General features: G+C 48.2%; 35 protein-coding genes, 2 long non-coding RNA genes and 3 pseudogenes across 49 annotated transcripts in view; 23 read left to right on the top strand and 17 right to left on the bottom strand.

Annotated features, from left to right (window-relative positions):
• Positions 1-3,487: 3,487 nt before the first annotated feature.
• On the bottom strand, positions 3,488-11,540 carry LOC117858248 (probable serine/threonine-protein kinase PBL23). Its single transcript, XM_034741284.2, has 3 exons — positions 10,810-11,540; positions 10,516-10,703; positions 3,488-4,118 (listed from the first exon to the last, which is right to left on the bottom strand). Exons 1-3 carry the CDS (start codon positions 11,515-11,517, stop codon positions 3,638-3,640), a joined length of 1,377 nt encoding a protein of 458 aa, XP_034597175.2. The 5' UTR covers positions 11,518-11,540; the 3' UTR covers positions 3,488-3,637.
• On the top strand, positions 7,280-10,234 carry LOC117856515 (polyphenol oxidase, chloroplastic). The gene is made up of 2 exons (XM_034738860.2): positions 7,280-8,137; positions 8,258-10,234. The coding sequence occupies exons 1-2, from the start codon at positions 7,280-7,282 to the stop codon at positions 9,182-9,184; spliced, it is 1,785 nt and encodes a 594-aa protein (XP_034594751.1). The 3' UTR covers positions 9,185-10,234.
• A 2,655-nt stretch (positions 11,541-14,195) lies between the features above and the next one.
• Positions 14,196-17,688, top strand: LOC117854559 (CDP-diacylglycerol--glycerol-3-phosphate 3-phosphatidyltransferase 1, chloroplastic). The gene is made up of 8 exons (XM_034736787.2): positions 14,196-14,783; positions 15,879-15,945; positions 16,024-16,098; positions 16,180-16,231; positions 16,385-16,470; positions 16,545-16,619; positions 16,699-16,793; positions 17,153-17,688. Exons 1-8 carry the CDS (start codon positions 14,305-14,307, stop codon positions 17,232-17,234), a joined length of 1,011 nt encoding a protein of 336 aa, XP_034592678.1. The 5' UTR covers positions 14,196-14,304; the 3' UTR covers positions 17,235-17,688.
• A 7,003-nt stretch (positions 17,689-24,691) lies between these two features.
• Positions 24,692-28,643, top strand: LOC117854463 (putative F-box/LRR-repeat protein At5g15620). The gene is given in 5 exon segments (XM_072293754.1): positions 24,692-24,900; positions 25,336-26,116; positions 27,713-27,868; positions 27,959-28,000; positions 28,003-28,643. Coding segments are annotated over 4 exon segments (1,275 nt in total). The 5' UTR covers positions 24,692-24,900; positions 25,336-25,369; the 3' UTR covers positions 28,333-28,643.
• A 1,980-nt stretch (positions 28,644-30,623) lies between these two features.
• Positions 30,624-33,705, top strand: LOC140220097 (F-box/FBD/LRR-repeat protein At5g53840-like; annotated as a pseudogene).
• Positions 33,706-35,627: 1,922 nt separating this feature from the next.
• On the top strand, positions 35,628-36,167 carry LOC117856514 (putative F-box/LRR-repeat protein 22). Its single transcript, XM_034738859.1, has one exon. It carries the CDS (start codon positions 35,628-35,630, stop codon positions 36,165-36,167), a length of 540 nt encoding a protein of 179 aa, XP_034594750.1.
• A 1,545-nt stretch (positions 36,168-37,712) lies between these two features.
• Positions 37,713-42,169, top strand: LOC117858389 (FBD-associated F-box protein At5g56370). The gene is made up of 4 exons (XM_034741448.2): positions 37,713-37,843; positions 38,207-39,130; positions 40,887-41,042; positions 41,135-42,169. The coding sequence occupies exons 2-4, from the start codon at positions 38,240-38,242 to the stop codon at positions 41,819-41,821; spliced, it is 1,734 nt and encodes a 577-aa protein (XP_034597339.1). The 5' UTR covers positions 37,713-37,843; positions 38,207-38,239; the 3' UTR covers positions 41,822-42,169.
• Positions 42,170-60,540: 18,371 nt separating this feature from the next.
• On the top strand, positions 60,541-62,383 carry LOC117857596 (uncharacterized). Its single transcript, XM_034740348.2, has 2 exons — positions 60,541-61,012; positions 61,720-62,383. The coding sequence occupies exons 1-2, from the start codon at positions 60,752-60,754 to the stop codon at positions 62,140-62,142; spliced, it is 684 nt and encodes a 227-aa protein (XP_034596239.1). The 5' UTR covers positions 60,541-60,751; the 3' UTR covers positions 62,143-62,383.
• A 410-nt stretch (positions 62,384-62,793) lies between these two features.
• Positions 62,794-65,319, top strand: LOC117857595 (pentatricopeptide repeat-containing protein At1g69290). The gene has a single exon (XM_034740347.2). The coding sequence runs from the start codon at positions 63,016-63,018 to the stop codon at positions 65,032-65,034; it is 2,019 nt and encodes a 672-aa protein (XP_034596238.1). The 5' UTR covers positions 62,794-63,015; the 3' UTR covers positions 65,035-65,319.
• A 231-nt stretch (positions 65,320-65,550) lies between these two features.
• On the bottom strand, positions 65,551-70,141 carry LOC117858542 (homeobox-leucine zipper protein TF1). Its single transcript, XM_034741624.2, has 12 exons — positions 70,109-70,141; positions 69,777-70,003; positions 69,226-69,343; positions 68,413-68,607; positions 67,862-68,203; positions 67,673-67,780; positions 67,361-67,546; positions 67,103-67,265; positions 66,740-66,999; positions 66,543-66,638; positions 66,033-66,448; positions 65,551-65,922 (listed from the first exon to the last, which is right to left on the bottom strand). Exons 1-11 carry the CDS (start codon positions 70,139-70,141, stop codon positions 66,044-66,046), a joined length of 2,133 nt encoding a protein of 710 aa, XP_034597515.2. The 3' UTR covers positions 65,551-65,922; positions 66,033-66,043.
• Positions 70,142-73,103: 2,962 nt separating this feature from the next.
• LOC117855414 (early nodulin-like protein 9) lies at positions 73,104-74,755 on the bottom strand. The gene is made up of 2 exons (XM_034737765.2): positions 74,400-74,755; positions 73,104-73,723 (listed from the first exon to the last, which is right to left on the bottom strand). Exons 1-2 carry the CDS (start codon positions 74,602-74,604, stop codon positions 73,305-73,307), a joined length of 624 nt encoding a protein of 207 aa, XP_034593656.1. The 5' UTR covers positions 74,605-74,755; the 3' UTR covers positions 73,104-73,304.
• A 2,997-nt stretch (positions 74,756-77,752) lies between these two features.
• Positions 77,753-81,351, top strand: LOC117857340 (disease resistance protein RPS2). Its single transcript, XM_034739962.2, has one exon. The coding sequence runs from the start codon at positions 78,318-78,320 to the stop codon at positions 81,039-81,041; it is 2,724 nt and encodes a 907-aa protein (XP_034595853.1). The 5' UTR covers positions 77,753-78,317; the 3' UTR covers positions 81,042-81,351.
• A 1,666-nt stretch (positions 81,352-83,017) lies between these two features.
• Positions 83,018-83,821, top strand: LOC117858410 (uncharacterized). Its single transcript, XR_004640959.2, has 2 exons — positions 83,018-83,297; positions 83,497-83,821. It is a non-coding gene; the product is annotated as an uncharacterized lncRNA (long non-coding RNA).
• A 1,633-nt stretch (positions 83,822-85,454) lies between these two features.
• LOC117856513 (pectinesterase) lies at positions 85,455-88,507 on the bottom strand. The gene is made up of 2 exons (XM_072293753.1): positions 87,399-88,507; positions 85,455-86,861 (listed from the first exon to the last, which is right to left on the bottom strand). Exons 1-2 carry the CDS (start codon positions 88,060-88,062, stop codon positions 86,167-86,169), a joined length of 1,359 nt encoding a protein of 452 aa, XP_072149854.1. The 5' UTR covers positions 88,063-88,507; the 3' UTR covers positions 85,455-86,166.
• Positions 88,508-92,628: 4,121 nt separating this feature from the next.
• Positions 92,629-93,697, bottom strand: LOC117855669 (nuclear transport factor 2B). Its single transcript, XM_034738049.2, has 2 exons — positions 93,063-93,697; positions 92,629-92,966 (listed from the first exon to the last, which is right to left on the bottom strand). The coding sequence occupies exons 1-2, from the start codon at positions 93,684-93,686 to the stop codon at positions 92,892-92,894; spliced, it is 699 nt and encodes a 232-aa protein (XP_034593940.1). The 5' UTR covers positions 93,687-93,697; the 3' UTR covers positions 92,629-92,891.
• A 4,149-nt stretch (positions 93,698-97,846) lies between these two features.
• On the bottom strand, positions 97,847-100,447 carry LOC117855292 (salicylic acid-binding protein 2). The gene is made up of 3 exons (XM_034737602.2): positions 99,996-100,447; positions 99,574-99,708; positions 97,847-98,388 (listed from the first exon to the last, which is right to left on the bottom strand). Exons 1-3 carry the CDS (start codon positions 100,359-100,361, stop codon positions 98,110-98,112), a joined length of 780 nt encoding a protein of 259 aa, XP_034593493.1. The 5' UTR covers positions 100,362-100,447; the 3' UTR covers positions 97,847-98,109.
• A 4,159-nt stretch (positions 100,448-104,606) lies between these two features.
• On the bottom strand, positions 104,607-109,180 carry LOC117859275 (uncharacterized). 3 transcript variants are annotated; one of them, XR_004641139.2, is made up of 5 exons: positions 108,616-109,180; positions 108,442-108,514; positions 106,864-107,020; positions 105,143-105,373; positions 104,607-104,918 (listed from the first exon to the last, which is right to left on the bottom strand). XR_004641139.2 is itself a non-coding variant. In XM_034742485.2 (4 exons), exons 1-4 carry the CDS (start codon positions 108,715-108,717, stop codon positions 104,837-104,839), a joined length of 414 nt encoding a protein of 137 aa, XP_034598376.1. In that variant the 5' UTR covers positions 108,718-109,180; the 3' UTR covers positions 104,607-104,836. The 3 variants fall into 3 exon arrangements, 2 of the variants coding, with proteins under 2 accessions (XP_034598376.1, XP_034598377.1); XM_034742485.2 differs by lacking the exon at positions 105,143-105,373; XM_034742486.2 differs by lacking the exon at positions 104,607-104,918 and having other exon boundaries at positions 105,030-105,373.
• A 2,117-nt stretch (positions 109,181-111,297) lies between these two features.
• On the top strand, positions 111,298-113,478 carry LOC117855100 (peroxidase 1). The gene is made up of 4 exons (XM_034737377.2): positions 111,298-111,864; positions 112,078-112,263; positions 112,384-112,549; positions 112,682-113,478. Exons 1-4 carry the CDS (start codon positions 111,607-111,609, stop codon positions 113,101-113,103), a joined length of 1,032 nt encoding a protein of 343 aa, XP_034593268.1. The 5' UTR covers positions 111,298-111,606; the 3' UTR covers positions 113,104-113,478.
• A 4,685-nt stretch (positions 113,479-118,163) lies between these two features.
• LOC117855420 (autophagy-related protein 18f) lies at positions 118,164-124,123 on the top strand. The gene is made up of 8 exons (XM_034737772.2): positions 118,164-119,077; positions 120,242-120,703; positions 120,780-121,196; positions 121,724-121,957; positions 122,031-122,858; positions 122,957-123,123; positions 123,330-123,671; positions 123,809-124,123. Exons 1-7 carry the CDS (start codon positions 118,895-118,897, stop codon positions 123,643-123,645), a joined length of 2,607 nt encoding a protein of 868 aa, XP_034593663.1. The 5' UTR covers positions 118,164-118,894; the 3' UTR covers positions 123,646-123,671; positions 123,809-124,123.
• Positions 124,124-124,767: 644 nt separating this feature from the next.
• Positions 124,768-127,710, top strand: LOC117855421 (sulfite exporter TauE/SafE family protein 5). Its single transcript, XM_034737773.2, has 4 exons — positions 124,768-125,644; positions 126,624-126,764; positions 126,855-127,010; positions 127,091-127,710. Exons 1-4 carry the CDS (start codon positions 124,874-124,876, stop codon positions 127,397-127,399), a joined length of 1,377 nt encoding a protein of 458 aa, XP_034593664.1. The 5' UTR covers positions 124,768-124,873; the 3' UTR covers positions 127,400-127,710.
• Positions 127,711-131,067: 3,357 nt separating this feature from the next.
• LOC117855512 (early nodulin-like protein 9) lies at positions 131,068-132,531 on the top strand. The gene is made up of 2 exons (XM_034737887.2): positions 131,068-131,326; positions 131,399-132,531. Exons 1-2 carry the CDS (start codon positions 131,083-131,085, stop codon positions 132,007-132,009), a joined length of 855 nt encoding a protein of 284 aa, XP_034593778.1. The 5' UTR covers positions 131,068-131,082; the 3' UTR covers positions 132,010-132,531.
• Positions 132,532-132,755: 224 nt separating this feature from the next.
• LOC140222745 (uncharacterized) lies at positions 132,756-133,166 on the bottom strand (annotated as a pseudogene).
• A 10,481-nt stretch (positions 133,167-143,647) lies between these two features.
• LOC117854738 (uncharacterized) lies at positions 143,648-146,184 on the top strand. Its single transcript, XM_034736965.2, has 2 exons — positions 143,648-144,772; positions 145,329-146,184. Exons 1-2 carry the CDS (start codon positions 143,950-143,952, stop codon positions 145,994-145,996), a joined length of 1,491 nt encoding a protein of 496 aa, XP_034592856.1. The 5' UTR covers positions 143,648-143,949; the 3' UTR covers positions 145,997-146,184.
• A 3,177-nt stretch (positions 146,185-149,361) lies between these two features.
• On the bottom strand, positions 149,362-151,060 carry LOC117854449 (uncharacterized). The gene has a single exon (XM_034736639.2). The coding sequence runs from the start codon at positions 150,971-150,973 to the stop codon at positions 149,576-149,578; it is 1,398 nt and encodes a 465-aa protein (XP_034592530.1). The 5' UTR covers positions 150,974-151,060; the 3' UTR covers positions 149,362-149,575.
• Positions 151,061-152,511: 1,451 nt separating this feature from the next.
• Positions 152,512-159,574, bottom strand: LOC117859297 (uncharacterized). Its single transcript, XM_034742513.2, has 3 exons — positions 158,880-159,574; positions 158,095-158,802; positions 152,512-154,344 (listed from the first exon to the last, which is right to left on the bottom strand). Exons 1-3 carry the CDS (start codon positions 159,465-159,467, stop codon positions 152,821-152,823), a joined length of 2,820 nt encoding a protein of 939 aa, XP_034598404.2. The 5' UTR covers positions 159,468-159,574; the 3' UTR covers positions 152,512-152,820.
• A 517-nt stretch (positions 159,575-160,091) lies between these two features.
• LOC117854696 (uncharacterized) lies at positions 160,092-165,310 on the top strand. Of its 5 annotated transcripts, none has more exons than XM_072293752.1 (6): positions 160,092-160,430; positions 160,541-160,644; positions 160,834-160,897; positions 161,294-161,343; positions 161,841-161,913; positions 162,601-165,310. In XM_072293752.1, exon 6 carries the CDS (start codon positions 164,176-164,178, stop codon positions 164,905-164,907), a length of 732 nt encoding a protein of 243 aa, XP_072149853.1. In that variant the 5' UTR covers positions 160,092-160,430; positions 160,541-160,644; positions 160,834-160,897; positions 161,294-161,343; positions 161,841-161,913; positions 162,601-164,175; the 3' UTR covers positions 164,908-165,310. The 5 variants fall into 5 exon arrangements, 3 of the variants coding, with proteins under 3 accessions (XP_072149853.1, XP_072149852.1, XP_072149851.1); XM_072293751.1 differs by lacking the exon at positions 161,841-161,913 and adding an exon at positions 160,990-161,046 and having other exon boundaries at positions 160,095-160,430; XM_072293750.1 differs by lacking the exon at positions 161,841-161,913 and having other exon boundaries at positions 160,102-160,430.
• Positions 165,311-165,716: 406 nt separating this feature from the next.
• LOC117854694 (protein ALP1-like) lies at positions 165,717-167,330 on the top strand. Its single transcript, XM_072294275.1, has 3 exons — positions 165,717-166,485; positions 166,573-166,798; positions 166,880-167,330. Exons 1-3 carry the CDS (start codon positions 165,976-165,978, stop codon positions 167,320-167,322), a joined length of 1,179 nt encoding a protein of 392 aa, XP_072150376.1. The 5' UTR covers positions 165,717-165,975; the 3' UTR covers positions 167,323-167,330.
• A 360-nt stretch (positions 167,331-167,690) lies between these two features.
• LOC117854695 (uncharacterized) lies at positions 167,691-168,823 on the top strand. The gene is made up of 2 exons (XM_034736920.2): positions 167,691-168,042; positions 168,123-168,823. The coding sequence occupies exons 1-2, from the start codon at positions 167,707-167,709 to the stop codon at positions 168,648-168,650; spliced, it is 864 nt and encodes a 287-aa protein (XP_034592811.1). The 5' UTR covers positions 167,691-167,706; the 3' UTR covers positions 168,651-168,823.
• Positions 168,824-178,914: 10,091 nt separating this feature from the next.
• LOC117854842 (probable indole-3-acetic acid-amido synthetase GH3.1) lies at positions 178,915-181,316 on the bottom strand. Its single transcript, XM_034737094.2, has 3 exons — positions 180,837-181,316; positions 179,853-180,751; positions 178,915-179,764 (listed from the first exon to the last, which is right to left on the bottom strand). Exons 1-3 carry the CDS (start codon positions 181,172-181,174, stop codon positions 179,151-179,153), a joined length of 1,851 nt encoding a protein of 616 aa, XP_034592985.1. The 5' UTR covers positions 181,175-181,316; the 3' UTR covers positions 178,915-179,150.
• A 22,749-nt stretch (positions 181,317-204,065) lies between these two features.
• LOC117854684 (uncharacterized) lies at positions 204,066-206,696 on the top strand. The gene is made up of 7 exons (XM_034736909.2): positions 204,066-204,475; positions 204,594-205,068; positions 205,184-205,282; positions 205,482-205,547; positions 205,676-205,741; positions 205,858-205,914; positions 206,031-206,696. Exons 1-7 carry the CDS (start codon positions 204,105-204,107, stop codon positions 206,178-206,180), a joined length of 1,284 nt encoding a protein of 427 aa, XP_034592800.1. The 5' UTR covers positions 204,066-204,104; the 3' UTR covers positions 206,181-206,696.
• Positions 206,697-208,667: 1,971 nt separating this feature from the next.
• LOC117857647 (NAD(P)H dehydrogenase (quinone) FQR1) lies at positions 208,668-213,093 on the bottom strand. Its single transcript, XM_034740428.2, has 4 exons — positions 212,936-213,093; positions 209,659-209,752; positions 209,236-209,498; positions 208,668-209,137 (listed from the first exon to the last, which is right to left on the bottom strand). Exons 1-4 carry the CDS (start codon positions 212,956-212,958, stop codon positions 208,906-208,908), a joined length of 612 nt encoding a protein of 203 aa, XP_034596319.1. The 5' UTR covers positions 212,959-213,093; the 3' UTR covers positions 208,668-208,905.
• A 6,207-nt stretch (positions 213,094-219,300) lies between these two features.
• Positions 219,301-220,259, bottom strand: LOC140222907 (uncharacterized; annotated as a pseudogene).
• A 6,996-nt stretch (positions 220,260-227,255) lies between these two features.
• On the top strand, positions 227,256-233,520 carry LOC117858822 (receptor-like serine/threonine-protein kinase SD1-8). Of its 2 annotated transcripts, none has more exons than XM_072293749.1 (8): positions 227,256-228,179; positions 228,264-228,825; positions 231,469-231,600; positions 231,724-231,893; positions 232,096-232,306; positions 232,401-232,635; positions 232,745-232,895; positions 232,990-233,520. In XM_072293749.1, the coding sequence occupies exons 1-8, from the start codon at positions 227,349-227,351 to the stop codon at positions 233,296-233,298; spliced, it is 2,601 nt and encodes an 866-aa protein (XP_072149850.1). In that variant the 5' UTR covers positions 227,256-227,348; the 3' UTR covers positions 233,299-233,520. The 2 variants fall into 2 exon arrangements, with proteins under 2 accessions (XP_072149850.1, XP_034597851.1); XM_034741960.2 differs by having other exon boundaries at positions 231,466-231,600.
• A 1,110-nt stretch (positions 233,521-234,630) lies between these two features.
• LOC117857285 (receptor-like serine/threonine-protein kinase SD1-8) lies at positions 234,631-239,192 on the bottom strand. The gene is made up of 6 exons (XM_034739871.2): positions 237,585-239,192; positions 236,139-236,476; positions 235,803-236,013; positions 235,460-235,697; positions 235,226-235,376; positions 234,631-235,130 (listed from the first exon to the last, which is right to left on the bottom strand). The coding sequence occupies exons 1-6, from the start codon at positions 238,915-238,917 to the stop codon at positions 234,834-234,836; spliced, it is 2,568 nt and encodes an 855-aa protein (XP_034595762.1). The 5' UTR covers positions 238,918-239,192; the 3' UTR covers positions 234,631-234,833.
• A 9,557-nt stretch (positions 239,193-248,749) lies between these two features.
• Positions 248,750-257,508, bottom strand: LOC117857284 (receptor-like serine/threonine-protein kinase SD1-6). 5 transcript variants are annotated; one of them, XM_034739869.2, is made up of 7 exons: positions 250,805-253,441; positions 250,227-250,606; positions 249,914-250,124; positions 249,596-249,833; positions 249,356-249,506; positions 248,969-249,270; positions 248,750-248,862 (listed from the first exon to the last, which is right to left on the bottom strand). In XM_034739869.2, the coding sequence occupies exons 1-7, from the start codon at positions 252,135-252,137 to the stop codon at positions 248,838-248,840; spliced, it is 2,640 nt and encodes an 879-aa protein (XP_034595760.1). In that variant the 5' UTR covers positions 252,138-253,441; the 3' UTR covers positions 248,750-248,837. The 5 variants fall into 5 exon arrangements, with proteins under 5 accessions (XP_034595760.1, XP_072149849.1, XP_034595761.1 ...); XM_034739872.2 differs by lacking the exons at positions 248,750-248,862; positions 248,969-249,270; positions 249,356-249,506; ... (1 more) ...; positions 249,914-250,124; positions 250,227-250,606 and adding exons at positions 253,835-253,985; positions 254,096-254,333; positions 254,429-254,639; ... (1 more) ...; positions 255,771-255,869; positions 256,064-257,508 and having other exon boundaries at positions 253,062-253,748; XM_072293747.1 differs by lacking the exons at positions 248,750-248,862; positions 248,969-249,270; positions 249,356-249,506; ... (1 more) ...; positions 249,914-250,124; positions 250,227-250,606 and adding exons at positions 253,835-253,985; positions 254,096-254,333; positions 254,429-254,639; positions 255,486-255,664; positions 256,064-257,508 and having other exon boundaries at positions 253,062-253,748.
• Positions 257,509-257,542: 34 nt separating this feature from the next.
• LOC117857287 (uncharacterized) lies at positions 257,543-258,701 on the bottom strand. The gene is made up of 3 exons (XR_004640757.2): positions 258,341-258,701; positions 258,059-258,229; positions 257,543-257,873 (listed from the first exon to the last, which is right to left on the bottom strand). It is a non-coding gene; the product is annotated as an uncharacterized lncRNA (long non-coding RNA).
• A 3,121-nt stretch (positions 258,702-261,822) lies between these two features.
• LOC117854854 (calcium-binding protein PBP1) lies at positions 261,823-262,423 on the top strand. Its single transcript, XM_034737107.2, has one exon. It carries the CDS (start codon positions 261,935-261,937, stop codon positions 262,295-262,297), a length of 363 nt encoding a protein of 120 aa, XP_034592998.1. The 5' UTR covers positions 261,823-261,934; the 3' UTR covers positions 262,298-262,423.
• A 95-nt stretch (positions 262,424-262,518) lies between these two features.
• Positions 262,519-264,561, bottom strand: LOC117854853 (frataxin, mitochondrial). Its single transcript, XM_034737105.2, has 5 exons — positions 264,165-264,561; positions 263,550-263,622; positions 263,397-263,444; positions 263,200-263,294; positions 262,519-262,807 (listed from the first exon to the last, which is right to left on the bottom strand). Exons 1-5 carry the CDS (start codon positions 264,419-264,421, stop codon positions 262,678-262,680), a joined length of 603 nt encoding a protein of 200 aa, XP_034592996.1. The 5' UTR covers positions 264,422-264,561; the 3' UTR covers positions 262,519-262,677.
• Positions 264,562-268,215: 3,654 nt separating this feature from the next.
• Positions 268,216-271,866, top strand: LOC117858675 (universal stress protein PHOS32). Of its 2 annotated transcripts, none has more exons than XM_034741793.2 (2): positions 268,216-269,252; positions 271,446-271,866. In XM_034741793.2, exons 1-2 carry the CDS (start codon positions 268,481-268,483, stop codon positions 271,454-271,456), a joined length of 783 nt encoding a protein of 260 aa, XP_034597684.1. In that variant the 5' UTR covers positions 268,216-268,480; the 3' UTR covers positions 271,457-271,866. The 2 variants fall into 2 exon arrangements, with proteins under 2 accessions (XP_034597684.1, XP_034597685.1); XM_034741794.2 differs by having other exon boundaries at positions 268,224-269,252; positions 271,449-271,866.
• A 145-nt stretch (positions 271,867-272,011) lies between these two features.
• Positions 272,012-273,911, top strand: part of LOC117858674 (uncharacterized) — a 2,956-nt gene continuing 1,056 nt past the window's right edge. Inside the window, exons 1-3 of the mRNA XM_034741792.2 lie at positions 272,012-272,577; positions 272,690-272,898; positions 273,606-273,713. Of these exons, the coding sequence (XP_034597683.1) occupies positions 272,280-272,577; positions 272,690-272,898; positions 273,606-273,713 (615 nt within the window). The 5' untranslated portion in view covers positions 272,012-272,279. The remainder of the gene's footprint in view (positions 272,578-272,689; positions 272,899-273,605; positions 273,714-273,911) is intronic.

Raw genomic sequence — 273,911 nt, 5'->3', positions numbered from 1 at the left:
CTCGGCACCCCCACTCGCCGGCCTGCACGCGGCCCTGCCGCCGCTCGAAGACCTCCCTCAACCGTAGCTCGTTTTTGGCCCCGCCCACCGGCTTGCCACCACGCGGCGATGGCCACTCGGAGCCCCACTCGCCAGCTCGCCGTGGCAAGCAGAGCCCACAAGCCCAGCGCCGCCCCTCGCGAGTGCCCCCACAGCCACCCGAAGCCCCGCCACCAGCGCCCGCCATCGTCCTCCGTCGCGCGCGCGGATCAGGCAGCCACCGTCTCTACCTGCTTGCCGGCGGGCATGAGGAGAGAGGAGGATGGAACCGAGAGAAGTGAGGGGATTAAAATTTATTACAATCCCGTACCAAGAAATCGTGCGTTGGGAACATAGAGACGCTGCTCATTGACATCGTGGGTTGGGACTGCCTGAGACTCATTGGCAATGAGGAGCCTAGCATCTCTGGGGTCTAAGGGGGTGTTGTTTCTTTGGTCGGTCCTAAAATTCTTAAAATTCCTATCATATTTAGATACTAATTAGAAGTATTAAACATAGATTAATTACAAAACCAATTGCACAGATGTAGACTAATTTACGAGATAAATCTATTAAGCCTAATTAGTCCATGATTTGACAATGTGATGCTACAGTAAACATGTGCTATAATAGATTCGTCTCGTGAATTAGCCTCCATCTGTGTAATTAGTTTTATAATTAGCTCATGTTTAATCCTTCTAGTATCTAAACATCCGATGTGACATAAATTTTAGGAGCGACTAAAGAAACAAACATCCCCTAAAACACCTTGCATTAGCTTTCCACAATCTCTTCAAACGGTTGAGGAAACATTATCCCATATTAGCATATTTCACATTTATATAAAAGTGTATCCAGAATAAAGCTCCATATGCTCGAACAGCTGAAGAGATATTGACGCAGTCCCAGTCCCCAACCAACAACAATGTCTTCAGCACTGGCAAATATTCTGAAAAAGAAATGTTGAACAACTAAACTGAATTAATGACAGTGCTGGTTAATTTTGAGAGAAATGAGACACGGGGAAAGAAGCATGTTTCAGACCCACTTCGGTAGAAGATCCAGGCACTAGGCAAACAGCCAAGTATATAAAATTAAATTTCAGAGAAAAAAATTCCATCACAAAAAATTCAAGTTGGCAGAGCCTAGAATAGCCTGATCAACAATGGACGTAATCCAATTCTAACTAACGTAAAAAGGATAAGCATAAACAATTTTTTTTTTGAGGTAGATAAGCATAAACAATTATTGCGTATCTTATTTTGAAACAAGAGCTAGGAGGGAATGGCAACTGCAAGGTGATTTTTTTCGTGAATATTTCAAACTAAGAAATCCTGTTAATAACTAAACCTAGTTGATTTGGTTCAAAGTTTCATTGATGTTCATGAATGATCAGAGGAGGATTATACTATAATGAGCCCATTTTCTGCTTGATGAAACAGCAGTTTAAGGAGCCCTGTGTTATTTGCTACAATCAAAAGCAGATGCACAGATCTAATTGATAGATACCTCAAATTACGGGTTGAGATGCTTAGTTTGGCCTTAAAAGGTCAAAATACACACCCACTCCAATCACAAATAAGTGATGTTTGGGGTTGTCTTGAAATGCGGTTCCATAAAGGTATACTTTTCCTATGTTCTATAAATATTTGGCAACTAAACGAATTAGTCAAAGTTATATTTTGGATATGCTGTGGCTGTCCCAAACTTCACTTATTTCTAAATATAGGGGGTAATTATTAAATGCTGAAAAACTCAAATCATACCAAGATTTCACTTTACAATAAAATGGTTTAATGGAACCGTAATCATAAACGACAAGGTCCAACTATATGTTGATTTTATCTCCCCTACTAATGAAAAGCCTATGTTCCCAAAGAAACTATAGTAGCTAACTCAAGAGACAAGAGTTAGCTCAAACAGTTATGCCCCAAAAAAATTATACTCAAGGTATTTGACCTACGAAACCTGAGCAATTATCTCAGAAGGTTGCAAGGCTACCGGCTAGGAGGGAGATTCTAGCAGACTAAGCGCACCAAATTTTAGTTTCCTGTTCTTTATTCAAAATTTGATGCCTTCTACAACAATAAAATTTATCTCGTAAATCCACCACACTATCTTGTATAATAAAATTTCAAAGTTAGTTAAGAAAATTACACTTGAACAATAGTGATACTTAATTCTCATTATGACACACTCTGATATTCTACAGTAGGCATGATAGTGTATGACCATACATTTTTCAGGTTAGTCTTCCAGCTTTCAACACAAATGAAGTCCTCCAATGATCCAATCCCCTTCAATCATGCACTCTAAATGATACAAGATTCTTACTAAAACACACAATTTTACTAAAATTTATATGTATTATGAGTTGGCCACAGCATTATATCAGCTACATCATGCCATCATGGAAGCAATCAACATATGAGTAAGAAGTATCTAGTTATATTTTGGACATTAAAATTTTGAAACACCGAAAGGAATGGACAATAGAGCACTCTGACACTCACTTAGTTTCTTGCAGACTCAGACCAAGAGATGCAGATAGTGTCACGGTGTAGTTCACGCACTATTTTAATCCACATCCATAAAAGAAAAAACATCTACCTTGCAGAACTCATGATATACAAGAACCCTACAGAAAGATATGACTTTGGCATCATCGGGACTGGAATTTATATTGCAAATTCCCAGAAATAAGAGCATGTAATGATTCATTGTCAGTATTTGATATAACGGATGAGCGTCAGTATTTCATATAACAGATGAGCAGAATGATGTCCATGTGGACCAGCAGATTAAAAAGACAATTAGGATATCCATCCCATCACATTATTCATTTGAAGTGCCAAAACAAGGAAAGTAAACTCTCCACCTAACTTCATTTTGTTATGTATTCCAGCAGCAAAAAATAATACCTGAGAGACCATAGATCTCTTACTCTATTGAGGCAATGCTGCCTCCACCTCCTTCCACCCCTCATTATCCGGGAACTTCTCCTTCATCTTCTCAATAATCCCCTTTGCCTCATCGATCTTTGAGCTCCCAGCAAGCCCATTCACAAGCATCTTCATGGTCGAGAAGCATGGCACCCAATTCTTCGGTTCTATCTCATTGTATAATCCAAGCGCAGTATCAAAATCTCCACCACGACAAAGGAAATGAATGAGCATATAATAGAAGTTGCAATCCCCAACCAACCCTTTCATTCCCATCTCCTTGTACAGATGCTTTGCTTCTTCCAAATCCCCCTCCTTACAGAATCCATAAACCAAATGGTTGTAAGTCACCCAGCTTGGCTTTGTGCCCTTTTTCACCATCTCGTTCAATAACGCCTTCGCCTCACCACTCCGACCGAGTTTGCACAAACTCCTCACCCTCACATTGTACACTGGAAGTGTCTCGCCACAACCATGCTTCTTCATGAGCTCTATCACCTTCGCCACGTCATCAAACCGCTCCTCATTGTAGAAACCAGCGAGTGCAGTGGTAAATGTTCTGGCGTCCGGCTTCACACCCTTCTTGCACATTTCGTCGAACACCGAATAGAAGGACCTTATGGTGCCGGACTCGGCAAAGGATTTGATGATGGTGTTGAAGGTCTCGGTGTTGGGCTTCACACCGTGGGCGTCCGGGAACGTCTGGAAGATGCGGGCGGCCTCCGTGTGGTTCTTGGAGACAATGCACGCGAAGATGAGGGCGTTGAGGGAGCGGGTGGAGGGGGAGGACTGGAAAGTGGAAATGGCATCGGGGAGGAGGCCGGCCTGGCCGAAGAGCACGATGGCGTGGGGCGCGTGGCGCGGGGTGAGGACGGTGGAGGTGAGGTCGCGGAGGGTGTCCGGGGCGGAGGAGAGCTTCGACGCGGCGAGCGACAGCGCGACGCGGTCGATGTGGGTCTCCGGGGAGAGCGCGGCGGCGCGGCAGATGGAGAGGATCTGGTCGGGGGGCGGCGGCGGGGAGGACTTGAGGAGGGAGATGGCGAGGCGGGTCTTCTGCAGCGAGGAGAGGGGGGTGTTCGGGGAGGACGGGTTGAGGATGGAGCCCGGGGTGGGGGCCGCGGCGGTGGCGGCGGCCGTGGAGAGGCGGCGGCGGAGGAGGTGGCGAACGGCGGCGGCCATGGCGGCTTCGGGTTTAGGGTTTAGTTTAGAATTGGGGGAGAGTGATCAAACACTACTAGTGAAATTTCTTTTTGAGATCCTCGTCTGCGCACGGCCCCATCTGTCAGTGTCTCTGTTCAGATGACCGATCAAAAAACCCGCGATGCGGCGATAAAATTTAGATGTCTAGTTGGCTAAAATCGGTCCCGTTTTATGGGGAGCCAGAGCTAATTTTTAATCCATTTATTGATAAAAGTCTATTTCATCCTTAGAGGTGGAGAAGAAAATATGGTAAGATTCTATTGGCTTTTGCTATTTATATCTAAAATTAGCTCCTATTAGCTGAGTTTAGAGAGCTAATGAACTAAAATTTAGTTGGAAGGTTGGCTAATTTTTATCCCACTTTTAGTCCTACTGTTTGGATCATAGGGGCTAAAGTTTAGCCCGGATCCAAGGCCTAATTCCGAAGGCGGCGTCAATTGCAGCTGTGGTTGTCATGCGGCCGTGGGAAAACTTAGGGCGAGGACTCCTAAATTGGGTGTCTTTGGCATCGCTTTCCCGCGTGATTATTTGTTTGGGCCTCTGAAATGCCAGGAAAAGAAGATGGGGAGGATGAGCCTCGCCTTTGAGAGATGTAATCGCAATTCTTAATCGCGCTGTCACCCCTTCAGTCAGTGCTTCTCCAATATATCCGGTCCTTATCCAGTGGAGTATATGAAATCCAGTGGAGTATATGAAGTCGCCCTAATTCGTTCCAACGGTCATAGCAAATATTATTTGACGGGAGTACATTTTAAGTCTTTACCACGGTGAACTCTCACCTGTAACTGTAATGCTGATATAACCGAATTCTTGAACTTGTTAGAATTTTACTTTAATCAATATATTGTTGATGGATTCCCAATTTCCCACTGAACATTTTTTCCTCAGCATGTTCTTGCATATGTGTTCTACTGTTCAGGGAAGACATTTCTCAGTCAGGGGACCACTAGCAAAGAATTAATTATTATCTTGTTAATTTGCAGCCTCCTGCGAAGTATTGAGATTGGCCATATACAAGTTGCAGACAATATTTTCTATTTTTTCTTCAGAGTCTTAAGGTGAGTTGACATCTGCGGATGAAGAGGGGGGCAGATTTTACATGGTACTTGAATTTCCTGGTCTATCACCACTTTTCATTCAGCCAGCTTTGTTTATTCTATGATGGTAAACATGTAGCATCAGTTTAAAGTGCTAAACCTGTTATTCTCTTACTAAATCAGAGCCTCACTTGTGAACTAGTTAAACATAGTTCATCCCTGACCAGTAAAGAAAGAAGTGTGTCAAAAATTGACTTGAATTATATTAAACCACTTAGACGTAAGATGTTTTTAAAGTCAGCCTTCACGAATTGACTTCGCCAAGATTCAGTGGGAATTTGGGATTTGGGAGTCATACTGTGAAAGCTTTGCGTCTATCTGTTCGTCCACGTCCATTTGTCTACCCGGTTACCATTCAACCACTCAACCTTGTACTATTTTAAACAGGTTCAGCCAGTGATGGCAATACTGGAGGGTGTCAAGGGTTTGTGCCTTTGAGCTGCAATCATGGACTTTGAAGAGACGAGTAAGTTGTACTCAGTATGCCCAAATCAATCTATGCAGCTAGCTGTTCTTCAACTTAATCAATTATATGATACATTCTAAAAAAAATCAACAGTTATTGAAGATTGAGTATTTCTCAAGAACATGCAAAGTATTTTCATGTCTTTGCATTAAGTATGAAGAAACTTAGAAAAGTTGGTTTCGGTTACAATAACAGTCTTCCCTGAACGAGCAGCAACCAAATTTGATGGTTGGGGTAACCTTCAACAGGGGCAGCGCCGAAGGATCCTAGGGTGGTGCACATGCAACAAGGGAGAACGGGAAAAAAAATCAATAGTAGCTAGTTCATTCCACGATATAGAGCAGAATTGGATAGAAATTTAGTGACGCTGTGCACCACCATAACTTAGGCCATAGCTCCACCATTAAACTACAATGAAAAGAAACTATTATAAACAACTAGCTGAGAAAAGATTACCTAGCCACTAAACAACATAGGCGAGTGTGTTCTGCCTGCAACTACTGAACACCTTATTGGTTACTCCGGGAAAGGGAACCAGAAATTTGAAGAGAATTTGTTACAGGAGAAATTGCATGTGCGAAGATTTGCCAGGTGCTAACTATTACCAATCTTTTTATGAATAGTCAAAAGCTTTCTTCTTGATTGAAGTAATATACAATCACATTTTTCTGCTTTAAAGCTGTATGCTCTGCTAACTGGGGTTGCTTAGCTTCATCTGCTCAGGTAGTTGTGAAGGAAAAAACAGCAGAAGCAAATGCATGCAATCTCCGTGCTTCTGATTTGAACAAATACCTCCATCCCAAATTACTATTCGTTTTAGTTTTTCTAAGTACACAGCTTTTGCTATGTATCTAAACATACATATATCTAGATCCATAGCAAAAGCTATATCTAGAAAGCCAAAACGAATAATAACTTGGGACGGAGGGAGTATACTACATATTGTATTGAAGTTGATCCGTATGATAATGGTATTTGGCTATTTGTATCGGTAGTGCCACAAAGTAAGCTTGGTGGTGTTGGTACTTGGGCTTCGTTTGCTGTTGAAGTTTAAGAACTGCTGCTGTCCTAGCATGCAATGCATTCGGAAAAAGAAAGGCAGGTTCCCGTTTCATAAAATAGCAGAATTTAACACACTTGTCTGAACAGCATACACTCAGATCCCTTCCAATTCACAGGCATAGCTGCACCACAAGCTTACACAGTGCACTAGTTTAAAAAGCTATATCTGAGTCAAAATTCAGCATCAAAATTAGCACCCCTTGGCCCTTGCCTACCAAATCTTCAAAGTAAACGTGCACACCAACCATCATCCATCAACCAATCCACACGACAGCATAGTACGGTAGCTTAGCGGGCCGGATCTCTCCTCCCTCCACATGCGCACGTCCTCCTCGCTCCCACATGCGCACGCCCCTGCCTCGCGCGTCGCTCAGCCGACGCAGTGACGTGCCGCGGAGCACAGGTTGCACCGGTCTTCGAGCTTATATAGCATCGTCTCCACTCTCCACAGCTGCCAATCCATTGCGCTACGACTAGCTACGAGGTAATCGGCCATGGCCTCGATGTCCCAGTTGATCGCTAGGCCTGCCACCTTCTCTCTATCCTCTCCGAGAACGCGCTCCGGCCTAAGGCCACGCCGCGCCACCGTCCACCGCGTCCCGTGTGCATCGTCAAGAGGCGAAGAACGCTCAGAGCCAGACGCCCCGAAGCACGACCGCCGCGACGTCCTCCTCGGCCTCGGCGCGCTCGGCGCCAGCGCCACCCTCATGTCCGCGCGCCGCGCCGGCGCCGACCCCGTCGCGACGCCCGACATCTCCACCTGCGGCCCGGCGGACCTCCCGCCGGGCGCCAACGTAGTGACGTGCTGCCCGCCGCCGTCCGCCGCGCTGCCGGTGGACTTCACCCCGCCAGACGCCGCGTCGTCGCCGCTCCGCAGGCGCCCCGCCGCGCACTCGGTCACCGCGGACTACGTCGCCAGGCTCAACGCCGGGATCGCGGCCATGAAGGCGCTCCCCGCCGGCGACCCGCGCAGCTTCGCGGCGCAGGCGAGCGTGCACTGCGCCTACTGCGACGGGTCGTACAGCCCCAACGGGTTCCCCCGGGTGGAGCTCCAGGTGCACAACTCGTGGCTCTTCTTCCCCTTCCACAGGTGCTACCTCTACTTCTTCGAGCGGATCCTGGGCAGCCTCATCGGTGACCCCAGCTTCGCCATCCCGTTCTGGAACTGGGACGCGCCGGACGGGATGCGCATGCCGGCCATGTACGCCGACCAGTCCTCGCAGCTCTTCGATCCGCGGCGCGACGGGCGGCACGCGCCGCCGAAGCTGATCGACCTCGACTACAACGGGAGCGAACGGCGATTCACTGACAACCAGCAGATCGATCGCAACCTTCGAGTCATGTACCGTCAGGTAGGTACACATACGTGTGGTAACATATGAAACTGACAAAAAAAGATGACCTCACCGGCATCTCGTCAGATGGTAAAGCTGATCGGATTTGTTGACGTGCATGGCAACATCGATGGCCAGATGGTATCGCTGAGCCCGACTCCGTCGCTCTTCTTCGGCGGCGCGTACCGCGCCGGCGACGACCCGAACCAGGGGCCGGGGCCGGTGGAGAACATCCCGCACGGCCCGGTGCACATCTGGTGCGGCGACCCGAGCCAGCCGTCCCGCGAGGACATGGGCAACTTCTACTCGGCCGGGAGCGACCCGCTCTTCTACGCGCACCACGCCAACATCGACCGCATGTGGACCGTCTGGAAGGGCCTCGACGACGTGCGGCGCCGCCGCACCGACCTCGCCGACCCGGACTGGCTCGACGCCTCCTTCCTCTTCTACGACGAGACACCCAAGCTCGTGCGCATCCGCGTGCGCGACGTGCTCGACACCGGCGCGCTGGGGTACCAGTACCAGGACGTTCCGATGCCGTGGAGGGCAGCCAGGCCGACCGTGACGGCGGCGGCGGCGACGCGGAGGGCGGACTCGCTCCTCACGCCCGCGGCTCAGGCCGCCAGCGCCGCGAAGAAGGCGCGCAAGTTCCCCGTCACGCTGGACGAGGCGATGAGCGTGACGGTGAAGAGGCCGGTCGCGGCAAGGAGGAGCGAGGCGGAGAAGGCGTCCGAGGAGGAGGTGCTCGTCGTCGACGGCATCGAGGTGGACCGGGACGTGGCCGCCAAGTTCGACGTGTTCGTGAACGCCGAGGACCACGGCGCGGTGGGCTCCGGCGGGCGGGAGCTCGCGGGGAGCTTCGTAAACGTGCCGCACCGGCACGCGCACGGGCACGGGCGCGGCAAGAAGGGGGGAGGAATCAAGACCACGCTGCGGCTCGCGCTGAACGAGCAGCTCGAGGACCTCGAGGCCGAAGATGACGAAAGCGTGGAGGTGACCCTCGTGCCGCGGCAAGGCAGGGGCAAGGTGAAGGTCGGAAGCGTCAGGATTGAGCTCGTGCGTTGATCGGTTTCCGGCCTCATTCGCACTAGCTTGTACTCCTAACAACAGAATGCCTGAAAATCTCATTTCAGATGCAAAATAATAGGCAGTTTTTAACCCCGAACTAGTTCAATAATAAGCAGAGTTGCAGGCGGCATTGCTTGTGAGTTGTGATGCGTCTGCCTTTGCTTTGGCATTCCTGGGTTTGTACGAAACTGTGAAGTGCATGTGTTAGCTCGAATAGCTAACAACATTGCTGCATACTTACTCCGTATACCGGCATGCAATGCAAGATAGGCATGAAAATTGAAATAGTCAGCTAAAAGTGGATTATCCGACAGTGCAGTGGCATGGGCCGTTGACAATTGATATTCATACCAATGGTGCACGGCAAGAGCAGCCACTTCAGCCACGGATAGGAAGGGCTTGAGGACGTTGATCATTCTCGTGTGCTGGGAACTCTTGAAGGAGAGAAATGCAAGAGTTTTCGACCACAAGTAGATGACGAGTTCGCAAACTATTGCTAAGATCAAAGACGCGGCATCAACTTGGATCATGGTCGGGGGCAAAGCACCTGTTCAATCGCAGGCACGCCCCTTGAGTGGATTTGTGTTGTGGGTGTTTTCACTTGTTTTTTTGAGTTACGGCTTTCAGCTCCACTTTTTTCAGAGGCGCGGAGCTTTGTATAGTTCCTTTGTTCTTCGCTTGTCCAGCCTTTCTCCTTTTTAGTACAACAGGCAGCTCTCCTCACGGTTCGTTTTAAAAAAACTACATGGTTCGGTGCTGGTACTTGGAGTACTGAGAAAGGGGACGAGTTCCTACTTCCTAGCCTCCGGAAAGTTCAGACTCCACTGAAATCAGCAATCCTCTGCTTTATCTCTCTCGGGAATACTCTGCTGTTGTTCCCAAAATTACTGAACCATGACTCCTTGAGCAAGATTAGAACTACAACATCACAATTCACAACACAGATTATCCTTCTTGAACACTATAAATATATGGTTATCCCCTGCTCTGTGACATAAGATAGCTAATGCCGTTATCATTGAGTCATTGCTGAGTGATTTGTGCCGACAGCAAACTCAACTTTGCGCAGCATTATTGCTGCTGAGAATCAGCATCAGTCAAGATAACTCCTTGAACGATGTTACATCCTGCCTACGTGGTGTTCGTTACAAAATAAGATCGAGAGAGCAGATAGCTCTACCAAAAGAAGATCCATTACCTATGGTCACCTCTCCTTCGTTTCGTCGTCTGCCCTTACCTCAGAAACCACGCGGCCCACGCTTGCGACAGGAGGCCTGCTGCTCTTCTCCCTCGGCTGCTCGGTTTGCATGCCTTCCGGAGGATAGTATGCCGGGTCGGCGAGAAACGAGAGCGCCGCGACCACGTCGCTGATCCCCGGCCGGCTGGCCGCGTCCTCCTGCAAGCACATGGACGCCACGGCGAGCGCCTGGTACAGCCCCTTCACGGGGTACCTCCTGCCCAGCAACGGGTCGGCCAGCTTCATGAACCTCTTCTTGTCTCTCAACAGAGGCGACGCCTGCACGTTCATCACAAAAGAAGAAAACGTCAATTAAGGCGCGTGTTTTTGGCATCGCGCAACATGAGATGCTGGGATTATTTTTGTGGAACGAGCAGGAACTGACCCAGTGCACGAGGACCTGCTCCTCGGACGGCCGGGAGATGTCGATGGCGCGGCGGCCGGTGATGAGCTCGAGCAGCACCACGCCGAAGCTGTAGATGTCGGACATCTTGGTGAGCTTGCCGGTCATGGCGTACTCGGGTGCGCAGTAGCCGTACGTGCCCATGACCCTGGTGCTGACGTGGCTCTGGTCGCCCATGGGGCCCAGCTTGGCGAGCCCGAAATCGGAGAGCTTGGCGTTGAAGTCCCTATCCAGGAGGATGTTGGACGCCTTGAGGTCGCGGTAGATCACCGGCGGGTTGGCCACCTCGTGCAGGTACTCGATGCCCTTGGCGGCGCCGACGGCGATCTGCATCCGCGTGTGCCACGGCAGAGGCTTCCAGTTCGGGGGAAGGTCCAGGAGGTGGTCCTCCAGGGATCCCTTGGGCATGTACTCGTAGACCAGGATCCGCTGGTTGGAGTCGGTGCAGTAGCCGAGGAGTTTCACGAGGTTGGGGTGGTGCAGGAGGCTCAGCATCAGCACCTCGACCAGGAACTCGCGGTTGCCCTGGAACCCGTCCCTGTCCAGCTGCTTCACGGCGATGACTTCCTTGGTGTCCTCGAGCCGGCCTTTGTACACCCGGCCAAAGCCGCCCTCTCCGAGCAGGTTCTTCTCGCTGAACCCGCTGGTCGCGGCGTCCAGCTGGCTGAACGTCAGCGCCCGGCTGGGCATGTTCTGGTTGCCGCCCCGGAGGATCTCCTCCGCTGCGTTCACGTTCTTGGAAACGTCTGCAGCACAGGAATTAACGGCGCGTTAGCCATCGTCCCTGCGTGTGGCAGGCTGACCACCTGCAGAGCTAAATTGTCGATCGATCATCTTACCGGACTTGGCCGAGATGTTGTTCACAAGGTCCGCGAGCTCGCCGCCGTCGCCGCCCTCCTTCGTCTTGGGCTTCCTCTTCCTCCAGAACCTCCGCTTCCTCCACCTCTTCTTCTTGCTATCCGGCGCGGAAGAAGTCGACGTCGACGCCGGCGCGGACGTTGACGTCTCTTCGTTGCCACGGACACTACACGCGGGGCCGGAGGCGGACGACGTGCCGCAGCACGCGGCCGCGCTGCGCAGGAGGTTCTTGCCGTTGCTGCATCTCTTCGCGGCCGACGAGAGCATACCCATAGCGGGATCGACGCGGGAGGGTGGGGGCACCCTCGGGTCGATCCGCGCGGGGAGGGTGGCCGGATTTCTTGGGCATACTTCTACACCGACGAGGGCCGGAACCAGTGGACGGGAATCGTGCTGCTTCGTTCTTTTCCTGGAGGGTGAGGTTGGAAGGCGCGAGCCAAATTTGGCAAGTGCTCTTCGTTGTCCGTTCCGGTGAGAACTCTGTCGCCTAAATTTTGCAGAGTTCTTCTTACGGCTTTTTATTTGACTTGGAATGGGGAATAGTGGTACTTCTCCGTCAACTCAAAAGCACATTCGATGCCCCGCATACGGTTAGCTCATCCTCCGCACATCATCGACGAAAACACTAAAAAATCATGCAAAACTACATCCATAGGCTTTAGTTCTCGGAGCATCTCCAGCAGCTAGAGATGGTTCTAACACTAAAGACATCCCTCGTTGTTTCCAATCATCCTAAAATTTCTCAATTATCTAATAAAACATCTCTAAGATCGCCTCTTGCAACTTTTAATTAATGTTTACATGTGTGTAGAATAGGGTAAGAGTCAGAGAAGAGTTATGAACGATTATATCAGCATGGTTATGGTTAACCAGTGTGTTCGTTTCAGTTACTGCTGCGGCTGTTGCTGCCGCTTTTAGTTCGGTGCTACAGTACTTTTGTATAGGTAGGATGCAGCTGCAGCCGCAGCAATAGCTCAAGCGAGCAGAGCCAACATATTTGTTTTCTTTCTACCTCCGGAAGATATTGTTCTTATAGCCTCCAATACCAATACTATCATAAATATAATGCTATTTTTCTTAGCTTCCATGAGCGCCACAAAGCTGCCACAAAAGAAAATGTGCTAAAAATAATAAATTTCCTTGATAAGAACTATAAAGGTATCTATTTTTTTTTAAAAAAAGAAAATGTGCTAAAAATAATAAATTTCCTTGATAAGAACTATAAAGGTATCTAATTTTTTTTAAAAAAAGAATGCTTAAGCTATCTACTAGCAACACCCTGCAAGTTGTGAACAAACTAGCCGAAGTAGCTCAAGATGGCACGATGAGTTGCTACTTTTGTTGTACTATTGATGCTTTGACACAAAAATATCTAAAAGCAGCGGTATAATTGAAGTTTATCAAAGTAAAATCTACATTTTTTTTACAAAGAGATTATACAAAAATATTAGTCTAGAAACACAATATATTCACATGTACTACTAACACATATGAGATTTATAAGCTAGACGTATGAGATTTATAAATTTCGGTGAGATATCTTGTTTAAGTGTGGGAGGTGGGTGTAGCTTATGTCACTAGTAGAAGGTTTGGAATATTGTGGTAGCCATGGCTAGTAGTGGTGACGACTGTTAAATGAATTGCAAAATTAAGTTGTTCGCGTATGGTAGATGGTGGAGATAGCAATCGTCAAAATGGAAGGAAGGGGACATGGAACGGGCAAGGAAGCTAGAAATGAAGCGGATGAGTGTGAAAAAGTCAAAGGTCGCTGATTTGAATGCTTGGTTAGGGAATAATGCTACTAAGTGTATCCTCTGCTATTTTATTTTGAGAGTACCCGTTCTAAAATTGGAAAAAAATCTCTTATTAACCATTTTGCAACATTTAGGCCCCTTTTGGTAGGACTTCTCAACCGGCTTCACCACCGGCTTCTTGAGAAGCCCTACCAAACGGTGATGAACGAAACGGCTTCATACCTGAAGCTCCGGAAATCTCGCTGAGAGGAGCCAGGAGAGGGAGGAGGAGCCCAAAAAAGGGGCTCCCCGCGGCTTCGTCCCCTTCGTGGGGCCAAAATCCCCATCTTGGCCATGGGTGCACGGGGTCGGAGGATGGCACGGGCGCGGGCGCAGGGAGGCCGGAGGACGGCCGGCGGCGGCGGGCGCGGGGCGGAGGTGGCCGGCGGCGCATGCTGGAGCGTAGGGCGAGCGGATAAGGCAAGCGGTGAAAAAAAGGATGCAAGCGGATGCTAGCGTAGGGGGTGGCGTTGCGTGAAGAAAGAGAGATAAAGAAATGAAGGAAAGAGGAAAAAAAGGAACGGAGAAAAAGGAAAAAGGAAAAAAAAGAAAGAGCATTATGGACATTTCACATTTTTATCCATGTTACCCATATAGGAGAAATTATTTTGCCAAATGTTTTTGCATCCAGACAAGCTGAAGAAAAAAAACTGCTCCATCGAAAAATCCACAGCCGCGGGCCGCCAAACAAGCCCTTAGAGCTACACGATCCAATTTTGCTTTCTCAAAAACCCCGAGTCCAGTCCAAACCCCCGTCGCAAGAAGGTCTCCTCCTCCACTCCGGCCGCCGAGGCCGCTCCACTGCAATGCTCCGGGATCCACGGCCATGGCCTTCCTCAAGACCCTGAACCCTCTCATACGCAGGAGCACCACCCCGATCTCAAACCCCAGGCCCCTCCTCTCCCTCCACACCTTCCTCGCCTCATCCTCCCCAACCACCATCAGCCCCGCCGCCGCCTCCCCCGCAGCCGCCCCCTTCGCCGGCGCGGCGCACACCCACGTCCCCATCCGGTCCGGGGGCCCGCTGTTCCTCTCGTCGCCACCATGGATGCTCTCGCAGTCCGCGACGCCGCTCACGGCCGCGGCTGCCGCCCTTCGCGCCAAGCTCCGCAGGGCCCAGGCCCTCGCCGGCGGCCGCGCGCAGGCCGTCGCAGACGCCGTGCGGTGGGACCACAGGCGGATCTCCGGGGGCGGGGCGGAGGACGCGCCGTCTGCGGGGATTGTGGGAGGTGGAGGTGAGAGGTTTCTGAATGCGCCCAATTTGGTGTCGATTGGACGCATGGTGTCAGGGCCGGTCATTGGATGGTGAGTGTTCATTCTGTGTTTACTTTCAGCTAGAGCTGTACTGTTAATAGATTGACTAGAGATTTCACCGTGGACAGTTGGACTGGAGCTAAGAGAGTTCAAATTTGAAAATACATAATAAATAACCATGATCTACTGGTTCCCAGCTTGCCTCTATTGATGGAACATCTCACATTTTAATTGTTTCATTGTAGTCGATGGTGTATAAGTATCATGATCAGAAAAGGCAACAAATGCTTCTGAATGATGATACTTACTGTTAAGCTTGTTTGGCTTTTCTTTAGTGGATAAATTTCAAGTTTAGTTCCCCGATGCATGTGGCCAAGTTAATTTTGGATATACGGATTGATATTTGTGTTTAGGAGGGTGTAAGAGGATACAGAGCAACAATTTGAATCAGGATATTCTCTAAAGAAAATGAGCCAGGTATCTGGTCACCGAGGCCTACACACGTTATCAAATGTTTGGGCATGAGAATTGGGGTGTTTTGAAGTTGAAATATGTTAACTAAATGAACCATTCTCAATGTCATGTATGGTCATATAGTATGTGTTTGAGTTTGACTGATCAAGTTTGCACATGTCAGGAAGGAGCCCTGAAGTTCGGGTGTTTTGTGTTTGCATGTAAAGCGATCGTTCATAATGCAAATGGCTCATCTTGTGTGTAATGTGCGGCAAGTTAGAATCAGGCAATCAGCTGCATCTTTTGCTTATTGCTTCAACATGACTTGAATTCTTGAAGACATATTCTAGTTGTAGAATCATTAATCTCTATGCTTAACTGTACCATCACACCATCTGTTTGTTAGCTTTTGTGTCCATCTTCCGGATCTTTGTGAAAATCAAATTAGTTCATTTTGTATGTTTGAAGGGTGGTTGACGATTTGCTCATCCTCCTTTCGTTATAGGGTATCCTAGCATGCCAATATGAAAGCACTGTTATAAAGATCTTCATCTTTAATTCTGTTTTTTCATTTGTTCTGTATTTGCAGTTTTACTGTTCTCAGTGTTTCATCATGCCTTCTATGCTACACATTATTGTTTTAATTCTTGTCTGCGATTCTATTTTTGTTCTAATGAACTCCATGTACTTTAGGATGATTGTGAATGAATGGTATCTTCCTGCCTTTGCCACATTGGCTGTCTCTGGTGCAAGTGATTGGGTAAGAATTTCATGTTTCAGTATCATGAAAATGCATTAGAATTTTTCTCATTCCTTCAGTTTTCTTGTTTGAACATAGTTGGATGGCTTTTTAGCAAGGAAGATGGGCATCGATTCTGTCTTCGGATCATATTTGGACCCTCTGGCTGACAAGGTTCAAACCGACACTTTCTAGCTTTATTTATATATTATCTGTGCTGCTAAAATGATTTGCAATTTCTGTGGTGTTGCTTAGGTTTTGATTGGCTGTGTTGCTGTAGCCATGGTTCAAAAAGAGCTCTTACATCGTGAGTAGATCAACAAGCAGCAATATGTTTGTTTTGTAACACAAACTTCTTATAGTAAAATAGCTCATATTTTTTTACACCATATTTGTATTTATGTGAAGGTTCTGATTTTAACTAATATAGTAACTTGTATACCACTTTTTTTGCTTGAAGCGGGTCTTGTTGGTCTGGTTGTTATGAGAGACTTGCTCCTTGTGGGTGGCGCTTTCTACAAACGGGCTTCTAGTCTGGGATGGAAGGTACTGTTAGAAATGCAAGTATATTGTGGCTGGTTTACAATTAAGCTGAATGTTCTTTACCATTCTTGTGCCAGTGGAACAGTTGGTCAGAATATGTTAACTTGGATGCGATTCATCGTGAAAAGGTCGAACCTCTGTTCATCAGCAAGGTATGGGGTTCATATAGCATTTGATCTTGAGAGCTTATTGGCCCATCTGTGGAAGCATGATAATAATTGTTGGTTGCAGGTAAACACAGTATTCCAGTTAATGTTGGTTGCAGCTGCACTTCTGCAACCAGAGTTTGGCACGGAGGAGACGCAAAATTACATTACACTACTGAGGTGATCCCTTTTCCATATTCCAACTGTTGTTTCTCTGTCCCTGTCTTTTGGTGCTTGCATGCAATCTTATGTGAGGGTGAACTAATTGGCTATTGGTTTACCTGGTGGCTGGTGCAATTAAGTAGTAGCTCCGAGACGAGCATTTGTTCAGTAAATCTGGTATATTTACAATTTCTGACCCACAATAAATACTGAAGCAGAAACAATAAATACTAAAGCAGAAGAACACTTGAATCTGGATACGTGACACTTGTTAAAAAGATGCAGCAACAGAGGTCTAATGAGCATTATGCTGAGAAAATGATGTTTATGTATTTTGCAATGTTTTTTATGCTAAATAATTTTTTTGCCTGCTGCAGTTGGCTTGTAGCTACTACAACAATCACTTCCACGATAGGCTATGGGGTGAAATACTACCGGATCAAACCAAGGAGTCCATGACTGTTGCTGCATGCACTTGTTTCATGGATGAATTTGTCGCTGATGATGAGGACAGGCATCCAGTGACTACTGACTTGTATCAGGCATGCATCAAGTCTTAAGCTGTGCAAACTTCCCATTTTACACATGCAAGACTGAGTCTTGTAACCACCTCCACTCCCATGGCTTCTCTGAAAGTCAAATATTTTGGGCAAAAATTGGAGGAAGAAGTGAAGGACCAGTGCAGGATTTGTACATTATTAGACCTTGTGCCTCTCTCCTGTAGCTGTTAAGTTTTCTTGCTTGCTACTTTCCCCCTAGTTTCAGCCTAGAGTGCTCATCGAAAACCAGTAGAATCTCTGCTTTGCTTTGGCCAAACACCTCAGTTCTGTTGCCACCTTGCCGGTGTACATATGTACTTCAGAATATTTTAACTTACTAGGATCATACCCGTGCGTTGCTACGGGCAACAAAATTTTTATATTGCAAGATATTGGATTCAACGGGATAATAAAAATATAAAACATCTATAAATATAAAATAAGTATATCATATAAGATTGGATTCAACAGGACAATAATTATGTGGAACAAGTACGAATACAGTACGAATACAGGTCATCCAAATGTCACCCCTATCTATCTTATTTCTTTGCTTGTGATGCGCCAAAGAAAATGTTTTACCATGCCCGGTAGTCTTGTCCTCCAGGCATTCGCTTCGTGCGCTAGAAGATCGATGAAGAAGCTGTGCCGCATCGTTATAGCATCATGTACGTAAGATAAGTGCTTACTCAGAGTTAAGCTCTCGTGCGATGGGATTATCGTATATTGTAAAAATCACAAAGGAACGTACAACAAAGCATATCTACTCACTTTTTCGATGTGCATAGGAAACAGAGAAATGTTTGAAGAAACATAAATATTGAACTAATTAGCATGTCCCAAACGTCCCAAACGTCATGTATAGTCATGTGATGTAATCCAGTTTTTCAGTATACGTGGAATTTTCCATACAGTTACATCATGTGACAAAATTAAGCAATCACTTCAACCTAAATACTTAGCAAGAGCAAGAAACATGGAATTGATGAGTTTAGTATTTTAAAAAAATAAATGAAAAATGCAAGACACACACAAATAATCATTATATTACCTCGCCTATGGTGTTAGAACCTCCTTGTATACAATATTCTTCGTATACGTGCCATCTACAGTTGGTACCCTTTTCTTCTTCACTGATGTACCTTTTTGTTCATTGTTATTTTGATTACCCTGGCCGTTCACTTTCTTAGAAGCTTTTTTCTTTTCCTTCCTTTTAGTATGTTCCTCGTCTGCCTCTGCGTTAGGTGGGAGGGCGAGGATCTTGATATTCGTTCTAGCTGTGGCTCTAGACATAGCAACATACAACTGACCATGAGAGAACACAGGAACACAAGTGCTGCAGCCTTGTTTTGCTGAGCTGACAGCTGAGTAGTGCGGAGGGCAAGTTCTTTCTGTGAATACATATGATCTAATTATAACGAACATGATTAACTGATTAATTAATATAACACATGCCATATCCGACAACCTCTTGGTATAATCATGTCTAGTTAGGCCTAATCATGATCTAATCTACGTAAACATGATTAACAGAGGGTAACGAGAACTCACACTTGAGCTGCAACACCGCCGCTCGGACGACACCCTCCAACCTTCCGGTGCAGTTCGCGACCGAGCGTTCAGCTTCACAACAGATCGGCGTCGGTCTAGTAACAAGGTCAGGGAGTAGGTGATGAGAAAGCTTCAAGAGAATTGCATGCGTCCGTACCGATGGTCAACAATTACCCAGCGAGGAGGTCAGTGAAGGCGCAGGGCGGGCAACGGCGGCACGAGGCAAGCGACAGATTTGCTTCGGGCGTGTGCGTGTGCGATGGTGGCAACGAGTTTGTTATGGCGGCTGATAGAAAAAGGAAGGGAAGGAACCAGGATGGAGTACAATTCTTTTTCCAACCAGGCCTAGCAAATCTGGCGCATGCATGCAAGTAGCTAGCGGATTTTTTTAATCTTTCCTTTCTTTTAACATGCCCACAAAATCTCGCGCATGCATGCAAGGAGTTGATTTTTTAATCTTTCCTTTCTTTTAACATGTCCACAAAATCTCGCGCATGTGCAAGGAGCTAGCTGATTTTTTAATCTTTCCTTTCTTTTAACATGCCCACAAAATTTGTAAAAAAGGATATTGACAAATCTGGCGCATGCATGCAAGGAGCTAGCTGATTTTTTAATCTTTCCTTTCTTTTAAACTGTCCACAAAATCTTGCGCATGCATATAGGGTGGAACTCCGCCTCGCCCGACCCTGAGTCCTGGGGTCGGGAGTGTCCGACCCCTTAGCGGAACGTTGGAGTAGTCCGAGGCTATTTTTCAAAAAAAACCCTGACATTTCGTGATATCAACCCGCAGTCCAATTCCGAGTATACGCCCGACCCTTGGTCCCGGGGTCGGATGCGCCCGACCCCTTGATCCTGGGATCAGATGCGCCTGACCCCTTGAGGGTGGAACTCCGCCTCGCCCGACCCTTGGTCCCTTGATCCTGGGATCAGATGCGCCTGACCCCTTGAGGGTGGAACTCCGCCTCGCCCGACCCTTGGTCCCGGGGTCGGATGCGCCCGACCCCTTGAGGGTGGAACTCCGCCTCGTCCGACCCCGAGTGAAGCTCCGCCTCGCCCGACCCTGAGTCCTGGGGTCGGGAGTGTCCGACCCCTGAGCGGAACGTTGGAGTAGTCCGAGGCTATTTTTCAAAAACCCCCTAACATTTCATGATATCAACCCGTAGTCCAATTGCGAGTATACGCCCGACCCTTGGTCCCGGGGTCGGATGCGCCCGACCCCTTGCTCCCGGGGTCGGATGCGCCCGACCCCTTGAGGGTGGAACTCCGCCTCGCCCGACCCTGAGTGATTTGGGATGCGATTCTGCTGGAACCAATCTTACCATTCAGGCTAGGTTTCGGGGGAAAAATATTAGTACATGTAGATTTAGATTTGCCGGGTTAGGAATCATAGTGCCTTATTTGGGTTATGCTGTCTCAGGATGTACGTGCAGCTTGATTAAAACAGCTGGTCCAATTTGGAGTACATGTTTAGGGCATTGGATCTACAAGCATTGGAGTACATATCAATTAATCATCACCCGCAACATTTCTTCTGCAGTCCAGAGCAAGCATCTTTTAGAGAGATCTTGGACCAAACAGAAGTGAAATGCATCTTCCCCAAACATGTTACTGCCATTGAATCACCAAACATGTTATATACACAATGGAGGGTTGAAACACATCAAGCTGAGTACTTAACGCATTCATGAAATTGTTATATGGTAACAATAAACACATCAAGCTGAGTACTTAGCTGCCATTGAATCACCAAACATGTTATATGGTCACTGTCTAAAAAGTTCATATAAGGAAAATCCTCGAAAAATATGATTCAGTATGTCGCGAACATCCAAACTTTGAAACACAACACAGAGTTGCTGAGCATCCTAGCATTACTACTTGTTGATGATATCTAATGTAAGGGCACGTGCCGTCTTTGTAATTTGTTTCCGTTCAGCGCGTATCCGTTTGGATAGGTCTGCAGCATAAAAATCAGAGATCAAAACTATATAACTTCAGTGAAACGAAGTTATTGAGCACAAAAAGATGTTACCTTTCGCATCGTACGCATCAGAACATATGGGAGAAAAAATAATTTGACTATAATCTGTAGTAGTCACTCCACCTAACAGGCAAGGGAAAAGTGAATTAAAAACTTAAACAGACAAGGAGATACATGAATTTAAAGAATTAATGGTTAAATATATTGTTAATTTTATTAACAAAACTGAGTGCTCATCGATAATGTCATACCTTGCATCGTAGATATCTTGACATGGAGGGCAGCTAATGTCTTGAATTGATAAGCCGCGAGGCGCCACTCCCATATGTGGCGTTGAAGGTGTGGGTCGTTCACGTGGATTATGATGAAGTTTTTCCTACAAGTAACAACATTAATTCCGATCGACCCATGGCATGGCAGATAATTTCATATGTACATAAATACACATACCTTTGATTCATGATTACCACGTGCCTGTTAGGCCGCCTCCGGAAGTCACCCCTATCTTGGATCTCAGACGCATATACAACCACGCCTATGACATCTTCAACAACAAAAAAAATATATGCTTTGCATTTTAGTGTGAAACCAAGGACATCATATTTTGTTAAATGAAAGTGTGTATAAATTGATGAGTCACCTGCAAAAGTATCTACTGGCTGACGGTATACATCCTCGAATTTCCTAAAGGCACGAGGACACTCTGAAATCCGAATGGGCCTCTGTGGAGTCTGACTACAGTATCCGGTAAAAGGACGACAGCGTAGTATTCACACAGACGGTACATATTGGGAATGGGATTCACATAAGTTGGCGTAAAATACACTCCCAAAAAGTCATATGTTTCACCTTCAATGAGCACATTGTTGAACATCATATGATGGTCGCCGCACGCAACTGCCTCCATCTTGGTGCCCTGCACAAACATTGTAGCCAACATACATCAGTAGTTTGCAGTGAAACAACAATGCATCCGCCTAATTACACATGCATATAAAAAAAAGAAGTAGGCGGATGATTGAAGCATTTCTTGTTAATGCTGCATTCAACAGTGTCTATCCAATTTCCCTGAAATCATCTGTTCCTCTCTTCATATCTGAAGCAACAGGATTTTTTTCCTTACACTTTTAACTATGACTGGAATGGAACCCTCAACACCTGTCAGGTATTTGTCATTTCCAGTGATGAAGGCAAGTTTATCAGCTTATTTAACCATTGCCTGTATAACACATGGGACAACATGGTTGAAATCAAATAAATGGTTCAGATATGCAATGCGTCTATTACTTTTGCCTACATACGAATGATTATCGATCAGAAATTCATGCACGCGCTAACTCTGAAGACATTGATTAAGTAGTCAAATCCTTCTCCACCATGAAACAGGGCTCTCCACTCTCGGTCTTGCGCCGCCCGATGACGGCAGCCAGCGTGCCCTCTTCGATTACTTCAGCATCAGTGAAAGCAAAATCAATCTATACGTCTGTGAGCAGAGCACAGTTTCAGATGCTTTTCTTCCCGTGTTATAAGAAGAGGTTTACAGCTGATGGTTACAGGCGTACACAGCAGAGGACAAATTTCTATCAGAGAATGATTTGACTGGGAAAAGATAAACAAAATCACATGAATTTGGAATTGGAACTGAATGAAGAAGACAAATTAAAGGAATGAATCGGATGAATCGGAAAGGAAGGAGACCTACCTGGTACTTTTCTAGGCCGGCTGTGGGCTTGGTCGAGGAGTCGGCACTCGGAGAGACCGGGGACGAGGCGCCGGTTCCGCTTCCCGATCTTGAAGACCTGGATCTCGAAGCCAAGCCGCTGGTAGGCCGCGGAGCAGTCGGCGGCGGTGGCGAAGCAGGCCGAGGGAGCCGCGGTCTGGCAGAACGCGGGCGGCTGCGGCGTCGAGGCGCCGGTTCCGCTTCCCAATCTTGAAGACCTGGATCTCGAAGCCAATCCGCTGGTCGGCCGCGGAGCAGTCGGCGGCGGTGGCGAAGCAGGCCGAGGGAGCCGGCTGCGGCGTTGCAGGGCGAGGGAGTAGACGACGACGGTTTGTGGGCGGCAGCGGCGTTGTAGGCCGAGCTAGGCGAGGCGATGCGAACTGCTGGCGGCGGCTGCGATGCGGACTGCTATCGGCGGCTACGATGCTGGGCGAGGGAGGAGGAGTAGGCGAGCGAGGGGAACATCGGATGGCGGAGCATGAAGCGCGGGGCGCGAGGAGGGGCAACGGACGGCGCGCGCGGTGGGCTTCGAAGGGCGTTCATCGGAGGGCGGACCGGTTTGCGCGGAGGACGCGGGAGCCAGCGGACGGGTGAACGGAGCGGAGGGGCAGACGACGTACGAAGTTTTTTCTCCTCTTTGATTTTTTTAGGAGTAGAGATTTAGAAAACCATGTCGGATGGAGGTCGATAGGTGCTGTACTGCTTGCAGATATCTGCATAAATTTTGTTAAGATTTACGACTATCCGTGTACCAACACAACTGTTGAGCTGAGTCTTCTTTTCTTTTTAGCCTCTGGAAGAACGGAAAAAAAATGTAAGCATATTATTGTGGTACAGATCAATCGGGGTGCTGGACTTGGAGACGTATGCTGTATGTGCTTTCGAGATTGAACCATACGAGTTGAACCTGGACGCTGATGATGAAATGCGTGCGTAGAAAGATGCGCACGTTTGAAACCGTGATATGTTTGCACGGTTTTGCTAGAAAATGAACGACGCGCTGCGAACTCGAGCTTCTGCCGTTTATATACTCTCCTCCAGTCATGGTTATAGTCTATAGACATCTACATCAAAATACGACCAAATCTTGGTTTCTTTAAAAATGTCTTTCAAAATCTAGCTATATTATTTTTAAAGCTGTTTTTTTATAAATAAATTAGACCTATCTACTAGGAGGAAGTTCACCTGAATTTGCCTCGACGATGACTTAGATGGTTTAGACTACCTCTATCAGATTTACCCAATTACCCTCAACCAACCGAGTCAATCTTTTCGATGGAAACATTCGAAGAACACCGGTGATCAAAGTGCATGTTTACAGCACCTGACAATTGGTGTTTTCGATGCAACATTAGTGGTCTCTTTCACTCTCTGTTTGGCTTCTCTTGTCTTCATCCTTCACAGCAGTGAAAGTACTAACAATTAACAAATCTTCCGGATATGGACACGCGTGTATATCTGGGCCGGTCGTGTGCTAACCTGATGCACGAGCACGAGCACGAGCACGATATTAGGAATCGAGGCCTTAACAACTGCGCAGGCTGTAAAGTGTAGATGAAGTGGCGTTGTCCAGGTTGAAGGTATGCAGGTGCCACTTGCTAGCAAGATCGGACATGGGCGAACGGCGGCCGGAGACGGAGCACACGGGGGCGCGGAAGGGGAGATTCGGTGGCGATGGGAGGGAGAGGAGAGACGCAAGACGAAGGAGATCCCGTTCACCGCGGCGACGCGGCCCTCGCCGTCGCCGGAGGGGAAGGGGGAGCCACGAGGGAGGAGCACGGAGGATCGCAGGTAGAAAAGGAGGACTATTTTGAAAATTATTAGGAGGTTATTTGAAAATATTTGGATCACTGTTATTAATCGCGATCCATTTTAGATTTTTAGGAGGTAAAATAGTTGAATCGCAGATATTGATTTGCGATTCAAATTAGGAGCTTTTAGTGGGTTTATATAAAGTTTGACCGTCAACTCCGGGTAGCAAGCTGCGAACTCGCCTGCCGAGACCGACACCGCGGGGATGGGGGATTAGCCTAAACCCTAAACCTTGAAGTCGCCCGGTGTCGCTGGCATCCATCGAGGCAATTTCGACCGAGCAATCTTCACCATTACCGGTAAATCAGCCTCCCCGCAATCTAGCTGTGCGCATTTTGTGGTAGCATTGGTACCGTATCTGTTCTTCATCTCGAAATCGCATCTTTCCCCTTTGCTGTACTGCACGCCCTTTTGTTTCATATAGGAATGTGCAAGAGAAATGTTTCCGGAAAATAGGCATTCGCTCCCATTGAGTCCCCTGAGTATTGGATTGCTTTATCTGCGAATCCTTCTATTTGCGAGGTAAAGCATTTTCAATGTGGTCAACCAAAATATCGGTATCCCTTCTATTTCCTAGTTGAAAATGTGTTCTGTGGTGATAAGCTGGCCAGGAATTTCTTAGTGCCCGTCTGCCTGACAAGATATTTAGTATCTGCTAGGGTGTTCCAGAAAGGAGCAATATTTATGCGGTGCAAAGCAGATCTGATCTGTCCTTGGGGGTGCTGGACTGCTGGGCAGTGGGGGAACTGCTCTGAACTAACCCCCAATTTGGTGACTAGGATTTACAATGTCAAACATGAGATAGATCCAAATTTCAGCTCATTGTGAAAAAAACAACTAGACAAGTAAATTTTTCATATTGATGTACAACGATGACATTTGAAGTTTGGGACAATTGCATTTCCCTCCTGTGAATCATTGCTTCTTGTATTAATCATGGAACTCCTTGCCTTGCAGGTTTGTGAGGTAAATAATCCAATCTGGGGCTGCTATGAAGTCACATGAATCGATACGTCTCAACTACAGAGAATATGAACACTGGAAGTATGAGAAGTTTGTTCGTTTTGTTGACAACCTGTTGCTCCTCCGTGATCGAGTAGACTTGCATATTTTCCAGCTGTATTTTGATAGCCACCATGTGGTAAACTGCAATGATGTGAGGACGTGGATTGGTTATGCGGTGAAGAATAATGTTAAAGTGCTAGATGTGAACATGGATCGGTATGATAAGACTGTTTTACCTCGTTGCATTTTCACCTGCCGCTCGCTCGAGGAGTTAAATCTGAAGATGGGAAAGGCTCCTTATAAAGATTATGAACATGAGGGACTTGTGCTACCTGACATCATCAGGCTTCCATCCCTCAAAAAGTTGACTCTCTGTGATGTGGAGTATACATCATCTCTTGAGCAAATAATTGCTCGGAGCCCTGGCCTAGAGGATTTGCATTTGATAAACTGTGCACAGCATCTTGAGCTTGTAGAATCAAAAGTGCTAAAGAGGCTAACTGTTGATGGTTTCCTAGGTCGAGACAAAGGACTCACAATTGCTGCCCCTAGTCTCATTCACTTCAAGTGCACAGGCTTGCTGCTGGAAGAGATTTCTTGGTGAGAGCGGCCATCGCTAGAGAGTGCACACATATTCGCTTCTCTTTCTAGGAGCACTTTTGATGGTCAATCTGATTTTACTGGGATCTTTTTGCATGCCAAGAGACTTGCATTATTTGGTTCCGATATAAAGGTATTCTTGACTAAAGACATGTGCATCTGTTTTATTGTTGCCATCAATATTCTGAATGACAGTTTAGTGGATTTTTTAGCCTGCTACTATACTTGCCATGTATAGTTTTTGCACATTTCTTGTATTGGTGATGGTGTTTGACACTTGTACTTAAAGAAACACTTCATTTCTATAAAAAGGGAAAGTAAACTACCATTCTACTTAGAGCACAATAACATAAACTAGTACATTCATAGCAATGAACAAGGATGAGTGTCATTTTTATTAGTTGTCTACCCCTTTTTGGACCAACTAATTTACTGCCTCAGAAACCATGAAGATCAGTATGCGAGTTACTTTTTCCTTGATATGTTCTGGCAATAAGTTTTCAAACGCATGCATATGAGATGTCTGCAAAACAAGCTACTCTGTCATCCATCACTTGATTTACTACATAAGTAGCCTGGAAATTGATGCATTAAGTATTCGTCTGTGTTGCTTTCCAAAGTGCAGTCATGTATTTTACCCTGGCTTTAAGGTGAATTTGAAATCAGGAATCATTATTATCCTTTAATGAGGTTTGTCAAAAGTTATGCAGTTTAGTGTTTAGCCTAGCAGTATTAAGATAAATCTAATGTGATCTTTTCACCTATTTTTGTGGCTCATATGGATTTGAATGAAAAAAACTAATACCAGTGAGTGCAGCATGCTGTTCTGCTAAGTTTTTCCCCCCTTCTCAAAGATGTTCTATTAACTTTGAATAGTCTTGATACTGAATATTGTTCTAGAAAAGAAACCACTACTGAAGCTTAGTTAATATTTTGCTATTCACATTTTAAATATTCCTGAATGCACTCCCTAGTGAAAGGGTCCCTATCTGAAATGGTTAGATGGCCTCAGTAGCATGGGAGCAAATTTCAGGCTGGGGTTAAAAAAATCACGGGCCCCTATGTAAGGGTGGGGAAGAGGTTCAGGGGTTTCTCGGCCTGCGTGAGAAGGTCTTCTTCCTAGAAAAAAAACCCGGGGGCTCCGCAGGTCGAGTTTTTTTTGAATGCACTCCCTGAATAGTGCTACGTGCTTCAAAATCTTGAGTGATATTATAAGTAAAAGTGGACCAACTGTGCATGAAACCTTCAGAATCCTGGCTTCATTTGATTTTTGACCAGCTGTAAATACTGGCAAGATTGCTGCTTGCAAGAAACATGATCAGCCATTATGCATGGTTATGGTTATCAACGGAAATTTCGGTTGTTTGCCAAGAGGATCATATAACTTACTGGAATGAAAAATCTTGATTGTAAATGTACTGTGGATATGACAACACTGTTTATACTTAAATCATAAGTTGAAGATCAGATATTGCTGTTTGTAACTTGTGGGACATTTATAGCATCTCAATCCTGTGTATTTGTGCACCAGGAAATAAAATGTGAATCTGTTCATGACTTGCAGTTGTGCTAAAAATAATAAATAACTGTTAGGTTACACGTATGATGTGCAGTGGGGTCATTTGATGAGTGGCTGTTATGCTTACTTGTTTACTAGTGTTGTACTTGGCAATATCCTGGTTTTGGCTGTATCCAAGTTATGATTGACCCCACCCTCTTGAAATGCAAGGTTATGTTGGAAAAGGAACTGCCCACATGCTCTGCATTTGAGAGTCCCGTAACTCTCGCAATTGGTGAATGGTGCTTAACTTATGACTTGTACGTTGTACTTCGCTTCCTCCAGCTTTCACCGAGACTAGAAAAACTTACCTTAAAGCATAGAAAGGTATCCTGCATTCCAAGTTATTGCCTTTTTTGGATAAAGGTCAATAAGTTAATGAACATCTTTTCCCCCTTTTTTGGATACTGTCTGCAGCTTAACAGAGAAACAGAAGGTGCAGAAACAGAACCAATATCACTGGAATAACCTTCCAATGCCCACTCCTTGAAACAGTAATAGTACAATGTTCCAAGGATGATGGCGAAATTCAGAAGACGGTGGATGCTTTGGTAGCGACTGGCATCAGCTTGGAGAAGATACATGTCACTTTCTATGAAGACATCCGAAAGAACCTAGCTGAGAGGAAGCGTGGGAGACAGGAAGGGAAGACGGGACGAAGCATCTTAGAGAAGAAATTGAAGAGAAGACAAGATTGGGTTGATGATAGTCATGCGATAAGTGACAATGATAACAACGGCGACGAGATGGAGGAAGCCTGTGGCTATGAATACGATCCTGATGATTTCTAGAGCTCAGCAGGGTGTGTTGCTGTTTCTAAAGCTCAGCATGACCCCCTTCGCCCTGGATTTTCCAGAGCTAAGTTCTGAAACTTAGGGTTGCTGACTTAATTTTAGTGTAGCCTATTCGTGAACCTAATGTGGGTGACGTAAAAGTAGTCGGTTATGTGCTGTTGCTGGACCACATGACATGGTTATTCTCACTGTTCTGTTTTCAGCATAGCTGCACAGACAGCGTCTTGATTAAGCACCTGCTGCTCGGCAGATGTACTCCTATCTTGAACCGTTAGTCTCTGAGTCTGTAATTGCCTGGTTGTGTGCTCTGTGATATCTTCAGCCTTCATTCGTCATTCCTAGCTTGCCTACAAGTTCAGAAATGTGCTTAAGAGCGACGGTGGATGAACGCCGGGAATATCTGTTGAAGGGTTAAATAATGATGATCTCAATAGGTCACTCTTGCGCTGTAGACTCGATCTAGTAGGCCAGGCAGTTTATCAGTGATCCTGCAAAGTCATCTATTCCTGATGACGAAATGCAATGCCAAAAATTCATACTGTAACATGGTTGCACGCGTTTGCTAGAGAATGAGTCACGAGAGGAAAACTCAAATCATATTCTATTTTGTAATTTTTCTTCTCTTCAGTTGTGCCACGCCTATTTTGTAGTTTTTCTTCTCTTCAGTTGCTCCACACCTCTGCCAATTGGATGTGTTTGAAGTTCTCACTGGCAGCTTCGGTGCAATTTGCCACTTTGTTGCCTAAGTTGCCTTCGCAGCAGGAAACGAACATGAGACAAATCCGGGAGGGAGGTGGTCTTTTTCTAACCGCCTTCGCTAGCAAATCTTCCAGATAATGACCTACTCCTGTGTTTACGGGGTGACCGTTCTGTGACCATCTTAAAAGCCATACCTGAAGCCACACGGTGGCGACGGCTTCTTCCATCGAGGCGGTCTTCAGTAAGCAATCCTCCCCAGTCCCCATTGCCGGTAGATCCACCTTCTTGCAGCCTTGCTGTACGCATTTTGTGGTAGCATCCGTATCATAGCGTGTTCTTGCTCTCGAAATCGCAACTTCCCCCTTTGCGCCGTTGTGTGTCATTTTCATCTTGGAAATGCCTCTCTTTGCAAAAGACGCACTCATTTTCTCCCCTTTGAATCCAGGGTTTGCTTGGTCAGGTTTTGATCTCCTAATATCTTCTCTTTGCTTGGTTATTTTTTCTAGAAGTCTCCGGCCCTTCGCTTGGTTATTAGAAAGATACTTTTAAGCAAATACTGTGTATCCGTCTTTTTTTTTAAAAAAAAACATATCTTTCATGCATTGGAGTTTTGGATCTGTGATAAGCTTGCAGAAATGGCTTAGTGACAGGCAAGATTTCGTACTCCCTCCGTTCCAAATTATATACGGGTCGTTTTTAGCTTTTTTAGATTCATATAAATTTTGCTATGCACTTGAATATACCATATGTCTAATGTATAATCAATCAGGGCCGTATCTCCAAATTGGAGGCCCTGGAATGAAACACATAAGAGAGCCTAAATTTCAAAATGTAGGGCCATACACTATGAATTTTAGACATAACTTTGCAACTCGCTATATAGTAGTATAACAAAAACAATTTTATTTATGGTGTTTGGGAATTGGAGAGACGTGGGCTGTTACTAGTAATATCGCTGCCAGATCGGCGTAGCCGCGTAGCACGGAAAGCTGGGAACCAGCGAGAGCGAAAAGCGTCGAGGAACGGGAAGAGGTGAGTGGATGAATCATTCGATTATACATGCAACGACCGACCGAGAAGTAGAACCAGCATCAATGAATAATGTCAGGACCTCAGGTGCTAATGTGCACTAGACGTTCAACTTGCTGGCTTTCATACTTGTGTAGGATTTTTTTTTCTATTGCATTAAGTTTTGTTGATTAGTACTAAATGGAGATTTGGAGGCCTTTAATTTTTTGTGGCCCTGAACAGTCGCACATCTTGCACCGGCCAGTGCACGGCCCTGTGCATAATAGTATCTATGAATCCATAAAAGTCAAAACGACACATAAAAGTCGCACAGAGGGAGTAGTATCTTAGAGCGTCCAAAGGGAGCCAATATGTTGCGATAAGCAAAGCGCATATGCTCTTTCAGTTTCTCAGGCACCTAGAAATGCTCTGAACTAGAACCCCCCCGATTAGGTGATAGGGGTCACTGCAATAACAATTATGAGGTAGTACCAAAGTTCACTCTTTTATGCAAAAGGTCCAGCTAAGCAAGTAAAACTTTTAGATTGATGTAAAGATAACATAGTCTTGGAACTGTCGTATTTCCCCTGTAATCCTTGCTGCGTGTATTAATTGTGAAATGCTTGCATGGCAGGTTTGTGGGGGTAGGAATCCAAGCTAGGGGTCTGATATGGAGTCAGATGGATCCATACATATCGACTACAGTAAATATGAACACTGGAAGTATGAAAAGTTTGCTCGTTTTGTCAACAACATGTTGCTCGCCGTGATACCTACTTGCATGCATTCAAGCTGCACTTTAAGCACTACCATCTTGTAAACTTCAAGGATGTGAGGACGTGGATTGGCTATGCGGTGAAGCATAATGTTAAAGTCCTAGATGTGGACCTGGGTCGATATGATAAGACTCTTTTACCTCGTTGCATTTTCACTTGTCGCTCACTTCAGGAGCTAAATTTGAGTATGGGAGAAGCTCCTTGGGATGATCTTGAGCACGAGGGACTTCTGCTGCCGGACACGATCAAGCTTCCTACTCTTAAAAGGTTGACTCTCTGTGATGTGGAAGTGAGTTCGTTAGATTTTAAGCAGATCGTTGCTCAGAGCCCTGGCATAGAAGACATGCATTTGGTAAACTGCGCACAACATCTTGAGCTTGTAAAATCAAACGTGCTAAAGAGGCTAACTATTGATGGTTTCTTTAATCGAGGCAAAGGACTCACTATTGCTGCCCCTCATCTCATTCACTTTTAGTGCATAGGCTGGCCACTGGAAGAAATTACTTGGCAAAAGCGTCCATCTCTAGAGAGTGCACACATAGATACTTGGTGTTCTGGACGCACTTTTGATGGTCATTCTGATTTGATTGGGATTGTGCTGCATGCCAAGAGAATTGCATTGTGTGGTTCCGACATAAAGGTATGCTTGACTAAGGACAAGTTCCTCTGTTTCATTGTTGCTATGAACATTCTAAATGGAACTTGGGTGATTTTTTTTTTGTATGCTACTATACTTGGTATGTAGAGCTTTTGCACAATTCTCATATTTGGTGGCTTCTCTTATATTCAATTAAAAACATGAACAGTACAATGTTTCACAAAAAAAAGAAAGTGCATTAATTCGACACATCAATTAAAACTCAGCAGTTCTGTTTATGTGGGGATATTAAGATAGTGTAATGGGCACTTTTCACCTATATTTTTCTGTTAAAATGGATTAAAAATGCAACAATGTAATACCAGTGTGTACAGCACGTTTCATTAACTTTGAACAGTCTTGATACTGAATGTTGTTCTTGAAAAGGAACCACTATTGAAGCCGAGTTAAATACTTTGCTATAGACAATTTTAAGTATTCCAGCATGCATTCCCTGACTTGGTTTCTATGCTTTTAACCATATCCAGCATAAAAGTAGTGCTATATACACTGCAAAATTTCAAGCGATAAATCTAATCGAAGTGGACCAGCTGTGGATGAGACTTTCAGAGTGTTGTTTCATTTTTTCTGGTCAATGTGGATGTTTTAAGAATTTATTGTGTTTAAGCAGAATAAAAATGAGGTTGAACATAATTTGATGAGTTGAAGGTGCAGAAATTGCACAAATACTGCCAACATTGCTGCTCCCGGAAAAATGATTCACCATTACGCTTGTTGATGATTTAATTTAAGAAATCTTGGTTCTACTTTTTGACAAGAAAATTATGTAACTTATTGGAATGGAAAATCTTGCTGGTATGAAAAAATTATTTCTTCTTAAGATTGTAAGTTTTGATAGGATCTTCTTGCTTCTTGTGCTACATCTGCAGTATCTCAATCCAGAGTCTTTGTGCTCCAGTAAATAAAGCGTAAATCTTGTCAGGAGTTCAGTACTGAAACTTCTGTTTTGGTGTTTTTTTGTATATGCAAATCAGTTGTCAGATCCTCAGATGTGGTGTGAAAGGTTCAGTGATATTAGCTTCCATGATATGTTGTGCAGTGGTGTCATCTGATATTAGGCAGTTATGTTTCTCAACTTATTTATTCGCTAAATCATGCTTGGCATTTCCTGGTTTCTTATATCCTAGATATGACTGACCCGCCTTCTTGAAATTTTAGGCTATGTTGGAAAAGGAACTGCACTCATGCCCAGTGTTTGACAATCTTGTGACTCTTGAAATCGGTGGATGGTGTTTGACCAATGACATGTATGTTGTAGTTCGCTTCCTCCAGCTTTCACCAAGACTAGAGAAACTTACCTTGAAGCAAAGAGAGGTATGCTGCATTCAAAATTAATGCCTTCTTTTCTGGGGAAGATCACTAAATTGTATTTCTTATTCTTTTTTTCTCTTGCTGTTTGTAGCTTAAGGAAGTAAGAAAAGGAGAAGAAACAAGTTCAATGCCAATCGCTGGAATGACCTTCAAGTGTCCACTCCTTGAAACAGTCATAATACAGTGTTCCAGGGATGACGATGAAATTGAGAATACAGTAAATGCTATGGTTTCATATGGCATCAGCTCAGAGAAGATACAAGTCATTTTCTATGAGGATATTGAAAGAGCACGGAGGTGGGGTAAGAGCCTGGAAGAGATGAAGGAGCATGACATTTTAGAGAAGGCCCGGAAGGAAAATCGAGAGAGGGTAGATGACAGTAATGCAGGGAGTGATAACAGTGATGATGACAACGACGAGATGGAGGATGAATACGATGAAGACGAGATGGAGGAAGAAGACGACAGTGATGACGATGACGAGATGGATGACGATGATGATTTTTAGAGGCACAATGGGACGTGCTACTGTTTCGCCAATCCTTCTGCACTGTATGGACCCTTGCATCTTCGGTTCCGTTCTCAAGCACTATGTTCTGACTCAAGTCTGGGTAATTTCAAATTAGGGGTAGTCTAGTAGTGAGGCTAAATGCTGGATGCTGGTGACCTCAAGTTTAAAATAGCCTATGATATATAGTATGCTCCAGGCTTCTGGACCCCGGAGTAACATGTGTACTATCTGCATTATAGGACTATTTGTAGTGTCTCAGTCTGAGCATGATTGCATTGCATACTATTTTATCGGCATATCTTCGAACTGTTCACCTTTGTAATTGCTTGGTTCTTGGTCGTGACCGCATGATACCAGAGGTTCTTTGTGCTGTCCAGTTCGTTGTGATTACAGGGGCTAAAGTCTAGAACTTCGACGTGCAGCAGACGTGTCTAGTTCGACTCTGTCGCGCATGCCAGAAGTGATTAACTGAACTTGTGATTTGGCTCCGTCCAATCGGTTCAGAGGCGAATCACAGTTTGAAAGTCTGAACTGGGGAGTTGCGCGTGTTGCTCACCTCATTCATGTTATCTTGTAGTATCTCCAATTGGAGTATTTGTCATTGGTGTTATCTTGTAGTAGTATCTTATATTTGCAGGGGAGTTGCGCGGTTGAGATTTTAATTTTTAGTATACACTTCGAGATTTTTTAGGGGATTACTGTATTTGCTAAACTGTAAAAAAGGGCTCCCTTCCTAATCCTGGAGTTGGGGGCTCGTGGCCCATCATGAGGACGGCCCAGATCCACAAGCGGGCTCGATGATCCATCATAAAATCCTCCGTTCACCCGAAAACGCCGTGCACAATTAGCAACAACAACCGAGGCGCGTTTCGAACACCTCCTCCGGCCTCCCTCTCTACCCGGCTGGAATCGAAGCAGAGCCTCCATGTCACATCCAGAGTTCTCTGGTGGGAAACATTGATCGAGGGGGTGATGAAGAAGCTCCCTCTGCTGCAGCGTCTCGTTCTGTCGCGGGGCCGCTTCTACTTATCGCCATTGATGATGCGAGCGTTCCTCGACCACTGCCCCCGCCTGGAGCTGCTCGACGCCGGCGGCTGCTACACCGAGGAAGTGATTGGGTACAGGCTGCGGGAGAGGTGCGAACGCGCGATCAAGGACCTGCGGCTTCCGCAGCTCGACCCGGAGAGCTGCATGTGCTGCATAGAGAAGTCTCAGGGGTATGCGGACGAGCATGACGACGGATTCGTGTTTTCGCGTTCCCCTAAGCAGAATGCATGGCAGTATGGCACGCAATGCTAAGCGTGTTCTCCCCTAAATGTTAGCTGATGCCCCGTCTGCAACTGCGGCCTGTCCGGGTCTTCAGGAACACGCTCGCCACGACGCCACGGCCTCCGTCACGCTCGCTCGCCACCGCGCGTGCGCTCCCGCTAGAGTAGGACTTCTGTTAGCAGACCATATCCTGTACATGTATAAATACACATTGAAAGGAATACAACAGCTCTCGTTGGGTCTCTATCTGTTTCACTAAATAGTTTCGTGTACAGACTAATTCAGTAGCCGGTTGATGGATCATGTGCTCGGTTTCTCAGGTTTTGAGAACTGCGTGCTAAGAGCTAGCATCTTCAAGGATTCATTTTTTAGGGCTCTTCAAGGATTCATTTAGACAAGTTTCAAAAGCACGCAGCCAGAACGTTTAAACTTTAATTGATTACCAATGTCCTTTGATTATTCTAAATGTTTTCCGAAAATGGTATGACTAGATGTGTCTCAAAAGATAGTTTCGAAATCTTATAACTTTGCTACATTTTCATATATTTTGTACTATTAATTAATGGTCAAAGCATTGCCTCTTTTATCGTGTTGTTGTCCAAGATAATAACACATAGAGTAGCAGATAAGTTTATTTGTACTAGAATACACTGCAAGTGTGACTTCATAATGTGTGCTACTGATCAAAGGTGACTGTCAGGTAACCTCAACTTTAAATAAATAAAACAAAATAATATCCTAGCCACTGCATTCGAAGATGTACCCAGCTGGTGCTTATTCTAAATTTTCTAGCTATATGGTATAAATAAAGATGCTGCTGATACACAACATAGAAGACTAGACCAATGAATCTTGAGAACTATAAAGCTACAACAACATTTTTCTGCTCGTAACCCAGCAGAATTGGGCCAAAACCCATGGAGAGACGACCGCCCCGATCAGGCCGAGGTCCGGATCCTTCGCAAACACCACCTCCTATTCGACACGCACGAATCAATAACGCGCTTTAACAACAAACCCGGTAAACGCTGCCTTCCTTCGGCTCCGGCTGGACGCAAGGATGAGTAAACAGGAAACAACCCTAACTGATCCAGCCTCGCCGGCGACGTCTTCACCGCCGGAGAGTCCGAGGGACTACTCGGCGCTGCGCCGCGACGCCCTGCTGGACATCTTCAGGCGGGTCCCTCACGCCGACATCCTCCGTGGCGCGGGGCTCGTGCGCGCGTCGTGGCGGCGGTTGGCCGTCGCCGAGCCCGCGCTGTGGCGGCACATCGACCTCTCTGCCGACGAGGACAAGATCGTATCGCCAAAATACGCCCCCGCGCAGTGGCAGGCGATGGCGCGCGCCGCCGTGGACCGCAGCGCCGGCCAGTGCCAGTCCTTCCGCGGCCGCGCAGACGGCGACTTCCTCGCCTACCTCGCCGACAGGTCTCCTGCCCTAAGGAGTATCCATGCATGTCACGTGTCCTGGATCTACATGCCCCGAAGGGGATTCATCGAGGGGGTGATCGAGAAGCTCCCGCTGCTGGAGCGGCTCGTCATGTCGCGCGGGTACTTCCATGCGTCGGCGGAGGTGATGCGCGCGTTGCTCGACCACTGACCGCGCCTGGAGCTGCTCGACGCCGGCGGCTGCTACAACAGCTGCGCCCTCGGGTACAGGCTGCGGGAGAGGTGCCAGCGCACGATCAAGAACCTCTACAAAAATGGTTTTTTATATGCTGGTGGGTTAGAGCAGCTTCAGGAGTACCTAAAAAATTATTCCCCAAAATTATATATTGGGGATTCTTTTAAAAAAAATTCTTTAAAAATATATCAACGCACAGCATATCGCTAATAACTAGCCCCCAATATTTCAAAATAGACCATATCATCATAATTGGACTCATTAGATGTCAAGCGGGGTTGCGAGATGTGGGTGCCGGGGCTCCGGTGCGGTAGCCTAGGGTCAGGGCACAACAGCGGCGGTGGCGGCGCGTGGCTGCATCAAGCGGCGCTTGGTACTGGCCCTTGCTCCGTGCCGTATGCGGGCGGCCTCATGCTACCTGGCCTCCCTCACCGCGCGTTCAGGCTCTGTGCTCCGCCCACGCAGCCACAGCTCTAAGCGAGGCGTGCGCTCTGTTGGAGGAGCTCACTAGTAAAGAACTCACCTTCCATGCGCCCCATTTTATCCCGGTTTAAAGTTGGCCCTGTACAAAAGGTTCACCAACCGAGACTAAAGCTCGTTCAATGGCGGGGGGCTCACCAACCGGGACCTTTTATCTTGGTTGCAAAGGCTAGTGGAAAAAAAAGCCCCTGAGAGGCCTTTTATCCCGGTTTGAAACACCAACCGGGATAAAAGATCCCCCTTTTATCCCGGTTGGTAACACCAACGGGGATATTATCCCAGTTTGAAACACCAACCGGGATAAAAGGGGGTCTTTTATCCCACTTGGTGTTTCCAACCAGGATAAAAGGGTCCCCTACGAGTTAATACAAAAGGATTGCATCCCCTATATAGTCAGATGTGCTGTGTAGGTGGGATAGCAACAAAGCTACACGCGAGGCTGGAGGTCGTGGGTTCGAATCCCACGCAACGCGCACGCGCATATTTCGCGTGTAAAATCGTGTGACTTGTGACTTGCGACGGAGGCGCTCGCCACCCCGAGCGACCCGTCTTAGTGTTTGGCAGCCATGCGTGGGCGGGTCCAGCCCCGCCGAAGCGGATGACGGCGGTCTGGCAGCAGCGGATGGCGGCCGACGTCTGTCCCCGTCCAACTATAGCAGCCGAGGTGATTGGGGAAGGACCGGATCCCCGCATATATGCGACGGTGGTGTTTTTGACGTCCGCGTATTTTTACAGGAGTGATGGGAACTGTTGGAGATAATTTTTTTATTTTTTCTCTAAATAAGGTTTTAGGATAATTTTAAGTAGCTTTTGGAGTTTGCTTTGCAAAATTGGGGCTTGATCACCCCGTGGAATGATGATTTTGCACATGCATAATCTAACTTGCAGCGTGAAGTTTTTTATTTTATTTTATAAAAACTTTATTGTTGTTTTGGCTGCTGGGCCATACACCACCAGGACACATTGGGGCTTGTGCATATGCGATCCGGCCCAGTCCAGTCTTTCCGATAAAATGCACCGCGCCGGACCTTTATTCGCATCACCCCCAGTCTCCAGTTCATCCACTACGCGCCGGCACGCCTGCTCGCTTCCGGCGCTCCTCCTCCTACCCCGGTCTCGTCGCCGTCGGGGTAGAGGTCCATCATGGCTTGGGCTGGTTCCTTCATGTGTTGGTCAGTAATCTTTACCTGTTCGGAAGGATTCCTCATTCCCTGTTCCTAGGGATGGTTTGGTTTTGTTCCCGATCAAACCTAAATGGCTAAATCCCCCTTTCTGCATTTAGTTCCAGTTAGTGGCGGATTTCGTGCTGCTCGGTAGTTTTTCCGTACTAGTGCAATCCATCCATGCATAGTTCGATTAAGATTGCGTGGGTGCATTTTATTTTATTTTTTAAAATGCTGGGATGGGATTTAACTGAACCCCGATATCCCAGCGAAGCCTTGTGATCGATATTTTTTTAAGAAAAAGGTAAATATTTCTTTTGCCTCTGGGGGTTGTCGCCTCAACTACTGATTGTGGAATGCTTGCATTGGCAGGTTTCTTATGTGAGAATCCAAGGTAGGGTTGCTATGGAGTCAACTGATGATCAAGGCATGGACAGTGGCATTGATCGGATCAGCCTGCTGCCTACTGAGATCCTGCACAATATTCTATCCGTTGTGAGGATCAGAACTGTTGTGCGGATGCGTAGGCTGTCCATGAGGTGGAGGCAAGTGTGCGAGGCTTTGCAGTTCATATGTCTCACACGCAGAGAATTTCGAAGTTGGAGGGCCGATAAGTTTGCTCGTTTTGTTAACAACCTGTTGCTACTCCGAGAAAGAGTGGACCTTCATACATTCCAGCTGCACTGGTGTGGTCGAAGTCCTCTAGACTGCAATGATGTGAGGATGTGGATTGGTTATGCAGTGAAGCATAACGTTAAAGTGCTTGATGTGGCCCTGGAGGCGTACGATCAGGATTCTCTGCCTCGTTGTGTTTTCGTATGTCCCTTTCTTGAGGAGCTGAACTTGCAGTTGGGAGACACTTCTTATGGGCATGTGGGATTGGTGCTGCCAGACAAAATCAGCCTTCCTTCGCTTAAAAAGTTGACTCTCTATGATGTGGAAGTGTCTCAGCTATCACTTGACCGAATTATTGCTTGCAGCCCTGGCCTAGAAGATTTGAGTTTCACAAACTGTGCAAGATATTTCAAGCTTATAGACTCAAAAATACTCAAAAGGCTAACTCTTGATGGTTTCATAGATGGAGGTGATGGGTTCACTATTGCTACCCCTTGTCTCATTCATTTTGAGTGCTCAGGTTGTGCATTGGAATGTATTTGTTGGAGAGAGCGCCCATCTTTAGAGAGTGCACACATAGATTCTTGTGGGCCTACATTTGATGGCCAATCTGATTTTACTGGAATTCTCTTGTGTGCCAAGACACTTACATTATTGAATTTCCAGGGTTCCGACATGAAGGTATGCTTTTTAAAAGACAATGACTTTTCCCCCTGTTACTATCAATACTCTGAATCAAAGTTAGTTGGAAATAATACTATTTACATAGTATGCAGATCCTTTTTGTGCATATCTTCTATTCGATGGTTGTTGCTACTAATGTTTGTTATGGTCATCGACACTATCATCTTTAACCAAACAAAATTAAAGGCAGTTAGTTAGACTAAAAAGTTAGCACTTAGCTTCAACACAAGGGAAAAGGGAAAAACTAACCTACTTAAAAGCAAGAATTAAATTAGTTGAGTTATATAAAAAATGAGGTGCTATTCTTTGCTCTGGTTTTCTTAATTTAGTACAAGGGACCGCGGGAGTTCGTTGAGATTGATTGTTGATTTACTTCATCTGTGATGGTTACCTGAAGTAATGGTCGCCAGCACAAGTATGCCAAATTTCCAGAAAAGGAAAAGAACTATATCATATATCTAATTCTTGGTGTTAATACAGTGTTATGGTTGTATCACTAGTACTGCTTCTCAACTGAATTATTAATGTGAAAACCTAACGTCAGTGAGATTTCACATTGTTCAATTACTTATATATTAGTTCTGGTACTGTATATATTAGTACTGCCACCATTGTCAATTTGATTTTATGCTTTTACCACATCCACCATTACAAGACCACTTCAAAAAGTGAATCAACCATGACTAAGACAATCGGAGTCTGAAACATAGGTGTGAAAAAACGTTTAATTCAACTTGCATCTGCTGTACAAATACATGCAATGTTGCTGCCTACTTGAAAATGATGGCCCTTGTGTTTGCTTATCTTTTGATGATGGTAATTTTGGTCATGTTTGGAAATTATTTTAAAAAAAACTGTAGATTTTAAAACATGTTGTGGACATGTGGTGTCCTGTGGCCTCAGGTTAGGCAGGCTTGAACACTAGTGGCATAACAACGCAGATAGCCGTGTCACAACGTCTGGAGAAGAGAAAGAGATGGGACATTATTCTTCTTGCTTGCCTGATGAATCCATCCAGAGAATATCTCAAAACCATATCTTTAAAACATTTTGTTGACATGTGCCATGTGGGCTCAGGTTAGGCAAGCTTGAACACTAGTGGCATAACAACGCTGATAGCTGTGTCACAACGTCCGGGGAGAGAGAGATGGTATTCTTCTTGCTTGCCTGATGAACCCATCTAGAGAATATCTCAAAACCACATCTTTAAGCTAACTGATCACCTAACCCAAGCTCTATGCTAAAAAATCCCCTGGCCAAACAACACTAGATATAAGCTAACAATATAGTAAGGAGGAGGAGGTTTGTCACCATGTGCTACAGAACCTGGCATGTGAACTGTTCACACGCTACATTAACAGTACCCTTAACCTTTACACGTGACGTGTGGATATATGACTTTTATTATTTTGGAAATTGTAAATTAATATATCGCAGTACTCTTAATATTTGTGCTCGCTTACGCCCTATTGAAGAACTGGTAAATTTGCTTAGGTAGCTGACTATTGAAGCTTTGATTCGGTAGCTTCATGTATCTTGCTCTTGCAATTTAATTACCCGTTGCTGTAGAAAAGCTTATCATTGGTAATATTCTGTGATAGTTTGTTGGCATTTGATGTGTGGACCATGTGGCAGTTCCATTTCTCAAGTTATTTGTTGGCTACTGCCTACTGGCATGCTTAGCAATGTCCTGGTTCTGGTTTGGTTACATTAGTTATGTACTTATGGCTGACCCATCATCTGGAAATGCAAGGTTATGTTGGAAAAGCAGCTGCCCGCATGCTCGGTGTTTGAGAATCTTGAAACTCTTGAAATTGGTGACTGGTGTTTGACTGATAACTTCAACATTGTACTTTGCTTCCTCCAGCTGTCACCAAGACTAAAAAGACTTACCTTAGTGCAAAGAAAGGTACGCTGCTTATAGAACCAATGCCCTTTTTTTCTATGAGAAGGATCACTAAAAAGTAATGTGTTTTTGTTTATTCCCTGTACTATTTCTAGCTTCCCGAAGAAGCAAATGGAGTGAAAGTAGATGCCGTGCCAATCAATGGAATGACCTTGCAGTGTCCACTCCTTGAAACGGTCGTAATACGGTGTTCCAAGGATGATAGGGAAATTCATAAGATGGTGAATGCAATGGTAGCAAATGGGGTCAGCTTGGAGAAGATAAATGTTAAATTCTATGAAGTTTTGGTAGAGAAGGTCATTGCAGAGATAATACGTTCAAGACATGAACAAGAGAAGGAATTTGCCATCTTTGAGAAGACAATGGAGGAAAATCCAGAATGGGTAGATGACAGTATTTATGCAAGGAGTGACTCTAATAATAATAACAACGAGGAGGGGATTGAAGATGAAGAAGATGATGAGTGGGAGGATGAAGATGATGAGGAGTCGGAGGTCAAAGATGAAGAAGTTGATGAGTGGGAGGATGAAGATGATGATGAGTCAGAGGATGAAGATGACGAGGAGTCGGAGGTCGAAGATGATGACCTGGAGGAGGATGGTGTAGTAGACAACAATGAAGATGGCAATAACAATGGCATGAATGGTAATGGTGTTGACAATAATGTAGATGGGAATGACGGTAACCTGGAGGATGGCATCAACAACAATGAAGATGGCAATGACAATGGCCTGGAGGAGGATGGTATCGACGACAATGAATTTGACGACGACGATTTCTAGAGCGCAGTGGGGTGTGCTATTGTTTTGCCAGGTGTCCCCGTGCAGTGCATAAGTCCTGTCATCTGCGATCCACTTCAAACTAAACAGATTCGTGAGACTTGGTGTTGGCGACATCAAGCAGTCTATTAGGCTCTGGTGACTGCTGGACCTCCGAGCAGCTTATCCATGCGCATGATATGACTATTTGCAATGTACCATGTTGAGCATTGGTACATTTTTATTTTGAGTTGCTCATTTCTGTAATTACTTGGTTGTGAGCTCTGATATCGAGAGTTCCTTTGTGACACTGGACCACAATTGAAGTGGTTTATCTTTTCCATAGCCAGATTTGTGATCCACCTCGGTCCAGCGTTGATTCGTGCATTTCGCCTATTCCTCAGTCGTGAATGAAACAGTCGGAGTTTGAAAACAAAAAGTTTAGAGTATGTTTTGGTAGATGCAATATTTGAAGCATTTATTTTGTACACACACAGAGACAAAAAAATAGATTATCAATAGAAACGCAATGTCGCAGGCAGTTCGTTAAAAACAACGAGAAGTGTACTACAATCTACTGTATCACTCGTAGAGATGGCAACAGACGTAAACCTGCTGGGTTTAACCCACCCAAACCCATGCCCGCTAACATGAATCCCGCCCGCTAAAACCCCACAACCCATCACGGGTACAGTTTCACGCCCAAACCCATACCCGCTCGGGTCTCGGGCGACCCGCGGGTTGCCTATGCCCGACAACCTAAAACTCCAGGCAACCAGTGCACGGCAGGCGCATACACAGGATGACATAATGCACAAGTACATCACTGATGAAAAATAACAGAAATTGCATCAACCATACAACACCTTAGTTCATAGGTTGATGGCATAAATATTCAGATTTTGTAACACCACTAGTAGTCCAACATCCAAATTACTAATACTAGTCCACCACACAGACAGGTAGGACATACTTACTAAGTTCAATATTACATTCAGCAACAACTGCACAAGTGGAATCTAAATAGAACCACCAAATTTAGCATTTAGCAACAGACAACAGCCCAACAGCCAGCAAAAGAGAGGTCCTACGAGTCTGCAAGTTCATTACAGGTTACAATTGACAAATCACAGTGACAACCAAGAGGAGAGGCATCAATTGTTTCTTGCACTTGACTTATTGCTTGCAGGTTGCACCAAAAGAACAGCACCACAGGTCTTCTTGAACCTTTTAAATTGCAAGTTCCTACGTGAGCACAAATAAACAAACATCAGTAAGCTATCTAATCTCACATTTATAAGAAAGTGCCAAATGAAAGAAATACATTGCTGATAGATTAACAAATCACCTAAAGGCCCTCTTGAATGTCCCGGAGACAAGACCAAAAGGTCGCAGGCTGTTTGTTCTTCTCATCAACTACAAGGAAAAAAATAAATTAGATTGCACAATAACAATATATATTTGCATCAATGAACAACATGTCAATGAATAGGAACAACAATATACATTTGTATTTGTTTCTAATCCAATCTTGGGAGCACATGAGAGCCTCCAACATCTTGGAAATGAGTCTGCTGCGATGCTCACTAAGCACTCTACCACTAGTGCTGAAAGCAGACTCTGAAGTAATAGTTGTAACAACAGTTGTAACAGGGATAGCATAAATGTCCCTTGCAATCCTCCTTAAAGTAGGATATCTGGTCCCTGCCACCTTCCACCAATCCAAAACATTGAAACTCTTTGTATGTACGCTCACTAGTTCTTCATCCAAGTAGCGGTCTAGCTCAGACTTGAACCCCATGCTAGCTGGCCTTAGACTTGCAATACGTGCACCAATATCAGACAAGAAGTCGTCACTGTCTGCCATTGAAGGTGTTGATGGTTTGCTGCTGCCCTCCACATCCTCTACCACATGGTACTCACTCATCAATTCAGCCAACAAGTTTTTCACCTCCATGACCTTGTCCTCACACTCTCTACCTTGCACACCAAGCAAGTCCTCATAGTTAATCAGCAGTACAATAGTCTTGCATCGAGGATCAAGAATAGTTGCAATACCCATAAGCCCTTGGATGTCAGTCCAATATTTGTCAAACTTGGCTATCATATTAGCTGACATTACTTCTACTAATGGATTGCCACAAGTTGACCACTGCCTAATTTGCTTTCTAATCTTAGCGATTCTAGCAAAATAGATGTTAGCAGTCACATAATCAGTTCCAGAAAAGAGTTTAGTGATGTCATAAAATAATTTCAGCCTCCCTACAACTTCCTCAGCAAATGTCCACTCTTCCTTAGATGGTAAACATGTGTACTACCTGTCTACATGACTTGCTCTAATGAAAGTAGACTTGTAAGGCAAAACAATATTTAGCATGCTGAAGGTTGAATTCCACCTAGTTCTGCAGTCAAGTCCTATCTTTAAGGTCATATCAACTTTCACAAACTTGGCTATCTCCTCAAACTTCTCAATCCTTTTTGGAGTAGCTGACCAATAAGCTACACTATCACAGATATTTTCTATTGCATCTTTCAACACTTCTAACACTTCTTTTACTATCAAGTTAAGAATATGGGCAGAACAACACATGTGCAGCAAGTTTCCACCATTCAGAAGCTTATCTCTACCAATGTTCCTCACAAGATAAGGGATTACCACATCATTTATAGTGCAGTTGTCCAAAGTCACCGCAGATAACTTCTCATCAAGATTCCATTCAACCAATAATTCATATAGTTCTTCACCAATGACTTCAGTAGTATGAGGAGCAGGAACATAGATAAACCTGCATTTGAATAGTAGATGGTATAAGTATCCAGATCTGAAACAACTAGTAGTAGGAACAATCACAACAATTACCTCATGATAATGTTTCTGAGAGTCCAAGACTCATCAATGAAATGAGCGGTGATGGCCATGTAACCTCTCTTTTGTTTGTCAGAAGTCCACAAGTCTATTGTGATGGCCACCCTAGACTGAATTCCAGCCATATAATCAATTGCTTTTTTCCACTCAACCTCATATTGAGCCATGATATCAAATCTGAAATAAAAAAAAGCATTATTAGTGAGTCCATTCATCACTAGGAGATACATTTGGAATTAAGAGACGCAGCTAACAAGTCATAGATCTTATACCTTATTGTGTTTCTTGTTCCAATCCTGAATACTGGCTGAAGTGCACCAACAAATCTTCGAAAACCAACATGGTCAACCATGCTCAATGGATACTCATGCAACACTATCATTGAACCAAGCTCTCTTCTTGTAGTCTCTTAATCAAATGTGTAATTCTCCACCGAGACAGCTTCGCATCAGTTCTACCAAACCTCAAGAAGCCCGAGCCAATATTTTTCCATTCAACTTTATCTTTCTCTGCATGCAACCCTTCAAATGAGTGTGCAAGTGCTTAGTCCCATTGGTACTTGCTGCAGAAAGTTGTTTGCTGCAATACATGCACTTTGCCCGAACTTCTCCATTAAACTTCACTCTCTTGAACTCCTTCCATATAGCCGAGGTGAGCTTTCTCTTAGAACCAGCTTCAACACCATCTTCATCATCTTCTACTTCAATGACATCAGCATCATCTATCTCAATTGGCATTGACTTATTGTCGGATTCTAGCTGAGGAGATGGAGATCTTGTAATTGAATCAGATTGCACTTGGGATCCTTGTGATAATGGGGATTGGCTGCCACTAGTGTTAGATATTTTTTTAACCTAGACAAGCATGATAGATCAATCAATCAGCATATTAAACAAGAAAAAATAGATAAGACAAAGATAGGCTATTAAACAAGAAAAATAGATTAAGACAGTGAAATAGGTGGTTCAAAAAAGAATACAGTGGGCAAATATGTTGCAGTAAAGTATAGAATAATTCATATGAAAATAGCTATGGTAAACAAGTAGCTTACTTAAACTAGCCACATGAAAGGGCAGTAATAAGTAGCTTTATATCTATCTACAATTTTATCAACATTTGCTACTGATGAATATACTAACGCATTCATACAAAACAAAGTACATCGCACACAATTTTTCCTTTATGCAGTACATTTCACACTAACCCATATGCAAAATCGTTCAATCCCAACTACCAAATGACATATCTAAGCACTACTAGCCTACTATGTAACAACACAAGTCTTACCCTAGAGAATGATGTTTTTTCGTGCAATTGGAGTCGGTGAGGTCGGAGAAACTGGAGGCCGGCCACAGTTCTTTGTCGATGTCGATGTCGTTGTTGCAGGCTTGACGAGGTGGCCATTCGTGGCAGTCTTCGACTTGGGCATGTTGGAGGAGCTGACGATGATAACAACTTGAGATGGAGAGGTAGTGTAACGGCCTCGAATGATAATCCTTCGCGTCAATCTTGATCCGAGTCCCTAATCACCGTCTCAGTTTTTCCAAAGCCTAAGTGTTCAACCTCCAGATCTTCCGACCCCTTCGATCCGACCCCTCGCCGTGGTCCCCAGTTCCGACCCCGCCGACCCCCACCCCACCGTCGGATCTTTCTAAGCCCTCCCGCAGCATCGCCCTTCAGTTCGAGCAGTGGACCACCGAGACTGACCAGTGGGCCCACGAGATCTTTTCCCCCAGATCTCCCGCGACAGGCGCACTTGAGTTGCATGCCCGCTTTAGTTTTCCCCCGTCGCGTGGCTCAACTCCTCCGACGCCCGCCGCTCCGCCTCGTCTTCAGCCCACGACCGGATGGATTCTCGCGCCCCCTTCCCCAATCGCGGCGGAAGCTCCCCTGCTACCCTTTCTGCAGCACCTCGCTGCCCTGACGTCAGTACCCAATGACCGCCGGCGTCATCCCCGAAGTCCTGCTCCACCGCCCTCGTCGCTCAATCGCCGCCAGGGCAGAGCACTCCATCGCTTCTTCCCCGGCCTTCGCGCCGCTCCTCCTTCTTGCTTCCGTGCCGCTATAAAAGGGAATGCAGAAGTCCCGCCGGAGTTCCCCTTGCCCTAGCTGCCATCTCTCTTGCTCCCTGTTCGAACTCACAGCGCCACCACCTAAGTCTGAGGAACTCCCCTCTCCGCGCAAACACCGCTTTCCCCGATCCGCCAGCCACTGCTTTCAGTGCTGCCCATGTTGGAGGTATGCCCTAGAGGCAATCATAGAGATGATGATATTCCATTTGTATCCATGATTTGTATATTGTGTTCATTGAATATCCATTAAAGGCTACTTGAATTGATTTGCAATTATGTGAATTGTATGTGAAACTCTTTACTTGTATGGTTATTCTAAAGTTGTCCCTAGTCGGAGTTCATGTGAGGACACACATGAATATTAGACTAGCACATGTATTAGTTGATGACTATGTTTCACAAGTCATGGACATGGAGATGTTGAACTAATAATGTGGACACATGTGGAGACATGTGCTAGGACTGACCCACCACGAGAAGTAGTTCTCTCTTTAAACAACATATACGCTTTATCCTTAGACCTGAGATTGTCGCATGTATTCTAGATGTGGATCGACCTACTTAGGGGCTATCAAACGCTACGCCGTAATAGGGTAGTTATAAAGGTAGCTTTCGGGTTTGTCAAGAAGCATGCTATGAGACATGGTCAATCAAGATGGGATTTGCTCCTCTCTGATTGAGAGTGATATCTCTGGGCCCCTCGAGTGATCTGATCCGAAAATGCATGGCCATGCTACGTACGGTTAAGAGTTAACCTACAAAGGGATTCCGAATCACAGGATCGAGAAAGAGCGGTCGGCTTGAAGCTAGACCAAATATCGTGAGGCAAAGGGAATAACATGTATATTATGTTGTGATGGTTCGTCTGATATGATCTTCGTGTGCGTATAGGAGTTGGCACGTCTTGCTAGAGGCCGATACCGACTATTGGGCCGAGTAGGAGTACTCGGGCCATGTCTATACGTATCTGAACCCATAGGGTCACACACTTAAGGGGCTGGAAGCCCAATTCGGATCTGATCTGAGTTGGATTAGGTTTAGAAGTACTAATGGGCCTCGGACCCAGAGGCCCGTTAGGAACCTCTATAAATAGAGGGGTGGGGGCGCCCTAGGGTTTACACCTTTTGGCGAAACACATCTGCCGCGCCTCCCACGCCCTCGCCTGTTGCAACTCGCGGATCTAGCAGTCCGGCTTGTGACGCTTCCTCCCTGCACGTGTGGATACCTTGGAGGTGTTGCGCCTGCAGCACTTGGACGAGCCGCCGACGAGCCACGACGAGCCGACGACGAGCCGCGGCACGAGGGCGATCTTGCTGCACGTGGACAAGCTGCTGAGGAGCTGCTGGACGTTGACGTGATCGACTACGTACGACTACGTTGATCGTCTTCACTGCATCGACGCAAATCTACATCTTCCGCACCAGTAGTGCGTCGAGTGGTAATCCCGTGATCCTTATACGGCAGTTCTTCCTGGTTTACGCGGTAGAAATTTTGATTTGCGCTAGTGTAGCCTACCTCGTATCCCAACAGCCCAAGAGCTTGCTTGTGATCCATAAGAAGCACCGCCGCAGCCGGAATACCGCCGGACCTTCTCGCCGCCATCCCAAGCCCTTAGTCCTTTCCGCCCCAAGCCTTCTCTGTAAGACGAAGGTAGGCTGCCGACCCCTGTTCGCTTCGTCCGACCCCTCCCATCCGCCCGACCCCGGTTCCGTCTCGCCCGACCCTGTCTGTTCCGCCGACCCTTCTCCGCCTCGCCCGAGGGCTCGGCTGTATCTTTTTCTTGAACCGAGGGTGTATGTGTAAAACTTGGGGACTTCTCAGCGTTAAGTCTGAGGACCCCTAGCACATCTATTCCTCTAGATTAAGGGTCAGATCATAAGTTCCTTCCCTCCGACCCTTACCTCTTGATCTCCATCAACTCCATTGAACCTCCCCACCCTCCTGTAACTTGTCGCAAGTTTCTGGGCTCAAGTGTTGCTGCTGAAATAACCGTCTATGCTAACTAATGCATTGCATTCGTGTAGAGCTGCGTCTCGCCGACGGCTACTACGAGCTGCACCCGGCGCCAGAAGACGACAGTGTAGCTGAGTTCCTGCCCCCAGAAGCCGAGCAGTTCCCTTCCTCCTTGCTCGAAGGCAAGCCCCGGATGCATGAATCCCCTGTGTTTTACCAAACTTGCGCATGCCTTCTTTAACATGCTTGTGCATTTACGTATAGGAGTTGTTTGGAACCCTAGATGCATAACTTAGCTCCCTTGATCTGAACACTAGCTGTTGGACCGAGTAGATGCTTTGCTTAAATAGGAAACGGTAAAAGCCGAGTGATTCCCTGTCACTCGCGAGTTGTAGGAGTTGGATGTTTACCCTTCTGTTACAACTATAAGGACGATGGACGGGGCAGGGTTTGAGGTAACTCTTTGGTGGTCGGTTGATCGCCCCGTCTGTCTATGCAACTTGCTAAGGCCCGACAGTGGTGGTGTTCGTGATCAAGTGTTTGAAAGTACTAATCTCATACCTAGTATGGGATGGGGAAGCCTAGTACCTGATTGAACTAGGGCGTGGCTTATACCCCTGCTGTCCCTGGAACGAGGTTCCCATGGTGCATCATGTGGGTGCAAGTGCGGTCACAGTACGGCAGAGGCCGGGACTGTGGAGCATTGCATGCCAAGGGAAGTTTGGACCTGACACGCGCCTGGGAATTGATGGGGACGGCCGACATAGGAAGCGGCCCTAGTGGTGCGCGGATGTCGTGAGATTAGGTTCGCCATGCATGGTTAAGAAACCCGAATCGATTCGTCTGCCTCTCACAGTTGAGACTGCTTGATCGCTATGTCACCCTGAGTAAATAAGGAATCTGATGATGACATGGTTTTGTTGATGATGTATATACCTTTTGGTTGGTTCTATGTTTGCTTATAATAGGTTGCAAACTTAGACCGGATAATGAACTTAGAACTGGAGCTAAAACTTGAAAGAAGGGATACATCTAGCGCTTTTGGCAAACAAACCCCTCAGCCAAAAAGCCTTGCATGTCTAGAAGAAGTAGTTTGGAGCGCTCCCTGTCGGTTAAGTCTTGTTGAGCTTAGTAGCTCAGCCTTGTTGTGGCTCTTTCTTTTCAGGTGAAGTTGCTGCCTCCGAGCCTCCTTCTGCTGGCACTTAGCCGCCCCAACTCCCTCCGGGTTGGACGGTTGAGTGGGATTCCTCCTCGGACGGCGAGGAGAGGGATCTTTGACGTCCCGGTTGGCCTCACCAGGGATGTCCGACCCCGACGAGTTCGCTTCCGCTAGTCGCTTTACCCTTTTTGTTGTTGTTTTCCACTGAACCTTGTAAAACTCTGATGTTGTTTTTACGGTCAAACTAAATGGTTAATTTGTTAACTCGGTGGACTTGTTGTATTCTCTGGAACCGCTCACCTTCGTGTGGGTTTGCTATTCGGTCCTGTTCAGTGGTTAAATCGGATGAAATCCGACGGCACTTCGGGTTTACTCGGTTAGGCATGAGCGTCGCGTTTCATGCGGCTAAATCATGGTTAACTAAGCAAATCTGAAGGGGATCCGCCATAGCTGGTACCAGAGCAGGTTTAGCAAGACAGAGAAAACAATAAGCCCTAATCACTGCTTTAAAAGGATAAAAGTTGCAAGAAACTCTTTGAAAAAAAAATATCTCGTACGATCGTTAAGGATGACTTTAGTGCGAGAGGCCCTAGGGGATTTTGGGGTTGTTTTAGGTGGCTAATATTATTTGGTTATCTTGCTAACCCTTCCAGCACTTCGCCACGTTTATCATACGTGTGCCGAGTTCCGCATCACGAGTATGCGAGGGTTGATAGGGAGTTCTATTCAAAGGACCCTATCATCGCGGTTGTTTCGCCCACGTTTATCATACGTGCGACGGTTCCATATGTAATCCATACGAAGGTTGGTACGGTTCAATTCCAACGAGCCTATCAGCATGGTTGCTCGCCACGTCTATTATACGTGCGCTGAATCCGCATCGCGAGTATGCGAAGGGTTATACGGTTCCATTCAAAGGGAACCTATTTCCACGGTTGAGTGTTGTCCATGCAGCCTTGAAGGCATGGGTGCCGTTCCTGTAGTGAGCGGTAATGTTTGGGAACGCTTTCATGGGTGCTGGCATGAAAGGTTCGTGTGGTTGTGTTTTTCTGCAGGTACACTAACCGCGATCGCTTAGGAAACGTTGCTAGAACCGACTAGTTATTATAGGGAGAGACGTACTGGTTGCCTTGCCACCGGCACTAACCGCGTAAGACCAAGTTTTGGCAGTTGTTTTGGTTAACAACGAGGTAGGCCGTGCATGCGGCATAAGCTTAAAATCTGTAAAGTCACCCTCCTCAAAAGCAACCTTGCTCGGAAAAGCTCTTCTTCGGTTCTAAGGATTTCTAGTTTCTTCCAGCTTGTTCTCGGTTAAAACCGGATGCTTTTTCTGTCCGACCCCTGACCTTTAGAGTTCATCTCACGTTGTTTTGGTTCTTGGTTCCAGATGGCCGCCCCCGAACATGTCCTGTATGGAGCGGATGGCACCTTCCATTCGACGTGTCTCCAGTTCGAGGGTTTTCCCGCGATCTTGTGGGATACCTTGAAATGGTTCGGGTACCAGTCCCCACCGTTGTATGCGGGACGGTTGTACCTGGAGCGAGGCGTCCAAACGTGCAACGTACAAGCAGTAGTACCTCCCCCTCCGGTGCGGCCCGACTGGCCCTCGTTTGGAATATCAGCATACGGCCTTGCCCCGGAAGACACCTGGGAGTCAGCCGCTCTTCAGCTCCTTACTCAGTTCTGTCAGCTGCACCCACTGGAGGTCACCCTAGACCCCATCGGCCTGTTCCCTGCCAGGAACCGGTTGGACCCGAAGTGGCTCGACCGCGTCAACAATATCGAGGTGCTGGCCACCACCTACTCAATGGTCACCATCTCCACCAACATCCGATGTATGTCAGCCCTCTATCGGCTGATTGAGCTCCAAGGCCGAGCCATGACTATCCTTGCTTGGACCGCCGTGGATGCCCAAGGATACCTCCAGGCCACCAGAAGAGACCTGGTGGGCCAAACCTATCAGCTCATCCAACGAGGCGTTCAGATCCATGACATGTAGGACAGAATCTCTGAGCTCGAGGGAGAAGTAGCCGACTTGTTGGACGGCATGATCGAGCTATCAGAGGAGAAGATGGAAGTGGAAATGGAGCTAGCGGTTGCCAATGCTCATCTGGACGAGCATCACGCCGAGCTCGATGATATGCACGCCCTCCAGATGCAGCTGGAAGCTCAAGAGGATCCCGAGGAGGTTGAGGAAGCGTCCAACATGGACATTGAAGAGGACGACGCCCCTTCTCCTACTCATAGTGTTCCTTTGTAGATGGAGAGTTGCAGGGAACCCATTCTTTTGTTGCACTCCTCGGCAACCTAAATTTTTGGAAAGTCCTGTAATAGGTTAGCCTTGAGTCGAGTACTCCTTGTGTTTTAGAACACCTCTGTAAAAAGATCCCGATGAAATCAAATCCTGAGTCTGACCTTTGACTCTTTACAAAATGTTGGAATGTTAGACTAAGTGAGTTGTGCTGTGACCACACACGTTGTTTTCTGTGGGTCTGTTCCAGTTTGGCCGGCCCCGGTTCGCGAGATCGGATGCGCCCGACCCTTCGAGGCAGTTTTCCGGCTCGCCCGACCCCTTTTTGGTATGGATCGTTGCCGACCCCTTTTCTCGGGATGATCGCCTAGCCCGACCCCTTGGCTTAAGTTCAGAAATAAGAGAATTCCAGGAGTCTGGGTATGGTTCGCCCGAAGTCGAGTACAAAGCTAAGATAGATGCTAACTAACATGACATGAGAAGAGTGTATCTCCCTTATGAGGACGTGTGTTGCTTTATCAGCAAGAGTTGCATCGGAGAATTTAACTTATGCGTTCCCATCTGTTGGAGTACTTCTAAGATTATGAATTTAATGGAACGATAACTCTTGCAGATGGCGCATCGCACTAGATCTGGTTCTGTGCCCGGCAGCAGCGAGCAGAGATAGGATCTTCCCCCACCCCCACCCCCGTCTCCACTAGAGGCAATCTTAGCGGCTCAGACCGAGCTGCTGAGACATCTGGTACAAGGGCAACAACAACAACAGCCCCATGGCGGAAGGGCTCAGCAGCAACCTCATGTTGCTCGGTATGAAGACTTTTTGGGGATGCAGCCCCCATTGTTCCAGAAGACCCAAGACCCGCTTGATGCAGACGCCTGGGTTCGCACCATCGAATTCAAGTTCGAGCTTCTCGCCGCCCAGTGCCCCGATCACAACAAGGCCCGGTTTGCAGCCCAGCAGTTACGTGGTTCCGCTCGGCTATGGTGGGATCACTACCACGCCATGTTGCCAGCCGACCATGTCATCAGCTGGAATGAGTTCAAGACTGCGTTCAGAGCGCACCACATTCCGAAGGGTCTCCTGGAGCGCAAGCTCAATGAATTCCTGGCTCTTCACCAAGGAAGCCGAGACGTGTTACATTACGCTCAGGTCTTCAACGACCTGTGTCGTTATGCTGGATATCACATGGACACCGACGAGAAGAAGAAGGACAGATTCCGCAGAGGGCTGAGCTTGGAGCTCAGAGAAAGGTTAAACCCGATAAGGGTGGATACGTACAACGAGTTGGTCAACCTGGCCATCTCCCAAGAGGACTGCATGAAGGCTCTAGCAGCCGAGAGGAAGAGGAAAGCCCCACTACCAACGCCCAGCCCACCTGCGCAGCGTTTCAGAGTGGTTCCACCCCAGGCGCCCAGCCGACCCCAGCAGTCGGGAAGGTGGATTGCCCGACCCCCACCGGCAGCAGCGCCCCGTTTTCCTGGTTTCCAACCGCAGGCGCCCAGGCCAACCCTGCCGCCACCCCCACGCCCTGCAACGGGTAACCGCTGTTTTGCCTGCGGCGATGTGGGACATTTCGCCAAGGACTGCCCCAGAAATCAGAGCCCACGCCCAGGGCAGAACAATGCAACGCCCAACAAAGGAAAGAGGCCCAAGGTGCAAGTTCGCCAAGGTCGACTGAACTTCACCCACGTAGCAGAGCTTCCTGAAGGTGCGCCGATAATGACGGGTACCTTTCTGATTCACAGTTTTTCAGCTTTGGTTTTGTTTGACTCGGGAGATTCACATAGTTTTATCGGGAGAAAGACCCGTGACAAGTGTGGGTTACAAGAATGCCAAACCAGAGGGTCTTTTAGAATATCCACCCCGGGTGGAATGATCGCATCTGAAAGGATGAGTGTCAATGTGCCTATTCAACTGGGCCAAAACCTTTTTAAGGAAAATCTGATCATCCTTGGCCTGGAAGGAATAGATATCATTCTTGGAATGGATTGGATGACCCGACACCAAGTGGTTCTAGACCCAGCCGCCCGAACCCTCCACATCAACTCGCCCTTTTATGGCAGTTCTACCCTGTTCTTGAATCCTCCTAAGTCCGTACTCCCCTGTGTGTACCCTCTATCGCAAGCCCGACTAGAGAGCCTCCCTGTTGTCTCTGAGTACCCTGATGTGTTCCCAGAGGATTTGCCCGGCATGCCACCTGATCGAGATGTGGAGTTTACCATAGAGTTGATCCCCGGCACCACCCCCATCTCCAAAAGACCCTATCGGATGCCACCAGCTGAGTTGGCCGAGTTGAAGACCTAGTTGCATAATCTGTTGGAGAAAGGTTTCATCCGACCCAGTGCATCACCCTGGGGTTGCCTGGCCCTGTTTGTGAAGAAGAAGGATGGCAGTCTACGCATGTGTGTAGACTACCGACCTCTCAATGCGGTGACTCAGCCTGTTCGCTTCAGCTTATTCAGCCGGCTTATCAGCCACCAAACAGTGTTTTCCTCTCACAACAAATCAGCCGTTTCAGCTTTTCAGCCGGCTTATAAGCTGAAGCGAACAGGCCCACTATCAAAAACAAGTACCCACTCCCCCGCATTGATGTCTTGTTTGATCGGTTAGCTGGAGCTAGAGTGTTCTCCAAAATCGATCTTCGTTCAGGTTATCACCAAATCAAGATCCGATCATGTGACATCCCTAAGACTGCCTTCTCCACAAGATATGGACTCTACGAGTACCTGGTCATGTCTTTTGGACTCACCAATGCACCCGCATACTTCATGTACCTCATGAACTCGGTGTTCATGCCCGAGTTGGATAAGTTTGTAGTGGTGTTCATTGATGATATCTTGGTATACTCGAAGAGCGAAAAAGAACATGCCAACCATCTTCGCATAGTTCTCCAATGGCTGAGAGACCATCGGCTCTATGCCAAATTCTCCAAGTGTGAGTTCTGGTTGGATAGTGTCAAGTTCTTAGGACATGCTATCTCTAAGAATGGCATAGCCGTCGACCCCAGCAAGGTACAGGAAGTCATAGACTGGAAGCCTCCTGCCTCAGTGCACCAGATCCGAAGTTTCCTTGGACTGGCAGGCTACTATCGGCGTTTCATACCGGATTTCTCCAAGGTAGCTAAGCCGATGACACAGTTGCTAAAGAAAGAGGTCAGATTTGTGTGGAACGACAAGTGTGAAGAAGCCTTCAAGACCCTGAAGCACTTGCTGACCACATCCCCATTTTGGCTCAACCCGACCCCTCTAGGTCGTTTGACGTGTATTGTGACGCCTCTGGCACTGGACTTGGGTGTGTTCTTATGCAAGACAACCGAGTCATTGCCTATGCCTCACGAGCGCTACGACCTCATGAGCTGAACTACCCGACCCATGATCTTGAGTTGGCCGCAGTGATTCATGCCTTAAAGATATGGAGACATTATCTGATGGGCACCCGCTGCAACATCTACACCGACCACAAGAGCCTCAAGTATATCTTCACCCAAGCCAACCTCAACATGCGCCAAAGAAGATGGCTGGAGTTGATAAAGGATTATGATTTGGAAGTACACTATCACCCCGGCAAGGCCAATGTCGTGGCTGCTCTTAGCCGCAAGCCCTGTTGTAACTGCTTGTTGGCAACAACCTTCACCGAAACCTTGTGTCATGAGATGGGAAAACTCAGATTGGAAATTGTTTCTCATGGAACCCTCGGCCATATCACTCTTAACTCTGTTTTAGAGGACCAAATAAGGTCAGCACAAGTGGAGGATGAGGAAGTAAAGCGAATCATCAGGAAGATCTCCTTAAAAGATGAAGGATATAAGCAGTTTCGACAGGACGAAACTGGAAGCGTATATTATGGAAACCGATTGGTTGTACCGGCCGACCCCAACTTGAGGAAGCAGATCCTAGATGAAGCTCACCTCTCCAAATTCTCAATCCACCCATGCAGCAATAAGATGTACCATGATCTACGTCAAACTTTCTGGTGGAGCGGAATGAAACAGGAAATTGCCCGATATGTTTCAGAGTGCGACACTTGCCAACGTGTCAAGGTCAGTCATCTAAAGGTAGCAGGTACTTTACAACCCCTACCTATTCCCTCTTGGAAATGGGAAGATGTCAGCATGGATTTCATTGTCGGACTGCCTCTTTCATCATAGCGACATGATTCCATTTGGGTTATAGTGGACCGTCTGACCAAGAACGCCCACTTCCTTCCTGTCCACACCACCACACACAGTCAAACAGTATGCAGAGCTGTACCTTGACCGTATAGTCTCCCTATACGGTGTGCCTAAGACCATCATCTCTGATCGAGGAATTCAGTTTGTAGCACGTTTTTGGGAACAGCTACAAGCATCCATGGGCACCAAACTCATCCGTAGCTCAACCTATCATCCTCAAACCGACGGTCAAACAGAAAGAGTCAATCAAATCCTTGAAGACATGTTAAGAGCTTGTGTCATCCACTATGACAGGAATTGGGATAAGTGCTTGCCATTGGCGGAGTTCTCCTACAACAATAGCTACCAAGCCAGTTTGAAGATGGCGCCCTTTGAAGCATTGTACGGACGGAGATGCCGGACACCATTAAACTGGTCCCAAGCGGGAGAGAGAAAAGTTTATGGCCCTGACTTAGTGGCCATTCGTGGCAGTCTTCGACTTGGGCATGTTGGAGGAGCTGACGATGATAACAACTTGAGATGGAGAGGTAGTGTAACGGCCTCGAATGATAATCCTTCGCGTCAATCTTGATCCGAGTCCCTAATCACCGTCTCAGTTTTTCCAAAGCCTAAGTGTTCAACCTCCAGATCTTCCGACCCCTTCGATCCGACCCCTCGCCGTGGTCCCCAGTTCCGACCCCGCCGACCCCCACCCCACCGTCGGATCTTTCTAAGCCCTCCCGCAGCATCGCCCTTCAGTTCGAGCAGTGGACCACCGAGACTAACTGGTGGGCCCACGAGATCTTTTCCCCAGATCTCCCGCGACAGGCGCACTTGAGTTGCATGCCCGCTTCAGTTTTCCCTCGACGAGTGGCTCAACTCCTCCGACGCCCGCCGCTCCGCCTCGTCTTCGGCCCATGACCGGATGGATTCTCGCGCCCCCTCCCCAATCGCCGCGGAAGCTCCCCTGCTACCCTTTCTGCAGCACCTCGCTGCCCGCGCCCATCATCACATCGCCAGATCCCGGCCGCAGAGCCCGATGCCGCCCGTCTTTTCCGTCACCTCGCCACAGTCGCGCCGCCCCGGTCTTCGCTACGCGACGATTCCTCCTCCGCCAACCCAGACCGCAGCAGCGACAGCTCCTTTTCCCGCCCTGTCAGAAGCCGCCCCGACAACCTGTTGCTCCGCGCTCGCCCGCGTGCCCGCAGCCGCCTGTCTTCTCACCTGAGCGCCCTCGATCCTAGCGTCGTTTTCCCCGTCACTTCCATCAGATCCACCGCACGACGACGCCCGCCTCCGCCAAATATCAACCACCGGCAAACCCGCGCCTGCGCCGCCCTGATGTCAGTACCCAATGACCACCGGCGTCATCCCCGAAGTCCTGCTCCACTGCCCTCGTCGCTCAATCGCCGCCAGGGCAGAGCACTCCATCGCTTCTTCCCTGGCCTTCGCGCCGCTCTTCCTTCTTGCTTCCGCGCCGCTATAAAAGGGAATGCAGAAGTCCCGCCGGAGTTCCCCTTGCCCTAGCTGCCATCTCTCTTGCTCCCTGTTCGAACTCACAGCGCCACCACCTAAGTCTGAGGAACTCCCCTCTCCGCGCAAACACCGCTTTCCCCGATCCGCCAGCCACTGCTTTCAGTGCTGCCAGAGAGCTTGCTTGTGATCCACAAGAAGCACCGCCGCCGCCGGAATACCGCCGGACCTTCTCGCTGCCGTCCCAAGCCCTTAGTCCTTTCCGCCCCAAGCCTTCTCTGTAAGACGAAGGTAGGCTGCCGACCCCTGTTCGCTTCGTCCGACCCCTCCCATCCGCCCGACCCCGGTTCCGTCTCGCCCGACCCTGTCTGTTCCGCCGACCCTTCTCCGCCTCGCCCGAGGGCTCAGCTGTATCTTTTTCTTGAACCGAGGGTGTATGTGTAAAACTTGGGGACTTCTCAGCGTTAAGTCTGAGGACCCCTAGCACATCTATTCCTCTAGATTAAGGGTCAGATCATAAGTTCCTTCCCTCCGACCCTTACCTCTTGATCTCCATCAACTCCATTGAACCTCCCCACCCTCCTGTAACTTGTCGCAAGTTTCTGGGCTCAAGTGTTGCTGCTGAAATAACCGTCTATGCTAACTAATGCATTGCATTCGTGTAGAGCTGCGTCTCGCCGACGGCTACTACGAGCTGCACCCGGCGCCAGAAGACGACGGTGTAGCTGAGTTCCTGCCCCCAGAAGCCGAGCAGTTCCCTTCCTCCTTGCTCGAAGGCAAGCCCCGGATGCATGAATCCCCTGTGTTTTACCAAACTTGCGCATGCCTTCTTTAACATGCTTGTGCATTTACGTATAGGAGTTGTTTAGAACCCTAGATGCATAATTTAGCTCCCTTGATCTGAACACTAGCTGTTGGACCGAGTAGATGCTTTGCTTAAATAGGAAACGGTAAAAGCCGAGTGATTCCCTGTCACTCGCGAGTTGTAGGAGTTGGATGTTTACCCTTCTGTTACAACTATAAGGACGATGGACGGGGCAGGGTTTGAGGTAACTCTTTGGTGGTCGGTTGATCGCCCCGTCTGTCTATGCAACTTGCTAAGGCCCGACAGTGGTGGTGTTCGTGATCAAGTGTTTGAAAGTACTAATCTCATACCTAGTATGGGATGGGGAAGCCTAGTACCTGATTGAACTAGGGCGTGGCTTATACCCCTGCTGTCCCTGGAACGAGGTTCCCATGGTGCATCATGTGGGTGCAAGTGCGGTCACAGTACGGCAGAGGCCGGGACTGTGGAGCATTGCATGCCAAGGGAAGTTTGGACCTGACACGCGCCTGGGAATTGATGGGGACGGCCGACATAGGAAGCGGCCCTAGTGGTGCGCGGATGTCGTGAGATTAGGTTCGCCATGCATGGTTAAGAAACCCGAATCGATTCGTCTGCCTCTCACAGTTGAGACTGCTTGATCGCTATGTCACCCTGAGTAAATAAGGAATCTGATGATGACATGGTTTTGTTGATGATGTATATACCTTTTGGTTGGTTCTATGTTTGCTTATAATAGGTTGCAAACTTAGACCGGATAATGAACTTAGAACTGGAGCTAAAACTTGAAAGAAGGGATACATCTAGCGCTTTTGGCAAACAAACCCCTCAGCCAAAAAGCCTTGCATGTCTAGAAGAAGTAGTTTGGAGCGCTCCCTGTCGGTTAAGTCTTGTTGAGCTTAGTAGCTCAGCCTTGTTGTGGCTCTTTCTTTTCAGGTGAAGTTGCTGCCTCCGAGCCTCCTTCTGCTGGCACTTAGCCGCCCCAACTCCCTCCGGGTTGGACGGTTGAGTGGGATTCCTCCTCGGACGGCGAGGAGAGGGATCTTTGACGTCCCGGTTGGCCTCACCAGGGATGTCCGACCCCGACGAGTTCGCTTCCGCTAGTCGCTTTACCCTTTTTGTTGTTGTTTTCCACTGAACCTTGTAAAACTCTGATGTTGTTTTTACGGTCAAACTAAATGGTTAATTTGTTAACTCGGTGGACTTGTTGTATTCTCTGGAACCGCTCACCTTCGTGTGGGTTTGCTATTCGGTCCTGTTCAGTGGTTAAATCGGATGAAATCCGACGGCACTTCGGGTTTACTCGGTTAGGCATGAGCGTCGCGTTTCATGCGGCTAAATCATGGTTAACTAAGCAAATCTGAAGGGGATCCACCACGGGTAGGCGATGGAGGAGAGCCTCGAGCTTGGACAGGAAGAGGCGGCGGTGCAAGAACTCAAGCACCAGCTTGAGGAGAGGGCCGTGGTCATCCTTCCCTTTCTCTTTCACTTCCAACGATGCTTGGTCAGCGTCGGATGAGCCCCTTCGGAAAGGGTCACCGGCTGCGGGTTTTGTAACACAAGCTGCAAGAATGGTTAATGGAGAGGAGGAGGAAGTTTACCGGCCATCTTCATTGGAGTCGGATTGCAACACCATGCTAGGATTCGCGGTGGCTGCGAGCGGCGAGTTGTGACTGCGAGGTGGCGGTAACGACTGGCGAGGGGTTGAGGGCGTGACTAGAGATGGCAACAAGTGCCCAAAATCCGACACCCGATGGGTTTTTCTCCATTAGAGTATGGACGTGGGTTAATTTCTAAACCCATGGATCTGTTAATGGGTAAAAAGTCAGATCCATTGGGTTCGCGGGCGTGGGTCTGGGACCATGGAACCGGAACCCGTAAACCCATGGGTTTCTTAAACCCGGTCCACCAAGCAATTCAGCCCATAACTCCAATACAACAGCCCAACTAGCCGGCCCAATTAGTCCAGTATATAAGACGACGACCTCCCCCAAACCCTAGCCTAAATCCCTTCCCCCTCCCCCCGATTCGCACGCTCGCGAGTCGCGTCGCGCCGCTAGTTCTCCCGGCGGCCCGCGCTCGCACATCCTTCGTCGCCTCTTCTCGCACCTCTCCTCTCTCCCCTTCCGACTGCTTCCCGACCCCCGAACCCTAGCCTCCCTTGAGACCTCTGCCCCCTTCCCGCCTCCGCCGCCACAGCGAAAGGATGGAGGTCGAAAGGTCCACGACCGCCGCCGCGGCGGGGGGTTCCTCCGCGGAGATGGCGGTGGACCATGCGGCGGGGTCGGGCGCCGTGGAGAAGCCGCGGTTCGATGCTCTGATGCCGAGCGAGATGAGCGGCGGGAGGCCCCAGTTCCGGAAGGTGCCCGTGCCGCCGCACCGCTTCTCGCCGCTGAAGCGCTGCTGGATGGAGATCTACACGCCCGTCTACGAGCACATGAAGGTCGACATCCGCATGAACATCAAGGTAAGGGATCAGCCAGCCTCATATTCCTCACTCCGTGTTATATTTGAGCACAAAAGCCTAGCTTGCATCCTCGGTTAAATTCTGAGTTAGTTATACACGTTATAGGTTCCCATGCATCGTGATCTGCTGCATGTTTGGAAGCAGAATTTTGCCTATGGTCTAATCGGTTGAATGAATAGCTGGGACTGTTGAAAGATCTCTGTAATTTAGAATTTTTCATTAACCCAAGCTTCGCGAACATCTAATCATTTATACAAAGATACTACAGAGTTTGGTTATTGAAGCAAGCAATTCGAAATCTAATGCTTGATTACTTCCCCTGTTTTGCTTGATTAAGCCTTTAGTTCAGTTCAGAACTGTGGCCTTGCTAGAAGTAATAGTTTAACACGATAATTGATTTAACAATGCTTCTATCTGTCACCTGAGCAATTCCAAATCACAAGAATAGCACATGGGTTCTGTGCTAAACTGAGTTGTAATTGACTGAAGGATGTTCTGTTTGTGTTGCTATTACAATGTTTTAAAGCTTCCGAAACTGTTTGCAGTAACAAAATTGGGACTGCGGCATCATGGTTGATATATTACCCCTCTCTAAAAACATAGGGCTGTGCCTATTTCCATTGTGTTCATGATTCGGTTGTTTTTTCCATACACTGAATGCTTTAAGTTCCTATCTGGCAAACTCATTAAATTGTTAACTGTTCCAGGCAAGAAGGGTGGAGCTGAAAACAAGGAAAGACACACCAGATGTGAGCAACCTTCAGAAATGCGCGGACTTTGTGCATGCTTTTATGCTTGGATTTGACATTGCCGATGCTGTCGCCCTGCTGCGTCTTGATGACCTGTATGTGGATTCCTTTGAGATCAAGGATGTGAAAACCCTTCGAGGGGAGCATCTGTCACGTGCTATTGGCCGCCTATCAGGGAAAGGAGGCAAGACCAAGTACGCCATCGAGAACTCTACCAGGACCCGCATTGTTATCGCTGATACAAAGATCCATATACTTGGATCCTTTGTTAACATCAAGGTTGCCCGGGATTCACTTTGCAGCCTCATCTTGGGTTCTCCTGCTGGCAAAGTGTATTCTAAGCTAAGGGCTGTGTCTGCTAGGTTGGCGGAAAGGTGTTAGTTAAATGGGTTTTGCTTGCACCCAATATGGTTGCAGTTTTGATCGCATAATATGTTGTCATAGTAGCTGATTTGTGTGCTGGGGGCTGGGCCTATTTATTGTATCCTTCTGGAGAGCAAACTATATTGTGCCAAGAGATTTGATACATGCCTTGTCTACTGTTGCGCTTGTTGATCTGTTGCTGAAACACTGGAGCTTTGTTACTGCGTGTTACATGGATGAAAAGCTGCATTGACTGTTAGTCTTGTTACCATGTTGTGATGTGCCGTTTGTCAAGTTTTGCTGCGTCATGCAAAAATGCTGCATTCAAGGTCTTGTTGAGTGACTGTTTGTTTTACATATAATTATTCATTGTAACAAATCTTAAGCGCAAACGTGATTCTAGAGTTTAGGTTTGTTGATTTGTTGCTTCTGATCTCCAATGCCTAATAATGGGGAAGAAAACATACGGGAACAGCGATACCATTCAATTTCACCAGAACATGAAGCGGAACCTCGTAAGTGGAAAGAACAACCTTTCAAAGAACTGTAGTAGCAAATGTGATCAGCTTGACCTGTCGCTTTGTTCATAGAAATGAGAACTGCCGCGTGGCGGCAAGAACGCATTTCGAGGCGCCGGCGTTCCATCTTTGATCTTTCCCTCGTCACGGCAGCGCCGCCGCCGTTGCATTTGCATCCTCAACTCATCACGGCGGTTTCCAGCCTCAAGGGCCGAGGCGATCCCTTCCTCTCGATCCAGGCCGCCTAAATTCGAATCGGACGGTTCCCGTGTTGATGCCTCATTCGATCCGTTCACTCTAGTCCCATCCTGTTCCTCGGCTTTTCGCTTCCTAGGCAAACGGTCGAACACCTCAACGGCAAAACCCTCCGCTAATGCGCGCTCTACTCCGCCTCCGGCGCCGGCTACCACTGCACCTCACCGCCCGGCCCCTCTCCTCCTCCTCTTCCGAGCCCCACGAGATCCCCACCATCTACTCCTTCCTCCAGCCCTCCGTCTTCGCGCCGCGCCCCAGGCCCCAACCGCAGCCGCCGCCCCCACCCCCGGCCCATGAAGCCGTCCCCAGAAAGACTATCGCCGTCGCGGACGCCGCCGCGCTCGAGTCCGACCTCCTCGCCGCCGTCGCAGAGGACCGCTCGGACGACGCGTGGCTCGCGTTCAAGTCCCTGGCCGCGTCCTCCCGCCCGCCCTCGCCCAGCGCCGCCGCCGCGCTCGTCTCCCACCTCGCCGGCGCCGCGGCCGCGCACCACCGGCTCGGCCTCAAGCGCGCCTTCGCCGCGGCGGTCTTCCTGCTGGAGAAGAGCCCCCACGCCGCGCCCGTCCCGGAGCCCGCCCTCGGGGCGCTCTTCTCCGCGCTAGCCGCCGCGGGTTCCAACGCGCCGGCGCTGGCGCTCGCGCGCGCGATGCTGCGCTGCGGGCGCCGCCTCCCGGCGTTCTCCGTCTGGGGCCACCCTCTGATCGAGCTCACCCGCGATGACGCGGGCGCCTTCGCGGCGTTCCTGAAGGTGTTCGACGAAGCCTGCAAGCTCGTGGTGGGGGAGAAGGCTCCTGCTGAGGCGGCGGCGATGCGCCCTGACCTTGGTGCCTGTAATGCTGTCCTTGCTGGTTGCTGCCGCAGGATTGGTTCGGTGGCAGATGCTGAGAGGGTCCTGGAGACTATGTCAGCCATTGGGGTCTCGCCAGACGTAGAGAGCTTTGGGTCCCTCGCCTTCTTGTATGCTTGGAGAGGTGTTCCCAGCCGGGTTGATGAGCTTGATACATTGCTTGACGCTTTGGGATTCAGCAAGAAAGGATTTTTCAAGAATCTGGTCAGTGGATACCTAAAATCCAAAAGCTTCGAGTTGGTTTCATCACTCATTCTCCGTGCAGTGAAGGAGCTCAGAGTTGCGGATGGAAATGGATTCGATCCGGAAACCTATAGTGAGGTTGCTCAGTGCTTTGTTGATCATGCGAGGATTAGAGAACTAGGTCAGTTGATCATCCAAGCACAGGAGATTGAGCTCACTCAACAACCTATGTCCGTTGAGGATTCTGTTGGGTTTGGGATTGTCAACGCTTGTGTTGAACTTGGCCTATTGAACAAAGCTCATAGCATACTCGATGAAATGACTGCTCAAGGAGCTTCTGTAGGGCTTGGTGTGTACTCCTCGATCTTGAAAGCATATTGCAAGGAGCAGAAGACTGCAGAGGCTGCACAGCTTGTGGCAGAGATTAGTGCAGCAGGGCTTCAACTTGATGCTAGTAGTTATGATGCTCTTATCGACGCTTCCATGACAGCCCATGATTTCCAGTCTGCATTTGCTCTTTTCAAGGACATGAGGGAGGCAAGACTACCAGAACTTAGGTCGAGTTACCTCACTATAATGACAGGCTTGACAGAGAACAACCGGCCTGGCCTCATGGCTTCATTCTTGGACTCAGTGGTTGATGACCCAAGAATAGAGATTGCTACACATGATTGGAACTCTATAATACATGCTTTCTGCAAGGTAGGGAGGTTAGAGGACGCTAAAAGGACATACCGAAGGATGGTGTTCCTTAGATTTGAACCAAATAATCAGACATACCTTTCACTTATCAATGGGTATGTCTCAGCTGAGAAGTATTTTAATGTGCTCATACTATGGACAGAAGTGAGGAGGAAGGGGGCTGAGTTCAACCACGAGTTGATTGATGCCTTTCTATATGCTTTGGTGAAAGGAGGATTCTTTGATATGGCAATGCAGGTGATTGACAAGGCGCAAGAGTTCAAAATATTTATTGATAAATGGAGGTACAAGCAAGCATTCATGGAAACCCACAAGAAACTGAAAGTGGCAAAGCTAAGAAAGCGAAACTTCAGGAAAATGGAAGCCCTGGTAGCTTTCAAAAATTGGGCTGGTCTCAATACATAACACCGCAACCTCAGTTATCAACCTATCATGTGTTATGGCTGAATTCATCATCTTCAGGAAGCTGTAGCAAACACTGTGGATCTTTAGAGATGGCTAAGTAAGGCAACTGTTTGGCTGTGATAAGCTTGTAACAAGGTTAGATAAATTGGTGCGCTTGTGTTCTCTGTGGTATTTATAGGAATATATGTTTACTTCGTACTTCATAGATTTATACTGGCCTGTCCAGTTCTGACTCCAGACCATGTATTACTGAAATGTCTCAATAACGAGTTTCTCTTGAAATAATTTGCATGTATTGCATTTCTTAGTATTACTATTTACTAGTGTAAAGATTCTTCCCCTGCAATGATCCAGCGCTCCAGCTCCATGCGTTCTAGTATTACTAGTGTAAAGATTCTAACATTGCTCTGCTGCTATGGACCTCCCGCATATAAACCAACGACTCAAAATTGGTCAACTGCCAGTATTACAAGTGTTCTACAAGATGAGCAGAAAGTTATCACACAATACCAAATCAAAGTAACTTAAGGTTCTAACATAGCATGCATATCAAATCAAAGTAACTTAAGGTTCCAATATAGCATGCATACCAAATCAAAGTAACTTAAGGTTCTAACATAGCATGCATATACCAAACCAAAGTAATTTAAGGTTCTAACATAGCATACATGACGGGTCCACATAACACAAGTTTTGGTCATCAAACATTATTACAGGCTCTTGATACAAGAGCAGTTCCGCTTCATAATAGGAGGAACGAGGACTAAGTTAATAATATAGTAAATGGTATTGCCGGGAGAAATGCAGGTGATCTAAGCTGGTGGATTCCCTTTCAAATTTCTTGATTTAAACAGCAGCCTCTACAAGCATTGGACCTCCCTTTTCTCCCTACGGAAAACAGCAAGAGGTGACTGCAAATTTAGTATCCTCCTATAGAAGAGGTGGCTCCGCCATTAGTCAAGTTTGACATGACAATAAACATCAATGAAGAGGAGTACCTTATTACTATCTAGTTGGTAGACGGGAACCTCTTGTAGAAAACAGGGTGGCTGTTCAACAGCGTATCTTTGATAGTCGCAATTTTTTCTGACATGATCTTGATCGCTGACGACACTGACCGAGGGCACAGGCCAGTCCCACGGGCCAGCTTCATCAGAATCTGGAACCCTGCAGTCATCATAGTTCTTCCAGCCTCTCCCATTGGGGCGCCTAAGTTCGCAGGGTCAGGGAGGGGAACAAGGGAGAAGCCGGCGGGAAAGAGGGAAATGTTGTTTATCGCATGTTCGCCTCCCGGGCTCGTGATCATCTCCATCACGTTTTTGTCCAGAGAGGAGTAGACCATGAATGACCCAGATGCGTCGTAGCAGCTGTTCTGGAGGATCATCATGATTTCCTTGTTTGTGCCGCTGCCATGCTGACCAATTGCAAATACTCGAGTGAGATATGAAATCACAAGTCTGAGATAATGAAACTGCATCCAGTGTCAGTGTCTGGTGATGTTCTGTTACCTTGACATGCAGGATGGAGACAGCATCTTCACTTCCGACGCCATTGGCGACACGAACTTCCTCCTTCACGCAGCCTCCATTCACCAGGACATCCCACTGCCATCACCCATCGGTAGGCCACACGTTACTTGAGTTCCGACAGAGGCTGTGTTGTTTGTTGCCATGTGCTCTGTGAGAGACTGTGTCCGTTGACATACCTTGATACGCAGCAAGTTATTCTTAAGCAGGTCGAACACCCTCCTCATGGGCAGCTCCAGCAGGAACGTCGCGCTCGCGCACACGACCGCGGTGTTGCTGGTGTCGTCGTTCCTTCTGTACACAATCCTGACGTCCTCCTCCGTGCCTTCGCCGCACTGGACGCTCCAGGCATCCACAGGGAGGCCGGAGATGCTGCTGGTGTAGTCGGCGAGCAGATTGTCTGCCAACTTCATGACGGCCTTCCTCCCCCTTGCAGTAACTGAAACCCACCACAACGCAAGGATGTATGTTTGTTTCTCTGATTCAAGTTTGGTAGTGAGAGTGCCAGATAGTAATCAGTTTTTTTTTCAGGCTGCCATTACCGTTCAGGGCACAGTTGGTGACATGGAATACGTCCCTGAGTCGAGCGCACTGTCGCGCCATGCTCATCACCCAGCGCCTGGCGCCGAAGAGGAGACCGCTCAGGCTTGGCTGGAAGAGGTTATGAGTACCACCATCTACTCGAACGTGCTCGATGACGGTGACCTACAAAGAAGATTTGGGAACAGATCAAGCATGGCTGTGGTACAATGCCATAATGAGGTAAAGTTTAATTTCGAGCCTTTCCCTAGCTGTCATACCTTGCAGCTGTTGTGCCTCATGGGCTGAATCAGTATTCCTGATGGCATCTTGCGGCACTTGGCACCGCCGTCCAAAGAAACGTCGACGACAGCAATGGCTCCATGTTCCAGCCTCTTGCAGTAGCGCAAGAAGGTGCATTTCCTAGCCGGCACCAGGGGCGATGGGAACACCAGCTCGACAGTCAGCTGTCGTTTTCAATGCAAAAGAACAAGACAGTCTGTGAGTAACAGCTAAGAGCCTAAGAGGACGGTTCTTATTTGCCTGTGAGCTGCTTCTCTCTGCTTAATTCATGAAGCAACAATTCATACTACCAGCTGCATAGCTCCTTCGTAGCCTTCCTCGCTATTCTTAGGCCAGTTGTACACCTTGGTAGTCGTTGCACCGGACATGAGTCCAAGGAAGAAGGTGCCATATCTCTCCTGCAGTCATTTCAAACTGGGTTCAGATTTGCATTCAGATTCTGAATCGACAACGGTATTCAGTATCAACAACCCACTCACAGCATCCATTAGATATTCCACAAGACTTTTGGAGCCCAGCATGACCACAGCGTTGGCACGGGTAGCTTCTGTCTTGAATCCAATGGCACCGACACTGATTTGCCCAGGAAATGTCTGGGTGTAGGCCATCTTGTTCAGTACTTCGAATGAACCACCAGGTACAGCCATCCACAGAGGGCAATCGGAGTCGCCCAAAATGAGAAGCTCATGCGTCGCACTGTTGGCTACTTCAGTAAGCGCTTGTACGTCATCTTGCACAACAAAGACATTTTCTGACGAGGACTCAAGATGGAATAAGCGGGTAGGTGAAGTCCTCATAGAGGTTTCATTGTTGATACGTATCTGCCAAAGAAAAGATGCAACATCACTACATCAGCGGAACTCAAGATACAGACTTTAGAATATTTTGCAACTTGAGCTGTGATGATATTTCGCTCTGAGAAGAATTATAATCTGTATATGATGCAAAGCTGCAAGCTGACACCGCTACAGTGCGGTTATGAAGAGTGGAAATGAAGAGTTTACTTGAGACAATGAGTTATATGCTGTACCTGCAACTCTTGCTGCAGCACCTGATTATGCACTTTCAGCCGTTCCAGTTCTTTGAGAATCTGGAGTTGCCCTGGATCAGTAGTGCATCTGGGACACAGGGCATTGCTATGTGCCAGCTTAAACCTGTTGTTTTCTTCCCTCAGCATTTCATTCTCCACTTTCAACCTGTAGTTCTCTTCTCTTCCACTTAAATGCTATTTGTGTCATGTAACAGAATGGAGAATGGTTAGAGATTCCAAGTGGTGAAATAGCTCTAAGTATGATTACGAAAATATATGTCAGGAAACTCGAGGTGTTAGATTAGGTACTAGAATATTATGGAAATATACATACAACCGGATCGTATGACTGAGTTGTATGACCAGTGTTATTGATTGGTCCTAGCATTAATCATCCTGGCTTCGAACTAGTGGTACAGCCAGGTCGTTAGCAGTTCTTTTTGAATGAACAGGAGGGGTTAATTATATATTAAGGAAACAAAAAGGTTACAAACAAACAAGGAAGAAAGAAAGTACGAACATGGGTGGGTTCTCTTCGTTATAAAATTTAGGGTGTGTTAGTTTTATCTAACATCTACAACATGAAATTATTTTTCATTAAGTTCATCATAAAATATATCTTGTTAGTGCATTTAATTGGTATTGTAGATTCTAAAAAAAATCTATAAACTTGATCAAAGTTTTCAAAAAATGACAGAAAAAAACTAAAACAACCTACACTTTGGAACAGAAGTAGAAGAAGTAGCACTTAGCAGGTTTTATGATGCGATTGCTAGTCATTATCATGGAAACTTGCAATGGTGTAGAACAGACCTTTACTTGGGTTCTCTTGTTCTGGAACCAAAACTTCACCTGATGCAAAGCAAGGCCAGTCGCAATAGCTAGCTGCCTCCTTTGATTCTCATCAGGGTGTGCGCAGACGCTAAAGAAACTGCTTGTTCAACAACAATAAAGACAAGACAGATGATAAATAATATTTCAAAGTGCAGGTATTGATGGAAAGGAAAATATTTGTGAAGTCTTAGAAATAACTCAAGGATATGGCTATTAGGTTCACTTGCACTTTCAATAAAGTATTTATTACTCTGTTTATTTTAATCTAAATGAGTGGAGTCAACTTCTAAAGTTTTAATATCAGATAAACTAATTAATTTTCTTTAAAGAAATATCTAGCAGATTTATATCAAAATAATGTCACAATTTTGCACTGGATAAATAAATAATACAACGATCAAAGATGGCGCCAACATCACGCACTTTGGTGGGGAAAAAAAGAAATATAAAGGGATTTCTGAACAAATAAAAATAAATTTGTTGATGCACTGTTAACATCGAGTGAATGATGTATTTACTAGGAACCATACCCCTCAAGTATCTCTAACTGCTGGCTGGTGAGCCTGTGTAGGGACCTTTTCTTTGGTTGTGGACCATCCCGACCACCACCAAGGCTCTCTTCACGAGCTTTCTTGTTGCCGATCAAGATGCTCGAGTCAACCTCATTGATTCTAGAGGCACCAGCACCATGGCTCTCTCCATGACCATTTTTTGCATGTAGTTCTTGAGAATGATTGCTTAGGTTCTTTTCATCATTCTGGTAAAGCAACAATATTTTCAGCGCTAAACTTGTCCATTCCAAAATTTATAGTCCAAAAGGTCAACTGAAAACATAGTACCAACGAGCGTTTAAGAAACATACAATAGAAGGCACTGCAGGGAAAGTATTCCACATCGTTATTCGGATCCTTGAACTTTCAACATCTACTGTTGTACATGTTACATATTTCCAAACATCTATACCGAGACACTAACCATTAACTTAAACCTATACAGAATAGAAAAAACACGTGGGCAGGCCATCTCTACTAATTTGGATATTCATGTAATAAACATTTTTCTGAATCACGCTGAATTACTACCTTTGCAAAACTTCACGTACTACATGGCTCAACATAGAGCACAAAAAAGGAATAAAAAGGGAAATATTTCACAAACAGGACCGTGATGGATCTAATGGCATTTATCCTATTTTTTGTACTTTTCTCTTCTTTAGATATTTATCTATGTATGGCTCATTTAATGTTGTATATGTATTCATTAAAGCTACCACACAACTATTCTTCAACAATTACATATCTGAAAACATGGCCTTTTTGAAATATTTAAGGGTCTATGGACCCCCAACAAAAATGTAAATAAATGTGGTACTATATTCTGCTCTGAAACAAAGTTGCTGACTACCTTAATGTCAACCAAAAAAATACTACAATAAAAGAATTGTAGATTTAGCACTCCACCGTATGTTAAAAGCAAAGATTGATTGAAGATCATCATAGAACAATAGATTATTGAGAAGTTATTTCAAATGATAAATCCAAATTAATTAGGAGAACTGATTATCTTTATCCTTCTCGACAAAAGCAACAATCATGTAATGAACTTTGACAAAAACAAGATGAAGTGAGTTAAAAAGAAATCAAAAGGAATAAAAGTATCAAACTAGGAAAATCCAAGAGATATACTACAATATCTTGTATGATAAGGTGATATTGAACAAACTTAATATAGAAAAAAAATATGTTTCTATAGTTCTGTGTCTTGTCAAAACCTTTATTTCAGGGGGGTAAAGATGTAAAAAAATCGTTCTCAATAACAAGAAAGAAAATCCAACAATATATGTATACTAGAGATGGAGTAAGAAAATACCTTTTTTGATGAAAAGCCAACGCTGGTACTAGGAGGTCCCATCAAAGATGGGTCGCTGATACCACCAATAGAACCCATCAAAGATGGGTCCGTGATACCGCTTGTAGACCTCATCAGAGATGGATTGCCTCCTGAAGGTCCACTTATTCTCATCTTCATATTCAACTACCTACAATTTGTTGAAGTGTTTGCTTCAACTAGTCTTTCCTAACATTGGACTCGCCTTTCCCTTGCCCTCCCCTCTATTTATAGGCACCACCTTGGATGTAAACTGTTACAATTTATGGTCCTCACACTGGTATAACTTGGTTGATTGTGCAAATAAAATAATAATATAGTAACGCTCGCCAGAGGAGAGAGAAACAAGGTAAGTAGTTGGGAGATATCTCTACTATATTTTGTTCTCATGTTTATTTTCATCAATTTATAAGCATCCATGCATAAAAGGTATAGTAAAAGGAAGCAATTAATTATAGCTTCATTTACCCGTGCATCACCAAAGTACAAATGTACTGATAAAGATTAGAGGTGTGAGCAAAATAGGAAAATTTATATTAGGTGGTGACATCTTGAATAAAGTTGTAGGTGTGCTGTAATTATCTCATACTAGTTGTCTTATAGCCAGCTAACATATTACAGTACAGCAATAAATAATAGAAAGATGAAAAATTAGCAGTTTGAAGGTGGAGGGTAAAAGTGAATAATAGAATAAAAAATAAAATCAAGGAAATCACACTTGATATCTCACTTAATGTTAGAAATAGAAAATATTTTAGATTTCTTATCAAATGCTTTGCATATCTTAGGGATTACAATAGGCAACTTGAAATGTTTTAAAGCGAGTTTAGAATTTCTAGAATGTGACCAAAATCAACATAATTGAATTGTAATGGATTCTTTGGAAATACTAGAGATTACACACATTTACATCCTAGGTGAATGCGTAGAATTCCTTGGAGAAAAAAATTGCACACAATTACATAGGATTAGAGACATAAGTTATGTTGGGAGATGTAAAAAGTTGTGCGTATATTATCTACATGTAGTTTTGTTTCACAATTTCGAGTGCTAGGATCGTGGAGATTAATAAAAGAAAACAGACTTGATTGAAACTAAGAAACCTGCAAGTTCCATCAACTAATGAAAACTCCCTCACGCATACAAGTTCTACTAATTACCAAGTCGGCGTAGAGTATATATGAAACCTAACATTGAAATGTTGTGTGAATAATCTAACCTGTACGCATGTTGGGCCGCTCGGATATGATCGTTGGTTGCTTTGTTGGGCCGCTAAAGGTGTATGATTTCGAACAGTCTGGGCTAGGCCGCTGAAGGAAGCACAATGATCTTTACAAGTTTTATTGAATGGCATATATGCATTGTCGTATTTGGGCCGTCCATTTGGAGGACTATTATAGTCAGGGGCGGAATCAGGATGAACACCTCGGGAGGGCTAAATAAGTAGAGATTAAGGACTAGAGCTAGAAATTAATGATGATTCGAGGCTTTATCTACAGTATTTTACAGGTAAAATCAGGTTCTCGGGGGGCTGCAGCCCCCCTAGCCCCTCCCCGGATCCGCCCGTAGTTGGACTACGTCCTTAAAGAAAAATTGTCGCGGCCTTTCCAAAATCTATTGGATAATAAGCTCGCCATTACGAGGACATAAAAGGCGAGTTGTCTGATGTTCCATCTAAGTTGAGGTTCTTTTTATAAGAAACGTACAAATATTTTCCTGTGCCAAACTCATTAATTTTCACATCCTTTTACTAGATCATATGTACAATATGAATTTGTATGGGCTGACACTATCAATATATGTCCAACTAACAACTTTTAGTTTCCATAGACGTTTTTATGTAGATTGGTGCATTTGAAGTTTCTTGACTTACGTAAATATAAGCCTACTAGAGGGGAATTGTGATTGATTTACTGTTCATACAAGACCATATTGCTTGTCACCGTAGAAACATGAGCTTGGACTAAAAATCACATTAATTTCCAACAGCATTGAATTTCATCAACAATACATACATTACATCAACATTTGATAACATTATTAAACATTAAAAACAAGTTCACTCAAATCAATCGGCATATCTCGATACATACAACGTGGGTAAGCTAGCGAAGCAGCCGTATGATCCTCTCCATCCACTGCGCGCGCATTTTTAAACAAAAACAGACATGTCAAACAAGAGCGTAGAACAGCGCTCCAATGGCAAGCGCGGCAGTGCCGGCAATTCCCGCCACCTTCGGGGCCGCGGCGCTCGGTGGCGGGTACGCCGCCGGCGAGATCTCGATGCCGAAAGGCGGCGGCGGGGAGTAGGCCGAGTATGGTCCGCTGTTGGGCGACGGCGCCAGCCCCGCGCCCGGCTGGGTGGCGTTGGCGACGGCCGCGCGCTCGCCCATGACGACGACGATGAGCTTCTCGTCGCGGTTGCAGTTGTCCTTGTTGCCGCTGATGAAGTAGAAGGGCCCGGAGTGGGTGAAGGTGAAGACGGTGTTGCCGTCGGTGAAGGTGTCCATCGGCGCGCCCGTGTCGCAGGCGTCGTAGGCTTTCCTGTCGACGAGGAGCACCGAGTCGTTGCCGGGCTGGTACGTGAAAGCTGCATGCATGCGCGGGAGCGCGGTCAAAAACAGCTGAGCCACGGTAACCAGTGACGGTAATCAAAATTAGAAAAACTAATGCAAGTTTTTAACAGCGCGTGTTTTACTTTCTACCGCACGGTGAAACCGTGCCATTACTCAGTTACTGCCATCATTAGCGCTGCAATTAGCGCCGATTGCGTCACGGCAAGGACACTGTAAATTACGGAGGATATCCTCGACAGCGGTGCGGTTGGGAGATAGAGAGATAGAGAGTTGAGATTAGAGATATAGAGATAGTGCGTTACAAGAATCTTAATATCTTGTGGCGTGTGCAGCATTTGAAAATGCACTCAAGGAGGATGCCTGCGTCCGTCCTAGAATAGAGGTCAGACTTGAGAACCTTCACAGGTGGACAGAGCCCGCAGGCCAGCCTGCATCCCCTGCCGCCCCCACAACGACAAGTGGACTGTGTGGAGAGACAGGTGGCCCGTGTGCGAAATCAAATAAATTTCGTATCCGGCTCAGATTTCAAATGCATTCAAGGATTGATCGGCGCGTATCCTAGCCTCCGCGATGCGACGAACTGGATGGTGCCCACGGCCCACCACACCACCCATTCAATGCGATGGTCTGCAGGGGAGCCGCAGCCCGCAGGCAGGCATGCAATGCAAGACTTGACTGGTGGTGACTCACCGATGGCGTCCCCGACGCGGAAGCGGTTGCGCTGCGCCCAGGAGTTGTAGGCGTTGGAGGCGTTGGCGCCGGCGGGCTGCGCGGGGACGCGCCACTCGCCCGTGCCGCCCGCCTTGAACACGAACGCGGACGCGGTGGACGACGCCGAGACCGCCACCAGGCACGCCAGGAGCACGCACCTCATCGCCCGCCCGTGCGCCGCCATCGACGTACTCGGTCGGGTGCCTACGCTGCGCTGCGACAAAAACCTGTGCGCGCGCGCGTAGAGAACCAAAAAAAAAACTAGCGATCGATCGAGCGTTTGGCTTGTGCGAAGCGGAAGACTGGCGCTGGATGGCTGGATGGATCGATCAGGGGCGGCACGGTTATAAACGCGTCCAAAGCGGTCGCGTCGCGGCACGGTTCTTTTCGTAAAAGCCAGGGAACGTGAGCGCTGCGAGGAGGCATATTTTTGTTCCGCGCTTTATGCTCCGTGTGTGTACGCGGTGCCGTCCTGCATGGCGTGGTGTTCGGTATTTGTCATACGTGTGTCTGCTGGCATGAGAGCTTTTGGAAGCTGTGCTTTGCTTTTGCACAATGCCGAGGAATATGCGTACCTTGGGTGCTACACATACACAGGGAGTTCATATATTTCAAGTATCTATCAGGTGGGCCTTCAACATAAACCAACCGTTTGAAAAAAAGGGTCGGATTAGCAAAATAGGCCAAAAGATGGATTGTGTATAGATTTGTAGTTTTGGGACTTGGTTGATTCAAATTATGCCTGAACTTTGTACCTAGCATCGCCTTCGTGGCGACCATCGCCAATTCAATTTAGAAAGATCTCACATGGAATGCAAAGAGCTCTCATCTTTCTCCGAATTCGATTGCAAACTAAGAGTCTGGTTACGAATTCATGGCGACCATTGCAAATTCAGTTTAGAAAGATCCTCACATGGAATGCGAGGAGCTCTCATCTCTCTCCAAATTCAATTGCAAACTTTGAACCCCAACAACACTGCCAACTAAGAGCCTGATTATGAAATCCTATATGGTGGCAACATGAGAAGCCTCTAGGATGAGCAAGGACGATGATAAACCAAAGAAGGTTATTTACATCAACATAAGACATTGGGAGTTCATGATAGCTAATATTGGGTGGTATTAAACTTATCAACAACATGCCAATTTTGCAATTAATGTTTTTGATGGATACGAGGTAAGGAGGAAGAATCGAGCCAATATACATTTTTAGTATAATAAAATGTGTAACAGGGGGGTATGAAGATAAATGATAGGCGGATATGGAGGACTAAGGCATAAGGGTTAATGCATGCATGGACTAATATCGCTAGAGGACGTTAGTGTGAGACGACAAAAATGAACCAAGCCAACTCCAGTGGCGATTTAAAAGCCTTTTGTAGGATGAGGATGAACCCAAAACATGCTACCTACATCAACATATGCTACTGGGAGTCTGTAATAGCTAATCCTTGGCGATATCGAACTTATCAACAACAGGCCACTTTAACGGTTAATGTTTATGATGGATAAAAAAGGAATAGTGTAAAAAGGTTTGCTAGGAAGGGGATGGAAATGAAGGACGATAGGCGGATAGGGAGGACTAATGCGTACGGAGTAATAAATAAGCCAACGTTGCCAGTTAAAAAGAGGGAAACATAGTAGCTAAATAATCCCACCGCGTGTTGATGCTAGACGAGCCAATCTAGTAGAGATTGCAGATGATCTAAGTATCTAACTATGAAGGATGGTAGTGATAAAAAGGAAAAAACAAGTGCACTCAAGATCCACTCGATCCGAGCTAAAGTCTAAGGATTTGGAGAATGCAGTTTTTGTGATGCATGTCACCATGACGTCGAGTTCTCTGCACATGGGGTCCATATCTTAGCAATCGTCAATGAATCTCGCTCCATATTTGGATGTCAGCCTAAACAAAATCAACAGTATTGCAAACCTAAATATATACCTCATAAGTCAAATTTTTAGCTGTCAATATAAACATCTAAAATTCATATAGATTGACAACGTAGGGTTGTCATTGCTAGGTACATTTTGAGAGTCGCTTCTGTAATATATAATTATTTTTTTATTTAATATAAATAAGTAATATATTTTTATACAATTACTAGTCAAAGCATCATATTTGAAGACCGACCGTATCCGTATCAAAATCCTAATGGGCTATATATTATTTCTGATGAGAGGGAATTACAAGGACTCCGATTTGGATTGGATCACTCGACCGGGCTGGGCCAATGTAATCTGCGCGCCGCGTGACCGACCGACCATACACACATTTCTCTCAGCAGGCCTCAACATTGATGGGCCTACAATATATATTGCACGAATAACTTTCAGCCCAATTTGGATCATGAAGTGGCGATTGACCCGTTAAAGAAGGCTCAGTCCAATTAGTCGGTCCTGAGTGGCTTGGGGTTCGGGAGACCGACCGCGCGCGACGGCCGAGGAGCCAACCCGCCGGTCCGGTAGGAGGCAGCGGCGGCGGCGGCGGTTGTTGCGGTTGCGGCATTGCCGTGCAGGACGACCACGCGCTGCACCTGGAGTCAAAGTTTGCGGCTATCTGCAGCACACGAGGGTGCCACTGTAACTGTAAAGAGGAAGCCGTAGAAGTGCCTTGGGAAGATAGTTAGCCAGGTCTCTGTTGTTGAGGAAGGGTACGGCGAAACTAGAGTATTTTTTTTTCATGCCTGATTCGATTGGTCTTTGCAAATTGCAACTCCTAGTCTCTGTTTTTTTCTCTTTATGTCGCAGATTTTCCTGATGGCTCATTTTTTGGCAGGTTTATAGCACTGCTCTTCAGCAATATTTTTATTTACACAGTACTTCAGGTCGTTCAGCATCATAAGAGCGACAGTGGTTGTAGCAGTGGATATCTGATAGTCGCTTCAGCATGCAGATGGTTATTAGTATGGCCCATTTCAGGTGTGGCCGTGTGGATCCTTTTTTTTGTTTGAAATTAACCGTGTGGATCTTAAAATACAAGGTTTTCAGCAGATGATCCACCAGTTCAGGCAGCGGCCTACTACTTCATCAGTTCATCTCCTCATCATGTGCATCTGCGACTATAGTCCAAACAGATCCCACCTGTTAGATGGCGAACAGGTAAGGATTTCCTGGACCACTGGTTTCTTGGATTGAAAAATCCGGACGCTTCTGCTACTAGCACCATTTTTTTTTACTGATTTTGCAATTTACACCTTGCAAACGTGCTCATCCATGCTCCCAAAGATCAGATCGTATCACTATCACGTTTTGCCAGTCCGGCGTAAGTACTTTTTATTCCGTTGTTCCTTTTATTCTTCTCTTCTTCCGCCAGAGCAAGTCGCCGGGACGCCATCGGAATCGTGTCAGTGTCATCTTGCCCGGGCCCAAGTCAAGTCGTCTCTCACACTCCCCACCTTCCTCGCATAAACCGCACACCGCGCGAGTCTAGTCGCCGCTTGTGGCAGCAGCGGCCGTCTTCCACGCTGCTGCCGCCTGCAGGCCTGGGTTTTCTCGGTTTCTTCTCTCCCTGTGTATCTTCGTTGCTAAAGAGTTCAGAGTTTGCCACCAACACCTACCACTTGTCCGCCGCTCTGATCCCTGAGCTCGGAGTCCTACCAATTTGTCCATTTCTCGTGGCCTCCCCCAAAATTTCCAACTGATTCGTCAGTACCTTGTGAGTTCCCCAGAATCCCCAGTCGATGCCGCCCACCGATTGCATCTTGGTGGATTCCTCCGGCCCGCAGATCCTGTGCGCATCCACTCCACCTCCGGGGATTAGCCCTTCCTCGGCTTCGGCTCCTCCCCCGCCACCGGCAGGATCCTCCGGTCCGCGCCGATTTTGAGTTCTTGACTCCGAGGGGAGCCAAAGATTAGCGCTTTCTTGGTGAAGATCCCGGCTTTGGGCTAGCGGAGATGGAGTTCCTGGCGTCCATCATCGACACGGTGTTCCGGCCGCTCAAGGACTACGTCATGCGGACCGTCGGCTACGCTATGTCCTGCGGCGACTACATCGACCTGCTGGTCGATGAGATGAGCGAGCTCAAGAGCAAGCGCGACGACGTCCAGCGCATGGTCGACGCCGCCGAGCGCCAGGGCATGGAGGCCACCAGCCAGGTCACGTGGTGGCTCGAGCGCGTCTCCTCCCTCGAGGGCCTCGCCGACGAGATCATCCTCGACTTCCAGGAGCGCCTGGAGCTCCCGCCGGAACAGGCCCCCGGCATCAAGGCCACCTACATCCTCAGCAAGAAGGCCGACGAGACGCGCGCCGAGGCCGCCGCCCTCAAGGAGAAGGCCGACTTCCACAAGGTCGCCGACGAGCTCGTGCAGCTGCGCTTCGAGGAGATGCCCAGCGCGCCCGTCCTCGGCAGGGACGCGCTGCTCCAGGAGCTCGAGGCCTGCGTCCGGGACGGCGACGTGGGCATCGTCGGCATCTACGGCATTGCCGGAGTCGGCAAGACCGCGCTGCTCAACAAGTTCAACAACGAATTCCTCATCAACTCCCCTGACATCCATGTCGCCATCTACATGGAGCTCGGCAAGGACTACAATCTTGACGACTTCCAGAGGATCATCGGCGACCGGCTCGGCGTGTCGTGGGAGAACCGGACGCCCAAGGAGCGCGCCGCGGTGCTGTACAGGGTGCTCAGCAAGATGAATTTCGTGCTGCTATTGGACGATGTCTGGGAGCCACTCAATTTCCGGATGCTCGGCATCCCGGTGCCCAAGCACAACTCTAAGAGCAAGATCGTCTTGACGACGAGGATTGAGGACGTGTGCGACCGCATGGATGTTCGCCGCAAGCTCAAGATGGAGTGTCTGCCCTGGGCACCTGCGTGGGAGCTCTTCCGTGAGAAGGTCGGCGACCACCTGATGAGTGCTAGCCCAGAGATCCGGCAACAAGCGCAGGCACTGGCCACAAAGTGCGGCGGGCTGCCCCTTGCACTCATCACTGTTGGTCGGGCGATGGCCAGCAAGCGCACTGCAAAAGAGTGGAAGCACGCCATCACTGTTCTTAAGATTGCCCCATGGCAGCTTCTTGGCATGGAGTTTGATGTTCTTCAGCCTCTCAAGAAGAGTTATGATAACTTGCCCAGTGACAAGCTAAGGCTCTGCCTACTCTATTGCTCACTGTTCCCTGAGGAGTTCTCAATTTCGAAGGATTGGATCATAGGCTACTGCATTGGTGAAGGTTTCATAGATGACTTGTACACTGAGATGGATGAAATATACAACAAGGGACATGACCTTCTTGGTGATCTCAAGATTGCCTCTCTCCTGGAGAAAGGTGAAGATGAGGATCATATCAAAATGCATCCCATGGTCCGTGCCATGGCTCTATGGATAGCATCGGATTTTGGCACGAAGGAGACCAAATGGCTTGTCCGTGCTGGAGTTGGGCTGAAGGAGGCGCCAGGCGCAGAGAAGTGGAGCGACGCTGAGCGGATTTCTTTCATGCGGAACAACATTCTTGAGCTGTATGAGAAGCCTAATTGCCCTTTACTGAAGACTTTGATGCTACAAGGCAACCCTGGGTTGGACAAGATATGCGATGGCTTCTTCCAGTTCATGCCATCTCTCAGAGTGTTAGATTTGTCCCATACTTCTATCAGCGAATTACCTTCAGGGATCAGTTCATTGGTTCAGTTGCAGTACCTGGATTTGTATAACACAAACATCAGGTCCCTGCCAAGGGAGCTGGGATCTCTAGCAACTCTGCGGTTCTTGCTTCTCTCGCATATGCCACTGGAGATGATCCCGAGTGGTGTTATATGCAGCCTCACAATGTTACAAGTCTTGTACATGGATCTCAGCTATGGAGATTGGAAGGTTGGCACAAGTGGAAATGGTGTTGATTTTCAGGAGCTCGAGAACCTGCGTAGGCTCAGGGCGCTAGACATCACAATACAATCACCTGAGGCCCTGGAGCGGCTGTCTCGGTCATTTCGTCTTGCTGGTTCCACAAGAAATCTACTGATAAAGACCTGTTCTAGCATGACAAAGATAGAGCTTCCTATGAGCCACCTCTGGAAGAACATGACTAATCTGAAGAGAGTGTGGATTGTGAGCTGCAGCAACTTAGCGGAGGTAATAATTGATGTCACCAAAGAAACTGTTGGCAGCAATGCACTACCCCGTGCCATCTTGCAAGCTCGGGCTGAACTTGTAGATGAAGAGCAGCCCATCCTTCCAACCCTGCATGATATCATCCTTCAGGGACTCCATAAGGTAAAGATCATCTACAAAGGCGGATGCATACAGAATCTATCATCACTGTTCATCTGGTATTGCCATGGCCTGGAAGAGCTTATTACTGTCGGTGAAGAGCAAGACATTGCGGCAGGTGACGGAGAACAAGCTTCGGGAGCATCTAGAGTTATCACACCCTTCCCTAACCTCAGAGAACTGTATCTCCATGGCCTGGCAAAGTTCAGGAGGCTGAGCAGCAATACATGTACGCTGCACTTCCCGGCGCTGGAGAGCCTGAAGATTATCGAGTGCCCGAATCTGAAGAAGCTGAAACTTTCTGCTGGAGGGCTTAATGTGATACAATGCTCAAGGGAATGGTGGGATGGACTGGAGTGGGATGATGAGGAAGTCAGAGCTTCATATGAGGACCTGTTCCGCCCATTGCACTAAATTCAGTTCTGGTTACTAGAGGTTCTGTTCTTTTAGAGATTGGTCATTCCCCATTCATACAAAAGATTGCCTGAATTTAGAGATTGCTAGTCTGCAGTGAGTGTAATCTTGCTTATCTGATCATTTGTGTAGTTCAGGATTTCAGGGCTGTGTTGTTCATCTTGTCTGAAAATGCAAGTTGGGCGATTCTAGTTTTTTGCACAGCCCATGTTCTGCACTTATGTCTCATGTATGGCCGCAGGAAACTAGCGAATGTAACTACTGAGCATTTCAAAACAGTATGACTTATAGATGTCATCATTTCTCTGTTTCTGCCTTCTCGGAGAAACCAGTTGAGTAAAAGGAGGCCATTGTTTTTACTCATTTGACTGGGTCAGAAATTCAGGATAGTGATAGCCTCTCTCTGGACGAGTGCTGTCAAATAACCGAGCCTGACAGTGAAAGTCCAGAGTAGGACAAAACTAGGCTCTCAGTATATAGCAAAAAAAAAGGCACATAGTCGGGTATTTTTCTTTTTCTAAAAGCACACAGCAAAAATGACGGGCCGCCAGAGTCCCAAACTGCACAGATAAGGTTCGTTGGTCTATTCGAACAAGTTCAGCCACAAAGAGGCGAACGAAAAGGGGTCGGTTTTTTGGGCTGGGCCTGCCTGGATGGACCTTTATTTTATCGTATATGGCCCGCTACAATTACATAGAGGATTCCTAAAAGTTCTTCCCCAACTTTTTCAAAAAAAATTCAAAAAAACTAACCCACAACAGATCGATAATAACTAACCCTCAATATTTCAAAACAGTCCGTATCATCGTAATTAAGCCGGCTGCTCACCTGGCCCTCACGCATGAACATTCGAAAGAGGAGCAGAACAATTTGGTGAGGCCAAGGCCCTACGCTGGGAGGCCGAGCTCCTGCGCTGGAATGCCACCCCGCCTCGCTCCTGTTCTTGCGATGAGGGCCGCGTGGTGACTGGAGCGGAGGCGAGCGGCGGCCGGCAGTCAGCCATGTTGTTCAGCCGCCTCCCTCCAATCCCTCACCGGCCCCAAGCTCTGCATCCCTCCAATCCTGTCCGCCAGCTCCAAGCTCCGCCTATCGTCGGTCAAAAATTCGACGCTGCCCCTCCATCATTTACATATCGCTCACACCCGAAGCTCGTCCACCTTCCCGGCTTCGCCCCTGACCCATCTTTGACGAGCTCCGGCGACTAGACCGTCGGGAATCTTAGTTCCTGCGGCCGCCCGTGTGACCCGCCGCCTGAAGCTCCGCTCACCGTCGACGAGCATCTTCGGCCATCCCCGACTTCGTGTATCCTCTCAAACCACCCTCTGGTAAGCCCCTCTCACCTGCGCACCCACCTCTCCGCCTTGTCCGCCGGCGAAGCCGCTAGAGACACAACACCCCGGTCCACCCTGCCTCCAATCGTCGTCAGCCCGCTCTGCAGTGCCGGCGCACGGCGGCATTGTGGTGGAGACGCGCACCCTGCCGCGCGCACTAGAGGTGGGGGCGGCGGCGGTGGCGCGCAGGCCGGGGGAGCTCCGGTGCGGAGTTCCAACGAGCGGCGGCCCAGGCGCACCTCGCCCCACCGCCGCCGCGCACGTGGGAAGGGGCCGACTGGGGGAGGAGGCTGCTCCCGAAAATATGCGCGGCGACCGGCTCTATTTTTTGCGTCGGGAATAGCTTAGGGAAGTTTTTCTCATGTAATAGGGGTAGGATAGAGTTCTTTTTTTCTTTTTTTCTCAGGTATTAGGTGTAGGATACAGATTCTTTTGGAGTTACTCTTACCTATCAAGGTTTGATAGGTAAACTTGATAGGATAAGGTGTGACAGGAGCGGGGGAGATGAAAAAAATCAATCGAAGGAAAATGATTATGCCAAAATCGCCAATTTTTTCACCCAGCGCTCGCCTCACCCGCCCGCCTACCCACCCCAATCCCGCCCGTCCGTCCCGCGCGCGTCCTCCGCCAGAAAATCTTCATTTTCCTTCTCTCCCGCCTCTTCTTTCCCCCCGCACCGCACGCCGCCTCCCGAATCCCTATCTGCGTCGCCTCCCAAATCCCGAACGCTGCCTCCACACCCTGCGCTAGGCTCCACCACGTAGTCCAGCGGCCAGACGGTGGATACGGCGTGCAGCTCGACTGCTGTCATGCCCCAGTGGAGACGACACTCGGCGCGATGAGAAGCTGCAGCAGTCTCGTGATCTGCTGCGGAGTCCCGCGGGCAGCGGCTGTGGAGGGCGCGCGCCACCGTCTGCTCCCTCAGGTACGATCGCCGCCCATCTCCATCTACACGGTGCCGCCACGTTCCACACAGTGGCCCATCGCCCTGCGAATGCTCACTCGTCGGCACGGCGCCAGAGCCGTTGTGTCAGGCGGCCACGCCATTGCATTGCCTTGCCCTTCCCTCATCATCGCGTTTGGATCTCCATCAACTCTAAGTCTCTAACCGTAAATTGCTACAGGTATTGAATGGCGAGTGCGTATAGAACTGTAATGGTTATTCAGAGTGGAGCTCATTTCAGGCTAGTTCGATTTTCAGTGTGCCACCACCAAGTTCATCTTTAATGCAGGTGCTGTCTGTTTGCCGCAGTCGCCGAGTTGATCATCTGCCCTTGAGATCCGAGTATGCTCCTTCAATCTGGCAATTCACTCTTTGACGTACAAGCCTAAAATTATAACGTCTAATGCAGTAAAGGGTTTGTATTGTGTCTCTCTGTTTTGTAGACTCAGTTTCTCATCATAAAGGGTTAGATACATATGTTTATTTATCATGCATTATTTTCTACAGCACTTGATTCCTCAATGGCTCAATTATTCACAGTTGTAGTGGTTCTGGTTAGAAACAAGTAGACTAATATATCTTTAATTAAGATGTAGACCTATTTTTAGGATAAATGACTAGATTCAGAGTGAGGGTTTCCTCAATTCGAGATCGTTCTCTTGTTTTGTAATTATTATTATTTCCCATCTTCTTTCTTATCTGTCACTGTTGCTCCAGAGGCTTTTTAGTTAGTGACTGATGATTTCAAATGCCCTGGCATGGGTATAATGAATTGTGAAAACAATTGGATGGATAAGCTTGCCTTTTCTAATAATATCATATTGTATATTATAAAAAGTACTGTTATATTTCTTTTTTTACTCTGTATGTTGGAATGATCTTCTCAAGTAAATATTGTAGCACTGTTGGTGTTCTGGGCTAGATCTTTTTGCATTGAATTGGTTATTCTTATTGAAATCTCAAGTTTTTGAACACGTCTTTGGAGTGATCATATTGGGGACACCGTATCCCTCACGTTGGACCTACATGTTATAAGGTGGGAGGAGATGCAGACCCATGAAAACTGCGAGATAGAAAATATTTATGCCAAAAAACTAATTATTTTCTCACCGAGCGCTTCTTTACCCGCCGGCTTTGCACACCATGCCCAAATTTCACCGCTCCCGTCTTTTCTTTTGAAAAAAAAATTCACCGGTCCACTGCCGCGCCCGGGGACCTCCTGCTACTCGCCGCTTCTCCCCAAGGCCCCACCCCTGTGCGCGTCCCGACCCCTTGGCGCGAGCCCTGCGGATCCGCCGCCGCGCCCGACCCCGGCTGCATACGCCTGGCCTGCGCGCCGCCTGCCTCCCTCACCTCGCGGCCATGGCCGAGCGCCACCCAGCCCGAGCCACCGCGTGTGTTGCGCCCCGCACTCCCCGCGCAGGATGAGCCCGACCGCTGGCCGGCGTACCCAACCCGCCACACGCGCCTACATCTATCCCAGGTCGCAGACCCGGCGAGCCGCTGCCGGCAAGGCTGAGCCGATCATGGATATCTGCAGGCAAGCAGAGCTACAAGAGCGGCAGGAGCCCACACGACGGGGATGAGATAGTGCGCGCCTACGGAGCCGCTGTGCAAGGACAGCACATGCGGCCTCCCTCCGACTCCGTAGCCGCCGGTAGATCCGCTCTCCTTCCTGTTCGCTTCAGCTTATTCAGCCGGCTTATCAGCCACCAAATAGTGTTTTCCTCTCACAATAAATCAGCTGTTTCAGCTTTTCAGCCGGCTTATAAGCTGAAGTGAACACGCATAGAATGTACCTCCCTGAATCTGACAGATAATTGGTGGTTCTACGAAGCGTGAACCACCCTGCCATGGTGATGCAATCTCATCATTCGGCTATTTACTTGCAAGTCTTAGTGGGTGTTTAAATACTAGGTGCTAAACTTTAGCAGCGTCACATCGGATGTTCGGATGCTAATTAGAAGGACTAAACATAAGTTAATTATAAAACTAATTGTAGAATCATGTGCTAATTCGCGAGATGAATCTATTAAACCTAATTAATCTATCATTAGCAAATGGTTATTGTAACACCACATTGTCAAATCATGGACTAATTAGGCTTAATAGATTCATCTCGCGAATTAGACTCCGTAGTTTTGTAACTAGCCTATAATTAATAGTTCTAATTAGCATCCAAACATTCGATTTGACAAGTGCTAAACTTTAGCAAGGTGTATCCAAACACCTCCTTAATGGTGTTATATGTGTTCGCAATTGCTGCAGATGTACAATTATAAATGCTACACATTATATCAACTCAAGTGTATAGCTCTCTCCCAACCCTTTTTTCCTCTCACCGCATATCTTTTTACCCCCACGTCAATTGCTAACGTGAAGGATGTGAAGGACTTGTTTGCTTCTTGATGTTTTAAGTGCTCGGAAAGTGGTTTTTGATTGAGATGCCGAAATACAGATCGAATGAATTTACAGAGAACATTTCTAAGGATTTGCAAAAAAAATTTAAGAGAATATAAAAACATATATATTGCAAGAAATACTATTAATGTCTTAAGAGAATATATCATACTACTAGTTTAGCCATAGTTTTTTTATATTGTATTAAAGCTCGAAGTGGAGAAAAGGTTCAAGTTTTGAAACACGTGCGTGCCGCACGTGCACTCTACTAGTAAACAAAAATATGGTTCAAATTGCAGGTCAACAGTGTTTGATGATATATCCACACGCCCACAACCCAATATACCACACAGCACAAATATGACTGGTTCTCTGCAGTCTGCACGCATCGGCAGAAACCAACATGACCAATTGACCATCGTCAGGGCCTCAGGGGTCAGGAATCCATGAATCAGAGTCCATTGATGTAGGCCACGCCGGTGCCGTTGAGCCAGCTGCCGCCCTGGATGAACTGCCCGACGGTGAACTGCACGGCGACGCTCCGGTCGGTGATGACGTGGTACCCGGGCCACCGGACGCGCGCCGCCGTGCCGGCCCCGGGCCCCTCGTTCTCGTACTCCCCGTAGAAGAGCGTCTTGAGCGCGAAGTCCTTGTCCCACTCCAGCCACCCCCTGGGGTCCACGTGCGCGCCCACGTAGGACCGCATGTACACCGTCCGCGAGTAGGCCTTCCACGGCCGGCCCAGGAACGTCTTGACCTCCGCCCCGGCCACGGCCGCCAGGTCCGGCGCCGGCACGACGCGGCACCGGTGCACGGACGTGCCCGTGTTCTGGTTGGGGTCCTCCCGGCCCTGCGCCGTGACGGCGTTCTGCTGGCCCCGCAGCGGCAGGCGCGCCGCCAGCGCGCAGCCCTTGAGCACGGCGGCCGCGTTGCCGAAGACGAAGTCGACCGTGCCGGAGACGGAGCACTCGCGGTAGAAGTGGCGGAGCGCGTGCGCGTACAGGGTGTCCTGGTGCCCGTCGACGCGGCAGCGGTGGGCGACGGCCTGGTCGGCGCTCACGCGAAGCGCCACCGCCTGGTGCTTCGCGGGGCCCGCCGTGTTCTCCACCCGCAGGTCCTGCAGGATGATTCCGTCGCCCGCCACCGCTGCGCGCAATCACAGTCGGGAAGTCACCGTCAGCGGCGAGAAAGGTGTAATTTTTTCACGTTTTCGTGCCGGTTGTTTTCCGCTCCGGATTTGGTCGATCTGGGTTTTATGTTTGTCAACATGGACAACAGCTGCGAGAGCACAGTGACGGTGACGGGGAATCTGGAGTGCACATTTACTCCGCTCAATCTCTAAGCCCATCTTTGCTACCAAACCTAACGACGAATAGGCTTAAGATGCAAGGACCTGTGTAGTGTAGCCACACGGAGGCATGAAAAGCCATTAGTTGGTGAACATTCTCCAGACGAGGCGTGTTCACCCAACAACTGGAATAGCGTTCTTCCTTTCTCTGTTTCGCTTAGCACAAATGGAAACCACATGGTGCCTTCATGATGGAAAGTAAAGAAAAATCTAATCAAAGACGAATGTGGGCGGCCTAAATAGCCGACTCATGCAATGTCCTAGACGTAGAGGGAAATGAGTGCGAATATGGAAAAGGTAAAGAGAGACGGGACGGTGCCGGGGTGCATCATCACCTAGGGTGGCCGAGTTGAAGGTCGTGGCGCCGTCGACCACGTTGCGGCTGCCGGTGATCACCGTCGCGTCCACGCCGTCGCCGACGATCATCAGCTTCTTCTTCTTCTTCTTCCCCACCTCCACGTTCTCCTTGTACACCCCTTTCTTCACGTAGATCACGTACCGGATCTTCCCGCCATCGGGCGCCGCGTCCACCGCCTCCTTCACCGTCCTGTACTTGCCGCTCCCGTCCTGGGCCACCACGACGTCCGCCTTGATGTCGACGCCGGCGCCCTGTTCCATGAGCGCCCGGTCCCGCGCCGTCATCCACGAGGGGAACGCGTCCACGACGTCCTCCGCGAGCACGTCGTCCCCGCGGGAACCCGAGCCGCCGCCGCCGACGGCGTTGAGCACGGCGAGCGACGCGCTCGCGAGGGACTTGAGCCGCTGCCGCGCCACCACGGCGTAGCGCAGCGAGCCCTCGCCGACGCCGTCCGCGCACGTCGCGTAGAATGTGAGCGCGGCGCTGATCCACGTGCGCGCGTCGTCGTCGTCCGCGGCCGAGGCGTCGGCGAGGCGGTCCCGCGCGAGGTCCATCAGCGAGCGCCGCGCGCTGCCTCGGGTCGCTATCGCTACTACTGGCGCGCCGGTGCATGCCGGCGACCGCCGCGGCGGCCGCGTCATGCTGAGCGAGGGACCTGGCGACGACCGCGCGGAGGATCTGCGCCGCCGGGCGGCGGCAAGAAAAATAACGGGCGCCGCGGGGAGACGACGCTAGCACGGCGTCCGCAACGATGGCGTTGCACGAGGCCGGATCCGGGGAGCCGGCGCAGAGGTCCGGAGTGGCGATGCCGAGGAGGAAGGCAACGGCGCAGAGCAGTGGCCGAGATGAGTGTGATCAGCAGCAAGAGCGGCTTGCCTAGAGCGGCGGAGGCGTTTCTTGGGGGAGGGAGAGGAGGGGAAAAAATTCTACGGTTCCTAGTCCCTCCCACCGTGGATTGTTGCCGCGTACGCATCCCAGCGATCCTATGGCAACTACTTTTAGATTGGCTCCACCATCAGTCCAACGCGGCGGCGGCTCGGCTCCCCAGCGTAATGTAGGCGGCTGCGGCTATGCTCATCTGGAGCATGCGCCTAGGCAATTCGACTCCTCAAGTTGTCTCCTACCCAAGCGTGCTGCCCGTTGCTAGATCTTGCAGCTGCTGTACCTTGGTCCACCGCACTGGTGGAGCCAAGGCCCGACCCAGAGCCACCCTGGCTGTTGCCCGGGCTCCCCGGCTACTTGCGCTTTAGGCCCAAAGGCTAAGTATAGAGCAAAAGGCCAAGTATACTTGCTGGAATTTATGATGAGGATTTCTCAAATCATGATGGTGGAGTCATAAGGGGACAATTGGAGACTTATATTCTTCATGTAAGGAGGCATGCTGCCTTAGCTAATTGCAAAGATAGTGCAATGCAAGTTTGTCCCAGAAAATAGTTGAAATTGAAAAACATTTGCTTTTTCCACTGGTTACAAGCTCATTGAATTGGCATTGTTGGTACCGGTGTCAACAACAACTGTTGAAAGGGCTTTCTCAGCTATGAAGACAAGTCTAAAGCCCGCAATAAGATTGCTGATGATTGGTTCAACAACTTGTTAGTGTGCTATATTGAGCGAGAACTATTCAATTCACTTGATGAAGCTACTATTCTTCGGCGGTTTCAAACTTGAAGAGTCGCAAGATGCAGCTGTCTCGTAACCCTGCTCGTGTGTAGCCGTAGTTACCAAATAGCATTTAGGTTTATCTTTTGTGCTTCATTATCTAAGCCTTGAAATTGTGTACTGAAAAATCATTTTAATATCTTAATTTAAATCTATCATGGTTTCCTAATATTATATGTATGTCATATAATATACTTATGTGCATTGCTTATCATTGTTAGCTCGGTGTATTGTCTCGTCCAGACTCTTTAAAATTCCTGGCTCCGCCACTAGTCCACCGTCGCGCTTCGGCGGGCTCCGTGATGGAATGGCACCAGTTCTAGAACGAGGCGAGCCCCATGAGTGTCAGGAATTCAAGGACGCTGTCAAGCACCGAAGCGCTCTCCCGCACGGTCTACTTCCTGCAGTTACAGTATTAGTTCGCATGTGCAGAATCGCCGAGCGCAGGAAGTTGTTAAAAGCACGGTGATCTCTTTTTTTTTATGGAACGGTGATCTCTAAATTGAAGAAAGATATCGCTACTATGAAGCAGATGGTAATGAACTGTTCTTCCAAGTGACCAAGTCATTGTTGATTGTTTGTGGTTAGACAAAGTGCTAACTTCTATTCCCTCCGTTTCGAATTGTAGGTTGTTTTGACTTTTCTATATGCATATTTTGTTATGCATTTAGATATAGTGTATGTCTAAATGCATAATAATTTTTATGAACATAAAAAATAAAAAATAACCTACAATTTAGAACGGAGGAAGTAATGTTCTTTCGGTTGGTTGTTGAATTACCGAGAGCTAAGAGGGCACCTTTTGCCATAGGTCTTATCTTCAATGATCTGCTACTGCTAGTGATGTCAAACAATGTTCTGTAGGATCTGCAGTTCTGCACTACTCAAATTGGAAGCCATCTACAAATTTTGCATTGGCATGATCAATTGTCCACGTATGATGTGTATCTGCACATGCATGTATGTAATGACAAAGTGTCCACGTGGAGAGATCAGTGCGCACTGTATTTTTTACAGATTTGGATTCTTTGAAATCTGCAATTTGATGGATATGTTAAAAGTTTCTTAGCAAATAAAATCTGCAAGTGGTATCTACATGTGTAAGAAAATGACAGGTTTATATCATTTGATGGACAAAAGTTAACAGGTTCACATGAAGAAGAGAAGTGGTTCAGTAAAATTGTTTTCAAATAAATACCTTCATATTCTAGATTAACTGACATAGTGCTACTAGTTCAAACTGGATTTAGCAGTAACATTTAGACGGATTCCAAAAGCATCTTCTAACTCCGAAATTCTTGATTTCATGGGCTTCATGTATCTACAATTCTGCATAACAATCATCATGCTCTCAACTCTGAATACAGATTTCTGAACATTCAAGTATGAACTCATTTCAAAAGTTGATGAATGTACGCAACGCTACTATATGCCAACAGCATAATAGTTCATTCGTTGATCACAAAATCAAAGGGCTCCAATCTTGTAGCATTTTGCAGAATTGCTAGCAGGAGCATCATGTATTCATGTGTACAGGCAGGCATTGTTGACATTACGATGACTTATGCATTGAACCTCTATTCTGAATAAAGCGTGTGGCAGCAACAGATGAGGGAGGCGGTGAAGGTGGCGGCGGCGACATGACCATCGAGGAGAGATCCGCGTCACCGTGCAGAGGCACAAATTCGATACAGCCTCATGGCCTCATCTGCACTGGGAGCCGAGCCACGGGGCACCATCACCTTCGCGTGGAGCCGAGTGAGCCGCGTCGATCCTCTGGTGGAGCCGCGTCCATTAAAGCGTCTGGAGCCGAGTCCGTCATGAGCGTCGGATTGTTGGGATGCGCGGCAACAATCCACGGTAGGTTCGCACAGGAGGGACTTTGGGTACCGTCCCATAGAATTTTTTTTCGAGAGGAGAGGAAAGGCTCGTTGCTCCCACGTAAAGATAGCCAAATGGGCTAGGCCCACTGGGCGGTCTGAGGCCTGGCACTCAAAAATCCAACACTAACACGGCCCGCACAAGACGAATAGTGCTCGGACCAGCCCGGCACTATGCATCAGGCCGTGCCTGGGCTGCCATCCCAGCACGTAGTGCCAGCTCAGGCACGGCACGATTTTTGGGCTAGCTCGATGCGGCCTGACCTACCTACTAGCAACCCTTGCATTTCTCCCCAACCCCCACCTACCACTCGCCCCTCCCACCTCTCTCCGCTGCTCACACATGCCGCCCCTCCCTCCCCTGCTGATCGCCGCCCCCACGGCCGGTCGCCGCCTCCCCTGCCGCGCGCCACACCGGTGGCCGATCGCTGCACCCGCTGCTGGGAGGCGCGCCGGCCGCAGCTGCCGTGGGGGCGCGGCCAGGAGCTGCCGTCGGGGCTGCCGCTATCGGCGCACCGCATCGGGGAACGCCACTGGGAGCTGCCGCCAGGGCCGCCGCTACGCCGTCGGGGCCACCGCTGCTCACCCTAGCACCGCAGCGTCGGGCCCCAGCCACCCCACACTCCTCCCCAGGCGCCGCCCCTTCTTGATCCCCTCCTCCCCCGCGCTGGCAAGGAAGCACGCGACCGCCGTTGTCGGGGGGCCACGGCCGCCGCTGCTATTGCCTGGCCCGACACTAGCACAGTAGTGATAGCCATGCTAGCAGGCCGGCCCGGCACGATAAAAAGGCCTCATGTCGGGCCTGGCTAGCAGTTCGGCACGCAGTGCTAGCCCGGCCCGGCACGAAAAAGCCATCGGGCCTAATAATGCCGGACCTAGTCGGGCTAGTGCCGAGCGGTTTATCTGACCATCTATACTTCCATGTGACTGCTGCGAGCACGAGATGAGCAGTCACTTGATCTGTGAAGTAGCGAACCTCTGAGATTGTTTCCTCATGAGTTTACTTCTATATGTAGAGGCTGAGAAGGAGATTTACATGGCAGAACCAGTGTTTGAATCCTTTAATTCCAAATAATACCAAGAAAAGTAGCGTTCAAAGGGGATCATGGTCACGGGGTCACGGCTAGCTGGATAGAAGCGACACGTTGTTTTCAAATGGTACACGCTCATTGAAATTTTGAACTGATGGAAATAAAGGCAGGTCGCTTCCAGTCCAGCTATATAAAACGAGGAAATGTGGCTCACACAACATGCAACGATGCAAGTTGATTGTTCAATAGCCTTGTGTCTTAGTTGACCTCGAATACGTTATCCCGTCCACGGATTTCGATCTCTGACACGTTCCCTCTGAACAGTGTTAAGAGAAACAGCCGATGAATGCCGCTAATTGGTTCTTAACGAAAATATCTAAAACGATTTTTAAAATCTTTCATCCACACCTGTTCCATTTGATGGACCAGTTCTCTCTATCACGACCCATTCCACTAGCTACTATCTCAGTCAACATTGGTTTGGGGTTATGATTAGGGTTGTGGGGTTAAGATGGGCCAACTGCCCAACTGTAAGAACACTTTGTCACAAAACAAAATAAGCCAGCAGAGGGCATGCCCGAAATGGCATCTCTTTTCACTGCCAGTGATGATAACATGGTGAGCTTTAACGCGACAATTCGCTCGGAACACGATCTTTTGGTAGCGACTGATCGAATTTGACAGCGCATACATGCATCATGCATGACGAGACTTTATTTAGGACGCTACATTTTGTGAAAGCAAACGTTTGGGGGTGCTACATCCTAAACGAACATCTGGGAAGACTGAAAGCGAAAGAGGGAAAAAGAAAACAAAGGATCGCGCGCCCGGCGTGTCCATGCGGCACCAAAGCACCCGACGAGCATCCACTTCCTTTCGGCAACCGCACGCTACCGCGCCTCACCCGTAGTTGAGCCGGAATATGTCGTTCTGCACGAAGAAGCTTCCCTGCTCGTTGGGCACCAGCTGAAACATCTGCAAATCCAAGATCCAACAGTTGACACAAAAACTCCAACTCAAAAAACAGTTCGAGAGGAAAGGCTACTGCCGAGATCGTTGTTGCGCACGAACCTGGCTGAACCTGAGCTGGTGCTCCTCGCCGGCGAGCTGGAGGTTGCCGCTGACGAAGACGAGTATGCTCCCGGGGAACGACGGCGAGGGCTGGCAGTCGACGGTGCAGATGGAGTGCCGGCATTGGTCGAACGGCAGCTGCGCCAGCTTCCGGCCAATCGCCTCGGCGCCCGCCACGGCGTGGCCCTCGAAGGAGAGCATCGAGGTGTGGCCGTAGAGCGCGGCGAGCGCGCCGCGGCTGGCGTCGAACGTGTTGTAGTAGTACTCCACGAACGCCCTCGCCACCGCGTCGCTCCCCCCCGCTCCTCCACCGTTGCCCGGCTGCCCGTCCATTGCACAAGTACGGCGGCGTCGATCCGCGACGCGGCGCTGGTGCCTGGCGGTGGTGGTGCGCTCGTGCTCCGGATGCTCACGGGCTCGCGGCAACTGCGGAAGGAGTAGGAGAACCTCGCGCCGGTATTTGTAGGCGCGCGGCCGCGGCGGTGCGCGTTGCTCTGTTAGCTTGCTGCAGTATGGTATGGGGTAATCCGTTTGTATAGTCGAATGGAGGTGGAGCTCGCTAGCTTTTGCTCTTTTCCATATTGGCGTAGGTCGCACGCCCAGCTCGCGTGCGTGGAGCCACATGACATGAACACGGGGGAGGTGGAAAAGCAGAGCGGCTTCCTCATCAGGTCTTTCAAATGGAAGGAAAAGGCAAGGAACAAAGAGAAAAGCGGCGGGAACAATATTCCTTGCCCAAAAAGATTGATTCGTGCATTTTTCTGCTTCTCTTCTTCTGATATGAACTGGTCCATCCCCATATGAATAGTCTGTCTGTTTCCTCAATCATTCGTATAGGATGCCCGGTATATAGCTGAACCTCGTAGGATCATTTTCAACGTTCGTTATATCATTATATGGATGGGTACGTGCATGATGCATCTATGTGTTCTGCATGTTGGTTGCTCAAGGAAGGTACAGATCCCTAGTAACCGCCTTCGGAAGATGCACGCAAGGAATCCACGCGGGTGACGGCCCAAGTAGCGTGAAACAGGAACTGCATGGGCACACCAGGTGGTAGTGGTACATTACCAGGCCACCTTCCACGAAGACGAGGGAAGGAGAGGCTCGTTCGACGAGCTGGGAAATAGAACATGTCGGGCACATGGGCATGGCAGAGCATGAGCTGAAGTTTTGCCCACGGCCACCGCACGACGCAAAACCGAAAGATGGAGGCCGCTTTCGGCGACGACGGCAAGGCGATCCGACGTCGTCCTCTCGTGACCGGCACGGCAGGATCCGTCGCCGCTTTCGCCGACCGAGACAAATGGGCTGCACCAGTAGTCGTTTAGGCTCGTTTGGCAGGGCTGCGGCAGTGGTTAAAACGACTATGGCTATGACTTCTTCGATGCAACAGCTTTTTTTGACTTCACCTAGTTTGGATGGAAAAATGTTTGGCAAAATAGCTTCTCCTAGATAAGTAACATGGATAAAAATATGAAATGTCCATAATACCCTTCCTTATTTTTTCTTTCCTTTTTCTTTTTTCTCCCTTCTTTTTTTTTCTCTTTCCTTTAATTCTTATCCGCCTCCGCCAGGCTTATCCGCTCGCAACGCCTCCGCCTGCCTTATCCGCTCGCAACGCCTGCCGCGCTCCACCGCCGCCCGCCCCAGCGCCTCCGCTCCACCGCCGGCCGCCCCAGCGCCTGCGCTTCGCCGCCTGCCCCTAGCGCCACCGTCTCTGCCCTCCACCGCGCCACGCCTCCGTCCCCACGCTGCTCCGCCTCCAGTGCCATGCCGTGCCGCCAGGCCACCTCCACCACGCCGTTCCGCCTCCACCTCGCTGCTCCGACTCCACCGTGCCGCCAGACCGCCTCCACCGCACCCTTCACCTCCACCTGCGGGCTCCCCGAGGGCAAGGGTGAGAACGACGGGAAGAAGCTGCGGGGAGCCGGTTTTTTGGGCTTCTTCTCCGTCAAATGGCTTAAGAGAGCGGGTTCGGAGGGGCTTCTTCCCCGAAGCTGTTTTGGTGAAGATCATTTGGTAGGACTTCAGATTCTACCGGTGGAGAAGCCGCAGCCGAAGCCCTACCAAAGGAGACCTTAGTCTTGCCGCCGCCCGATGCCCTCTCTATCTCTCTTCTAGGCAGCCTATCTTCTTACACGGGCTGCGCGCTTGGAGGAAGAACGAAGGCCCCGAAGTGCAAAACACAAAAAAAAACTTGGCAGGGTGTTATGGACTTGGTTTTCGTGATCCTCCATGGCCCACGCACGCTAGGCCTCCTAAGCCGACGAGGGCCCGAGTCGGTGTATCTTGTACAGGTAAATAAAGGCAAACGACATTATTGTACATCTTGCTGCTCTAGAAATTAACCTCTGTGATCTAATCCGGAATAAGACAAAAGAATCCCGAGAAAAAGACTGAACGTCGAGGCCCTGTTTAAATAGGTGACTAAAAGTTACTAAACTTTCCTAAAATTTAGCCCTTTAATCCCCAAAAGATTGCTTATGGGGAGACTAAAAGGTACCATGGACACCCTGTACCCCTCATTAATATCCGTATGTGACCAGCTCTCCCCCCCCCCCCCCCCGCACCCCACCCGTCCCGCCGCCAGCCCCCAGCCACCCGCCCGCCGCGGCAACCACGTCGTCGCCCCCCGGCCACCTGCCCCGCCGCTGGTTCTAGCCCACCAGCCGCTCCCGCCCTCCCAGCACCCGCCCTGCCGCCGGCCCCCGCCGCCCCCAGCCCGCCGGGCTACCACCTGCCACTACGCCGCCTCCGTACCCCCACGCCGTTGCTTGCGCGTGTGTTGTGCGTGCCTGTGTGGGGAGGCAAAAAAGGAAAAAGGCAGGGGCAGTAATGATTAGGGGCAAGTTAGTCATTGTTCAACTCATTTAATGTCCTTTATTTAGTCACTGAAACCACCAAACAGGGGGAGACTAAACTTTAGTCCTGACTAAAGGGGAGTTTAATCAAGATAAGTAAGGGCAAACCAAGCCTAAAACTAAGTCCAATTCGCGGGTGGCGCCGGCCTCGGCCGTGTAGTCGTTGTTCTTGGGGTCGGTCTTGAAGGTGATCCCGGCGCGGCATCAGGCGCACTTGAAGTAGAAGCGGAAGATCTTGACGGCGCCGATGTACCTCTGGCCATCGGTGAGGTCGTCCTTGAAGGAGAACAGCATGGTGCGCCTTGTCGAGATGCACGCCGCAGGCGTCGCAGCGGAGGAGCATCGGTAGCCTCAGGCGCGCTATGCGCACGCACCTGTCCCCAATCAACACCATGTCGCCTGGGGATTGGATGTCGTGGGTGGCCGAAGGCGTGAGGGAGCGGGCGACAGCATGCGAGATGGATGAGCGAGATCGTGAGGGGACGGCGGCGGCGCTCGATATCAGTTCTTCTCGGTTCGGGGACCCTGCATTTTTATTGTTCAGCCTGTTCGCTTCAGCTTATCAGCCACCGAACAATATTTTTCTTTTACAACAAATCAGCCGTTTCAGCTTTTCAGCCGGCTTATAAGTCCAGCCGAAGAGGCTCGCTGATTTTCTGTGCCAGTTGTGGTGGTGCAAGGATGCACGGCCCACTGGCCCAGAGCCTCGAACGGCCCGTCGGCCAATTTGCTTCGTACTCGCAGACCAACTCGGTAGAGTGTTGTGGGCCCACGCTACTCGGCCACCAGGGCTCCACGCTACAGACAGGTTGAGCACCGGCCGTCCAGCACCGAGAAACCCGAAGCAACTTGGCTTCCGGTGTTTAAAATTTGTGCGGGAGCAAAGGCGGCTAATCTTACCCCTAATACCTTTTTTAGGAAAAAAGAGAGAAAAAATGAACTCTAACAATCCACCTAAACCTTCCCTAATTTTTTAGCGACGCTAAAAAACAGCGTGCCACCGTGTATATTTTAGCGTTGGCGTTCCTCCCCCAATCCTGATTCCCGTACGCCCGCGCGTCCCTTCCAATGGGCCCAATACGATGACGTGACCTGTGTTTGAAATATTGGGGGCTATTTATTAGCGATCTACTTTGGACTGATATGTTTTTGGGGGAAATTTATTTTGGGAAAACCCCTAATACATAGTTTTAGGGAAGAATTTTTTTAGGATACTCTTGGAGTTGCCGAGGACCACACGATCTCCTTCATCTCCACCGCACCGCCGCCAACATCCGTCTGCGTCGCCGCTCGCGCGACCGCCGGTGAGAGCTGGGGAGGTGGGGGAGCGGTCGGCGAAGAGGTTGCTGCTACCTCCACCACCCCGACCGGTGGCGGGGTTAGGGTTAGGATTCGAGATTGCTGGGTGGAAGCTTCAATGGCCGACGGCCATAGAAGAGGAGGGTGTCGAGTGCGGCGCGGATGCCCGGCGATTGTGGTGTGTTGGCAGGCGGCGGAGGCAAGCCGGCTCATGAGTGCCGTCGGCTGGAGTAGGGCTGGACGGCCGATGGGCCAGTGATCGGCTGCGGGGTAAAAAGAAGGTTGGGCCAGTTTACTTTCAATCGCATCTCACTCAGAAAGCAGCCTTCGCCACAGTTCCCGCGGCCTTGGACACATGTGCGTTGTGTGCAGTAGCGAGTAGGTGCACGGTCCAGGCCGTGCGCTCGAGCCTTTGAGAGGCTTAAATTTTACACGCGCGGCCAGCCATGCACCACAGCCTCGGGATCAATCGCTGTGTGCAAGTCGTGATCAAGCAAGCAGCTGGGCGCTCTGCGACGATGCCCGATCTGGACAGGGGCAGCGCACAGGCCGACGCTTGACAGCGCAACAACGACAAACCTTTTGAGTCGTCGTCGTCGCGGATTCAGAACAAGAGGCCCAGAGCATCAGCCATCATGCAATCATGAACAGTACAGTCAACAACAGCGTGGAAAGCTTTTTAAAAAAAAAGAAAGGAAGAAAATGAAGTGGATGCAATCATGCAAACAGAACATCAAACATACATGCAGACGGCAGAGCATCAGCCATCGAGAAGTGCAGGAGAATTTATTTTGCCACTAGAAATACCATTTCACCGGTGGAGTCAGAGCTGAAGCCATTTTAGCATAACCCGAAGCTCTGCCAGGTAGGCGCGCGCTATAGCATCAAGTGTACTTCTCAACGATGTCAGTGAGGCACCGCACCAGCTCGTCGGGCCTGGAGAGCATCACCATGTGGTCGGCGGCGATCTCCTTCACCTCGTCAACCGGGTCGTTCTCCACCATCAGGCGCTGGAACCCCTCCGCGATGGCGTGGTCCTCCGTGCACACCACGTACACCCTGCGCACCGAGCCGTACCCGCCCTTGGTGAACGGCTGCTGGACGGCCAGGTCCTCCACGAACATCGAGCTCACCCTCATCAGAGACGAAACGAGGGTGACGTCCTGCGGATCAGATGACACACGCACGTCAGCATGCTAGTGCTTGGCACTGATCTAATACTACACAGCACTGATAATTCGTGCAAAGGTTCGCGTGGGCAGAAATGGCTCTTGGGTTCTCCAACTTTTTACGCTTTTATGTTACTGTCAAGTATCGAGGCACAAGGTTGTATCATGAGTGGGACACCCGGACAGGATCTTGAAAGTATGAATTATGTATAAAGCCATCCAAACAAAACAAATGATTTCAGCTTTTTTTAAATAAGAGAACAATTGATTTTGAAGATATATAATTCTGTTACCGAAAACGTCTCTCTTCCATATATGCCCGGCGTGGGCACATGCTGTTCATCAAAATTGGAAGCCCGTACATTATTCGTTGTGTTTGGCTCTTTGCAAATAAGAGTAGCCGTCCTTTTCAGCCGAGGACGCTGATCGAGCCGCTGACGTGAGACGTGACTGGGTGTCCAATGGACATCGTTCTTTCTCTGATGAACTAGCTAGGCGAAAGCCCACAAACACAGGTAGAAAACTCACGTTTATGGGGGAGTCTTTTGTCCCGGGTCACTCAACCGGGACTAAAGACCCCGAGGTATCCACGAGTCACAAGTCACGTGATTTTTTCACGCAAAATATGTGCGTGCGTGGTGCATGGGATTTGAACCCACGACCTCCAACCTCGCACGTAGCTTCCTTGCCATTCCACATACACAGCACATTTTGACTATATAGGGGATGCAATCCTTTTGTATTAACTCGTGGGGCCCTTTTATCTCGGTTGGAAACACCAACTGGGATAAAAGACGGTTGATATTACAAATCGGGATAAGAGGGTTCGAGGGATTTACTCCTCTTTCAGTCCCCCCTTTTATTCGGGTTGGTATTACAAATCGGGATAAAAGACCCTCGACCCTTTTATCCTGGTTGGTGTGGGGTAGAAGGAGGGATCTTTTTATCCCAGTTACTGTTTCAAATCGAGATAAAAGACCTCTCAGGGTCATTTTTTTTCACTAGCCTTTGCAACTGGGATAAAAAGTCCCGGTTGGTGAGCCCCTGCCAGTGATCGAGCTTTAGTCCCAGTTGGTTAACCTTTTGTCCGAGCCAACTTTAAATCGGGGCAAAGGAGACGCATGGAAGGTGTGAAACAGGTCAGATCCGTGCACAGGATCGGAGAGCGTGCGTGCGTACCTCGGGCGAGCAGAGCTGGACGAACTTCTCGCGCAGGATCCCGGGACCGAACATCATGGAGGTGGGGAGCTTGCCCTCGGCATCCTGCGGCTTCATCTCTGTGTCCATCCAGTCCAGCCACTTCCCCTCCACGAACTTCATTTTGTTTCAGCAATACACAAAAGGTGAAACACGATGGTTAGTCCAATCCAGTGAACCATTCGAGGAAAAGTTCCATGCTAAAGATGTGCAATTCAGTTAGGACAAGGAGAGGGCAAGTGGTCATCAAGGCCTACAATTTTTACTTTCTACCAACCAACAGTACCGAGAATGACATCGTTTTCGAGGAAAATAACATGACAAGGACACGCACGATAGGAGGATCGGATCGGAGAATCCGAGCGCTAGCGTTATTTGGCAGGCTGTGCGTTGGGTCGCCTCACCTTCTCGAGCACGTGCGACGGCCGCGCGGCGAAGTCGGGCATGAAGGCGCAGAGGAAGACGGCGGCGGCGACCTTTTCCGGGAACAGCTCGGCGGCGAGGGCGACGTTGACGCCGCCGAGGCTGTGGCCAACGAGCACCACGCGGTCCCCGGCCGGGAGCGCCGCGAGGAGGTCCAGCAGCGGCGCCGTGTAGTCCCGGAACGTGGGCGCCGCCTCCCGCAGCAGCCGCGGGTCCACGCCCGAGGCCGCCAGGTCCGGTGTGTCCACGCGGTACCCGGCCGCGCGGAGCGCGGTGGCCACCTTGAACCAGGACCAGCCGCCTAGGCACGCGCCGTGGACGAGCACGATGTGCTTGATGCACCCCATGGAGAGAAGGTGCGTGCGGGCTCGAGTTACTGCTCGTGCTCGATCACCTCTTGTGCGGCTGCAGCCACGTCTCGGCGCAGAGAAAAGCCTTGGAAACGATGACCTTATATAGCCGTGCCCCGTCCGTGCACGTGGGAAAAAAAATTCTTTGCAGCGGTGCCGCACCGCACCCTGCGTCACCGTGCAGGATATCGACGCGTGTCCTGTTAGTCCTATCGAGAGTAGCCCATCCGCTCGAACCGCCCCAGACTCTGCGCGAGGAGAGTCGAGCCCTGGGCAAAATCAAGCCGACGCTTCTTCCACCGTTCTGCAGATTGAAGGCAACTCCATCAAAATATGATCTAGCCCCTCCTCGTTGTCTTGTGGAGAATTTTGTCGTCGGTCAATTGGATGTATCCTCATTTTCCATTGTGCCCACAGCTTTAATCCATGTAGGATTCTCCTGCTGATTCAAATTGACATTTGACACCATGCCTCCCCTGCATAATTGACTCGGCTATGGGCAATGACGACAGAAGGGTATGAATCGTGTTCCCAGCAGAACCTACGTACGATGGCCTGGTGGTAGTATGTCGCTGTAGACACAATGGAAAGCTAGGGCATCGATGTGGAATTGAATGGCTCGGTCCGTTTTTGACGGAGTGCTATTCAATCTGCGCAATGCGTCCGGCTTGTTCGCTAATCTCTCAGGCCTACCTCGGCTTTGCGCAACAGCGGAAGGAGCAGGTAGCTCAGGCTTCGATCGATGAATCGGCTTGGTGGAGGAACGACGCCTTAGCTCGAGAGGATGGGCCTGCTCCTAATGGAGCCAGCAGGACACGCGTCAACATCTTGGGCGGCACCGCGCCAGGCGCGGTGCGACACCGTCGCAGAGAACTTTTTTCCGTGCGCGTGCTAGCTAGTGCAACTCAACATGCCACGCCCGCTCTGAACTGGCACCTAGCGATGCCGAGTTCAAGTCGCAAACGAACTGAGCTAATCACATCAAAGATGCTTAGAAATCTTGTTAATTAGGGCGAACGACGCTCAGTTGATAAGAATTTCTTTTTATAACCTGTTACCCTTATGTATGGCCTGCCGGTATTTTTCTAAATTTATTTTAAGATTTAATCGGCGTTATCTTTTAAGTGATAGGTGACGTGTGACCGCGGATGTGTGTATTCAAAGGGATGTGTGCGTGCGTGCGTGCATGCATGTGAGCACTGTGTTTGTATTTCAAAAGAAAAAACCTTGTTAATTAGTGTCGGTGTTTTGTACCGCCGACTAGTGATTGTACGTTGCGCTCTTCTCACTTTCGATGGCTAGCACACAAGGGATAAGGGATTATACTGGTTCGGGAAGATCCCTACGTCCAGTTTCGCAGAAGTCGTGTTCCTTAGATCAAGTGTATTGGACTTACAACGGGGTACTTGCAAGCAAGCGTTCGTGCGATACGAAGGTGTGTGCGAGTGTGAATGAATGATAGAGAGAGTGAAAGGAGACCCGGTTCCCTTTATATAGGCTAGGGATTGGATGACAATGTCTAGAAATGGAGAGGGTCCTCGACCTCAGAGGTTGGAGGTTGTGGCGTGGTTGGGTCTTTCTTGTGTCAAGGTGCTTCCTTATCCTGTCCTCTTGGTCGGTCATGGGCTTTGCACGCCCTGTACGGTGGCTCCTGTGTGGCGTGGGCCGCTTACGCACGGCCTAGCTTGTTCCATGGCGCACTCCCATCCTGTTCGCCAACCCCGTGGCAGTGAACGGGACGGGAGCCGTTGCTGACGTCCGTACGGTTGATGAGTGGGCAGTTCTTGGTTAGTGGCCTGGACGGGACATGTCGCTCACCCTGGCTTTCCCCGACCTCTTTTATGTGCTCACGACCGCTTCTCGCCGTAACGTCTGTCGCTGGGTCCCGCCTTGCCTGCAGGACCGTACCGGGCCTGGTGCGGTGGCATGGCCTTGACCTTGATGGGTCACCCTGGCGGCGAAGGCGATGATGACGTCGGGGCACATACGACCGTGTGTGGCCTCGTCTTACAGGCCGTCCTGGGCGGTCTGAAGGGTGTAGCCTCACCCTCGGACCTCCTGATTAAAGGTCGGCTCCCTCCACCAGGTCACACCCCTAGCGCGGGGCGGTCAGGGAGGCCACGCCCAGCATTTAATGCCACCGATACGGTACTAAGGTAGGGCACTGTGGGCCCTTGCGAGCCCTACCCCCGATCTAGCCGGATCGAGAGGTTATGGCCCTCGGTTCCCCGATCAAGGGGAGGTCGGGAGGTGGACCGCGGCATCATCTGGACCGCCTCCAGTATGCTTCTTGCGGTTGGGCTTTGACTTTTTACGTCTGGTTGCTTTGGATCTCTTACCGGGTATCCTTGATATAGAGCATAAACTTACTATTATCTATATTTTTTAAAAAAAGAGAGAGGATAAGTTTGTGTAAAGCAAATCCATCGAGTCAACTTTGGAGGCATGAGAAGAGACGACAAAAGAAAACTGTAAATGTGATCGCGTTACTCTTTAAAAAGGTCGTTAGAGAAGATCTGCAGAACTGGCATGCTAAATCGGGTTGATGCCGACTGAGATCGCGTGCTGGGCGTGGTACACTATTGAAATACGCGAGTACGGGTTACGATGTTGCTATCAACATAATTCATTTGTTGAAAGCGTTTCTAACCTAGTGCTTAGAACACTTGAGTAGCACTTAGCAAATTCGGGTTTGACTTCACGTGGAAACGAATTAAAAACAGGTTTGGAAAAAAATTATAAAAAATTAGGTAGGAGCTTCACCTATAACTTGGGTAAAAAAACATAATTCATTTTTTTTCTTTTTGATGGTTTATTTCCTTCCAGCGAAAATGCTGATCGAGCGGCGTACAGTGCGTGCGATGTGAACCTGACAAAACCAATATCCAGACGTCGTTGTTGTTTCGCTGCAGAAATGGCGACGCGGAAAACGATGACAATTACGCTCGCCTGCATCCAAACGGAGATGAGAACACGACGGGCGGACCAACCGGGGGTTTGGCTCCTAGTCGCCGGTGTGATCGCGACGGGCTCTTGCAGTCTCGCACGCAGCACCGCTGGTACCAACCGGATTTCTCAGGGGCTGAGGCCAGTAGGCCACATCGTCAGCTTCCGGTGGTGATCTGATGATGGTCACACGCCTGACAGATGATTTAGAAACAGGAAATTAAATTAGGGTGTCAACGGATGGTGTACTGCACTCTGTTCCGTAGGGTTGGCATGCATGATGTCGCCCATAAAAATAGGACGCGTTGAGCGCGCGTCGCATAAACAACTCGGTCCTCCACCCTCCAGCCAGGCACTGAAACTGAACTGCAACCGGTAAGGTTCAGAGCTCGTACATGTTCCCCACTACAGTACAGAGGATTAGGTTAAAGATCAAATGTTACATCAGAAATATTCTTGACACAAAAGGTTTCTGCGAGATCAAATGATCTTGCCCAGGAAAGGCCCTTGTCAGTTGCCACCTCGCCTTGGAAATTTTCTGCCACCTGACGTGCCATGCATCCGGATTCCAGACGCTTCTAGAAAAAAAATACCCACGAGGTACATGCACTGATGCACCTACACAAATTGCCTAGTTCTAGTTTGAATATGACAGATGGAAATGCTACGGGTGCGGCTACTAGCATCTTCGAAGATCAAACAGCGCACTTCATCTTTTGTTGCCACAGGTCCAAAGCTAGTCCAGAGAGCCAAATTGCTGGTTCCATGTGTACCGCGCAGAAAACTAATTGACACAGATGCCCTCAAAAGAAAAGGGAAAAAGAAAACTCATTGGCCATGTTTATGCATAATGCAGCTTGCTTTCATAAAAAAACAATCACCCCTGCCGCACTTCAATACTGTATACCGAGAACAAACAGGCATTGATTCAGGCATTCAGCTGGGCATCTCAAAACGACATATTTAGGGGGTGTTTGGATCCTGGAGCTAAAATTTAGTCCGTGTCACATCGGATATTCGGATACTAATTAGGAGAACTAAACATGAGCTAATTACAAAACTAATTGCGGAACCCCTAGGCTAAATCGCGAGACGAATCTATTAAGCCTAATTAATCCATCATTAGCGAATGTTTACTGTAGCACCATATTGTCAAATCATAGACTAATTAGGCTTAATGGATTCGTCTCGCGATTTAGCGTAGGGGTTGTGAAATTGGTTTTGTAATTAGTCTATGTTTAATACTCCTAATTAGTGTTCAAACAGGGGCTAAAATTTAGCCTGGGGATCCAAACATTCAAGGAAGAGCTGTTCAACGCTCAAAGAAAAAAAAGGCTCTTCCCTTAAAAACATTATCTGTAAAACCTTTCCTGTCCCTATGTACAAACGTCTCAAATCATGCTGGTATCCACACTGATGTATGGCTTTCTACATTAGCATCCACCCATTTCTCAATTTCTTCTGTACAAACATTAGTAATGCGATGGCAAGCAAGGCAAAAGCAATGGTATCAGTTTATCGCTGCCTCACTGGTCGTCAGCTTGACCTCCTGTCATCTTCCCCATGGAGAGCGTAAAGTAGAGCAGTATCAACGTGCCCACGCTGGACCTGTAAATGAAAAGTACATGCCACTAAAAGTAAATATGGCAACGCAGGAAACAGTTTGGTACCTCTGTAAACTAGGCACTATCAACAATAAGTCAAGGTTTCACATATCTCTACGGCGTAACTAATATGCCCAAACGAGTAAATGGTACAGTATGCTCCATAGAGTAGTCACAAACAGCAACTGCGTGGAGATAACTCAATAAGCTCATAAAAATAAACAATACCTATAGATATGGTTGTACAACTCTTGATTATCTTCAAATATTTGGTTGTTAGCATCATTTGAGTTTTCTTTATTACACCCTGATTAATCATTGTTCCAGACTTTCAGAAATCCTTTAGTTGCAGTCAATTTATGGCACTGTGTACTGAATGTTCGCCCTGCAACTCTCCATCAATGAGAATGCCAAGTTGGCGACCACAACAAAGAGTTATGGCTGCACAACTCTGCAAGCCTAAAAAAAAAGAAGAAAAGGACAGATTCAGAGTTTCAGACCCACCGTTCTTCGGGGGTGTTTGGATCCCCGAGCTAAACTTTAGTCCCTGTCACATCGAATGTTTAGATACTAATTATGAGTATTAAGGGGGTGTTTGGATAGCAGGTGCTAAATTTTAGCACCTGTCACATCGGATGTTTGGACACTAATTAGGAGTATTAAACATAGTCTAATTACAAAACTAATTGCACAACCCCTAGGCTAAATCGCGAGACGAATCTATTAAGCCTAATTAATCCATCATTAGCGAATGGTTACTGTAGCACCACATTATCAAATCATGGACTAATTAGGCTTAATAGATTCGTCTCGCGATTTAGCCTAGGGGTTGTGCAATTAGTTTTGTAATTAGGCTATGTTTAATACTCCTAATTAGTGTCTAAACATCCGATGTGACATGTGCTAAAATTTAGCACATGCCTCCCAAACACCCCCTAAACATAGACTATTTACAAAATCCATTGCACAGATGGAGACTAAACGGTGAGACGAATCTATTAAACCTAATTAGTCTATGATTTGACAATGTGCTGATACAGTAACCATTTGCTAATGATGGATTAATTAGACTTAATAGATTCATCTCACCGTTTAGCCTCCATCTGTGTAATTAGTTTTATAATTAACTCATATTTAGTCCTTCAAATTAGCCTCCGAATATTCGATGTGACATGGACTAAATTTTAGCTCGGGGATCCAAACACCTTCATCTAACCAGAATAAGGCCTGATGGGCCTACTGTAGCAAAGCATTTCTGGTTTCATTCAATGACTTTTGAGGCTGGACAATTGCAACTAGAATTCACTTGACAAAGTCGCGGTACATTAACCTGAAACTTAACAGAAACTGGACATACAGCATTCATAAAACAACAGGCAATGCAATGGTACAGTTGGGGACTAATTCTTACATTAGCGTTTTTGCAAAAAGGAAAAAACGGTTCGTTGTACTGAATTTATGTGAATTATGTTGTACTTACTAGCAGACAGCTCCTATATAATTGTGTCCAGATCAGAGTTGCATCTAGAATTTTCGGTTGCGACCAGCCGTCCAGTACAAATTGAAAACTGACAAATCTAAGGAATGAAAGTTGGACAAAATTCCTTAAATGTGTACAGTTTACACCGACAAAATCCATCCTGCACATATAGCCAGATGGAACAACCATATTCTAATTGATGGGGCTATATTAAACAGCAATCTATTGAGAGCTTTTCATCAAAGGAAAAGAAGACAGCAACAAGGTTCCTAACTGCTGGTCGTGACACACACAAGGCAACAGAATGCAATGCACCTAATTGACACTGAAAGGGACCCTTTTGGTACCTTAATCATGTTGCTTGCAGATGACTGGAAGAATTAAGCCTGGCGATGAAAGAAAACGTATGGCATGTATGGAACCGGACCACAGAGACAGAGGAATGGAGGAGGGGTTGCTGGTTACTTACAATGCTGCGAAGGCGAAGAGGATTTTCCTGGGATCACGCCATCCAGGAACACGCCGGCTCGCACGGCGGCGCTTTGGTGTTGAGGGGAGGTACTGGTCCCTCGGGCTGCCATCTACGTGCACCGGCACCGCCTGCTTCTCATGCACACCCGCCACACCTGTGCATAGAAAAAGCTTTGATGAACTTAGTGCGCCCTCCCTTCCTGTTGTACGGCTTGATTTCCCATGCACACTAGCTATTACCATTTTTGCAACAAATATAAAACAAAATAATGAGAAAGAATTTCTTTTTATTTTATAATTATTTATTCACACTTCTGTACATCAAGTCCAAGCATTCTTCCAAATATCAGAGATCAAAGTTTTCAAAGACCAGCCACACTTAATTCACTATCTACACCTACCTGGAAACACGTTATGTCTTGTCTCCAAAACTCACACGGAACTTTATTTGGGGGGAAACAACTCATAAGAGGCGCAATCTTGAGCAATGGATCTTGAGGCACAACTCATAATAGTGGTAAGGGCCTCTCCAATGTGTGGTTGTTAGCTGGTCCTATGTTTTTCTCTCTCTTATGGAACTAGGTCCTATACACTGTGAAGCTGATTCTATATGGAACCAGGTTCCATACATAGAACCAGGTCCCATGCAATATAATATAGGGAAAATAGGAGAGAGAAGAGAGAGATGGAGGGCTGCGGGTCCCATATTCATAGATTCAACCTGGTTCTATACATTGGAGCTAATACAACATGTGACATCAAATCATTGCTGGGTCCCACCTTAGAACCAGGGGTGCACCGTGCTAGTGTCCTAATAGATTTCCGTGCAGACTGTAGCAAAAGGATATGACCGATTGGACGGAGCATGGCCCGTCGGGTCTGCCACGTTTCATGATCCATTGAGGGTGGATCAGCTAAAGTTCAGTCCTTATCGCATCGAATGTTCGGATGCTAATTAAAAAGATTAAATATGAGTTAATTATAAAATTAATTGCAAAAGCCCTAGGCTAATTCGCGAGACGAATCAATTAAGCGTATTTAATCCATCGTTAGCAAATGGTTACTGTATGGACTAATTAGGTTTAATACATTCGTCTCGCAAATTAGCCTCCATCTGTGCAATTAGTTTTGTAATTAGCTTATATTTAATGATCTTAAGTAGTATCAAACATCCGATGTGACAGGGGCTAAAGTTTAACCGCTAGTATTCAAACAGGGTAGGCGGCGGGTAACACTAACGTCCATTTCCAAAGAGCAAGGATTGATGAGAATGCAGCTATCCCACGCAAGGCATCTGACATGACACACTAATTAGGGCCGGGCGGCCGGCATTTGATGAGAAGTCCTGGTCCTGCCAAACCCGTGCGTGGACTCCTCATCTACAATCTACATCGCGTGATGCAATCCGCGAATTTAGATACCCAAACAGTATTATTGATGCATAAAGTATCTAATACTACCAAACTTAACCGGGCAAACAACTTGCGGAATTTCCTTTTTAAAGAGCTCGAGATTAGAAGTGGTCACAGGATTCAGAGCAGATGGCAGAGCAAGCAGGGAGGATGAACGCGCTGACCGGTGGAAGAAGAATTGGCGTCTCCGCTCCGCTCCCGCTCGAACCCCTTAGCGGCGAATGAGGGCTCCATCATCTTCCCCAAAACCAGAATCATCCGCAACAGCGAAATCAGAAACGGCGACAACACGAACCGATTGTAATAAGCGAAGTAAATTCTATCCAAACGAGGCGTACCAGGTCCGGCTCCGACCCCGGCGACTCCGCCTCGCCGCGGATGTCGAGCGCCACGAACTCCGGAGCGGCGCCCCGGTCGGCCTCCCGTCGGGCGAGGTCCATGGATGGCTAGTTCCCCCTCTGCTCGGCGAGTCTCAGTAGCAACCAGATAACGCGGCGAGGAACATCACCGGTGGCGGACGCCGGAAGGCAGCAGGCACCGCGTGGAGGAGTCGAGTCCGAGTCGCCGCCTTGACTTGAACCGGTCGCGGCTCTTGACCCGTGCTGCTTGGTCTTCCGCGAGCACGGAGGGCAGGGGCGAGAACGGGACACTGTAACCGCCGCACGCCGGGGACGAGATAGATGGCTGCGGCGGAGCCTCGCTGACGCGGGAGAGAAGGGGGGAGGAGCCGCAGGCCGCAGCCGAGGGATGAAGGCTCCGTGGCTTTTGGCAGCGTACGAGTTAATGGCGACCGAACAACCGCGCAGGGGGGGGTGGAGGCTGGACTACTGGAGGGAGGGAAAGCGGAGGGCGGCCGCTCACCGGAAAGGGGCGCGGCGCGGGAGACACGTCGTGGCGGGCGGGCGGGCGGGCGGGCGGGGAAGGAAAAATCAGGTCTCTGTTGCAGAAATTAAAAAAGACGCCGAAAAATACAACTCACGTCTGGGAAAAGGGATAAACATGTGAGCTGTCGCTTTTGGTTTAAGCAAAGGCGCCGGTCAGGAAAGGGTTCGTGCACTCTTTATCCATCCATCAATCAAAATTGCCAGCTCTAAAATCTTTGAACAGAATTGTTGTGATTATAAACGGTATTTTTCTGGCGGGTAGTGTTGATATCTGGAGTGTTCTCCGCAAAATTGGGCTTTTTCTGGCAGTTATAGACTGCTGGTTCGGATTTTTTTTAATTGAGCAATAATTTCCCTACGTATTTTTTTTATTCAGTAATCTCTCTACTACGTCTACATCGCATTTTTTTTCTTTGCTAGTAGCAAAATAAAAGAGGACGAAAGGCAGATGGAATTCTGAAACCTCTCGAACCTATAAAAGAAGTCCGGCCTCTGTCGTCGATCCAACTTCGCGCAAAGAAAGTCTTGTGCCTCTACTTCGAAGCCCAATGGTTGAGATAACCAAACGGGCTGGGTGACGGCCTAGTAGGCCCATCATGTGCGGAACCGATTTCGAGGGTCTAGTGGATGATGGCTCCAGTTTTGAAGGGAGGGGCCCGTAAATCAGTCGAGAGTAACATTTATCGGCCCGTAAATAAACGGAAGGACATCCAGATCCAAATATTTGAGACCAAAAGTGATGCGATATCTGTATTTATGCAACTATTTCCATCCCTTGAAAGAAATTAATAAGATATCAAATCATGCAACTATTATATTAGAGTTGGATAATAATAGAAAAATGGCATGGTAGGTAACGGAGAAATAAATATATTTATATACTTGGTTAATTTTTCGTGGCTAATTTATTGATGTGTACAGGGCCATTTTGCCTTTTTACTTTTCTCTAACCAACGTGATAGTTTATATGTTTGGAGAGTTATAGTGAGGTTAGTTTTGTTGGCCAATTAGCAACTACTAAGATAATGACAAATAGTCAACTGGACTAAAATCGTGTGCAGAAGTGATAAACTTGGGTGAACAATGAAGATGCATCCTTACTCCGTTTCTACTTTGTACTGAGGCGGTGCAGCTCATCTGGCGGCCTATTCGCTTCAGCTTATAAGCCAGCTGAAAAAGTTAAAACGGCTCATTTGTTGTGAGAGGAAAATACTATTTAGTGACTGATAAGTCAGCTGAATAAGCTGAAGCGAATAGGTCATGGTCCCTTGCTCGACCCATCATCAGGCGCGCAGGCCTATCACTTAGCAGTAGTAGTCGTCATCCCGTGTTCCTTCTCGGCTTGCACGGTAGGCGGTCAGCTGGCGACAAACATGGGTGGGTATTTTTTTTTTTTTTGAAGCCAAACAGGGGTGGTTGGACACATGACACGGAATATACGATTCCAATGACAATCGGTAAGAGTATGATTTAGTCGACGACATGCTTTAGTTTAGGAGTCTGCACTTGGCACATCTGTGATCTGTCCAGTTTTACAATTCCATCCTGTCAAGCGCAAATACTTTGACCTTGAATAGGCACGGTATGCGTAGCCAGAGATCCTCCGGCTGGTAGGCTAGCTCACCAAGAAACGTTTCTTGGTCTCCTCTGTTCCGGTGTAGGCAGGGCTCGTGCGTTAACCATTTCTTGGTCAGCAGAGCACTCAGCTCCGCGGCCAAACCAAGATGGGCTCAAGGCTGCGCTGCTCCTCCTCTCGCGGTTACTATTTTTTAGCGAGAAGCACCCCAAGTCTTTGGTGCTTATCATCAGGTACATTCCACTAGTCCAGCCTTCGTATCGATAGTTCCGGCCTCTGATGAACAGACAGCCAGGACAATCTATCTATAATGTAAACGCAGACAAGGCTCTGCTAGTCGGCTAAAAGAATCCGTTGGCAGCCACAGAAAGCCACGACGGCCAGGCCGGGCCCGTCGCCGCCGCCTGCCCCCCTCCTGCCGATCCCGTGTGAAATGGCTGCCGCGCTTTTCCACTTCCCTCTCCGCGTAGTAGCCTCCAACGTTCCACCATGACTTCCATCGCTCCGGCTCGATCGAATTTTAACCAACTCGCGTATTCTGAGATCCCCGAAAGCGAGGGCCGACCCACCTACCACTACTGGCTCGCCGCCTCGCTTTCAGCGGAGACTTGTCATCAATTCTTTATGCCCCGCGCCCGGGGTTTATTTGCGGGAGCTGGCGGATCCCGGCAATTTTATATTACTACTACTACTTGTGTCGTCCAGTTCTACCCAGCTCGGCGCCCAATTCGTCTTCGCCTTCTCCACCGATCGCGCGATCGAGATGGTTTCAACGCTGGCCGAGCTGCTTTCGTGAGTCCTAAGCAACGCCGCGCCGGCGACGACTTGATAATTCAGTAATCCCGGTGGCTCGGCGGCTTCCGTTGCCGATGGCATTGGGGCTGCCGCTGCTGCTGGTGGTGGTGGTCGTCGCCGCGAGCTCCCGGGCGGGCCTCGCGGACCCCGCCCCCGCCGCGGTGAGCGCGCTGCCGGGGCTCCCGGTCGCCGGGCTCGCCGTCGGGTTCTACAACGCGTCGTGCCCGGAGGTGGAGGATCTGGTCCTCGCCGAGATGCGCGCCATCGTCGCCAAGGACAGGACCCTCGGCCCCGCGCTGCTGCGGTTCATGTTCCACGACTGCCTCGTCAGGGTGCGTTCGTTGCTTCTTCAATTTCTCTAGCTTCAGTTCATCCGCTCGTTACGTTTCAAAAAAAAAAAGGTTCATCCGCTCGTGCTCCGTGCTCCTCGTGTCCGTGTCCTGCGTGTGCGTGTCCCGTCGCGTGCACGAAATGAGAAACACGAGTGATCGGTGCGTCGCCGTGGCGGTTGGTGACGCGGCTTTCCTGGATGATTTTGCCTTCAGGGTTGCGACGCGTCGATCATGCTCGAGTCGCGGAGCAAGAAGGGGGAGCAGGACGCCGTCCCGAGCTACGGCCTCCGCGGCTACGAGGAGGTCGAACGGATCAAGGCCAAGGTGGAGGAGGCGTGCCCGCTCACCGTGTCGTGCGCGGACATCATCGCCTTGGCGGCCCGGGACGCCGTGTACCTGGTAAGCGCCATCCATTGGTCAAATGCATTCGTGAGCGAGCTCGAATGCTCGATCATCGTGGTGTTCATCGCTTTCCTCTGATCCACGTTGACAAGCGGCGGCTGTTCCCCATTTCTGCAGAGCAACGGGCCGCGCTACGCCGTGGAGACCGGGCGCCGGGACGGCAAGGTGTCGGCCAAGTCCGACGCCGACAACGACCTCCCGCCGCCCTTCTCCAACATCGTCGACCTCAAGACATACTTCAGCGTCAAGGGCTTGGGCTGGAAGGACCTCGTCGTCCTATCAGGTAGCATAAATTATACTACCCACAAAAAATCAATGAACTAGCTAGCTTCCATTGGAATTTGGAAGTGCAAGCAAAGCTTCCAACCAACAACCGATTGCCCAATAATCCTTCCCGATCGTCATCAACCCGCAGGGAGCCACACGATCGGGAGTGCGCAGTGCTCGTCGTTCGCGTCGGACCGCCTCTACAACTACAGCGGGAGAGGGGTGCAGGACCCGTCGCTGAACAAGACGTTCGCGGCGGGGCTGCGGGAGGCGTGCGAGGCCGGGCGCGAGAACGACACCACCCCGGTGTACATGGACTCCACCACCCCCTACGACTTCGACCTGGGCTACTACCGCGACGTGCTCAGCAACACGAGCCTGTTCCTCTCCGACAAGGCGCTCATGGACGACCGGTGGACCAGGACGTACGTGGAGCGGATGGCCGCCGCGGCGTCGCCCGACGAGTTCTTCGACGACTACGCGGTCGCCATGACCAACATGGGCAGGCTCGAGGTGCTCACGGGCGATAACGGAGAGATCAGGAAGACCTGCACCTCGTACGTTGACTAGAAGCGAAGCGAAGCCAAGGTAGAGGAGGCTAGGCTAGCGATTGGTTGGTTGGTGGGCCGTGAGCTGGTCCTGCGACGACGTGCAAGTGGTGGATGCATCGTCACGTGGCGACGGCAGCATGGGAGCCAACCAACCAGGATGCACTTGCGGTATCCTATTCGTTGGGGTTGGGGTGGTTAGAGAATTGACGTCGCCATGATGCGGAACTATGCATTATTCTTGCCGCCGAAAAAGAAATTAATTGTACTTAGGATGTAAAAAAGTCAGCTGTTTTTGTTCTTCACACTGTTTGCTGAGGTGTGTGGAGACTTGTTTTATTGCTCGTTCACACGATGACCATTGACCAGGTAAATATGGCAGCTGATGTTCCTTTTATTTCCCTCAAATATTTTTTAGCAGACTTTCAACAATTTGCTGTGGTTCTGTTCTGCTGAATGGACTGCGCAAATAAAGACGGGGCATCCTATATGTCTACTGAAAAATGTTTAAGCGTATGACCTATATTCCATTCCGTTCTAGCCAGTTCCAGCCAGGTTCCAGGTACGCGCAGCACGCGCCTATGACTTTTTAGCGCGCCTTTGTTTTTTTCACGCCAGTTAGACTTTTTTCGGCATGCACCTCCAATTCACTGCTAGCGCCTTTGACTTTTTTTTCGTGCGCGCGCCTTTGACTTTTTTTTCGTGCGCGCTTCTGATTCTCAGCTAACTGTTGCGCGCCTTTGACTTTTTTCACAAACTGTAGATAAGTGAGAACTTTAATATTTTTTGTTGGGCATGTGGTTTGAAATGGGATACTAACAAGCGGGGACTTGCAAGTTAAAGTTTGAAGTAACAAAACATGATACATAATATTAATATACATTGGTCTGTATACTAATATGTAATTTTTACGTACCACCGGCATGATACGTCCAACCAAAAACACGAGTGAGAACGAATTTGTTATTACACAAATTTTAGAAAAAGCAGTAATAATGAACTAAGTAACTCATGGACTATTCGATCCTCAACTAAGAAACATCAACCACCGTAAAATGAATCATCTCCTCATGAAGTACTCGAGTACCTGTTAATAATAAACATAGGGTAATAGTAAGTTTTAGAAATGTTGAGACATGGAAAAGGAATAGTTAGAAATGTTGAATATCATATTGACTTTGACAAGATAATTATTGAACAGTAAGAGGTTAAATTCCAAAATTATGAACCTAATGGTGAAAAATTGTTGAATAGTATGAGGTTTAATTCAAAATAGTTGAACCTAATGATGTAAAATTGCTGCACATTCATATCATTGTGGTAACTAACTAAAATGTTGGAAACTAGAAATGTTGAAAAATTCATCATAAAAGCTGAACATGCAGTTAGAAATGATAAAAACATTTACTAGTCATATAATGGTAAGTAAAATGTTGGAAACTAGAAATTATTCTCAACAATGTTGAAGTGGTTAGATAGAAATGTTGAACTAGGGAGAACTAATGATAACTTAAAATAAAACATAGAGAGAAAATTTGTAACAAACCTGGCATAAAACATTGAGTGTAGAAAAATGTTGGATACCATCAACAATTACTGGTGAGTGTACAAAATAAGTTATAAAAAAGTTGTTGTATGTCCAATGTATGTGATAAAATGTTGATCACTTTGAATAAAAATGTTTGTCTATTCAAAACAATGTTGGTCAAGATCAAGAAAATATGATGAGTGTCTTACAACTAAGTTAAAGAAAAATGTTGGTGTATGTGATAAAATATTGATGACTTTGAAGGAAAATGTTGATCAGTGCAGAAAAAAATGTTAGCAAGCATTGATAAAATGTTGATTTGTCCAAAAATAAGTTATACATAAATGTTAATGTATGTGATAAAATGTTGATCACTATGATGAAAAATGGTTATGTAGTCACCAAAAAAGTTGATCAACATCAATAAAATGTTGGTGAGTGTCTCAAAACTAAGTTAAAGAAAAATGTTGGTGTATGTGATAAAATGTTGATCACTCTGAAGAAAAATTTTGTTGAGTGTAAAAAAATGTTAGCAAGCATTGATAAAATGTTGATTTGTTAAAAATAAAATCATATACAAATGTTGGTGTATGTGATGAAATGTTGATCACTCTGAGGGAAAACGTTTATGAATTCGCCAAAAAAGTTGGTCAACATCAATAAAATGTTTGTCAATGTCCTAAAAATAAGTTAAGTAAAAGAATTAGTGTATGTGGGAAAATGTTGATCATTCTAAACGTAGTTTGTGTAAAAAAGTTGGTGATTGTCTAAAAAAATATTGATGTATTTCAAGAAATTGTTGGTCACTATCAAGAAAATGTTGGTGATTTGTTCAAAATTAAGTTATACAAAAATATTGTTGTATGTCAAGAAATGTTGATGATGTGTCCAAAGATTAGTTAAAAAAATGTTGAAGTGTGTCAAAAAAATTTGTTGCCACTAGTAATTGAGGGAGATACACTAAATATCTTTGCCAGTACATCGAGATGTCAAAATACGACCAATAATTCAGCAAAATACACTAAATTTCCCTACCAGTCCACCAAAATAGTCAACAATTCAACGGTACTAAAAATTAACTAACAAATCAACACTAATGGTTGATTGATGTTGTCGGAGAAGCTCATCCCCTCGATTCTATCCTGATTCTACATTGGTTGATGGATGCGTTGGAGACGACAACGAGCAAGGTTAAGGTTAGGATCAGGGTGCAAACCTGGTGCTCAGAGTGAGTCAAAGGAGCAAACTAGAATATCAGTGTTAAAACCATAGAGTTTTGCTACCAAATCTTTTATCACGTAGCAGTAACCTTCATGCCTTCCTCGGTCAGCATTTCCTCAAGCACCTTACCTGCGTGCTCTTGGATGCCCTCCTCCAGCATGGTTGTTGAGATGGGAGAGCTCAGCTAGATGGAATAGCAGTGGAGGCACAGCACACGGACGAGGTTGAGCGCATGGCAGTCCCAGGTGCTCCCGCTCATCCTCTTGCTCTGTCCCAGACTCCTAACCGGCGCCTACTAATCCCCTCACGTTCTGCCCCACTGCATCGTGTAGGCCTTCCGCTCGCTCCACCGCCTCATCGGCCTCTGGCACCATCTCCTTGGGCGGAGGAGAAGCACGCCGCACATTGGTGTAGGGGATGTTGTTGGCGTGGATGAGGAAGCCGGCCTCCTTGCCCACAGTGGCGACCAAGTTGAGGTCGGTGTGGATGACGACGATGGTGGTGGCCATGTCGAGGCACTCGCTGACGCCGGCGTCATAGAGCTCGCACCCGTGCTCGGAGTCGAGGATGACGCAGATCCGCCAGCGGCGAAAGTACCGCACCTAGCTGCAACGGATGCGCCGTTTCGCGACGGCGCCCGGAGTCCTCGACAACCCAAGCGAAGAAATACGGCGACAACCTGCCGGACAAATCACCGGCAACGGAACCACATAGTCGTCTCCCCCGCTGACCCGAGCAAAATAATCCGGACATATCACTGTAGCAGCCACCCTCGATGACCCGAGCGGAGAGAGCCGGGAGTCGAATTTGAATGGAATGAAAAACTCGAGACCAACTTAGAAAAAAAAAGTCTGGAGGCCTAAGCCCAGCGAATCGAACGCTCGAGGAAAGCTTTACTAATCTCAATGTTTGGAAGGCCAAAAGAGAAAAAATCTACTGCATAGGTTTTTCTGAACAAAGACACGGCAGAGGCAGCCCGCAGCCCAACGGCCCAATGGCCTTTTCCGGCTCCAACTCTCTCATGGGCCCGGCCGCCGAAGGAAAAAGGTCTGCTCATGCATTAGGCTTCTTTTATTAGTGAACGCCACTGGCCCACTGCTGAGGTAGATGACCCTCTGGCTACTGTCTGTTCGGGCCCGCACGGAGTCGGCCCATATATCGACTAAGCTGGACCTGGCCCTTTTAGCTAGCAATGGAAGATGGAAGAAAAGAAAAACAAACGCAATGGATCGAAAAGCCCACACATGCTTAACGGACGGTGGCGGAAAACTTTTTGTTTAGCAGAGGTCGCTTGTTTCAGCACTGCCCTGTGCGATTCCCACGCTAAACACGGGCCCTTGAGTGTTCCGCACAAGCATATTCCTCCACCCCGTCGCCCGGTCGCCGTATCATGTCATCGCATATGCAATCGAAATATTCGTGTTGCTGGATGCTAGGGATAAATCACCATGGGGTACCCAACCTCCCTGCCAGCCTGTGCTTATCAAAGCCTTCCTCCTACTTTGGACTTTTCTTACCCTCCACGAACCAAAATTTTCTCCCCACCGGTGCCTTGGAAACCAAGACACCTCCCCCTGCCACGACACTTTCCGCATCCGTGCTCCCGTCCCCGCGCTCCAAACGGGGCATGTACGGCGAGGCCATAAAAGTCCGGTCGAGCCGTCGAGATCCGGCGCCAGATCCGGTGCAGCTCTGACACCCCACCGTCCATGGTAGCCCCGGAGACCGTACCTATCATATCGAATGTTTGGTACTAATTAGGAGTATTAAATATAAGTTAATTATAAAATTAATTGCATAAATGAAGATTAATCCGCTATACGAATTTATTAAGCATAATTAGTTCATGATTTGACCATGTGATGCTACAATAAATATGTGCTAATCATGAATTAATTAAGTTTAATAAATTTATCTTGCGAATTAGCCACGACTTATGCAATTAGTTTATAATTAATTCACATTTAGTCTTTCCTAAATCTCGTCGTTAGCTGAATTCGAAATGAAAAGATGAAAAAAAAAATTCTAATTAGTATCAAACATTCGATGTGATCCGAATTAAAAATTAGTTGGCGAATTCAAACATCCCACGTTAGACTCTAACGGCAGCAAGCCGACGCGAGGGCCACACGGCAGTGTACCCCCGACCGGAACAGCAATCGTAGCGGGCGAGGCAACAACGCTTGGCTTCGCTGGCTTGCCTTGGTTTGGTTATCTCCCCAGCCAAGCCAACGACTGGCACGGTGGCACCCGCCTCGCCTGGGCAAGCAGCTTCCTTCCTTCACGGCTTTACCCAATCGCCCATATCGTAATCTCCCGCAAGGCAAGGCAGAGCAAAGCAAACACGAAGCGGCAACCGATTCCAAATCCGTCGCTGCTCGTGCTCGGCTCGGCTTATCCCTTCCCCCTTCGTCTCCGAACGGCCAACCCATTAGAGTTAGCATCGGGGCTCCATTAATTTTTCTCTCCAAAGCAGGGGCCAAGCCGCGCTTTACCTCCTATTCTATTTCACCTAATCCCCGCCTCGCCCACCTCGTCCTCGTTTCTCGTCCAGGGGAAAAAAAGTATAGAGCAGAAAGAAAAGAAAAAAAAACCCCGAAACCGCAAGCAAACCCTCGCAGCCTCGCTTTCTCCGATCGAATTGCTCGCACCCGTGCACCCACCACCGGGCTCGGCCGCTCCCCACCACCAGTCCTCCCCTCCCCTCCCCTCCCCCGCCCGCGCGCCGGATGATCTAGGCCTCTCGCCCGCCCGTGCCGATTTCCCCCCACCCCTCCGCGCGCGGCCATGGTGAGCACCTGAGATACGGTCAGTGGGCTGTTTCTTTGCGAGAGTCCCCCCGAGTCCCCACAGAAACAGCCCGGGGGCATCAGCGATCGGTTCAGAGCGGAGCGGCTCGGTTCGGTCTGATTGGCGGGCGGTTCCGTCTCGGCCTCGGCTTCCTCCTCCTCCTCCTCGTCTGATCTAGGCTTGGGGCTTGCTTTGTTCGGTTTTGCATCTGAGGAGGCGCGGGGGGCGGTGCGTTGGTAGCGTGCACGGGTGGTTCTTCTGGTCGCCGGGCTTCATGCGGGACGGCGCGCAGGCGCCTGGCGGCGGCGGCGGGGGCTTCTTCTCGGCGCGGTCGCTCTCCAACTACATGCGGATCGTGTCGTCGGGGGCGTCCACGGCCGCCTCCACGCTGCGCTCCGCCGGGGCGTCGCTGGTGAACTCCATCGCCAGCCACGACGAGGATGGGAGCCGCGACCAGGTTCGTTTGCTTGCTTGCTTCGAGCCTTAAACTGCTCTGTTCCTGTGTGCTTTAGTTTTTGCCTCGCTAATAATTGGAGACTGACTGAAAGGCACCTTTTAGTTGCCTCACGTGTGCGCCGGTTAAAATGAGCGGAAGTGTATTTATAGCTGCAACTGCAAGGCATTCCAATTCTGTTGGTGCCCCCAATATATGCAGCACGATTTGTATTTATGCCAGTTTTTCATGCATTAAATATTTTGACCATTAGTACATACACACTGCAATGTTTGAACTGCAAAATCTTCTAGTAACGTGTTATTGCAGTAGCCACTGCTACTTGCTCAAAACTTTGCAAGTGCTTATCAGACATGGCAAGCTGCAGATTTGGAAACCATGGAGCTAGCACAAGTAGGAAAGTTAGCTTGGAGTCCTGCTTGTAATTCGTGGGATCAGAAGTCCTGTTTGGTCTGGACATTATGTCACCATATATTCTACATCCTATTTGTTCCAATGATAGGTTATGCATAATGGATCTGTCCTAATTACAAGAATATGACATGAGGCTGTACTCTGATTTATTAAGGATTACCATTTTGAAATGAAAATTAAACTTGAGTTTCACCATGATCCAATACAGTATAGTAAATGACTGGATGCTGAGAAAAAAAATGTGGTTATGGTATTGTGACCTTGCATTACTGACCCATGTTGACAGAATAATACAGTAGAAAATCAAGAATAGTCTCCATAAACTAATTGTTCAGCATCCCATCCATGCAAGTTGTTTATACTTATAGATGAATAATGCATATAGGTTCCTGATGTTTTTATTTTTTGAACACATAATTCATTATAAATTTTTGTGAGCTATATTTTTGTATTGACAATTAACATAACAACTACAATTGCATAGCTAGTATAACAGAAAGAGCACTGTTTATACACTCCCTTCGTTTTTAAATATATGACATTAACTTGTCCTAGATGTCATATATTTTAAAATAGATGGACTATTTGTTAATTAGCTATCAGTCATGCAAGCTGCATCTAAGTCGGATCAATGAATGATGTGCCTAGGCTGGTAATTTTTATCTTTTGATTATGTTACTCTGTAATCCTTGTAGGCAATGCTTCCATGTCCTGAGATGCCAACACTCTTCTTATGTACTTTACGATTTGCAGGTACAATGGGCTGGGTTTGATAAACTCGAATGTGGGGGTGGGGTGGTACGACAAGTCTTGTTGCTAGCTTACAAATCTGGCTTCCAAGTATGGGATGTGGAAAATGCTGATGATGTACGACAGCTGGAATCCAGACACGATGGTGCTGTTTCTTTCATACAGCTGCTAAAGGATCCAATTTTCACAACAAAATCTCAAGACAGATTTGCAGATGCACGGCCATTGCTAGCTCTTGCCTGTGAAGGAAATTACACTGGAAGTGGAAACAACCATGACACTAATGTTCCTGTTTTTGATGGAACCAATGGTGCTTTCCACAATATAGGAAGTGAAAATCTTCCTACTGTCATTCGATTTTATTCATTGAGGACCCATGAATATGTGCATACATTGAGGTTCAGGTCAGCTGTTTATTCAATAAGGTGCAGTCCGAGAGTTGTAGCTGTTTCACAGGCTACTCAGGTATGTTATTTTCACTCTTCCAAAGCCTTTTTTTTGGATCATTAGTGATCCTGATGGGAGAAAATACATTTTGCAGATACATTGTTTTGATGCTGCGACAATGGAGAGAGAATACACGGTCCTCACCAGTCCTACAGTCGCACAAATTTCAGGTTATGGCCCACTTGGACTGGGCCATAGATGGATTGCATACTCTGGAATTCCGGTTCCAGTTCCAGATACAGGACGGGTTAGCCCTCAGCTTCTTAGTCCGTCTCCCTTTGTTCCACCTCCTGGTTCGAACGGCAGTGTGGTGGCGTACTATGCAAAAGAATCAAGCAAGCAACTGGCTGCCGGCATTGTGACACTTGGCGATGTTGGATATAAGAAGCTATCCAAGTATTGTGCAGATTTCATTCCAAATGGTAATGGTATGGTAAAGCAAAGGAGTTCTATTTACAAAGCAAACGGAGCAATAAATGGGCACCTCATTGACAGTGAATATGCTGGAATGGTACATACTTCTTCAAAGTAGATATTTTCGTCATTAATTCTGTTATCCCTAAGGTTTTTATAAAATTGGTTGACACTGTTGCGAGCTTTACATGTAACTAGTAATAGTAACAATGAATCAACTGTAAGGCCAGTAGGGACCTCAGAACCCACTTGACCAGTTGGCTAACTATCTGATGATGCTACAGAAATATGATTGTTTACCACTTCACTTTACAGACCAAGCATTTTATTGAGTTGTTTGATTTATATTAGTGAATAAAGTAAGAACAGTATTATCCCTCAATACTAGACAAGATGGTGCGGCAGGTAAGGGGATAGTTTATTCTTTGGTCTGGATGGAATTCAAAAAAAGAGTAGCCTACGGATTTGGGTGGTTTGAATTTTTTTCTTACCCCAGCGATTAATATGTATTTAGTGTAAAAAATTGTTCTTTTATTTTTGCAATTACAAGTCCATTAACATGAGTATGCCATGTCTTTACCTACTTCACAGAATGTTGACAGTTAACACCCTTTGCAATGGCAGGTCATTGTGCGAGATATTGTCTCTAAATTATTGATAGTTCAGTTCAGGGCACACACTAGTCCCATTTCAGCACTTTGCTTTGATCCAAGTGGAACTTTGCTGGTGACAGCATCTGTTCATGGTCAAAACATCAATGTTTTCCGCATTATACCTCCTCCACATGGGACATCAGAAGCAGGTCAAATTGGAACCTATGTTCATCTGTACAAATTGCAAAGAGGCATCACCAATGCGGTAAGCTGGCGTACCTATTTCTCGCTCATCGTTTGTAATGTGGTTGACTGTAAAAGTATCACTTTTCTTGTAGGTCATAAAAGACATCAGCTTTAGTGATGATAGTGAGTGGATAATGATTAGCTCTTCAAGAGGAACTAGTCATCTGTTTTCAATATCTCCATATAGTGGATCAACAAGATTCCGTTACAGTGATAACAATCCTGCAGAAAATGATTACGTGGTGGATTCGTCATCAGTTAATCATACTGCTCATTGGTCCCAGAAGTCAACCCCTTCTTTGAGTCTCAGTCAGAAGACACTTTTTGTATCTGGACCCCCTCTCATGTTGTCTGTTGTTAGTAGGATAAGAAATGGGAGTAACTTGTTTAAGGGTGCTGTCCACGGTGCTGCAGCATTTGCAACTGGTGCTTCCAGTCCAATTTCTGGTGCTATTGCTTCAACATTTCACAATTGCAAGGATGCTGACCTTAATTCAGACAGTTCACGCACGAAGTACTATTTACTAGTATTTTCTCCATCAGGAAGCATAATACAGTATGTTCTCCATCTCTCAACTGAACAGGATTCTGGGTTTGATTTCCCCACAGGCCCCATTTCTTATGGATCAGAAAGAGAGACTGATACAAAATTTGTTATTGAAGCTCTTCAGAAGTGGGATGTTTGTCATAAAAGAAATAGGAGAGACAGTGCTGAGAGTTTTGCGTATAATGATTTTGAGAATGGAGAAAATAATAAACTTTTCCAGAAAGTTATGAAAAAAGGAACAAGTATCTATCCATTTGACTCTGCTGCTGCTGAAAGACCAAAGCTCAGCGCTGATGAAAATCGTAATTTCTATATATCTCAGAGTGAGTTGCAGACTCATGTTGTGCAAACTCCACTCTGGTCTAGATCTGGGGTATTTTCTTGCACCTTTTCCTTTTCAATGCAATATTTATCTTTTCAGTTGATTGACAATGGGACTCATTGCAATACCTGCTTACTGACTGATGCCAGATACACTTTCAAGTTATGGAGGGTGAAACTTTAGAAGCAGACAATCTTGATATAACTTCAGGGGAAGTTGAAGTAGAAAAAATCCAGACCCATAACATAGAATCAAGGTCAAAGAATCTCGTACCTGTCTTTGACTCCCTTCATACCTCGAGGTTTCAACAGACAAGGTATGTTCGAAGCTTACATTTCTTGAGCACTTGTTATTGGTTGATATAAAGTCAATACAACTAAATAACGTATTTCAACTATACGGGTGATAAAAGGCTGGCTAATTTTCATTAGATAATTCAGACCTTCATTAGGAAATGAGAAATTGCTGCTGTTTTTCTGATTAGATTTGTCCTGGGCTGACTAATGTACTTTTACCCTGTAGGATGAACACTCCTGATAACAACAGGTATGAACTGCTTCAGCGACAGAAGTCTGGGATTTCAGAAGATGGTAGACTCTCGCGCAGAAGCAGTTGTAGTTCTTTGGACTGCATGTCTGAAGGGCCCAAAAGCTCTGATGATGGTGGTTTCAGTAAATATGTAGTAGATGATAGTAGTGCTGCTGTAAATAACAATCCAAGTGTTAAATTACATACCGAGCTTGTAAATAATACCGGGAGCCTTAAGTCAGAGGCCCAGCTCGGATTTGTACATAGCAAAGGGGATGGTGAAGATGAAGAGCAACTCCCAGACTTGTGATATTGACTCTTTGTGTCTCTGTCAAGGTAAGTGCTTTAGCATATTTGTTTTTCTTTAGCCCTGGCTTGCATGATACAATGCATGTGAACTACCCTACCGTGCCTAGTTTTTCTTTGCACATTGGTACTCATCATGGTCATGAACTCTCTAACATGGCTTGCAGATGATCCATGTGGTGGAGTTGTCGATGTGATGGAGGAGCCTCTTTACTCGCTGAAGTCTTTATTGTGTGTGTGTAGCTGAATTCTTTCATTTCTCCATCCGGAGTTCTTTTACCTCTCTTCTATAGTTCTATTCATAGGAATTCATGAAAATTTTACCGTGAGAAAAGATAGAAAGGGAGGTTGAATTATGACCCTATGGGTATTGAAGCTTTGGTGCTGTGAGTTGGGGTTTCTATCTTACAAGAATGTGTACATAACATGATTGTTCATTGCATTTCCAATAATAGCACGTAAGTTGTGAATATTTGAAACTCCACGCTAGTCTCAGCTGCTAGAGATTTTCCACCAGTTCAGATTTGCTGTTTCTTTTGTTTCTTCAACTGGACGAACTAAAGACGTCATTTGAGATAATCTATTTACTGTCCGTTTTTGTGATGCTTTCACTGTTCCGGGGAACTTCCTTTTGCAATCTTAATCTCTTCAGAAAATTGATGAAAGGGTTGCCAGGGAAATTGAGACTAGAATATTGTCAACCCTAATCTATGAGGGTAAAGTGCTGGTAGCATTGCATCCTTATGAACTTTTTCTGTTGGGCTTAAACAAGCCTTATGAAATGGATGTGTATTAAATAACTACTGATAGAAATTGACCAGGAAAATAAATTTAGGTACGAATTGGTGCCCACAAGTTGAAATTACACGGGACATTTATATTCCAGAACATACCTGAGTTGTATTGTTGTCAACTCCTTACCTTCAATTATTTTCGTTTTCAGCAGCTGAATTTCTCAAATCATATTATTTTTTCTTAAAAAGATGTCTATATATCCTCAGGAATGCTGGATGAATAACAGTAGAATAACTTAGCATGTCTATATATTGAGGCGAGTGATGCCAATTCGAATTTCTCTAGCAAAACATGTCCCTTTTTGTACCTGCAACCTTCAATCCCTTTTTCTTAACCCAGTCTTTTGTCAGACACAAGGACCGTCACATATAAAAAGCAGTGTCACCAACATCTGTCCGTGTACTCTGAATTCTCAAAGAAGCAGACAGAGGCCGGAGATGACGAGGACTACTGAACTCGCCCCCCTCCTCGCCGCCGCCATCGCCGTCTCCTTCTTGTCGGCGGCGGCAGCGTCCAACACCACCACCTCGTCACACCCCGGCCGCCTCCAAGGCCTCCTCGCCGAAGTGTCGCGATGGCGGGAACGCCACCTGGCCGAGCCGTCCTCGCCCTCGGGCGGGGTCCGGCCGAACACCGTGGCCGCGTGGGTGCTCTCCTTCTTCGCCGCGTCCGTGTCGAGCGCCGGCGGCGTGGGCGGCGGGTCGCTGTTCCTGCCCATCCTGAACCTGGTGGCGGGGCTGAGCCTGAAGCGCGCCACGGCCTACTCGTCCTTCATGGTGACGGGCGGCGCGGCGTCGAACGTGCTGTACAACCTGGCGTGCGCGGGCGGCGGCGGGCGGCGGCTGATCGACTACGACGTCGCGCTGCTGTTCCAGCCGTGCCTGCTCCTGGGCGTGAGCATCGGGGTGGTGTGCAACGTCATGTTCCCCGAGTGGCTCATCACCGTGCTCTTCTCCCTGTTCCTCGCCTTCTGCACCGTCAAGACGTGCCGCGCCGGGCTCAAGATCTGGCGCTCCGAGACCCGCGCCGGGGATGCGCGCTGCGCCGCCCACCTCAGCATCACGGAGCCCCTGCTGCTCGCGAGCGACGGCCAGGACGGCGGCCGCGGCAATGTCGCGGGGTTCCCGTGGAAGGACGTGGCGCTGCTGGTCGTGGTGTGGCTCTGCTTCTTCGCGCTCCATGTCCTCATTGGAGATAAGCACGGAAAGGTACGTCTCATCACCTCCCCCTCCGCGACGTGTTGCACTCGCCGCACATCCCCTGGCACTGGACGGGCACCAGTGCCGGTATGGCCATGATCGATATGCGCCAGTAACCGAGGAACGGATCGATGGGGTCGCGTCCCACAAAGCAAGCAAGGAAGTAATGTGACTTTGAGCCTTTCGTAATCTAGGCTTCTTTTCGCTTGTCAGGTTACGTTTGCATTATTTGCCTTTTTTTCCCATCATAGTGGGAAGTAGCGGCTGCATTTCTTCCCTTGCTAGTGGAACGAACGTCTCGGTCCTTTCACTCGACAGTAGCCGCCACAACACGGTGGTGCCTTTTTTTGGCCTCTCGTTGGCGTGCGTCCAACCCAGATCATGTCCAGATCTTACTCGCTCTGCACAGTGCACAAGCTGGTCGGCCGGTTGGTTTGGCCCATTCTGGAGAGAAACTAGGTAGACCTGTAGGTCCATTTGGAAAGTCGTATAGGAATGAGTAGGTTGCTGAACCCGAATTCTCCAGCCTATCTCTGGTGAATGGTCAGCATCAAATGCCTGTTCGTGGAAGGCCGACCTCGTCTAGTGCCAGTGTGCCACTTGGTACACTAATGAAAAAAAGCCTTATATCCAGGTCAACGGCTTCTTGAACTGAACCCGGACATTGTGCTCAGAATCCTGACATCGTGCTTGTCCACGTTCACTGTACCCGAATTCAGAGCCCTGAAAATGCTTAGTGGCAAGTTGAGGGCAGTCATTTCTCAAAAATATGAACTCATGACAGTGACATCAGATACGTGTCCTCGTTCAGATATTTTTCAGTCCAACAAAACATCATAGGATTTTCGGCTGAGCTTCAAATAAGCTGCAGCCGCTTATTTGAACAGTAAAATCAGAGAGAAGTAAAAAAAAAAAAGCTGGCTGAACAGCCGCTATGCTTATTTTGGCTGATTCGAACAGGTCGATGAACTCGACCTTATCTTCACAGGGTGTGATCAGGATAAAACCCTGCGGCGTCACCTACTGGCTCATCACTTCGTCCCAGCTACCCGCCGCCGTGGCTTTCACAGGGTATATCATATACGCCAAGAGGAAGAAACGCGTTGTCTGTAGCCAAGAGGATGGCAAGGTAGGTCGGCCGATTTTATTTTATCTTCTTGTTCTCGCGGCAAAGCTTGAAGCGGCATGGACTGAGCGTGACATCACATGGCCAAAGCAGGCAGAGCTCGTGGGAGCTACAGCTACAATGGAGACTCTGCCGTCACTTACACTCCCGCTGGCGGCTTTGGTCACTGGGGCTCTGAGTGGCCTCTTCGGCATTGGAGGGGGACTGCTTCTCAACCCTGTTCTTCTTCAGATCGGAATAAACCCGCAGGTATAGAACACACCAAGTATTCTTAATTTTCGTGTTGCATATAGTCGCCACTGAATCACTAGTTTTCTGTTGGTTTTCAGACAGCAGCAGCGACGTCTTCGTTCATGGTCCTGTTCTGCGCGTCGATGTCCATGGTTCAGTTCATCCTGCTGGGCATGGAAGGCATCGGACAGGCCTCCGTTTACGCGGGGATATGCTTCGTCGCGTCGGTCGTCGGGCTCGTCGTGATCGAGCGGGCCATCAGGAAGTCCGGGCGGGTCTCGCTGATCGTGTTCCTGGTGACCGCCATCATGGCGCTCAGCACGGTGATCGTCACCTGCTTCGGAGCGCAGGATGTCTTGATGCAGTACACCAGCGGAGCGTACATGGGCTTCAAGTTGCCTTGCTGAGGTCTTCAGAATGACAGAGGGTTTTGGCTTGGCCTTGGCCTTTTGGGCTTTCTGAAGGAAGGTTTTTCTCTTGATTTTTATATATTGTAATGGCTAGCTTGGGGCTTACTTGCTGAAATAATTTTCCTGCCGGTGAGCTTCCTGGAAAGAGGCAGGATTGATTGTGGACACTGATTACGCTTACGATGAAGTCAGGTCTTCTATGTAGTAGTATGAGTCGCTATAGTCCTATTGTTAAATCGCTCCTTTCAGTATGCACTTGTTCACCGGTGATTTGCTACTTGAGCTGTCAGAAAGGATACTTATACGAATGTTCTGGTGTCAAAAGATAGTGATGGTTTTTTGTGCAAACAAAAAAGGTCAACAAGATAGGTTTTATTTCGTTGCCAGTTCTGTAGTTTGGAAGAATTTGCTGGCCAAACCACTATCAATTGAGTATTTACCAACAGAGACATCAATAGTTTGTCCTTAGGTAGTTAGGTACTACTACTACTCTTGAGAAAGGCATGGTCATTATTTTCTTTAGTACCAGTACGGGCAAGCCAGACATGATCTTGCGACAAATGAGCCGGCTTATCAGCTACCGAATAGTATTTTCCTCTCACAACAAATGAGCCGTTTCAGCTTTTCAGCCAGCTTAAGCTGAAGCGAACAGGTCCAATACAAAAGTTCTACAGATTGTAGCCACCAACTGAGCTGTTTATTAACTCCATAAGAAATCTTGTTCCTGCATCCAGAAACCTGTAAAAATAACTGAAATACAATAAGAACGTTCCTCGTCGCCCACATAGCAAGCACACATGGATTCTTCTTTTTTCCAGATACAAGGAACACATGGATCTTATACATTATAGGACACATGGATTCACATTACCCATCTATGCAGAACAAAAGTTAACGCCGAACCGCGTATATACCCAGCACAAAGCAAACAACCAATGCGAAACCCTCCTGCTCGCCTCAGAAACACTGACAGGATAATGAACTCCTCGATGCTGCTCCTCGCCTCCGCTGCAAGAGCGAGTAACTCAACGATTTACCGGTCCCAATGCAGATCGCAGCTGCAGCCGATGGAATCTTCCTCGCAGAGCGGCCTCGCGAATGCTCTCGCGTGCGCGCTTTCCTTCTTAGCCGCGGCCATCTCCAGCGCGGCGAGCGTCGGCGGGGGCTCGCTGTACGTCGCGATCCTCAGCACCGTCGCGGGGGCCAGCGTCAAGACGGCGACCGTGTTCTCGAGGTACATGGTCACCGGCGTCTCCCTCTCCAACGTGCTCTACATATCGTCTTCCTCCGCGGGGCCGGGCCGGAAGGTGAACCGCTGATCGACCACGACGTTGACACGTCGTGGTGGTGTCGCAGCCGTGCCTGCTCGTGGGCGACTGGGCGTCGGCGTCGGGGTGCTGTGCGACGCCGTGTTCCCGGAGTGGCTCGTCACCGTTCTGTTCGCGGCGTTCACCACGTTCAAGACGTGCCGCGCCGGGGGTCAGGCGGTGGCTCGCGGAGACGGTGGCCATGAGGAGGATCGCGGAGGACGGAGGCGACTTGGGTGGGATCAAGGAGGCGCTTCTTGGCCGGAGGCCAGGCGGGGCCACTCGCTCCTCCTTCGGTCGCTGCTAACAGGTAGCGGCGCACGCGCTGTATAAGGTTTTCGGAGGCCAGGAGGTAACCGTCGATCGGTGCAACTGCGTGGACGTGTACTTCATATGACTACAGATATGACAATAAGAACTTTAAGTCTACTCCCCCGTCCATTGAACAATGTAATTCTCATCTTTTTCGGATAAATTAGTGGTGACAAGACAAGACAAGATTATCATGCCCTCATTTGTTGCCCGCATACAACTGACTATACTTCCTAAAATTACAACCAGAGACCTAGATAGATAGTTACGGTCAAATTTCTAAGATTGGAGTCTTTTATGGATTTTGCTTTAAATTTCAAGATTGTATTTTTCATGGGATGAAGGGAGTACGTGCCATAGAGTTAAATGAGGAGAGAACGCAGCCTCCAAATATAATAAGAAGCTTATAGCCCGCTTACATGGCACTTTTGCCTTATATAGAAGAGAGACAATGAAAAATGAACGAAGTGTTCTCTTATGCAAGAGCCAGCCTCTCTGCGTGCTGCAAAGCAAATAGAGTAAACGGCTAAACGCAGAGGAGGTGATCGAAAGAAAATGACAAAACTAATAGCTTTTTAATCCCATCTTCTTCCATATTGGAGTGCCTAAAGTAAGACAATATGTTGCGTACCCTATTTCTCTGTACTTACCTGATACTTCCTCCGTCGTTTTGACTTTTCTAAAGGCATATACACATCTAGATTCATATCAAAAGTTTTAACCTAGAAAAATCAAAACAATGAGTAATTTGAAATGGAGGCAGTATACCAGTATATTTTATATCTACTCCATTCCTATGTACTTGTCCTTAGGTGGGTGGGTGGGTGCGGGGGGGGGGGGGGGGGGGTTATCCCTTAACGGGGCAGCATTCTTTGAAACCTAGTACAACAATTCCTGAAACCGCTTATAAAAAACAATTTCTAAAACCTTGTTCAATAGTTATCAGCCAATGATTTTCACTAGATAATGATGTAGAAACATCAATACTAGCAATCCGCCTACAATTCCAAAAAAAAAAACTGAGGGCACCTACTTACGTGCCGCCTCGGTCCCTCGCCCCCTCCACCTTGTTGGATCCCGGAACGGTGGGCGCCGCCGCCGTGCACGCGCAGACGTGCGGCGTGCTCTCCTCCGATCAGCTTTTTGCCAAAAGCGAGCCCAACTTTGCTGTGTTCCCCGGCCGCTTTTGGGTGCGCTCGGGCATCAGCCGTTTGGCACCATCTCTCCTCCGTGCTAGCGCCGCGCATCGCACCGCACGGGAGCTGCATGCCGGCCGTGTCTAGCAGTAGCCGTTGCGCCCGCTCGCGCTCGCACGCACATGCGCTGCAGGGCCGGACCGCGGCCGAGCGCTCTCGGCGCAGTCCCTACGCCCTTGGACTGTTCACCCGGCCGTATCCCGCGCCGGCAGATTCCACGTTCCTGTGGGAACGGAATGCTTCGTGGGTCCCGCGCTCGCCGGAGTATTGTATCGGAAGCGGAAGGGCACTCTCCACCACAGTGAAGAGCACGAGCACGGCATGGCGGCGCTGGGATGGCAAGTTGGCAAAATGCGGGCGCCGCCGCGCATCGGGCCAGCGGGCGGGGGCGCGCGGTCGGTGCATGCGCGAGCTGCGGCCTGGTTTCCGAACATTTCCGTTGTCTTACACCGCCCGTCTCGTTCGAGATAGGAAATTTTGCGACGGCCTTTCCTTCCGGCGGATCTGTCTGTCGGCGAGCAGAGCAGGCGCGCGCGCGCGGCTTTGCGGAGCGGAGCTCTGCACGCGTGCCCAGGGAATGTACCCTTCGCCTGGACAGGCTTCCACATGGGCCTCGATCGGGAAGGTACATACAGAAACTTACCATTGCAGGAAACGGACGAATGTACAGCGGTGTTACCTGTTCGATCTAAAGATTGATCTATACTCTCTCAACCCAAGTGCGTGTGTTCTGCCTACCTACTCTTTGGCTGTTTTCGTGTACCAGGATCTGCCACAATGAAATTCCATTGCAGGGTTTGTACCCTGTGCATGCATCATGCATGTAGGGTGCCTGCTGGCACATCACTGCTCCGTCTGTGTATATATGGAGGACCAGAGTCCAGAGGCTGCACCGCCTTGCTACGGCAACCTCAGACACATCATGCCCTCTGCGGTGAAGATGGCGGAGATGAAGGCACTGCTGGTATGCGTCACCGTGGCATTGTCGCTGATCCACGCCGTGACGGCGGCGGATTACGTCGTCGGCAACCCGGCCGGCGGCTGGGACGGGAGGACCGACTACAAGTCCTGGGCTGCAGCCCAAACGTTCGGCCCAGGAGACACCCTGAGTAAGTGTCATAAGCTAGTAAGATTGTCAACGTGTTGATTCTTAAGCCCATCATGCAACATCCTGTGTGCAGCCTTCAACTACAACTCGTACCACAACGTCCTCGAGGTGACCAAGGACGCCTTCGAAGCGTGCACGACGACCAACCCCATCACCTTCGACAACAGCGGCAGTACCACCGTCGTGCTCACCATGCCCGGGACGCGCTACTTCATCTGCGGCGCGCCGGGGCACTGCCTGGGCGGCATGAAGATGGAGATCGAGGTCGCCGACCGCCCCGCGCCCACCACGCCCAGCTCGCCGCCGCCGCTGCCGCCACCACCGGCACACGACGCCAAGACGAAGCCGCCTGCAATGGCGCCAACAATGGCACTGTCGCCGGCGCCTACGCCGTGGGTGCCGGGGCCCGCGGCTGCACCGCCGAGACATGCAGGGCATAAGACGAAGCACAGGAAGAACTCGAAGAAAGGATGCCCACCCGAAACCCTGGTTGCGCCGGCACGGCCCCCGGCAGTGCAGGCCGTGGAAAATCTCTTCCCGTTCGCGGAGGTTGCGCCGATGTCCTCAACCCCGCCACCGCCGGCAACGTCGTCGGGCGGGCATGCCGTGCTGCGAGCAACGTGGGGAGAGGCCACTGCGTCGCTAGCAGGTCTCGGCGGGTTCATGCTTCTTCTAGCCCCGTGAACCGGAGAGGTCTTCGACGAGATCAACGTGTGCACGTTTCGTTGCTTAGTTTGTGTGTGTGTGTTATATATTTAGGGGGCGTTTTCTTCCCATGTCTTATTTTTAGCACGTGTCACATCGAATGTTTAGATACTAATTAGGAGTAGTAAACGTAGACTATTTACAAAACCAATTACATAAGTGGAATCTAAACGGCGAGACGAATCTATTAAGTCTAATTAAGCCTAATTAATCCATCATTAGCAAATATTTATTGTAGCAACACATTGTCAAATCATGGTCTAATTAGGTTTAATAGATTCGTCTCGCCGTTTAGATTCGTCTTATGTAATGGGTTTTGTAAATAGTCTACGTTTAATACTCCTAATTAGTATCTAAACATTCGATGTGACGGGTGCTAAAAATAAGTCAGTGGAAGAAAACGGGACCTTAGATTATGTCGTGTGATATGCGTGGAGTTTGGAATAGCTGTATCTTTGGTGTGTTCTAATGTTTTTGTTGAATGAGATTAGCATATCCTTATATTCTTTACTGTTCATTGAACAACCAAGGACTTTGGTTTCGATGTGAGGGGAACCGTTTTTGGTTTCGAAGTGAGGAACTAACTGTTAGTTTGAGCGACAAATAGGGAAAAAATGCTGAAATGTCGAGTAAGTTTCATTCGTATAAACTCGTAGATATAATTTTTTTTCTGAAACAAGAAAAAACATGGATCCAAATTAATCATCAGGTAATAAGTGGTAGTACAGCCCATGCGCAATAAATTAAATCAGATTACAGTTTTTTACAATGCTACCACCACACAACTAGAGAGAAACTACGCTGCTGGCGAGTTCACTTTCTACTTCGTACGCCGCCACACAATCACTCGTAGTCCGCGCCGCCGTCGTCTCCCTGGAGGAGGTCGCGGAGGTACGTCTTGACCTCGTCGTGCCTGAACTTGTGCCTCCCTTTCTCGGCCTTCGCCCTGTCGTACTTCTTGTAGGGGTCGCCACCGGTGGACCTGGAGTGGTTCGTGGGTTTCCTGGGCGCCCTGACGAGGCCGCCGACGCGCCGTCCACGACGTACACCGCGTGGCGCGCCTTCTCCGGGTCGATCAGGCCCGAGAAGCGGACGTAGGAGCGCACCCACCCGCGCTGCCGGCCCTCGCGACGCATCCTCTTCCTGCCTGCAGCGTCGTCGTCTTCTCGGCCTGCTGCTCTCTGGTGGAGGAGATCGTGTGTGACTTGTGCGAGTCGAGTCGCGACGGGTTTTGCATGGCATGTGGCTCATATATTTATGGGCCTCGCGTCTTTCTCCAAATCCGTGACGGTGACGAGTTCCGTGTTGGGTCGGTGAACCCACGGGCTGCTTAGTGCTTAGGGCCCAAGCCTGACCCATTTTCTCTGCGGACACAGATTGGAGTTAGGCTGGGCCCCCGGCTCTGTAGGATAGGAACACACGTTCGGCTGGACAGTCCGGTCCAAGACTCTGCACGGTTTGCATCATTCTCTGATAGCTGCTGACGGTGGTAGTGAAGTGACGCTACTACGTTCCGGCGTGGCGGCACTTTTGGGGGTTTTGCCACGGTCGAAACTAACGAAAATCCTCGTGATGTGACCGGAGCACCGGCAATGCCGCCGACGAACAGCGGTAGCCCGTGGCCCTTTGCGTGGCTGCCCCAAAGCTGCAACCTACCATGCGTGGCGTACAGTTGCCGCAGCAAACTCTTGTGGATCGCGTACAGTCGCGCGAGGAAGTGTCACAACGTTTCGAAAGCAAAAGCGCGCGATGATTTACGCCCGAACAGAAAACAACTCTACCTTTTCACGCTCCTGTGCGTAACGCTACGCTAGTCCTAGCAGCAGTGACGAGCTGCTGCTACGTAGCAGTCCACCTGAACGCCGTACGCGCATCGTTGTGCGGCAAGAGCTAGCCCAGCGACCGCCGTGTCTCGAATACCGCATCGGTCGCATGCATCCACACTTGCACAGGTTGGTTTTATTTCTTGGCACAGTACACTTCGGCAATTCCCAACTCAAAGCAGATCGACAAAGTTTATTGTCATGTCAGCGACTATCGGTGCATCATTAGGGGTCGTAGTCGTCATACTAACCCTTACGTATTTATCAGCAACGGTGACACCCTCGCTAACAACGACGACCTTGACCGTGGCGCCACCGTGACATTTTTTCCATTCCGCGGCTCCGAAAACTTTCTTTTAGCAGCACTAGTTGCGTGCACAATGATGCTCTGCATCCTGTAAGCACTGTCCCTTAAAAACGGAACAGCTTTTAAGCACTGATTCAGGTGATTTTCGACTTTTCCGAGTGCCGGCCAGTTCCAGCGAATTCGTCTCCAGCTACCACCACTCGATGAAATGATGACGGATTAGGCTCTAGATAGAATGATTATCATGGGTTGGGAACTGCCATCGACTATCCCAAAACCTAGCGAGGAATCAATGGGTGGAGCTCTGAACCTGCTGATGCAGCAGCGCTGCTTCGGTAAACACAGTTTCAAGTGAAGTGTTTCGTGCGTGTTCTCTGCGCACAGTGCCTTCAGGCTTCAGCTCATTCACTCACGGGCTCGTCGCTTGCGATTTACTACTCCACACGTACAGTAGTTGGGAAACTACTATGCTACTCGAATGATTAACCTGCAAATAGTGCCAAAGCGTCTGCTGAAGCAGTGTGTAGCCCCAGTACCAGGCATGGAAAGCAGAGCACATTGAACCCGGCATAAATGGCCTAGCTAACATCATCTGGACACCTTTCTTTCTCTCTCTGTCCTCAAGAAAAACATCTGGCCTAGCTAACATCTTGACCTCGCTCAAGCCTCAAGTGGTTTTATTTGGCACCTCAATATCGCTGTCCGTCACGGCACCCCTGAATGTCTGGATGAGTCCCTATCGAGAGAACGGTCGTTACCGGCGAGCTGCCATTGCCGGCTTTGCTCGAGCCTCATGCGTCACGATCCGGTTCCGCCGGGTTAGTTGCGCTGCTCCGATGATCCTATCATTCCAGCCGCGGGAAGTGGATGTGGATGGACAGGAGGCGCGGCTCATGAATCTCCCTCCGATCTCACGGGCACGGGTGCTTTTGGTTACCCGTGGTACGAGACTGCACGGCGAGTTTAAGACAAACAGTTGGGCACACACGGATCGGAGGATGGCGCGAACGAACCACCTGCAATCGTTAGCGCCAACATAATCATGCCGTCGCTCCATTGTTGGACCATGCCACGCTCACAGTTTTACCACTACGGTACGCGCGTACAACAGGATGATGCATGGCCCCACGCGGCTTCCTCGTGATCTTTTTCGGTTCGTTGCTGACTTGTCGTAGGTGATGATGCACCGGTAGTTGTTTCCGTGCACATGTCACTGGTTTGTCATGACACTTGATCCTGAACGGTAGGAGTACGTGGAGTGCAGCTGCCGTGTTACATTCACCATGGAGCATTTGGACAGTTTGCACTTTGCAAGCAGGCGCTGTCGTAGATTGTAGATCGCCGGAGGCGACGAGACGCAGGCCGCCGCCCCGTGATGGATTGTTTAGCGAACACCCAGGCGGGCGGGGCAGTGAAAGCGCATTTATGGGCCTGTTCGGTTCGTGAGATGGCCGTTTGCGCCTTGGTTAGGAGACCCCCCGCGGTCTGCCTTCTTTTGTGCCTCGCCCGCACATGCTACTGATGGCGCTATTTTAGCGCCAACATCGTAATCATTGCCATGATAATGCCGATCAATACCGTGCGCCGTAGCACACCGACAGACTGACAGCGCGTCGTCCGCAGATTTTTCACATCGGACAAGGCAAAACCAACCACGAAACGTAGAGCCCTGGGAAGGACTCGGAACAGCTGATGCATCCGAATTCCGAAACCAGAATAGAAACACCGGCGGCTTTCTCATGGTCATGGCCGCCGCCGCCCAACAGCACAGTCGGCTACTAGCCTACTACTACGGCACCGAATGCCGAATCGAGCATACGCACAAACCCGCACGTCCCTGTCCGCCGTGTCGTGCCCCACTGTCCCGTACCCGGCACGGATCACGACCTCGGCGATCTCGTCGTTCGGTAGCCGCTGCTCCCTCGCAATCACGGCCGCCCCAGCATTGCACGGCGACTCACCATCCATCCAATATTTCTTTTCCTATTATCTTTTTGATCCGGAACAAAACGTCTTTAGTTCCGAATTAAGAATGAACCACCAACAGCCTCCTCTGACGGGCTCATTAGTTCCGGTTACTAATCTCAACGGGACTAAAGAGTCCCCTTTAGTCCCGGTTGTAATAGAGAAAATCTAGTGGGGCGTTTAGTCCCAGTTGAAAACACCAACCGGGACTAAATCTTTAGTCCCGGTACCAACCGGGATTAAACGCCCAACCGGGACCTTTTCACGCGCCCCCATCTCTCCACCTTATCTCCTCCTCTTTGTTTCTTATCTCGCGCATGCAGGCAGCGCTAGCTCTTCTTCCTTCTCCTCTCCCTTTCTTCCATGCGGGCGGGTGGGTGGCTCCAGCACAGGTGGGCAAGCCGGGCCGGGCGGCCGGCCGGCACGGGGTCGGCGCGGGCGGTCAGGCGGCCGACGCGGGTGTCCCATTTTTTTTAGTCCCGGTTGGTAACACCAACCAGGACTAAAGGGGGTCTTTAGTCCCAGTTAGTTTTTCAGGATCTACGTCCCTCACCAACCAGGAGTAAAGGTGAGTTTTCATCAGTGCAGGGTCCTTTTTCGGAGGCGATCAAGATCCCATCCTAGACTTGCTACTCCGGTGAGATCTAGGCCTGCTCCGCCGTTGGCAACTCCAGCCTGGCATCCACGCCACGTCGGTGACGGCCCTGTCGCCGATGGCCACCCTCATACCGCCGGTTAGCCCCTCCGGCGCCGGCGATCACTCACGTTCTGTAACCCTAATTTCTTAGGTTTCTAGCTCCACTTAGGTCTAGACTCTAAGATTGTTTTGTGCGGTGGTGTTTTACCACATTGCACTCTTGTTTTCCTCTCCGGGAAGCCACAACAGAGATTGGAGATAGATCTGGTAGAGGCGGTGAAGACCGCACATCTCAGGATCGGGCAAACCCTAATCCAAATATCGTTGATCTACTGCAAAAACTCAACTTGATGGTGGAGGAAGGAGACGTGGCAGATTTCAACGATGACGAAGGAGAGGGGGAGGCTGCTGTCGTTGAGTTCGCACTACTAGGGAAGGTATTGTCCCCATTGTCGCAGCACGCTAATACGATTCGAGCGGCCATGAAGCCGGCGTTGGGTAACCCATATGGCATGAAAATTCGCTCGATCGGGGAGAAAGGCGACAATCTCTTTGTTGCAGAATTTGGGAGCAAGGTGGATATGGAGCAAGTGCTAGCCGGTTCACCTTGGATCGCTGGGAAGCACACTGTAATCCTCAAAGAATACGACGAGAAGATAAAGCTGTCTGAGATTTGCTTCGATCGTATGGACATATGGCTGAGGATCCTCAACCTCCCACTAGGATGGATGAACCAACATAGGGGAGTTCGGGCGATAAGGTTGTTGGGTCAAGTCAAGAGGATGGATGTTGATGGAGATGGCAAGGTGATCAAGAGGGGGGGTGCTGTTGAGGATGACTAGGGACGGGGAGCCCGAATGGTTTGATGCTCAGTACAAGAAACTCCCTCTTTTCTGTTTCTCGTGTGGTATGATGGCCCACTAAGGACTCGACTGTGAGAACCCGGCGCCTGGGAATGCGCATGGTAAACTTCTGTATGATCGGGAGATCCCACTATGGGCACCGGATGATCGTAGAAAGAAGCTGCAGAGCTTTACGGATGCAGCAGCAGAGTCGTTTGGAAGCGGGACATCCTTAGGGGCTCATTCTGCCCGAGCATGTCGAGCAGGTTGGAGGGGAGACGGGCGATGCCAATGGATGAGGAGGAACACCGCTTGACTACTGATGAGGACGTTAGGGAGAAAGAGGATGGGGATGAGATCATGTCCCCCTTAAAAAAGTAGAATCCTGATGTACCCAAGGGGAAGGAGGTGGCGACCAGAAATACAGGGTGACAACTCTTTCAAGGGGAAAAAGAAGAAGCAAGGAAGCTAGAAAAGAAGAGGAAGTCAAAGCGTTTCGAGCCTAATTCTTCATAAACTTCAGACTTGAATTTGCCGATGGTTGACATGGCGGCTCTGGTTCTAGCGAGCCGGGTGAGCTCCCGCGTGAGTCAACTGGTAGGCTCTCGTGAGTGTAACGATGGTGTTACTGACAAGTGAAGTAAGAAGCAGAAGACATCGGATACCAATTCCAATGCTAGATCGGCGGTGGCTGCGAGCGGCAGCCCCCGCCGGGCATAATGAAAATCTTAAGTCTGAACTGCCGGAGCTTGGGGCAGCCCGAGGCAGTTCGAGAGATTTATAGATTAATCAAGCTACATAGCCCTAGTTTCATATTCCTCTCGGAGACACGAATCTTTCATGACCGAGTGGATGGTTTGCTACGATCCCTTGGGCTCCCGAATGGTGTTGGTGTGGGGAGTTACGGGGAGAGGTGGCGGGTTGGCTCTTCTATGGACAAAGGAGTTTAAGGTGAAACTGCTAGCTATGATAAGCTTCACATTGATGTGGCGATCCTTGGCCCAGAGTCTGAGCAGGAGCTATGGCGTCTTACTGGCTTTTATGGTGAAGCAAAACGAGAACTGAGATACAAAAGTTGGGAGCTGCTTGATTGGCTGAGTGCGCAAAGCTCCCTACCGTGGATATGTGTTGGGGACTTCAATGAAGTGTTAGAGGCTAGTGAGCAGTTTGGTGGTAATGTGCGCCTTGAATGACAGATGGAGGGGTTCAAAAACACGGTGGCCACGTGCGGATTCATAGACTTGGGATTCCATTGTCTTCCATATACGTGGGATAACAGGTAAGCAGGAAATCACATCATCAAGGTTAGGCTCGATAGAGTATTTGCAAATCAAGCTTTTTTAGATTGGTTCACGGAGACGGCGGTATGGCATGTGCAGTCAGCGAAATCTAATCATGGCTGCCTGCTTGTTGATATCCATCAATCAGGAACTGATCAAGGGGGGTGGACAAAGTCATTCCAGTACAAAAATATGTGGCATAGAGATGAATTGTACCTCAACCTAGTGCGATCTGCATGGGGAGAGGATGTAGACTCTGCCAATCTTGAGCAGCTCAGATCAAGGATGGGAAGGGTGCAAGAGGCCCTCCAGGAATGGGATCAAAATGTGTTTGGCTCGGTTTGGAAAGGATTGGTCAAACTACGGAAGCAACTTGAAGTTAAACATAGCAGATCCCTGGGTACTGGACCATCAAGACAAGAGAGACGCCTCATGTCTTAGATCTCTGAGCTACTATCTTGGGAAGAAATTATGGAGAAGCAAAGATCCCGTCTTGACTAGATGAAGGATGGAGATTGAAATACATCTTTGTTTCAGGCTAAGTCCAAAGAGAGAGCAAGAAGCAACCAGATTCGGGCTCTGCATTTAGCTGATGGCTCATTGATCTTGCAGCAAACTGATTTGGAGCAGTGTGCTATGGATTTTTATCATGACCTGTTCTCAGCTCAGCTAGCCCTGGAAATAGAGGAAATACTGCAACTTGTTCCCACCAAGGTAACTGATGAGATGAATGAGGGTTTGGCAAGGCCATATAATGAGGAAGAAGTGAAAAGTTCCTTGTTCGTGATGGGGCCGAATAAAGCTCTAGGCCTGGATCGTTTTATAGTTGGATTCTATCAATCTCATTGGGACTTGGTTGCCCCGAGTGTTACATGAGCTGTACTGAAGTTCCTCAATGAGGGAATGATTGCGGAGGAGATCAATCTCACAACAATTGTGCTCATTCCAAAGACCAACAATCCGCAAGATATGAAACACTTCAGACCTATATCTTCGTGCAATGTGATCTACAAGATCTGCTTAGAGATACAAGATCTGACTAAAAAAGGTGCTAGCTAATAGAATGAGAGGGTTTCTGCGTGAGATCATCTCAGAGGAACATAGTGCCTTTGTACCTAGAAGGCTGATCACTGACAATGTTATTACAGCTTATGAATGCACACATTATCTGAAAAGGAAGAAAGGGAAGAATGGGGTGTGTGCAATTAAGCTGGATATGGCGAAAGCATATGATCGAGTGGAATGGCCTTATCTCGAAGGAATCATGCTCAAGTTGGGCTTTCATGATGAGTTTGTCTAGCGTGTCATGAGGTGTGTAACATCAGTTGGCTTTTCTATTAGAGTTAATGGAAAGTTAACATATTGCTTTAGGCCAATAAGAGGAATTAGGAGGGGATCCTATCTTGCCTTACCTATTCTTGTTGTGCATTGAGGGGCTATCCTCGCTCCTAAAATCATTGAGCCCGGTGCATCTGAGGAGGGGTACATGTCAGTGTACACTCACCATGGATATCGCACCTTCTCTTTGCAGATGACTGCGTCATTTTGTCTAAAGCGTCGAAGAGAGGGGTTGATGGGCTTTAGGATATTTTGGAGATATACCACCGAGGATTGGGACAACTGGTGAACCGTGACAAGTCTGCAGTGTTCTTTAGCAAGAATAGCATAGATGACATGAAGAGTGCCATAACAAATACTGTCGGTGCGAAATCTAGCTAACAAGTAAATATTTGTAGTTTTGCCATGCGTTAGATCGGATATAGCCTAGCACATAATGACACAGGATGAATACTGGTTCGGGCAACGCGCCCTACATCTAGTCAGAGTCGGCCGATCAACTTTATTCCTGAGCACAGGTGCTCAAAGTATGCAGTGGGGGTACAAATGAGAGGAGGATGACACCTGAGTCCTAGCCTTGTTCTCGTCTCAGTGGAAGAGAGTGGCAAGAGTTCAGACGTGCGCTAAGCGTCGAAGAGTGTAAGAATGTAAGAGTGCGTAAGTCGTAGAGGTGGCCTTTTGTAGTACAAGGGAACGGTCTTACAGGTCGGAAAGGATAAGAGAGTGAGTGTATGGGCGCTGCCTAGTCTTGTCGAAGCCCACGTCGTCTGGTGTAGTATGGCCTCCGTCCTCGGTCCCTGTTCTCCTCGTCGGGCCACTCCGTCGTAGCGAGTAGGTTTATGACGGTACCGTACAGGTGTGCGCAGGGCGTGGCACGATATGGTTCTGCGTAGGGCCGGCTGACCCGGGTGCTTCCTCGTTATCCGTCCCACCTGCTCCCTAGGCCCACACTGAGCGGGCGTCCCCGGTTGGTTATCCCAGTCGGCCCCGAACGAGTCGGTCGGGGGGAGCGGTACGGGTGGTACGGCGTATCCCCAGTCGGGAGGACTCGGTCGGGAGTACCCGGTCGGGAGAGCTCAGTCGAGGTCGGACTGTGGTCCCACCCCTGGTCGGAGGAGTCGGCTGGTGGCCGGATCGTGGTCTTGGCCTGGCTACGTGTAGCTGGGCCGGTCCAGATGTGTGTTGTTGCTGTGCCCTTTGTCAAGCCAAGTGTCGCGGGAAGGCAGTCCCGTTGGGACCCCGGATCTATGGACCCGTAAAATACCTTGCAGATTCAAAACGAGGCACTGGCGGAAAAATACTTGGGTTTACCAACAGCATTGGGAAGATCCATCAAAGAGGCATTTGAGTACATGCCAACCAAAATTAAAGGGCTAGTAGGATGCTGGTTTGGACGGGAAGCTAGTTGTGCTGGACGTGAAATCTTGTTGAAGCCCAAGGCACAGGTTATACCCACCTATCCCATGAGCTGCTTCCTTCTGCCAGTAAGTACCAGCAAGAAAATGAGGAGCACAATGGCCAATTACTGGTGGGGCAGCTCGACAGATAATTGGATGAGATGGGAGCTGCTTGCTAGACCAAAGGCGAATGGAGGTATGGAATTCGGAGATCTAACAATGTTCAACGAGGCTATGCTCGGCAAGCAGGGCTAGAGGTTGATCTCTAGGCAAGATTCCCTATGTGCTCGAGTGTTGAAAGGAAGATATTTCAATGATGGGGATTTCTTGTTTGCAACAAGGAAGAAGCAAGCAAGCCAAACATGTTGAGCAATTCTGGCTAGACGTGAGGTGCTTACAGATGGTTTGATAAAAAGAATAGGATATGGCCAGAACACAAATATATGGAAAGAAAAATGGATGCAGAATCACCCATTAAGGCGACCATTCACGGCACCTGATCAACAGGTGTCCAAAGTGTCGGAGCTATTGACAGATAGTGGCCATTGGAATGAGGAGCTCATTCGAGAGATCTTCTGTGAATTTGACGCGGAAGCTATTCTCTCAACCTATCTCAATGGCCATAGGGAAGATTTCTGAGCATAGGAACATGAAAAACATGAAATGTATTCGGTCCGATCTGCATATCGTCTGTTAGAACGCAACCTACGACAGATGAGTGATGAAGGTGTACCGAGTTCTTCGTCTGATCATGATTGGAAGGCCATATGGAAGTTAGAAGTCCCACCCAAGGTTCAAGTATTCTGGTGGAGAGTATTACATGAGTTTCTACCAGCTAGAGACATTCTCCATCGGAGATACATTGAAAAGATTGCCAACTGTGAAGTATGTGTAGCATAACAAGAAACAATTAAGCATGTGCTTGTGGACTGCATGGTGGCGAGAGAGTTCTCGGACAGTGCAAGAATTATCACCGGTGTCAAATTGCCGAGGCTTCATGATAGGACCTGGGCGAGGGATTTGATTCAGTATTGATATCTGCCCCAAGAGAGATGCAGCGGTGATTTTGTGTGGGATGTGGTCACTTTGGATGATGAGAAACAACCATCGACATGGAGAGGCACCGCTGCCAGTGCGACAAGCTGTGCAATGGGCAAGTGACACGGCTTTCGACTTGTGGCACTTGCTACATCCAGAGAAGAAACAGGAGGTCAAAGGGACAGAGAAGTGGAGACGACCGCTGGAAGGATGGTGCAAGTGCAATGCCGATGGTGCTTTCTATGAGCTTGATAATGCTGGGGCAACAGGGGCAGTAATACGTGATCATGATGGGCGCTTCCTCGCAGGACGAGCAGCCTGGTATAATTGAGCCACTGATCCCTTTGCTGATGGAAGCTATGGCATGCAAGGATGGTCTTCTCTTGGCACAACAGCTGGGAGTTCGCAAGGTTTGTCTGGAAATAGACTGCTTGGACCTGATTAAGCTACGGGAAAAGCTGGAGGAGCAGCGATCTGCGGTTAGCCTGGCCCTATGGGATATCAGGAGTATCGGCAGGAGCTTCGATGAGTTTACCTTTGTTCATGCACAGCGATCGTGTAATAGGGTAGCTCATTCTTGTGCTAGACAGGTTTCGCCAGGTCAAACTCTGGGAGAGTGGCGACCTGATCGTAGCGATTGTAACAACTTTATTTCCAATTAATGAAGCTCCTAATTACCTAAAAAAAGGGGTCCCCCCCCCCGCCGCCCCGCGGTGGGACGCGCGGTCCCTCCTTCACCCGCCTCCGCTTCGTTACAGTTCAAGATTTGTTCTTACGTGTCGGCCTGGTCCCCGTCCCGGAGTCCCTCGCGGCACCCGTCTTGTTTTTTGTACGGTTGGGGTGGCTTTGGTTCCGGGAAGGAACTAGCCTCGCTGTGAAGCCGCGAGACCCCCCCCCCCCCCCCCCCCCCCCCCCCCCCCCCCCCCCCCCCGCCCCCCCCGCTGGGTCACAGGTCGTCGCGCGGCGCGTACCCACCGCCCTCTTCCCCGCCTTAACTACTGCGAGGAGCTCGGCCCGGCGGGCAACACGCCAGGGCGCCTGCGAAACACCAGCAGTGTAGCGCAGCGAGCACGAGTTTGGTTTGGTGGCGCGCCTTTACTGCCGCCCGCCCAACCCAACACTATCCCAGGGCGGATTTTAATTGCCCCCCCCGCCAGCCTCCCTCCCTCGCTGCCTTCGGATGCCGCTCTGCGGCGCAAGCGTGCCGCCCCAAGTAATGCAGTGACCTTGACCGAGCGAGCGAGCGGGCGAGCGACCGACGACGCAGCTGCGCGCCACCGCCCCGCGACTCGATGGGCGAGAGGAGGCGGCGCGGGAGCGCCACAGCTGCTGCTGCTCCCGGAGCTGCTGCTGCTGCGCGGGCTGAGGAGGAGAAGGCCGCGTCGGCGGCGGCGGCGGGGAAGGCTCCGCCGCCGACGGTGTGGTTCGCGCTGAAGCGGTCGCTACACTGCCGCTCCGAGCCATCGGATGTCCACGTGCCGCGGGCCAAGGCCGGTCCCGCCGCGGTCGGCGGCGGCGGCGGGAACCTGTCGTCGATCGTGACCAAGCGCGCGGCCCCGCGGTCGGGCTGCTCGCGCTCCATCGCCAACCTGCGGGACGTCATCCACGGGAGCAAGCGCCACCCGGGGCAGCCGCCAAGCTGCAGCCCGCGGTCCATCGGCAGCAGCGAGTTCCTTAACCCCATCGCGCACGAGGTCGTGCTCAGCACCAACTCCCGCTGCGAGCTCAAGATCACCGGCTTCGGCGGATGCGGGGGGCTCGGCGCCGTCGGGACCGCCGCCGCGCACGACGCCGACGGCGGCGGGGGATCTGACGGCGGCGTCGTGTCGTCCTTCGTCGGCACGCTCCGCCCCGGCACGCCGGGACCCGCGTGGTCCGGCCACGGACTGCCGTACAGCGGCTCCATGCGGGGCGGCGTGCGCTGCACGCCGCCGAGGTCCCCGAACGTGCTGCTGGAGCGGAACGGCTCCGTGGCGGTCGGCCACCGCGCGTCCTGCGAGGACACCGCCAAGGCCGGCGCCGGCAAGGGCTCCGGCGGGCTCAGCTGCCACCGGTGCGGCGAGCACTTCGGCAAGTGGGAGGCCCTGGAGGCGCACCACCTCTCCAAGCATGCAGGTGAGGCCGTCCGCTGCTGACATCTGCATCCGCATTGCATTGCATCTCCCGTCGTACAGATCAGCTTTTGCTGGTGGTACACACAGTCCCCCGTGGATCTTCACGCCGTCCGGGCGATGGGCGGTGCCGGTGGCACTTTAGTTCGTGCCGGCCGCGTCTTTACCGCAAAAGGTTTGCAACTACCTGGTACAGAGAGTCCGGGGCTCACCGCCGTGTTCATGTTAATCCAAACTTTTTGCTCTTTTTGCGAATCCATGCTTGCAACTTTTTCATTTACTGCTCGTCTGTAGCATCAGATTCTGCTGGATTCTGCGTTCCGTAGTCTGCAGCACGCTTCCAACTTTTTCAATGACTCCATGCTTTTTCTTCATTAAGCTGGACAAGCCATTCATAGGATTCTTAATTGCAAAGCAGTAACCAGAAGCTTCAATTTTCAAGAACATTATATTTTGCTCTTCCTTTTTTGGAGTTTCGTTGTTCATGCAACTTGAACTTCAGAAACAGGGAGAAGATGTGGAATTGCCTTTCTCCATCTAACCCGGCTACTTGTGTGCAGTGACGGAGCTGGTGGAAGGCGACTCGTCGCGGAAGATCGTGGAGATCATCTGCCGGACGAGCCTGCTCAAGTCGGAGAGCAGCTGCGTGCGGATCGAGCGGGTGTTCAAGGTGCACAACACGCAGCGGACCCTGTCCCGCTTCGAGGAGTACCGCGAGGCCGTGAAGCTCAAGGCCAGCAAGCTGCCCAAGAAGCACCCGCGCTGCCTCGCCGACGGCAACGAGCTGCTGCGCTTCCACGGCGCCACGCTCTCGTGCGCGCTCGGCGCCGGCTCCGGCGCCTCCAGCAGCCTCTGCGCCTCCGACAGGTGCGCCGTGTGCCGCATCATCCGGCACGGCTTCTCCGCCAGGAAGGAAGGCAAGGCCGGCGTGGGCGTGTTCACCACCTCCACCAGCGGCCGCGCGTTCGAGTCCATCGAGGCGCCGCCCCCCGCCTCCTGCGGCGACGACGGGGCGGACCCGGCCGCCGCGCCGCGCAAGGCGCTGCTGGTGTGCAGGGTCATCGCGGGGCGGGTGCACAAGCCGCTGGAGAACCTGAGGGAGTTCGCGGGGCAGACGGGCTTCGACTCGCTCGCCGGCAAGGTCGGGCCCTACTCCAACATCGAGGAGCTGTACCTGCTGAACCCGAGGGCGCTGCTCCCGTGCTTCGTGGTCATCTGCAAACCGTAGTAGCATGGCAGAGCTAGAGACACCACACCATCTCATCTCATTGTTACTAGTAATTAACCATTCTTTTTTCCTTTGTTATGTTCTGCTCTTTGTCGTGCGTCTCGGTTGCTACTCTGTTGCCGTTTGTTTCAGCTAACAGCTAGTAGTAGTATAACACTGTGGGCTATGCGTGCATGCCTTCATGTGCTCGTGGGCATCGTCTTCAGAGTTCAGAGCAGCTAAGCAGACGGCATCGAACCAGTCATGCTCTGCCTCAAGCAGAGTATACAGTTCATCTTCAGACTTCAGATCACTCACTTTGACAACCGGCATGGTCGTCTCTCAATAGACTAGTACCCGGTAGGTTACAAAACAACTTCGCGTTCAAATTTTGTAGCACCAACCCCTGCTCCGTTGAATGGTCGTTGGGTACAGCCATCAGCCACCTTTTGTTTGTTTCATTCAAAATTTGTCCAGACCTGTGTTTGAACCCTCTGATAGTAGCCAGCAAATCTTATCGCGGCAGTGGCAGGCAACCGCGAGTACTGCTGACGCTGGTTCTCCTCGTCCGCGCCGCGCCCACCGAGGCACGCGGCAGCGACGCCATGTCCTTGCCACATCGATGGCTACCGGCCGCCTGAACCGGACATTGAATGCGCTTTTTTGTCTTGGCGTCTGTGACAACAGTAGCCCGTCGGGGCGACGCCGGCTTTCTGGCGCGCCATGGCCTGGCCGCCGCCTGCTGCGCGAACGGCATTCATGAAGCCACTGCCGCTCAAAAACGTTACTACAGTAGCAAGCAGCCTCGCCGCCGCTCGCCAGTCTCCACCATAGAGCTCGCCACTGCTGCAGACAGCGCCCCCATCTCGGTCCCCGCTTGTCAGTTGTCAGCATCCTCCAGACCTCCGAGCACCTGCCGCCGGGAACGGGATGGCCGTGAACGTTACCAATTACTCCAGGAGCTCAGTGGCCTTTGCATCTATTTCAACAAAACTCGCCATTGCATCAGCATCATGGTCTACTACAGTATAGTAGTAAATTTTACCGGGTCATCAAACGACGAACCCGCCTGACCAGACGCCGTATTAACACACCTCCTAGTGCTAAGCGCCAGAGTTAATACTACCTGCATTTTTCTATCAAGCGTCGTCCCGGACAGCCAGGGCACCAGGCACCAGCTGCTGCACAGCCCAGCCATCATTAATCCCCGCTCCATTGACCACGACCCCGCGCACTCGCACGCGCCTACAATTCCGTGTTCAAATCCATGTTCCTCCGCGCAGCGCGCTCGCTAATCGCGATGCGCCCGAAAGTCTCCACCTGCCAAACCTACGTGCAATTGACAGCGATTTTGAAAGTTTGGAGCCTTTTGTTCCATTCCACTCCAACTGGGGTTTTAGTATAGTAGCCATCTTTGTTAAAGTCGCATCTATATGCTGCCCAACTTCTTGTTGCCTGCTGGATGCTTCGGCTGATTACGCACGATGCCGTGAAGGCAAATGAGGAGCTAGAGACTTGCTACTGTATTTGCTAAGCAGGGCGTTTTGTTGCGTGATATAGCAGCCAGAGATTGCATGATGCTCGATTTTCTATTGTGTTTCAGATGTAGGGCAGAGCTTAGGCTCAATGCCGTTACTACACCAGCATAGTGGCACTGCCATGACACACTATTACAGAATTAGTAATTCTAACTGCTTCATCTTACAGTTTTCGGGATTGCTCCAAAGCTTGGACTGAATTCTTACAGTTTTATAATATAAAAGCCCCTCTATGCAAACGGATCCTTTCAGTTGCTGTACCTCTCTTTTTGCCACATCCCACAAGCAGTAGCAAGTGAAGTGACTGAATCTCAACTTAATTTCTCCATCTAGACATAAATTTAGGTACTATAGATAGATGAATCTTTTTAAATACAGCAGGCCATAAGTTAGATATGCAACAAGGAGGATTCAGAAACAAAATAATCGCAAAATGATGGAGTTTGTAGAGCGGAATGGGTATTAAGATGGCAGAGAGAAAACAGGGCATAGTAAATAGACAAAGGATGTCATCAGCTTATGCTTATCCATGGAAGGAAATTCGAGATGACATACCCCACAAATGGTGAGATAAAAATATTTAGAACACAGGTTTTGGACATGAAAGATCAGGGAGCTCACCTGAAGGCTTGTACCACAAATTTGTTGAGATATTTTAACAGTTTCCAATGACTTCCCATAAAGAGATCTTGCGCTGTGGGCTGTGGCACGAAGCCAGAAGTCATGAAAATGAAGATTAGTCCGGATTCTAGAGCTGATACTTACCAATATACTCCAGTGCTGGCATGGACACAGATATATAACAACAAACCTAAACCCCAACAGCACACAAAAGTAAGCAGTGCTGGCAGAAATACTGGTTGAGACGAGTTTTGAGCCAGCTTTTAATATAGAAATTAACTATTGAATACCTTTCATATGCTGCCATGTGTTTTCTGGTAAATGGGGAAGGCGATTTATCTCGAAACTTGATGCTTTGAATTATGCAATAACTTCATTTTGTTTTTGGTAGATAAACAGATCTGAGTTTTTTTTTTCATTTTTTCACCAGATTTGGCATAAATTTGTAAAACTTATCAAAAAAACTAAACACAACTCTGAAAAATGTGCAAAAAAAAATGAACAAGAAAAACAAATTTCATTGGTGATCTTGAGACCTCCCTTTTTAATCTGCTCGACACAGTTCATCAGATAATGCCTCATTTGTCTTCATTCTTGATTCTAACTTAACTCTAGAAACAGTCCTGAAGACCATCTCAAAGCTTAGCCAGCCATAGCACATTGCAGCGTGCAGCCAACCTGCTAGTGCTAAATACCTAAGTTCATGTATTCTCAATCAAAAGAAGACCTGCTGGAGCAACCTCTACCATATACTTGAAAGCAGCAATCTGAAGTTTAACAAGTTGTTAGTTCATCATCCTGCAATACCTTTATTTCGTTAATTCACTTGCTAGGGTAAATTGTCTGGCGAATAAGATGATCTATTCAAAGAAGGAAAAAATGGCCATGACTATAAAGTGAAACAATTCTGCTCTAGAGATACAAAATACCTACTTGATAGCTTGACACACTATGGCTAAGAAAAAGGAAGCTGATGTAGAGTGACAATGTGACATTAAGTCTCCACGAGATAGGAATTTCATATTCCAAACTTGAAGTATTCAATCAAGTTAACAAATGAGTTATATATTTACTTGCTTGCAAAAGCGAATGCATTATCAAAAGACCAGGATATGCAAATAAGTATAAAGCCTGCACAATGTTCAAGAATGATTAGAGGAAAAAGGCAGTAAAACAAATACATCTAACAATTTAGATGCCCTGTGACAAACATGCCAAAGCTAGAAATTCTAGGGAAGAAGGTCTTCATATAAATATTATATAAAATGAGTAGCTGTTTTCTTACAAATCAATTACAGCAGAGAAGCAATAAACCATTTCTTATTGAAGTACTAGAGGATAGCAATTATACATGCAATTCTGATGTATTGGGGCAGCGAAACAGTAGAGCAACTTTAGTTTACATCACCATGACACGTCAATGCCTAACCTACAATCCTCATCAAGCATTTTTAGAATCCTCTCCCTCCTTACACCCCTCACCCTCTTCATCCGGTGCAGAATCTTCCAAATCAGTTTCGGCTTCTGCATCAATGTCTTCTCCAGTAGGTGGTGGCATCTTCAAACCCATATTGTCTCCAGTGCGTGGCGACATTCTCAAACCCTTCCGAGGATAGTAGTTCTTCCTCCCAAGCTCAACAATCCTCTTAGCTTCCTCCATCCTTGATGCAGCAACCAGCGCAGTCACAACGCTCTGGAGCAACGAGGATTGCACTCTGCACTTCCCACTAAAGATCTCATGACAGCACTTTAGAGCAAGATCAAGATCCCCGGCCTCAAGAAAATGTGGCACAAGGGTATGAAATGTGCCACTATTTGGTGCACATTCATTCTTTACCAGATCATCATATACCTTCTTGGCCTCATCCAATCTCCCTTCCTTGCAATACCCTCGAATCAGTTCATTGTAAGACACTGTATCAGGTTTTGGCCCATCCTTCTGCATCCTCTCAATCAAAGCAATTGCATCCTCAGTACTCCCTTTGGAAACCAAACCTCGTAGCTTCGCATTGTAGCTCTTTGCATCCGGCTCAACATTCCTCTCCTTCATCATCTCCCAGACTTTCTTGGCATCATCAAAGCAACCGTTGTTGTAGAATCCATTGAGCAGAGTGTTGAAAGATATCTCATTGGGTGTAAGACCGCACTTCTCCATGAGCGGGATGACGTCGAGGGCGGCAGAGAGGTCCGGCTTCTGGCACAACGCGTTGATGAGTATGTTGTAGGAGTATACACTGGGGACAATGGTTGGGTGTGAGGCCGGGATCTGCTGGAACGCCGTGGCGAGCGCGTCGAAGTCGCGGGCGTTGACGTAGGCAGAGAGGAGGGCGTTGAAGGTCATGACAGACTTGTGCTTCGGGGGAAGGTCGAGGAAGGTCGTGGCGGCGTGGGACGGCATGGATGCGCGGCCGTAGAGGCGGACGAGGCGCGTGGCGAAGCCCTCGGTGGAGGCCTCGAGGAAGGGCTTCTGCGAGTCGAGGATTGCCGCGACGGCGTCGTGGCGGCCAAAGGATGTGAGGCGGGCCACGGCCACCTCGTACACGCGGTGCTTCTCGCGGAAGCGCTGGGACGCGGCCGATGCGGCGATGAACTTGGATACCAGCTTTTCCGGATCGCGCTCCTGGAAGATGGCCTTCACGATTCTGCCGAGGGACTTCTCGTGGCTGCGGCCCGCGTTGGGTTTCGCCTCCGCCTCGCCGGCGGCCACTTTCGGGGCCGGTGCAGGCGCAGGCGCAGGCGCAGGAGCGGGCGCAGGCTTGGGTGTTTGGGCGCGTGGTGTGGTCGAGGAGAAGATGCTGGAGAGCCGGGGCGCGCGGGAGGCGGCGGCGGGGGAGGCCATGGCGGCGCGACGGCGGCGCTGGTGGGGTTTGCGACTTTGCGTGGAGACGACTGCGTGAGACCGGCGGCGGAGGTGTTTGCGTGGAGTCTATTTGGGCCGTGATGGAAATTTACTACAGCCCAGCAGGTCCGCCAGTGGGCTCGCGGATTGTCTTCAGGTAAGATCGGAATCATGAGATCTTTGAATATGAATCGTAAAAATCATAGCAGGGGAGACAAAATGTGCAGCTGTTTAGGTTAGTTTCTATACTCACGAATGGCTAGTCTTTTTTTTTTCACTTTGTTTGCATTTAAACTGTAGGATTATGTTCTTCATGTATCATTAATGCTTGGGAATCTGAAGAATTCTTTTTAACGCCACTCGGTACGCTGGAGACAAAACTGTCATTACAAATGTACTATTCAGTATGCATCCCGCATGTCTAGGGGGTGGTTCAGTACCCATCACATCGGATGTTTGGATACCGATTAGGAGTATTAAACATAGACTATTTACAAAACCCATTACACAGATGGAGTCTAATTCGCGAGACGAATCTATTAAGCCTAATTAGTTCATGATTTGACAATGTGCTGCTACAGTAAACATGTGCTAATCATGGATTAGTTAGGCTCAATAGATTCGTCTCGCGAATTAGTATAGGGATTCTACAATTAATTTTATAATTAGATCATGTTTAGTTCTTCTAATTAATATCCGAACATTCAATGTGATACTCCTAAAGTTTAGCAACTCGTATATCCACTCTGGACAACCACCTTCGCCTTCCAAATTTCTTCCCAGTTCAGAGATAATGATACGATCCCTGACACAGTGACACTGCACCTGACATGCTGATGATGTTGTATACTGCTAACCGCCATTGGATAATGGACAGCATCCTCTGGTTATTTAAACGCTTGGTCCATAGACAAATTGTGGGAGTGCTTCTTGGTCAGCAATCCGCATCCATTTTCTTCGGTCAGCGTCTGTGTGCCACCGTGTGATTTGCCTCCAGGCAAGCCTTATAACATGCCGGGGCTATATGTCCATCGGTGCACAATCATGAACCATCCAAACAATTGTCCTTCCTGAAGCCCCGTCTTCCATTCCCCAACTGAGATTTGTGTGCAGATTTTGAACGAAGCTCGTTCTGCCGCACTGAAGTGCATTGGCATGCCCTCATTAATATTCACTGTTGCATCTAAATAATAAGTTCATTCATTTTGCAAAAATACGACCTTAATCTAAAGTGTGGCAAATTGGTAGTTGTGCACCGTCCAGTAATACTTGCCAATTCGTTGTTCTGATGGCAAGTTATCTGAGGGAATCTGATTAAAGCAAGAAAAAAAATGGGTGTGACTCTAAACGAATCAGTTCTGAGGTGGAGATGAAAATATAAACCTCTAGCTTGACACACTATGATGCTAGTAACAAAAAAATGAACAGGGGTATTATCGTAGACCAGATAAAACACCTTTTTACATAGGTACTTTAGACTATTACTCACAGGATTGCTACCAATGAACAGTGGTTATGATTCAGATGCACCACAAAACTCCTCCAAACGCAATTAATGATAAATACGAATGGTTACAGAACAAAAAGCATTAAATCTAATAGAATTAACACTTTTCCTGCCATGTGACAAAAATTCTCAATTCTGAAGCTAGGCATTCTAGGCAACACCAAGCAATTACTGTAAATATATATCTTATTTAAGTATTAGATGATTGCAGTTTTAAATGCACCTCTGTTGTATCAGACCAACAAAACAGTAAAGCAGGCACTGTTTGCATCGTCATAGCATCATGGCATATCAATGGCTAACCTACATTTTTATATCCTCATCAGACCATCAAGAAGTTTTAGGCTCCAACTCGCTCCCCTCCATCATTCGGTACAGAATTATGGCAATCCATTTCAGCTTCTACAACTTTGTCTTTTTCAATTAGTGCTGGCAGATTTAAATCCATTGGAGAATAGTTGTTCTTCCACCCAAGCTTAACAATACTGGTAGCCTCCTCCACTCTAGATGCAGCGACCAATGCAGTCACTACCCCCTGCAGCAATGAGCATTTCACTCTGCACTTCCAACTAAAGATCTCATGGTAGCAATTTAGAGCAAGATCAAGCTCCCCAGCCTCAAGAAAATGTGATACAAGGGTATGAAATGTGCCCCTATTTGGTGCACATTCATTCTTTACCAGATCATCATATACCTTCTTGGCCTCTTCCAATTTCCCTTCCTTGCAATACCCTCGAATCAGCTCATTGTAGGACACTGAATCAGGTTTAGGCCCATCCTTCTGCATCGCCTCAATTACAGCAACTGCATCCTGAATCCTCCCTTGGGCAACCAGATCCCGCAGCTTTGCATTGTAGCACTTTACATTCGGCTTAACATTCCTCTCCATCATCTCCCGGACTTTCTCGGCATCATCAAAGCGACCATTTCTGTAGAACCCATTAAGCAGAATGCCGAAAGATACCTCATTAGGTGTAAGACCACACTTCTCCATGAGCGGGATGACGTCGAGGGCGGCAGAGAGGTCCGGCTTCTGGCACAGCGCGCTGATGAGTATGTTGTAAGAGTATACACTGGGGACAATGGTTGGGTGTGAGGCCGGGATCTGCTGGAACGCGGTGGCCAGCGCGTCGAAGTCGCGGGCTTTGAGGTAGGCAGCGAGGACGGCGTTGAAGGTCATGACGGACTTGTGCTTTTGGGGAAGGTCATGGAAGGTCGCAGCGGCGTGGGACGGCAGGGAGGCGAGGCCGTAGAGGCGGACGAGCAGCCGGGCGAAGTCCTCGCCGGAGGCCTCAAGGAAAGGCTTCTGCGAGTCGAGGATTGCCGTGATGGCGTCGCAGCGGCCAAAGGATTTGAGGCGGGACACGGCCACCTCGTACACGCGGTGCTTCTCGCGGAAGCGCTGGGACGCGGCCGATGCGGCGATGAACTTGGATACCAGCTTGTCCGGATCGCGCTCCTGGAAGATGGCCTTCACGATTCTGCCGATTGGCATCGCGTGGCTGCGGCCCGCGTTGGGTTTCGCTTCCGCCTCGCCGGCGGCCACGTTCGGAGCCGGCGCAGGCGCGGGTGCGGGTGGTTGGGCGCGTCGTGTGTTCGAGGAGAAGATGTCGGAGAGCCGGAGCGCGCGGGAGGCGGCGGCGGCCACTTTCGGGGCCAGCGCGGGAGCGGGCGCAGGCTTGGGCTTGGGTGGTTGGGCGCGTGGCGTGGTCGAGGAGAAGATGTCGGAGAGCCGGCGCGCGCGGGAGGCGACGGCGGGGGAGGCCATGGCAAAATGGTGGCGCAAAGCGACGGTGGCGCAGGTGCTGTTTGCGTCGAGACGACGGCGAGATGGGCGGAGGTGTTTGCAGTATTGCTGCACAGTCTAATTGGGCTGTGACGGAAATTTACAGCCCAGTAGCCCAGCAGGACCGCCCCAGTGGGCTCACGGCTTCGGGGCCGCTCTCCGACCGCGCGACAAGGTCATAGTCAATGGTAGATTGTCAAGATCTGAATCACAAGATATTGAACATTTTCTCCAAAAAAAAAAAAAATCTTGAACATGAATCGTAAAATCAAGGCCTTGAATATAGTAGGGGAGACAAAATGTGCAGCTGTTTAGGTTAGTTTCTTCACTTTGTTGGCATTTAAATTGAAGGATTATGAACCTCAGCGCCCATGTTCTTCATGTATCATTAAAACTTCAGAATCTGAAGAATTGATTTTAATGCAACTATGCTAGAGACAGAGCTCTCGTGTTTTTTTTTTGACCTTCGTTGCCTCAGATACTGACTGTAGGAGATAAGTTTTTTTTATTGAAAAATAAGATATAAGGTTTGATGTTACTAAAGGAGCTGCAAGTTTCTGAAGAAAAAAATGTTTCTGACGGAAAAAAAAGAGGTCTATAGTTCTAGGAGCTCCTGTTTGCAGCAAAAAGGTGATGCCTTTGTCTAATGATCTCAGTTCAATTTTGAAGGAATTTAGTTGCTCTGAACTAGGTTCAGTTTTTTGAAGGAATTAAGTTACCCTGAACTGCCCATAACATTAGTTAAAATTGGTAGCAATTGTACCACATAGCCGCTCTACATTTTTCTCTTTCAGATTTAATATTAGTTTTGGTTCATATTTGTGGTAATTTATAGTCTTAGGTGCTCTGTAACTTTAGTCTTTCAGTTGCCTCCATTGGTTTTGAGGGTAGTCTTAGGATCACTCATCAATTTCTTGGTGAAATGTACACAGGGTATGGTTTTCCTCAAGTCAGTTGATGCCACCGATAGTTCTAAAACAGATGAATATCTGTTCAGATTATTTGTATGGGTTGTTGGTCCTGTAAATGTTCATTTTCTAACTGATAATGCCTCTAATATGCAATCTGCTGGAAAGAGATTAGGAAGAGTTCCCTTCACTTTATTGGTCCCCCTGTGCTGCACAATGCACACTGTTACAGTGTCACTGTATCAATATGATGCTCACTGATATGGTTAAAGCTTGGTCCAAGTAGTAGAAAAATGGATTAAACATGCATCCCTCATTTCTAAGTATCTGTACAACCACCTTTGCCTTCTAAATCTCTTCCCAGTTCAGATAATGATACGATCCCAGAAACTGAACCTGACATGCTGATGATGTTGCATATTGGACATTTGCCGCTAACTGCCATTGGATAACGGGTAGTTATTTAAACTGATTGTCTGTAGCTTGGTCCGTAGACAAATTGTGGGAGTGCTTCTTCGTCAGCTATCCGACGGAGACCACGCATCCAATTTCTTCAGTCAGCGTCTGTGTGCCACCGTGTGGTTTTCCTCCAGGCAAGCCTTATAAAATGCCCCGAATTCTGGGAGTGCATTTGCATTCCCCTCATTATCATTAACTGTTGCATCTTTATCTTTAATGTCCGAATTCTGCCTTCAAGCTCATGCCAGGAATTGGGCCACGTCGGCAGCAAATATCCTCCGTTAGATCTACTGTCAGTTCAAATCGAGCCGTCGGTCCAGTGGGTCCAGCCGTCCAGCTCAAGCACCTTCCCGACCTTTCCTGATGACGCACGACCTGGCTATGGCCGTCCCTGGCTTTGCCAGCAGTCGTCAGTCGAGCAGCGCGACCCACTCCCATTCCCGTACAGCATGGCGCCGAGGCGGATCCAGGCGACGCCCGCATCGTCGCTGCTTAAGATGCCGAGGAGGAAGAGCAGCATGGAGAAGCCATTCCCACAGCCCGACGCGAAGGAACCCGAAGCCAGGGGCCCCTCCACTGAGAACGAGGATGCGAGGCCACGACAGCTGCTCGGGGCTGCGCACGGCGACGAGCCCATAAGGTGATGCGTCCCCGCGGCGTCTGGCTATGCAGCCACAAGAGGAGGAGGAAACAGGGAGGCAGCGAACGCTGATAAGGGGGCGAATTGAAGGAAGACAACATGGCTCCTCCCCTGCTACAATCAATTTCTCATCTCCAGTCCGGCGAGACTGGTAAGGGAGCGCGCTGCAAGCTGTGACTTCCTCTCTGTTCCTTTGCTCTGCTCACCCTCAACAGTTACTGCTCACCAAACGCTTGATGTAAAATGTCTGAGAGACTGATACTCTCGAGCTCTTAGCAGTGGCACCATGGCCGCTGTTGGCCTGGTGCCGCTCTTCTCTGTACGATCAAAAAATTTGCTTGGGTGCATTGATTGGATTCCTGAACTTCAAGTCCAATCTTCCACTAGCCGTGGTGGATCATTGCTCACCACAGGATATCTTCAAATAGAGCATTTGCATTATCTGCTAGTAATACTATACTGCAGGAAAGCTGACTGCACATGGTTTCAGGCTAGTATGCGTGCGGGATAACTGGAGTCTGCTTTCAAGTGAAATACATCCAAACTAACCAGCTTAGTCAATGCCTTCTCAGTTCAGACTTCTATATTTTGATGAATGGCTGTGTGCCTGTGTTCTTATTCACATGTTGCACTTTCATCGTGTTCTCATAGGCTTGAAGTCCATGTAGGGTACAGCACATTTTACTAATCGCAGGATCTTACATCGTTTATGTAGTTTGGACAATACTACAAGTATAAAGCCGTGAAGAAACAAGATCATTGCAAAGATCTTGGGCATCACCCATATGCCACTGCATGGAGATTTTGTATGGAATTAGGTGATCTTTTTGTGCCACATTTCCCCCCTCATACAGAGTGCACAGCCAGCCCCCATTCATTGTATGACAAAACGTGTACTACTATATCGTTTCTCCGTCAAATTCTAAATCTTTTGGACCCCACGCAAAATTACCACTAGCCAGCTCAAAGATGTTGCCGCGCCTCCAGATTTCTAGTCTAAGACCTTAATCTAAAGTGTGACAAACTGGTAATTAGTGCACCATCCAGTAATACTTGTCAATTCGTTGTTCTAATGGCAAGTTACATGAGGAAATAAGATGATCTGATCAAAGTAAGAAAAAAAATGGGCGTGAATATAAATGAATCAGTTCTGCAGTGGAGTGGAAAATATAAGCCTCTAGCTTGACACACTATGACGCTAGAAACAAAAAAAACAAAGGCTGATCTAAAAGTAAGTCCAAGCCTCCCATGAGATATGAAATGTCCAGATACCATAGCAAACTCGAAGTCGTCAATTAGGGAATATATGTTTATTTGCTTGTCAAATAGAACAGTGGTATTATCATAGACCAAATTAAATACCTTTTTACATAGGTACTTTAAACTTACTCATAGGATTGCTACCAATGAACATTCCATTATGATTCAGATGCACCACAAAACTCCTCCAAATGCAATCAATGATAAAACATTACCTTTAAGAATGGTTACAGAACAAAAAGGCATTAAATCTAAAAGTTAACACTTCTCTTGCCATGTGACAAAAATTCTCAATTCTCAAGATAGACATTCTAGGCAACACAAGCAATTACTATAAATATACTCTAAGAAATTATAGATGTTTTCCCCCAAAGCATATTGTAGCACAAAAGAAAAATAACCACTATCTTATTTAAGTATTAGAGGACTGCAGTTTTAAATGCACCTCTGTTATCAGACCAACAAAACAGTAAAGCAGGCACCGTGTGCATCAGCATAGCATCATGACACATCAATGGCTAACCTACGATTCTACGAATGTATATCCTCATGAGACCCTCAAGCAGTTTTAGACTCCAATTCCTCCTCGCTCCCCTCTTCATATGGTAGAAAATTATCGCAATCGGTTTCAGCTTCTACAGCTTTGTCTTTCTCAATAAGTTCTGGCATCTTCAAACCCCTTGGAGGATAGTTGTTCTTCCACCCAAGCTTTACAATCCTGGTAGCCTCCTCCACCCTAGATGCAGCAACCAATGCAGTCACTACCCCCTGCAGCAATGAGCATTTCACTCTGCACTTCCTACTAAAGATCTCATGGCAGCAATCTAGAGCAAGATCAAGCTCCCCAGCCTCCACAAAATGTGGTACGAGAGTTTCAAATGTCCCCTTGTTCGGTGCACATTCATTCTTTACCAGATCATCATATACCTTCTTGGCCTCACCCAACCTCCCTTCCTTGCAATACCCTCGAATCAGCTCATTGTAGGACACTGAATCAGGTTTAGGCCCATCCTTCTGCATCGCCTCAATTAAAGCAACTGCATCCTCAATCCTTCCATTGGCAACCAGACCCCGCAGCTTTGCGTTATAGCTCTTTGTGTTCGGCTCAACATTCCTGTCCTTCATCATCTCCCAGACTTTCTCGGCATCATCAAAACGGTCATTGTTGTAAAACCCATTAAGCAGACTGTTGAAAGACATCCCATCGGGGGTAAGACCACACTTCTCCATGAGCGGGATGACGTCGAGGGCGGTCGAGAGGCCGGGTTTCTGCACAGCACGCCGATGATGAGTATGCTGTAAGATTATTCGCTTGGGATAGCGTTAGGATGTAAAGATGGGATCACCTGGAACGCGGCGACGAGCATGTCGAAGTTGCCTGAGTCCACGTAGGCGGCGAGGAGGGCGTTGAAGGCCGTGACGGACTTGTGCTTTTGGGGAAGGTCAAGGAAGGTCGCAGCGGCGTGGGACGGCATGGAGGCGCGGCCGTAGAGGCGGACGAGGCGCGCCGCGAAGTCCTCGCTGGAGGCCTCAAGGAAGGGCTTCTGCGAGTCGAGGAGGGCCGCGACGGCGTCGTTGCGGCCGAAGGACGTGAGGCGGGACACGGCCACCTCGTACACGCGGTGGTTGTCGCGGAAGCGTGGGGATGCGGTCGACGCGGCGATGAACTGGGATACCAGCTTGTCCGGATTGCGCTCCTCGAAGATGACCCGCAGGATTTTGGCGAGGCGCTTCCGGCGGTTGTGCCCCGCGTTGGGTTTTGCCTCCGCCTCGCCGGCTGCCGCATTCTGGTCCGGCGCGGCCGCCGGCGCGGGCGCGGGCGCGGGCGCTGGAGCGAGCGCGGGCTTGGGTGCTTGAGCGCGTGGAGTGGTGGAGGAGAAGATGCTGAAGAGGCGGCGGGCGCGGGAGGCGGCGGCGGGGGAGGCCATGGCCATGGGGGCGTAACAACGACGGCGGGTGTGGCCGTGTGGGGTTTGCGGCGAGACGAGTCGGAGAGAGGGCCAGAGAAGTTCTTGGCTTCTTGCGATGCCTGCGTGCTGCGGCGGAGCCTATTTGGGCTCTTGGCTTCTTGCGAAGCCTGCGGGCTGCGGCGGAGCCTATTTGGGCCGTGAACGTTTATCTTATCGCTTGGTGCTGGCGCGGGATTTTTTTTATTTTTTATTTTAATATTTTGCAAAAATAAATGGTTAAATAAAAAAATTCCAAATACCAGTCGCTGGAAACGACGGAAGGCCGTCAGTTAAACCCGTAAGTTGAACCGGCCGCGAGTTCCCTCCCTCGCTGCACTTTCAAAAAATCATAACTAATTCATATAAATTTGAATGGAGATAAATTAAAATTGTAGATCTCCATAAAATCTACAAAGTTGTAGTTCAAAATTTTTCATTTGATATTATCTTGGTGCTTAAATAATCGACTCGTACATCTCGATATTTTCATATAAAATTTATCTCCGTTTAAGTTCATATAAATTAGTTATAATTTATTGAAAGTATATTACCGAGGAGAACTTTCCACTGGTTCAATTGGTGGCAGCTGGATTCGTGGTTTCAAATAGCAGAAGTATAGATTTGCAAATTTTTTATTAGACCATAAAATACTAAAATAAAAAAATATAGAAATAAAAAAATTTCGCTGGTGCGGAGTGGGACTGTGGGAGGCGAGGCGATGGATGGGCCGCGGCAGGAACGGTCCGCCGCCGCGCGGCGGCCGGAGGAGCTGCTCGGCCCGCGCCGCCGCTCCCCGTCGTGGCCGCGGGTGGGCTCGCCGACTTGATGCGTCGTCGACATGCGACGCCCTCGTGCAGAACATCAAGAGGCTTCACGTCGAGGCGCGGTTGGTGGAGGTGGACCAGATCCGCTGCTGCGGCCGTCAAGGCCGCTACCCTGGGAAATCAGGTCAGTTTGGCCCGTCCACCATCCTTCCACAGTTTCATTTAAGATTTGGATATATTGAGAGCAACTTATCCAATCCAATCTGACGTCGTGCTCTTCTTACATCTGATTAGGTTGCTCACAGCAATGCAATCTTCATTGTGTGCTCGATCAAGTTAATTTCACTTGCAGTGGTTCAAAAGAGAATATCTAGCATAAAAGTCAATCCTTAGGCGAGGTATGTATGTGTACGTTTCTGACTAAACTGCAATCCGTATGTGATACTTACGTAGGAGGAATTCCACATACTGGCTGCATAGGGTGATCAAACTGAAATGCAACAACCACAGTTTGTTTAGTACACTATCATGGTACCTTGTGAATTATTTGCCTTATGCAAAATCTCACTATGATTGTTCTATATCAGGTTATGATATAGAGTGTGGGGAACAGGAAAGGCAAGTCCCTTTCATGCCATTCTTCAAATCCTGGTAAGTGGAGTATACTGCGTAGCCTTAATGACTGAATCAATTCAATTCTGTTTTAACATTTGATATTAACCTGCCTCTAATATTTTCATCAGTCATTGCACCACTGAAATCCTGTGGAAAATTGTAATTGGCCTCCAAGTATATTAATGGTAAAAAAAATGTCACTAACTTGAGATGTCTTGTATCTGGATAAGATTGTTTGCTTATCCCTGCATTTTCTTTGAAGGATAGGAGTGCTTGAGGGACTCCTTTCTTCTTTCGTATGCGATATATTTGGTGTTTCGTTTAGAGCACAGTGATTCCCATATTTTTTTCATCCCCTTTATGCTTGAAGTTGACAAGTTCCTTTGCTCTAGCTGAACTGCACTTACATATTCTCTCTATTCCTGTTGCAAGGAGAGTCTGTCAGCTGCTATCTGTAGCTTGGTGTTATTGCTGTTTACAAGGTACTTCCTTGCTCCACTAGGAACATTGATACAATTACATTTTGCTAAGATTCAATTGACCTCATTTAGGCAAGGTTCTTCATGCTATGGTTGAGTCATCTAGATTTCTGTTGTGCATGCTTGTACGTTGAATGAAATTAGAGAGGTGACAAGTTAACTTTGAATATGCTTCCTGTGTAAGAAAAGGAGATTTAATGTAGAATGGTCTTGATTCTAGAAAGTGGATAGGTTCACATATTGCCTTATCTTTGCAGAGGGTCAAAATAATGATGGTGCAGTTCAATGTCAATCTTACACAGAAAAGATAATATAGTTGACTCTACGTTAGAATGTCAGCTTAGGAGGGTGAGATCAGCGTGGGCAGTCCAGAACTCTTGGTTTATCGGCTCGGCTGCTCTGCGATCCTTAGAGCTTCAGAGTGCTAGAACAGCAATTTGCACTGCATTGTTTTTTGTTGTAATTCTTGTAGAGAATCAACATCAGCTTTTGGTTTGTAGGGGCTTAAAAATGTTTACTAAAGAATGCAGCCCAGTAAAGCTCTTTGCTAAACTCTTGAAAGTGGAGGAACAAGTATGTATTTTCTCAGCAATTGAAAGTTCATGTCATTGTAACTGCAGTCCATGTTAACTCTATTTGTGAATTGTCCAAAGTCGCTGTGAATGTTCTATATTAGCAATGCATTTTCTGAATGTTAATTTACCACTTTTGTTATCTTGCAGTATAGATGTCTAATTTGAGTAGGATACAAGATTGGTTGTTTTAAAGTGATGTGGCTATTATAGATAATCACCTTCTAGATTATGTGCATTGGGTCATGCTTCTTGGTTGGGTAGCTACAGAAAGCAGGAGCTTCTATGGTGCTTCGTTTTTTTTCCTGAATCGTGCTTGGCTTGTGATGTTGTGGTCTGAGAAGGTGTCTTGGGAAGCTCTGTTTTTTGGCATTTTTTGTGTAAATAGTTTATCTGGCTCCCTGAAAGCTTTGTATTTTGTAGTCTCTGCTTATATTTTTTTAGTTCCGTGCGTTTATTCCAGACTTTCTTCTTCACCTACAAGAACTGAGTTATAAAATAGATATGTTAAAAACTGCTCACCTACACAAGAATGATGATTGGTTTCGTTGAGATTGCAGCCTGAGCTGGGGAAAAAAAACCAATGAACAAATTTTGTGTTTACGTCTTACAAGGGCATTAGAGAAATGCAATTGCCATGGAAGAACAATTGAAAACTTAAGATTCATGGCACCTTTTTTTGTTTCAGGATGTGAGCTCTGCACCAATCAAATTGTGCTTTATGAGAGAATGATGTAAGACAAGATGCCATGATAGAAATGTGTTATTTAGCAGATAATGTTAGGTAGCAGCTGCTCTCGGAAACATGAACTCACTGCAACCAGCAAGGCAGACGGTATTTATCTACTTCTGCAATTTCATGAACATATGGACAAGTCGGAGCAGAGCAGTGGAACCAATCTGTAGTTCTAATCTCTAATCTCAGAGTTGGGGTAGCAATCATCCAGGTCATTCCGTTAATCTTCTTCGTCCTCCTGTCGAATGCTCCTCATCTTCTCTTACAGTTGCTCATGATGTTGCACTGTTGCATATCATAGAAGGACATCATAGAGACTGTCAACAAGCATCTCCACTCTAATTAAATTAGTTCATGAGTTGTAAACCTTATTAAACTTGATAGCAGTGGTATATAGGATGTTAATGTTCCGTTTTGTGTACATTCACAATGACCGTTTCTTCAGGTTTTGAGTTATCAAACCAGGCTACAAGTTACTGTGGGGCTTGAACCGCTGGCTTGCTGCATAATGCATTTAAGATAGCTCCATACAGGATTTTATGGTAGTGCTTAAGTGGAGTTGTGCATATGTTTTTGAAAGCAAAGCCTATTAATAGGAGAAATTTTTCTAAGAAAAATGAAAGTTTTCAGGTGTATACCAGCATACAATTTAGTTTATTGAGATTCCTAGCTAGAATGCATTTCTTTTTAAATGAAATGCTTGCTACAAAGTATATAGTTTACAATACAATGTACTAATATATTTTATTTGAAGATTAAACGCTAACTGAAGTTTGCTTTTTGAGGACATAAGGATTACTGAAGTATATACTTTTCTTGAACGCATACACATGATAGCTTAAGCTCCTAAACTAAGCCAATGGACCAATGAAATTTTAAGACTAGATGCATTCTTTGGTTTCTTTCTGTCACATGTAGTTACATGGTCTCCCCGTATGCATTCCCCTGTCAGAAGCATCACCCCTGTTGGATGTAGCTGATGGTTTCTCTGCAACCAAGGCACAGAAGAGTACCTAAAGGAAGAGTTATTGTCAGAATCAAGTCTGAATGCCAAATTGTTGCCCTCATTACAGTACCAAATAACGCTTGTGATGGTTGTTCCCTTTACAGTTCAAGCAAGGGTGCTTAGTCGCAAGGAAGATTGGAGTTTAGAATCCTTCTGCCAACACGATACTACTGCGTTGTTGTTGTCACTTCAGTATTGTCGAATGCATAATTATTTTGATAACTAATAAGTATTTTGTGCTTTTTGCTGCTTAACCTTTTAAACTATTGACCTGGCATTTGCAAACTTAGACTCAGTTACCTAATATCATTTTATGAGGAAGCTCTTGTCCCTGTTAAAATGCAAACCCTTCCTACTGTTTACACGATAGGTCGTGCAAGGCACGCCGAATGTTCTTCAATGATTTACGTAGTAGTAAGCATCCAATTGAGATCACATGATAGGGCGCGCAACGCGCGCTTCATGTTCTAGTCCCAGTTTGACAGTCCGGTCCACTAGGGCCCGCTCTCCCCGCACCGGCCATGGACGGGCACGTCCGGCGGCTGCTGAACCGCGTGTCGATCGCTCTGGCGACCGTCGCCACCGCGGCGCTGCTGCACCTGTTCCGCTGCTCCTCCTCGACCTGCTTCGCCGGAGGCACCGGATCGCCGACGTACGCGTCCCTATCTCTGGCGCCCTTCCCGCGCACCTCTTGCGACGCCGCATCCCGCCGCGTCGTGGACCCCGACATCCGCCTCGCCAAGCTCCGCGCCTCCCCGCGCTGGCGCCGCCACAGCGCGGCCCTCTCCGCGGCCGCTTTCGCCCCGCTCCGCCGGATGCGCCTACTCGGCGAGTCCTCGCGCGTCCTCTGCGTCGCCGCGGGCGCGGGGCCGGCCGTGGACGCGCTCCACGCGGCCGGCGTAGGGGACGTCAAGGGCGTCGATCTCGTGGACTTCCCGCCCCTCGTGCGCCGAGCAGACGCGCACAACCTCCCGTTCTTCGACGGCGCCTTCGACATCGTGCTCGCCGACGACCCCGGCGCGGTCGCCGGCGCGCTCTTCCCGTCCCGGTTCGCGGCGGAGGTCGAGCGCACCGTCCGACGCGGTGGCGCGATCGTGATCGCCGTCGACCGGCACTTCGGTTTCTCTACCGTCGCTGGCCTCTTCACGAAGTCCCGCGTCGTGGAGGTGAGGAATGCGACGCTGGATGGCTCCCTTGTGAACATCGTCATCTTGAGGAAAATGAGTAACAGAATCAAATCCCTGCCCCATTGATTCCATTGTCACTATTGTTGTTCTATTTTGTTATTTTTAGTTCCGATATTAGGATTCATGATTAAACTTATCAATAGATTTTATTTCAGTTTTATTTTTTTTAATTAGATTCTTGTAAGAGTTGCTCTTATTTCATGTATGACTTAGGATGTGTTTGGTTACCGGGTTGAACTGGGTCGGAACGGGTTCGACCCCCTTCATCCCGCGTTTGGTTGAAAAACGATGGGGAACGGGTTGGACCAGATAGGAATATTCCCAGTTGATTCGGGTCGAGCGGATTCCTCCGAAATGGACGGACCGCTCCGACCCAGTTCTCCCTCGCGCGTCCCGTGAAACCAGCTGGGGCCAGCAGTCACCGCTCCAACCCTATCCTCACCTCTCTCACCCCCTGACGCCAGGCGCAGCGCCGCCTCCTTGCCATCGCCACCGCCGCCCGTGGCATCCGCCGCCGCCCGCGCCCTTCGCCGCCGCACATGCCATCCGCCGCCGCACGCGCCATCCGCCGCCGCCCGGACCTTCCGCCGCCGCACGCGCCATCCGCCGCCGCCCGCACCATCCGCCGCCGCCCGCACCATCCGCCGCCGCACGCGCCATCCGCCGCCCGTGGATCTCGCCGCCCGTGGATCTCGCCGCCGCCGGATCTCGGCCCCGCCCGTGCCTTCCGCCGCCGCCCGTGGACTCCTCCGCCGCTCCTGACCTCCGCCGCCCCCCTGCCATCCGCCGCCCGTGCCGCCCCTGACTGGTGCCGCCCCCCTGCCATCCGCCGCCCCCCTGCCATTTGTCGCCGCTCCTGCCAAGCAACGCCCCTGTCAAGCTCCATCTCCCCCACCAAGTCCCGCCCCTGCCAAGCGCCACCCCTGCCATCCGCCACCGTCGTGTCCCCTGCTCTCCAAAAGGTAAGGAAAGTCTACACCATGCTTGACATCTTGATATTTGAACTGTATTAGCTTCGGATGCTCCTGGTTCATAGTATTTTGGTGCTGATAAATTGAACAAATCATCCAGTAGCAGGACATCCTGGTTCAATGGTCTCTAAGAATAGGTGTTTTTTTCATTCTTGTATTGTAGATGGATAAGAGGACCAAGATTGTAAGTTGTGCTGCTGCTGCATACATGCTGTTGTCAATGATGGCGGTGATTATTCAGTCTAGGAAACGTAAACGATGTACAAGAAGATTTGGTATTACCTATGGGCCTATGGAGGCAAGAGATAGGATGAGAGTAGATTATCTAAATAACAAAATTTGGAAGGATGACACAACTTGCTTGAACATGTTAAGATTTAATAGAGGCAAGTTCTTTCGGTTTTGCAATCTTTTTAGAGAGCGTGGGTTGCTTCAAGATACATGTAACTTGTGTGTTGAGCAACAAGTGGGTATGTTTCTAAATACAGTGGGGCATAACCTTAGGAATAGGTTAGTAGGAACTAATTTTGATAGATCGGGAGAAACAGTTAGCCGTTATTTCAACAAAGTACTCCATGCTATTGGGGAGCTGCGAGGGGAACTAATTAGGCCCCCGTCTTTGGACACTCCAAGCAAAATTGCAGGAAACAACAGATGGGATCCTTACTTTAAGGTGTGAGGCTTATCCCTCTTTTGTTTTGAGTTTTGTATTAATCTTACCTCATATGGTCCCTAATTATTACTTTTTTGAAAAAATTAGGATTGTATTGGAGCTATTGATGGTACTCATGTAAGAGCATCTGTTCCTAAGAACATTGAGCATGCCTTTCGTGGTAGGAAATCCGTTTGCACACAAAATGTAATGGCAGCTGTAGATTTTGATCTACGTTTCACCTATGTGTTGGCTGGTTGGGAAGGGGCTGCACATGATGCTCTAATTTTACGTGATGCTTTAGAACGTGAGAATGGCCTTCGTGTTCCACAAGGTAATAGAGTAGTAAACTCTCAACTTTTACATACAAATATCAGTTTATAGTATTATAACCAATCTGTCTATCAAATGATAGGCAAGTTCTACCTAGTCGATGCTGGATATGGAGCCAAACCAGGATTTTTGCCCCCCTTTCGTGGTGTTCGGTACCACTTAAATGAATGGGGAAGTAATCCAGTTCAAAATGAGAAGGAATTGTTCAACCTTAGACACTCATCACTACGTGTCACTATAGAGCGGGCATTTGGGGTAAAGAGGAGATTCAAAATTCTTGATGATGCTACTCCATTCTTCCCTTTTCCAACACAAGTAGATATTGTTTGTGCTTGCTGCATTATTCACAATTGGGTCATACAAGATGGGCGTGATGAGTTCTTTGCAGAGGATACTAATTGGCCAAGCTACAACCATGCTTCCACACGCACTGGCCAAGAAAATGAGCATGCTGCTATGGTTAATTTCAGGCAGCAGCTAGCAGATCAGATGTGGGCAGACCGTCAAAACAATAATGTTGAGTAATATTTGATTCAAAAATGAATTTTTTCCAGTTGTATAACATCTTGGCTGATGTATTGCTATTTGTAAGGACATGTTTGATGTTGAATAATATTTTTACGAACATGTTGCTTGCTGAATTTTATGTAATTTGTGGTGATAATGTACATTTTGTCTACATATTCTATATTGGTGTAATCTATATTTTGGCTATGTATTGGTGCTGGTTTTGTATTGGTGATAATCTATGTTTTGGCTATGTATTGGTGCTGGTTTTGTATTGGTGATAATCTATATTTTGGCTATGTATTGGTGCTGATTTTGTATTGGTAATCTACATCTTGACTATATTTTGGTGTTGATTCTGTACTAGTATTATTACTGATTGTGTTTTTATCTAGCAGACCAATGGAGGAAGTAGGTGAAGGGCGTGGGGGAACTAGTGGGCATGCTACATGGACATCAGCAATGTCTGCTTTAATGCTCTCTCACCTCAATGATTTGGTGGCTACTGGTTTGAAGACATCAAAGGGCTTTAAGAAACACCTTTTCAATGGTTGTGCTAGGGCTATCAATGAGAAGTTCACCACAAGGATCACTGGTGAGCAAGTCAAGAATCATTTGAAAACATGGCAGAAAAGGTATGCAAAGATAAATAGATTGAAGAAGTTGAGTGCTGCCCTCTTTGATGAAGAAAACTGCATGATTACACTAGATGAGGAGCACTACAACGGTCATGTCCATGTAAAGTTACTATCTTTGCTTAGTTCTTAATTGATTGACCGGTGTTAAATTATATTAACTTATTTGTCCTCCATATATAGGATCACAAGTCTGATGCTGAGTTCTTAAACAAGCCCCTCTTGCACTATAGAGAGATGGAGGCAATATTTGGTAATAGCATGGCTACTGGAAATTTTGCAAAAGACACAAGTGCACCTCTAGGTAGAGAGGAGGATGAGGGTGAAAGTCAGGAAGAGGGGGATGAGGTTACTGGTCATGGTCTAAGTGATGGGCCTACCAATCAAGGGGCAACATCTTGTGCTAGTACACCAAGTAAGAAGGCCAAGGTAGCTGCAATGGAGGAGGATGGGCTGGTTGCCGCTTTCAAAAGTGTAGGTGAGAACCTTGCCGTTGCCATAAAATTGGTTGCTAAACCTGATAATGAGCTGCCAGCTGACCTATTTGACATCTTGAACCAACTTCCTGGTTTTACTTCAGCACACATATCTTTCTACTATGCTCATTTGGTGGCCAATCCTCACATTGGCAAAGCTTTCTATAATCTGCCATTCGAGCACAAGTTAAATTGGATCACAATGTTCATCGCTGAGAAGTTCCCTGGAATGTAAGGTTGATTTTGTTGAGTGGGATGTTTCTTTTGTTATAACTTGAATCTTATATTAGTGTGTAAGTCTTGAACTTATATTATGTAAGGCTTGAATTTGATGTAACTTGTATTGCCTTGAACTTGCTAGATGTAAGTAAGGCTTCAACTTGATTAACGTTGCTCAAGATTGATGAATTGGTGTGCCTGCTTGCTGCCTCTGTTCAATTGGTTAATTGCCTTGACAAGTCATTTTCTACTCGGTAACTGCACGGTGTTATTCGCATCCCTCCTGGTGAATGTTCTGTTCTTTTAGGATGATTTATATCCTATGTGTTTATAACTAGAAAGAAAAGGAGCATCAAATCCTATTTTTACAAGTATGATACAATTGCTACAAACATGAAAGTCTGGAGAAAAGCCACAAGGTAATAGCCTATTTTGATATATTCTGTAGATCGGTTAAGAAGTTGATGATTCTATATTATTTTCTAAATTACACAGTACTCAATAAATTTTTACAGTAAATAACAGTGCTAGAATGTGATATTGTTGATGAATTGGTGTGGCAGCTACGTATGTGGTAATCTCACCAGATAGGTGAGCATATTCAGTGTCCAACCCGCATTCTCCAACCAAACAAGAGATGGAACCACTCCGACCCACTTTATCCCCCCAATCAAACAAAAAACTGGGTCCAACTCATCCCTGCAACCAAACAAGAGATGGGTCGAACCCAACCCAGATAACTGGGTCGGCTCCGACCCAACCCACATGGTTCCAAAACCAAATACACCGTCTCCCCCCACCCACCCACACACAAAAAAAAGGCAGAACAATAATGGGAACTCTTGAATTTTTTTTTGTTAAAAGAAGCCACCATGTTCGTCGAGAGAATCTAGAAATTCCCACGATAATCAGAAAAAGAAAAGAATTTCACCGTCGGATTCTATGATGATCTAACGGCGTTGGCTAGCCCAAAAGAGTCCATATATACTAATAAATTGGTAAATTTGAAATTAAATATGTGGAAAAGTATATATATAACAAATAATAACCTCGGTTGGAACTTGATTCTCTATCATAACTGAAATGAAATAAAGACCCTCGAGTCCATCCAAAACCAATCAAGATTGAAACATTCAGATAAAAAATAAATTGACATGACATCACCTTTCTTCTTGCCGAGACAACGTCGTCCGTCCTAGCCTCGCCCTCCACGTGCCGCCCCTCACCTCGCAAGCTACCACCATGGTTAATCCCAAGCCCCCAACACCATCCACCGTCCACGGTCCATCGATTGTTCAATTTCAACAATCGTTGCTCAAATCCAAGACCATGACGCTGATCCGTCGATGCAGAGGAGCGTGCTGCTTGGGTGTTTCTAGCGATATATGGTGCAGGAGAGGCACAGGAAGAGGTGGCTTCCTTGACACTGGCTGAGGGGAGGAAGAGGTGCCTCAGACAGTATGGAATCCATTTTGGCCACTTGATTGAATTCTTCCACAGCAAGAGGATGTGACAACAGCCGTCTACTCACATCATAGCAAAGGAGCTTCGTATAGAGATGAAAAATGAAGATACAACAGAAGCATATGCAGAAGGAACTAGAGCAAACAACATTGAGATGTTGTAGAAAAAAATGTAGAATATGGGTAGTTTGAAAAATTAGCATGGCGACTATAACAATATTCTTCACATTGTTTGCTTAATTGGCCCCTGCACAAATTAGATTACCAGTGAAAAGAAGATGAAAGAAGCGTACGAAGTAGGGTCAATAGCGGATAGAGAAGAATACTAATTTATTCACATTATTTGATTTTTTATGAGCATCACATTGTTTAATTATTGACCCCTTAGCACAAGGGATTACCAGTGAAAAGAATATGAAAATACGTGGTACAAAAGAAGAAATAACTAGGGGACACTTTCTTGACCATTAGGACAACCGGGACAAGATACAGGGCGTCCGGCCGGGATAGATCAAAGCAATTTAGCAAACTAGGGAGAGAGGGAGATCCAGAGGAGCGAGGCTGAGCTGCGAGCATGGTAAACTTTTGCGAGAGGAGCAAGGACAAGAATAGATTTGTGATAAACTGAGCAAAAGTTTGAACAGACCACAAAAGTCATCCATAGACTTTAATTTGTTTTCATCTTAAGTTCATGAAAATCTACGATAGCTCAGCAGGTCGAGCATGGTGGGTACAGGTAAGTATTACTAATATGACAAGTACAGATAAGTATTAATAAGCGTCGGGTGGTAAGGCAGCCCTGACCGATGGCATGCAAATGGCGGCTCGCATATACGAGATGCCAATTCATGTGGTAGTTACTATAATGGAAGTGAACATCTTATTTTTCTTAAACAAACCTATCTAGAAATTCCCATATTAATTAAAAAAAGAAGAATTTACATCGAGTTGGATTTTATGACAATCTAGACTAATCCAAAAAGTCCATGTTAAATATAACTAATAAATATATTTATTGAAATTAGAAAGCTTGGAAAGTGAAATAGATAAATAAAGAAAAAACATCACCTTGGTCTTTTTTCTTCGATAAGGAAGATGTATTAAATTTCAAGAGCATTACATCGAAATGATACAAAGTCTTGAAATACACACCCGCCTGTGCATAGCGGGATGCACACAGCCTATAAATGAAATAAAGAATCCTAAACAATATAATGACAATCAATCTATAGACTAGATCGCCACCCATGTTGGTCGTGACTTCGGAATTGGCACGTTTGATAAGACATTGAATGGGCTGCAAATAAAGTCGTATTAGGAAACATATATCACATTGTTTGGTTATTTATGATCAAGAATGTTAGAGAGTAGGTGTTTCAAAGAAATTATTTTATTAAATTTAATCTGCATAAGTCCTTAACTTTCTAGGAGTGTTTCGAAGAATGTCAATCATGTCTTGATATTCTTTTTGCGTTATTATTTATAGGTTTGTAATGCTCATCAGCTACGAACATATTATTTTAGTACACGACATGTGTATGTCCTATACAATAGTGTATAGAGACATAGAGACACAATGACTCATCGTCACGATGAAATTTATCAGAGGCTCGGTATCATCGATGCAAATGGTAGATAGTAGACAACTAGAAAACAGACGGAGGGATCGACCTGCGAGAAGCTGAGAAAATTAGGGTCCCCTAATCCAGCAGTCATTCCTTTCCTTACATCACCATGACGCCCCTCCGTCTACCATGGATCTTTGATCCTGCCTAGTGCCTCCATTGTCAAGTATGGATCCAGCGTGGCATGAGTGAACCTTTGGCACGACTTGGCTCAAGGCTGTTGTGGACGCGAATGACGGCTCTGATCGCCGTATGCAATGGTGGAGGAGACATGGCCAAACGGTTTTAGTCGAATAATTGGATCCAAAATCTTCAACTCTGTGTTCCAAAACATAAGAAAATTCTACTAAATGATAACAACTTGAATATCGCCAACTTTAGGTTGGCAAGTTGCTCAGTTTGGAGTGGGTTGGTTGTTCACGGTGATGTGTGGTCGGCATCCGATGGTACCTGGTGCTGGAGTGGCAACATTGCTGATCTCCTAGCATGTGATTTGATGGCTTTGTCAAAAGGTAGCACAACAGAGCTCGAAAGGATCAAATACTTCCTAATGCCGCCGCCACCACTGGAATAGGAACTCATGACATTGCAATGAAGCAAATGTTCCTCCCAATGGAGGCAGGGAGACAACTTTAAGCAGTAGTGTCTCAATGGCATGTGAATGGATGGAGGACAATTAATAGGATCAAAAAGTTCTCACAAGTAGGACAACCAATTTTGTGGGTTCCCATGCAGAGATGGATGGGCAAGATATGGCCGACGGCTGCAGCACAATGGGTAGATAGGCACAGTTCGACAGTAGCACCTCTATCTTTACAACCATTGAGGCAACGAAGGGTGTTGCAATTGATCGACATGGGAAGGGCAACTACAGATTTGTTTGAGTGAATGAGAGGAATCAGATGTAAAACCTATTTTAAGATAGTATCAACAAGGGTAGGTAACTTTTTACATAGTGCAGTGGTGGTTTTGGGTCAAGTAAGCTCATCTTGAGACAAAGAATATCAAAGGTTGAAACTGAGGCTTCATCTTGCAGATGAACTCCACAAGAAAAATAGCAATGTAACACAAGAGATCGTATATGACCTGAAGAGCATCTTGATATCTTACGGAAAATATTTATTTCCAAAAAAAATCATATTGAACAAAAGAATTTCTTTGACGACATCGCCCCCAACAAACATGAGAGGCCCGGAGATAGGGCCTACAGTATGCAAATAAATTAAAACTCTAGCGACAAAGGTATTCTCTTTACACGAATTAAAACTCTCTGATAAAATTCACATTATTACAAGACAAATAAATTAGCTATATTTCTATAAAAGGTTTTTTTTTCACGGATTCATGTTTCATGGCACAAAATATAATGATAAAAATGACGATTTGGTCAAGACCATTCAGAAAAGAAAAATGGTAATGAACAAACAAACAGAGAACTATTTGAACATTTGTAAAGTAAAAAAAATCCACGGAACAGGATGCTCTCTCCAATGGAATTCTTGAGCCTAAATGTTAGCATGAAAAAAAAATCTAGCTACCCACGCTATTTGCGCGAGCCACCTCGCTAGTTTTGATTGTAATACGTGGGGTACAATAGTCATCTAATTCATGTGCACACTTTCACTGTATGTTTTTATCATTTGAGGAATCTTGACAGAGCTTGGCAATTTGATGAATGAAAGGGTGGGTTAAAAGACCATGGCCCGTTTTCTCGTGTATTTCGGTTAACCATTGGCAACTTGGAATCTTGGATTGATCTGATCAACTCAACTGCAAAAACTTTGTTTTACTTTACATTTGGGTGAACCCAAAAAATCCGGTCATGCATTAGATGCTGGCCTTTCAGGCATTATATACTTCATGAAAGGCTTACGGAAAATTTCTCAATTGGTGCTTGCCATGAACTTCAAGAGCCAATAAGAACATACAAGTACTGCAGCATCTCGTGTTACAAGCTTCTTCAGAAAAAAAATGTCTACATTGGTTGATAATAATGTCGAAGTTGCATGAAGAACACATCATGCAATTATCTGTAATTATGCAAGAAGCAATCAAGTAAAATCATGGTAGCACCTGATAAAACATATAAGCATTTAAGTTCATGCAAAACTAATTGTTCAGCCATGGATAAAGTTTGTATTCAAGCTTAAATTTTGCATGCATACAGGTTCTTGCATGTTCTATCCACTTGATTTTTGCTTGAATTTTCAGAGGACTTGTACAAGTGGTAGCACGGCAGCACTAACCAGTAACCACCACTGAGGTTGTTGTTGTCTCCCGAAGTTTTTTTAGAAACAAGGTTAGATTTCATTATCACAGTACTTTTACATCCCACCGAAGTTTTTTTTTCCAGAAACAAGGTTGGATTTCATATCACAATACTTTTACATCCAACCAGGTGCCTCTGATGAAAAGAAAGATTGCATAGAAGTCCATAACAAGAGCACCCAACGATCCTCGCCGCTGCCAACCGTCATTGCCACTAGCCGAGCCTTCTTCATCTCCCGCAATGAAGAAGAACCCAAGATGAAACTAACGGCCGGAACCCAATCGATGAAAAGATCTTCGAAGCCCATCAGTAGCACACGAGAAGCGTGCCATTTTTCCATTGAACGCGCCGGACAGTCCTCGCAATCACCGGGCTCGGTTGCCGGTTGCCTCACCAACAACACCCAGTCGACAAGCGACAATCCTGCAAGGGTAACTGAAGAACACCAGCTCGGACAAATGAGCAAGTGGAGAGCAAACCTTACAAAGTAATCACAGACGACAACAAGATCATCTGAACCACTTCGAAGGGATAAAATTCTGATATGACCAGAACTACTCTGAAGGGTCAAAACACATCCAAAACTTCTCCACATATCCATTGCCGTCTTCTGGTTTACAAGTCCAGCACTGTCGTTGGCATCGTGGGCACCAACGGCACCAAGAAAATCATATTGGAACTAAATACCGACGCAAAAGATAAAACCGATGACATACCCGTTGATGTTGAAACTCCCGCAAAAGATATTACTATCGAGCACCACTTGCACCTCAGATACCACCAGGACTCGCTCACCACGAACAAAAGCAATAGTAGAGAAGCTCTGAAAGGGACAAAAGCTTACCGACGAGAGGCAAGAAATCCAATCCTAGTCTAACTAGAACTACTCTGTTAGAAGGGATATGTGCATCACCCACCGAATCCACCACCGTTCTCAAGCACATCGGCACCAAAAAGGCCACCGACGACGAGTAAAAGCAGCGAGAAATCGCCTCGGAATCGCCTCACTCAACTGTTTCTGGGGAACGGACGCTTCGAGAGGAAGGGTTTGTTGTCTCCCGAAGTTATGGTCTTTTCTCTTGCTAGCGGCTAGCCCATGATGAAAGTGATACCCAAACATCCAATACTGGGCCTAGATACCTAGAAGGCTAAAACAAACACAAAAAAATCGCATACATGGGCCCAATATAAGAAGTCCCAAGTGGGCTCTCTGAAAAACAAGATACAATGCAGAAAGAGAAGGTCCTCCGCCAGCCATTTCCTCTCTGGGAAAAACTAAAAAGGGGCCTGGCGTTTCTTGCAACAACCAGCACGGCCACTGTTTCCCTCGTGCACATGCGCCTCACGAAACAGCAGTGTCCGATCTCGACAGTTGGATCGAGAGGGCGTGCGGAGGGTTGAACCGCCCACAGTCGCCGGACACTGCACCGGCATCGCATCTGCGTGCGTGCGGTAGGATAGCGACCAGATGGCGGCCGACCCCGCCGGTAGATGGGAATGTCCCCCGGCCTCGTCGCCGTCCCACGACGGGCAGGTGCAGCGCACCAGCGATCGCCGGCCTCCGAAAAGCCTTGAGCCACGTCGCGCCGTCGCGGTCCGCGCACAGTGCCATGCCCCCGCCTGACGATCCGACGGGGGGCTCCGCCACGAACCATCGCTAGCTGTGCCGAGTAATGGGGCAACCAGATTTCCCCGCCCATTTATCAGTCCAACTAGATCCCTCCATCGCTAGCGCGGAGGGAGAAAGGAAACCTTTTTGGCGCGTACTTGCTCGGCCCGGGAATCAAACGGGGCCCCCTCCGGCCCGGCCGGATCGGGGTGGCTTGCCTTCGCCTAGCAGGAGTGGTGGTGGCACTGGCATTGGCATGGCACCAAACGTTATCAGACAAGGGATTCAATGGCGCTCTGACTTCCTGCCCCCCGTGTACCGATCCGGCGTCGCAATATGCCTTTGGTAGCCCAGGCCGGCCATCAATGGCGCACAGGAGGCATGCATGGTGGCTGCCTGCCGCGGCCGGGAGGAGGCAGCGGTAGCCGGGAACGCCGCGCATGCCCTTCGCGTCGGCCGACGACGGCGCGCGTGGGCGTGGGGTGTGTGGCGAGGGACGGAGTGAATGAGTGATGGGCCGGCCGGGGCAGCGGAGGGAGAGCCACGTCGAGGGGTGTGCGGGGCTGCCGGGCAGCGACAAGACGGGCACCAGCCACCAGGCTGGCCCCCCGTCATCGGCCACCGTCCCCGTCCCCTGCATTAACCGGTGGTGGCATGGGGCGGACGCGGGCGGCCTACATGTCCCCCCTGCTGCACGTGTGCCCGGCTTCTTTTAACACCCACCCAACCCCAACCACTGCCCGCCGAGTATTCTGTGTAGGATCTTATCAGGAACCCCCAGCATATCAAGAATTTCTTGGTGCGGCAGACTAGCGGAGCAATGCGCCAAGCGCCCAAGGCCCCAAGCCATTGCGGTTAACAGTGCTCAGTGCCATGGATTGCAAGAGTGCAAGACCGTATGGGTTTGATTGGTTGTTGACGAGTTGGACCGCATGGTTGTGGTGACGAGACTGGAGGACTCGGCGGGACGACGACCGGGTCAAACGACGTGACGACGAGCCCGGATGAGGAGGAGCCAGCGAGCAATGATAGGCCGGCAGCTGGACGCACAGTGCACAGGAGCAGCACGTTGGGCACAGAGCGCTGCTGGGTCCGGCCTGTACCTCCCTATACGGTCGTTCCCCGGTCCCCCGCCCGGCACCAGCACCAGTGCACCACGACAGTCGACAGGCGTAAGCGTAACCCCGTGCCAGCGCCGTTCCAGCAGCCGCGCACGCCCAGCCGGAGCTGGAGATCCCCCGCAACCGCCAAAGCTGCGCCCCCGCCGCTGTCCGCTTTGTACCGTGCCGGTCACATGGACGCCTCAGCTTTTCTGCTTGTTTGCTGCGAGCTCGTCGTGCGGTTCCGGCCGGTGCTTGCTACCTGCCCCTACCGCCCTGTGTTCCGCCGATCGCCGGCTCTCTCTCAAGTGACCTTGCGCTCTGTGTGAGTGACCGTGCCTGGTGATCCAGTCGTTGAAATCTGTGGGATTTCGCTTACTGATGCACACATGTGGAGCGTGCGCGCTTTGCGCTCTTTACACGACATGTACCCCGTGCGCAGCAAAGAGCCAGAGACGAGTGACCCCCAACCCCACGCTCGCGGAAGATCAGCCCACGTCCACATCTAAAGCGGCGGGTTGCTCTCTCTCGCTCGAACAAGGGACACGGACAACTACGCTATAGTGCTGGAGAGTACAAGGTCGCGGCCGGACTTTTCGTTAGACTTTGTCCCTCCGTGCTCGATCGCTGTCAACTTCAGAAGGCCCAGTAGTAGTCCTACGTACGTTACGTATCGGTTGCGCTGAGCTGCTGACACCTCCAGTGATCCAAGCCTGTCAATGATCGCAGGTGGCCAGGCAAAGAAAAATCAAAGGGGGGAATCGGAGCGAGCGCAATCGCGAAACGACATCAATGGAGAATGGACACACCAGACGATCAGGACTACTCGGGCACTCCTAACGTCCAAGCTGATCTTTCATGAGGTTGAGAGCATATAATGACCCAGATTTTAATGAGTTCTTGTTCCCATTCTACACCGTTTTGTAGGGGGACGATATTTTATCTCGAAACACAACTTTCTTCATAGAACAACTCTATTGGGGGGGGGGGGGGGGGGGGGGGGGGGGTGCAAAACAAAGGAATGGTTCATACTATAAAAATTTCCAGCAAAGTTATGCGCTACTATACAGGAAAGTGTTCCTACTATTATGCCGTGTCTCTCAGCTGTCTGCCGGAGATGATGGATAGTCGATCAGCTGGAGCGAAAATTGCTGATCATGGGATGCTTGGTTGGGTACTCTTTTCAGTATTTTCTGGTGGGACAAGTGAAGCCAAAACAAAAGGCGGTTTATTTGCTCATATACTGGAAGGAGCCCTAGGATCCTGATGATTATAATAGTTTACGCAAAGAGCAACACGCAAAATTAATTGCATCAGTCTGTCCATGGAAATTAAAAAATAAGAGGACTATGTAGTGTGTGCACTACTATACAACAATGATTTATCTGCTAGAGAAATATAAATTACCAGTCCAAAAGAATTTTTAAATACTTGCAATCAGAAGCTAAATGACGTGGCCGATTTGACCATGGCAAATGAGAAATGTGGAAACACTTATCTTTTGGACTTGCTACCAACTTTAAGAGTTGATCTTGAGCTTAACTAGTATTTTATGCTTAGGGAAGGAGTTAGTGCAGCATCCTTCATTCTAGCTACTTACTCAGGCAGCTACATAGGCTGTTTTTTTTTCTAGAGTCCTGCTGACTCAAAAAGTCAAAAGAATGAACATCTTTTCCACTTTTTTGGTTCCTTTTTTCTTTCAGGCACCTAAAACTGTAAAATATATGTAGCTTAGATTTGCATTATTAATAATTATGCATTAGTGCTGACGGATGATTATTACATGACTTAAAATAGTAATAAGATGTATTTTTTAGTTAATTGAAAATTGGGCACTTCTCCTGTAAGTCTTATTAACTGAGAAAATGTCCTGTGCTCAGTGCTATTTCCATGACCATGGCCTGTTCGCTTCAGCTTATTCAGTCAGCTTATCAGCCACCAAACAGTATTTTCCTCTCACAACAAATTAGCCGTTTCAGCTTTTCAGCCGGCTTATAAGCTGAAGCGAACAGGCCTACATGTTTCCCGTTATCAAACAATGGTACTGGGCGGCAAGAGACTTTGCATGAATTTACAAATGTAGAAATCTAACTGCAATAAAGTACTTGTTTTGCTACAATCTATTTTGCTTTGTGCATAAATTACTGGAGATCAATCCTCACAGTTTGACACTGCACACAAATTAAAGCCCATTCCCTATATATGACTAACTAATAACAGAGTAATAATTTAGTATATGTAATTGACATGCACTAAGTGCATAGCAAAATACACGACCTGAAACAGAAACGAGACATATTACAAAGATGAAGAGAAAAGGAAACCAAAAATCAAATGATCGTAGATACCCTAAGTCATGATCATCCCATATCCCCATAGCTACTACTCCTCGCCGCCTCTAAAAATTCAGATCGTACCACATCATCGGAGTGCCCCCTACTACATCACGATCAGGCTTCGTCCCCGTTGCTGATCACCTCTGCCCTGGCGTTGTTCCATTGCTTGTTCCCGGGGCTCCACTTGGGGCACTTGGGGCTGAAGTACCTGCCCTGCACCCTCGCGTCGAGCAGCTCGACCACCGGGCCGGGGCGCACACACCGCGGCGCCTTGTACTGGTTGATGGACGCGCCGCGGCTGATGGCGTAGTCCATGAGCTTGTCGAAGGTGCCCTCGGAGACGACGCGTATCTCGAGTGGGCCGATGGACCTGTCGCAGGCCCGGCACTGCCGGTACACGCTGTTGAGTGCCTCCTCCACCGACAGGCAGCAGTCCTCGAACACGGACGCCGGCACGGCCGTGGTGCCCGCGCGCAGCTCCCAGAAGAGCACGTAGTGGCCCGGGATGGCCGCCGCGTCCGCGTAGCTCGTGTACTCCACCAGCGATGCTCCGAACGGCGCCAGGTGCTGCACCGCGCCGCTCACGGCCGCATGCAGCTCCGTCTCGTCGGTCTTGTCGGAGTCGATGCTCAGCGCCACGTTCTGCCGCCTCACGAAGCTGAACATCGGCGCCTCGTTCTTGAATCCCGCCACTCTCAGCACGTCGCCCACGCGATACCGACACAACCCTGTCACCGTCACAGAAAAAAGTTACGATCGATCCACAAGTGCTCGTCTAGCTGGACCATCGGAGCTAAGTTATGTCCCGAGACATACCGGAGTAGGTGGTGACCACGAGCTCGTACTCGTGCCCAAGCTTCACATCGACGAGGTCGACCAGGTCGCGGTGGCTCGGCTCGGCCTTGGCGTTGCTGCAACGGAGGGGAAGGAACTCGAAGTAGCACATGGTGGGGATGAGCGTGTAGGCGACGTCGCTTGGCTTGCACATGGGCTTGAGGTTGAGGCCGAAGTAGCACTCCGAGGAGGCGTACATGGTGCACGCGAGCGGCAGGCCGCCGCCGTAGAACTCGAGAGTCGGGATGTACTGCGACATGGCGCCGGTCACGATCACGTCGATGTACTTGGTGCGGGGCCACAGGCGCCGGATGATGCCCTCCCACGACGCTCTCCCGCACTCGGCCTCGATCTCGCCGGCGAGCGCCGGGTCGGCGCGGAGCACCCTCCCGACGGCGTCGCGCACGGCGCGGTCGGTGATCTCCGGGTCGAGCGCGCCCGTGCGGATGTCGCGGCACAGGCGCGGCCAGTGCTTCTCGAGGAAGCGGATGGCGCGGAGGAAGCCCGAGGCGAAGACGGCGCCCACGCGCAGGACGTCGGCGCGGTGGACGAGGCCGCAGAGCAGCTGCGCGTACATGCTCTGGTACGAGTCCACGCACAGGATCGCCTCGTTGGGGCTCGTGTAGTCGGTGTAGGGGTCGTGCGGCCGCTCCAGGAACTGCCGGCTCCGGTAGTAGCTCGTCAGCACCGGCCGCGCCACGAGCCCGCCCGGCGTGCGCGACTCCGCCTTCACGAACAGCAGGTACATGGCCTTGCCCTTGTCGAGCCCGGGCACCGACTGGCTCATCACCGGCATCTGCAGGCTGTACAGCAGCGACCTCCTGTCCAGCTCGTCGGCGATGGTCGGCATCAGCTTCCTCTCCCCTCCGGACGTGCCAGAGCTGGTGCACGCAATCAATTGCACGAACGTCAGGACACGTTCCCATGTCGGCTGCCTGCGTCGTGTGATAGATCATAGATGCATACCTTGTGAGGAACTCGGAGATGGGTTTGCTGGAGAGGATCGGCGACGTATCGCCGTTGGCAATGCGGAGTATGTCCGGCTGGAGGCCCTCGTAGGTGACGAGCGGGACGAGGCGGCGGAAGGCTTCGACGTCGTCGTCGTCCGCGGCTCCGGAGACGCCGTGCCGGCGCAGGTACTCAGCCGGCGCGTTCTGCGCCAGTATCTCCGCGAGGACGCGCCGCTGCACCTGCCCGGCGTTCGCCGTGACATGCTCGATGAACTCGAGCGCCTCGCGGTGCGCCCCGGGGGCGAAGCCGCCGCGGGCCGGCGGGGTTGTCTTGGTGGTCGGTGCTTCCGGCATGGCACTGCAGTGCGTACGGCGTGGGTTCGAGCTAGCAAGTGCAGCTCGTGCCTGCTTGGTGCTCGCTGGTCGACACGAGGCGTGTGATTTGGTGCTTAACCACTGGGCAAGTGTGGGCGTGTGTTTGTGTGCGGGAGAAATGTGGTTGTGCGGGGGCTTTATATACAGCGAGGATAAGGGGAGTGCAGTCAAGTTCCTGCTACTGGGTCGCCTGCTGGGCCTACTCATCAGTTAGTACTGACTACTGCTGACTCCTGATACCGGACTAGTACCAAGCATAATTGCAATGTTGTGCTTGGATTCACTAGTAGTTTTATATTGAGTAAATTACACCCACCACACAACAACTTGTCAGTTGGGTGCAGATTAGTCCAATAACGTGTAAAATGCTCAATCCAGTACAATAACTTATCATATCATGTAGGGTATATTGATCCAACAACTTGTAAAATGCTCAATCTAGTACAATAACTTGATAGGTGGGTACAAATTGGTCCGAGAACTTATAAAATGCTTAACTTTAGTGTAAATAATTTGTTACATTGGTACATCTGCAGTCTAAATGTCATCAAAAAAATATATTTTATAATGTCGGATTAAAGTATATTCGCGTCGGAACAAGTTATTGAGCATTATTTGACAATTGATATTTGTGTCACAATGGTAACATATTCGGCCGCGACTAGAACCTTCAGTGTTTAGTAGATTATTATTATGTCTTTGTATTAACTATTTTTTATACAAATATTAAATTTTGATTAGGAATATTTAGTTTCATATTCAATATTGATTTCATCCTCACTATTTTTACATGTTTGATTATATGCATTTTTGTTCAGCTAAAAAATCCAATATATTAGTACAAGCATAATATTCTTTTTTTCGGGCTTGCAACGAAATTCGCGTAGTCTACAATCTGGATTGCATAATCTCCTTGTTTGGCTCAACCTGAGATTGTGTAAGCTGTTTTACACAACCTCGGATGGAATCAAACAGGCCCTTAAACTTCCTAACTTGCTTTAGTCATGCACCTGTTTTTTCTAAACAAACTGCTACAATGAGTGATTACTAGACAAATCGATAGTTTTAATTATTTATTTTTTTAATTCAAATTGTATATTTAAGGGGAAGGTTGATGAACTGGACGTGCGAATTCAGAAGACAAAAGTGAAGCTGGTCAATTAAAGCTGTCGTTTTCCAAAATATGAAAAACATAATCCCTGTTTTATATGCACATATACTCCTGAACCCTTATAGTCACTGAACATTGTGTAGCCTTGGGTATGGAGGCGCTCTCCAAGATAAAATTTTGTTCATCAAGGTAATAACACTATCATCCCCTGGAGGGAGTAGTATGGGAGGCAACGCGCTTTAATTTTAGCCGTGTGCGTCTTATTTTTTGGCCGATAAAATTGTGTTTTTCCTCGATTAAGCTTTAGTGCTTTACCATGTCATGCTAGATAAAGAAAACACAAGGTCGTCGTTTACTGACTTACCTTTTCAGTCTTCACTGAGTACTAGTCCTGAAAAGGATGCAACTATGGTATGCGTGCCAGTTAAAGTGCTTCACGTTTGACCAGGTTTGTAGTAAATAGTATTCACATTTATGGCTCCAAATTAATTTATTATGAAAATACATTTCGTAATTAATCTAATGATGTTTATTTGATATTATATATATTTATACTTTTTCATCTATAATAGGTCAAACTTGACACAGTAAATCATGACACTGTTCCAGAATTGCATTCTTTTGGGGACGGAGGGAGTAGTATAAAGAAGGTCAATCTGCCGTTCTTGCTTCCTCCAGCAGTAACAAAAAGCGCGGGGTTTTCGATAGGATTCAGCAACAGTTCACATAGCATCGGGATCTTCACCTCTTCCCCCAAGAAATATTGTACTTGACCAGCAAGACTGCCAGTGGCCACGGGACTACGGGAGCTAGTTGCAGCACGCATCAACAGCAAGCGACGAGCTTGGACAAGCCGCAAGGGCGCCTCGAAGGGCTTCCCGTGCGCGCCCGCACGCCGGCACCGCGCGGCCGACACGGCGCGTGGGCGACGACGAGTTGCTTCCATGGCTTGCGTGCTCGCAGAAAGGCCGGCACCTGCATCGTTTCCCGGCGTGCAGCCCCCGCCTTCAACGCCCTGGCCTGTGCAGCTGTACTCTGATCTGATCGCCTTTTGATTTAGTGCCCACTACTCCTTTGCCATCTGTACTGTACGTTCCTGAGTAGATTATGTTAATCTCCCTTTTAGATTTGGTCAAGTTGTGACGTGTGAAGGGAGTGGTAGTCATTTGGGAAGTTAACTTGCACATCATTGTTCGTCCAAGATGTGCCCGGACTAGGAGACAGCGGGATCAACACAGCCAATGGAAACTCAAGGGACACCCGGGGTAAGAACCAAGAGCAAAGATATTCTTGTGCGTTGGACTCCTGATTGTCTCCATCTCCAAGATTAAACTATGCTATTGCTAAGGAGGCCAGTAATCATACTACAAGTGCCTTAGCTTAGAGATGACTGAAATTTAATGCAACCAACTCGTGCCATGTCTTTTGGGTGTAATTGTGACAGGTGCATACAGCTCAATTTGGTATGGGATCCTTCACGAAAGAGGATTGGTCACTGGTCAGGTAGAATTGTAAGTGTATTGCAACTCAATAATTCTGTTTTTTAAAAAAAAACAGATATAGTAGTATGTCAAGGTCTGACTAAGCTCCTAGTCATATGACAATTGACAACGCTACATTTGCAATAACTTCGTCAGCTCGTTCGTTGCCTGCGGGATGCGCAAGCAGGTGCACCGATGGTCCTGCCATTGAGCGGAGCCCTTCGTGTCCTGGAGAGCCAGACGTGTGATTAGATCGAGACCGGGCAGGCGCACGACGCGACCGAACATGCGCCTGTCCAAAGCTCCCGTCGTCAAAGCAGCCAGTGGCGGATCCAGGACCCGGGTTGGGGGTGCTGCAGCCCGGGTCTGGTCCATAAAACGTGTAGTATTTCCATGTATTCTGTTAGTGCAAAACAGTTTATTTAGCTTCAAGTCAGTAGAGTATTTTCATACAAGATCAATCTTCATTGATCCAGCCCTGGTCCAGCTGCGATTCTGGCTCCGTCCCTGAAAGCAGCTCATCACCGGAAGGTACGGTGGAGACTAGACGTAACGGAATCGGGTCCGACGCCAGAAACCTGCATGCGCTGCATGGCTTTCCCTTTCCCGCACCGAAGCAAAGGTGTTGTTGCGCACGCAGACAGCGACGGCACGGTACCCCGACGCAGCGTACGTCGCCGCCGCGGGGGCGCGCGGCTCCCGGCCACTTCGGGCGCGGGCAGCTCACGTGCCCCTGCCGCGCGCCCCACGGGGAGTCGGGGACGGCAAGCCGTGTGGGATTCGACGATTCGTCCTCCTACCCGACTCGATCGGGGGAGTACGAGGGCCGGTAGCGGTAGGCGTGTGTCGTCGTCCGGGGGCCGGGCTGCGGGGCTGGCTGCACAGCGCCGCCCGCCGCCCTACTGTGTCTCGGTGCTGGCCCCGAACGGAGAAAGAACGAGCCCGCGCCGGCACGAGCACAGCAAACTGGTCGAGGCCACCCGGAGAAAGGCGATGCGGGCGCGAGCGCGGTGAGGAAGTGAGGAGGTTGCCGATCGACGGGCACCGTACCAGCTGCTAGCTGGGACTTTGGCCTCGCGACGCAAGTACGCAGGCAAGCTTGGGGCAGGTCCGAAAGCTTCCGAGCTGGCTTGCCATAACGGGACTAGTGGCAGTGTCCATCGAAAAGTTCGTGTCTAGACACACAGCCTGTTTGTAGCACGCAGATGGGCATCGCTCTATTCACGGTTATTAGGCCGATTCGTGCCACACCCGCACTGGAGCAGCAGTGCTCCACAATGGAAATATAACAACCAGACCCAATGGTGTCTACATCATTCTCCAGTAAGGTGATTTCACTATTAGTTTACCATCCATGCGTAGATTTGCAGTTGGTCATTCATCACATAAGATGGCAACAGAGAAAAGATTTATCTGCACCTCAGCCTTTCTCACTCAAGAGGGAAAACTGAAAATGGTCAATTCAGTCCTTTTATCATCTGCAGTCTTCTACATCTCAACCATGAAGCTGTACAAAGAGTCATCAAGTAGATAGATAAATATAGGAAGCATTGTCTATGAAGTGGATCAGTTTTAAACTCTAAGAAGCCGGCCAAAGCTGCTTGGCCCATGGTCTGCTTACCAAAGAATCAAGGAGGACTCGGAGTCATAAACTTCTTAGTTCATAATGATGCTCTCCTGCTCAAGTTCCTCCACAAATTATTCAACGGGGCTGATATCCCGTGGGTACACTTGCTATGGGAAAATTACTATTCCAATGGCAAATTTCCTGGGCAATTCAAAAAGGGATCATTATGGTGGAAAGACATTATTAAGCTACTTGACTCCTTTAAAGGTCTTGCTATTGTTACTATTGCAGATGGCTCCATTGTCCTCTTCTGGACTGATCTTTGGAATAACCATGTACCCTCTTTGATATTCCCAAAATTTTTCTCCTTTGCCAAAAACAAATTCATCTGCTTCAAGACCATTGCGAATCGGTCAACTTTCATCCAGAATTTTCACCTACCTCTCACTACTCAAGGGCATCAGCAATTCCAGGACCTGGAGGACGTACTTCTTAACACAAAACTCTCAAATGATAAAGACCAATGGCACTATATATGGAGCAATCATAATTTCTCGGCATCCAAGGCATATAGAAACCTCATTGGACACAGAGAGGTTCATCCAGTTTTCCTGTGGATATGGAAATCAAAATGTCAAATGAAGCATAAGGTGTTCTTCTAGTTACTACTTAAGGATGGAATCAGTACCAGAGATCTCCTAAGAAGGAAAAATATGGCTTTGGAATCATATGATTGTGAACTATGCATTGGAGACTGTTACACACCTATTCCTAAGATGTAACTTTGCAAAGGCTTGTTGGGCTTCCATTGGTATTTTAGTTATAACCTCTAGACCTCTTGTTCAGATTTTTCAACCTCATCAAAGGCAAGCTAGCGGTTTCTTTCTTTATGGTTATCATCATCCTGATGTCTTGGAGCATATGGACAACCAGAAATGATTGATTGTTTAACAACGTGGACCCTTCGATTGAATCTTGTAGGAGGAAATTCATCTCTGAATTTTCGCTAGTAATGCTAAGAGCTAGACCAAGTTCTGTTCCTGCCATGTCGGCTTGGATCGAAAATCTGTAATTTGTTTTTGTTTCTTCCCTTGTTTCTCTTGTTTCTCTCTTTTTTGCTCAGTTCCTTAATTTGCATTTATAATCTGTTAAACTCCTTTCTTTTATATATAGCCCCTCCTGTTCCCTAAAAAACATAAGACTGCAAGAGAAATGGAACATGCACAGTAGCTGCCAACCAGCCGGCAAGGGTGGTGCCTGCCATCATGAGGGAGCAACGGAACAGCCTTCAGAAAAATATAGCCATCTGATGGAATTACTGCTGCAGGAGCAGGAAGCATGGCGCCCTTCTTTGTGCGTCCTATAATTGAGAGCACAGCAAACACGAGATGTCGAGATGGATATGGATTTTGGACCCATGATTGAAGGCACCAGCAGACTGACTTCAGGCCGGGATCGTCGGAGGCGGCACCGATTATTGATCGGACCCGTCGCTTCCCGACCTGGAAAACTGCTGTATCTGATACGAGTAGTGGCGTAGATACCTGCCCGAAACAGAAACCCGAGGGTAACCCATGCTTGGCGCATGGAAAGATCTCCGTCGCTCGCTATGGTAGCAGAATCCGGATAAGGATGTGCATTCCAGTGCGCAGCAGTGGGCTTAATCACACTGACACATCCATATGACTGGATCGCTACGAAATTGTGCAACCGTCACTAGCGTGTTGCTTTCCGACCGATCGCTGCAAAGCTCTATCTTGTCGTCAGGACTGTTCATCGTCATCACAGTGCGAGTTGATCAGAGAGTGACTGAACACTGGAGCTTGACATGCCTCTGTGATCTGTTTTACCACACGAAACGGAACGGAAGGCACCGGTCTGTCGGTGTTGGTATGGTAGCACGCAATCTGTACGTACGATTTCATACAAAACAGATGTTGAACTTGAACGTCACAGATCGTTGGAGGTTTATCGTTATTCTGCATGTTGATTGTTGAACAACCATCTCGAGACTTTCGAACAAAATTGTGGTTTGACACGGAGTTGCTCTCCTCGGATATAGTAGTAACCACAGGAGTTCGAGTTCCTAGTGCTGTTTTATCTGCACGGTCCAGACTCCAGAGTCCAGAGTGAGCATCTGCGCGTGGGCATCACGGACCACGATCATGTGCACGAGCGCCACAGGACCTGGAGCATGCAGACCCGGAGGTGCTCAGTGCTCACTGATTGGAGGATCCATTTCACGAGAGGCGTTTAGTTTAGCGCCCGTCAAAAGCCGCACAAACAGGAGTTGACTGCACATTATCAAGGCAACTTTTGAAGGCACTAAACTATTCAACCGGAGTTGTTTGGTTTTTTTTTTTCCGTCTAGTTTTGCGTCTTTCCTACACGATCTTGCCCTTTCTTGCGAGTGGTGTGGTACACTGGTACTAGCATAGCCGGAAGAGGCAGCTTTTCAGACTCCGAAGGCTGCTTGCTTCTGCTCTTTTGCATTAGCGAGAAGCTCCTCGTTGCTGAGAACTTTTGCGTGCATTTGCAGTGCCATGTAGAATAAACAAGCCGTTTAGACATTAAAGTCACTAATCGACTTATGATATGTCTCCCTCCGTACGCTGGCATCTAGTAAAACGAAGCACTACAAGCCAGGGTTAAAATTTCGGCGAATTTTCATAAATTTTGTGCTTTTCACTGGGAGCGAAAAAAAAATTGCTTAAAGCCACACCTGTTTTGTCGTCGCTAGACCTAGCCACAATTTTGGTTGAGATTTCGGTCCAGAAAATTCAGTCTTTCAAAATGCTACCTGAAATTATGAGAAAATTCATTGGGGGACCGACGGTTCAAGAATCCAAACTTTCGGTTCCGTCCTATGTTATAAAGCATAAATGATTGACAAAATAGAGCTCTGGAGTTCACACGGTATCAAATATGAAAAATAAGGCCTTTGAGGTGGGCTATTTAACATTTTGCCATCGGCCATCGTCACCAGAGGCGAGCATTCAAAATCATCGTTGCGAACGCGCTTACAAATTTGTCATCCTTACAATTGTAAACGCAGTTGAATTCTTTGCCATTTTTGCTGACTTGGAGTGCCACGCAAGCTCCGGTGCCAGAGTGGCAGAGGCAACACCTTGGCCGGCCAATGGCGCCCGCCCCGGCGCTCGTCCTCGCCCTCCTGCCCGTCTCGGCGCTCGTCGACGCCGCCACGGGCGAGCCGGTCTCCCGCGCGGACCTCCGCCGCCTCGTCTCCACCCTCGCCGCGGGACTCCTCCACCGCCACGGCCTCCGCGTGGGCGCACGGCCTTCTCCGCCGCCTCGGGCTTGATGAAGGAGAGCGTGAAGAAGATGATGACGACGATGGTCAGCAGCTGCTTCGGCGGTAGCATCCTGCTTCCCCCACCGCCGCCGCCGCCGGCGATATGCATCTGGGGACTTCTTACTCTGCTCTGATCTCCTGTTTTCTTATCTCCTCCACTGTTGGATCCTCTACTGAGTTCCTGATCTGGTGTTCTTCCCCATTGCCAACTGATCTCCTCCGTCCCACCGGACGCTCGCCATGGACGCAGCCGTCGCCGGGCAGCAGTCGAGGCGTCGGACATCGGAGCCGCTCGTGATGGCCGCGGCGCCGCCCACGCCGGCCGCCGTCCACCGACCTGGTCCCCAACCTGCTCCTGCGCTGCCTCATCCACCTGCACGCGGCCACGCTGCCACCTTCGCCGTTGCCCGAGCAGGTGCTGTCGCAGCTCGCTCGCGGCCGCGGACGGGGAGCCCGAGGCGGCGGAGAAGGCCGTGCGCCCACGCGGAGGCCGTGGCGATGGAGGAGTCCCGCGGCGAGGGTGGAGACGAGGCGGCGGAGGTCCGCGCGGGAGACCGGCTCGCCAGTGGCAGCGTGGACGAGCGCCGGGGCGTCGGGGCGGGCAGGAGGGCGAGGACGAGCGTCGGGGCGGGCGCCGTAGGCCGACCAAGGTGTTGCCTCTGCCACTCTGGCACCGGAGCTCGTGTGGGATGCTCGCCTGGCACTCCAAGTCAGCAATATGGGCAAAGAATTCGGCTGCGTTTTATAAGGATGGTAAATTTGTAAGCGCGTTGACGATGATTTTTGAATACTTGCCTCTAGTAAGGATGATAAAAAGTTAAATAGCCCGTAGGAGGCCGGCGTGCTGATTCACCGAGGGCATCGTCCAAACTTTATCTCACAGCTATTCTCCGAAGATTGCAGTGTTCATTATTTCTGAATACAAGATCTTCCCGTTCCCTGAAGGAAAAAGAAGCTGCGGTCCTTGGTGGGTGCAATCAGAGCCATGAGGCCATGCCGCTTATCCTAAACGATAAAGCTAGTCAGCCTTTCAGTCCAGCGAGCAAAGTTCCTACGATAAGCAGCAGCCAACAAAGCCATCATTTCCTGTCGTCCGCTAGCACATCTGATCGCTAGCTGGTCTCGCTGCGCTGCCATATATGCTTCTAAAGTACTACTAGTATAGTATGTCCAATCTTATTAAAGACGGACGGCTCTTTCCTTTTTTTAGATCATAGGCACAGAAGTGCAGACCAGAAATATCCAACAATAATATAAAACTCGAAGAAGTTGCTGCTTGTTCCTGACATAAAAGCTGCGAGTTGATGAAACGTTTCTTTCTCAAGCTGCACTACCGATGGGCGATGGGTGTTTGATAGCAGGCTAAACTTTAGCAGGTCACATCGGATATTCGATGCTAATTAGGAGGATTAAATATGAACTAATTACAAGATGGAGTCTAATTCGCGAGACGAATCTATTAAAGCTAATTAATCCCTCATTAACAAATGGTTACTGTAGCACCACATTATCAAATTTATAGTTAGGCTTAATAGATTCGTCTCGCGAATTAGACTCCATTTGTGCAATTAGTTTTGTAATTAGACTATATTTAATACTACTAATTAGTATCAAACATCCGATGTGGCAGGTGCTAAAGTTTAACAGGAGGTATCCAAACACCCCTGATTTGGCCAGCGAGAAGTGGCCGGACGGTTATATTGGTTTGTTTTTTGAGGCAGCCTGGCAGACCATAAAGCATGTTCTAATAGCGGCAGTTACTTTCTTTTACCAGCAGCATGGCAAAGCACACATGGTTTGATCCCAAAGAAAGCGGAAGCATACAATAAGTTGGTATTGGCCTATCAGTTTAACACACAGCATCGCTAAGTTGATCTCCAAGCTGATGGCTAACTGGCGGGCACCGCACCTAAATGAGTTAGTGTCGAGAAACAAAGCACTTTCATTAACAGAAGTATACAATACAACTTTCTGTTCAGACAGAACCTGGTAAAGGCCTTGCATCGATCAAAACGTGCAGCACTTTTCATGAAGCTGGATATAGCAAACACGTTCGATAGTGTGAGATGGGATTTTTTAATGGAAGTACTAGAGCAAATGGGATTTGGATCAAGACGGAGGAGCCGGGTTTCTATATTGCTGTCCACTGCCAGGACATGCTGCTCAATGAATCCAGGGGATCTTGGTTCAAGCACAGGACCGGACTACGATAGGGGATCCTTTCAGCCCACTGCTTTTCATTCTAGCAATGGAACCACTGCAGAGAATGTTAAACATTGCAACTAATGAAGGCTATCCATCACTAATTCAGAACCGGGTAGCAAAGGTTAGGATGAGCATGTATGCTGACAATGTGGCAATCTTCCTTAATCCAGTCAAAAAAAATTAGCATAACAAAAGACATACTGGACGAGTTCGGGGTGGCCTCTGGACCACTGACCAACAAGAACAAGAGCGTCGTATACCCAATCCAGTGTGATGGCCTTAATATTGAGAACATAATGGAAATTTTCCCTTGTCCAGTGAAAACTTTCCCTTGCACGTATCTTGGACTCCCCCTTCACAAAATAGCTCTGAGAAGAGTTGATGTTCAACCCCAGGTTGCGGCAAGACTACCATCCTGAAAATGAAGGTTATTGAACAAGGCTGGACAACTTGTGTTGGTGAACTCTGTACTGACTTCAATACTGGCCTACTTCCTGACTGTATTTGCCCTTAAAAAATGGGCAATCAAGAAGTTAGATAAGATTAGAAGAGGATTTCTCTGGAGAGGAGCTGCAGAGGCAAATGGAGGGCACTGTCTTGTCAGATGGGGAAAGGCTATCACACCCAAAAAATTTGGAGGGCTGGGAGTAATGGACCTTGATCTGTTTAGCCGAGCGCTACGGCTTCGTTGGCTATGGTACGAGTGGCAGGACCTTGATCAACCTTGGGTTGGCAGTGAAACACCAGTTAATGAGATAGATATACAACTCTTCAGAATGAGTACTGTCGTAACCGTGGGGAATGGTTTGAAAGCAGAGTTCTGGAATTCTTCCTGGTTGCAAGGGAAAGCACCACGAGACCTAGCGCCGAGCCTGTAAGCTTGTTTGGCGTAAGCACAGGAACGTGAATGAGAAGATGATCAACCACAATTAGACAAGAGGGTTATGGCGAATGAGCACGACTGTATAAAATGGCGGAATTTGTGCAATTGTGGGATTTGGTGCAAGCTGTTCACTTCATGGATAGGCCAGATGAGATATTCTGGAGATGGATGCCGGATGGAGAGTATAGTGCTAAATCAGCATACTCAGTTCAGTTTCAGGGCTCATTCTGTTCTTTTGAAGCCACATCAATCTGGAAGGCGCGGGTGGAAGGGAAACACTGTTTCTTTGCATGGTTACTCATCCAAAGTAAGATACTAACAGCGGACAAGTTTGTTGCAAGAAATTGGCCCTGCAATCCAGTGTGCTTGCTTTGTCAAGCAGAGCAAGAACAACAGCACATCTCTATTTACACTGCCCATATGCAATGCAGGTGTGGTCGCTGATGAGGAGCTGGACCAACAATTTGATATCACTACCGATGCCAGGATGTAACGTAGTAGATTGGTGGATCACATCGCTACAGGGCCTGAACAAGAAGTAATGGCGTACAAGTGCGGCACTCCTCATCTACACAGTTTGGAATCTGTGGAAGGAGAGAAACAGGCATATCTTTGAAGGAGTGCTAGCTTCCCCCACTCAGGTGCTATTCTTCATCAAGGAAGAAATTGTCTTGCGATGGCAAGCATGTGGGTCTCCGAGTGTTGATTAGTTTTCTTATGTTAGAATATATCTGTTTGAGCAATGAGTTTATGAAAAATTATATAATATCGAACATGTAAAAGAACTGCATTCTCTCCTCTTAAATGAAATGATATGGTAGGTTCCTACCGAAGGTAGTTAAAAAAAAACTGCACTACTGCAGGCGAACAGATCACATGGGCATACCATGAGTTCATGGCGGACGAATCTCCAGTACATTTATTTTTTTTAAAAAAATAATACTCCAGTACATAGCTGGCTCTTGAGAGTTTTCATTAGTATATATGCATCCAGGATTTTATTGGGACAGGCACGTGTCATCTCTTGGCGCGCCCTGTATATCTTGGTGCATGGCTCTGAAGTCTGAACCAGCAGAGAGGGTGCTGAGTTTATCCCCTCTGTACATGGATGGGCACTGTGCTTTCGTGCCGGTTGTTGCTGCGTTCGCCTGTCAACTCCGTCGTGGTCCGATCGTGATCGCCACTGTGACATGCGAAAAACGTCTTCGTCTAGAGGATGTCACTTGCTTTTATCGCCTATAATCTTGCAAGATCTTATGCACTCTTGTCGCGACTCGTGAGACACGACACTATGCACACTGATATGGGCAGAGCAAGCGGAGGATCATAAAACTGAAGGAGTACTTTAAGCCCAACCGTTTGTGATCACGAGGCGCGATCCATCCTTAACGGCCTCACAAATGACAATGCATTGGCTCCTTGCGATAAGCAAGCGGTCTGAACACTAGATCGCACTCAGCAAGGACCATCAGCGTCACGATCGGGTGCGCGTACACCATACGCGTGCGGCGTGCCTGCCCAGTACGTCGCGGCACGCGCGCAACGGCAACGCAGTTACGCACCCCAATAATGCCGGAGCCAGGGCACGGCAGGGCAGGACAGGCCCCCGTGAAGGCCGCACCAAAGCACGCGCGCCGGGGGCTGCCTGCGCGGCTGCCCGTCGGCGGCCGGGCGCTGTCGCGCGCGCGACATGCCCGTTTGCCGGCGGCCCGGCCGGGCCTCGTCGTCGGCGCGCGGAATTCCCGTGGACGAGGGCCGTGCGCCCGCCCCCGCCCCCGCCGTCCCGCGCCCATCACGGGCTCCACACGGCTCCCCCAGACCCCGTCACGGCAATAACTCCTCCACGCGCCCCGTCCCATCCCGCGGCCGGTCGGTCGCGCCACCCCCAGTCTACGCCACCGCGCGGTCCACGGCCTACAGGGGGCTACAAGAAGAATGTTGGGACATGCGTACGGCCGTCCGGTCCCTTTCCTCTCGGGGTCTCGTCGCCTCGCGGGGCGGCCCGCGGCCAGGCGGCAGATCCAGCAGCGTACGTGCATGCACACGGTGTGCGCGCAGGGGGTTTTGGCCAGGCTCTCGCCTCTGGCACCGTCGCGCGTCTCTCGTCGCCACTGGCGACGGCGACCGCCGGGCTTCGTGTCGTGTCCCGTCGCTGGCCGTCCCGTCACGGGACATCAGCGGGGCGTGGGAGCACCAGTGGCCTTGACGCTAGGACAATGCCCGCGACGGCGACCACGGCCGACGCGTCGCCGTCGCGGGCGCATGGCCTTGTGCCGGCCTGCCCGGGCCGTCCGCCAGCAGGGTCGCCCTCGCGGGGGCCGCGACGGGAGGGTCAAGTCCATCGCCCGATGGGTGAACGGCAGCGCGTCCGATCTCCAGCGTCGATTCGTGCGTGTACGGCGCACAGCCGGTGTACGCTCGCCGGCGCCGGCCGGCAAAGCGGCCACCTGCCGGAGGACTCGAGCGCCCGGTGTGGTTTTCACGTTGCTTGGCGCGCGGCTCTGTCAACGGATCCATCCCCTTGCGTACGACGCCGACGTCGCATTACGCTCGTGTCGTGCCGATTTCGGGCCATCTACCGACAGATTTCGCAGCCATTGCATTCTCATGATGATGCCGGGGGCAAAGCTAGGGGGGCCGTCCGAGTAACGAACTTCTCATTATTGTGCGCGTCGGTTATACTTGCAAATGGCCGTTTAATTTGTCGTTCCTACGTCGCATCGAGCTAGGCATCCGAAAATGGCTAGCAGGACGTGCCTGTGAATATCGGAAAACAGTGCACTGAGTGGACAGTGGAGGCGTAAGAATTCAACATTCCTGTGGAATACATAGCTGAATCCGGGGGAGACGTGTGGTCTAGGTGTTGGACAACCACATTAAAAAAGATTCTTAAAAAAATAAGAGCACTCATAATGGTTTTAGGACTTGAACCCTGGTCCAGTTAGATTTCACCACGAACTACGCTTAATTCACACGTCTCCTTTTATGATAGAATGGGTTATATTGAGAGTTGAATACTCGTTCCCCCTTGTGTTCGTAGAGGTGAGTGTGCTCGTGGGTAGTATTGCGTACATGTGTTCGTAAGGATTAATGTGCGTACGTGTATGTGAGTACCTGCATATGTACCATGTGATTCGAAAAAAAATACTCATCCCCTCTTGTCTTCCTGAATTTCCCTAGTACAAAGGTGATGCAATGGTGCAAGACAAGACTGTCCATAAACGAGCACGGTCAATGCCACTAGCCCATGCCATTACCGTAAGCAACAACCGTCTAGCGCAACGCTACCAAAACCGAGCACTTTGGAACAGCTCGCACTGTGTGATGGTAAGACCAACAGCAACGAGGAACGTGGACAACATTATACCAGCATGCCGCTAGCTACGTTTGCTGTTGATTAGGCCATATCGTAAAAGTCCTACCTGGGCCAGGTACAGCAGCAATGCGTTTGACTTGTGTATTCATACTAGTCATAGCCATATCCTGTTCATGTCTGCCTGATGCCCTGATACATATATGTACTCCTATGCTCTACAGTTCACGTCACCTAGCAGTGCACGGATTATGTGAGCCAGTGCCACTATCAGCAAATGTGCTACCAGCAACTTGCAGCAAATGTGTTATCTATACGGTACGCTGTGTGTCAATGTCATCAAAAGGTCAACTGGTCTTGCTACCAATGCATCACTACCCAGATTTTTTTTTTTGGATACTTATCACTACCCAGATTGGAAGTGGCCCAAGATGCCTGCACCATGCAGTTTCAATGAGTCAAAAGTCAAAACTGGTAGTTCGCTTTTGAGCAGGCGCAGCGTATGCAGCTACTGTCTTCTGTTGAGGCCTTGACCGCACGATGCCGAGTTGCCGACGAGGCGACGAACAGCATGTTGACTTCCGCCTTGCTAGTGGTCATCGCCATCGCATCCACGCACAAGTAAAAAAGGATGGTTTTTTTTTTTGAAATAAAAAAAGGATGGTCTATGATGAAAGCTTTCTCGTCACAAGTCATAGCTGATCTGACAACTCCCAGGTTATGCGTGGCATGTTGGGTATCTAGTAGTTTCTTGAAAAATACATGGTCATATCCCGTATATTTGGGTGTCGACGTTCAAAAGCCAGACCCTGTGCATCTTTATAACGGAAAGCAGAATTCTTCAAAATACTAAATATTTTTGGTAGAAGTCTGAACCTTTCGATGCTAACTATAAAGTCTGTCACGTCGCGTACCTGGGCCGGTTCCAACCACAATCAAGTCCAGGCAGGGTTTAGGCCATCTCTGGACTGAAAAAACAACATTTGGGCTCCAACTAGGTGATCATCCGATTGGAAGAGAGGGAAGTAGAAAATTTGACAATCCGGTTGACAACTTGACATAGATCTTAAATGGACTCGAACTAGGTGGTCATGGATAATCTTCGAGTATCCGTGCATGCACACGTACAGTAAATTCGAATTGACCCAATAGGCACTAGCCACAGATGTGCACGGTGCCTCTGGATAAAGCCGGACAGACATGGCGCCATCAACGGAAAGGAGGCGCAACCGCGCAAGGTTGTGCACGCGCCAAAAGGGCAGCACCGCTTTCCAGAGGTCACCTCTGCTCTGCATGGCGAGCTCGCACCATGCCCAGCGCCCCAGCCTGCTATGCCATACACGTCCGGGCCGGGCGGCCGGCGGCTCCTGTGTGCGAGCACCCAGTCCAAGTGCGGTGTGCGCTGTACCGCCTGTACGTAACAAAAGCCCTTGCTGGCCAGCTGCCACACTCTGCGGTCACGTCCTGACGGACAGACCCGAAAAGGCGGCACGAGTTGTGGATGGGATGAGTCGTGCCGTGTCGTGTGTTCCCGAACACGAGCTGCGGATAAGCTAGAAAAGCAAGGCCATCATGCATCAGGCGAACGAACGCGAGCTAGGGTTCAGAGGTTTCTTCAATGGGGGAAGGGGAATATGGCGAGTGCGTGGAAACCAGGAGATAGGGGGAGCACACTGTACCCGCACAGCCTGGGTCTCTCGCGGACGAGAGCACGAGCACGAGACGACGCAGAGGACACGGGCTTATGGCCGCTGCGTGTGTGCCGTCAGTCGCGGTTTGTTGGTGGGTTCAGTGGCCCGTATTATTGTGCGGCGCGCGTGCGTGAGACGTGCACCCACGTTTTGTTTTGGCCCGGGATCTCAAGTGACGGTGGTCGGTGGCGAGTGAGTCAGCATGGACCTTCACGGAACTGTAAATCTGACAGCTTAATTGCCGCCTCATGGGCGTTGCTCAGACATCTTACAATTTCTCAAGTTTCTCAAGGTCGGTGGCGAGAAAGTGTAAGATGTATCGACTGAATGAACTTCTTGTGCTGAGGGGACCTGGTGTGTGTGGTACTGAAATTGGAATTGCTCTCTTTCTCCGAACGAATGCAGTCCATGAATTTTCGGCCCATAGGCCCGAGAAACACAAATTTGGGCCGGGATTTCGCTGTGTACATCGACAACGGACTCGACGGCTAGCCCACGACTAATTGCGACTGGGCTCAAACTCAACACCGGAGCGACCCGTGCGCATCTTATTATTGCCCGGACGTCGCTGGCTCGCCTTGGGACGAGCGCGAGAAGCACCGGCCCGACCCGCCGCCTTGGGACATGCGCACGGCCCGCAAGCCCACTGCGCAAATCTTCCTCCTCAGATCCGTGCCCTGCTAACTCGAAGCGAATGCTCTCTACTGATTGGTGGGACGTCACGCAGCGAAACGGACTTCCGATCCTTCACGTGAGCGAATATTTCCCCGGATTTTGCCGAAAACGCCACCTGCAACACGAGGGCACCACAATCCGGGGGGGACGGACGGACTCGACACCCCCACCTGGCGTTGACTAGGGTCGACAAGTGACCCTCCGACGCAGCAGGTCCGCCCGTTTCACTACGTACATTCCCAGGGAGAACCAGAACCTCCTCGCCGCCGCATCAACCGAAGAACGAACCAAACCAACCGAAGAAAACGAATAAGCCAACAGGAGGTCAACGTCCCTTCCGGTTCCGGACGCAGGGGCAGGGCCACCTGCGCCAATAGCCAAAAAAAATAAAAGCGACGTGGTTTTGGAACAAGTATCGGTTGATGTCGAGTGGACGGCCGCCAGATCTCCTCCGCTTCACTTCGTTCGAGATGGCCCCCTTTGACCTGCCTTCACGTTGACACGCGAGCAGCGCATGCAGCCGGAGCCGGTCAACATCAGCTGCAGTTAGCCGCACCCCCTTTGCGGGGGATAAGATACCATACGCAGAGCAGGGCGGAACTGACATTGGTTCACCGGAACCGGACGACCCGGGGCGCCTTTCGGGTGGCCGGCGACGGCACCGTCTCGAGGCTCACGGCGACCCCCGCCGGATAAAGAAATAGCGGAGAGCGAGTGATTGCGTCAGAGACGAAGACCCGTTTGTATTGTTCCTGTCGACGACGACACAGTCAACCTCAACCAGCAGCCCATCAGGATAGGGGTGCTCGCTGTGACGATGGCAGGCTTCGGAAAGCGATTCAGCTGAAGGCTCCAACAGCGCCAGGCCGTAACTAACACCCTAAACAAGTGTTCTCTTTCCCGGACGCGATAGCGATCCGGCCATACGCGCGTAGGCTTCTGGCGGGCGAGTCCCTGCGGAACACTCCGTGCCCTGTCATCTAGCGCCAGGAAGCCACTGCTCCCGCCGGGATTCCGCGCCCGAACCCTGGCTTTGCAGCGGGCGTTCTCTACTCGGGCGGCAGCAGGTGGCGCGGCGTTAGTTGCGAGCGCGGCGCTGCTCCGGTAACCACCGCTTGTCCGTTGCGCGCGGCAGCGGGGAGGAGGATTTGGAGGCCGCGGCCTCTTTTTGTCTTCCCTGACAACGATGTGATCGCGCGCGCGGCGGGTTTTATGTGAAAAGATCTCGGGGGTGTTTGTGTCACCGGCTGATGATGCAAGCCGAGCCGGAAAGGAGAGAGGTTCGGTAGCGTTTCGTCTGCTTGCTTTGGCAGCTGGGTTCGCTTGGCTCTGCATTGGCTCACTGAGATGCTGCTGCTGGTATTATTGCTTCTAATCCAATCGTATAGTTTATGGTGTGAGACGGGTGTCTGCGGTTGGACGAGTTCGTTAGAGCCACTCCGGTTTAGGGAACTGAACTGACCTGAACCAATCCATCCACCCCTTATTTTGTAGGGACTCGCTGATTGACCTGGCAGGCTCGTGTTTTAGTACAGTGTTTTTGTGCTGCAGAGTGCTCAGGCGTCAGGCATGCTTATCCTGATTTCTGAACACAGTCAACCGTACCGGCACGCGTGTCAGAGTCCCAGTGTTAGCCGCGACACTTTCGCAGCTAATAAGCTGTGGGACGCGGTACACGTGCACGGTAGCAACATTTAGCATCTTCTCGAGGTCATGATGATGGCTAGTGAGAAAGCCATACGAGTAGAGCGACTTGAGCCGTGTTATTTATAAGTTGTGCGAAGTACGATATTTTGGCATAACCAGAGCATAGCACGTTACGATAAATTTTGAATTATGCCTGCACGAATGCTCTGTGCCGTGCTTAGAATCTCGGCGCAACGAGTAGCACGGCATATATTTTGAGCCGTGGTTGACTGGCACGGTACGAAAATGGCCTAACATCATTCATTCTATTTGTCATATTGCTTGACATAACTACTGTTCATGGAAGGAAACCACAAAATCTATGAAATCGTGGTGGTAATAGTCATTTGTAATGTAATAATGCCATGCACTCGTATGGCCACATGTAGTCATAACATTCATATACAATATTTATATATAATACGGTTTGTTTCCTCTATTGAATTTACAAATTATTTATCTATGTATGAGAGCAAAAGTACCAATAAAAACAAGCTTATGTACTACGAGGATCGTGCTTGGACTAACATGGCACAAAGATTTGCCGACGTGCCCTGAGCCATGCTTGAACCTACGTGCCTAGCGTGCCTAAAAATCTAAAGACGATGTGTCTAAAAGTCTAAACACGATGTGGCACGAGGCACGAGAGGGCCGTGCCGGCACGGCCTAAGTCCCAGCTCTACATACGAGTGGAGGAGAACACAACCGATCGTGCAGCTGAATCAGGTACAGACAGAAGCATGTTTCGGATTCAGCAGAGGCGGCGGCGGCGGCGGCATGACTTGCAGTTTGGGAGTATCTTATCGCTGGGAATTTCTTGGCCGCAGACCACCCCAGCATTGGAAAGATGCCTGCCCTGGCAAGAGATAACGGGCTGCCATGGCATAGGCGTAGCACCTAGGCATGGCCGGAACGAAACGAGAGGACGTGCAGCGCGGTCTGCCGGCCTGCCGCTAGCCGTCGTACGCGCACGCACTCGCGCACCGTCTGCTTCCACGTTATTAGGGCGCGGGCGGCGGACGGCCGGGCGGCCGGGCGGCGGTGCCCTTGTATGCGACGTCGCTTTCGTGCGGGGTCACCTACGCACGGCCGCGAGAGGCTGGCTGGCCTGGCCAGGCCGCACAGGCCTTGGCGGCAACCGGAATCTGGCCGGGCCCGGTGTCCAGGTATGCGCGGGGGCACGCGTGCGACGCGACCGGCCCCGCTCGCCTACAAGTGCGCGGTCGACGTCGGCGTGACGTCGCTGGCCCGATCGATGCGACGAGGCTTCTCCCCTCCAGCTGAGCCACTTACGTGTGGGTCCGAACCTACATGTAAGTTGCAAGGGGGCACTCTGACGTATGAGCCACTGTCGATGAAATGTATGCCCTGCGTATGTACTGCCATGGAGGTACGCTGAAGCAATGCTTCAGCCAGTGACTAAACTTCAGAATATCTGTTTCCGATCGATTCCATATGCCATGCCAGCCCTGGTGACTCGTCTCCAGGCCGCACGATTGCTCCATCGTCCTCCGCCTCTGGTTTATCTGGTTTATCCATGAGACGGTCCGATAATTTCTCGCATACCAGAGTGCCCCCTTGCAACTTCAGAGAAGTTCAGAACTGAACATTTTTCAACTGGTCAGCACTAAAATTTTTTGAACAGGCCAGCGCAAGCTTTGCTTCAGTGTACATCCATGGCAGTACATACGCAGCGCACACATTTCATCGACACCACACGGATCGACGAATCAGGATCTCCAACTCCCACGCATTGGATCAAACACGTCTCATCCGACATTTCTGGCTAGCTTTCCCCTCCTTTGCCGGGCAGTACGAAAAAACTTGGAAAAAAGATACAGGAACAAAAGAAAAAGGGAGCGAAAAAACTCCAATGATCAATACCTTGATAAGCGCGCATGTCGAGCGAGGGTCCACGAGGGTGAAAAAAGGCGAGGCTTTGATGCATAAAACTAGATCTTGAGGCAGCCAAGGGTACATCCGGTCCGTTGTTCCATAGCGTTTGTCTGTTGCTGAAAGCAGATGGGCAAGGGGGGGCAAACGGCATGGATGCAGGGCCCAAATCTCAGTCGTCTTTACACACACACATATGCTGTAAGCCTGTAACCTGTACTCCTCAAGACAAGGCGCCCTGCACACCTCAAGACAAGGCCCTAAAATCGTGGGCTTGTATTATCAGGCATGTTGATTATTGTTCCTGGAACTCTAAACCTAAAGCTTGTGAGCTCGCGGCAGAAAAAGCTGTGGGCTATGGCTGCCTCAAAGCTGGTAGTGCTGGCGGCTAGTGGTTGCAAGCAGTGGCAGTACTATTAAAAGCCTTCCTGCTGCATGCATCGGTCTTGCTTTTTTGCATAGAAATATGGGCAGTTTTGTTTCAATTGTGGGGGGTGATGAGAAAGCGGAAACAGAAAGAGAGTTTATATTCTCCTTTCCGGATTAGTTGCCAAAAGGCGATCAGTAGTCAGCTCATTATCCAGCATCTTCTTTGGTTAGTTCATACAGTCAGTAATGTAGCATTAGCTGTGCCACTGAATGATGTGGATAAGCTACAAACCGAACTATGCATCAAAAGTTCCCAATAAATTAAACTAACACTAATGCTGAATATGAGGGTGGAAATCGACATGGAGCTAGCAGGATTGATCCTTGCCTGCCCTGCCCTGCCCTGCCCCTGCTTTAATTCGACGAGACGAGAACTTATTGGACAAAACGGGCGATCCAGATCTTCATTTTGGAGGCAAGATGCCATGATGGGTAGAAGGTCCCCTCGTTTTCCTACCTGTGGTCCAGTAGAGATGGCCTCTTGCTGAAGCAATACCTGGGGAATATTTTAGGCCATCTTAAGGACAAAATGAAGTTGTATTTCAAAAAGGAGGCATCTTATACTTAAACCAAGAATAGTACTAAACACGGGTCTAAATCAATCGTTTTTCATACGGTCCTTATTAATTATCCAAGGCTATATATTCTTCCTTGACCAGCAATGGATATTGGCAATTTGGCATGGCATAAAAAAGAAATATATAGTGATGCCTAACGAGATTAAAGCGCATTTTGCAGTCCACATGTACATACTGAAAATGTCACTAGCGAGCCGGTTCAAGTCACTAGCTAGATCTGCGATTGTGTCTTCCTACACATCTTGAGCCACTGCCTCGACAACACATGGAAATGTTGGAAGCCTTTCTGCCGAAGTGATTTAGACGGAGACCAACTTGGTAGATCGTCCGCCGCTAACATTTTTTTGACATAACGCGAACCAGACCCCATTTCTCTACCTCGTCTTCGCGAAGAAGACATGCATGAAGCTCGTGTTGCCCAGAGCAAAGCAAACTATGCATGGATGGATGGAGTGCTAAAAAGAAGCTTTGTGTCCTAATAAAGTTTTCTCCAGAAGGTAATAATCCTGCCGTGCAGATGCAAAAGCTGCTTTTGAGCAAAGTTCGGTGTAATTCACGAAGCATGTACTGAGATGTATGACCTAAATCCTGGATAGAAATTGTTATCAGATTGTTTCCTTCAGGGCTTATTCCGGCTCCTCAAGAATTGTAAAACGTTGGCAACTATTTTGAACAAAATATTTTCATATATAGGAATAATGGTGTTATTAATAGATTCATTATAAAACTTGCCTTCACATTATCGATGTTATTGATAGATTCTATTCATGTTGCTTAATATACATTTAGTAAACTAATGATTAAATAAGGAGTACACTGGAGATGTATTTGGGGATGAAGGTAGTATATGCGTTGAGGGGTGAAATAGCCGACTAGCTAAGCAGATTAGCGAGCCTAGCAACGAGTTAGAAATGATACCCAAGTCAAATCCTTGCCAAACTGTTTGTAGCATGTAACTGCCCTACTTCCTGAACTTTCTGTCTCATGCATCGTAAGTATCTGAAGCAAAAACAGGTTTCCAAGGGAGAGGGAATGTTGGAGAGGAGGACATAAAAAGAGAAGTGGATGAATTTTACACGGTTAACTGTAACAACGGGAGGTCATGAGTGAGTTAACCATCTCCCTCGTTCGTACTTTCCACAAAAGAGCAAAGCGGCAGCCACATGATCGATTTCCCTTTGTACCGAAGCAAATACTTATCAATCAACCTCGTGCGCTAGCTGAGGTCAACAAGTCCAAGGAACTGTGCAGGACGTACCTGGTAGTGACTACCAGCTGTGTATAAATCATCAGCTAGGTCACGCCACACTCTGTTATCTCAGCCGGTAGATTTTGGATACAATTTCTCATGAGTTTGGAAAGCGCCATGCACCTCTAGCTCAAGGGAAGTTCGTTTCTATTGGAAGCGACTGCAGTCTAGGGGTTTATTGTTGAAAGCCGAACAGATTTAGTGATCTGATCAACTTCCTAGATAATCGGTGACAATGCAAATTTGTATCTATATCCACTATGATATTGACTTATTGAGTTTATTGACCACTGCACCATCCGAGGACGATGCTTATAACCCTAGATTGAATTTTGGAAATCTTTTGATGGTTGATGTGGTAAAAGATGTGTTTATGGTCCTCCATAGTTCATAGGTGCTGAATTTTGAACTGACAGTGCTTCCTCCTTTTCCTTTATTACGAGGATATACCAAAATTAACGTGCCTCCTTTCTTATGAGGAGTTACTATACAAAATCTTGTAGTAAACTAGTAATGGTAATGGCACCTCCTTTGTTTGTACCACCTGCTGCACTGTAAAGAAAAAACTCAAAAGGCAAACTTGAATGACAAAGCAAATTTGACTTCTCTTTTTCACCAAGAACAACACCATAACCAAATGGAACATCACCACCTAATAATTTATTGACAAAACATGTGTAATTAAGAAAAAGGAAAAAGAGAATGTAACCTCATGACTAGTAGTAGCTACTCCGTTGGGTCCCATTCCAAAGGTCAGCCTCCTGCTTCCCTATACATGTCTACCATGATGGTTTGATTGATGCTCAACGCACACTAACCTGTACACCCTTCATATATGCTCAGATTCCCCTCTCCCCCTTTCCTCCCGTTCCATCCATCCCACTTTCTGCCACACCTCGAGCGAAGCAACAGCACCACAAGAAGAGGCCAGGGAGACCCATCCCCCCTATCCATGGCCGACGAGTGGTGGAGTAGCACCTCTCACAGGAGCCATGGCACGTCGGCGTGCTCGGCCGCGCGCGCGCCGCTCATGGTCACGGACAGGGTGGCCTGTGGCTGGGCTACTACCTCCTCCCCCACCGCGGCCGCCGAGTCGACGAGCTCCATAACCTTCCAGGACCCCTACAGGAGCTCCACGCATCAGCCTATGTCCGATGCCGCCTCGTCGCTGGGCGATCCACACGTGGACTGGACGCAAGCCTTCTTGTAAGTTACCTTCGCTGCCGTCCATGTCCATCCTCCGCATACATGATCCATGTGTGTTCTAGGCTCTTAGCTTCATATATAGTGGCTAATAAAGCATCCGATCTTGCATGAGTTTTAGGAACGGGAGGAGTGATACTAGCTTCCAAGCCGTGCTCCAAGACGACGACATGGTTCGAGCTCAGCCGGCGGCCGGCGGCGAAGCCCCAGCGATGAACAATCCATTAATAAGGGACATGGACTCCGGCTTCTTGGTCGACCAAGCGCAGCTAGCACCGTCGCCGTACGGCACGGCGCCATCGCAAACTATATTCAACAGCACGGCGGGGCACGGCATCTCGGTGTACGGGGACAGCCAGTCCTCGGTCAGCTACGACGACGCGGCATCGATGCAGTTCTCTCAGCTGCTGAAGTCCTCGGTGCCGGCGTCGGCGCCGATGCAAGGCGGCGGCGGCGCTCCGATGCTGCAGTACTGCTTGTCCGGCGGTTACCTGCCTTTCGGTGGTCCGCTGCCGCCGTCGCAGCTTCTCTTGCAGGCCTTGCAGACGACGAAGCCCAGTAGCCGCAGCTCCAACGCTAACTCTCTGACTGTGAAGGTAAGGCATGCATGGGAGTCACGCTACCGAGTTCGTTTCACAACTATCCAATCTAGGGTTTCGCCAAGTCATAGCCTCTCAGTTTCTGTTGGACTTCAATTCCGGTTCTTGCCAGGACGCCAGCTCACCGGCGACGAGGAAAAGCGTCTCCGAGTCGGCTGCCGCCGTGAAAAGGCCGCGGATCGAGGCGCCATCGCCGCTGCCGACTTTTAAGGTGAGGCGTGATCCGAGTAGATTTCTAGCTCGCCCCTTTAATCTTTCAGCAGTTCGCTGCATCTCTTTTTGTTCCTTTTGATGAATGACATTTCCGCGTGTGTGTGTGAGAGAGAGAGCATCGGCGGGTGATGTCCTTGGAGTCAGGATTGTTAAGAAAATTAAAGAATTCATTTCTCGTGCTCGCTTTTGCGCTGCAGGTGAGGAAAGAGAAGCTAGGGGACAGAATCACTGCGCTCCAGCAACTAGTCTCGCCTTTTGGAAAGGTATTAGTTCTTTCTGTTCTGCGTCAATTCCCTCTCGTTCCTCGCCGTTCCGATTACAGCAAGCGATGCTAGAACTCGTCTTGGATAATGACCTAACGCATCATCTTATGGTTCTGGTCATACTTTAGACTGATACCGCATCGGTTCTTCACGAGGCCATCGAATACATCAAATTCCTTCACGATCAAGTTTCTGTGAGTGTCCAGAAATGCCATTCCCTACCTTACCACGTGCTATTACTCGACATCTTTGGTTGATATTCGACAATTTAGCTAATCCCTGCCATTCCTTGCATATATGCTGCCTGCAGTCACTGAGTTCTCCCTACTTGAAAAATGTGATCCCCTTGCAGCAATTCCAGCAGAAGGTAGTATATATGATCAGCTTTTGCTTCCCAGCTACTTCAAAAATCATTCCTCAGTTTTTAGTATTCCATGACGACTGCAAATGTTCATAGCATTTGTTTTGCTTCTGATCAACTAGGGTTCCGAGAAAGCCAAGGATAACGGTGAGACGAAGCAGGATCTGCGCAGCCGGGGCCTGTGCCTTGTCCCGGTGGCAAGCACGTACACGGTGGCGGCCGAGACGGTGCCGGAGTTCTGGCACCCTACATTTGGAGGCACATTCCGGTAGAGATACAGCTAGTGTAGCCTGCATGCATTGGTACAGGGGTGCACGTGCTAACAGCAACGTGTGCTTGTCCGTGAATTACAAACAAATTAAACGCACAGCTAGCAGATTGTTGAAGCTAAAGCAAAGCAAAGTTGTTGTGTTTTTATCAAACTAAGTTTTGTACAGATGGTGATCAACCAATTTTAGTAGCAACCTAGCTTAGCTATCCTGAGACGAAAAGCAAGGGGTTATGATATCGCCCAAGTAACCGAAGGATGTTTTGAAAGGGAAAAATAGGCTGGCGGTCTTCTACGACAGGCTAATGTAAGTACTTCCTTCGTTCCAAATTACAATTAATTCGTTTTAGTTTTTATAGATTCATAGCTTTTGCTACGTATATATCTAAGTGCATAGCAAAAGCTACGTATCTAAAAAACCCAAAACGAATAGTAATTGGGGATGGAGGGAGTATATATAAAATGCTGGCTCAGGTGCAAAAAGAGAATAATGATGAATTGAGGGCTTGTATGGGGCATCTATACTCATTTATATTCAGCTTTGCAAGCGTATAATGCATGGTAGCTGTATATAATTAGCACTGTAGTATGACACAGGGTGGCGTTGGAAGGGAAAGTTGGGGCAGGTGCCACATTTGAAAGGAAAAGGAGGAGCCATGGCAGCATGAACAATGATGCTAATCTTATCATATGCACCTAGCTATAATAACTGAAAGTACGAGCCCCAAAAGGATAAGGACCAAATCCATAAGTTTGCTTAAGTTGTCTAGGGTTTTTAAAGACGCATCGCCCCAATTTCAACTGTTTTCTCATCGATCTTGTAGTAGTATATTTTGTTAACAAATTTTAAAAAACAGTTGCAAATATATATGATGGGCGTATAATTAATTCACCGCCATTCAGGATCAAAGATCTGTACAGTGGTAAGCTGGGTGCAGTGTGTTTTACTAGTTGAATTCTGAGAAATAAAGAGATTCATGATTCACATCCTTTGCCGCAGTACTTATATATAGAACAGTACTACGGAATTAGTGGATTAGTGGTGCCATGTATCAGGGATGGATCCAATCCCGACACTATTCCTGGGGCTACCGGGTTTTCATGCATGAGCCCTTTGGTCCAGGATCCGAAATTTTCACTAAATATATGCCACCCAATTGTGAAAAAAGTAAAATCAAATGAAAGGAGTCGCTAAAAAAAACAAATGAAAGGGCTTGGCCGGTTGGCCCAGAGCCCCAGACTGTAACGATAAGCAAGCCTAACCCGGAGCCTGCGCATAATCCATGTCATTTGACCAAAAATATAGTGAAGTTTTAAGAAATAGACCTTTTTACGTTCCATCAAAATGTACCATGAGGTACCAAAAGTATTACTTGAAAATTGCTTGTCAGTTATTGTTTGTGTATTAATTTATATTTTGGTATGCAAGCAACTTAGCGTTGTGTTATTAGTTGTGCCAGCTGCCTCGGCAAAAAATTGCTAGTTTTTGTAGTATTGTGTTTCAAGCAGGACCTAGCTAATAAGTGTAATCCTTCCGTACATATACATAGTATAGCCTTAACCTAGCTAGCACTGCGTACCAACTGCCAAGAGCTTGTGCAGCATAAGTTCCGGAAATATTCTTGCACGCCGCAGGCTGTGGGCAGCCGACCATAGCTAGGTAGCAACTGCACCGGCTTTTGGCCGAGTTCTTCTTTCTATGAGAAAACCGCGCACACATGTGATGAAGTGGGGGCCTCCATCATCCAGGTGATGGCCGCCAGCACCCTGTGCGGAGCGGCCTTTCGCTGCAAAAGTGCGCGCGCGTGCACGCGTCAGGCCGGGAACGGCGCTGGCCACCCTCGCCATCAGCATCACCCTCTCGCCGGGCCGGCCGTAGCCCATCCAAAACTGCCATTAGTGCATGGAGTGAGCTGTGCTTCGATCGCCGAGCACGGGTGGTCGACGTGGCAGGATCTAGTTAGATTAAGCCGCTGCCACCGCCTTGACCACGTACTTAGTGCGTAAACGCATTATTAGCGAGTGCGTCATATGGAATGGAAGAGGGCCAAAGCGGAGCCACGCCCGCAAGCGGCACTCGAGTATGTCTAGTCATCTAGAGAAGGATGGAAAGGCCTTTCGGCGATCTCACCGCAACGTCACTGTGAGGTCACTGTCATCTGCTTCAGAGACTTGGCAGGTGACAGAAACGTGGGACAGGCCGAGGGAGACCGAGGACAAGCCCGGCACAATTTCGGCCTGCCTGCCTGGTGTTACCCTAGCAGGCTGGGCTTCGGACTGAAAAGAAACCTGGGCCTTTTGGCCGGCTCTTCTTGTGTTGATTGGGTTTGTTTTCAGCGAATTGTCCCTATCCAGCCCAGTTTGCAGTCAACGAAATTTCTGTCGTTCTGATCCTTTTGATCAAGAGTTGTCACATCTAACAGGAAAGCTCTTTCTGTCGTTCCGGCTGCAGTTGCTCGGCTATTAAGTTGGCTAAACACAAGACATTACATGTCATCAACTAGCTGCAAGTCGTTTACTTGAGCAATCATCGATATTTATGCGACGAGAAACACAATATTCCAACTCCAGATTACAACCAAGACACCAGAGCATGAAAACCATATCATACGGCGGCAGGAGCCACAAAGCATGCAGGCACTACGAGAGACACAGACCAAGCTATTGATGGTATGGAGCTGTAATAAATGTTTTAAATCTTTACGGTATGAGCCATTGTGGCAGAGCGATCAAGCAGACCCCTTGAGCTTCTTCGCGATGCCTGCGAAGTACTTCCCCTGGTGGAGGGCGTGCTCCAGCTCCACCTCACTCGGCCACCTCGAGCCGTCGGCGGCGAACGTGCCGGCGCCGTAGGGGCTGCCACCCTGAACCTGGTCCATGCCGAACAGCTTGGCGCCGAAGGTGTAGCCCACAGGTACAAACACCATGCCGTGGTGAGTCAGCTGGGTGATCGCTGTCAACCTAAAAGGAGTAGCAAGCAAAGAGTTTGGTCACATGATAACCCATGATCTTTGGATATCAGGTCTGGTCCTCATCTAAAGCTGTGGAATAGTACTTACGGAGTAGTCTCTTGGCCACCTCCCTGGGTTCCGGTGCTGAAGAAGATGCCAGCGGGCTTGCCAGCAAGGCTCTGCTCCCTCCACAGGCCACCAGTGGCGTCGAAGAACGCCTTCATTTGCGCTGCCATCATGCCAAACCTTGTCGGGAACCCGAAGAGGATTCCATCGGCCTCAGCAAGCTCTTGTGGTGTGATAACTGGCAGATCAGGTTTGGGGGGTGCGCCCATCTTTCCAAGGACTTCCTCAGAGAGAGTTTCAGGGACCTTTCAGATAACAAATTTAGGCAATAATGGAATAGAAGTATCAGCAATTCTAGTCGAAATTTGCATTCAGGAACTGTTAGAACATTCCAAACACCTTATGTACTAGTCGGGCACTTGTGCCTGACAAGTGTGCAAATACCTATTGATGATCAGAGCTTACCATCCATATTTTAACCTCAACACCTTCAACAGATGAGGCACCTATCTTGATCTGTTCAGCTAGTTTACCAACATGTCCATACATGGAATAGTACCTGTTGGATAATAATTGATAAATTGTTTAACAAGTTCCGCTCAAGTAGTCAAGTAGAAAAATATACTACTCTTTTTTGTGAGTTCCATGACATTGCTCTCCATTTACCGCCAGAGCCTGTATGTAACTAATTTATGTTTCATACTACTTTACAGAAAGAATGCTTTGAGATGTACAATTCCGTCAAAATTGATAGGACAGTGCCTATGCTCTGGTACCCTTTTGAACACAGGCACACAGCCTATGTTCTGACACTATACTTCATACAGGCACATCATTCAAATACTCAGTTGTTTCGTTGCCTTTGCTTTAAAGTGATGAAAGAACTAATCCTACAAAGAAGAGCATAAGATATGTGCAGCCAAACCAGAGTCCAAAAATACATTATTTTTATGATGACTAGTGACATGAAAGGAAACAAAACTGTCAGCATATCTTCTTAGCTACGCAAATCACTTTCAGCTTTATTTTATTCTAGAAAAGATGACCACAAAAAGTATAGCACAAGCAAGAATCTTGGGGAAGCTCTACTTCTAGAAGTAATTTATACACATGTCGCTGAACTTATGTAAAGGTGCAGCTGTGTGTGCATTTAATTTACACCCAAGTGTTTCAGGTCTTCAGAATTGCTGACTTCCATTTTTGGTTCTTAGAAAGCCTGACTTAGAATACCAGCAAATCATAAATGTTGCTCCAAACTTTTATTACAATAGACATTTCATAACTGTTTCGCCTGCTTAATTATTTCATTATCAACTCAACCGAACAAAAAAAATGACATAGACAAAAAAGAATTTGTCTTGCTACCACAAATAAGTTTGCAATAAAAGAGTGGTTCATTAATCAAATACCGAAGGGCTGAAGTCAGCATTTAATTTGATGCGGTCAAATGTGACATGTTTGCATTATTCATGTTAAAGTTCACGATGCAACTAAATCAAGAATTGATCAACAGCTCTCTCAAAAGGAGACAAAACAAAAGCTTATATGACTGCCTTTTCATTTTGTATTTGATAACTACATGAATAAATGTTTTTTCCCTCATAAAGAATCACCTAGATGGTTAGAGACAGAGAGAAAAAAATAAAGATCCAAATGGTTGGTGAAGCGCTGGGAAGCAGCAGGAGCTAGCACATATGAATGCACCATTTAACGGTAACAGCGACTTTGTGGTAGGGAACCCACATCACAAAAGGGGGGCATCCAGCCTCTTAAAAGAAAAGGGCGGATCCGCATAAATCGCATTTTAATAAAAAGAAAGGTACATCCATTTTGTTCAATTTGTCACAAAAAGGTTGCAAATAAACACAATGGAGGCAACACCCAAGTTTAGTTGCAACATTTATATGCATATAGATCAGGACACAGAAATCGCACCTTAACTTAAGGTAAGGCTAGAATTTTATATATTTTGGCTGCCACCGCACAAGAGCTTAAGAAACAGCAATGAATCACTTGGTGGATGTGCTAAGAGCTTGAGAAATTTTGAGTAGTAACCAATTAGTAGCATAAACATCACTAGAACACATCAATATAATTTTTTTTAAAAAAAGATGTAAAATGACAACTAGTCAACTATACATCTTTTTAATAGTTGATGGGGAAGAGTTGATCTGGAAGTAGACAGAGATGCCATGCAAGAGCTTTCTTTTCAGTGATCCTATTAAAGTGAATTTTCCAGATGCATCGTCGCCACAGATCAGGGCGTGGGGTGCTAACCTAATAATAATGGCACTAATTTCTTTTCCGGGCCAATCAGCAAGGCTGACAAAATTGGACCTCCGGCGCACCAGGTGTGCATAGAAAGCAACAAAGGATGGGCACAATTAGCGCCGGAGCCCACCACTATTTGGCGTTGGCCCCATTAAGGAGGCATCAATTCCGTCAAGGACCGAAACCTACCACCATGATTGAGACCCTGAGTCTTGTGGCCGAAAATAAACCCCGGAGCACTACAAGTCCAATTTCTTCTTGCGACTTCTTCACTGAAGGCTACTAGAATCATCAGCGTGTTGCCATTTTCCCACATGAATCAACTAAGCCTCGTTTAACTTTATAAAAAAAAAACTTCGTTTGCCGATTTCATCGCAAAGATAGCGGTGGGAATTGGATGCACGATACAACAGAATTCCCAAAATTGATTATTTCTCTCGACTCTCGAGAGTTCACCCGTAAGGCACGACTCGGAAAACTTATATGCGATTCGATTATAAGAGCAACTCCAAGAATTTCTCAAAAAATTCTCCACAAAACTATATATTGAGGACTTTTCTAAAATTTTCTTTCCTCAAAATCATATCATCCCACGTCTCCAATAAGTAGCCCCCAATATTCGAAACAAGCCACGTCGCCCTCCGGCCCCGCACCGTCGCGCCCCGCGAGCCCCGCCCTTCGCCGGCGGCGTACTTCCGTTCCTCCGCAGAGGAGCCCCTCCAACCCTTCTGGCCTCCCGCGGGCGCACGCGAGGCCGAGCGGCGGCGGCGCGCGGCAAGGCAGGCGGGCACGAGGCCAAAGTGGCGTCTGCGTGGCAAGGCAAGCGGCTGCAGGGAAGAGTTGCTCCCAAAATTGAATTAAAAAATAATGGTAAATTAGCAATTGTTTGCTGTGTGGGAGTTCAATTTGTGTGCTACTGAGAGAAAACAACTTCGATTTGCTTTTGCTTCCACCGCAGCCACTTCCAATTGCAACGCCGCCAGCCACCTCCGCACGCGAGGCAAGCTTCGGCAGCGCTGCGCTGCAGGGCTTCGCCGCCATCAGCAGCGCCGGCCTGCAGGTAGATGCGCTCGCCTTGCGCAGCGCCGGCCTTGGACGGAGCAGGCGCAGGCAGAGCAACGGAGCAGGACGCGGGGGAAGGAATCGCTCGGGAGGCCGATTGGGAAAGAGCGGGGGCTCGCGGATATATGTCCCGCGCAAAAAAATGCGGACAGTTTGAGGGAGCTACTGGAGCATCTAATTGAGGTATTGGGGCTGTAGCTCTTGGAGTTGCTAAGCCCTAACAATCAAACAAGACCACGCTTGGCACTGGATGAGTGTTGAGCGACTGGTGCACGAAACAGGACCAAGAAAAAAACTCGATCGGGATGCTTTCTCGGGAAAGGAGAAATTTTTGGTGAGCGGACGACGGAAACCAGGGGAATTCCCCGAACAATTCCAAGAAATTAAAAGGGGAGGCGACGATGCTTACACGACGTAGACCTTGACCGCCATTGGAGAGGGCTCGGAGCTCCTGGGAGGCCGGATGGGAGATCTGGGAACCCCTGCAGCGCGCGGGAGGGGGGAAGAGCAGGGGTTGGGGTGGAGTGAAATTGGCGCTCCGGGCGTCAGTTACGGGGCAGTGGAGAGAGAGTATTTATAGGCAGTGATGGCCTGATGGCGTGGTGCGGCTCTGGTTTGACCTCCAAATGGCAGTCAAGAACTCAAGATCCCTTACCCTTTTTTTCTAATTTATCTGCCCTGTTTCTTCGCCGTTTTACTTTTACCCTCGTCTCGTCGACGGCGAGATTTTTCCAGCTGGTTTTGGTGTCCAATGTGCTGGTTTCCCCCCTGCTTTTTTCTCAAATGGGATCTCGTCTGCTTCGGCAATTGGACTCCGGATCCCGGGCGTACTCCTATCTCACGGTCAATGTTGCAAGTAGCTCGTTATAGCACCGCTATAGATTTTTAAAGACAGATGTCGCAACGATATTGTAAATATGCAGTAACTCAGCTAAAGTGTGAAATAGCTTCACTAAATTCAACAGTCTAGCATCACTAACACCGCTATGGTTGATCTACGAACTTATATACTTTGATTTATGAATTACGAGTTGTGATTTATGACTTGTCTTGTGAGTTGTGACTTATTTGCTTATGTTTGCACTTATGCCTGCACTTATGCCTGCACTTATGAAATATAAACTAAAATTCATGAAATTAATAATATTTAGGTCTAAATCTTGCTAGTTTTTTGCATACCGCTAAAGGTCATAGCTTTCGCTATAGTTACACTCCGCTAAATTCTATAGCCCACAATTTGCAACACTGCTCACGTTAGACAAATAGACCAAGGCCTGGTTTGGTTCGTTTGCTTATTTTTAAGCACCCATCACATCGAATGTTTAGATACTAATTAGGAGTATTAAACGTAGACTATTTACAAAACCGATTACATAAGTGGAGGCTAAACGGCGAGACGAATCTATTAAGCCTAATTAGTCCATGATTTGACAATGTGTTGCTACAGTAAACATTTACTAATGATGGATTAATTAGGCTTAATAGGTTCGTCTCGCTGTTTAGCCTCCACTTATGTAATAGGTTTTGTAAATAGCCTACGTTTAATACTCCTAATTAGTATCTAAATATTGATGTGACACTTGCTTAAAAATAAGCAAAGGGAACCAAACGCACCGCAAATTTCACGTCAACGGAGGTACGAGACTGCGTTTTTGACGTCTGGCTGTCGGCAATTGTGCTAAGAGATTCTATACACACTTCCTTTTACTGATGAAACTATACGCACCTTGTTCATACAGTAAATACTTGGGCTGATAATGCGTAGCCATTGCATGGAGTTAATAAGCAGAAAATCCACTGAAATGTTTTCGCTTGGAAAATCTTCAAGGTTGAGCTCAGGAAGAACAAATTCATCACCACAAATCTTTAGGGAAAACAAGCTAAAATACACTAATGGACAAAATTAAATGCAACTGCTCTGCTTTCTTTCCTTTTTATTTTAGGAAAAGTCCATTTTATACTCCCCCACTTTGTCTGTTTAATCCCTGAACAAAGTTTTAGCTCACTTTACTTCCCTAGACTATTTTATTTGGTCCAATCTACTTCCTAATTAGATTATCTCTTTTTTATTTCTTCGTGGATGAGTTGAATTTTGAGTTCAAATTTTATGAGCTATACAAAACATGGTGACTTATGCTAGAAAATTATACTAAGATTTTTTCATAGGTTAGGTATAGTTCTTAGATATACAAAATTGTACGAAAAGTAATCATGAAAAATTCTAATATATTTTTCTACCATAGAACATCATGTTATAAGCAAACAAAATCTGAAATTAAAATTCAATTTGTACATGAAGAAAAAAAAAAGAGAAATCTAATTAGGAGATAGATTGAACCAAATGAGATAGTTTGGGGAGTAAAGTGAGTCTAAATTTTGCTTTGGAGGTTAAGTGGATAAAGTAAATAGGTGAGGGGGAGTAAAGTGAACTTTTCCCTAAATTTTTGCATGGATCCACATTCTAGAAATAAAGGGGGAAGAAGAACGTGTCGAATGTGGCATGGATCCACACCTACCGTCCGCATCTGCCAACTGCCCAACCCTAAGCATAAAAAAGACAGCGAATTCAAGTCAAAAAGATTCGGCACAGTGGATCTCATTAGCTGGTTGCCATTTTGCTCGGCCTCCACCGTAGTATGCAGCTGCGAAAGCCCTCGTTTCGTTTCGAGCGCATGCGTATGGGACAGCAATGCATGACGACTTCGGCGTTCGTTGTATTTATACGTATCACAGGTGCGTAGCAGTTTGTCCATGGCCGAGATCGTCTTCCCGGTCACTGTCTCGTACAGTTTTCGCGAGCGTGCGTGGTCTAAAGAGTCACACGGATTGCTTGTTAGACTGGGAGGACTATTTGACGGGGATTAATTAGTCGTTTTATAATTCTCTTAGATGGAATACAAGCATTTTTTGTGTGGATACTATGGCTGCAGACTTAGACTAGCTGATGAAAAACAAACCCTGCGAAATTTTGTCGTATGCTTACGTCTATTGAGTTCATGCATAATCATTGGATCTCCCAGAATTACACATGGGCAGAAAACCTGTGTCCAGAACTAGGGATGCAAATGATCCTATCCAACATCCTGTTGCCGGCTTCAATTACAGAGTAGCATTGCTTGCCTTTGTTGGTCCGAAGAATTGGATGAACCTGTGTCCAGAATTGGGTGAGAGCCGAGAACGCGATGGATCCAGGAAAACCCCGACCCTTCGTTCATTCCGGATGACGCTGACGTCCGGATTGCAGTGCTCGTTCGTTCTTGCGGTTGGCCGGTTGGCGCCCCGAGGCTTCCAGGTCGCCCAGGTGACCAGGCGTCACTAGAGAAGAAGGGGTTGCGCAGGTGAGACGTGCAAAAAAAAAAATCCAGCTGCTGTTTTAAACAGTCCTCGCCACAATAAATCGTAGGTAAAATGAGCTTTTTTACGGTACATAATATTAAAATGAGCTCTTTTACGGTACACAGTACTACTATAAGTAGTAGTATATAGTATATATAAGATTTAAATGTTCATGATTTTGGATGATTCAGTAATTATTACATGTGAAAAGTGAGATTTCAAACGGGATGGCCTTTTAAACTTTATGCTAGTGTCAAAAATAAAATTTTAGTGATGTCATTTATATTCTTTTATCATGATATCCTTATACTACCTATACTACTTATGTATATTATCCATACCACATGTGAAGAGTTCAGTAGTATACAATTAATCTTGACCGTCGGATGTTTGTATACTAGTCCTTTTTGAACACTAATATAATCTAGTATTGTGTACCGTAGAAAAGCTCATGCAAAATAGCACGAAACTCGCCACAGAGTATGGCATGAATTTTTCACGCCACCACCTGTGGTGCCGCCGCACATGGCGTGGCGGTTGGTGACGTACAACCAAGCATGCTCGAATTCGAGAGACACAGCAGAAGGCGTCAGGAGAGTTGAGGATTCTATCCTCAACTGTTAGATGATACGCATTGACGACGGCATGCCGTAATCCGACGACGATTTCTGGCTGAAAAATAAAGATTTGACGAGACAAGAGAGGGAAGAAGTGATATACCAGAACACTGTCTGTACTGGGCGTGGCTTGATGATTCTTTAATGGACATATATTTAGGTAGTATCTCGCTGCGGAGGAGTCAATGAATGAGGCGCAGCCGCGCAGGCAACGACATTGTCACATTGTGCAGCGACCGGCCGGCACCCTCGTTGACAGCTTCTCCAAATAGCGTATTGAACATATCAAATCCTTGCTCGCGTGACGTGAGCACAGCCGCAGCATGACGGCCGAGCGGTCTCTCCAAGCCCGCCCGCGCGCGCGTCGGACGGAGTGACGGACACGGAGAAGCCATGCCCGGCGCCCCGGCATCTATCGGCAATTCGGCATCGATCACCCGAAAGGCCGAAAGAGATGTGAGATGTCGTTGGTTTGGGGGGATTTAACAGCCCAAATCATCCGTGTCCTCGAGGTGGCCCTGCCTGGACCACGCCAACACGACGAGCCTGACCGGCCGGCATCGCCTTGCCTGCGCTATTGAATGCCCATCCAGTATCGATTGATCGATCGCGCTCGCGCGGTCGCGGCAGTTGAGGAATGATCAATGTGTCGAGCCCAGCCTGCGGTCTCGCAAAACCAGAGAGCCCCAAGGTGACGTCCGGTGACAGGGGGATTACGTGCGCAGCCTGGGGCCGGGGCGGATCGGTCGCCGAATCAAACCGGCCGCGGGATCGGCCTGCGTCGGCGTGACGGCGAATAAAGCGGGTCGAGGGGAGATGCCCGCTTGTGGACCGATGGTATAGTATCGGCGACGGCGAGTCGAGAGTGATCCTGAATTCCTGATGTGACCATTTTTCGGATTCCTGTAGTATAGCTGCAGTTGTCCAGGCTCGGTATGATTAGACAAGATGGTTGGAGAAGTGGGGATGTTTGATACGAGGTGCTAAATTTTGGGTGTGTTTGGTTGGGCTGTGGCTTTTGGAAAAGCTGCTGTGAGCTGTGGGCTGTGGAAAAGCAGCTGTGAGAAAGCAGCTGTGGGAAAAGCAGAAGACCGTTTGGTTAGAGGAGCTGTGAAACTGTAGGCTGTGTAAGAAATACCTGTAATGCCCCTAAAGGTCTGTGAGTGTGTTTATATGCAAATTGCTCGTAACAAAATAATTTGTTCACTAGTTCAAATGTAAACCACTATTTTAGGAAGAAACAAAAAATAAATTTTAAATGTTTTTCATCCATTAAAGTAATTGGTCCACATAAATAGAACTATATCGATCAAAAAGTTCTATACAAGGATGCCAACCCTCAACATTACTCTCCTCCTCTCGCACTAACCAAAGCATCAGCTATCCTAGTGCGAATGGTATTCATGGTATCCTCATTGTCCACATCGTCACTATCATCTCCTTGTGTTTGTCTCATACCACATGTATGTTGTACCAAGTAATCCTCATCATCATCACATCTCTTGAACTCCTTATCACACAAATTGCTATCACGAATAAAATTATACAATGCAAGACAAGCCATAATGATATGTTTCTGAGTACGAGGTGAGAAACTTGGCATGTCCTTCAAAATACGCCACTTCTGCTTTAAGACTCCAAAAGACCTTTCAATGACATTACGAAGAGATGAATGCAAAAAATTGAACATCTCGTACTTTCCTTGAGGAGGCCCCGAACGATGCTGAAATTCTGGTATATGGTATGTGCTTCCTTTGAAAGGCGCAAGATACCCAATTCGGTTTGGGTAACCTGAGTCCACGAGATAATACTTTCCTACAAAATCAAGTTAGTAAGGTACATTTTAATACAAATTCAGTTAATTTGTTGAAAGAATCATGTATACCTTTAGGAGGCAGGGGAAATGAAGGAAAATTTGCCAATGCATGATTGAGGATACGTGTGTCATGTGCAGAACCCGGCCACCCGGCAACCGCAAAGGTGAACCTCATATCAAAGTCACAAATAGCAAGCACATTTTGAGATGTATATCCATGACGGCATGTGTGGTTAACCACTTCGTCCACTGGTACTACCACTTTGACATGTGAACCATCTATTGCTCCAATTGCGCCTTTAAAGTATGACCCAAAACGGTCCTCTCTCACCCTTTCATGCTCCGTAGAAAAAGTAGGATCCCTCGGCTTAATATTATCCTTAGCTAACTTGCGCAAACATTTCAGGACTTCGTGAAACTTCATGTGAACTGTCCAAAGTGACCGTGTGAAACGATTTTCAGCTTGTGAAAAAGATTGTGGTCCTCCGACGATCCACAAGAACATTGCCAATGACTCAATAGACGAAACATTATTGGTTGAGGTCAATCCGTAAGTAGAGACTAGCAAATTATGAAGTTTATCGAAAATCTCGATGCTCATCCGAAACATCTTATAAAAATATCTCGGACGTGACATACACCTCATCACCCATTGAATTCCAGTTTTTGACGTTTCCCTGTATCCATCTTTGTGCAAATACCGCTCAGTATACAAGTTGCCCATTTCTCCAATAGCACCAGCATGCTGTGCAAGTTCAGCTAGCAGTAGTAGTCCTTTTTGCCCTCCTTTAGCCACATCTCCCAATGTATCATCCATCTACATGAGACATTAGTACATTAATAATTAAATACAACAAATATCTTTGACAATACTAAATGAAAAAGCTCAACATAACACACTAATAGATAAATAATGTTTCAATATAGGGTAACAAATTATGGTTCAACATAGGGAAATTGTTGTCACATATGACAATAAATAGTTTGACAAACAGGCAATACAAATCAGTGGCGCTTCATCATCTCCTTTTCTAGCTCCCTCTCAATCAAATCCAGTCTGCCTTTAGTTGTTTCTTGAGAGCTAAAGAGCTCCCTAAATTCAGGTTTAACAATTAAGGAAGCGGCTGTGTGCATTAGAGCAGTTCCTTCTTGCACCCCACATTCTTTCACCATCTTCATAGTCTCTGTAATGGTAGGAACTAGGTTAGTTGGAGGAGCTGATGATGCTTCAACACTTGTGGAGATCCTCTCTGCAGCATTTTCTATCTTCAAACAAGTGGACTTGTACAAACGAAAGAATGGGCTCTTCTCATCCTTCTCTTCAGCACCAATAGAGGTACCCTTGCGTTTTCTTTTTCCTAGGTTCACTGTCATATCCTTCTGCGTAGGTTTCACTACCTCATCCACATTATCATCACTTGCCTCATCGGATGATATATCTCCAGGACAGGATGCAGAAGACCCAGTTACATGTGCCTTGCCAAACAAGATATGCAGGTCATCGAGGAACTTGGGTCCTTATTTTCGAAACTTTATATGGTGGCATTTGATTCCTTTCTCACGATTGTTGCATCTCTACAATTAGAAAAAAATTAGCAAGGCACACCATAAGAAAGAATGGAAAGAATATCATTATGAAGAAACATAGTTCTTACAGCAAGGTGTTCGTCCCACCATTCATCTGAGCAGTCAATAGTTTGTTTTGCCTCATCCCATCCAAGACCAGTTGCACAATTCTTGAACTCCATAAACGTGACATACTCCTTTTTCAGAAGATCTAACTTGTTCTTCAATTGTTTTTTTGTTCTCGTATCACCGGATTTTTCTGCAAACTTGGAAACAACGTTCTTCCAACCGGTAGTAGTGAAAATTCCCATCGGCCTATTCCTTGCTTCAATCTCTTGTTTGCAAGCATCAATCAAATGCCTTAAAAAAGTATCACCCCAATCCGCCTTATCACCCATTCTTCAACCAATCAAAGAAAACTCATAAGAACTAAGCTAAGTCATAACTATGAATCCAACTATCCAACTATTAAACAAATGGGAAATAAATAAGCATAGATGTCAAAGTACAAACGTTCATCCATTACATAGTTTTGAATTATCATTTTGCATTTAACCATACTGATAGTAGAAAAGTGATTTATCTCATACCAGTACAATTGATTGTTCATACCTCAAGAAATTCCTTTTCGCAGGTAGCTTCCTATTTGATTTTGTGTTGTAATTGTACCTGACAACATAAAATAATTGAATTAGTATAAATAATTATGGTGCTTTTAATACTTCCATATATTCATAAGTTCTCTGTTGCATTTTGTGATCTAAAAGTAGAGGCTCAATATGTATATGTGTAAAAAGCATATTACTTGTAACCTGAGTATCAGTCACTAAAAAACTTAATAAGTCGTTAGGTATTAGACTATAATTGAGTTTATTACATCTATCAGCAACTCTCTCTCTCCATTCTGAAAACCTAAGCATACCAGTATTATAAAAAAAAAGTGTTACAAATTATAAAAAAAAGTTCATACTTACCTTATATGCTCCTGGTCATTCACCAGGAGCAGGGACAGGAGCCGGCGATGGGGGGCGCCGGCGATGGGGTGCCCTCCCAAGGGGGCGGTGGACGGCCGGGGGGCGGTCAAGGGCGGCGGCGGTGGGCGGTCAAGGGCGGCGGACGGCCGGGGGGCGGTCAAGGGCGGCGGCGGCGGGCGGTCAAGGGCGGCGGCGGCGGGCGGTCAAGGGGCGGCGGCCGGCGGGCGGTCAACCTGGCGGCGGCGATGGGGGCTCCAGGGGAGGCGGCGGCCGTCGGGGGCGATGGGGGCGGCGGCGCGAGGCCCGGCGGCCAGGGGCGGCGGACGGCCCGCCGGCGGCCAGGGGAGGCGGACGGCCGGCCGGCGGCAAGGGGAGGAAGGCCGGCGGCCAGGGGAGGCGAGATGCGTGCGGGTGAACGGTCTGTGCGTGCGGGAGAGAAAAATTAGATGAAAGGGTACATCATAACCAGTGACAGGTGGGTAATTTTTTACCCCAAAAGCACTTGAAAGCAGGGGGGGAAGGTGCTTTTGATTTTGTACTAGAGCAAAAGTAGCTTTTGGGCAAAAGCACGTAGAGCTTTTAGGCCCTTTGGTTGGCTTTTGGCTTTTGCAAAAGCAAAAGCAGGTTGGAAAGCCCAACCAAAGGGAGCCTTTAGGAGTGTCATATCGGATGTTTGGATGCTAATTAGAGCTAATTATAAAACTAATTGCAGAATCTCTATACTAATTCGCGAGACGAATCTACTGAGCCTAATTAATCCATGATTAGTATATGTTTACTGTAGCAACACATTATCAAATCATGGACTAATTAGGCTTAATAGATTCGTCTCGCGAATTAGACTCCATCTGTACAATAGGTTTTGTAAATAGTTTATGTTTAATACTCATAATTAGTATCCAAACATCCGATGTGATGGGTACTAAACTTTAGGAGGTGTATCCAAACACCCCCGAAATCACATTGCATGTTTTAACCGTCACGTCTCCTATCTGCACCCTCAACCTTCTATCTCCCTTTTCTCCTCCATCCACCATGATGCCTATCTTCTCTTCCTCACCGTCCTCCCCTATCTCCGACACCGTCACCATACTCGATGTCGACGTGATACTGCTTGCTGCCCTTCCCTCCTCTCCGTTCACCGATGACTTCCTATATTATTCAAGCCTGCAAAAATAAAGATGACCTCGAGAGTCTCTACAGCTTAAAAAACCAGGAACGGGACAAAACCTCGTACGTCGAATGTCTTACGCTCTTTCGGTCCGCCCTCCAGCGAATTTGCGCCGTACGTGACCGGAAGAAGCGACGAGGAAAGGCCAAGCGCCCTACGATCGAAGGAATCCACCCCCGCGCCCACGACCGTCCCTCGGAATGAGCTGACGATGTTTGCCCTTAGATCCTATTCCACAAATTACGCATCAATCAGTTTCACAAATTGTGCCCTCTCAATCCCTTTATAACCGCTCCTCACGACCCACGAAACCCTAGCATTGTCCGTCCCCCAAATTCCGCCGCCGTCCTCCATCACCCCCTCGGCGTGGCAATCAAGACAGATGGAGGCAAATCAAATATATTGAGTCAAAACCCACTGTCGGCGTTTTATACCCGGCAACCTACCGAGGCGTATCCCGAGGTAGTAGATTGGTTGGTGGGGGATCGCCAGATCTGGAACTCGAAGGTAAAAGTGAGGACACAAGACACAAATTTATATAGGTTCGGGCCACGAGAGTAGCATAATACCCTACGCCCTGTTAGGGGTGTTGTATATTGCGTCCTACGCTTGGGTGTTGTTTGGTGTTAGGATTTAATTCTCTATTGTAGTTCTATCGATCTAGGTTCCCCTACCCTCCTTTATATACTTTAGGGGGCGGGATTGCTAGTAGGTTACAAGGAGGAATCCTAGTAGGATTACATGGTATGAGTCCTAGTAGGATTACATGGGAATTCTAGTAGGAGTCCGCCTTCTTCTTTCCTTATGGTTACTAGGAATCTATCCTCGATAAGCCCCCGAGCGTTTCATAGTTGAATGCAGCAGTTTTTTACTATTTTTCAGGTCCTCGCTGAGTAGTTTAGTGCTTCTCAAGTACTTTATCTGGTTGAATCTTCAAAGTTCTTCAAAGTTACCATGAGGTTATGGTGTGCTCAAACCCTTGATCATTTTGATTTTGTAATCTTCATCTTTGGAATGTGATATGGAGGGCAGTAGAAGTCGCACTCCATATGGAGTAACCCCCGAGTCTTAGGTTGAATCGAAGAATCAGACTGAGGATCAATAAAATCTTGAATCTTCTTTCTTCGTTTTAAAAAAATCAACTGTTGGGTGTAGCTTATCAACCCCCGAGCCTTGGAATGATTAAATAATCAATTCAAGGGTCTAGCGACTTTAGTTTTCACGCCAATTGTCATCTGAGTAGTTTTGCGGCGTTCAGCTCCCGAGCTTATGCACCAGGTGAGCCGTAGGAGCTACATCGAGTAGTTATTTGGCGCATAGCCCCCGAGCTTGGAAGTTAGCTGAGCCATTAGAGATATTTTGAGTAGTAATTGACGCTTAGCCCTCGAACCTGGGAGATAGCGGAGCCATTGGAGGTACACTAAGCGTCCTCGAGAGTCGTTGCCGAATCTTGACCTGAAAAAAAAGATGCATACATTACATAGCATATTGTGGAATATTGAAACTACTGAAATTTATTCAGTGATGAATGTAATATAAATGTTGTGTGTCATGCTCTTATTTCAGCTATATTTTTCCTGAGTAGTTAGCCTGTTACGTTTAGGCTCCCAATCTCTATTTAGCCATAGCCATTGCATGTGAGATCTTTGTCTCATGTACGCCTACTAGCACTGCTGCTACGGAGATATTTGTCTCTCATCCTAGTGTTTAGACATTACAGAAGAATCAAGGCTTTCACAAATTGAGACGTGTTCTACTCGAGTAGATTAACAACCGCTAAGAGAAGACATTTAAAATAAGTCGTCGGCATTGCGACAAAAAGACTGCGCGATTGCGCGTAAAGTAGTCATTGAGACTTTTCTGTCTTTTTGGAGAGGAGAGCGTATGTTGCTGCGTATAGGATTTGTGCCTCCTTAGGATGTAGCCGCTATGAGTCTCCAGCACTCAGTGCACTAAACCCGTGTCCGTAGCCTCCAAAATTCGATGTACCAAGCCTATTGGCAGAGCTTCCAGAACTCAGTGCATAAAATCCATGGCTATAGCCTCCGTAATTTAGTGTACCAAGCCCATAGCAGTCGGTTAACATGCCTCAAAAATAATTGGCAAAGTGTAGATCCGAAGGGTAATTTCTGTCGAGAGGCGTACACAATAAGTAGTAGACAGTGCGTTACCCTGCATGTGGAAACAAGCTGAAAAAATTATGTAAAATAATTAAAAGGTGCCCTGCATATGGAAACAAGCTGAAAAAATTATGTAAAATAATTAAAAAGTGACTTAGCTTGATTCGTAGACGATTATCAACGAAGCTATGGTGGTCGTCGTGAAGCCGTGACGGTTGTTGATGAAGCCGACTAGTCGGAGTTGATACCGACTGGTCGTCGATGGTGAGAAGTCTGTTCCTACTAGTTTTGTAGTCAAGATGAGTAGTCGAAGTAATCGTTAGCGAATTGATGCGGCCAGACGTCAGTAGTGCTCGCGTACATCTTCCGCGTACGTTAGGTGAACATCTTGTAGTTTTGTGGTGGCCTTTCATGTGCATGTTGCAATGCTTCACCATATTTGCTTCTCACGAACAGAGTGTGACTTTACCCTATCTGGATCCACACGCAAGAAGCTGGCAGCTTATCCTTCTCTTGGACAACAGTTGCGTGTGTACATTTTTAGATTGGTTCGACGGACGAGTGCAACTCAACTTCGGACTCCGATGCCGGTTAACAATAACTGTCGCCTACTCTACTCCGCTAGCAAGTTGGCGACGGAGAGCATCTTGAATTCGAATCCGACTGCCTCTTCTTTGATCTATGAGCTATATGCACCAGCCTTGATCTCTTGTGCTCCCGTGACAACAATCTTGATCGTCTGGAGCAACATAGGAAATCAATTCGATCTTGAACTCTGTCTTGGATCTTGACACAGAGACACGATGAGTTCCCGATTAGTCATTGCCTAACAACAACCACGCCGTGCTGCGGAATATATTGATTTTGATGATGAGGTCCTTCAAACTCGCCCGATGATCACGACAATCGGTCCTACCTGGTGCACTAGATGTTGGTGTTTTATACCCGGCAACCTCTCGAGGAGTATCCCGAGATAGTAGATTGGTTGGTGGGGGATCGCCGGACCTGAAACTCAAAGGTAAGAGCGATGACATAAGACACAAATTTATATAGGTTCGGACCGTCAGACTAGCGTAATACCCTACGTCCTATTTGGGGCTTGAGTGTTGTTTGGTATTGAGGATTTGGTCCTCTGTTGTAGTTCTTCCGATCTAAGTACCCCTACCCTCCTTTATATACTCCAAGGGATGGGATTATTTGTCGGTTATAAGGAGGTAGGATTACGCAGGATGAGTCCTGATAGGATTACAGAAAAATTCTAGTAGGAGTCTGTCTTCTTCCTTTCTTACGGGTACTCGAGATCTATCCCGACACCCCTAAATCTTAGAATCCTTATGCCCCAAATTCCCAATCCAAATTCAAAACCTACCTAAGGGCACGGGGCCGCTGCTGCCCGCCTCGCGAGCCTCGGATCTGCTCGGGCACCGCCGTGCGCCATCGCCGATCCAGTCCCGCCGCCGTTGTGCGCTGTCGCGGATCCGGTCCTGCCAATTCGGAACTCGCCGCACGATGTCGCAACGCCCTCGATGCACCGCCGAGGACACACTCGACGGAGCCGCACGTGGCCCTAGCTACACGCGTGCGTCGGCGAGGGTGTCCGCAATGACGCGCTACCTCCGACCTTCGACATAGGTGCTCGCTCGCCGCCGTCTCTCTCACACGGGAATGTCGGGAAGAGAATGATTAGGGTTTGAGGGGGCGGCTGACGGATGAGGGTTTTGATACAGGTGGGACGGAGCTCAACCGTCCGATCTGACGAACGGGGGGATCGAGTGGGGAGCCGGGCCGAGCTGTTGGGCCAACGGGTCGTTCTGGGCCCATTTTGTATTTTGGGACTTTTCTAATCCGGCCTGCGGGAAAAGTCCGAAGGGGAGCTGGGCCTGCGGACGTCTTTTGGGCCTTTTTTGGTTCGCGGGCCGGGGCAAGGTTGCGTCGGTCCATTATTGTTCATGGTCTTATCATTTTATTTGCAGTGTATTTCTTTGTTTTAATGTATTGCTATGTATTCCAACCTTTTTTAGCAGTATTCCTATTTGCTTGTACAGGTAGATAACTATATCATGTGCATGAAACTAAGATCCAAAGATGGCTGTATTTTTTTAAGCAAATGCAATGCAAGTACTGCCCATAGATGCAGCTATACATCTTCGGTTTGTCAACAGTTCACCCAGGTATCTTATTTCTCACAGTTCACATTTTTCTCTGAACAAAGATACCTCAGCATTGGACAGCCAAAAAATATTGAGCATTGGAACTGTTACTATGATTCAATTGAATGAGGTAACTTCCACCTACCATTGTATTTACTGTCCATACAATGTATTATCGTTATTTCCTTTTCTGTTTTCTTTAAATCTCTCCATCTTATTTTCACATTGTTTTTTTTGATGCTTCACGTTGTAATATAAATATTTTGTACACAATCCTAAATGGCAAAAACAACGGAGGGGATTGGACAACGTGGGCTAACAGTTGGCGTATTGCGTAACTGGGCTATTGTTGGCCGCTCGGCACATATTCTGGCCCAGTATCAGCATTAGTAGCTCCACCAAACAACTGGCAATTAGGGCTGCGTACAGGTTGCCCGCCTTCGTCCATTTCGGTCCATAGTCCTCATTTGGAACTGCAGCGATTTCCAAAAAGGCCCAAATCCACCATGTAAATGTCGATTGCAGCTAAAGCGTCTGCAAAGGTTTTCATGCACCACTACCATCATGCTGCAGCTGAATCTGACGAACGTGCAGTAACAGGGCAACTATCTAAACTTCAGAGCTTATATGCACAAGACCACAAGGGGAACAAATGTAAACAGTACTTAAACAATCACCTGAACTAAGTTCAGGACGTTCAGGTCTGCAGAGCCGCACTCATCGACGGTACTTTGAAATCCTGAACGTTTCGTCAACATTTGCTCTAGGAATTTTAGGGTTTAGTTTTCGAAGTCAGTTAGGACTCTCTCTCTTAAAAAAAAAATCGAAGTTGCTTCCTAAGAATTTGGATCCTATCCCCTGTTGTCAAGCTCACATGCATCAGTGGTGATGCAGTTTAGACTGTTCCCATCATACGTCGAACAGAAACACCTGAGCCACAAAAGGCGCCCCCGGGCTCCTAGTCCAAGTTTCCAGATAAGCAGCCGCACCCCGCCCCTGGCCGCCACTCCGCACTCTACGACATTCACCACCACCCTATCCCTGCAGCTCCCGTCCAAAGACGCCAACGTGCATGACAGACGCCACTCGCGGCACTGACTCGGTGGGCGCGCCACCGGCTGCGGCCCGTCGCCCGCGCCGAACAATGGCGTCCCCTCAACCTCGGCTCCTCTGCGTCCTGCTCTGCCTCCTCAGCCACCTCGCGGCCGGCCACGCCACCGCCAGGGACACCATCACGCCGGGCAGCCCGCTGGCGGCCAACGAGACGCTGGTGTCGGGCGGCGACGGCAACTTCGCGATGGGCTTCTTCACCCCGCCGGGCGCCAACAGCACCTACCTCGGCGTGTGGTACAACAAGGTCTCGCTCCGCACCGTGGTGTGGGTGGCCAACCGCGAGGCCCCGATCGCGGGCACCGTCGAGGACAACCCGGGCGCCACGCTCTCCGTCTCTGCCGGCGGCACGCTCGCCGTCGCCGCGGGGAACAGGACCGTCGTGTGGTCGGTCCAGCCGGCGGTGAGGCTGGCGAGCCCGACCGCGCGGATCCTCGACAACGGCAACCTGGTGCTGGCCAACGGCGTCGGCGGCGCCGTGGCGTGGGAGGGGTTCGACTACCCGACGGACACGCTGCTCCCGGAGATGAAGCTGGGGATCGACTACGTGAAGCGGAAGAACCGGACGCTGACGTCGTGGAAGAGCCCCTCGGACCCCTCCCCGGGCCCCGTCGCCATGGTCATGGACACCAACGGCGACCCCCAGGTGTTCATCTGGAACGGCGGCGAGAAAGTCTGGCGCTCCGGCCCATGGGACGGCTTCCAGTTCACCGGCGTCCCCGACACCGCCACCTACTCGGGCTTTACCTTCAGCTTCATCAACAACGCGCAGGAAGTCACCTACAGCTTCCAGGTATACGTTCGTACGTGAAGATATATGCAAGTAATCATCACATGCATTATGAAGCGAACATTGTTGACGCACGATACGATGCAGGTGCACAACGCGTCGATCATCTCGCATTTGGGCGTGGTGAGCACGGGGAACTACGGGCTGCTGCAGCGGTCGACGTGGGTGGAGGCGGCGAGGACGTGGAACCTCTACTGGTACGCGCCCAAGGACCAGTGCGACGCGGTGTCGCCGTGCGGGCCCAACGGGGTGTGCGACACCAACAACCTGCCCGTCTGCTCCTGCCTCCACGGCTTCACCCCCAAGACCCCCTCGGCCTGGGCGCTCCGCGACGGCCGCGACGGGTGCGTGCGCTCGACGCCGCTGGACTGCCGCAACGGCACCGACAGGTTCCTCACGGTGCGCCACGCCAAGGTGCCCGACACGGAGCGCAGCGTGGTGGACATGTCCCTGACGCTGGACCAGTGCCGCCTGGCCTGCCTCCGGAACTGCTCCTGCACGGCGTACGCCAGCGCCAACGTCAGCGGCGGCGGGCGCGGCGCCGGCGCCGGCAACGGCTGCGTCATGTGGACCACGGGCCTCACCGACCTGCGCGTGTACCCGGACTTCGGCCAGGACCTCTTCGTCCGCCTCGCCGCCGCCGATCTCGGTACGTATACTGTTTACGCAGCTATGCTATGCTTATGCATCGTCGGTTTCCACGTATCTGTCGCATCTTTTTACGTGTATACCATTGTACAACCATGCTGCTCTGCATGCGATCTAGTGCATTCGCATAATATCTTCGCCGCCGGCTATCGTCGTTTTGAGTCCGTCGATCATGGTTGCGGGTTGCCCCACCGCCCCCTCTTTTTTTTGGCGGATCGCCGTAGCTGACCACAGACCGGCGGCAAAGACGACCGACGACGGCGAGAGGCACCGAGGCAGGCGTCCTGATCCAACTCATCTATGGAGACCTAGCCAGAGGCCATGTGTTCTCCGTTTTATTGGAGGGGGGCCGCCGGGGGCAGAAACGATGAGAGATGCCGAATCGGTCACCATGATCGGGCAATAAATCATCTTTACGCTTTTAATCCGTCCTCCTTACAGTACCCTCCAATTCCTTTTATCCCCATACGGCGAGATCTAGCAATAATCGTCGAGAGCGAGAAAGGGGAGCAGAAAAGAGCTTTTCCTGAGTGAGACACCGGTCCCTGGCTTGAGAGGCTTTCCAAAAGTAGAGCACTACCAAAAGAAGCAGCAAAAGCTCTCAAGTCTCAATGCACGATGGATGCGATAGGAACTGTTGCCGGTTGCTGAAGCCGCGAGAACGATACCCCCCTTTGCATTGGCGTGCGACGTCGTGCACCACCTGAGGCACGTCGTCCATTCGTTGCACGGGGGGCTTCCAGCACCTGCCTGCCACCCGTGCACCGATGGGCTAGTCGACTTGTCGGAAGGAGGAGGAGTAGTGATCGTCAGGTAGTTTCTCTTAAATTTGCGCCGACCGGCCGGTCTAAAGTTTCGTGGTTGGGATGGAAATCCCCTGCCAATGCGGTAACTGTCGTGCAGCGCTTGTATAGTTGTATCACGTTGGGCCCGGAGGTCGTCCACGTCAGTTGCCCGTGACAAATAAAATAATAAAAAGCACATGTTGCTCTTGTGACGTTCCTATTGAGTTTTCTGACGTGTACCGTCCATGGTCGGTGCCCGGAATCTCTCCTTTTTATCCACCGATCGCGAAAGCCGAAAAGCGACGGGCAGGTTTCCCTTTACGGGGTGCTCAAAGAAGGATGCGCTGAACTACAACTACTGGCATACCGCATGGGTCCTGCCAGCCTCTGTAGACCACAGCTCAACGTGTGGGCAACTGAGAAATTGGTAGGTGGAATTTCGTTTCGGAGAGGGTATGGTGGGAGCTTGGAGGTGAAGAACACTGATAGCCCCACAGTCCACAGATAACTTAACCTAACGTTTATTATTAGGTGACAGATGGGGTAAAAGTACTCCCTCCACTCTAAATTATTATTTGTTTTGACTTTTCTATATACATAGATTTTGGTATGCATCTAGATATATATACTTATATCTAGATGCATAAAAAAACTATGTATTAAAAATCAAAACGAATAGTAATTTGAGACGGAGGAGCGGTAGATAGCTAGATTAAGCATCATGTGAAGAAGAATCAAGAGGAAGAAAGCTTCCTGAATGCTGTAGAGCCCCATGCATTCATGAACACCGTCGGCCTGCCTCCTGTCTCTACATTTCCACCTCCGAGCCAGCCGAAAGACTACGTCCCCATCTGACATGCATTCCACGTTTCCATCGAGGCATCGTCGACCTCTCCGCGGAGCACGAACCACCGGTTCCAGGCTAGCACGAGAACCGCCGTTTCCTTTTCCTCCGTGGAGCCCAAATCGATCGGGATTGCTAGCTGCTGCTGTTCGCAGGTACTGCAGCATACGGGGGCCGCACCGCACCGCAACGGCCGCATGGGGCCGGCCCGGCCCGCGCCTGCTTTCCCACCAGCAGCAGATGCAGATCACATGCACGTCCGCATCTCGGGGTCCCGGGGCAAAGCTAACCCCAGGACTCGGGACCCTTCCCGTCGGCACGCGCGGCGCCGGCGGAGCCAATAGTCGGAGCATCCAGCGTCCCGTACGTCCCCGATCCCGTTCCCGTCGCTCTACGGGAGATTCGGGGGAGCGGCCAGTCGCCAGCAGCGTTCCACACTCCGTACGACACGGGCAACCAGCGCGGGCCGGCGCGGCAGCCGGCAGCCGCGGCAGAGCGCCTCTGGCAGCGGTACGAGTAGTTGGGACACGCGGGCAAACCACGAGTTTTGGTCGGGGTTGGCTGGACGGCTGGCGTACAGCACGCCGAGGCTAGTCGAGGCGCAGGCAGACTGCAGAGCCTTGCCACACGCTGAAGAGGACCTCGGGGATGCACTGGTGTGTGGTGATGCGGACCTGAATCAGCAGAAGTAGTATAGTGAGGAAGCCAAGCTAGCATCTCACACCAAGCACAAGCAGTAGCTGCGGCAAGCATGATGGGGCCGCCGTGCTCTGGCGCGTTCCAGATCACAGAAGCTAGTTTGACATGTTCCAAGAGCACCGTACGCCACCAGATCGAGCATGCACTGGACACCATCACATGATGCAAAAACCAAACTGAATGACCTCCCGCGAACAGTACTTTCTGGCTTTGCCCCCCTTATTGTGTAGACGATTGCAGTCCTGAATGCAGCACCTCACTTTACTCTGCATTTATCAACTCTTCGAACTAACAATTATGATTTCGTACGCAGAAGAATCAGCAAGCAAATCAAGGAAGGCACGCATTATAATCGCGGTTGGCGCCAGCGTCGCGGTACTGGTGTTCCTCCTAGCAGTTGCTGGTCTCCTCATTTGGTCCAGAAGGAAAAGGCTAAGAAGAACAGCAGGTGACGTGCAGTACACTGTCAGCAGACTGCCGTTCATCGCATTTTGACAAAGACACCAATACCTGAACAGAAAAGCCGATGGATATATTTCGTGATGTCCTGACTTTTACACGATACTCACAGGGTCCAGTAAATGGAGCGGTTCGCGCAGCACTGGCCGTCGCTACGAGGGGAGCAGCCACGATGATGACCTGGAACTGCCAATATTTGATCTTGGCACGATTGCTGCTGCTACTGACGGTTTCTCAATCAACAATAAGCTCGGTGAGGGTGGCTTTGGACCAGTATACAAGGTACCACTCTATCGGAATCGATTCTGAATTTCTGATGCTTATACATTCTAACAAACTTTGGACCCAAAACAGTTTTCAACGGCAACTGATGAGCAGTGGAAGGCAGGGATATATCCCAATGCCATTATAAAGTTTCTGAGTTGTAAGTTACGAACTACTGCCCTTGTATGCCTAATTGGAATGGTTTCCATCAACATTACAGGGTAAACTCGAGGACGGAATGGAAATTGCAGTGAAAACACTTTCTAAAACATCTGCACAAGGACTTGATGAGTTCAAGAACGAGGTTCTGTTGATAGCCAAACTCCAGCACCGGAATCTTGTTCGGCTTCTTGGATGTAGCATTAGTGGGCAAGAAAGGATGCTTGTTTATGAGTACATGGCCAACAAGAGCCTGGACTATTTCCTATTTGGTATGCTCTTAATTCTCAGCCAATATTATCTGACCATGAAAGTTTGATGGTACCTTTCCAGAGCAAAAACTAATCCCCTCCCATATGTCAACAGAAAAGGCCAATGTTGTACTTGATTGGCAAGTGCGGTATCGTATCATAGAAGGCATTACTCGAGGTTTACTGTACCTCCACCAGGACTCGAGATACAGAATCATCCATAGAGATCTGAAGGCAGCTAATGTTCTTCTAGACAAGGAGATGACTCCCAAAATTTCAGACTTCGGCATGGCAAGAATATTTGGCAATGAAGAGACAGAAATCAATACTCGAAAGGTGGTTGGAACATAGTAAGTATGGTTACTGGAGATAAAATGTTATTTTAGGAAAAGGAATGCAATGTTCATCATGAAGAAGAATTTTGCAATACTAATCAAATTCAATGTGATTCTTTTGCAGTGGTTACATGTCTCCGGAGTATGCAATGGACGGAATCTTCTCAGTTAAGTCAGATGTATTCAGTTATGGAGTATTATTGCTGGAAATTGTTAGTGGTAGGAGAAACAGAGGAGCATATTCGTGTTCGAACAACCAAAGCCTTCTAGGCCATGTAAGTGAGAGCTTACCTCATCTAGTGAATGTCAGTTCTAGTTCTCAAGAAAGCTTCAATAAAATCAGGCAACCAATGGTTTTTTGTTCCGCAGGCATGGAGCTTATGGAACGAGGAGAAGAGCATAGAGTTAGCAGATGAAAAAATGGAAGGATCATTCAACCCGGATGAAGTGCTCAAGTGCGTCAGAGTTGGACTTCTGTGCGTGCAAGAGAACCCAGATGACCGTCCACTCATGTGTCAGGTGCTTCTGATGTTAGCTAGCCCTGACGCTGCCTCACTGCCAACCCCTAAGCAGCCTGGCTTTGCAGCTAGGAGAGTTCTAATGGAAACAGACACATCATCAACAAAGGACTGCAGCGTATTTGACAGTGCAACGATTACCATGCTTGAAGGTCGATAATAGTTAGGACTTGACACGTGTCACGAAAACTGAACTACTAGGTGAATGTGTATTACAGAGTAACGTTGGTGGTTTCTCCAGTAGCGTGTGGTTGAGCACCAGAAAATTGTATAATTATTAAATAAATAGCAGCAACTAGAATCATGGTTGCTTTCATCACCGACGAGTGAGTGACAGAATGTCAGAAATTAAGAAAAGCCAGGCTGCCGCTTTTGCGTGCCACTAATTTGTTCATTTTTTATGGGTGTGATTTTCTTGATCCTAGTTATCAATGGCTACCAACCCAAAGTCCCGAAGCAAACAAAGTAGACAAGTATCTACAAGGATAAATGCCATTACGCCAAAGGCAGGGATTACAAAAGTTGCAGTAAGCAAAGTTTTCCACAGCAGAGTAGGAGCCTAGGAGTATTTGCAAAGAACAGCATCGGCCTTTTTATCTGGGCCTGCACCAGCCTGTTGCCTGTTGGGGACAGCACCGGCCTTTTTATCTGGGCTCAGCGTTACTTTGCAGGGAGGCCCAATTAGTCCCCACTCGCTCATTTTTCAGTGCTATTGCCCTTTTTCTCTCTCTCTTTTTGAAACGACCGGCATTACCGCCCATTCTTTTTTTCTTTTTTGAAATTGAGTTGGAAATATTTCGTCCTAAATAAGGAAAGTAAGAAGTTTCATACCGCCCGTCGGATGCGGACGGCGGGGACACGGGCTGCTATTGCCTGCCGGTGCTAGCAGGCGCGGAATGCGGCTTCCAGTTTCAGAGCTTGATTGGTTGGCTGGTTGGCGTCCAAAATTTGCCATACCAAAATTTGGGCAGGTCAAAATATGGACATGCCTACCAAAATCCGACAAAATTTTTAGAATAGATCTTAATTGGAATGCCAACCAAATACTAAAATTTATTAGCTTGCTCTAGTTTTGGCTGGGCATGCTTTGGAATGCTTTGGAAGCTAACCAACGAGGCTCTCAGTCCACACGGACACGGGCCCTGTTCGCTTCAGCTTATAAACCGGCTGAAAAGCTGAAACGGCTGATTTATTGTGAGAGGAAAACACTGTTTGAGCGAACAGGTCCACGGTGGCCGCGGCAGCTATGGCCTCACCGATGCGGGGGCGGACGAAGACCATGGTTTCTGCGGACCCGTGGGCACGCACGTGGCGGCCGTGGCGCGACCGCGCGATGAGTTGGAGAAAAGCGATGCTTGTGACTTGTGCCTTATCATGTTAAGGTCTGCAAGACGGTCAAGGCATGGATTGCTGCACTCCAGTCCATATGCTATCCCGGCAGTGGCTGGAGCGCGTGATCTCTCAAGACTCGACGGAGGAGCCTCCTACGATATCTGAAGTAGCTGTTCGGCTAGCTGCTGCCGAGCAATAAATTGAATCGGGCAACTTTTGGATGTAATCTCTACAAGCTGTAAGCTTTACAAACTTTACATTTCCTGGCAACGAAACCTTTGCTGTACAAGCTACAATACAAAGAAAGCACAGACTGCGCCGTTAGAGCGGCAAGAATTTCTACTGCTAGTCCGGTCCAAGCTACTACCTAGCATCTATCGCGGTTATCGTGACGTTGTTGGCCGTGAGGCCCTGAGACGACTCCGTGTCCGACGTGTTCTTCCCGATGTTCACCCCGGGCTCGTTCGGCTCCGGGACCGTCGCGTTCTCGCTGGCCAGCATCATGACCACCGACGACATCAGGGGCCTGTTCCTCGGCTGCACTTCGACGCACAGCAGGGCCACCTGGATGCACCGCAGCACCTCGCTGTAGTTGAAGCTGCCGTCCATCACCTCGTCAAGTAAATCAACGCTCCGGCCTTCTTTCCACAGCATCCATGCCTGAACAATGACCAAGATGCATCGTTAGAGAAAGAATTCAGGAAAAAGAAAATAGTTGCTATAAGTCTTTGCTGATACATGTTAGTACTACTTACATATCGGAGGAGGTTGAGATCAAGCTCGACTTCGTAGAAGCCTCGGTTCCTCTTGCCAGTGATGATCTCTAGAACCATCACGCCGAAGCTGTAGATGTCGGACTTCATCGAAAACACGCCATCCATCGCGTATTCTGGAGACATGTAGCCACTGAAAAACCACCGTCTCACTAGTCAGTGTGAAAGTCCACTTTCAGAACAGTGTACAACTAAGAATGAGAAGAAGATACTTACTACGTTCCAATGACCTTTTTGGTATGTTCAGTGGTCTGATCACCTCCAAACATTCTTGCAATACCAAAGTCTGAAATTTTGGGGACCATGTTTCTGTCCAGCAACACGTTGCTAGCCTTCAGGTCCCTATGGATGATCCTGAACCTCGAATCTTCGTGCAGATACTGTAGACCCCGCGCAATCCCCAGAATGATATCAAAGCGTTTCTGCCACCTTAGCAGCCTCCGCTTCCCTTCATCTGCACAAAGCATAGCATCAGGATGTTAAGTACATTATTTGAGAAAATTAATTTCCTGAGCAGATACAAACATGCACGTGTGTTCTGCATAAATTTTGAACTAACCAAATATGAAGGTGTCCAGGCTCTGGTTGTGCATGTACTCATACAAGATCATCCTCTCGTCCTCGTCGATGCAGCAACCGAGCAGCCTCACGAGGTTCCTATGCTGAAGCTTGGCGATCAGCTTCACCTCGTTCTTGAACTCCACCGCCCCTTGCATCGATCTCCGGGACAGCCTCTTCACGGCGACTTCTTGCCCGTCCTCAAGCTTTCCCTGCCAGCATTTGTCAGGTTCGCGAGACGTTAGACATGACATGACGGAGAATCAGTTGTAAAAAATTTCAATTTTTTCTGAGCTCTTTTCCAGGTTTATACTACTGTTAATGGTTCGGTTCTCACCATGTAAACAGGGCCAAATCCGCCCTCGCCAATCTTGTTGTGCAGAGCAAAGTTATCCGTGGCGGTCAGGACCACGTCCAGATCAAACAACGGGAGGTCGACGTCTTTCTCGGCGGATCTCCAGTCCTCGTCCAGCGCGGGGTGCTTCCTGACCCTGATCGGGAGCACGTCGTCCGCCCCACCGCCCGGCGCCGACGAACCCGTCTCGCCCTGACGTTTCCTCCTCTTCCTCCAGACACAGCAGCAGCAGCAGCCGAGCGCCAGCAGGAGGAGCACGCCGGCGACGGCCGCGACGACGGCGATCACCACGCGCTTGCTCGGGCTGCTCCGGCTGTTTGCTGGAAAACAAGCAGTGGGAAAACGTTAGTTGGTGAACTGGTCTAGGCCTAACACACACGCCGCACGTTTCCACGACTAGTCAAAGCGCTCGTGCCTCCACTCTATACAAGTGCTTCAAAAAGTTTTTTTAAAACATTATCCGAAGCCTGATCCCACATGCGGCGTGTTTAATTTTGAATGCTCTGAGACCTTTCCCTACCACCACGAGTTGAATGAAGCTTTTTAGGGCGTGTTTAATTTTCAGTGTGCAAGTGCTTACCCGTGCTGATGAATACCCATCATCATCACACCCAGAATGCATGTTTTTCAGTGGAAAACGTTTGCCCCCTAGTTTATCATATCCAGACAACTTTTGGCCATTTGAAATGTCACTTTCAAGTCGGGTGGTGTTGAACGATCCCTCGTTGAGCCAATGTTTTCCTATGAACTGCACGGCACCTAATCCAGTGATTGTGACACATGGTTCTGGTATGGCGACAAAGACTAATTGCTGTCACAGTTTTTGCCCAAGCCCCAAGCGAAGCCAGCTAGTTGACCCATGCTACCTTGCTTCCGTTCAAAGCTGACCGTAGAAAAGTCTGCGCCATCATACACTATAAGAAGAAAATAAATGCGACTCGTTCGAGGATTTTGCAAACTCTGACGAAGCTTTTTCTGCAAATGTGTATGCAGTTTGATTTCCAGGAGAAAGTGGTAGCTGGGGGGACATTTTCTATGCGGGGATGGCGAGGTGCACCCAATTGTTGACCTAGAAAATGGCTTTGTGGCAGAATTCAACTGGTGAACAGGCTTGGCGTATGATGGTTTCAGTTTCAAGTGAGTAATTAGCCGGACGATGCCAATTAATCTCGACAGCTACGTAGACGAGATGTCTCAGCTAAGTCTGAAAACAAGCACTCCACAATTTTCTACCTGTTTTGTCAGGTTCTTAACAATGACAGACAGAAGTCATAATATAGGTTTGTGGTGATGACTGATGAGCGACGAACAACTAACCCGGTGCTACTAAGATCATAATGAAAACTGCCCGAAATTGTAAATTTTATCTACTGAATCGTAAAAAAGAATTCTGGGCCAAAGAAAATTTAAAGGAATGAGAGACAGAACCTGCGGCGGCGGCGGCGTTGAGGGCGTCTATCTCCGACTGCGCCAGCCGTATGTACACGTCCTGCACGAACTTCGTGTACTGCCGCATGTCCAGCAGATCGACGGCCCAGATGACGCACCCGCGGCTGGCTCCCCCGCTGACGTTCGCCGCGGCGTACGCCCGGCAGCTGCAGTTGCTCAGGCACACCTGCCGGCACTGCTCCAGCGTCATGCCGGCGTACACCGTCGCGTTCGTCGCCTCCGGCAGCTTCATCCGGTTCACCACCCAGAACCCGTCGCTGCTCCCGTTGCCGCCGCCGCCGCCGCAGCTCAGGCTGGTGCTCCTGACGCAGCCGCCCGACCCGTCCCGGAGGTTCCACTGCTGCGGCGACCGCGGCCGGAACCCCGGGAGGCAGTTGCACTGGGTGGTCTGGTCGGGGTCGCAGTACCCGAACGCCCCGCACTTGGCGTAGTTGTCGCACGGGTCCGTCGGGTAGTACCAGAAGCTGCTCCAGGCGCCGTTGACCCACACGAACCGCTGCACCTGCCCCGCGTCGCCGCCCACGACGAGCCGCGACAGCAGCGAGGTGGCGCCGATGGAGTAGCTGTAGTACGTCTCGTCGGGGCCCCACACGACCTTGAAGGTGAAGTCGTTGGACTTGAGGTAGGGGACGCCGGTGAGTATCTCGCCGTTCCACGGCCCGCTCGTGTAGATCCTGCTGGTGCCGCGGAGCAGGAAGAACTGCGGCAGGCCGCCGAGGACGAGCTTGAACGTGTAGGCGCCAGGGGAAGGGTCGTCGGGGCCGCTCCACGACGTGATGTTCCGGGTGATGCCGGCCCTGGTGTCCACACCGAGCTTCATCCCCGGGAGCAGCGTGTCCGTCGGGTAGTCGAAGCTCTGCCACGCCACGCTCTGCTCGGAACCGCTCCCGTCCGCGCTCAGGACGAGGTTGCCGTCGTCCAGGAGCCGCGCCGTGGCGCCGGCGGTCACGTTCCGGGTGGGCGCCGCCGAGGACCAGACGGTGCCGTTGTTGCCGTCGAGGACGACGAGGCGGCCGCCGGAGGAGACCCGGAGGATGCCCGGGGAGTCGACGAGCGGGCTCTGGCGGTTGGCGACCCAGACGACGGTCGGCCTCGGCTCCAGGATGCTGTTGAACCAAATGCCGAGGTACCTCCTGCCGGGTTCGGCGGCGTCCGGGGTGAAGAAGCCGAGCGCGAACACGCCGCCAGGCGAGACGAGCGTCTGGTTGCCGGCGATGGACGCGCCCAGGCCGATGGAGTCGATGGACGCGGAACGGGGAAGGGCCGCGGCGGCCGCGGCGAGGAGCGCGAGGCAGAGCGCGCGCGCCCTCATGCTTGATCTATCGTCTCGTCTCGTCCCCCCCGGATCGCGCGCCAAACACACGTCGGGCGGGGCGGTGATCGATCGATCTCCAGCCTCTGTTCAGGACATGGCTTTGAATCGAGCTGTGGCGTTTTGTGAGTGTGTCTGCACGAGCGCACGGCCGGCCGTGGCGGCGTGATTAGCGCGACGGTGCGAGGCTGCGGGCGCGCATTTGTAATTTGTTTAGTTGTGGTCAGTCACATGATGCAGCCACGTTCGCGTGCGGGAACGCTGCATTTGGAGGAGCAGAGGAGCGTTGGAGTCTGGAACTGCTAGCTGGTTTTCACGTGGTCCAGTTGGCCGTCGGTCGGCCAGAGACCGAGTTCGATTGACTCCTCACCACCAAACGCGCGGCGGTGCTGGAACGTCAATGGAAGCGTCGGCCTTATGATCACCAACCCACCCGCAGTCACCGTCCGTCGATGCGTGCGAACTTTCTCAGCGTGCGATGGCTAGTTTGTTCCCGTTTCCTGTTGCAAGCCATGCTCTGCTCTCACGGCTCTGGGAGGTAGAGTTTGCTTTTCATTTCTGCACTGTACAAAATAAGACTATGTTTGCATCTATATGCTGAATAGAAAACGCGGGTATTGGTCTCGGTTGGTTGGTGGAACTCGAGCTGCTGACTTGCATTCCGATCCCCCAGCTAGTACAAAGTGGGAAGGTTTTGACTCGCAGATTGTTAATCGCCCTAATCCATACCAATCCATACCATATCATCATTACCACCACCATATGGTAACTGTGATGACATTAGTTGAAGTCAAAGAAGAAAAACAATTTCTCATCACTATCATCATCGCTAAACGATGCCATGCCAACCTCGACTAGCGTGTATCATGCCCCAGACATGAATCCTGCGGGTGTCCATCAAAAAAGGTGGTGCCGAGACAAGGGCGTGCCAAAATTTGACACGAGAAGATAACTTAATTTTTTCTTAAAAAAACTTTTAATCCTTATACGACACTAAATTCTAACTTCCATTCCTTATTTGACATTTTTATCATTTTAATCCTTATACGACACTAAATTCTAACTTTCATTCCTTATTTTCATTCCTTATTTGACACTTTTATCATTTTCATGAGTTAAATTGAGTGAAACGACCACCAAATCACCTCTAAAATTTATGGAACCTTCTCTCATAATAGAACAAATGGACATTGACCCATTTTGCTTAAAAAACACATGTACCTTTACAATTTTAAAATTAGAATTCACCAAATTGTATGGCAAAAAACACTTTCCAAAAATTATGGAAAAATAACTAATATTCCTCACATGGGATGTAATAGTTTACAAAATTATTTCCATCAAAGAACCCATTTTTCTTAAATATCTATGTAACTTATGCTTGGAAATATTTAATAAAATATTGCATCTTATGTGAGGAATATTAGTTATTTTCCAGAATTTTTAAAAGTATTTTAGTGCTATAAAATTCAGATAAGTTTCAAAAGTAGCCTAATTTGATGAATTGTGATTTTGAATCTATAAAGTTTTGGTTCGGCTTATATCAATTAGTTACATGTCAATAAGTCCTGCTCAAGGGCTTCCACAATAAAGGCTGACTCTGAGATTGAATATGCAACGTAGGATGCATCTGTCATGAATGGAAATGGGCAATGGATGTTTGATGATTGGATTTGTTGGCTGGGATTCCAGCTGCTGAGTTAAGGGGTGTTTGGAAGGAGGGGGCTAAATTTTAGCCCCCGTCACATTGAATGTTTGGACACTAATTAGGAGTATTAAACCTAGACTAATTACAAAACTAATTACACAACCCCTAGGCTTAATCGCGAGACAAATCTATTAAGCCTAATTAGTTCATGATTTGACAATATGGTGCTACAGTAACCATTCACTAATGCTGGATTAATTAGGCTTAATAGATTCGTCTCGCGATTTAGCCTAGGGGTTCTACAATTAGTTTTGTAATTAGCTTATGTTTAGTCCTCCTAATTAGTATCCGAACATCCGATGTAACAGGGGTAAAGTTTAGCCCCCTCCTCCCAAACACCCCTTTGGCCTACCCAACTAGGCAATTATGCAACAAAATACTTCCTCAACTAGGCAATTATTCAACAAATACTTCATTTTAAAATGTTGGCAGTACTCTCGCTAATACCTCCTCCTACATGGTCGAGATCGTAACATCGATCCTGTTGTAAGTACTAGTTGGATCCTAGGGGTACTTCAGAACTGTGGCATTAAGGCCCCGCAGGGTGCCACGGGCAGCGCCCTAGCCGCCGCCGCCGACCTCCCGCCCTCCCCCCGCCTCGCCACCGCCGGAGGGGGCCACCGGAAGTCCGTCCGGCTCCCGAGGACGGCGGTGGCGGGGCACCGGTCGTTCGGGGTGTCTACACCGGGTCGGGACAGCAGAAATACCTTCGGCCGGGCGGCGCGCCGATGCAGCAGCAAGCTGGATCCGGCCCTGCCGTGGGCAGATCCGACCTTCCTGCCCCCAGATCCGTCGAGCGGCGGCGATGAGGGGTGGCGGCGGTCCAGGTGCGAGGTGTGGCAGCGGTCCAGGCCAGACGATGGTGGTCAAGGCGGAGGAGCGCGCCGTGGAGGCGCGTCGGGTGCAGAGGCGTGCGCTGGCGGCGAGGCGGGACACCATGGTGGGGCACGCGCTCGCCATGCGGCTTGGCAACGCGAGGCTCGGCGCAGAGGCAGGCCGTCCTGCTGCTTGCGCTGACACGCGCCCAGAGGCACCCGCGGCAGGAAGGAAGCGATGTGAAGCAGGTGGAGAGGATGGCGTGCGCGGCCTGTGCGGTGACTACATGAGGGTGAGTGTTGGTTGATGCTGTGATTATTATAAAGGCTCTGGTTCTGCTTGGCGAGTGGAGTGGCGAGGCCGCGCTGACGTCCCAATCCAACCGACTGGGTGTGGTGGTTTGAGTTGAGTGGTTACCCACGTTGACGTCCCAATCAAACCGGGCGGCCTTTTTTTGTTTCATTTTCTTTTCTTTTTCCTGCCTGTAGCCTTGTATTTTTTTCTGCTATATCAACGAAACACGCACTATCTTGTGCGATTCGTTCAAAAAAAATAGTTGGATCCAATGTGACACTAAATTTGTGTGCTATAATCCATGGTGTAAATTTTTTGACAGGAGGTGCATAATCTGCTCTGTAAATTTGAATAATAAAACCGGAAGGGGTAAACAGACACCAGCTGGGAATCGAAGCCAGCAAGCGGAGGTTGACCTGCTAAAAAATAGTTTAGGGCAGTTGACTTCTTGTCTCTGGAACACTGGAATCTGGAAACAGACTTCGCTATTGTTGTTTTGGGACCCAACATGGTCATGTGAACCTTTTTTTTTTTTTTGCGAAAGGTCATTTGAACAAGTTAGGCACAAGAAGCTAGAATGCCTCCAATATTTCGGAAAAAAGTTTAGATAACGGAAACAGGTTCCAGCCTCTGCACCTTTGAATGCCTCTAATATTCAGATAAATCACTTCACAACTTGCGCTCAATTTTGGTTCAGGATTAGGCAAACTTGACATGGACATTAACCGAGACACATTACTGCGGTATGATAAACACACAGATAAAATTTTGCAACCACAACAGTCGCTAAAACGTCGCGCCACTGATCGATGCATCGGAGAGCGGAAGCCTGTATGTATTTGGATAAAATCTTGCTAAGCGTACTGGGCTCTGGGCATAAGCAAGAGGACATCACCTAACCTTTACATGCTTTAAATTATTTTTTAGAAATTAAATATGTGGATAATTTAAATGGAAGTTATAGGATTAATTTAGAATAGAGTAAATTGCATCCATCGTACAATAACTTGTCAGATGGGTGCAAATTAGTCCAACAACTTGTAAAATGCTCAATTTAGTACGTGTAAATTGGTCCAACAACTTGTAAAATGCTTCATTTAGTGCAATAACTTGGTAAATTGGTGCACCTATAGTCCAAACTCCAGAACAAAAATGCATTCAACAAAGTAGATCGACATGTGAATTTTCTTCGAATCAATAATTCATATTTTTTGTCAATAAAAGTTGTTAATAATGACCAGCCTGTTTCTTCTCAACTGTGTATATATTTTATTTGTTCATCAATTAAAATTGAATAAAAATTTAGAATTATGCCATTGGCAAACACTAAAGTCCATAAAAGAGATCCTGGGATCTTAGGTTTGTTTTGCACTTCTGCTCATGTATTCAACAACTGTAGAGAAGCATGTTTGTTCCTGTTATTTTACCTTATTTTTACTTCCTAAACAAGAACATGGGCCTTTAAAAGAATATTAATGCAAATTTTCAAAAGGTATTTGTCGGATTTTAGTAGGCCTGCAGTCCATCAGGAGTTACCCAAGTGGTTAATTTGTAGGTAGGGAGGATTGCGAGACCAAGAACTCGAAGATAATTAGGAGAACATGAGGATTTAGACAAGTCTGGGTCTCCGGAGAGTAATACCCTATGTCCTGTGTTTTGCTGTATTGTATTGCTTTGCGCTGGTATGTGGAGAGTTGACGTGGGATACCATCGGGAGGCACCCTTGGCCGCCTTATATAGGCTGACGACTTAGGGTTACAAGTCAATTTGAATCTAATCTAGTCAGTTGTTACATGGAAAGCAATCTGAGTCGGATTACAACAAGGATCTCGCAATATCTAGGCTGATTTGAATCGCACGACCTCCTTGACTTGTACTCCAAGTATCTTCACGTCCTTGCCCGCACGTTCTGGTCGGGCGGGCCCACTTGTCAGGACCGACCAGTACCTGATCGGTGGGAACCCATGGGGTACCCATATCCCTCAAGCCTCCGAGCGATGTGTAGGTGAATAGGAATCTGAGGTCATCGCAACAAAGCTTGGAATGTGGTCGGCTGAAGCTACGATGGCATCATAGTGACGGAGAGGCTGCGCAGTACTCAAAAAAGAAGAAAATCCGAGCGAACGCAGAGTCATACACGCAGAGCAAAGTCGAGTGCTGAATTGATGGATGTTGGGCATCCAGCAGGTTGAAGCGAAGGACATGGAGGGCGTCACAAGATGCACTCCATATGGAGGTAGCCCCCAAGTATTGAAGCGATTAGTATAATCGGTCCAATGGTCAAAAAGAAAAAGAAAATTGATCCTAGAATCAGGTCCTAGTGCCAAAGCACAAGGATAAGCGAAGCCACGGAGGCACGCCAACCAGAAGTAGGCGCCCAGCCCCCGAGTACGAGAACTAGTGAAGCCACGAAGGCATGACGACCTGAAATAGGTGCCCAACCCCCGGGTACGAGGACACGAAGGCGCGCCGACCGAAAATATGCACCCACCCCCGAGTACGAGGAGTAGGTGAGAAACATAATGGAAAACCCACGGACTCCATGCAGCGTGTGCGCCTCAATAATGAAAAATCCGCAGATTTCGTTGCTAGGTCACACCGTCGTCTTCAAAAGCCGAAGGGGCACGGTTCATTTTTCACTTGCATTCCATCTCACTCCCAAGCGCAGCCGTCGCAGTCCATGGAGCACATCGCCGCCGCACCCGTGAACCCTAGACCGCACCGCCGTGCTTTCCAATCTGCTTGCACGCACATGTCTGCCACCACCCAAGGTAGCCGCCGCGCCGCCGTCTGCGAATCATGACCATTGTGGTTATTAGATCCAAGTCCTAGGGAGTAAAAACTTAGGAGATGGCCCAAGCACAGGCACCAGATCCAACCTCAGTCTGGGTGAAGTCCGTGATGATGGAGGAGTGCATCCAGGCGGTCAACGGTCTCCTGGGACCCAAAGCGCTGCTCGAGTGGAAGGCGACCACCGGGCAAGAGTTCCCCAGTGAGGACAAGATGGAGATGGTGGTCTTAGTATCCTTGTTTGAGCGAGGATTTGGGATCCCGACAGGCAATTTCTTTCGATGATGCAAATACTCGTCTCCAGCAAGAGCACGGCGTGGCGGTTCATCGTGAGTACGCTGTGTCGCAGAAGCTGGCTTACGAGGCTGGCTTGCGCATAGATACTGACCGCTGCTTAGAAGCTGCAATGCAAAGTCTTCAGTGTGACCAACCAGTGATTGCTGGGCTAGAGGTGGAGCTGGAAGATCTGCGCAAGGCAACAGACTATTTGCTGGACATGGTACAACCAGAGACCGACCCGACCGCGCCGACGCAATTCTCGATTGCCTCAAGGCCGCGCCTGGTCGGCTGAAAGAACTGCTGAAGGACACCGCGGTGGAGTGCACAAGAACGTCTTGGCAGTGTTGAAGACACACTTCCCGCGGATTCCTTTGGAGCGTGCTGGTGCAAGGGTCGCGGCCAACTTCAACGTGGAGAACCTTCCGAAACTTGCCGAGGAGTTTAATGGTGTAGCGGAAAAACGTCGTTAGGGAGCTGGACTTGTAAAATTAAAGTTGCGGTGTATCAAACTGTATGATAAGATAAGTAATCGAATTGATTTAACGTATGTGGAAAGAAAGGGGCTCCATCCCTCCCTTGGTGTATACGATGGGACAACATGTAGCTGAGGCCTTTAGCCGCTAAGCGCCTAGCCTTGCCTGACCAGCATTCTGCTAAGAATGTCTCGAGCTTGTAGAAGGGGTAAACACAAGGTTGTTTGGGTTTCGCGAGTTAGGACGCCGACCACACGATTTAGTCATATTGCCTTGAGAGGGGGAGGAGGAGGATGAGAGACCCAGAGGTCGGCGCCTGAGGGAAGCCGACGAGCTTGAAAGCAAGTGGTATATTGAATAGGTCGGACAACTCCCGAGCATTAAGAACAGCTCGGGCAAGGGAACAAGAAGGAAATAGGTACACAAATAACCTTGGAGGTTTTATTCATTCAATAAAAAGGGAAAAATAATACATAGCTTTTAAGTGCTAAGGGTAGAAGCGCTGCAAGTGCTCGATGTTCCACGGATTAGGGATGCCTGAGCCGTCCGCCCATTGGAGTTGATAGGTCGCTTGTACTCTACCGGGGCGCCGAGCTCTTTCTTGAGGACCGTGCAGTCTCGGAGATTGTGACGTGCGTCCTTATGGAATGGGCACGGAGCATTCAGGGTGTCATCAAACTCTTCCCAGAGGAAGGTGGTTGGTCTGGCGGGATCGGCTTCGGCAGTGGGGACCTTAGGGGTCCTTTTCCGAAGTTGGGAGGACTCCGGTCATGCTTGGTGTTCCTCATGGGTCGACGGTTTGTAGTCATCGTGCTGGCAATGCTTGCCACCCTATAACTGTACATGCGCTGCCTCCTCTTCACGGATGGGCTCCAACCGACCTCCCGCGCGATTACCGTGGTCGCCTCGGTGGTGACCAGATCTGCTATGAGCGGATCAGCTTCGGGAGTGCTGGATAGACCAGGAGTGTGTTAATCAGCTTTAGGTCCGCTCTTCAATCTAGACGTTGGCGACGCGGATACGTGCCCAGATCCGCTAGAGTGCTTCAAATCTAGAAGGTTTTCCAGATCGGTGAAGGCAGCCCCCATGTTAGCTTGGGGTGTCATGAAAATGTAGCGGCCGGCCTCCTCGAGGTCGGCTTGTAGATTGCGGGTGCATATACAGTGCCTGCGTCTGCCCCGAGCACCGTCCTTATCGGCGTTGTCACCATTATTGGTACGCGGTGGGTCGGTGTTGGCGGAAGGAGGTGGTCCGCGCTAGTAGCCTGCTACCTCGGCTCCCATGTTAGCAACAGGTTGTTGGCGCTGTTGGGTGTCGGCTTGCTCCTGCTGGTGCCGTACTGCACGGTCCCAGTTCTTGGCATCGCGACCTTCTTCCTGAGAAGAGGTTTCGCCATCCATGGGTGGATCATTGGCAGAGATCACGAAGGCTTCACGATCTGGCGTGGTGGAGTTGCTCTCGACATTGTCTCCATAAGGGTTCGGAGTTAGGACAATGCGGGGGACCTGAAACTCGCCACAGTTCGGAAACTGGGCGGGTCCTGGTGGGCCCTCAGATTGGATCTGAAGAGACTGCGCGAGTTTTGCTTAAAACACGGCAGCCGAATTCCTCAGACCAAAGGTGGCGAGGGAAGGACCCTGCGCTAACTTTGTTGGGCGTAGCGCCGTTTCGGAGAGCTAGATGCACTTAGCAATGGTGTTACTAATGCGATGTAGCCCCGCGATCAAGTCGGAGGGCGTGGGTGGGCGGGTTGCCACGAGGATGTGTGGGACCCTCTCTGAGAGAGAGATATTGCCAACCTGCTAGGCAAGCGGTGTGATGATCCTCGGGTGGAGGTCTCGTTCTGTTGGCGCAGATCCAACGGACGCCGAGCTGACGATGGACGCTGAGTCGACGGAAGAAACAGCGGAATCGGAATCCGCCGACATGGTCCCGAAGCGAAGCTGGATCGAGTTGGCGAGGCTGTCCTTCATGCTCTCGGGGAAGATGACGCTGGGGCAAGATGCCATCGAGCTTGCTGGGGAGGATCTCACAATCTGCCCTACCTGGCACGCCAACTGTCGGATTTAGTAGCCCAACAGTCCACCAGGGGGTTACCCAAGTGGTTGATTTGTAGGTAGGGAGGATTGCAATACCAAGAACTTAAAGGTAATCACGAGAACATGAGGATTTAGACAAGTTCGGACCTCCGGAGAGTAATACCCTACGTCCTGTGTTTTTCTAAGTTGTATTGCTTTGCGCTGGTATGCGGAGAGTTGACATGGGATACCCTCGAGAGGTGTCCTTAGCCTCTAATATAGGCTAACGACCTAGAATTATAAGTCGGTTTGAATCAAATCTAGTCGGTTGTTACGTGAAAAGCAATCTGAGTCGGATTACAACAAGGATCCCGCAATATCCGAGCTAATTTGAATCGGTCGGCCTCCTTGACTTGTACTCCAAATATCTTCACATTCTTGGTCCACACGTTCTGGTCGGGCGGTCCTACTTGTCAGGACTGACCAGTACACTGATCGGTGGGGACTCATGGGGTACCCATATCCCTCAATATTGTTAGTATGTATTAACATATTTGGGTTTTTTACTGAACAAAAATGCATATAATCAAACATATAAAAATAGTGAAGGTGAACTTATCAATATTGAATAGGAAATGAAATATTCTTAATCAAATTAAATTATTGTATAAAAAATTAATTAATATATATGAGGACATAACATTAATTTCCTAAATATTGAAGGTTACAGTCATTGTCAAATCCGTTACCATTATGACACTAATATCAATGTCAAATGATGCTCAATAATTTGTTCCGACGCAAATATATTCTGATCTTGTTACAACATTTGGACTCCGGATGGACCAATTTGCCAAGTTATTGCACTAAATTGAGCATTTTACAAGTTTTTGAACCAATCTACATCCACCTTTCAAGTTATTGTATTAGATTAAACATTTTACAAGTTGTTGGACCAATCTGCATCCACCTGACAAGTTGTTATAAGGTGCATACAATTTACTCTTTAAGAATATTTTATAATAATATACGTAGGTAATTTTGATGTAGACCCTTTTTAGATTATTACTTTGGATTATTTTTATAACTAGAAATGTGCATAATTTAGTTTATAGTGGTTATTTTAGATTATTTTCGTGGCATACGTGAGAGATGTTTAGAAAAGAGAATACATCATGTGGATACCGAATTGGTGTCCGGATGTTTCTAATTTTATTTTCTAACACGTCTCATTAAGATTAACATGATAGCTTAAGCATTCAATTAGTAACAGCATCGGATGCTCAGTGAAAGCCGATTCTAAACGATGCTCTCGCTCTCACGGCTGTGGTTAGGGCCTTAGGGGAGAGTCGAGAGTGGTTCGCTAGGATAATGTTGGGAGCTTGTTGAGGCTGTGGGAACGGGATTACAGAGATACAGTCTGACTGACCGCAACATCTCAACAGTCTGACAGATTGAAAAAAACATATGGACCCGATTACGGTCCCAATGAATTGAATTCAGGAGCTTCTCAATGCAACAATCTTTACAAACTTGTAAACTTTACAGGGGAGAGTTACCAGTGGACCTGCAACCAAAAGGAAAAAACAAACAAACAGAAATTCTTATGCTCAACACAATCTCCGATTCACAGAACACTAGATCAACGGAAAATTTGTACAGTTCCAAGCTACCTCGCCTCTAATCTGGTCACCGTCACATAGTTGGAGGTGGCGCTCCGAGTCCGGGACGACTCCGTGTCCGACGACGTGCTCATTCCAGGGTTCACTCCGGGCTCGTTGGGCTCAGGGAGCACGGTGTTCTCGCTCGCCAGCATCGTCACCACCGACGACATCAGGGGCCTGTTCCTCGGCTGCGCTTCGACGCACAGCAGGGCGACCTGGATGCACCGCAGCACCCTGCTGTGGTGGAAGCTGCCACCCAACGCCTCGTCCAGCAGCTCCAAGCTTCTCCCTTCTCTCCACAGCATCCATGCCTGAAATCCACCAAAAATATGCATGGTTACTCAAATTCAGAGGAAGAAGAAAAAGAAGTTGAGCTAAATCTTTGCTAGTACTTACATATCCTAGGAGGTTGACATCGAGCTCTGGTTCGTAGGAGCCACGGTTCCTCTTGCCGGTGATGATCTCCAGCACCATGACGCCGAAGCTGAAGACGTCGGATTTTATCGAGATGAGGCCGTCCATTGCGTACTCCGGGGACATGTATCCACTGCAAAACGTCTGAAGATTCAGCTCAAAAGTCCAATTTTATTTCAGAACAGATTGAAACACACATGAGAGTTAGCAAAGAACACCCACTATGTTCCGATAACCTTCCGGGTGTATACAGTGGTCTGATCGCCTCCAAACATTCTGGCGATGCCAAAGTCTGAAATTTTGGGGACCATGTTTCTGTCCAGCAACACGTTGCTAGCCTTCAGGTCCCTGTGGATGATCCTGAACCTCGAATCCTCGTGCAGATACTGCAGACCCCGTGCAATCCCCAAAATAATCTCGAACCGTTTCTGCCATACTAGCAACCTGCCCTTCGCTTCATCTGCGTGGTGTATGGACTGACATAAATTACATGCTCACCTCATCGAATTCAAGATGCTCCTGTAGAAATGATGAACTAACCGAATATGAACGTGTCCAAGCTCTGGTTGTGCATGTACTCGTACACGAGCATCCTCTCATCGTTGTCGATGCAGCAGCCGAGCAGCCTTACAAGGTTCCTGTGCTGCAGCTTCGCAATCAGTTTCACCTCGTTCATGAACTCCCTCGCCCCTTGCGTTGATCCCTGGCTCAACCTCTTCACAGCTACTTGCTGCCCATCCTCAAGAACTCCCTGTCATGGATTCGCCAAACGGAGGTCAATGAGAAATCACATTCAATAGCCAGCGAGCTAAATTACTACTGTGAGTTACTCTGTTGCTTCTGTTGTTTTTACCATGTAAACAGGGCCAAATCCACCTGCTCCAACCTTCTTGTGCTCCGCGAAGTCGTCCGTGGCGACCAGGATCACCTCCAGATCGAACAATGGAAGGTCAACATCTTTCTCGGCGTATCTCATTCCCTCCGAGCCCTCATCAGGCTGCTGACCCCGTCCCGGGCTCAACGAAGGCTGGCTCCTGGGCCTGTACGGAAGCACAAAATCTCCAGTAGTAGTGCTCGGCGGCAATGACGCCATGTCGTCGCTTTCACGCTTGCTCCTCCCCTTCTTCATCAAGAAACAACAGCAGCCAGCCGCTGCTAGCAGGAGAAGCACACCGGAAATGGTCGCGACGACGATGATGATCAGCTTGCCCTTGTGTGAGCGCTCGTGGTTATCTGGAACCAATGCAAGAAATGGTCAAGTCTCAAGCGTGAGGAGAACAGCCGGTGTAACATTGGAAGCCAAGGCTCTATATTTTAGTACACCTAACTAAGATCATACAGTACGTAATAAACAACCAAAAAATTGTGAATTTCGTGGAAGACTTTGAAACTGCAGGATCGAGAGGAATTGTAATCAAAGCCATCCAGAACCTGCTGCTGCGGCCTTCAGGGCGTCGATGTCGGACTGCGCGAGCCGAATGTACACGTCCTGCACGACGATCGGGTACTGCCGCATGTCCAGCAGGTCGACGGTCCAGAGGACGCAGCCGACGCCGACCCCGCCGCTGTTGTTGGCGGCGGCGTACGCCCCGCAGCTGCAGTTGCCGAGGCACGCCTGCCTGCACTGGTCCAGCGTCATGCCGGCGTACACCGTCGCGTCCGTCGCCTGCGGCAGCTTCATCCGGTTCACCACCCAGAACCCGTCGCCGCCGCCGCCGCCGCCGTCGCAGCTTAGGTTGGTGTTCCGGACACACCCGCCGGACCAGTCCCGCTGGCCCCACTGGTCCGGCGACCGCGGCACGAACCCCGGGAGGCAGCCGCACACCGGGGTGCGGTCGGGGTCGCAGTACCCGAACGCCCCGCACTTGGCGTAGTAGTCGCACTGGTCCGTCGGGTAGTACCAGAAGCTGCTCCACGCGCCGTTGTTGAGGGAGAAGCGCTTCAGCTGCGTCGCGGCGCCGTCGACGACGAGCCGCGACAGCAGCGACGGGTCGCGGATGAAGTAGCTGTAGTACGTCTCGTCGGCGCTGTACACGACCCTGAAGGTGAAGTCCTGCGCCTTGAGGTACGGCACGCCGGTGAGGATGTCGCCGTTCCACGGCCCGCTCGTGTAGATCCTCTTGCTGCCCCGCATAAGGAAGAACTGCGGGAGCCCGCTGCTCAGGACGAGCTTGAAGGTGACGTCGCCCGGCGACGGGTCGGACTCGCTGCGCCACGCCGTGATGTTCCGGGTGATGCCGTGCCTGGCGTCCACCCCGAGCTTCATCCCCGGGAGCAGCGTGTCCGTCGGGTAGTCGAAGCTCTGCCACGCCACGCTCTGCTCGGAGCCGCTCCCGTCCGCGCTCAGGACGAGGTTGCCGCTGTCCAGGAGCTGCGCGGCGGCGCGCGCGGTGACGTTCCTGGCGGCGGCGGGCGGCGCGGAGGACCACACGGTGTCGTTGTTGCCGTCGAGGATGACCAACCGTCCGCCGGCGGTGAGCTGGAGGGCAACCGGGGGGCTCACCACCGGGTCCTGGCGGTTGGCGACCCACACCACGGTCGTCGGGCCCGGGATGCTGGCGTACCAGATGCCGAGGTACGTTCGGCCGGCGGCGCCGTCCGGGGTGAAGAAGCCGAGCGCGTAGACGCCGCCGGCAGAGACGATCGTCTGGTTGCCGGTGAGCGTCGTGTTCCGGTAGATGGTGTCGGTGGATGCCGAGGGAGTGAAGGAGACGGCGGCGAGGGAGGCGAGGAGGAGGAGGGAAGAGAGCGTGCGCGCCCTCATCCTGTCTCCCGGTTACTCCCGATCACGGTGCGCCAAACCCTGCCGTTGACCTCTTGCTCCTCTCCTCTCGTTACATGGGCTTATGACTTGGTGTGAGACTGCCTGCACGGGCGGGTGGCGGTCGTCGTGCCAGCAACCACGGCAGGAAACGGCCGCGGCGGCGGTGTGAGAATGCACGCGCATTTTTTACGCCCACAGGGCCACGTCCATGGCGCCGGCTGCGTATGGAGTATGGACTGTGGAGCAGCGGCAGCAAATAAAGCTTGGGTCAACGTCTCGACGTTCGCGAGCAGGGGCAGCACCGGGGAGCCATGCTCAGGGGTCAGGGCTTCCCGCTGGATGCGAGTGCAACTAGGCATATCTTACTTGCGCTTGACCACGCGAAGATAAAAATATGTCAAGATTAAGATGCATCTACGAGTAAACGACACGACAAACCTAAATTAAAATGGGCGTTGGTCGTTGGATATTTGGATCTAGCTCAGTTCGTAGCTGGAATGCAAGCTGTTGATTAACTTGCCCAATAGGCCGAGTACTCTGAATTGGTAAGGCGAATAGCTAAGTGCGTGGCCTTAATGCCTTATCTCCACCATAGTCATGTACTCGAGTCAAACAAGAACCAATCAAATCTCAGCCATCGTTGTCATGCAGCTGACAAAGATTTGTTTGATCCACTTGCACACAACGGAAACACTTGCTTTTGTTTGTCAACTGTGTTGCCATGAATCAAACACCCCTAGCTCTCCACACCAATCAAAAGTCAAAACGAACGAGGCATGCATACGGACATGCCGCGACTGACATCGAGTAACCCACATCAGCCAAGTATTTGTGGCGCTTTTCATTCGCTGTTCGAATCCGCGGGTGTTGAATCTTGACCGAAGAAACTAATGCGATTATAGAATTGGAGTTTGAACCAAACTGTGAGCAATTTTCCTTTGAATTGAAAGGCAAGACAGTAACAGCTACTCTACTCAGCTGGAAAAATCAGTACCAACAACGGGCAGGTGGGATTGGGACCAGCTGAAATCAGAAAGTCGTAATGCCACGTTGGCATCGGCAACCATAAGTTACTCTAAAGATTGATTCCGCCTAGCAATCCTTGCAGGTTTTTTTTTTTTTTTTGAAACGAGCCAGCACGAGGGGCTGCTGCTATATTCAAAAGGCAATCCTTGCAGGTTGAACAAAGCTTTATGAGAGGTGTTGAATTTCAGGTTCCCACGTTATAACTTGGGCAATACCATGCAAATTTCAAGCAATTTTAACGCATGCATTTACCGAGAAAAGAACAGCAGGGGATTGAGACAGTTACTATCTGCCTTCCAGCTTGGTAATGGAAAGGCCATTCAGGGACCAGGTTTCTTCAGTGATTTCAGTTTGACTCGAGACCAATAGGGAGAGGAAACCGGGTTGTTTTGGATCTGGTAAGGTGGCGTTTTCATTGGTAATCATTGAAAGGACTTCAGTCATTGAGGGTCGATCTGCAGCTTGCTCCTGAACACACAGCAAACTGACATGAATGCATCTTAGCGCCACATTCTCAGGACATCTACCGTGTAATGATTTATCAATGAGCTCATGGCATCTGCCTTCTTTCCACAATTCCCATGCCTGCGAAGTTCAGTTGCAGTCACCAAGTTAGAAGTTCTCCACTTACAAAAATTAGAAAACATTGTGTGCTTGTTATAACTTCTTACATAACCAAGGAGGCTAAGAGAGTTGCCGCGTCCTTGAGATCCTGCATTTTTCATACCACTGATGATCTCCAGAAGCAAGACTCCGTAGCTAAATACATCAGACTTAACGGAGAAAATGCCTGCCATAGCATATTCAGGAGCCATGTAGCCACTGAAAGAATTGTACACTCTTAAACTCATTATCCATTTTTCTATATAGCCAGCATTAGCTTCATAAGTCAAATGCAAAAGGAAGGCTAGAAGCACGAAGCAAGTACTTACTATGTTCCAACAACTCTTTTTGTATTAGCTTGCGTTCCTTTGGGATCAAATATTTTCGCCATTCCAAAGTCTGAGATCTTAGGGTTCATATCAGTGTCTAACAAAATGTTGCTTGCTTTCAGGTCCCTATGAATAACTCTAAGCCGAGAATGCTTGTGGAGATAAATAAGACCTTGTGCGACCCCTTCAATTATGTTCACCCGCATTTCCCAGTCTAGCAAAGCCCTTCTTGATTTTTCTTTGTAAAGAGGGAAAAAATGAACTCACTGGCTCAAGAAATCAGCTGAGAAAAAATAGGAAGCAACAAGAATTAAAAAGGAAAATCAAACGTACCAAATAGGAAGAAATCCAAGCTTTTGTTTGGCATGTACTCGTAAACTAATAGCATTTCTTCCCCTTCGATACAACAACCTAACAGCCCAACTAAATTGCTATGCTGAAGCTTAGCAATAAGCAGGATTTCATTCTTAAACTCCAGTAACCCTTGCCCTGAATTTGCAGCTAGTCTCTTAACTGCAATCTCCTGCCCATCTGGTAAGTTGCCCTATAGAATGGTTTTCAACATAGTTAAAATTAGATAACAGTTACATACAAAATATGACTAATCGTCCCATGTATATTGAACTCCTGAACTTTTTTTTTCATAACAAGAATTCCCTGAACTGTCGAACAGAACACTTACTTTGGAATCCAGAAATAGAAAATGTATCTGTATGTATAGGATGTCTATTTATAAATATTCAAGGAAGCATTAAGCAAAACAGGAGAACTTAAGGATAAGCGCGAAACACAGAGCTAGCAAAAGGAGGAAAAAGAGAACCTCCGATTTGACAAGCATGTTAAAGGAAAGAATCTGTCCAACATGGTACGATATGTAGATGCCACATTTCACTAGTTTTCACTAGATACGCCTTCACTTCTTTAATCACTATCAAATATAAGTGCAAAACACACCTCAGAGAGTATCATCATCTTATAATCTCCCAACCATTACGTTCTGAACTTGCAGTCAATGAACAAAATGCACAAAAAAGGGGCACAATAAATTGTACTCCCTCCTTCCCAAAATATAAGTATCTCTAGTTTTGTCCTAAGTCAAACCATCTTCGGTTTGACTAAGCTTATAGAAAAGAATACAAGCATTTACGATATCAAATTAATATTATGGGGGTCCATTAAGAAATACATGTTCATACTTCATAGCATACTTCCTTGATGCAGTGTATGTTGATACTCTTCTATATAAACTCGGGCTATTTGACAGGGTTATTGCCCAAAAACACACAACTATTTGACATTTTGACAAAATGACCACATATAATCAGCATTCTTGTTTTGTTTCTGAAATGGCCAAAGATGTGAACAGACGAGATTGAAGAACATATGGTACCTTGTACACAGGACCAAACCCCCCTTCTCCAAGCTTGCTTTCTGTTGAAAAATTGTCTGTAGCATCTGTTATTTTTGAAAAGGAAAAAATCATAAACTGAGAGCCTGTCTCCTCACTCTCCCAAAGTTTGATTGTATCCGTAGTCATCAAGGAGTGGTGACCATCCTGTTTCCCTTTCCCTGATGAAATAAAAAAGTGAGTTATTGCCATGTTTTAACCTAAGCTGCACAAAAAGGGTGAATTTTCTTTAGCTATTAAGGAGTTCTTATGAATTCTAATAGTTACCTTTATTTTTTGATCTCCTAATCCAAATAAACAGGATGATACAAAAGATAAGAAATGCAACTGAAGGAAGTACACCAGCTATCCAAAGTATTTTGTGACCTGAACAAGAATAAAGAGAGATTGTCACTTGACTTCATAGTTCATAATTCCTTTTCCTCTATGGAAATTTTATTTTTGAAGAAATAGTTATAATACTTTCAAAAACAGAGACTAATTACTTCGTTTCAAATAGTTTGATTTGAATGTATTGTCCTAAATATCACTAATATTTCACTGTGGTATACATTTCATACCTGAACTTCTGATTGATTCTAACTCTGATGCAGCCACACGAAGATAAAGAGTTCCTACTCCACTCCCATTATATCCTTCCTGCAGATTTGTTAGATCACCATGCCATAGGCTGCAACCATCCAATACTGAATATGCAGTACAATTGCAATCTATCATGCATGCCGATTGGCATTCATTGTCTCCCATAACAGACAGCTTCTCTCTGTTATCAGGAAGTCGCATTCCAGGCATATCAATAAACCTATCACCATAACACTGCAGTGGGGTTTGCCTAGTGCACCCTTTCCTAGTATATCTAGTATCTTGTGGAGCAAAACCTTTTGGACATCGACAATAGGATGGTAGCAGATTTTTTTGATACTGGTAGGATGGTAACATATTATTGTTGCATATACCAAAAACTCCACATAAGTTAGACACCTCGCAACTAGCAGGTTGTCGCCATAACAGAGTCCATAATTGAGTGTCAGGATCAAACTGTGTTATGTTCAATGAACCATTTGGATCCAACACAATTTTTGTCAACCTGGTCGCAGGGTTGGGAGAATATGTGCATGTAAGGTTGTCACAGTCAAAATAAAGAGGGATTGTATCTATAGATTTTAGCTCCGGAATGAGAGAGTTTACATCACCATTCCATCGTTCACTGGTCCAAAATGAAATCCCATTCCACCAGATAATGAGTTGTGAAGCATTATTAGTTACACCAAGTCCGAAAGAATAATCCCCCCCTGCTGGGTCATCAGAGCTCTTCCATGGAGTCAGCAATTTACTACCAAGAGTAATATTCATTCCAGGGAGCCACGTGTCAGTTGGAGAGTCAAAGCTCTTCCATATGATATTGGTTTGGTTGGCGATGCTCCTTAAGACAAAGTTGCCATTATCCAGTATTGCAGCCTCCAGGTCTTGCACTCCCACCCCATAAGCCACTGCGAATGAGTTGCCCTTGCCATCTGAAACTATCAGATTACTACTGTTATCAAACTTAAGTATGCCCAAATTATCTTGTAATGGATTGCTCCTATTAGCAACCCATACAACTGTCCTTTCCGGATCATCTTTGTGCCATACACCAACATACCGGTGCCTCGAAGCTCCAGGGGTAAAGAAACCGAGCACAAATTTTTTGCTCGTGGACACTAGGGTCTGCCCATCTGAAATTGATTGGTTCTGAAAGATGCGCTCTCGTATTGCCACGGGAGCTGATAAACATCTGGTTGCTAATACAGATAGAATCAGCAGATTAACAAGTCTGCAGTTTCTCCAGCAGCTTATTTTCCCAAACATGGCTATTTCCAATCATCTAACTAGGCTATTCAGATCAAAGTAGTACAAGAGCGAGATATTGACATAATGATTATGTGAAGAACATTAGGCATATCTCCATACCTCTCTGATTTCTTCCAAACAAGTGAAGTGCTTCCTGCAGTTTGCAATCGCTGCAGGAGGGGGGGGGGGGGGGGGGGGGGGGAGGGGGGTTGTGGGTTTGGAGGTGCTAAAATAATTGTCCGTGCAGATATCTCCAGCATCATGAACATTCAGAGTTGCCAATGTTGAACGTTCAGTAGTGAAACTATGAAGCTAGTTTTCCAATTGCCAGTCAACCATGGTAGCAGTCAATGCTTGAAAGTGACTGATGTCTCTTGCAGATACTACGCTCTATGCATTGAAAAGCATATGATTGGGAAAGCAATTCGTCCAATTGAGAAGGATATTTTGACACGGAACTGACTACCTTTCAACTCCGGCAATCATACGCTAAATTTTCCATCTGTTTGGTTTTGAATTGACTGAAAATATAACCAAACCCTATGGCATAGACAAGAATATCAAAGGGAGTACAAGTAAGCCCAGCTTGTCATAGAAACAAACTTTATGCGACGGAAATATTACAAGAACAAACGAGTTGTGCAGACAAAAAAAATATTATAAATTCCTGGTAAGTAAGAAATGGTACATCTGATAGCGATTAGTGAGTCCTGGTGACTACTTACCTTCGAAGTGCTGTTAAAATGCTGAAATATGTGGCCGAGTGAAATTCCAGCTTCCAGCATTTTCGGCGGACGGCGGACCGATTCCTTTTTTTATTTTGCAGGATCCGTCATTTTCTTACATCAGATCCCTTCCAGTTTCAGTGATGGCATAGCCGCATAGATGACCTACCACTGAGAAGCCCAGAAAACAGATGAAAAACATGAGAGCGCATACCAAATTCGGTAAAAGAAATCTAATAAAATAGCGCCACAGCAAATGTTGACGCTAATAGAGCATTAAACCTTTAAATAATTTCACTAGAACCGATCTTGAGGGCTTGAGGCCATTGCCTATTTGCCTCCGCCCGCCGCCGCGGCCCGCAGGCAAGCTGGTTATGGCGGAATCGGTGCCTGCACGGCTGCGCGGGCGAGGAAGGGAGGGCCACGTCCCCGGCTCACCTTGCCGCCATCTTATAGGACTATCCACTTTCGACTTTGCGAACAGATTATCTATTTTTAGCTTTCTAGTTGACTCTCTAAACGTTTAGGTGGGTTAAAAGATTACTCTCCGTACTGAGGTACTCGTTCTAACATACTATCAAATTTCTACTCTCCAAATTCCAATGGTTAGCTTACTTTCTAAAAATATACACTCTCTATCCACTCCAACAACCTCTCTATTTCGGACTACAACAACCTCTCCATTTTGCATTCTCCATTCTGGCAATTACTGTGCGTGGGACCCGCACTTTGATAAGGTAAATTAGCTTGCTAAGTTTGCAAGTGTAAGGGGAAGTTTGGCAAGTCGGATGGGACGGAGAGTCAGATAACAACTCTGTTGAACCACGATTTTCTTCCTGTCTTGCCAAATTTTAGCTTGGCAACTTGGATAGCAACTCTCTCAGAGTTGCTCTAACTAGTTAGCAAAAAGATTTCTCTCCATACTGAAAGTCTACACTCACTATTTCCCACTACAACGGACTCTCTATTTTGCACTCTACATTTTAGGTATGGAACCCATATTTAACAAGCTAACCCACTTGTCAAGTTTGGTTATAGAGTTTGTGCCAAACTCGTCCATTAACTTAACCGGGCCAACAAAATCGGGTCCAATTTGACTGGGCTCAGGCCGGGCCGCCCATCTTTTTTTTAGTGTAAATGTAATTCATTTAATTATTTGACCTCGCCCATTTTTTCAGATCGCGAAAATCAATGTCGCGCCCAACCTCATCGTCGGGTCGGGTCTATTTTGCTCAAGTCTAGTATGGATCTATCATCCACGTAGAGAATAAAATCTCGGAAATACTATCCATCTTTAGATAACTAAGTATGTATAACTCAACAGTGGCCCAATAACTACCCCACAACCGTCCGACAAACTATCTCAACATTTTAGATGAACTATCTCAACATTTTAGATGAACTATCTCAATATTTTTTACGTAAAAAAGTTGGTGGATGTAAAAAAATGTTGATAAAAAATATTGGTGAGTGCAAAAAAATGTTGGTAAGTGAAAAAAAAGTTGGTGCATGTAAAACAATGTTTAGTAATAATGTTGATGAATGTAAAAAAATTAAAAAAATGTTGGTATGTATAAAAATGTTGGTCAATGTCAAGAAATGTTGACAATAATTAAGTCAGATATTTTAAAAAAATATTGATGATTGCCAACAAATATTGATAGATATTAAAAAATGTTGTTTATGAGCTATATAAAATTTAAAGATAAATCTTTCAGAAGATAGGAGCCTCATAACATTACTCGCCTCGACGAACAAAAATAACCGTGTTCTTTTTTGAAGGGGGACACAAAAATATCCGCGTGCATCCGAACAAACAGACAATAAATCTAGGCCCAAATTGGCCCAGGGCCAGGTGTGTGACCGATCGATCCAGCCTGCTGTATGTGTGTGTGGATGTTTTGAGAGAACCCGGCCAGCGAAACGAACGAAAGACATTGGGCCATGTAGTAGGCCGGCAGCAAATGACATCTCATTTTAGGCCATGCAGTATGATGAGCCGAGCAACCTCTTCGAAAAAAAACAGAGAGAATTCACTATTTGACACTCGCATAATGAGTGGTTCTTGACCCTCAAAATTTTTTCCTTCTTATTTGATACTGACTTCAACTTTAGTTCCTCATTTGACACTCCCGTTCGTTTTAACTCAGGTGAACAGTAACCGTAGATACTTCTACCCTATTTTACTAAATAAAATGACATCCAAATCACCTCTAAAATTCATGAAACCTTTTGTAGAGATATAAAATATAGAGAAGAACTTATTTTACACAAAAACACATATATATCATTTAAAATCTTAAAACTAAAATTGACCAAAATAAGCTACTTTTAAAGATTATGTTAATTTTAGAGCATAAAAATACTTTCCAAAAATTATGTACAAATAACCAATATTCCTAACACATGATGAAGTAATTTATACATAATAATTTACATATATAGACATTAATATATTTAACAAAAAATTATTTTTTTAAACAACTTAAAAATTTTATTTGCGACTTGTGAAATATAATAATTTTATAAATTTCATAAATGTGCAATTAGAATATTGGGTATTTTTAAGTAATTTTTGGAAAGTATTTTTATGCTCTAAAAATTCACATAATCTTTAAAATTAGCGAATTTGGGTGAATTTTAGTTTTAAGATTTTAAATGATATATATGTGTTTTTTTATAAAATGAGTTCATCTCTATCTTTTATATCACTACAAAAGGTTTCATGAATTTTGAGGTGATTTGGATGTTATTTTGTTTAGTAAAATAGGGTGGAAGTATCCACACGTTACTGTTAACGATGAGAGTGTCAAATGATGAACCGAAGTTCAAGTTAGTATCAAATAAGGAATAAAAACATTTGAGGGCCAAGAAAGGAACCACTCATTATATGAGTGTCAAATAGGAAATTCTCTCAAGAAACAGTGATGGGCAAGCCAGCGAGGATGAGAGAGGACTTCTTCTGTTGCCGTTTTCAGCAACTTCAGCTTCTTCTTGTAAAAGAAAGCGCGCAATTACTAACCACTAGCAAAGGATCCTTGTGCTCCCTCCAAAGACCGGCTCTCTTCAATTCGTGTGGGCGAGACCAAGCACGTCATACATGGCAAATATGTTGAAATTGACAATGAACCATAAGCAAAATCCCAAATCGAATATAGCCTTTGGAACGAAATTTCCTGGGGATTATGTTCAGAAGACGCGCGCCACCATGCAGCCTCATCGGTTCGACGGTTCATACTGGCTAGGTTGATTCAAACTTGCCCCTTGTCTTGGATCCGTTGCGGTCACACTCTTTGTGCATAGCATCATGAGACCTGACATTCGGGGCCCACACGTGACACCGTCCAGGATCAATATCATCACAGAACAATAAAATAGCGAGAAGCCGACGCCACCGGACTCCTGACAGTCTAATTATTTTTTTGATAAAGACAGTCTAATTATTATCATCATCAGCCACCTTGACGTGCTTGTGTTCATACATGAACTTCCGGCCACCACGCTTATCCATTTTCTTATGTGGGTTACGCTACGCCCCAGCAGGTTCGCAAGTCTACTGCAAAAAGAAGCATGACCCGTTCAAGCAAACCAGTCGTGGAGACCCTGCGGAAGCCAGCCGTGCGTGCTATTTCGCAGAAACCAAGCGAAAACCGCCGGACGCAGCAACCGCCTGGAGATAGGCAGGAGCAAGCCTGCAATTACCTGTACTTCGGTTGGCATGCATGGAGAGACTGCTTCCAAGAACCTCAAGGACTCCGCGGTCTCCTACCACCATGCCTTATATAAACACCTACCTCCTCCATTACCCATCAACTACAATCTGTCAAATCCCACGCACAAATCTTGCAACGCATTCCCAGATCTCCAATCTTCACCATGATCTCGCGGGATAATTCCAGTACGGGCTCAGACAAGGGCTCCTCCCTGCAGTTTCAGGACTTCCTGCCGGTGATGGCGAGGAAGCTCGGAGTGGAGGGGCTGATTCAGGAGCTCTGCAAGGGGTTCCAGCTGCTGATGGAGCCCAGCACAGGCAAGATCACCTTCCACAGCCTGAAGCGGAACGCACCGATGCTCGGGCTAGGCGAGCTCCGGGACGATGAGCTCCTGGAGATGATGAGGGAAGGGGACCTGGACGGGGATGGAGCGCTGGATCAGATGGAGTTCTGCATTCTCATGGTCAGACTGAGCCCGGAGCTGATGGAAGAAGAGGCGCACAGGGCGTTCGACTTTGAACACTGATGCGATGATCCTTGTTACTTGAATACAACAGAAGATAGTGATTGTCTTTGATTTGTTTGTCCAACTCCATTGTGATTGTGAAGAATTCTGAAACTCAAATGAAGTCTGACAGACTGACATTCCTCATATTATGATACTAACACAAAGTAAAAAAAAATAGATTACTAAGTGCCATGAGGATTCACTTGGAGTCACTGCATGTAAGACCATTTCATCTCTAGTGATCAGCGAAGGAAAGTTATTTATTCCAAAGTGTGCAAATGTGTAGAACAACAAAATTTTGTGATAAACCACATTACAAGAGTATTGTCTCATCCATACTGTACCTCAGGCACACTGCACACTACTCATTCCAATCTAGCTGCAGCATTTCCTGTACGTTATGAAAGTTCTACTGGAGTACCACAGAGCTCACCAATCTCCTTCTCCAGAAGCTGCACAAGATTTGCTCCGGTCCGCTTGTATATCCAACCGTCTGTTGATGCATCCCAATCAAACCTAGAAGGCCCACTGCATTCATATACACATAGCATATTCACATAAGAATAAGCACGGCACATAAATTCAGTGAAGGGCCTCTAGGTATTATAATTACAAGATACCCGAGGGCGGCATATATTTCACTATTTGATTCATTGATTGGAAATGAAGTGTGCATAAATTTAAGATCCACATCAGCACATAGCCATAGCAGATATATACCAAACTGCATATCACATGGTATACTTCTTACCTTAAAGTTTCCTGATACTAGTAAATTATCTACAAGTGTAACATAATATCAACCTATAGCTTAACCCTTAACAATCCATCACAAACAAGATAAGGACAACAAAATTCATGTATCTAATACATACAATGAAACAAACAGCAAACAAGAAACTAAGATAGCATGGTAGTACCTCACAGGTGAAGATAACCAGATTTGCCTGTTTGGTGCTTGCTTGTTAACAACATAAGTCCCCAGATCCCCAAGCCTTAATGTCAAAACCTGATTCTGGAATGTCAGAGGAAAAGAAGAATGCATCAGTAATCCAATGTATGAAAGACAAATAATAGTAAGAAGTCACATGAAGCTCCATTGCTAGTTGCAACTAACCCCGTAGTCAATGTCAAAACCATCCATCTGAATGGAGTCACCATATTCCTAAGACACAAAGAACGATATAAGACAAAGGTATGAAGACTAAATGTTCAAAGAGAGGCTTTGCTGAAGTGCTGAGAGCTGAAGACCGTATCAAAGGTTCATTACCTCAAGTTTTTCAAGCAAATCGTGAATTGTCTCATCTGCTAATTTATGAAACTCATCCTCTGGCATTATCAACCTGTAAAGTGTACACAGTCATAATCACCAACTGTCCAATGCGACAAAAACGTATATAAAACAAGATGTTACATTACCAAAGTAGAATTATGCATAAAAGTATAGGTAATTAAGCATACCAAATACTCCCTCTGTTCTGATTTACATGACGCTGGTTAGCTCAAATTTGAGCTAAGCAACGTCAAATATAAAAGAACAGAGGGAGTATCAAATTATTTCTAAATTGTAGCAAACAACTTATAACCACTATCCAGCCCAGCTCTCCCAATTTTATAGTTCTCATCAAGCAAATATGTTGATTTCAGCCACTATAATCTTTCCTAAAAACCTATTATACATTGCCGAAATAGGCAGATTTACAGTTACCATTTGACACAGGTAGATAATGACCAGAAATCACAACAAAATTTGCTCTACGGAACATTCCTAAATGCATGCTCTAGAGAATTTCTCCATGGCCGCCATTCCCACTTGAAAGCTTTGGAAACTACCCTAATCCATCAATGGAACAACGGGCTAAGACTGCAAGGTCGAGAAACAAACTTGGGGTCCACCGCAGACGGGCCGGGCGCATCTCCGGCGGACTGTGTCGCGGGGCGCGTCGTCGAGATGGTCCTCGAAGCGAAGAGAAGAGCCGCTGGAGACCGGCCCGACTGCTGCGCCGCAGCAGCGGCGGCCGCGAGGGAGCGAGAGGTGGTAGCTTCAGGGAGATTGGCGGCCCACAAGAGTTGTCCTGTGCGGGAGCGGGAACGGAGCCGCCTCCCGGCGGTGAGGACCAGGAGGAGCTTGCGGGACGCCATGGCCGCCGCCGCCGCCTGTGTGTACGTGCCTACGCGGCAGCCTACGGAAGTCGGAGAGGTGGCGCAACCCTGCTCCGACGGCCACGGCGGTGGTGGTGGCAGCACGATGGAATCTCCCGTGCTGTGCCCGCAAGCGCAAGGCCGCAATCGGGTCCCGTGGAACCCTAGGCTGCTGGCCCAACGTGTCTGAAGTATGGGCCGTTTTGGGCTAGGCCCAACCGAGGCATGACAACGCAGCCCACCAGCCTCTTTTTTCAATTTCCCCCCGGTACGTTGTGTCACTCGATCATGAGAAAAACTTACGGAGCAAAAAAGGATTGAAATTTTTTTATTCCATGGATAATCAATACCCACACCTAAAAATATTGTACACGGGATTTTTCAAAAAAAACCCACCATTTTCATAATCAGCTCGTTTCACTTTTGGCCCCCTTTTTCACCTTGATACGCACCATGTTTCATGTTTTCATCTGGGATTAATGTGTATCGGAAGAGGTCCTACACACTGTTGCAAATAGCTCGCTATAGCATCGCTATAGCTATTTTTAGACAGGTGCCGCAACGATACTGTAAATATTACCGCTAACTCCGCTATTTCATGAAATAGCACCGCTAAATTCAATAGCCTAGCATGACTGACTCCGCTATGACTGAGTTACGAACTTATACAGTTGTGATTTATAAACTGTGAGTGATAACTTATGATTTATCTTGTGAGTTGTGACTTTTTTTTTATGTTTGCACTTACGCTTGGACATGTGCTTGTGAAATATGAGCTGAAATTTGTGAACTTACTAATGTTTGGATCTAAATTTTGTTGGTTTTTTGCATAACGCTAAATGCCATAGCTGCCGCTATAGCTCATATAACTTTTCCAAGACCACTTCGCTAAATTCTATAGCCCATGATTTACAACGTTGGTCCTACAGCTTTTTCTTTACACATACCAGCTGATTTTGACTTCTTTCAAGCATCTGCTCGTACTTTGACCTTTCTAGCATGACAAGTGGCTGGCCGGCCAGAATTTTATGGAAAGGATAAGGGAAGTACCATAGGTTGCATCTAAAGATTTTGTTCCTTTTATTGGGGGAAAGGAGTTTGAGAAGCTCTGGCCTCTTGTCTTGCTGAAGAAAAGGCTAATGCCATCATCACCATTCACCAGCGTGGAGGTGGGAGAGAGATAGCGTAAAGCGAGCAGTGAGTGGCCCGGTGTGACCATCTCCTCCTGCAACTCCCTTTTATTTATTTCTTGAGACGGCGAATATTTTGTGCATTGGTGCTTGACATTGTGGGGTGAGAACATTCCATGCTCTTCGCAGCAGAATATCGGCAGCAACCAACAGCACCAGTACCCAGGTTCCTGTGACATATGAGTTGTGCTTTACGCAAGGTTTACAATTTCGTTTTTGGGATTTTTTTCGGTCACCGCCAAAATTCACGAATTTTTTGTGAAATTTTACCAAATTTTTTTAAGAGTCCTAACCAAATTGGCAAACTATAAGATTTTTGATTTTTTATGTGAACAAATGATCAGTATAATTTATGGCTATACAACTATCGAGTTGAAAAATATGCAACACAAATAATAAAAAATATGAGTCTAGATTACTATATTTACAATAAAAATATGCATAAGTGTAATAGCGAAATTTCACCAAAAAATGGAACCCTGGCTCTACACCTTTACTGATATACAGATGCTGCCGACTGTGAACGAGTGGCCTTCAAATGGCAATACCGCAGTAGTAGCAGTGCGACAGTGCCAAGGTACTAAATATTCCCTTCGTCCCAAATTATAAACTTTTTTGAATTTTTTAGATTCATATAGGTTTTGCTATGCACCTATATATATGTTTAGATGCATAGTAAAAGGTATGAATTTACAAAAATCCAAAATGACTAATAATTTGGGATGGATGGAGTACCGTTTAGCGGTATGGTAGTAGATCGCGGATAGTGGGTGCTATATCGGACACTAAGTCCAAATAGCGAAATTCAAAAAATAATCAAAATTTTAGAGCATATATGAATATTAAACATCAAGTTTACTTAAAAAATAAAGTTTTAAGTTAGTCATTACATTTCATGGTAAGGTCACAAAGAAATCACAAATCAATAGATATAAACAAGATGTATAGATGCATATTAACATTAAATTCTCATATCAATGAAAAAAAAAGCCATTCGTCATCCCGTAATTCTCCATCATTATCTAAATAATTATTTTTAATATTAATATTATCATTTGATAAATATGTCACTTGATTCACATATGTATCGAATAACGATCTAACACGAGCAATAGCGGCTGTTGGCGCTAAATCCAAAGTAGGGTACCGCTACCGCTGTAGCAACCAGCTAAGAATGCTATTTAATACCACTTGCAGCGCCGATAATAATACCAGCGATTGAACACCGGATTCTTCGTGGTGCATAGGAGGAGCCACGGCGTATTGACATGGAAATCGAATTGCTTTCCGATCACGGATCACCAATGGCCCAATGGCATATATATTTGCATTGTGCACTTCGATGGAGCTAGGAGAATCCGGGGGAGACTCTCTCTCGGTTTGGGAAAGAGGGTGACTCATGCGCGACGGGGTAAAAGCTTTATTTTGTGCTGTTTGTTTCTTTGTTCCGCGAATCCAGGCTAACCGACGTACTAGTGCCCCTCGACGAAGGCACGCACGAACGATCTAGCCATGACCGAGAGTGACATGATCACCGCTCGCCAGCGAACAGCTCGTGCAGAAGAGTGCGATCGATGGAGTCATGGAGCGAGATAGCACGCACGACACGACACAAAAACGGTCGTCTCCTCGTCATGCTCTGCTGCAAGTCGGCTTGCACAGACGATGCTGGGAGGCCGGTGCCACATTGCTTTCCTGATGATATTCTACGGCCGATTACTTGTGCTGATTGCAAGTTACCAGAAATCGTGGCCGATTGCAAGTAGGATCTCTGGACATGCTGGAAGAATATCCGAATGGAACTTCCAAGGAAAGAGACGGTCGGAATCAATCAGTCAACAACCTGATGACGGTAGAACGCCGGACGGCACCAAACGCCGCTGCAAACCGCCCATGTCCGCCGTCCCCACTTCCTCCCGGTTTGGCGCGCCGTACACGACGCGACCGGATCAGGCGAGCCCTAGCCCGCCCCGACGTACGGAGGATCGCTGATTGACCGGCCGGCGTGACGCCCACGGCTCCTCCTGCTCCGGTGACGGATACCACGGAGTACGTAGCAGTCGCAGTCCTCGAGCTGGGAGTCGGTCAGAAAGTCCCCTTGGTTCACTGCATCCTTGGTAACTTGCGCGTATGAACTGGCGGCGACTGTGAAGGGACCATGTGGTAATGGTAGTGCGTTTCCACGCGGACCTTGATGAAGAAGAACCACGTCATGCGCTCAGGAATGGGCGATTGGCCCATGGCCATTGACCAGAAAACGGGCACGATCGTGGACTGGACCGCCATCTGTAGACTTATACCAATCATCAACTAAAGAAACAAGCTATCACTATTCACTAGGCCCCATTTGTCCATTTGCAAGGGAATTCCAAGGAATCATGCTTATTCTTGCGAAAAATCGTGTACGCTTACGAGAGCGCCTCAGCTCCGAAGGAAAATGAACCAGCTTTTACCAGAGGCGGTTTTAGTCAAGCAGCAATAGAAAATCATCACACGGGTGAAGGAACGAGCTAAAAGAAAAATCAAGAAAAACGAACACAAAAGGGACAGACAGTGGGGCACCACTAGGCCGCTACGTGTACAAGAAGTTATTCTTCCCCAAATCCACAAAGTCAGAGGGCGCACTCGCACTCCCCCGGTTGCTCTGCCTGCGCGCACGCACTTTCTGGTCTCTCTCCCCCCTCATTCCATTTCGAACCACAAACAAAAACCCCCCTCTCCCCTCGCCTCCGTCCCGGATCAAACGGCCACCGGAAAATCCCCCCAAAAATAACAACAGCGAGCTGTTCTTCGTCAGGGTAAATTCGGCAGAACCCTAGCGGCGCCCTCCCTCCCTCCGTCCGATCGGCTCCCCTCCCACCCACCCCGCATGGCGACCAACCCCTCCTCCGGCGCTGACGCGCCCCCGGCCCCGGCGCCGGTGCGGCTCTCGGCGGCGGCGCAGGCGGCCGCGATCCAGCCTTCCTCCCCGCGCTTCTTCTTCTCCTCGCTGGCGGGGACCAACCCGGCCTCCCCGCACCGCCGCATCGCCATTGCTGTCGACCTCTCCGACGAGTCCGCCTTCGCCGTCAGGTGGGCCGTGCAGAACTACCTCCGCCCCGGGGACGCCGTCGTGCTGCTCCACGTGCGCCCCACCTCGGTGCTCTACGGCGCCGACTGGGGCTCCATCCCTGTCTCCGTCACCGACGAGGCCGACGCCGCCGAGGACGCCGCCGCCGCCGCCCAGGGCGGGCCCACCGAGGAGGAGCTGCAGAAGAAGCGGGAGGAGGACTACGACGCCTTCACCTCCACCAAGGCGCAGGACCTCGCGCAGCCGCTCGTCGACGCGCAGATCCCCTTCAAGATCCACGTCGTCAAGGACCACGACATGAAGGAGCGCCTCTGCCTCGAGGCCGAGCGACTCGGCCTCTCCGCTATGATCATGGGGAGCCGTGGTTTCGGTGCCCACCGGAAGGGCGGCAAGGGGAGGCTTGGGAGCGTTAGTGATTACTGCGTCCATCACTGTGTCTGCCCAGTTGTGGTTGTTCGCTACCCGGATGATGCTGCAGGTGCTGGTGGAGATGCAGCTGGGGCAATAGATGAGCTGCACACTGTGCCAGAGGATGAACCTGTGTACCACGACGCCCCTGAGGTGCAGAAAGGTCTGCCCCCTTCCTTTGCTTAGCTCCACAGTTTTGACTTTGCATGCTGATTGGCTATTTTGCCATGAAGAACTTTCGTGAAACGATTAAGCACAGAAATATCAAATATGGAAGAAAATGTTAGTGCAGAATTAGCTGTTTCATACTTTTTGTTAACAGTGACAAGCTTGATGGCCTAGTATTGTTTCCTGGTAGTCTTGCTGAATCAATTAACTTGCTTCAGACTTCTGTAAAATGTTAACAATGCTGGTAGTCTCTATTGCTAGATGTTTGGCGCTGGCGGTTCTCTTAGAATTGTACTGAGACAATAACACTGTGCTGCAAACTGCAGAATTGTACCGAGACAATAACACTGTGATGCAAACCGCATATCTTCGCTGATGGTCTTTCATTAATATGCAGCTCTTCTATCCGTTCTTAATGGAAAAACATTATTATGCTTAGCCACTCACGCGAGGTACAGAAAATGAAATATTTTCTCAATTTAGAAATTTGACCTTCTGCAGAGTAAGCACAATAAATGAATATAGCAGGCTCTGCAATTTCCAGGATAGTAAGCAAACCTAGGACACTGGTAATCAAAACTGTAATGTCAATACCCAAGGCTGGTGTGGGTGGTGGTGGTGTAGTATCTCTACTGAATACTGATCTATAATTCAAAATGGCAGACTATACTTTCCGGTTGGATGCTTTGCAAATTTTTCTCATAGATACCTAGCCTAAATTTCAATTTGATCAAAGTAGTTCAGGATTACTTGCTCTCTCTTTAGAAAGGCCTAAAATGATAATTTATTTCCTTGTCACCTCCATTGAAGGCGTTCCCACTTCAACATAGTTGCTTTTTGGAAGGTTTCGTCTAGGGATGTAGACAACTAAAATTCATCACATACTTCCAGTGTAAAGTATATTGATTACTTGTGCTTCTGATGTAGACAATTAAAAATCATAACATACTAGGGATGTAGACAATTAAAAATCATCACTCTAATTCTTTGCGCTTCTGATGGATTATTTATGTGACACCTTTATCATATCTTTGGTATCAGTATCCTTTCCTTTTGTCCTTTGATACATTTGCCCTGATAAGGGCCCCGCCTATATGTAATTGCCTTGAGGTTACCTGTTACTCTTAGTCGTATCTCTAACCTCATTTCTTTTGTTGCCTTGATGATATCAGTTACTTTCATCCTCTCTTGTTGTTACTTCTTCCTAGCTGCATTGCATACTTGCATAATAACTGCCAATGACACTAAGTTACTTCAAACGACGCCTCATTTCCCTCAGATTACTGATTGAAGCATTATATCTGTCCATCTTATGCTTCATTTCTAAGTGACCTCATAATGGATGTAGTTACTATTATCTGCTAGTCTTCTTACCTGGTTACATTGTTGTTTGATAGAAATTGATCTGGACTGGGGGCCTCTTTAGTTCATCGGCACTGTTGCCAGTTGACACACTTTTTGGCTTAACATTGTGAGCTTACCAGTGGGCAAATTGTGACAATAGGGTATAGGGAGTTTGGCATGTTTTAGTAGCAGAAAAGCATAGCAACAAACCAAAAAAATTCCAGGACTATGATATTTACACATTTGAACTATATGATGTGCTAAATGCTTTAGTTTGGGCTAGAAATGTCCTAGTGGTTTCTAAGTGTTGGCAACTTACTTGTGATGGTTTGAGATACCAAAGATGCTTTGTTCGTTCTGTTTGTGTACATTAATTTGTTATCATATGCAATTATCCATCTGAAAAAATCACATTTCATCATATTTTTGTCTTACCTCCTGTAGTGGTGCCTTCCGAATATATTTTGATTATATGGGGTGATTTTGAGAAAATTCTTTCACGGAGTAGAATGCTGGTGCCGATGTATGATGCCATTTCTTAAACATCTATTTTGAAGGAGCATTCTGCATTAGCATTTTATTCACTTTTGTTGTTTCATCTATTTACAACTTACATTCATTTGCTATCTTGTCTAGTATGTTGAGTGTGCCTGTTTGATATAAGCATAACCAGTTGCTTCCTCGTATTGTATGCCAATGCCAATTTTCCTTTTCTTGAGCCTCGTGCATTCATCCGATAATTATGCCTTTCACATACTTGCCTGCTATCTGCCTCTCCTGTGCTGGGGAGCTTTGCTTGTTGCCACTGGATTTTGGATTTTGATTCCGCTGTTTTGGTGCACAGCAGAAAACTGAGGCAATGGCATGGAGCTGAAGCACAAAGGAACACATGCAGCTTGTGGTGAGAGGATCCTTGTGTATTTGGAAGATGCAACTGGCTGTTTATGTTTGCTTCTATGTCCACTGCGTATCATAAACTGGGTCCATCAGCAGGCTGCTTCCCGTTTAGAGTTTCATATTGGAGTCCTAGATCATCGGAGTCTTTGTCGGTTTGCTTGTGAGATGTTCAATGTAGAGTACACTTCCAGTGGGTTGGAGCTGTCTTATGGTTTACGGATGCTTATGCTGGGCTCCCGAATCTATCTTGTTTTTGCAAAGCCAGTTGACGACCGTTGTATTCTCTCGTCGTTGTCTACACGGTCATGACATCTATTCAGCTTGCTACTGTATTGGATGCTTGGTTAATAGAGGACCACTATTCTGTATTTACTGCTTTGTTGGAAAGAATAATTGTCTAGTTGAGCGGTTTCTGCTGCTAAAAGCATGAGCTTGTGCTTGCGTGTTTATGTTTGTAGGAGTATTTGTAAGACTGCTTTGTGAAGAATTCATTAGAAATAAATTTGTCAAAACAAATGCCATGTTGCCATTTGCCATGCTCGATGCCCCGATCCTTGCGCGATTTGCAACCCAATCGCCTGTGTTGCAGCCATGTACACGTCAGCATTGAACTTTTCGATTTGGCGCGCCCGCCTCGCTTCTTTCCCTCCCTTTTCCAAGGGAAAGAGGCGCGACCAAAACTCCAGGGCGGCAGCAGGATGCTCGGCGGAGCGAGGGGGACGGCGTGAGGCGAGGTGAAGCATCGGCTCGGCCGGATCGCCATCGGGTGGGGCGGCGAGCCATGGAGGAGGGCCTGGTGTCTGTGGACAAGTTCTCCGCTGGCAGCCAGGCCTACTTCCTGACGCACCTCCACCAGGACCACACCCGCGGCCTCGCCTCGGCGGGCGGGTGGCGCCACGGCCCGCTCTACTGCTCCCCGACCACGGCGCGCCTCCTCCCCACCCGCTTCCCCGGGATCGACGCCTCCCTCCTCCGCCCGCTCGCCCCCGGCGCCTCCGCCACGCTCTCCCTCTCCTCCCCCACCTCCGACCGCCCCCTGTCCCTCCGCGTCACCGCCATCCCCGCCCTCCACTGCCCAGGTACGTTACCCTCACCCCTCCCCGGCTCCCCCTCCTGATCCGCACACGGCGGGATGGTTCTGAATTGCTGATCTGCGGCGCGATTCGGCGGCGGTCTGGTCCCTGCGCTCAGGCTCGCTCATGTACCTCTTCCGCGGGGACCTCGGGTGCATGCTCTACACGGGGGACTTCCGGTGGGAGCTCGGGTGCGGCAAGGCCCGGCGGGCGAAGCAGGCGCTTCTCGACGCGCTCGGCGGAGATACCGTCGATTTGCTCTATCTGGACAACACCTACTGCCACCCGTCGCTCAACTTCCCACCGCGCCCCGTCGTCGCTGAGCAGGTCAGTCTCGCTTAAATCAGCGTGATGGATTGATGATTGTGCTGATTTATGTCCTCGTTGCATGATGGTTCAGTTTGACGAACCTGTAGGGTCCATTTCCGCGCTTACTCAAACCATCTAGCATCGAGGACGGCTTCAATTATTTGCAAGATAAATTCCTGCGAAGCACTAAAGCCTGAAAGTCATCAGAATCACTAGATACACATACACTTAGATGCACGTTTCAGAGCCTATCGTGAGTTGTCAGTGAGAAATGGCTACAGCTTAATTTATTTAAATCTCTCTAGACTCAGCTTGAGCATGCATTCATGGTTCACGAAGCTACTCATATTTAGTAATTAGCGTTTCCTTAGAAGATCAGTGTAGCTTGTTGCTACTCAGGCCAAAATGTCACTGTGAAAAGTGAAGTCCAATGTGCATGCGTTGGTTGCTATTTGCCTGCATTAGACAGCAGGAAGAGAAGCCACTAAAATCATGCAGTTCATCATGCGGCTAATTGAGCATGTATTAGGGATGCTTGCCCTACTAGTGCTGCCATTGTGAACAGGCCACCTTCAATAAGACGTCACTAGCAATTTGTAATCAGATCGTCAGGGCTTATGTTTTTGTGTGCTGAAATGAATGCACTGTGCTGGCCAAAATAGAAATCAATTTAGTTCACCATATTGCAATTGCTGATGCTTATGTTTCTTAATTTTGAAATGCAGATGGTCAATATTATTCGAGCACATCCTAACCATGAAGTTATCATTGGTGTTGACACTCTTGGGAAAGAAGACCTCTTGCTTCACATATCCAGAGAACTACAAACAAAGGTTGTAGCCTCTTTTTCCCAATATACTAATTCCATGTATTTTCCTTAGAGCCTTGGTGGCGATGCATTTCTTTTGAGAAATAATTGAAATGGCATTGGCAGATGTCTTACTTACTGATGTTCTATGGTTCAAAGTTAACTTGCTTCAGTATCAATGTTTGCCCAGATCAGCCTATGTTTTATCTATTTCTCTAAACAT

Source organism: Setaria viridis, chromosome 5 (assembly GCF_005286985.2).
Source record: "Setaria viridis chromosome 5, Setaria_viridis_v4.0, whole genome shotgun sequence".
Lineage (NCBI taxonomy): Eukaryota > Viridiplantae > Streptophyta > Magnoliopsida > Poales > Poaceae > Setaria > Setaria viridis.
This window is presented reverse-complemented; position numbering and strand designations above follow the sequence as displayed.

Excerpts from the sequence above, each read along its gene's own strand:
- LOC117857285 (XM_034739871.2), bottom strand. The coding sequence starts at position 238,917 with ATGAGGGCGCGCGCGCTCTGCCTCGCGCTCCTCGCCGCGGCCGCCGCG. Across the intron at positions 236,014-236,138 it reads GATTTGGCCCTGTTTACATG|GGAAAGCTTGAGGACGGGCA; the intron begins GTGAGAACCGAA and ends AAATGCTGGCAG. Across the intron at positions 235,698-235,802 it reads CCTGGACACCTTCATATTTG|ATGAAGGGAAGCGGAGGCTG; the intron begins GTTAGTTCAAAA and ends TGCTTTGTGCAG.
- LOC117858248 (XM_034741284.2), bottom strand. The coding sequence starts at position 11,517 with ATGCCCAGCCGGGCGCTGACGTTCAGCCAGCTGGACGCCGCGACCAGC. Across the intron at positions 10,704-10,809 it reads AGCAGGTCCTCGTGCACTGG|GCGTCGCCTCTGTTGAGAGA; the intron begins GTCAGTTCCTGC and ends ATGAACGTGCAG. Across the intron at positions 4,119-10,515 it reads TCGTTTCTCGCCGACCCGGC|CTCCTCCGCCGCCGCCTCTC; the intron begins ATACTATCCTCC and ends GCCGTTCGCCAC.
- LOC117854696 (XM_072293752.1), top strand. The coding sequence starts at position 164,176 with ATGGACGGGCACGTCCGGCGGCTGCTGAACCGCGTGTCGATCGCTCTG.
- LOC117856515 (XM_034738860.2), top strand. The coding sequence starts at position 7,280 with ATGGCCTCGATGTCCCAGTTGATCGCTAGGCCTGCCACCTTCTCTCTA. Across the intron at positions 8,138-8,257 it reads TTCGAGTCATGTACCGTCAG|ATGGTATCGCTGAGCCCGAC; the intron begins GTAGGTACACAT and ends ATCGATGGCCAG.
- LOC117856514 (XM_034738859.1), top strand. The coding sequence starts at position 35,628 with ATGAGTAAACAGGAAACAACCCTAACTGATCCAGCCTCGCCGGCGACG.
- LOC117854738 (XM_034736965.2), top strand. The coding sequence starts at position 143,950 with ATGGGCGAGAGGAGGCGGCGCGGGAGCGCCACAGCTGCTGCTGCTCCC. Across the intron at positions 144,773-145,328 it reads CCACCTCTCCAAGCATGCAG|TGACGGAGCTGGTGGAAGGC; the intron begins GTGAGGCCGTCC and ends ACTTGTGTGCAG.
- LOC117854853 (XM_034737105.2), bottom strand. The coding sequence starts at position 264,421 with ATGGCGTCCCGCAAGCTCCTCCTGGTCCTCACCGCCGGGAGGCGGCTC. Across the intron at positions 263,295-263,396 it reads GTTTTGACATTGACTACGGG|AATCAGGTTTTGACATTAAG; the intron begins GTTAGTTGCAAC and ends CTGACATTCCAG. Across the intron at positions 262,808-263,199 it reads TGGTTATCTTCACCTGTGAG|TGGGCCTTCTAGGTTTGATT; the intron begins GTACTACCATGC and ends ATATGAATGCAG.
- LOC117857340 (XM_034739962.2), top strand. The coding sequence starts at position 78,318 with ATGGAGTTCCTGGCGTCCATCATCGACACGGTGTTCCGGCCGCTCAAG.
- LOC117855421 (XM_034737773.2), top strand. The coding sequence starts at position 124,874 with ATGACGAGGACTACTGAACTCGCCCCCCTCCTCGCCGCCGCCATCGCC. Across the intron at positions 125,645-126,623 it reads TTGGAGATAAGCACGGAAAG|GGTGTGATCAGGATAAAACC; the intron begins GTACGTCTCATC and ends TTATCTTCACAG. Across the intron at positions 126,765-126,854 it reads GTAGCCAAGAGGATGGCAAG|GCAGAGCTCGTGGGAGCTAC; the intron begins GTAGGTCGGCCG and ends TGGCCAAAGCAG.
- LOC117855669 (XM_034738049.2), bottom strand. The coding sequence starts at position 93,686 with ATGTGGCTCCACGCACGCGAGCTGGGCGTGCGACCTACGCCAATATGG. Across the intron at positions 92,967-93,062 it reads ACCAGCTCAGGTTCAGCCAG|ATGTTTCAGCTGGTGCCCAA; the intron begins GTTCGTGCGCAA and ends TTGGATTTGCAG.
- LOC117858822 (XM_034741960.2), top strand. The coding sequence starts at position 227,349 with ATGACAGACGCCACTCGCGGCACTGACTCGGTGGGCGCGCCACCGGCT. Across the intron at positions 228,180-228,263 it reads AAGTCACCTACAGCTTCCAG|GTGCACAACGCGTCGATCAT; the intron begins GTATACGTTCGT and ends GATACGATGCAG. Across the intron at positions 232,636-232,744 it reads CGAAAGGTGGTTGGAACATA|TGGTTACATGTCTCCGGAGT; the intron begins GTAAGTATGGTT and ends ATTCTTTTGCAG.
- LOC117858389 (XM_034741448.2), top strand. The coding sequence starts at position 38,240 with ATGGAGTCAACTGATGATCAAGGCATGGACAGTGGCATTGATCGGATC. Across the intron at positions 39,131-40,886 it reads TCCAGGGTTCCGACATGAAG|GTTATGTTGGAAAAGCAGCT; the intron begins GTATGCTTTTTA and ends TGGAAATGCAAG. Across the intron at positions 41,043-41,134 it reads TTACCTTAGTGCAAAGAAAG|CTTCCCGAAGAAGCAAATGG; the intron begins GTACGCTGCTTA and ends TACTATTTCTAG.
- LOC117855420 (XM_034737772.2), top strand. The coding sequence starts at position 118,895 with ATGCGGGACGGCGCGCAGGCGCCTGGCGGCGGCGGCGGGGGCTTCTTC. Across the intron at positions 121,958-122,030 it reads AAAGAGGCATCACCAATGCG|GTCATAAAAGACATCAGCTT; the intron begins GTAAGCTGGCGT and ends CTTTTCTTGTAG. Across the intron at positions 123,124-123,329 it reads TCGAGGTTTCAACAGACAAG|GATGAACACTCCTGATAACA; the intron begins GTATGTTCGAAG and ends TTTACCCTGTAG.
- LOC117855100 (XM_034737377.2), top strand. The coding sequence starts at position 111,607 with ATGGCATTGGGGCTGCCGCTGCTGCTGGTGGTGGTGGTCGTCGCCGCG. Across the intron at positions 111,865-112,077 it reads TCCACGACTGCCTCGTCAGG|GGTTGCGACGCGTCGATCAT; the intron begins GTGCGTTCGTTG and ends TTTTGCCTTCAG. Across the intron at positions 112,550-112,681 it reads GGACCTCGTCGTCCTATCAG|GGAGCCACACGATCGGGAGT; the intron begins GTAGCATAAATT and ends ATCAACCCGCAG.
- LOC117857595 (XM_034740347.2), top strand. The coding sequence starts at position 63,016 with ATGCGCGCTCTACTCCGCCTCCGGCGCCGGCTACCACTGCACCTCACC.
- LOC117855512 (XM_034737887.2), top strand. The coding sequence starts at position 131,083 with ATGGAGGACCAGAGTCCAGAGGCTGCACCGCCTTGCTACGGCAACCTC. Across the intron at positions 131,327-131,398 it reads CGGCCCAGGAGACACCCTGA|CCTTCAACTACAACTCGTAC; the intron begins GTAAGTGTCATA and ends TCCTGTGTGCAG.
- LOC117856513 (XM_072293753.1), bottom strand. The coding sequence starts at position 88,062 with ATGACGCGGCCGCCGCGGCGGTCGCCGGCATGCACCGGCGCGCCAGTA. Across the intron at positions 86,862-87,398 it reads CTTCAACTCGGCCACCCTAG|CGGTGGCGGGCGACGGAATC; the intron begins GTGATGATGCAC and ends GATTGCGCGCAG.
- LOC117854854 (XM_034737107.2), top strand. The coding sequence starts at position 261,935 with ATGATCTCGCGGGATAATTCCAGTACGGGCTCAGACAAGGGCTCCTCC.
- LOC117859297 (XM_034742513.2), bottom strand. The coding sequence starts at position 159,467 with ATGGCCATGGCCTCCCCCGCCGCCGCCTCCCGCGCCCGCCGCCTCTTC. Across the intron at positions 158,803-158,879 it reads TGCTCGTCGCCGCGTTCCAG|AAACCCGGCCTCTCGACCGC; the intron begins GTGATCCCATCT and ends CGTGCTGTGCAG. Across the intron at positions 154,345-158,094 it reads AATTGGAGTCTAAAACTGCT|ACTGTGCAGCAATACTGCAA; the intron begins TGAGGGTCTCAT and ends CAGCCCAATTAG.
- LOC117855414 (XM_034737765.2), bottom strand. The coding sequence starts at position 74,604 with ATGGCGGCGCACGGGCGGGCGATGAGGTGCGTGCTCCTGGCGTGCCTG. Across the intron at positions 73,724-74,399 it reads CCGCGTCGGGGACGCCATCG|CTTTCACGTACCAGCCCGGC; the intron begins GTGAGTCACCAC and ends GCATGCATGCAG.
- LOC117854695 (XM_034736920.2), top strand. The coding sequence starts at position 167,707 with ATGGAGGAAGTAGGTGAAGGGCGTGGGGGAACTAGTGGGCATGCTACA. Across the intron at positions 168,043-168,122 it reads ACTACAACGGTCATGTCCAT|GATCACAAGTCTGATGCTGA; the intron begins GTAAAGTTACTA and ends CTCCATATATAG.
- LOC117854694 (XM_072294275.1), top strand. The coding sequence starts at position 165,976 with ATGGATAAGAGGACCAAGATTGTAAGTTGTGCTGCTGCTGCATACATG. Across the intron at positions 166,486-166,572 it reads GATGGGATCCTTACTTTAAG|GATTGTATTGGAGCTATTGA; the intron begins GTGTGAGGCTTA and ends TGAAAAAATTAG. Across the intron at positions 166,799-166,879 it reads TGGCCTTCGTGTTCCACAAG|GCAAGTTCTACCTAGTCGAT; the intron begins GTAATAGAGTAG and ends ATCAAATGATAG.
- LOC117854842 (XM_034737094.2), bottom strand. The coding sequence starts at position 181,174 with ATGCCGGAAGCACCGACCACCAAGACAACCCCGCCGGCCCGCGGCGGC. Across the intron at positions 180,752-180,836 it reads ATCTCCGAGTTCCTCACAAG|CTCTGGCACGTCCGGAGGGG; the intron begins GTATGCATCTAT and ends TGCGTGCACCAG. Across the intron at positions 179,765-179,852 it reads CGTGGTCACCACCTACTCCG|GGTTGTGTCGGTATCGCGTG; the intron begins GTATGTCTCGGG and ends TGACGGTGACAG.
- LOC117857596 (XM_034740348.2), top strand. The coding sequence starts at position 60,752 with ATGGAGGTCGAAAGGTCCACGACCGCCGCCGCGGCGGGGGGTTCCTCC. Across the intron at positions 61,013-61,719 it reads ACATCCGCATGAACATCAAG|GCAAGAAGGGTGGAGCTGAA; the intron begins GTAAGGGATCAG and ends TAACTGTTCCAG.
- LOC117854449 (XM_034736639.2), bottom strand. The coding sequence starts at position 150,973 with ATGGCCTCCCCCGCCGCCGCCTCCCGCGCGCCCCGGCTCTCCAGCATC.
- LOC117859275 (XM_034742485.2), bottom strand. The coding sequence starts at position 108,717 with ATGGACCTCGCCCGACGGGAGGCCGACCGGGGCGCCGCTCCGGAGTTC. Across the intron at positions 107,021-108,441 it reads CGCCAATTCTTCTTCCACCG|GTGTGGCGGGTGTGCATGAG; the intron begins GTCAGCGCGTTC and ends TTCTATGCACAG. Across the intron at positions 104,919-106,863 it reads CTCTTCGCCTTCGCAGCATT|GTCCAGCGTGGGCACGTTGA; the intron begins GTAAGTAACCAG and ends TTTCATTTACAG.
- LOC117857284 (XM_034739869.2), bottom strand. The coding sequence starts at position 252,137 with ATGAGGGCGCGCACGCTCTCTTCCCTCCTCCTCCTCGCCTCCCTCGCC. Across the intron at positions 249,834-249,913 it reads CTTGGACACGTTCATATTCG|ATGAAGCGAAGGGCAGGTTG; the intron begins GTTAGTTCATCA and ends TACACCACGCAG. Across the intron at positions 249,507-249,595 it reads CGGAAGGTTATCGGAACATA|TGGATACATGTCCCCGGAGT; the intron begins GTGGGTGTTCTT and ends GACGTTTTGCAG.
- LOC117858542 (XM_034741624.2), bottom strand. The coding sequence starts at position 70,141 with ATGTGGAATACTTTCCCTGCAGTGCCTTCTATT. Across the intron at positions 68,608-69,225 it reads ACAAGAGAACCCAAGTAAAG|CATTTAAGTGGAAGAGAAGA; the intron begins GTCTGTTCTACA and ends TGACACAAATAG. Across the intron at positions 67,781-67,861 it reads TGGAATATCTAATGGATGCT|GAGAGATATGGCACCTTCTT; the intron begins GTGAGTGGGTTG and ends AAATGACTGCAG.
- LOC117854559 (XM_034736787.2), top strand. The coding sequence starts at position 14,305 with ATGGCCTTCCTCAAGACCCTGAACCCTCTCATACGCAGGAGCACCACC. Across the intron at positions 16,232-16,384 it reads TCAAAAAGAGCTCTTACATC|CGGGTCTTGTTGGTCTGGTT; the intron begins GTGAGTAGATCA and ends TTTTGCTTGAAG. Across the intron at positions 16,471-16,544 it reads CTTCTAGTCTGGGATGGAAG|TGGAACAGTTGGTCAGAATA; the intron begins GTACTGTTAGAA and ends TTCTTGTGCCAG.
- LOC117854684 (XM_034736909.2), top strand. The coding sequence starts at position 204,105 with ATGCTCAGATTCCCCTCTCCCCCTTTCCTCCCGTTCCATCCATCCCAC. Across the intron at positions 205,069-205,183 it reads CTAACTCTCTGACTGTGAAG|GACGCCAGCTCACCGGCGAC; the intron begins GTAAGGCATGCA and ends GGTTCTTGCCAG. Across the intron at positions 205,742-205,857 it reads TCCTTCACGATCAAGTTTCT|TCACTGAGTTCTCCCTACTT; the intron begins GTGAGTGTCCAG and ends TGCTGCCTGCAG.
- LOC117855292 (XM_034737602.2), bottom strand. The coding sequence starts at position 100,361 with ATGGGGTGCATCAAGCACATCGTGCTCGTCCACGGCGCGTGCCTAGGC. Across the intron at positions 99,709-99,995 it reads CGTCGCACGTGCTCGAGAAG|TTCGTGGAGGGGAAGTGGCT; the intron begins GTGAGGCGACCC and ends AACAAAATGAAG. Across the intron at positions 98,389-99,573 it reads TCCAGCTCTGCTCGCCCGAG|GACGTCACCCTCGTTTCGTC; the intron begins GTACGCACGCAC and ends TCTGATCCGCAG.
- LOC117857647 (XM_034740428.2), bottom strand. The coding sequence starts at position 212,958 with ATGGCGGTCAAGGTCTACGTCGT. Across the intron at positions 209,753-212,935 it reads GCGGTCAAGGTCTACGTCGT|GTACTATTCCATGTATGGAC; the intron begins GTAAGCATCGTC and ends ATTATCCAACAG. Across the intron at positions 209,499-209,658 it reads TTGAGGTTAAAATATGGATG|GTCCCTGAAACTCTCTCTGA; the intron begins GTAAGCTCTGAT and ends GTTATCTGAAAG.
- LOC117858675 (XM_034741793.2), top strand. The coding sequence starts at position 268,481 with ATGGCGACCAACCCCTCCTCCGGCGCTGACGCGCCCCCGGCCCCGGCG.